This window comes from Sturnira hondurensis, unplaced genomic scaffold (assembly GCF_014824575.4).
Source record: "Sturnira hondurensis isolate 20B ecotype Veracruz unplaced genomic scaffold, ASM1482457v3 Scaffold0002597, whole genome shotgun sequence".
Taxonomy (NCBI): domain Eukaryota; kingdom Metazoa; phylum Chordata; class Mammalia; order Chiroptera; family Phyllostomidae; genus Sturnira; species Sturnira hondurensis.
Window position 1 is genome coordinate 1,314,597 of NW_028075228.1, and position 261,435 is coordinate 1,576,031.

General features: G+C 53.0%; 8 protein-coding genes, 1 long non-coding RNA gene and 2 pseudogenes across 18 annotated transcripts; 7 read left to right on the forward strand and 4 right to left on the reverse strand.

Moving 5' to 3' along the window:
- Positions 1–14,734: 14,734 nt before the first annotated feature.
- PIEZO1 (piezo type mechanosensitive ion channel component 1 (Er blood group)) lies at positions 14,735–77,658 on the forward strand. Of its 2 annotated transcripts, XM_037040179.1 has the most exons (51): positions 14,735–15,073; positions 45,341–45,436; positions 51,019–51,141; positions 52,068–52,110; positions 52,227–52,365; positions 55,501–55,669; positions 55,819–56,032; positions 56,138–56,309; positions 56,427–56,516; positions 56,602–56,695; positions 57,370–57,470; positions 57,924–58,184; positions 58,782–58,893; positions 58,998–59,176; positions 59,256–59,404; positions 59,522–59,704; positions 60,089–60,207; positions 60,370–60,530; positions 60,653–60,829; positions 61,363–61,488; positions 61,588–61,788; positions 62,318–62,522; positions 65,840–65,944; positions 66,599–66,752; positions 67,009–67,252; positions 67,358–67,454; positions 67,685–67,856; positions 68,316–68,405; positions 68,488–68,582; positions 68,905–68,976; positions 69,552–69,652; positions 70,192–70,270; positions 70,350–70,406; positions 70,493–70,665; positions 70,818–70,924; positions 71,106–71,297; positions 71,390–71,648; positions 71,724–71,912; positions 72,077–72,377; positions 72,626–72,743; positions 72,833–72,980; positions 73,064–73,278; positions 73,431–73,589; positions 73,671–73,818; positions 75,693–75,881; positions 76,049–76,141; positions 76,240–76,412; positions 76,485–76,607; positions 76,682–76,761; positions 76,852–77,041; positions 77,127–77,658. In XM_037040179.1, the coding sequence occupies exons 1-51, from the start codon at positions 15,010–15,012 to the stop codon at positions 77,374–77,376; spliced, it is 7,551 nt and encodes a 2,516-aa protein (XP_036896074.1). In that variant the 5' UTR covers positions 14,735–15,009; the 3' UTR covers positions 77,377–77,658. The 2 variants fall into 2 exon arrangements, with proteins under 2 accessions (XP_036896074.1, XP_036896075.1); XM_037040180.1 differs by lacking the exon at positions 68,905–68,976.
- On the reverse strand, positions 77,655–84,882 carry CTU2 (cytosolic thiouridylase subunit 2). Of its 3 annotated transcripts, XM_037040181.1 has the most exons (15): positions 84,774–84,882; positions 83,847–83,921; positions 82,496–82,574; positions 82,186–82,245; positions 81,002–81,062; positions 80,413–80,522; positions 79,945–80,246; positions 79,739–79,874; positions 79,420–79,551; positions 78,834–78,925; positions 78,598–78,701; positions 78,342–78,489; positions 78,131–78,197; positions 77,945–78,003; positions 77,655–77,852 (listed from the first exon to the last, which is right to left on the reverse strand). In XM_037040181.1, exons 1-15 carry the CDS (start codon positions 84,836–84,838, stop codon positions 77,777–77,779), a joined length of 1,566 nt encoding a protein of 521 aa, XP_036896076.1. In that variant the 5' UTR covers positions 84,839–84,882; the 3' UTR covers positions 77,655–77,776. The 3 variants fall into 3 exon arrangements, with proteins under 3 accessions (XP_036896076.1, XP_036896077.1, XP_036896078.1); XM_037040182.1 differs by lacking the exon at positions 77,945–78,003; XM_037040183.1 differs by lacking the exon at positions 84,774–84,882 and having other exon boundaries at positions 83,834–83,921.
- Positions 84,883–84,936: 54 nt separating this feature from the next.
- Positions 84,937–95,674, forward strand: RNF166 (ring finger protein 166). Of its 2 annotated transcripts, XM_037040184.1 has the most exons (6): positions 84,937–85,171; positions 90,536–90,692; positions 92,501–92,613; positions 93,267–93,381; positions 93,500–93,607; positions 94,615–95,674. In XM_037040184.1, exons 1-6 carry the CDS (start codon positions 85,017–85,019, stop codon positions 94,678–94,680), a joined length of 714 nt encoding a protein of 237 aa, XP_036896079.1. In that variant the 5' UTR covers positions 84,937–85,016; the 3' UTR covers positions 94,681–95,674. The 2 variants fall into 2 exon arrangements, with proteins under 2 accessions (XP_036896079.1, XP_036896080.1); XM_037040185.1 differs by lacking the exon at positions 90,536–90,692 and having other exon boundaries at positions 85,093–85,171.
- An 8,806-nt stretch (positions 95,675–104,480) lies between these two features.
- Positions 104,481–113,469, forward strand: SNAI3 (snail family transcriptional repressor 3). The gene is made up of 4 exons (XM_037040186.1): positions 104,481–104,615; positions 106,984–107,595; positions 109,634–109,818; positions 110,173–113,469. The coding sequence occupies exons 1-3, from the start codon at positions 104,540–104,542 to the stop codon at positions 109,813–109,815; spliced, it is 870 nt and encodes a 289-aa protein (XP_036896081.1). The 5' UTR covers positions 104,481–104,539; the 3' UTR covers positions 109,816–109,818; positions 110,173–113,469.
- A 10,398-nt stretch (positions 113,470–123,867) lies between these two features.
- LOC118983049 (GTP-binding nuclear protein Ran-like) lies at positions 123,868–124,837 on the reverse strand (annotated as a pseudogene).
- Positions 124,838–133,756: 8,919 nt separating this feature from the next.
- On the forward strand, positions 133,757–141,899 carry MVD (mevalonate diphosphate decarboxylase). The gene is made up of 10 exons (XM_037040187.1): positions 133,757–133,875; positions 135,950–136,020; positions 136,422–136,536; positions 136,866–137,012; positions 138,007–138,206; positions 138,540–138,614; positions 138,836–139,054; positions 139,421–139,536; positions 140,449–140,557; positions 141,190–141,899. The coding sequence occupies exons 1-10, from the start codon at positions 133,806–133,808 to the stop codon at positions 141,268–141,270; spliced, it is 1,203 nt and encodes a 400-aa protein (XP_036896082.1). The 5' UTR covers positions 133,757–133,805; the 3' UTR covers positions 141,271–141,899.
- A 1,156-nt stretch (positions 141,900–143,055) lies between these two features.
- CYBA (cytochrome b-245 alpha chain) lies at positions 143,056–150,645 on the forward strand. 2 transcript variants are annotated; one of them, XM_037040189.1, is made up of 6 exons: positions 143,056–143,200; positions 148,028–148,097; positions 148,577–148,651; positions 148,863–148,946; positions 149,524–149,605; positions 150,227–150,645. In XM_037040189.1, the coding sequence occupies exons 1-6, from the start codon at positions 143,143–143,145 to the stop codon at positions 150,422–150,424; spliced, it is 567 nt and encodes a 188-aa protein (XP_036896084.1). In that variant the 5' UTR covers positions 143,056–143,142; the 3' UTR covers positions 150,425–150,645. The 2 variants fall into 2 exon arrangements, with proteins under 2 accessions (XP_036896084.1, XP_036896083.1); XM_037040188.1 differs by having other exon boundaries at positions 143,057–143,200; positions 150,223–150,645.
- A 2,373-nt stretch (positions 150,646–153,018) lies between these two features.
- Positions 153,019–154,813, reverse strand: IL17C (interleukin 17C). Its single transcript, XM_037040329.1, has 3 exons — positions 154,729–154,813; positions 154,071–154,405; positions 153,019–153,508 (listed from the first exon to the last, which is right to left on the reverse strand). Exons 1-3 carry the CDS (start codon positions 154,729–154,731, stop codon positions 153,247–153,249), a joined length of 600 nt encoding a protein of 199 aa, XP_036896224.1. The 5' UTR covers positions 154,732–154,813; the 3' UTR covers positions 153,019–153,246.
- Positions 154,814–161,067: 6,254 nt separating this feature from the next.
- On the reverse strand, positions 161,068–225,840 carry ZC3H18 (zinc finger CCCH-type containing 18). 5 transcript variants are annotated; one of them, XM_037040192.1, is made up of 19 exons: positions 225,683–225,840; positions 218,744–219,342; positions 207,656–207,740; positions 206,803–206,874; positions 195,807–195,955; positions 195,490–195,582; positions 194,380–194,537; positions 189,669–189,786; positions 187,993–188,261; positions 172,295–172,486; positions 171,006–171,131; positions 168,386–168,490; positions 166,930–167,073; positions 166,419–166,478; positions 165,152–165,312; positions 164,715–164,914; positions 164,006–164,099; positions 162,645–162,741; positions 161,068–161,978 (listed from the first exon to the last, which is right to left on the reverse strand). In XM_037040192.1, the coding sequence occupies exons 2-19, from the start codon at positions 219,326–219,328 to the stop codon at positions 161,771–161,773; spliced, it is 2,916 nt and encodes a 971-aa protein (XP_036896087.1). In that variant the 5' UTR covers positions 219,329–219,342; positions 225,683–225,840; the 3' UTR covers positions 161,068–161,770. The 5 variants fall into 5 exon arrangements, with proteins under 5 accessions (XP_036896087.1, XP_036896085.1, XP_036896086.1 ...); XM_037040190.1 differs by having other exon boundaries at positions 164,715–164,917; XM_037040191.1 differs by lacking the exon at positions 225,683–225,840 and adding an exon at positions 225,515–225,613 and having other exon boundaries at positions 164,715–164,917.
- A 60-nt stretch (positions 225,841–225,900) lies between these two features.
- On the forward strand, positions 225,901–230,739 carry LOC118982975 (uncharacterized). The gene is made up of 3 exons (XR_005065622.1): positions 225,901–226,153; positions 227,762–228,029; positions 229,816–230,739. It is a non-coding gene; the product is annotated as an uncharacterized LOC118982975 (long non-coding RNA).
- A 2,403-nt stretch (positions 230,740–233,142) lies between these two features.
- LOC118983039 (thyrotropin-releasing hormone receptor-like) lies at positions 233,143–238,501 on the forward strand (annotated as a pseudogene).
- Positions 238,502–261,435: the final 22,934 nt, after the last annotated feature.

Sequence of the window (261,435 nt, forward strand, 5' to 3'; positions counted from 1 at the left end):
CCACTTCTGTCTGCTCTTCCTGAGACGAAGGGGTTGCACAGGCCCACCCAGGCTCCAGGGGAGGGAATGTAGGCCTTGCCTCTTGTTGGAGTAAGGCCCTGTCATATTGCAGGAACTGCTACCTGGAGGTGAGGTAGTGAGCTCCAGCGATGAATTTCCACCAGAACAGGGAATGCGAGCACTGAATGGTAACTGCCAAAATGCAGATCCTTCCTGTGTGCCCAGCATAGCCCTAAGAACTTTCCACATATTGTCACGCCTGATTCACAAAAGCCGCCTAGGCTATGAATGCTACAAATAGGCTCATTTCATGGATGAGGAAATTGAGACGAGAGGTTGAACCACTTGTTTCTGGCCACACAACCTGCAAGTAGCAGAGCTGAGATTCAGGCACCACCTGTCAGGGCCACCTCTCTGGGCTACCCAGGTGGTCCCCATCCTAGACTGTAATGGCTTGGGTCTTCCCCGCACCAGCTCCTGAAAAGCTCATCAGCTTCATTTCTTTGCCAGCAGGGTCTGCTCTGGGACTGGCATAGAGTTGACATTCAGTAGCTGTAGGATGCCCTAAACTGTTGATACACAGTCTGGCCTGGAGGACTGTTGCGGCCTCTGGTTTGCTTTTCCTGCAGAGTTCCTCAGCCCCATATTTGGTGTTGGATCAATAAGCAGCCATACCATGAAGACCTAGGGAATCTTATGCTTCTCACCCTGTTTCTGCACCCTGGTCTCAGCCCACATCCTCTCCCACCTGGACATCTGCAATCGCTCTTCGCTGTGTCCCTGTGGCCACTTCGTTTGGCTCAACCCTAAATCAGAGAATCTGTAGTTTTAGAGTTTACTGAGGTTTCATCATTCCGACACATAATGCACAGGAATAGTTCACAGTCTTCATTTTCATGCCCCCAGAAGCAGACCCTGACTCAAGGATTTGGGGGCAAATCAACTATTTGGAAGATGGTCCCAGAAAGGAGGCAGGGGAGAAGGGAGACAGGGAAGGGGCCAGTATGCAGTGTGCTCCTGAGCAGGTGATCGCCTAGGGCGACAGCCGAGGATGGCTGGGGCTTCCTTTCTTCAGGATCTCTGGAAGATGCTGTGGAACACTCTCAGCATCATCCCACCTGGGACTGAGGAGGCTGGGTGTTTGTACACAGACTCTGTCCTCACTGGGTGAGGGCTGCTCCCAGGGGCCTTAGCCAGCCCTTCATACCTGCGCTATGCAGGTCTAGGCTGCTCCACCTTTGTGCAGAGAGACCTGGGAAGCTGTTCTCATGAAGGGAAATTGCTTACAAGTCACCCTCGGGTTATGTATTGAAGGAACTGGGGTGAGCTACCATGAGTGTCTGCTACACTTACAGATGGTGTGAGTAAATGCAGAAGCATGTATGTACCGTTGAGCAGTTCTCAAAGTGGGCCCATGAGGTCAAAACTGTTTTCATAGCCCTGGCCAGTGTGGCTCAGTTGGTCCAGTCTCATCCCACAAAGTGAAAGTTCGCCAGTTTGATTCCTGGTCAGGGCACATGCCTGGGTTGCAGGTTCGGTCCCCTGTCGAGGTGGGTGTGAGAGGCAACTATCTCACATTAATGTTTCTCTCCCTTTCTCCCTCCCTTCCTCTCTCTCTAAAAAATAAATATCTTTAAAAACTCCTTTTATAAACTTATCAAAAAGAATGTCCTCATCTGGAGAGGCTATTGGAAAACTTTCCCCCGTTTCCAGCTCCTTCCTGTGTGAGGCCAGATTTTCTTCATACTCTTTGACCAGAACAGCTCATCACAGTTGTGAGCTGCGATGCGGAGCATCTGTGAGAACCCAGCTGTCTCCTACAAGGCCAGATATGAAGGAGATTGGCAACAAATCATTGAATGCAACTCTTTTTACTAGAAGTTTTGGTTTGGAAAATACAATTTATATTCATAAAAATGTTATGCATTTATTATTGTTTTTATAATTACTATGTAAATGTTTTTAAGCATTAGTTTTCATTTCGAATATGACAAATATTGGTAGTTATAACCCACATCAACAAAAGCCCTGAGGGGTCCTCAGTCATTTCCAGGAGTGTATGACCCATGGGGGAGAAGAGGGTCTGATTTGTAATGTGGAGAGGAGTATGGGTAAAGTCCAGGACCTTTGATTGAACCACCCAAGTGGGGTCTGGGAGACTTTGCCGAGGTGGGCTGCGTTGCTCTGAGCCTTAGTCTTCCGATCTGTAACCAGGGGTGATGGTGATAATACTTGGCACATAAGGAATACTTGGCCCCATTCCTCGGCCAGGATCGATGTGTACTTGTCTCATTGCCCCACCACACAACTTTGGAATCCATTATGGAAAGGACAAAGAGAGTGGACAAGCTGCTGCTGCCCATAAACTGAATGACCCTGGAATTCTTCCTCCCCAAGCCTCAGTCTTCCCATCTGTAGCAGTAGGACCTCAACAGAAACTGCTCTCAGCAGAGCTGCTGGGAAAGTGAGCTAAGCCTCTAATTCCCACACAGTAATGACAAACCCCTCACCCCCTACTGGGTTTCAGAGAGTATCCGGGCAGGAGAGGGCGCACTGGGTGTTGGTCCACATGTGAGTATCTGGAGTGGCACTGTCCAATAGACATAAAGTGGGAGTTGCAAGTGTCACTTAAAAATGTATAGTAAAAGAAAGATGCAGCAGGACTTCTGGCCAAGATGGAGGCGTAGGTAGATACATTGTGCCTTCTTGCACAACCAAAATAAGGACAACAAGAATTTAGAAACAAAAAATCAACCAGTACTGACAGAAAATTGAACTGTATGGAAGTCTGACAACCAAGGAATTAAAGAAGACACATTCATCCAGACCAGCAGGTGCAGCGGAGTCGGGCAGCAGGACCAAGAGGACTCTTGGCAAAAAAAAAAAAAAAAAAAGTGGTGGCTGGTGGACCTGGGCGTTGGGTGGCAGCAGGTGAACCCAACAAGGTGGCAGATTGTGGAGGGGCGTGGCAGGCAAGGCAACTGGCAGACCAGGCAGTCCCACATTTGTGTGCGGATAAACCAGGTGAAACTGGGGAGCGAGACAGGCCCCACAACCCAGGGCCCCAGAGCCAGGAAATAAAGCCTCAAACCATGGACTGAAAACACCTGTGGGGGTTGAAGTGCTGGGAGGAACTCCCAGCCTCACAGGAGAATTCGTTGGAGAGACCCACAGGGTCTCTAGAATGTACACAAGCGCACCCACCTGGGAACCAGCACCAGAAGGGCCCAATTTGCTTGTGGGAAGTGGCAGAAGGGACTGAAATCCAAGAGAGAGCAGAGAAAGCACCATTGTTTCCTCTCAAACCCTGCCCCCACATACAGTGTCACAACCCAGCTACTGGGTTGCCCCGCCCTGGTGAGCACATAACAGGTGTAACCTGACCAAAAAACTATGGCTCAAACAGAAGAACAGATCAAAGCCCCAGAGCCAATAAGTCTACATGACCTAGAGATAGCCAACCTATTAGCTGCACAGTTCAAAACACTAGTGATCAGGATGCTCACAGAATTGGTTGACTGTGGTTGCAAATTAGATGGAAAAATGAAGGCTACACTAAGTGAAATGAAGGGAAATGCACAGGGAAGCAACAGTGATGGGAAGGAAACTGGGACTCAAATCAATGGAGTGGACCAGAAGGAGGAAAGAAACAACCAAACACAAAAGAATGAAGAAACAAGAATTTGAAAAAAAATGAGAGGCTTAGGAACCTCCAGGACATCTTGAAACATTCCAACGTCTGAATTATAGGGGTACCAGAAGGCAAAGAGGAAGCGCAATAAGTGGAAAATTTATTTGAATAAATAATAAAGGAGAACTTCCCCAATCTGGCAAAGGAAAGAGACTTCCAGGAAATCCAGGAAGCTCAGAGAGTCCCAAAGAAAGTGGACCCAAGAAGGAACACACCAAGGCACTTCATAATTACATTAGCCAAGATTAGAATGAAGGAGAGAATCCTAGAAGCAGCAAGAGATAAGGGGACAGTCACCTACAAAGGAGTTCCCATGAGACTGTCAGTGGATTTCTCAAAAGAGACCTTACAGGCAAGAAGGGGCTGGAAAGAAGTATTCCAAGTCATGAAAGGCAAGGACCTAAATCCAAGATTGCTCTATCCAGCAAAGCTTCCATTTAGAATGGAAGGGCAGATAAAGTGCTTCTCAGATAAGGTCAAGTTAAAGGAGTTCATCATCACCAAGCTCTTACTACATGAAATGTTAAAGGGACCTATCTAGGAAAAAAGATTAAAAAATATAGTAAAATGACAGTAAACTCACAATTATTAACAACCACACCTAAAACAAAACCGCAAACAACTAGAACAGGAACAAAACCATAGAAATAGAGATCACATGGAGGGTTAGCAACAGGGGAGGGGGGGAGAGGGGGAAAAGGTACAGAGAATAAGTAGAATAGATGGCAGGTAGAAAATAGATAGGGGGAGGGCAAGAATAGTATGGGAAATGTAGAAGCTAAAGAACTTATGACAGCCCTGGCTGGTGTAGCTCAGTGGATTGAGCATGGGCCTTCGAACCAAACAACCGCAGTTCGATTCCCAATCAGGGCACATGCCTGGGTTGCAGGCCAGTTTCTAGCAGGGGATGCACGAGAGGCAACCATATATTGATGTCTCTCTCCCTCTCTCCTTCCCTTCCCCTCTAAATATAAATAAATACAGTCAAAAGAACTTATGACACATCGACATGAACTAAAGAGGGGGAATGTGGGTGGGAGGGGGTGTACAGGGTGGAGGGGAATGAAGAGGGGGAAATGGGACAACTGTAATAGCATAATCAATAAAATACATTAAAAACTTTGTAGTAGCTATATTTTAAAAAATTAAAAGGATCAGGGGACATAAGTTTTTTACATTACATTCAAAATGTTATCATTTCAACAAGTAATCAATATAAACTTTATTAATGAATTATTCCACATTATTTTGCTCGCCACCATCATAACCATTATAATCATGGCTAAGTACCATCACTACCACTAATTACACAAGTGTAGTGTGCACTTTACTCTTACAGCAAAGCTCAATTTAGAGCACATTCATTAAAATGCTGGTTTTATTTACATTTCAAGAAATTCACAGCTGGAAAAGTAGACTCACGCGTCCAAGTTGTTCTAAATCGACTTAGAAGTTTTCCAATAACTGCATAGGGTGTTTAAAATTAATTAAAAATAAATGCAAGTGCCAGCCCAGTTCCCTGCTCAGATCAACAGGGGCAAACCAGATCTACCCGCCCCGGTCCGTGGGGACTGCAAGTACCACCGACAATCAAGGACCCTTCCACCAGCGGTCGCCCACGACTGGGCGGCCGGTCACACAGAAAAGACGGTGCCAGGGTCCTGGAGCCACAGTAAGGCATCCTTTGCAACCAGAAACATTCCGTTACTCCAGCCCGGGTCCGCACCTGAACTGGAGAGCGGGCCTGACGCCTGGGCCTGGTGCTGTCAATCAATCACGCGGTTGCGAAAGTGGGAGGTATGAGGCGGGGCTTAACACTCAAGTTACGCTGGGCCGGAGACGGGGAGGTGAAGGGGAAGGGGGCCAGTAGTGTCCACGCGGCGGATCGGTGCGCGGTGGGGCGGAGCTTAGCGCTTGGAAGGGCGGGTCAGCGAGGGGCATGGCTGGAGTGGGGGCAAGGCTCGCGAAGCGGGGCTGGGGGGAGATGGAGGCTCCAGAGTGCGGGCTCCACAGATAGGGTCGACAGGTTGGCCGTGTGGGCGCCACCCGCGGGGGTCCCTGGGTCACTGAAGCCCGAGGGTCCTGCCAGATCTGACCAGGCTGCAGGCACCTCCTGTCCTGACACCTGTTGCGCTCCCACGCACTTAGTGTGCTGGGGGTGGCCCCTCTGCTGGAAGTAGCCCTCCACAGTTATAAGAATCCGCGGAAGAATACCTGGAACTACAAGAACAACCTAAGACACACGGCACAGGCCGAGCCTGAACCCGAGGGCCATGTCCCAGAGGAAGGCCAGAACCACCGGAGCCTCTGCCAAGCCACTAGGTTCTTAACCCCACCCATGGTGAAGGTGGGCATCTGCCCTTAAATGGCAGCCCTCACTGACTGTTGTCGCAGTCAGTGGACTGCTCTTGAGGGACCTGTAAGTGTCCCTTATTTAACAATGAACTTTGAAAGCCCTGTCACAAGCCACTCCTGTGCAGCGTGTGTGAGATATGGCCTGGCAGTGGAAGGCCATTGTCCACCCAGCAGTGTTCACTGAGCTCTTAGTACATGGCAAAGCCCCATGTGTCTGCGTACAGGAGGGGAAAGACCACACCCTGGAGCTCTGGAAGTTGAAGAGACAGCATAACTGTGCAGTTGGGGAGGAACGGTCACCAGACCGCAGTGGCGTTGGAACTTCCTGGTAAGAGGGATGGGGAGGGAAGGTGAGCAGGCCTCTGGGAGGAATTCTTTGCATGCTGGTTGTTAAGCACTGTGCTGAGAAGTTTGTGAAACGCCCCAGTGCTCCTGGAGCCTGCAGAGCGTCCAGGCGTTGGGAGCACTTAGAGCAGGGCTGTCAAACTCATTGTCACGGGGGGCCACATCAGCCTTGAGGTTGCCTTCAAAAAGCTGAATGTAACTTGAGGACGGTATAAATGTAACTACTCCCTAACTAGGGGCAAGGAGCCTGGTGCTGCCACCAGGTAGAAACAAGGTGCCAGGCTGGATAAAACAAGGTAGGGGGGCCAGATTTGACCCACAGGCTGTGACTTAGAGGGAAGAGCGGAGGAGATGGCCTTTGTAGAAGGCAGCACTCGGCTGTGCTCCTGGTTGAGGCTTCTCACCGGAAAGACCAATTCAAATAGCAATTGATCCTGTGTGGGGGGAGGTCTGGGTGGTTTTCTTTCTGTAAGAGGACCAGGACACTTTCCCAGTAAGCCTCATCTGTGCAGTTAGATCCCGCAGCCACAATACTAAAGTGGTAAGGGGGCCACTCAGCTTGCAGGCACTTGTTGCATAGACTACTCCAAGTTTCCCCATGACTTCCACAATTAAAGACTAGGTAGGTGCTGAGGCCAGTGAATTAGGTAAGTCGGGAGGCTCAGAAGAACCAGAGAGGGTCTCCTAGTGAGTGAGCAGTCAGTGTGTCTGTAGGAACCACAGCCCTCGAGTGGGGGTGGGACCAGGGGCTCCCAGCTATGGGCAGCTGGGATAGTTGGCCCTGTCCTCAGGCCAACTACTGCTGGGACTGCCCTGGAAATCACACATGTGTGTTCTTGGTGGAGGACTCTCCTCACCAGAGAGCGAAGCCCCAGACAAGGTCTGGTATAGGAATTCCCTAGGGCAGGGCTTCAGGAAGCTCATCAGGGGCTCAGGGAGCAAGACAGGCTGAGAGAGCCAGTGGCAGACTTGTCTGAACACAAAGTTGATGGCTCAGTTGCACATGACCTTCCCCTCAAAAGTCCAGTAGATCACCTTTCAGGACTCTCCAGGGGAGAAAGGTGAAGAGTTTATCCACTGACTTCCATGGATCGAAGGTCAGCTTTGCTCCGCTTTTGTACTGTGCATGTGTGGACGTAGGCAGGGGTCGAGGGTGACGGACTCTGGGGAGAAGGTGGGGCAAGAGGGTGCAGGGGAGGGGCACTATCAGGGTCGGGGGTCCTGTGTGACTTTGTTATCTATTGCCACCTTGAGCTAGTTGCTTGGCAGCTGCTGTCAGTGGTCGGTCTTCTGCAATGGCATCTGATAAAGGCCATGACCTCACACCCATTCTAGATACCTGGGTGGCCCTTCTATTTTCAGGTGCTGTGCTGGCCCTAGGGGTGTAGCGTCACCTCAGGCAGAGCCCCAGGAAGCCTCAGTCTCATGGCTAGAAGTAACCATACCCTGGAAGTTCAGGGCTGTCAAAGACAGGTGACCGCTGGGGCAGGCAGGAGGGCTGGCAGAGGAGAGACTTCTGGGTGTTCCAGAAGAGTGAGGAGGAAGGAGTTTGCTGGGGGAGGGGATGGCATTCCCAGTGGAGTGGGACAGAGTGGGGCCCCTCTAGGATTCCCAGCAGCCCCGTGTGGTTGGTACAGGTGCAAAGGTGATGGAGCAGCATGGCTGGAGGCCAGGGTTCTGGAGCAGGGCACCGAGACCTTGTGGGTGATCCAGGCCGTCCAAAACTCTGGTGAGAGGAATGCAGTGGTCAGGTTCTTGGTGCCCAGAGGCTCAGGGCCCCCTGTCTCCCTCCACTGCCCTAGTTAGTGCCCCTGGGCCCAAGAAGTCACTATTCCACCTGCTTTTCCTCAGCCATCACTGTGCTCGGAGAGCCAGCTGGGCCTCTGCCCACCCCTCACCTAGCAAGGGGTGCTTTCCCTTCCCTCAGCAAGCAGGTGACATCCACAAGCAGGTGATGTCCATCAGCAGGAACACAACCAGGAGCCAGTGGTCCACACCTCACCAGTGGTGGGCCGGGACAGGCAACCAGTGGGAACCTGAAAAGTGCTTGGACTGGAGGGTGCAGGGTTCATTGGTTAAAACGTCCTTGGGGAGCTTCCTGCACGTGAGCAAGACACAGGATGTGCCCCTCCTTCCCTCTCTGCCATAAGCTGGTCCAGCCAGGCCAAACCCAGGAGTATGAGCAGGGGCAGGGCCAGGTCCTAGGGGTGCTTCTTGTTCAGCTCTGCCCCAGCCCCTGCATAGTGGGCCCCAATTTGAGGGTGGGTGAGTCAGTCAGCAAGGCCAGAGGAGTCAGCGTCTGATGAAGGCTGGAGAGTGGGCAGGCCTTTGATGGGTGGGCATTTGAACCCCCAACCCTGAGCCCCGCGTCAGCCTGACACTGCCTGCCTTGACCTGGCTGGGGAAGCGTGGTGGCTGAGGCTGCCCAGCCTTGACGAGCCCGTCTGCTGCTCTGCCTGGGGTGGGGTGGCGCATTCCACCAGAGGGCTGTTCCTGGGGGTGGTGAGAGTCCCACGTTTTGCGCCAGGACCAGAGTGAAGAGGAGCGTTTTGAAGTTGGGCCAGCCTCCTGCTGTTGAGAAATACTCTTCTTCCCACCCACCCCCTTAGCGCCTAGCTTGACCTGGCAGAGTGGACCCCAGAAGAAAACAATCCTTTGCATAGAGTGGCCCCAGTCCTCAAAGGCAGCCTGGGCCTCACCCGAGTGAGGGCCTCCCTGCCTGAGCCCTCCCTCCCACACCCCCGGCATCGGGCAGAGGGTGGACGTGTTGGCTGCCCTTGAGCCAGGCATTTCCCTTTCCTGAGCTCAGCTTTTTCACTTGACATAAACCCATTCAGTCTTATTTGGTTTTTTCTTAAAGATTTTATTAATTTATTTTTAGAGAGAGGGAAAAGGAGAAAGAAGGAGATGGGGGAAACATTGATGTGAGAGAGAAACATTCATTGGTTGCCTCTCCATGCCCTGATGGGGGACCGAACCCACAACCCAGGCATGTGTCCTGACCAGAAATCAAACTGGCGGCCTTTTGCTTTGTGGGAACAATGCCCAACCAACTGAGCCACACCGGTCAGGGCTTACTTGTTTTTCTGTAAAACCAGTGGTACTCTTTTGACCCTGGCCCCCAGGCCGTGGTGGGTGATGGCCAACCTCACTCTCAAGTGCTTCCATGTCTGTCCTGGGCACCCAGCCCACCCTGAGGAAGGCTGAGCCAGAAGGAGCCCCAGTCTTGCCGGACAAGGAATTTCTCCGTGGTTCCACTACAGCATCAACCTGCTCCTTCTCGTCTTCATTCCCCTTCTTTGTTCAAGTTTGGATGGCAGACATGTTTTTACAGCCCCAGCCCCCAGTCCTAAAAACTGCCTTAATGGTGGAGATGATCCCACTTCACAGGGAAGCCTGTGGTCCCCTGGCACTGAGAGTCACACTCCAGGCCACCCTCTCAGCCAGCCTGGCCTCTGTGCTCTGCTGCTCCATGCCACTTCCGCATCTTTGCCCCGTCCCCACTGCTTCCAGAGACAGTTGTCGCTCTGAGCCTTCTCAGGCACAACCGGAGAGGCCCCAGGAGCTGGTGTGGGTCAGGTAATGGGCAGCTGGGGGGAGCCCTGTCTTAGCTGCCTGTCTGCTCTCTGAAGCCCCTCACCCTCACTGGCCCCAGGGAACACGGGATACTGTCAGGCTGATGGATGCAGATCCAGATAGTGTCAGCTGCTCCGGTCTGGGTTGTGAGCTTCCACTTGATTTTGGCCTTGTCCCTCCCATCATCCCAGCCATCTGAACTTCAGCTTTACTGCTGAGATGGGGGGTAGGGCTGCTGCCGACAAATGTCTACAATCTGGGTTACTGTGTAAGACGCCAGTCACTCATCAGGCTACCTTACTGCAGGGATGGCCTTGGTCCCGGCTGCTCTTGGTAAAAGGCAGAATCCTGGCCACAGGCACCTGTCAGCATGTTTCTGCATAGTTGGCTCTAGCTTCTAACCTTCCAACTGACACAGGTTCGTGAGGCCAGCAGGTGGGTTCCAGACCCACCCTGGAGCCATGGGGTGGGGGGGAAGCCCAGCATCACTGGTGACCCTGGTCCAGGCATGTCCTGAGCAGACAGAGCTGAATGCTGGGCCTCAGGCAGCAAGGCAGCATGGTCACCAGGCTGATTGCAGGTGGCAGATGGGGAGGAGGGGACAGTCACTCTGTGCCCTCGTGGGATGCACCCCTGAGGAAAGCCTTGGGACCCTCTGACATATGGGCACGGGATGTGTTCTAATTCTGCACTGGATCCATTCCCATTCTCTGTTTCCAGGAAGGGGGGCTGGGTCACTCAAAGGCAATGTACTTAGGGAAACAGAAGTGGCATTAAGTGCATTAACATTATCGTGTAACCACCACCACCGTTTCCTGAACTTTCTTATCATCCCAAACAGAAACCGTTCCCATTAAGTTATGACTCCCCTTCCCCTTCTCCCCTCAGACCCTGGGAACCTCTCGTTTCCTTTCTGTTTCTATAGATTTGCCTTTTCTAGATGTTTTTTTTTTTAAAGATNTCAGGTAGCAAGGCAGCATGGTCACCAGGCTGATTGCAGGTGGCAGATGGGGAGGAGGGGACAGTCATTCTGTGCCCTCGTGGGATGCACCCCTGAGGAAAGCCTTGGGACCCTCTGACATATGGGCACGGGATGTGTTCTAATTCTGCACTGAATCCATTCCCATTCTCTGTTTCCAGGAAGGGGGGCTGGGGTCACTCAAAGGCAATGTACTTAGGGAAACAGAAGTGGCATTAAGTGCATTAACATTATCGTGTAACCACCACCACCGTTTCCTGAACTTTCTTATCATCCCAAACAGAAACTGTTCCCATTAAGTTATGACTCCCCATCCCCTTCTCCCCTCAGACCCTGGGAACCTCTCGTTTCCTTTCTGTTTCTATAGATTTGCCTTTTCTAGATGTTTTTTTTAAAAGATTAATTTATTTATTTTTAGAGAGAGGGGAAGGAAGGGTGAGAAAGAGGAAGAGAAACATTGATGGGAAGGAGAAACATCAATTGGGTGCCTTTCATATATACCCTAACCAAACCTGCAACCCAGGCAATGTGCCCTGACCAGGAATTGAACTGGCAACCTTTGGTTTTGCAGGACGATGCCCAACCAACTGAGCCACACTGGTTAGGGCTAGATTGTTTTGTTTTGTTTTTTAAATAAAGGCAAAGTACAGGGCTTTTTAAAAAGATTTTATTTTTATTTGTATTTAGAGAGAGAGGAAGAGAAGGAGAGAAACATCAATGTGTGGTTGCCTCTTGTGTGCCCCCAAGTGGGGACTTGGCCTGCAACCCAGGCTTGTGCCCTGACTGGGAATGGAACTGACAACACTTTGGTTTGCAGCCCACTGAGCTATTGGAACCAGGGCTACATTGTTTTTTAAATAAGTGGAATTATGTATCTGTCCGTGACTAGCTCCTTTCATTGAACATCATGTTTTTAAGGCTCATTCATTTTGCAGTGTGCGTCAGCTTCATTTATTTTTATGGCTGAATAATACTGCACTATATGGATGGACCACAATTTGTTTATCCATTCCTCTGTTAATAGACACTTGGCAACCCAAGTGTCTATTAATTCCTCTTAAAATTTATTTTAAGTATAGACAAGTAATGACTATATTATCCTTGGGGACAAAGTTAAACCTCAGGGGTAACATCCCCTCTGATGACACTTTTGACTTAGCCCTTCCTTACTCTCCAAAATTAAATTACTATTTTAATCAACAGCAACAGTGTAGGAGGACCTGAACTGTGGGGTGCGGAGAGAAAAATGGCTTTGGACTCGGAGTCAGGAAAGCTGGCCTCAAGGCAAATCCTTCGGCAAATAACTCCCCCGCTCTGCCCCCAGCCCCCCTTTCTGTGTTCTCATCTGCCAAGGATCACAGCACCAGTCGCTGACCCACCAGGACTGCAAGGCAGACAGTGCTCCCTGCTGCCCCCTGCCTGGCAAGTGGGTAGGTGGGGAAGCCCTTTTCTGAGAATCCATCTCTGCTGTGCTCATTTTAAATGTATTTTGTGAATAGGTGATACGTGCATATACGTAGCAAAAAATCAAAAGAGCACCAAAGTATTTCATTGAGCACTACATGTCCCTCCCACCCAGATAGCACAGTGCTAGCCCTACTGGTCCTATATGCCCTCCCAGAGAGACAGTGTCCAGCAGACCTGGGTGCTACCCTGCTGGTTTTTTTCCAGTTGTAACACTGTATCTTAGAGATCAATATTCCCAGTTGTAACATTGTGTCCCCAAAATTGTTCCATGTGGATACACAGAGAGTTGCTTGATTCTCTGCAACCATGGACACTGCTCCACAGTAGGATACATTGTAATTTATTTACCTTCTGCTGCCAGTGAACAGTTAGTTTTTGCCCAGTCTTTTGCTACTCACAATCCTTAAACACATACTTGCTGTTCTTTTGGAAGCACACCTGCAAGGCAAGTTCTGAGACTCCCAGTTTCTTTGGAGCGACTATGCTGGAGCCTGGAGGGTGGGAAACTGTGAGCCAGGTCCCCCAAAGTGCTGTGGTGGGTCTGGGGACTCTGGACATGCCTCTCCCCTCTTCCCTCCTCCTCACACTTGTGTGCCCCTGCTCCCGTACAGATCGTGCTCTTGGGAAAGGGTAAAACCTTCCATCCTGGGCTGTAGATGGACTTAGCTTAAAGGAGTGGTTTTAAAACTTAAAAAAAAAAATTTGTTTTGCATTTAAATCTTTTATGCAAACAAGATTGTCTTATATCACTTCAAGGCCCTGTGCTGGTGGGCAGCAATATCCTGAGAGAGAGCCCCAGCTGCCTCCATGATTACCCCACGGGCAGGCCAGGCAGAGGAGGGGGGAGGGGAGCCCTAGCAGTGTCTGTTCTGCCCATTCCTACTGCTGGCATTTTTGCGATCCTTTCTCTCTCTTTCTCCCTGCCCACCTCTCCCTGGTCCCCAGCCTAAGAATGATAATGGGAGGAAACCCAGGGGAAGAATGGTGACCCCCTCACTGGGTGTGTGTTGCTTCACGTCTACTTTGGCGTGGTCTCCTCTTAAATCTTCACAACTCCAAGGCTTGGGGCCATTGCCCTATTTCACAGACACGCCCAAGGCACAGAGAGTGGGGGATGGCCTCCTGGGGCCACAAAGCAAACAGCCAGAGGAGCTGATGTGGGCTGTTTTCCTGGTCATCCCTGATGATGCGGTCCAAGGGGGAAGATCGAGGCCTTACTTGAGGGTGGCTCCAGCCATTCTCCCAGAGGCTGGAGGAGGCATCTTTGCAGGGGGTCCTGGGGCTCTCCATCGTTGGACCCAATGTCCCCATCTTCCTTCATGCCAAGACGTTTGAAGAGGAACCCTGAGGCTGGCTACAAGTCTCAGAGGGTGAGGAAAAGTCCAGAGTCAGACATGACTCCCGCTGGGCAGTGAGACAGGAAAGAGCAGGAGAAAGGGTGTGGAGAAAGCCAGTCAGCGTCTAAACAGCAGATTTCATGAAGTTCCACCTTTTTGGCTTTTTAAGAATGGGAGGGTCTGGGCCTGTGGTCTGGCTGGCCTGGGTCCGTGCCGGCCACAGGCTTTCCAGCCCACCACAGCCCCTAGGCTATTTATTCCCCCAGGCTGCCAAATTGGGAGCCTGGGCAGAGTCCAGCCATACCCCCAGGACTCTGCCTCTGACCCTGGGGGCCCTTCCCAGTTCCTTCCCAGCCACCTCAAGGGTAGCAAAGGTCAAACTGAGGTGGCCTGGTGAGATGCCCAGCACACCCTGGACTCGAACCCTGGCCGGTCCACCTTGGCGAGTGCTCTGGCTGTTATCACTTCTACCTTATTGCAAAGTGATGAGTGCACAGCTCGGTATCAGTGGCTGAAGCTGCCCCAGGCAATCCACAGCCAGTCCTCTCACTCGAACCCAGACTCGCCCGGTGCTGGTCCTCTGGGCTGGGGCTTTGAGCCGGCCCGAGGGCCCTAGGGGGCGCTGCTTCCTCACGTCTGCAGCGGCAAAGCGAAAGTCCCACCGCGCAGGGCGCCGTCGCGCGTGGGGTGCTGCCCGGGTAGCCAGGCACTAGGGAACGTTTCTTTGGCGCTCCAGCCGGGTCCGCAGGGGAAAAGCACTCCCTGCCCGCCCCCACGAGCACACCGAGGGGCAGCGCCAAGGTTATTGAGGGGGTAGGGGTCTCGGGTCCGCTTGCCAGCCCCAGCCCAGAGGGCCGGCGGGTCGTGCGGGCGCGTGGGGCAGAAGGGGTGTCGGGAGCTCCGGGCCGTCGAGGCAGCGCGGAGGCGGGCACGCTGTGGAGGGCGGGCGGGGGGCCGAGCTTATAAAGGCCCGCGGGCGGCGAGGGCGGGAGGCAGCAGCCAAGCCGCCGTCCCGCCCTGCTGAGTCTCTCAGAGTCGCCGAGAGCCGCGCGCTGCGCTCGCCTCCGGGCAGAGCTGTCCCCGGAGTGGACGCGGACCCCGGACCCAGCGGAGGCGCTTGGGGCCCGGCCCACACGCCTAGGGTCCTAGCCGCGGCCCCGCCTTGTGCACCATGGCGCGCCCAAACCGGATGCCCCGCGCCGCCCCTTAGCGCCGCGGCGGCCCAGCGACCCCAGGCCCGCCCCGCGGGTCCCCCGGGCATGGAGCCGCACGTGCTCGGCGCGGTGCTCTACTGGCTGCTGTTGCCTTTCGCGCTCTTGGCCGGTGAGTAGCGCAGGCGCGGCGAGCTCTGAGCTGGGACGCGGCGGTGTCCTGCTCCCCACTTCCCCGCCCCGCCGCCAGCCAGTCCGGTCGGAGCTGGGGCCGTGCGCGGGCGGGCGCGGAGATTCCCCAGGACGCGTGGCCCCCCGCGCCCGCATTCCAGAGGCGTGACTGCGCCGGGGCCGCCGGGGAGCCCGGACGTCGCGGGCGGTCTCAGCAGGACCCCCGTCCGAGGGTCGGGTTGGGAGGGCGGCGGCCGAGCGGTGGCCACCGGGTGGCCACGGTGCGGCCCCACGAGCGCCTGGGAGAGCGCGGCTGGTGCCTCCGCCCAGGCTCCTGGAAGAAGGGCCTCCGCGAGGGAGTTGTATGTCCCAGTAGGACTGGCTGAAGAGCTGGTCAGGGGGACACAAATCTCTTTTTCTACTTCATGTTAAAAAAAAAAAAGCAAACTTGCATCAGGACTTCCTGACCAATGTGGGAGAAGGCGGGCTTCCTGCCTGGAGCTGTTTAATCTGGAGCCTCCGGAGCAGAACTCGGTGCCCTGGGTGCGGCCCTCCCCCTCTTCCCCGCTGTTCCCCACGCCCCGCCGGACCAGGGCAGGCCCCATGCCTTGGAAAAAATAGTTCGGGTGTTTTCCCTGCCCTTCCTTTCCCGGTGCCCTGGCTTACTCCATCGCTCAGTCTAGTGCATGGTCTTGGGCAACTGGGCCCTGGGCTGGAAGAGGGAGCACCTTCCGGGAGGCTTGGGCCTTGATGTCAGAGCAGAGGGTATCCAACCCTGACGTTAGGGTCGTCCTGGAAACCCCTGGCATCAGTGCCACCCCTCCCAGAAAGCACATCCTGTGGCTCTCAGTGCTGTAAGGCCTCTCCCTTGCACCCCGCTGCCTCCACCGTGCCCAGGGCAGAGTGCCCAGAAGCTCATTCCACCCTTCACTCTGCCCCCACCCCCTCCACTCCCTGCACGTGGGCCTGTCTCTACTGAGTGTGAGCTGGGAAGTACTCTGATTAAATTCACAGAACCACGGAAGGGGTTGCTTTGGGTGCAAATGTCTGTTTGTTGGGTGAAAATCTGTCAGGCGTGGTAGGTGGGGGTGTTTTTATTCCGAAAGCCTTTCCAGAGCCTCCTCACACACTCCAGGTAGGCCTCTGCCAACTTCTGTTAAAGGCAGGGGCAGGTACCCCACGGGCCAGGAATGCGGGAGATCCACACCGGCCTGCAGTTTGGCTCCTAGACAGGCTGTGTTTTGATTTGTAGCAGAGAAAGGTGGTGAAACTTGAGAAATTTTTCAAGACAGGAATCAATGGAAACATTGAGGTCAGAGAAGAAGGTTTGAGTCCCCCTGGTGTGGGCAGGATGGCCCAGGGTGTGCACGGGGGAGTGCGGGAGCCGTGGGCCACGTCCCGTACCTCTGGAGAGCCAACGGGCACAGGCAAGCAGGATGGGCCCAGCTAGAGGCTGGCTTAGGAGCCGGTGACATGAGGGGCCTTGGGGGACAGGCAAGCTTCTCAGTGGTGCAGGTTCAGGCGTCCTGCCCACAGTGCACCCGTGGCCTCCTCGGCCTGGCCCTTCGAGGTAGGGAGAGAATCAGATCACTTAGGCCTGCAGGGGGTGGGGGGCCGTCCCTCAAGGGCACACGTCCCCTGGATGGTGGAGTCTCCTTACACAGGGTCAGCAAACTTTTTCTCTGACGGGCCAGATAGCAAATATTTTCACATCATGAAATGTTCGGATATTTTTCCAACCATTAAAAAATGTAAAAACCACTCCTAGCTGTGGGCTCTGCCAAAACGAGTGGTGGAGCCAGATTTCAGCCCAAGGCCCAGAGTTTGTTAACCAAGAATTAGGCAGGGGTCCTGGGTTCTTTTCTGGGTCTCAGCTGCTCCCCAAATAGTGACCGGGAGAGTTCTCTTGTCCCTGGATGTGGAGGTGGCGTAGCTCAGGGTTTCCACCTGGGCTCCATTGGAGTCACCTGGAGAACTTCTAAGGACTAATTCTCTCTACTTGTAGCTCAGTTTTTCTATAAACCTAATGGCTCCCCAAACTAAGGCTATTAATTTTTTTAAAAAGTGCCCATGCCTGGGCCGTGCCCCACACAGATTCTGTGCCTGCTTGTGGGGCTTGGGCTTCAGTGTTCTTTCTTAAGCTTTGAGGGAGGGTAATGTTGAGCCGGCCTGACGGGTGATACCTGAGACTCTCTGTCCAGAGTGTGGGCAGCTCCCGTCCCTGGGGACCTGCTGGCTGTCCTGCTGCCATCAAAGCTATGCTGCCTAGCTGGAGGGGGAATGTCCGTTCTGTTGTCTCCTGAGCCCCTCACCTCTTCTCTGACAAACTGACTGGAAATGGCTATCTCTTCAGTTTTGGAAGTGAGAGGTGGGTGCTAGCTAGGTAAGGCGTTCAGAGGATATTAGTCAGACTTGTGCCTTGTGCTGGCTCGGGCAGCAGTCATGGGAGGGTTTGAGTCATCCTGGGGTGCCCCTCGCCCCCACGCCACTCCCCTTGTGGTGCAGGCTTACTGCCCGAAAAGCCCAGCCCAGCCTCTTGGTTGTGTGAGACTCCCTGATTCTCCAGTGAAAGGTGGAGGCCTCAGGTGGCTCACCTATTGTTCTTGGAGCCCTGGAGGGTCAGGACCCAAAGCCGGAAACTTCTAGAGGGACGTCAGGGCAGGACATTTTGTGATTCCCATAGAACAGGCCACACCTCCTGACTTAGGACCTGACGGGGCGGCCGGAAAGAAACCTGGTAGCTGAAAGTGGGGTGGTTAGAAGGCAGGCCTGGTAATGCAGGACGTGGCTTCTACTAGGACAGGGCCTCCCACCTCGAAGGCACGCCCACCACACACTGGGGCGTTGCTTGCACTGCCAGACTGATTGTCACTGAGAAGTGCTGCCATTTAGAATGGAACGCTTCCTCCTTTTCAGAGTGCTGTCATCATCACCGTCTCCACACCCCGTGAGGGAGGCGGGACCTGGTCTTCTCTCTTGGCCACACGAAAGCGAGGCATGGCCGTGCAGACTCATTAACAGGTCAGGTCTGAGGACCCGTTTGCCCAGTAACCCCTTAGGGGTGGCACCATGCCCGGCCCTCTCCAACCAGAGGCCATGCTCTGCGGTGCCGCTAGGAAGGAAAGAACCCAGACTGAAGGGCCATGGGGTGGGGGTAGGTCCTGCTTCCCTCTGTGACCCTGGGGGAGAGGCACTGCCTTCTGCTGGGGCCCCCAGGAGGACTGAATGAGTGGGCAGGACTACGGTGCCTGGTTGACAGGACTGAGTGGTATGTTTGTATGTTTGGGAAGGGGACACTGCCTGCCCGCAGGCTGAGGATGGGTCACTTGTGGTCATCTGCAGGCCATCCCGCTGGCAGCCAGGGCTTGGAGAGTGCAAGGCCCAGGCGGGAAGGGTCGTACAGAGGAAGTATTGTCTCTGGAGGTGGGAGGGGTGCCCAGTCTCGGATCCTGGCCCCACAGGCTGCTTCCTGGGCGTTGTCTCCCCTGTTCTGACGGGGCACTGAATTTGCTTTCAGTGCCCAGAGACGGAGAAGAGCAGGCAGGCTTTCCTGGCTCCCTCTGCTCTGAGCTCAGGCGCAGGGGACTGCTTTCTGTGGGGGTGGGAGATGGGACCAGCCCCCCAAGGGGTTGCAGATGTCTCCACTCCCGCCACCACAGTCTCCAGCGTCCAGTGTGTCCTCCTCTTACAGGAAGCCACTCTTGACCACTCTGGTCCTCAGAATTCCCCTTTTCTTTAGAATTCAACAAAATGTTGGGCTTTTCTTTGTTATCTATTTTAGAAATACAGAGACTTTTTAAATGTAGATTTCCTCTTCTGGTTGCCAGAGCCGTTGGGTCCTTCCTCGTGCCAGGGAGCATGCGTCCCAAAAGCAGTTGGTAAGGCAGCACATGTCTGCTGGGCAGTGAGCCCTCATGGAGTGCCTGCCTCCAGCTCTTCCTCAAGTGGTGCGGTGGGGCTGGCAGCCCTGCCCCCTCCCTCAGCCTGAGGCTCCCGGAGAGGCAGACAGGGCTGGGCAGGACTGCCTGCTCGGACTCCTCCGAGTGTGGCCTGTGTTCCGGATCAGGGGCCTGGGTGTTGGGGCGGTTATTTCACTCGCCCAAGATCATGCAGGTAGAAAGTGAGGAAGCTGGGTGTGGAGTCTGTCCCTTCCTGGGCAGTTGACTCCCACACCTGCTGGCAGGATGTCACCTGCGGGAGACCCTAGGGTGGAAGGTCCCGGGGATAGATGAGGGGAGGGAATGGAAGGGGGATGGGAGGGGACAGGACAGGCGGAGGAGGCTCAGCTAGGTGCTGGAGGGGTTTGTGGGCCACAGTAGCTCCTGCCCTGCTCTGGGCTTGCCAGGCTCTCACCCCTCTCTGCAGGCCTCAGTTTCCTCACCTGTAAACAAGACAGTAAGAGTGTGAAGGCCGCTTCCAGGCCTCTGAGCTCCTGGACTTTAGGGCTCCAGATGCCAGCAGAGGCAGAGCAGCCCCCATTCACAGGCCAGGTGGACCAGGGGCACTGGAGCACTTTCCCACAGGTGCAACCATGAGGGGCCCACGTGCTGGTGGTTAGTGGCCAGGTTGGGCCTTCAGGGAGCAGAATGGCAGGAGCTGCCCACCACTGGGGTCCGTGCAGCACAGGGCTGCCCAGCCAACAGAGGCAGGTCGCAGGAAGGGGGAGGTGAGGTGTCCGGCACCAGCCAAGGGCCTCGGGGGTCTGCAGCCTGGTGCTGGGCCAGCACGCACTATGCCCACTGCACAGATTCCTGTGAGCTCACACAGAACCTTTCCTTGAATTTTTCCCAGATTAATTCAAGCATTCTCTCACCTCGATCTTGAGGGACTGAGCTCTGGACAGGAGCCAGGGGCCTAAGTTCTGGTTCAGGGCCAATGGCAGCAGACGTGGGAGGGGCTAGAGTGTACCCTGCTTCCTTTCTGACCAGGCTATGGTTTCCTTGGCTGTAAGAGGAGGCCCCGGGTCTCCCAGCCCCTGGTGCTTTGGTTCTGCAAGTGCCTTTGCTGTATATATTCTTGCAGTGGTGTGCTGAGCACAGATGGGCAACATAGTGTGACAAATAAGCCACGCAGATGGGGTCCCCAAATACTGCCATATATAACATGGTCCAGGCTGGCATGGGGCCAGACAGGGTAGGGGTCAGGTCTTCTGGAGGGAGAGAAATTGGCAGCCAGGCAGGATGGCAGCTCTAGCGCCCCAGACCAGTGCAGCCCCACAAGGTCAGGCCCTCTGTCTCTGGAAGGAACCAAGTGGGAGACCTGGTGGATGGGGATGTTGTGGGGGGGTGCAGTGTTTTTAGGCTCAAATCCTCTGGTGGTGGCCAGGTGGAGGTGAGGCAGAGGAAGGACTAGATAAGCAAGTAGACAGTGGGACCAGAGGGACCCGAGACTAGATCCCCTGCTCCTAGTTTTGATTTTTTTTTTTTTTACTCAGATAAGACAAAGTTCTTGTTTTAACACTTTGTTCCTGTTCCCCAGTCACTGCTCTCAGAAGGAGCCTGGCCAGTACACAGCGGGCCCCATAGGAGTCCGTTGTCTAGGCCTGCTGCGCTTTTGTCAGAGTGTGAGCATTTCTGCCCACAGCCTGCGTCCAGGCCTCCCTGCTGGCCTTCCCAGGCAGGCTCCTGCAATCACTGTGCTCCCCGCTCCCAGGAGCCAAGGTTGCTCCCAGGAGGAGCCTTTGAAATCACAGCAGCGCCCCCTTTGTTCCGTGTGTTTCTTGGGAACGGAGATGGGGCCAGGAGCTTGCCACTTTGTAGATGAGCAGCTACAGGCTGAGCCTGGGCAGCCTGGTGGGTCCTGGGGCAGGCTGCCCCTCTGGGGGAGGTGAGAGCAGCTGGGAGCCAAATGGGGCAGCGTCCGGGCCCAGGCCAGCGCCCAGATGACGCCAGGGCACCCTCAGGCTGACGCGCGTGGCCTCCTGCTTCCCTGTAGTTGTCTGGGGGCCTTTGCTCAGTGGGGTGGGTCCACTTTTCTGGTGTGTTTTAATAACATAATTATAGGGAGTATTTTTAGGTTCCCTCTAACGGGCCAGCTGTTTACCAGGCTTCTATCTGCACACTGTTTTCTCTGTAAGTATATATAGCTGAAGCCACTTCTTCCTTGGGTTCAGGCTAAAGAGGGACTGTGGCCGCCTCAGCCAACTCCTGTGGTTTCCTTTGCCAGTGAATGGGCAGCTGAGATGGGCCCAAGAACCAGCCAGGCCCTGCAGAGCAGGAAGGGGCTCAGGGTGCCAGGCCTCCCTCCCAGGTCCGTGAGCCACCAGGTGGGGAGCCGCTGTCCCATTCAGGGAGCAGCAGCTGATGCTAGGGCAGGACATGCTTCCTCGGGGCCTGTCCAGGCTGCTCCCAGCTCAGCTCAGACCCAGCAGCGCCCAGGTGTGCCAGCTAGGCCTGTCCCTCCCCCAGCTCTCCTTGCCTCCCCTGCCCTTCAAAGGCCTTCCTGTGTATCAGCTGAGGGAAATAAAATAATAAAATTGTCACATAAGTGGATTCCTCAGGCCTCCAGAAGCAACCAAAGGCTTGTGATTATGGCTGGGAGCGGAGGGCAGAGCAGGAGAGGACCAGGTGCAGGTCCCCCAGGCAGGGCGCCCTCTGAGGACGAGTGCCACCAACTGGCCTCAGGCCTGGTCTCAGTCTTACCTCTTGGAACCCCCAGCACCTGTGGCCTGTTGGCTGTTGGCCTGTCGCCACACCCCAGCCCGTCCACCGGGCAGCCCCGTTCCACCTCTGTGCAGGCATTGCTGCCTCTCTCTACTTCCCTCCCTTCCTCCCGTTCACGTGATTTCTGTTTACGGGTAAAACACCACTCAACCAGCACGTCATTATAACAACCTGAAAGGAGTTTTTGAAAGGGAAACAAAGTCATCTATTCACTGCTCTTAAACAAGCGGTTCATCTTTCCTTTTTCCTTTCCCAGGGGCTATAGGGATAGTGAGGACCACTGCAAGCCAGTAGCTGTCAGGAGCTCCTGAGCCCTGGGCTTTGTACTGTGCGTGTCTACCTCCTGTCTGGGTGAAGGGGCTGGGACAGTGTGCTCTTGTGCTGTTTCCCAAAGGAGCAGACCCTCCCAAACTGCCTGAGGTCTGCCCTCGTGTGTGAGTGAGCCCTGGCAACTTTGACTGCAGGTGCACTTGGGACCTGGTGGGCTAGGTGCCATTTCGCCCCAGCCCTCCTGAACTCCCTGCCCTTGGTCTCCACCCGCGCTGTGAGCAGCCCGCGCCTGACCTCGTTCTGTCTCCCAGCCCCTGGAGTTGTCTTGCTGCCTCCTCCAGCTGGCTGGCCACCCGGGCACAAATCTCTGCATTGTTTCTCTAACTCAGTGCCATACGCCTCTTGCCCCCTTCTGTAACCTCCATTCAGGTCTGCTGCCATCACACCTGAGGCTGGAACACACGTGGCAGCCTCCTCGCCCCAGGCGCTGGCTCTGTACCCAGATTTGTCCCAAATGACCTTTCCGAGATGTCTGAGCAGCAGCCCCTCTACATGAGGTCCTGAGAGCTGCCCACTGCCCACGAGAAAGCCCCGCTCCTCTGGTCTCTGCTCAGAGCGACTCCCCAACTTCCCTGCCTGCTGCTGCTTTCCGCACTCTACAGTCAGGGAGTGTGCTCACTTCTCCTGATAGGTGGGAGGTATGGCCACATCTCACGGATGAGAACGTGGGGGTGATGTCTTGGAGGTAGATGCTGGTTGGCACCAGGCCTGCTTGTCCCCAGAGCCAGGGTTCCTGCCGTGACACCCCTGCTTCTCAGGAAGCCCAGGCCCCTGTGCCTTCAACCTGCCTGTGTATTGGGTGACTCCCCAGTGCCTCCCTCCAGCTGTGCGTCATCCCCTATAAACACCCAACTTCTGCTTTGCCCCCCAACACCCTGAACTTGTTCTTGCCCTGGGGGCCTGCCGACTGCTCCCTTTGCCACCGTCTTCCTGTGGCGGCTCCTCCAACTTTCCAGACACTGGGGCACTCTGCTGCCTTCTGCCACCTTTATTCCCTTGCCAAATGTGTTTGGGGACTGCTTGAAGCCAGGTCTTGAGTTAGGCGTTGGGGGTCCTGACGTAGTCCCCAGTGGAGGACAGTGCTTAATCCGTGCATCAGGTCTTTAGCCAAGATATCACAGACAAACTTCAAAGCCCCCGACCCTCGGTGTCCCGCTTGGTGAGTTTTGACCGTTGAGTACATTCGTACAACCACATCCCCAAATGAGATAGGGCTCACTGCTGCCCCGTGCCCTCTTCTGGCCACCCCCCCACGACTCTCTGCCTTTTGTCGCCCTACGTCAGCTTTGCCTGAACGTGGGGCTCACGTTCCAGGGACCATCAGCACCACGTGCTTCTGTGTCTGGTGCATTGGTTCAGTGCAGAGTGGCCTCAGTTGGTCCGCGTGGGCAGTGGCACCTTCCTCTTGAGTGCTCATTAGCAGTCCTGATATACCTGCCACGTTCGTCCGTGCTCTGATCCGGGTTGGCGATGGTGGGCCGTGCTGCCAGTGCGCGTGTCTCTCTGTGGACGCCTGCTGCGTTTCATTCACTCCTACACTCCTGGGCGTGGGCTTGCCGAGCTCTCCAGGTTACACCGTTTCCGCTCCCATACTGTGCTGCTGAGGCCTCTGATTTTAGCTGGTTTGTAGGGTGAAGTAGTATTTTTAATCTCCACCCCCCTGATGTTAATCTCCTTTGGTATCTTTCGTGATGAGTCTCAAAATCTTTCTTTCACCCATTTTTAAAAATTTGTTGCTTGTTATATCTGACTCAAGGGAGTTCTTTATTGATTCTAGGTTTGGGGTCTTTATCAGCTATATGCTACAAATACATGCAAAAGTAGGTCTACAGACAGTTGTGAGTACACAAAACACAGTTTATTGTATTATTTAGTAATTGTATTATTTTCCATAGGAACAACTGTAAACTTACTTTTGGCCAATCCTGTATTTCTCCCACTGTGGCTTACTGATTCAGATCGTTTTCTGAATTGTGTCTTTATCAAAGCAGGCGTGCTAACTGGAAGTCCCGTTAGCTTGTCACACACTTTGTGAAGATGGCCAGCTCCCCGTGCCAGAGCCCTGGGAGGGCGGCTGTGGCTGGGTGCTTGGCCGGGGGGCCTTTCCCAGCGTTTCCTGACAGCCAGGCTGGCTGCTACTTCGGGCCCATCCCCTCCTGAGCTTCCTGCTTCTTGCCTTCACCTGTGCCCTGTGTCCATCCCTCACCCTCAGCTCTCAGATCTCCTCCCAGAGTCTTTGTTCTGCTGTCTGTGGCGACTACCCCCCCACTCACTCGCCCTCGTCCTGGGGGTTGTGGGCATGGCTGGGACTCCTGCTCTGTCATAGTAAGCGCAGCCCCTGCTGGGCCACCTGTAGGATGAAGTGGGTTCCTTTCAGTCTCTTTAAAATAACATCTGGGGCTCCTGGCCCACCGTCTCCTGAGGTTCCCAGGAGCGCAGTGGCGTCTGTGGGTGCTGACATGTTTCCTTCTCCCTGTTTCCCCTCAGGAAAAACTTCCAAGCAGATGCTGCACTCTGGTGCTCGGTGAGCACACCTCCACCTGGTCCTGGGGGTCCTGTCTTATTTGATCCTCCACGGAGCCCTGTGCAGCCCTGTCACTGCCCAAGGTCTCCCTAGGAGATGAGCTGCCATGTGGAAGTTCTTGGGGCCTGTCCTTGTCCAGGATGGCCACACCTCCCTGGGGCTAGCACTGTGGCTTCTGCTTCCTCCTGTCCTACTGGGAGCCAGTGGCACAGCAAACATACCTGTTTCTCCTCCACTCTGTGTGGAGAGGCACCCACCTGCTTCCGAGAGACCAGTGCCTGGGTGGGGTCTTAGTGGCTCCCCTTGGCCATGTTCAAGTCATTGCTGATGTTATTATGGCTTAGTCAGGCCTAGTGGGGGTGGCAATGGGACATAGGTGGAGACCGTGATAGGCTCATTGCGTGAGGCTGTGCTTTCTGCTGTTCAGACCAGCCCCACTAGCTCCAAGCCCTGCCTGGGGGCGCTTCCTATCTGGCTGCAGAAGCTGCAGCCCAGACTTATCAGTGAGTGCAGATCTGCCCAGCTGGGGAAAGGTGGCCCAGCCGAGCTCTAATCTCCAAAGATCAGGAGGGGGGGCCGGGGGGGGGGTGTTTGTCAGCCCTGGAGGTATGTAGAGGACTTGCAGGGGCTATGGGTGAGCCAGGGACTGTGGCTTGAGGTCCCCCGTAGAGCCAGGGGTGGAGGCTGAGGCAACCTTCAGGGCTGCAGCCTCCTTTTTCCAGGGGCTGGCTGTGTGATCCGGTGCCTGAGCGTGTTTGCTCTGTGACCTTGGCTACAACCTCTCCTGCCTGTTTCTCCTCCTGGAACTTGGACACCTAAGTGACCTCATGAGGAAGAGGTTAGCACAAAAGCAAAGTATAGACTGTTTTCTGGCCTGGAGGTCACTCTGCATGGGTCCTGGACCTGGAGGGTGGGGACTGAGCTTGAGGTCTCTCTGTCCGTGTGTCTTGCACCTAAGGAAGCCATAGGACACCCACTCCCTTCCCTCCCGCAGGGGCGGTGCCCACCTACCACCCACAGACTCTTGCCCTGGTTGCTTTGCATCCGGGTGTTGAAGGTAGAGACACTCCAGTTCAGGGTCAAGAGAAGTGGGCCACTGTCTTAGTCCTTCCAGAGCGAAGCCTTGCTTATACTGAATAAACAAAAGGCTTTTGGGAGACCACACAGGGAGGGAATCTGCTCCACTCACCAGAGTCTGGCCTCCCGCCTGACTTCCAGCCACTCACCCCTTTTCCCAGAGCAAGGCCCCTCCTCTTCCTATTTCTCCCTAGTCCCCAAACTGGGAGGGTAAACTTTGCTTTCCACGGTTCCCCATTCAGGTGTCCCTCTTAGCTCTCTGCTGTTGGACCACTGTGCTGTCCCACTCTTGTCCCCTCCTCTGCCCCCTCCTCTGCCGCAGGTCCCTGTCCTGGAGAGCAAGGGATGAAGGCTGGATGCCAAGAGTTATTTGCAAGGACCCAAGGGAGCTGTGCTCCTTTGGATGCCCTCTCTGAATCGAGGAGACCCACGGGGAGGAGACCCTGACCCTTCAGGGGTGGAGGAGGAGGCGGCGGAGTGATTCATTGCTGCCTCCACAGGAGGCTGGAGAGTCTCCTGGGCTGGACAGGCTGCATCACATTCCAGAGCCTGAGAGACACCTCCAGGCTTCCCTGGGGCTAGGAGCCTGGGCCAGCACTTGTGTGGCAGTGCCTGTGCCTGTGCCTGTGGGGCGGGGCCTATGCAGGAAGGCTGCAGGGTTTTGAGGTGAAGTGGCCTCTGTGGGGGACAGTGCTGCTTGTGACACTTCTCAGACAGGAAAGCCTCAAGAGCTCAGCCTTTGCACGGGGTGACTTTAAGGACATACGCAGCAGCTGCTGAAGGTCAGCCCTCAGAGGTGGAGGAGGTAATAGGTCTCTGGAGCCATCTTATGGGGAAAGCCTGGAGCTGTGCTTCTTTCCTTCCCCCTCCCCCTGGACTGGGGCCTGCCTGGGAACACGGGGCCTGGTGGTGTGAGCCAGCCTCCGGGGCACTCAGGCCCTAGCCTCTCTTCAGAGGCTGGTTACCTGCGACTTGAGGCTGGTTTCTTCATTGCACTGTGTTCTTAGTGGCAGCTCCTGCCAGTGCCCAGGCCATAGAAACCCACGTGGCTCTCCTAGGCACCTGGCAATGGGCACATCAGTTGCTTCCTCACTTGCTGCCATGCTGAGGGCCCAGATTGCTGCTGCTGTCACCTAGCTCTCACCACAGATGGAAGGTGTCAGCCTGTGGATACAGGGGTGCTAGACTCGGGTCTCACCCGTGCTGGGGTGGCCATGCTGGAAGCCAGGCAGGGAGTCTAGTCTGCAGCCAGAACTGCCCCAGGGCATTGGGTGTTTGGTCATGCTGTGGGTCCTTGCTCTGTCCCAGCCTGCTCTGTGCACCAGTGGAGGGGGGGGCCCACTGGGGTGGCCTTGGGACCTCAGGTGACCCAGACTTCTGCCTCATCCTGGACGGGGAGAGGAAGAAACTTTTCTACACTCCTGGGTTCTTCCAGCTGGTCTAGTGATTAAATCAACATGAGACAGGTTCACAAGAGAAAATAGCCACACATATATAACAGGTTCGGAGACAGAGGGAAAATGAGGTGCGTACGGCATTCTGAGAGAAGGATGAAGTCAGGCACCTTGGGGCTTCAGAGGGGAGGGAGGTCACTGCAGCGTGGCAAGAGCAGAGGGTCAGTTTGTGGACGTTTGCCCTGCTGACTGATAAAAAGAAAATGACCTCTGATAATCTGTTATGGGCAAGGCCCCTAATTCAAATTCTTCTAAGCAGTTCAAGGGGAATAGACGTTTCTGTTGTGCCTCCAGGGTCTCACTTGCCTTTAGCTCAAAATCCACACGCCACAGAGCCGCATCTTGGGTGACTCATTCTAAACCCCTACGATGGTCGCTGGGGCACTCCAGGGTTTGGCCATGCTGGGATTCAAGCCTGAGTATGTACGGTCTGAACGCCCAGGTGTGACCGGGCAGGGAGAGTCTCAGAACCAGTGGCTGAAAAGGCCACAAGCCGTCTTCCGCCTGCTGGGTGGCGCGGGTGCCTGTGGAGTAGAGGCGGTGGGATGGAAAGCTCCCAGGCCCACCTTCTTGTCTCTCCCCTTCCTGCCTGACTAGGCTCCAAGTTCTCTCTCTGGTGCTGGGTGCCCCGGGGCAAGTCACTGGGTGTCTCTGGGCCTTTAAGGGTTCACCTGTGAAAGTGGGCACAGCTGCCCGCTGTGCTGCAGGCAGGCCTTCTGGACCAGAGCCTGCTCTGCCAGGCACCTAGCGCCAGCAGCCACCCTTCCGTCCATGGGGTCTCTCCGAGTCCAGGTTGTTTTAATGTCCGCTGTAAGATTAGTATCTGCTCTGCTTGGCCTCATGGCCCTGGGCACAACCCACCAAGTGCTGTGAGTAGAAGAAATACCTTGTGAAGCTCACCTGCATGAGAGGCGGGGCTAGTGCTGCCTCTCCCACACCTTCGCTGCCTGTGCTGAAAAATCTGATGACCAGCCTCTTAGTCACCCACCTCTCGGGACCAGCAGGGCTGCCTGCCACGGCATCACGGAGCCCAGCCAGGATGCAATTGCATACCGTGCACTGTGACCGAGGAGCTCTTCATTGGAGCCCTTGCGCATCGCAGTGGCCTCACCAGTGAAGAATCTGAGGCACAGAGTTGTCCAGCAGCTTGGGGACACCCTGCCGCCACCCAACTTGAGGCCTGCTCCGGCAGGAACAGTGGAGTCTGCTGGGTCTTGCTGAGTCACCAGCGACTGGCTGCTCTGAGAGGACAGCAGTGAGGACACTGAGTGGCTGACTCTGTGGGCTGCTGGCAGGACGTCCTCCCCAGTTCAGGCAGGAAGGGAACGGTTCAAGCAAGCTCATCCCAGCCTGGAGCCCCGGTGCTGACAGCCACCTCTCCCGGCTCCCTAGAGGGTCGGCAGCAGGGGGAGTGTATTCTCGTGCCCTCCTCAAGGAAAGACAACGGGCTCCACACCCCAGGGCATGTCACCAGCTTTGGCCAGAAAGCCCCAGGGCAAAGAACAAGGCATCACAAGGCAGCTCCCTGCTCCCAGGAAAGGGTTGGGCATTGGCGGATGGAAAGAATGGGGTAGGGGTACCCTGTACAATCCCCAGAGGCCCCCCCGCCATCTTTGGGCCCCTGGCTGAGTGCCTGAGGGCAAGCCCTCCTCTCAGCTTCTCATCTTGTCAGCCATGGAGTCTTCCTGTGGCCTCTTGGGGAAGCCGCTGGGTCACCTGTGTTATAGGGACGAAGGTCACATCTTGAAGAGGTTAAGCAAGTTCTAAGTTTCACAGCTAGAAAGGATAGGAGCCAGAAGTCAGCTCTGGGGACCAGGCGGCTGGTCATAGGAGGGTGTCAGTGCAGGTGGATCGGGACACAGAGGACTGGGGAACTACTCACTGGGAATAGGTGTCACGCTGGCCCTGCAGGCTGTCTGTGCCCACTCAGGGTCCATGGGACTCGCTCAGGTCAAGCCTGTGAGGATGGAATTGTCACATTCGGCTGGCAGAGTGGGTGGGGAGGGAGCCCAGCCAGTGGGGCTGGTGCCAGTGAGCGTGTCCACATGTAGGTGGGGGCTGTACCTGGCGTCTGAAACCGCCCCAGGTGAGAGGGACACCCAGGGAGCTGTCAGGAGTGGGTGTCTGCAGCCTGCTGGGCGCTGCATGAGTGCAGGCAATGATGGCCTCCCTGGCCCCCCCCCCCCCCCCCGGCCCCCCCNCCCCCCCCCCCCCCCGGGCTCACCGGGCCCTCCTGTTCTCTGTCACAGGCTTCCCACCATTGGCTGCAGCAGCTGGGGGAGGGGCACAGGAGCCACGCTCATTCCCGAGAACCCAGTGCAGGCGGGCCTGGGGTGGGGTCCGGCACTGCCCTTCTCTGCCTCTCTCCTCGTGCTGACTGGACCCTGAGAGTTTCCAGAGGCTCATCCCTGCCCCACAGGAGGAAGGGTCTGGAACGGTGTCTGCGGTCAGGGGGCAGTGATGGGAAGGTGGGCGCGAGGCCCAACTCCAGTTCCAGGGCTCCTTGGCTTTGGGTCGTGACCATTTCTGAGTGCAGCCTTCAGCCTCCAGGATTGAGCACAGGCTCAGCCCCAGGTGGGGGACAGAAAATGCTCTTCATGTTAATAAAGAGAACAACACGGATACTGTAGCAATAAGAATCAACTCTGATACCAACCAACGTGCCCCCAGCTCTCTACCCGGCACCACCCTTGTGCCTTGGAGGTGGACAGGGTTAGCACTCCTACACTACAGATGAGGAAACCAAGGCTCAGAGGGGTAACACGTCCCACAGAAGTGGGGCCAGGCCTCCGGCCAAGGCTATTCTGACTCCAAAGCCCAAGGCCTGTAGCCACTAGGCCACCAAGCTCAGAAACATGTCCTCAAGACTTGTAGTCTCTCTGGTGCTTTCTGACCTGCCATCGTGGGCAACGCCCCAAAGGGACAGGGCCTTCCAGGAGCAGGTGCAGCTGAGATTGGGGTTTGGAGGAGAGCCGGCCCGATCCTTGCCGCTGGGAAGAGGCCACCGATCGCTGGCCTCCCTGGGGTGGGGGCTCTGAGTGCTGGGTGGGGCTGGCAGGAGCAGGCAGCTGGCTCTGCCCCACTGGACCATGGGAGCCCTCCCACCTCTTGGGTCCCGTTCATCATGGCCTCTTGGGACCCCTGAGGATGTCTGCTGCTTGCTTTGCTGTTAGGAATTAGATTAGTTTTCCATAAAAACAGGATGTGGTGGGTGAGAGGGCTGTGTCGGTCTTTTCTCTTCTCTTTTTCCAGGAACTGAATGTATAGCTTTAGCTAGGACTGCCCTGTCCCCACCCGCCGCCTCCCTCAGGCGGCAGGGAATGCTGCTCTCTGCTCTTAAGTGGCTGCTTAATCAGCTTCTCTTCTCATCTCAGGCGCTCACTCCAACCCCAGAAGCCAGCGAGCTCGTGGTGGTTTTGTCTGAGGGCCCAGAAGGCTGTGGGCCGAGAGGCTGCAGGGCCCACTGGCAGCTCTGAAAGCAGCTGTGCCGGAGGAAGGGGCTCCATGCTGGCCCTGTCCGGACATCTGCAATGTTGGACTGGTCCTTGGGTGATGATGGCCTGTGGGAGCTAGCAGGCACCTTGGTCCCTACCCCCAGAAGGACACCCCCAAGACAACTCAGAACTTAGGGGTTCGTGAGTCCCCTTGGCAAGTCTCAGTCTGGAGGGTCCACTGAATTAAGGAGTAGTAGAGAGCTAGACGGGGTGAGGGGCATGCCTGGCCCGTGTACTTGGGGAGGGAGCCTGCGTGTGGGAGCTGTGTGGCCACTTTAGGAAAGAGTCCAGTTGCTGGGAAGACACTGGTATGTTTGGGAAGGCTGGTGGGGGTGGGGTTTGAGTCAGGGCCTGCAGGTTTTGCCCTGCCAGCAGTGGGCGCTGTCGAGTCCCCTGGCCTCCCTCTTTGCTCTGTGTACTATGAGGGGGAGTGCGCCGCAGTTAAAGACCCAGCTCAGAGCGATCTGGTCCAGCCTGGCTCTGTCACTCACTGGCTGTGTGGCTTTGGCTTGTGACTTGTAGGGACCTTCCTTCCCCAAGCACAGTGCCGCCTCATGAGCAGATAGCAGTGGGGCTTCCCTCCAGCCAGGCCCCTCCAGCGAGTGTGCTGGGTCTCGCCTGGCTGAGAGCCCAGGGCACTGCACTTTCAAGGGCGTGAGGGAGATGGGGTGAGTGGGGTGCATTTTCCAGCAGAGCCAGCTGCCCCCCAGCTACTGCTCAGCAGGCCCGGGCTTCAAAGCTGATTAAAGAAGGGAGAAAGCCCTGTGGCCTGCTTATGCAGAAGGACAGGGCCTGCCCTGCTTCCACTCATTCCAAGCTGTCCAGGCCTCTGCCCGCCTCAGCAGGACTTCACCGGGCAGCTGGCTAAGGCCTCTGTGTTCTAGTATCTCGAAAATTGGGAGTAACCAAGATGGGCCTGCAGGAACCCCAATGAGATTGGCACCTCTTTGGTGGCATGGGGCCTGGCTCAGGAAGGCCAGCGTACTTTGAGGCCCCAGAGAGGCCACAGACGCAGGCCAGAAAGCCCCGTAGAAATGAACCCGGATGGAATTCCAGAGATCAGAAGTGGCTCTGATCTGGAAGGTCATCTCAAAATTCATGAGTATTCTTTTCCAGTGGAGGGGAGAGGAACTGTGGGGAGATGAGCAAAGGGAACTCCAGCATAATCAGTGAAATTTCATTTGGTAAAAGGTACATCAGGTGGAGAATCTTGCGAGACAGACAGATGGTACCAGTAGGAGAGAGACTCAGTGCTTATTACTTTCTGTAGTTCCCTGCATCTAAAAAATTTTTGAAAATGAAGAAAAGGAAAGTGAATGTTGTATAGCTGGTCCATGACCTTTCTTGCAGAAGGGAAACTGAGTCCACTTCTGGCCTGACGGAGCCTAGTTCCATCCTGCCAGGCCTGTGCTGGTCATGCCCTTGGACGTTCAGAGCAGCAAGGGCTGGGCCCCTGTTCCAAGGGCTGGTTTCCTGGGGGTGGGGCCAGGTGGCTTGTTATGAGCAGACTGTGTTGATTTTTCCCTTGGTCACTTCATGAGCTTGTTGAATTTCCAGAGAACATGTGGGGCCCCCAGCACCCCGTCCACCCCAGCCCTGAAGCTACACAGCTGTGCAGATCAGCCACCCGAATTTCAGAGACAGGTGGACCAGGCTGGTGTTCACAATGCAGAACCTCAGATCAGCTGAATCAATCAGGGGTTTCCAGAGAAACGGAACCATAGAGTACAGATAGCTATGACATCTTAAGTATACATGTGTGTACACACCTAGAACTGCATGAGACAGAGATTGATTGATTGATTGATTTTTAGTTTAAAGAGAGGGAGAGAAACATCAGTGTGAGGTTGTCTCTCAGGCCCCCCACTGTGGACCTGGCCCAAAACACAGGCATGTGCCCTGACTGGGAATCGAACGAGCAACCCTTTGGTTCACAGGCTGGCACTCAATCCACACAGTTGCAGGGCTGGCAAGTCTGAAACATGTAGGGCAGCCCAACAGGCTGGAAATCTAGGCAAGAATTGATCATCTAGGGTCCAAATTCTGCAAGGCAGCCCCCTGGAGATTTCCTTTGTCTCCAGAGGGACTCAGTCTTTGTTTTTAAGGCTTTCATCCTGATTGTGGCCAACCTGCCTTGTGCAGGGTCACCTGCTTTACTCAGAGTGGACAGATCGAAATGTTAATCCCGACTAAAACATGCCTTCACAGCAAACACAGAAGTGTTTGACTAAACACGGCGCCCGGGTCGACATGTGCAATGAACCGCCACGCCCAAGCCACCCGGTCACAAAGGTACCCAAGCTGCTACTCTAAGAAAACACAGACTGGGAGCTGATCTACCCAGGACATGTCTGGCCACACCTCCAAGCTTTCAGGCAAGTCCCCAGACCCCATGCCCTCATCCAGAATGGAAATGGCATATCAGGTTCTCCAAGAACACTCAGATGTCACCTGTCAGCTAGGCCTCACGCCTGCCTCTGCAAGGTGCCCTCTCAATCACACATTTGCGGGGTGCCTCCTGGGAACTGGTGCTGTGCTGGGGTGGGCACCTGCTGGGGAGCACAATGGTCAAAGGGCAAGTGTCCTGTTTGACCAAAGGGGAAACCATGGCACAAGGCAGGCAGGCTCAGTCTCCTGCTGAAATATGCATAGATGGTGGAGCCCCTTCCTAGCAGCCAGACAGAGATACCTTCCCCACCCAGCTTCTTCACCCCAGCAGGTCAGGGCTCAGAAGGAGCCTGTGGCCCTCCTCTCCTACCTGGCCAGGCTACTCTCAGGAGCCAGTGACCCTGCCCCCACCTGCCAGCAGGAAGCAGCCAGGTGGCATTCCTCCCTAAGTGTTGTTAAGGGCCCTAGGGAACAGGGCCTGCCGTACCAGACAGGCCAAGGAACTTGGGGTACTGGGGCCTGCTGAGTCACAGGTTGGGACTCTTGAGTCAGCACCCCAACCTTTTGTCCTGTTTCCTGAGCTGAGGAGGAGACTTGGGGGCTGGCTCTGCCTAAGGTGGACCCCCATTTGGGCAGGTGGCCGCTGGAAGGGGTAAGTAGCCCAGGAGCTCCGTGGAAGCCCCCGCTGCTTCTGGGCCTGGCTGCTGTGGGCTGTCCTTAAGGAGGACGTGTCTCTGCTCTGGGGAGAGGCGGGACCGGTGCGAAGGCAGCAGACATAGAGCTGAAGGACCGGTGCCCCTATCACATAACCAGATGGAGGGTTTTTGTCCTTCCAGGGGAGGCCCAGGTCACACTGTCAGGTCGGACACCACCCATCAAAAGACAGGTTGTAGCAAATAGATTGTGATGAATAATTGGTTGCTTGTTCCTTCTGAGCTGGAAGAAATAATACACCCATGTCCTTCCAGCTCCTGAGGTCATCGTCCCTCTGTAGGGTTCTCCATGCCTCCTTGGGGCGTCACAACACTGATCGCAGGGCCCACCCCCACAGGTCTGGGGAGCTGGAGAGTCTGCATTGCCACCAAATCTCTGGGTGTACCAGTGGTGTGGCCTGGGAACCCACTTTGATGACTACAGCTCTGTGAAGTGGATCACACCAAATTTTGTCACAATGAAGAACTTGTTGGGAAAGAGTCATGGCCTGCTGGCTGAAGGGGACTGTGGGAGGGTCCAGTTTCCTGTGATGGAGACCCAGATACTACATATGGCCTATGCCATGTGTCACAGTCTGTCATGCTTCACTGCTTGCTCCCTGCCCTCACTGAGTCCCCTGACAGCTCCCAGGGCATTTCTACCCCAGGGCCTTTGCACTGGATGTTCTTCATCTGTTTGCTTTACTGAGTTTCTGACCACACCTAACACTTATGGCTGGTCATGTATGCATGTTATCTGGGGCCCTGAGGCAGATGCAGACCCTCACCCTAAACTCACAGCTTACACACTCCCATGTGGGAGCCAGCTTTCTGGACTGTGTGGCTGTGGCTGCTCTCGTAGGAGCTGTGTCATGCTTTCTCATCCTCTGTCCTCTTTGAGGAGGAGCAAGGTGGCCAGTGCTGAGGGGCTCTGTCTGTGTGAGGGGATCCAAGTAGCCCGGGCTTGTGGCCTGGAGGAGGAGGGGTGTGGCCTGGGTGAGAGGCCTGTGTCCTCTCCCAGGAGAGTCCTCTGCACAGCGTGGCCTCATCATGCCCATTATTTCAGGTGCTGCCGGTGGCACCACATCTGTAGAAATCCCCATGCTGTGGAATGGGGCCACCTCTGTAGGAACCTAGTCATATTATTTAGCCTGGAATTCGGGGGTAGGGATGGGCGTGGGAGTGGCTTCAGGTCATGGAGCATCTTTGTTTACTTAGAGCCTAATGCCAATCCCTCTCTGTGCTAATCAGCGTGGTCCCAGAGGCCTCTGCACCATGGGGTCAGACAGATAGTGTGAGGGGACTGTTCAGACCGCCTCCTCCGCAGACTCCAGGATCCAGGTTTTACAGTGAGTGCACTCCTGATGCCAGCTCCCCCCTCCCCCCACATCCACCCTTTTCTCCGGAGAGCCCCCTACTGGCCCCTGAGGAGCACACGTCTACGTATCTCATTGGGTCTTCACAGCCACCTGGGGAGGGCAGGGCCAGAATTGCCGTCTCCACTTTCTTCGTGAGAGAAGGAAGGTCACAGAGGAGAAGCAGGTGCTCGCCTGGGGCCTGGGGCCAGCTTTGCTCACGGCCAGCCCTGCTGTCAGCCAGCCTTGGGCCTTTTCCAGCCTTGGCCCCTTGCAAGGAGGAACCATTTGCACACCTCCGCCCCCACCCCCACTGCCAGCAAGGCCCCACTTACCCCCAGGGGCTATGCCGTGCTGCAAGTTCATTGGAAGAGAGCGCCAACGGTCCTGTCACTGAGTCTGTTTCTGGCTGCACCCCTCCCACACGGGCACCCTTGTGACAAGGCCACCTGTGGATGCTCTGGTGAATGGCGCAAGAGGAGCCCCTTGCTGGCACAGAGCCCAGGGTCAAGCCAGGCCACTCACGGGGGTGCAGTGAGGACCCTGTGTGACCTAGTGAGATTCACCATGCACATGGGCTGTCCTTCATTGTCTGGGGGTCCAGTTCAGAAGAGAGCCCCTTTTCTTGAGGTTAGAGGGGATCCTGCCTCTCCCTGGAGATTTCTTAGTGGCAGGGCTGTGGTTGGTCAGTGACCCTGGATCAGGCTGAGGCCCCGAACAGGGCTGGCCCGCTTGGAGAGGTGGAAGCGTCATCTTCCCACCTGCCTCGTGTGGCAGGGGGGCTCCCTGTGCTGGTGGCTGGCCTTGGGACCCCATTATGTAGGCTGACTGAGCCGTACCGTCAGTGTGGCCCATTCAGAACCACAGCCCACGCAGAGGCAGGGACACCACACATCAGGGCCATCCCCCTCCCTGTCCATAAACTACCCCTTTCCTGGGCGCCCTGCCTCCGCCTGTTTACCTGAGTCAGCTGCGGAGATGTCCAGGCAGATAAGGGCCTTCCCATTCCCCACTCCTCCCCCCTGCCTCCCCATCCCACCGTCCTGCCCTGAGAGGCTTGGGGGGTGGGGTGGGGTGGGGGTCATCTCTACAGGGATGTCCCTCCCTGTGGAATTCGGGCCCCACCCCTGCTGTGGAATCCGGCTGCGTCAGGGCAGCTGTTGCTGACCCTTCGGGGGAACCGGGCACATAAATAAATATTGCTCTTCACCCAGTAGGCTGTGGCCATGGTCATCCCTGTTTGGGGGGAGGAATGCTGGCAGTGGGGAGGGTCCCAGGAGAGGAGGGTGGGTGTGGTGTGAGGAGAATGTTTTACAGGCAGGGAAGAAGGGCTCCTGGCAGTGCTGTGGAGGGGGCCTAAGTAGCCTTGATGGGTACAAAGGGCCCCTCCTTGTTCCCCTGTGCAAAGGGTGCCTGCCTGCCTGCCTGCCTTCCGAGGGGGAAGGGAGGCGACTCCACATGTGGACACCCAGCTTGGGAGGCCTATGCCCCCGAGGAGCAGCCCCTGTCAGCAAATGTTACCAGGTGGTCTGTGGCGGGTACTGTGGATGCCTCGTTCCTCTTGTGCATTCCTCTGTGGCCCCCTAGGCCCTGGGCACTCACCGTGGCTTCACAGAGCTAGAGCAGGCTTGGGGTGGAGGGCAGCCATCCTCCACTTGTCCTGTGTGGGCCAGGTGAGCCATAAAACCAAGTGCCCCAGACACCGTACAAATTAACCTGGACATGGTGCTAATTAAACCCGAACCACGGCGCCCAGGCTTTGTGGCCCGGCTCCAAGTAGATAACAGATGGTCCCTTGGCTGCTGAGGGCCCTTCCCTCTGCCCTGACTGCTTCACCCCCCGCCCTGGCGGCTCATTCCCCCTCATCCTCTGTTGGCTCCAGGCAGACAGGCCACATCAGGAAGGTCTTTGGGTTTCTAGGGCTTTGTAAACTGTGAAACGCTGTGGAAAACATACTCCTCTTCACACCCATGTCCGCACCGTGCTCTGAAGAGGGGTGCGCCTTCAACGCTGCCCTTGTTTCTCCTGACTCCCCTTGTTCTGTGGGGCTGGGGTGGGTGGGGAGGTCAGAATGCCACCCAGGGTCCCACCCCAGTGACTGTCCAGCCTGCTGTGGGAGTTAAGCCCCCAAGAACGCCAGTGTGTGGCCCATCTGCAGTTGCCATGGGGACAGAGAGGGCAAGGACGCTCATGAATGTGGGCTTGGGCGGGCATGTGCTGCAAAGCAGGTCACAGAGGGTGAGGAGCAGGATTGGAAGGGCGATGACTGAGGGGGTAGGTGTCTCAGCAGATCGGCCAGCTTTGCTGGGCTGTGGGCACAGAGGGTGGACAGGGGAGCCTGGGCGGGCCAGGCCCCCTCGACTCCCCTGCCCACCCTCCACAGTCTGTGTGCTCTTGAAGAGCCCCTATAAGCCCAGAGTTCTGAGGTGCCAGGCCCCCTGCCCATGCTGACCCTGACCATCCTTGTCCTGAGGGGTGAGGGATGCCTGATCGCCCACGGGGCTGTAGGCTGACCTCGCCCACTTCTTCCAGAAAGGTGGGGATGCCCTACGTCCTGGGTCACCTTTTGGTCTGGGCCCAGTTTTTGTACCCTGCCGGGGGCATGGCAAGTGTGACTGCCTGGGTGTCGTGAGGGCCACTGTGAGAGTATAATGCCCAGCTGCCTGGGCAGCTCCCGTGGAGGGCAGGGGACAGCCAATCACTGCCCAGTGCCCTCTCTGCCACATCTGTCTTTCCTCTTCCTCTTTTCCTTGCCCAGCCTGCCTGTTGGCAGAAGCTAGCTGGGAAGTGCTTGTGCGTCTGTCCTCCCAGCCAAATAAGGCAGAGGGGCACTCAGGAGATGCAGCAGGCTGGGGGAGGGGCTGGGGCCAGGACCCCCCCCCCCCCTCGCAGCTGCACTGGCCTCACCACTGCCACCTGGGCACCCTAGGTCTCCCATCTCTGGGCCCTGCTGGGCCTCCAAAGAGCCTTGCCTGGTTAGTGGCAGGAGGTGGGCCTACAAGGTGCCTGCCTGGTCAGGAGACCCCGGGTCCAGGCCTGCTGCCGCCACAGCCCTCTGGAGCCGTAGGTGACTCATGTCCTTCCCAACCTCTGGCCCCTTCTGTGAAAGGAGAGCCTGGGCTGTGTGACCCCACCCCCTCTTGTGGTATATTTCCCCCAGTCCTCTCCTGCCCCCTACCCCCTCCGTCCACTTGGTAATAACTACTGTAAGGCATGAGAATTTTAAAAAATATTTTACTTATTTATTTTTTGGAGAGGGGAAGGGAAGGGGGAAGAGTGGGAAAGAAACATCAATGTGTGGTTGCCTCTCATGGGTCCCCCACTGGGGACCTGGCCCGCAACCCAGGCATGTGCCCTGCCTGGGAATCGAACCAACAACCCTTTGCTTCACAGGCCCGTGCTCAATCCACTGAGCTACACCAGCCAGGGCGAGAATGTTTTCCTTGTAAAAACGGAAACCTCACATGTAGGGCCAAGGACCCTGCTGCACAGGTGAACACTGACATCAGCTTGGTGCTCAGAAAGATCAGCAGATCTTTCTGGGCCTTTTTATTTTTAATCCTCACACAAGGATATGTTTATTGATTTTTAGAGAGAGGAAGGGAGTGACGGGGAGATAAAGGGAGAGAGGGAGAGACACATTGTTTGATTGCCTCTCAAAAGTGCCCTGACCAAGATGGCACCTGCAACCTTTCGGAGTATGGGATGATGCTCCAACCAGCGGAGCCACCAGCCAGAGCTCTGGGCCTTCTCTGGTCCACATGTACTGGTACTGTGTGTGTTTCCGTTTCAGTCTTACACGGGGAGAATTGCACAGATGAGTGTCTGTGGCTCTCGGCATCTGGCAGGGTCTCAGCAACAGGCCTGCGATGGTTCTCCCCACTGCGTGCCAGCACTCTTAGCTGCAGCCCCTGAGAGGTGAAGGCTGTGATCCCTCCCACTGAACAGCTGGAGGAACTGAGGCACAGAGGCCCCGCCTCCTGCAGAGCTGGGCAGAACCACCAGATCACAGACTCCAGTCCTGTTTCGCAGATGAGGAAACCATGGCCCAGAGGAAGGCTGTGATGTGCTCTGGTCCCTGGCATGGGCTATGTGCCACTAAGCCCCGTCCTTATAGACCCTCCTCCCGACTACCTAACCCTTGGCCATCGGTCCTTCTCTCCTTAACCCAGAGGGTCAGCCCAGGCCCTTGGTGCCTCACCCCCACAGGAGCACAGTGGGAAGCGGAGGAAGTGGCCGGGTGATGGGCAGCAGCTCTTGGACCCCTCCCTCTGCCCCCTCCACTCGTTTCTTCCCCCTGTCGTGGCCCTGTGGCCTCTGGGAAGGCCTGGTCATCCCCTAGCCAGGTGGGAGGGTGGGCAGCTGCACCCTGGTCCTGGTTTCCTATGTTGGGCCTGCTGACCAGGTGCCCTGCTCATCAGCTGCCCCCTGCTAGTCCTGGACCAACCTCCTTACCTGTCTGTGGTCCAGTTTGGCAGCCACTGCACCCTGGCCTGGGGATGACCCTTGTCCCAGTCCTTCTGCACTTGGGCCGCCTAGACCCACGCCATTTCCAGAGGAGCATCAGCCCCAGTCCCTGGGTCTCTCTCAGTTTCCTCACCTGCAAACCAGAAGTAACAGTAGTGCTCCCCACAGATGTGTGGGGACAGTGACCGTGAGGGCCATGGCATGTGTGTCTGCCCCTCATGCAGGCTTCACTGCCATCCCCTGAAACATGGGCAGCTCTGGCCATCTCTTCCAGGGCCACTGTCCCCCCTGTGGGCTGCAGGACAGTGTGGTGGCGTGCTCAGGCTGCTGAGTCTGCGTCCTGGAGCCTCCCTGCAAATGGCACTAAAAATACCCCCCTCAGAGCATCGCCATGAAGACCCTGCGAATGGCCTGTGTGAGTTGCCTGCCTGCCTCTGCCAGAACCCTCTATGCTGTGTGGCTCCTCCACTTTACAGATGTGGAAACCGAGGTTCAGAGCAGGCAGCCCCAGCTCAAGCTTGGGTAGGACTGGGCGGGGGAGATTCAGGTGGATTCCAGGGCCTGGCAGTCTCTTCCCCTGGGGCATAGGCCAGACTTTGGGGGACTGTCCCAGGAGCTGCTTGTGGCCTGGAGGTCTCGGATGTCGATGTCCCCCTGGGAGGCGCCTTTCTCCCTTCAGGCCATGGCTGTTGTTGTCCAGCCCTCTGCATGGAATGTCCTTCCTGGCTGAGTTGTTCTGGATATTGGTGATTTTCCCTAGCCCTGCCCCTTTCCCCTCCCTACCTGGCACCAGCTGAGACCGGGGGACCATCTGTCCCCTCTGCAGGCCTCAGTTTTCTCATCTACAGGACAAGTATTTGCCTGCTGGACGAAGGTCTGGGAGGGGTTGAGCTTGTGCTGGTGGGGGTACAGGGGCCCTTTCCTGCCCAGGGTGGCTTTCTCTCACCTCCCGCCTCTATCCTATTGTTTCTGGCTCAGGAAAAGGCATATTTCCCCCATGAGGTCACCATCCTGGCCAATGGCAGCTCCTGAAGGGGAGGTGGGAGCTGTCTGGACAGGGCAGATCCTGTCCCCACTTCCCCGATGTCTCTGGTCCTCACCCCCTCCCCAGCTGAGTTCTTCTTTCTCTGTTGGAGCCTGGGGCTGGGACTGACAGAATCCTCCTCCAGTCTTCCTTGAGTCTTAGCCTGACTTCAAGGTGGGAAGCAATGCCACCTCCTCCGGGCAGCCTGCTCTGATGTCCTAGGCCTCCTTGACATGCACAGCCACACTGAAGCCAGGTTCATGACCCTTAGACCAGTGACCTCAATGGACAGACACAGAGCGTTGTGAAAGCCCTCGGTGTGTAAGGCCTGGCCACGCCACCCGCCACCCGCCACCGAGGCCCTCCCTCTGAGAGCCTCTCTTTCCTCATCTGAACAATAGGGGAGTTTGAGAGTTGGCCAAGGTTCTGCTGTTGAGGCCAGTTTGCCTCTGCTCCCGTGCTGGCCCGAGGTCACTCTTGCTCTGCTGGCTTGCTCTGCTGGCTGACCTCCCACCCTGTGTCCAGGCCCTGATGGTGGGGGGAAGGGCAACAGGATGGGAATGTGAGCTAGCGCCTTCTCTTTGCCCGCTCCCCTGCCTGCTCCGCGGGGCTGGGGGCCAGCGGCCCAGCCCAGCTTTCACAGCTCACATCCCACAGACCAGTGTCTGGGGCTGACCCCGGAGTCCCTTGCCTGTCCAGTGCTAGCTTCCTGGAAGGGCTGATGGCAGAAGATGGAGTCAGGGAGGCCCACCAGCCTCTCTCACAGCCTATCTGGGGCCGACCTGGCATGCTCTGGTGAGGCAGCAGGGCTTGGGCGGGCTGCGCTCCAAGATATCCCGGGGGCCCTTGGAGGGCCGGAGCCCAGTTCCTTATCTGTGTGGGCCGAGACGCTTACCTCTCAGAGCACTGCCTTTGTCTGACCGGGCCGTGTGCCCTGAGAGCCTCGACCAACCGTGACTTTGGGGGGCGGTTCCCCCCCCCAATGAATGCGTGAAAGACTGAACGACTGCGGGGGCATTTTTACCCACCCCAAGGCAGGCCCAATGCTAGGCCCACGCACCCTGCGGGGGCTGCCGGGCCCACGCGCAGTCTGCTCCACAGTGCTTTCCACACACGCCCCTCTGACCCTGCTCGCTGGGACTCCTCGTCTCCCATTTCCTGCTTTTGGCAGACATTGCTTCTTGGAGATTTTTTACCTCCTGCTCGGCCTGGGAGTGGGGAGAAGGGGAGGCCTGCTCCAGGCTGCGCTGGCAGCAGAGACCAGGCTTGGGCCAGGCCCTGCCCTCAGGCTCTGGCTTCTGAAATCCGTCACTGATTTCAGGGGCTATTCGTTTAATTGTGGTGAGACACCCATAATGTAATGTATTATCCCAACCATTAAAAAATTTTTTTTCCAATGTATGTATTTTAATTGTTGTTCAAGTACAGTTTTCTGTCTTTTACTCCCATCCCAGCCCACCCCCATATCTCAGCCATTTTTAAGTGTGTGGTTCGGTGGCATTAGGTATGTTCTTAGCATTGCGCCACCATCGGCACATCCACCCGCAGGACTTCACCATCACCCTAAACTGAAACTGCATCCATTACACACCAACCCCCTGCCCCAGCCTCAGGGTCTCTTACGAAGCCGGGCCGGGGAGACTGCAGGAGGCTTTTGGAGGCGAGGAGCTGTCTCTCCTCCTCAGGAGCTGTGCCTCTGCCTCCAGGAGCGTCCCTGGTGCCCACTCCACACTGGGTGCCAGGTCACTGCCATCCTTGGTGCATGTATACTTGCTCGGTATCTGGTGTCCCTGGCAAATCAGAACCTGCGTTCCGTAGGGCAGGGACCTGCAGAATAGGTCCTCAGGGGAGAGTTACTCTGGTGGGTAGGTGGAGGAAAGATGGGATAGATGGATGGGGGAATGGCTGGAGGGGGGGAGTGTGGATAGGTGGGTGGCTGGATGGATACCTGCTGGCTGGAGAAGCTCTCCCCAGGCCGGCACAGACCCCCCTGGGGACAGGCCTGGGGCTGGCACTGCGGTGGGGGCAGCAGGGCCCCAGGCCTAAAGAGTGCAGCACTGGGAACAGAGAGGGGCTTTAGAAGCCTCTTCCGTAAGTGCATTTCCCGGCTGCCTCTGGGGCCAGAGCAGATTGATTTTTTTAAATGAAAATGTATAATTACTGAAAAACTTTACGTTCAGAGATGGGCTGATCACTATAGCTAGTGTGAGTAATGGAAGGAGGCGGCATCTTAACTTCAGGGACAGCTCCCCAGGGAGCAGGGCATGCGGCAGTGTCCAGAAAGGAAGGCGGGTCGCCGAGGCTGGGGACCACAGCGCTGACCACGTGATTCTTCTGGGTCCCCATGTTTCTGGGGTGATAGAAGGGGCTTAGTCAAGGGGTCGGCACTTTACACGCGTGGTCCAGGTGAACCCCCCAATGACCCTTTGGGCAGGGGGTTTTCACCCCACTGCACAGGGGCAGCCACGGGCCTGAAGAGCGAGCCGACCCCAGGGCAGCCAGGCTGGGGACGAGGGCTGGCCTCCTTGTGTGGGCTGCAGCTCTGCCTCCAGCTCGGCAGCTCTGTGGAGGGAGTTCTGGCTCCGCTCGCCACTATCTCCTCTCCCTTCCTGCGAGATGCCCGAGCTCCTAGTTTGGGCAAGAGACTCGGTCCAGAGGGCTTTGGCGAAGGAGGCCCTCGGAGAGGGAGGGGTGGGAGCCAGGCTGTGCTCCCTCTGAAAGATGTCCCGGGATCCCGAATCCGGCAAAGACTGGGGGCAGGCGGAGGCGTGGCGCTGCCAGCAGCCAGGGGCCTCGGCCCCTGCATGTTGGCAGGCGCGCTGCTGGGATGTCAGCCATCTGAGGCCTTCGAGGAGGTCCTCTTTTGTCCCCGCCTCTGGGCTGGGGCAGCTACAGCCTTGGCCTAACTGCAGGGGCCTCAAGAACCAAGCTTTCTAGCGCAGGAGGGGAAGCCTTCGTTGCCAGCTTGTGGTGCCACCTCTGCAGCAGCACCGTCGGCGCGGTTCGGATGCTCTTGTCTCCGGAAGCCCCCAGGAAGGTCACTGTGGGCCATGTGGGGCAGCTGGAGGCCATGGGGCAGGCAGGGCCTGGGCCACACCCCCAGAGGGCCCCCCTGTGCTTGGAACAGGTTGGTGGGGTGCAGATACCTCTCCCTAGAGGACAGTTATTCTGGTCCATTTGGTCTTTGGGAGAGATGACCTGGCCCCAGCTTATTTTTAGCACACTGCACCTGGCCCTGTCACCTCCCCTGGTGGGAAGGAGAGGGGTCAGGTTTCCCTGCTCAGTCACAGACGTCTGGGCTGTCAAGGAGGACACAGATTCGTTCGTGGAGGGTACTGGCACCTGCCAAGTTCTGTGCTGTCCTCCTGGTCTGGGGGGTGGAGCCTGCTCACGGCCCGTGGCAGTGGGAGAGCAGAGCGGGCCGAGGGGCCTGCAGCCCTGGTGGCCTCACCAGTAGTGCCCATGTCTGCTGTCCCCGTGGGCAGTGGGCAGGCCTCTCAGGCACCCTGGGAAGGGCTGAGTGGGTCACGATTCCTGCGATGAGACCTGCAGGAATGCAGCATCTCCCGCTTATCTCCTGTAACTCGATTCCTGGGGGGCAGAGGAGGTCCCCCTGGCCACCTGCTGCACTTGGTCAGGATAGTGTCAGACAGGGGGAGAGGCAGCAGGGTGCCCACGGCGTGGAAAGACACGTTGTCAGATTAATAAGAGAAAAGGCGGGAACAAGCCGATGGCACAGAAGCAGAGGCCGGAGCCGGCCGGGCACTCTGTGCTGGGCAGTTTGCTCATGTGGCGAGTGGTGTGCTGTGGAAGGCACAGCCGGCGAGACTGGTCACGCTGTAGGGGCAGGGCCACTGCGGGGGTGGCTCCCTGCCTCTGGGGAGGGTGAGGGGTGGTCCTCATGGCTGTACACACGTGAAGGCTCAGAGAGCCGGACCCCAACATTCAGTTGTGCTGTATGTTAATTAAAAATACAAAAATTTCGCCCTGGCTGGTGTAGCTCAGTGGATTGAGCACGGGCCTGCAAACCACACAATCGCAGTTTGATTCCCAGTCAGGGCACATGCCTGGATTGTAGGCCAGTTCCCAGCAGGGGACTCACAAGAGGCAACCATACATTGATGGTCTCCTTCTCTCCTTCCCTTCCCCTCTAAAGATAAAAAAATAAAATCTTAACAAAAAAAAAGAATAGTAAAGTGAGAGTACTTTAAAAACTCATTGGAAATACAAAAAAAAAAAAACAAAACTAAAAAAATACAAAAATTTCAAAAGGAGAAAAAGCCAGTTAGGAATATCAGTCGCCACCTCTGTGTCTGCCCACAGGAGGACAGACTAGGCTCTGTGGCATATGCCTGAGACACGCCAACATGACAAGAGCCATGTGTTTCTGTCGGGAACAGTCCCTAACATGTAACGGTGAGCAGACTGTGAGGAGGACCAAGTGACAGAGTGCGTGCACTGAGATAGGGCATGTCACCCATTGTCTGCAGACACAGTGTGACGTGGACATACCCTGAGTAACAGGTGGTGTGTTGCACATTGTCTGGACACAGTGTGACAGCATGTAAGGACCAAGTGACAGGCGACGTGCCATGCATTGAACGGGGCAGCCTGTCCATATAGGGAGGTGAGCAGCCTCGCAGGGGTGACGAGCACAGCACGGAGGAGGGCGATGTTATGGGGTGATGTCGGGGGGTGGTGTTCGGGGGATGAGGTTCAGGGACTTTGTCCAGGGGTCAGTGTGGGGCGTGGGGATGGCCGTCCCTGCGAGCAGCATGCTCACCATCATCTTCCCCTACAGCCTGCCTGCTCCGCTCCAACGCGCTCTCGCTGGTCTACCTGCTGTTCCTGCTGCTGCTGCCCTGGTTCCCAGGCCCCTCCCAGCACAGCATCCGAGGTGAGCGCTGGGCAGTGACCCTGCCCAGAGGGAGGAGCCTCATGGCTCAGAGCTTTGTCCATGTGCACCCAGCCTGGGCCCCTGGGGGAGGGAGCTGTCGGGTACTCCTCAGAAACCCTGGGCAGCAAAGGACTTCCTCTGTGGTTTAACAGCTGTGGGTAAAGGCTGAATGGTCCCAACTCTCATTTTCGTCATAGACCCCTGCTAACTTCAGAATCTCTTTTCTGACTATGTGTTATAGGGACATGCTGAAGGTAATGGAGTGGGGGCACTGGGTGGATTCCCCTAACCCTGAGGTGCCCCTGCATAGGGAGGCTCAGGCCCAGGGCAGGGGGCTGGCCAGTCTTCCCGCTGGCTCTTTCTCCCACCGCCTACCGTTCATGCATTTCCTTTGCCCCAGGAGGCTGCCACCAACCATTTAGTCTGGCCACTGTGCTGGCTCTCCCTGCTCAGTCACAGCCAGCTCCTTCTGTGTTCGCTGGGCACTCTGTAGGGCCTCAGCTGACCTCCAGCCGCCTCGTAGTTCAGGGAGCCTCGCACACCTGATGGGGAGCTCTAGGTCCTGTGCTCCTGGAGGGTGGGCACTGTCTCAGTCCTCTGTACCCACCACACAGACATACGGGAAAGCCCGTCAGGGAGCTTTGCCCATCGGAGGGCTAGACAGTGAAGCCCATGGCGTGAACCCACCCAAGGCGGGTAGGGACAGGCAGGCTCTTGCCCCATCTCAGGATCCAGGTCAGAGGGGGATAGGGTAAGTGTGGGCACCCTGCGCCCCACCTAGCACACCCCCGTGGCAGGGCCCCCGTGCACAGGATGCCAAGTTGCAGCCAGGTTACATGGGACAGGCGGCAGGAGGAACCCTGCCCCTTCACTGAGGGGCTCCTGCCCCCGACTCTCTGGGCACTTCAGTGTCCGTTTTGTCCCAGCTTTTCAGTGCAGGCGTGTATTCTGGGGCCCATCCCCAGAGGCTGTTGCCCTGTGTCCCTGGATGTAAGGACTCTGAGGTGTCAGAGGGGGAAGAGGATTAAGAGAGGGTCTCAGGGAAGCAGGTTGTCTGCAGCACAAGCCCCACTGCCTGTCAGATGCGTGAACGTCTGGCTCTGGCCATGAAGGGAGCCAGACACTGCCCTTGGAGGCACTGGCTGCAACAAACTGGCTGTTTGGGGACCTTGGGGCCTCCAAGTCCTGTGGCTGCTGAAACCTTTGCTACACTAAGGTGGGGTCCAGCACCGCCTCCCGGGGCTAAAACCAGGGGCCTTGGGGCTGGCTCCTCCTGAGGCTTCAGGGAGAACCCGCTTCCTCCTCTTTTCCAGCTTCTTGGCCCTCTTCTCCTCTCTCCAGCATCCAGGCCAGCGATGGCCACGCAAGTGTCACCCCCCCCCCATCAACCTGATTCTGACCCTCCTGCCCCTCTCCCCGCTTTAGGACCCTGTGAGTACATTGAGCTCACCCAGGGACTGAAGATCAAGCCTGTTTTAAGGTCAGCTGGTTGGCAAACTGGTTTCCCTTCACTGTGGAAGGAAACTTATTCACGGATCCAGGCGCTGGGGTGTGGATGCCCCTTGGGGAAGCATGCTGCTTCCTGGAGCAGGTTAGGTCACCCCCTTTCTTGCCTGTCACACTGGCTCTAACTGCCCCGTCAGGCTGCCTCCTCGCTCAGGGTGTTTGCAGAAAGCGCTGCTCTCAGAACACAGGGTTAGTTCAGGTGCAGAAAGGGGAGGAGGCCCAGCACAGGCACAGCGCTGGGTGCCGCTGGGGACCAGCCAGACCCCTCCCAGGCTTACTCAGCTGTCTGCCCAAGGCTCCCAGCTCAGGCCAGCTGCACTGCCCCCCCGCCCCCCGGGGAGGGTCTGCTGGGCAGAGTCTGCCACCCATGTCATCCTCTTCTCTCTCTGGAGCCAGTTCTGTTTGTTCCCAGGCTCTCAGCAAAAAGCTGCTTGTCCTGTAAATATTTCAGCAAATATTTCATGCCCTTTACATGATTGGAAACATTCTCTTCTTGTCGGCAGTGGAGGGAGCATGAGCTCCCGCCAGAGCCAAAGCCAGAGGGGTCTGAAGTGGGGAGGGTTAGGACACAGCGGGAGAAGCACTGGGAAGACTTCCCTCCTCGCCTCTGTCTGTCCATCTGCTGGCCTCAGAGGCCCTTCAGGGACAGGGAGACTGGTTTTTGTGGGCGGGAAAGAGGAAAGTGGGAGGCCTGCCCATGCCTGAGCACCTGGCCATGGATCATGAGTTTTATAGCACAGGGCCTTGGTTCTGGCACCTGGATGAAGGTCTGATGCTGCCCAGAGCCCCCGTGAGCACTCACCCCGAGCCCCATCCCCACATGGACATCAGCCTGACTCAGGGGAATCGGGGGTGGAGCTCCCTGTGCAGGAAAGGGAGGACTCCAGAAGTGTCCTCCTCAGTGTTTCCTCAGGGAAGTTCCAGTGCCTTCATTGGTCACTAGGAGCCACCAGGCAGGGGCTGGTTGGTGGGCGTGCCCATGAAGGTCAGTGTGGGCAGAGGCTTCAGGGAGAGCTAGCCCCCTGCTGGGCTAGCTCCCGGCAACCAGATTAACATTTAGGGATGTAAGGAGGCCCATTCCTGCCTTAGAACAAAACCCACCACGTGCTGCCCTGCCCTGTGGGCACCTGGGCTTTGCCTTAACGCAGGTGCTTCTGTGAAGGGCCTGGCTGGCAGGGCCTTGTGCAGTCCATGCATCAGAGCAGCACATGTGAGCACCGCTAACGTCTGTTGGGGGATGGGACAGGGGCCCCCGTGTGGAATCCCCGTCATCCTTGCCCAGACGACACATCTTGTGATCTCCTGCCTATGAGTAGGTGATGCCCCCCACCCAAGTCTCAGCAGACCAGGTGGTGCACCCCCACAGGGCCTCATGGCTCAGACTTTGGTTTCCCCCCTGCCCTCCCCTTTCTGGGCCCTCCTCAGGGAGATGCAACCTCAGGAAACTGGAGGACACCCCTTCTTCCTGTGGCTTCCCAGAGCACTTCCTGGAGCACTCCTGTGCCAACCTGGGGGATCCCCACACAGAACCCACCTGCCCTGCCTGGCCTTTGCCTGGATTGTGTGTGTGTGTGGTGGGGGGGGGGAGCTCATCACAGCCCAGGAGCTTAGCCCTTGGGCCTGGGCCGCCCCAGAAGAGGGCAGTGTGAGCGGGGCCTTCATGGACAAGTACAAGGCCGGGGGTCTGTGAACTGGGGCTGGGGGTCTGCAGTGGGAGTCAAGGCCCTGCTGAGGGTAGAGACACCCTGGAAACTTTGCAGAGTGAGCAGCCACCATCAGGCCACTTTGAGGGGCTCAGACCCAGGGCTCCCACTCCAGGTCAGACAGATGCTCTTTTGCAAACCCCTTTCTGGGAGGAACCCCCATTCCTGTGCTTTTGGGACCCTCAGTCATCAGTCCCTCTTCCTGTCTCTCTGGAGTTTCCCTCCTGGGTATGAAGCCCCTACATGGGAGCCCCAGCACCTCCAGGATGGGCAGTTTCCATGCCATGGACAGAAGGTACCCGCCTGTGTGGGCCTTGCATGGCAAGTGAGTGCCACTAAGGCTCCCAGGGGATTGGGCAGGAAGGCTGTCACGAATGAGCCTTAGGCCTCGGGCTTCCCTCCCTGACCTACGGGAGCCCATCAGTCTTTATGGTGCCATCAAGGTCAGCCTCAGGTCTTTGTGTCTTGGGAGCAGGGTGAGTCTGTGGAATAGGACAGGGAGGGATGGCCCTGGGCTGTTGCCCCTCCCACCACATCACCCACTGGGACTTCTAAGATGTGCAGGAGAGAAGCCTTGTAGGCAAGCCAGGCAGAGGGGAGGCTGAGAGGTGGTGTGGGGTTGGCGGGGGATGGGGGAGGAGCTTTGCCTTTGAATCCTGTGGCTCCTGTGCGCTCCTGGTAGGGAGGTGGAGCAGGCTGGCTCCTGGTAGGTTCTTTCCCCCAGGAACCCTGCATAGCACCCCACTGACAGCCCAGCTCTGTCCTCCTATGGGGAGGCCTGTGGCCTCTCCCTCCTCTTGGCCTGGGGCTCTGAGCACAGGGGCCAGCCAGGGCCCAGGGCCAGGCTCTCCCATTCATTTTCCATTTCTCCTTCTTGCCAGTGGGCTGTTTCTTCCACGAGCTCCACCCAGCCCTCCCTCTCACTTACCCTGCTCACGCTGCCACTGCAAGTCACAGGCTGTGATCAAAGGGTCAGAATGTCAGGGCTAGGAGGGACGCCGAAATGACTGAGGCACAGGCTCCTGCCAGGTGCCTGCCTGAGCTGCCTGAAGGAATCCCTCACCCTCTCTGAGCCTGGCTTCCCTCGGTGAAATCAGGCGAGACAGCAGGCGAACGCTGACGGATTTGGCTTTCACCGTGGGTGTTCACATGTCCCTCCAGAAGTGTCACCTGCTGGCTCAGCCCTGGGGGAGGGGAGATGGGCCGATTCTGAGTCTACTCAACGAGTAGCAACTGTGCTGAAAGACAGTGAACAGAACAGACACGGGCCCTGAGCCTGCCGGTCTCGGCAGGAGAAAAAGAGCTGGTGCGATGGTGACCCCGACTGTCCAGTGCTCTGGGAAGTCAAGAGATGGGCTGGCTGCTCTGTGCATTGTCATTAGCCAATCAGCGTGCCAGCAGGGGTGAGGACCTGGGTGCTCCTGCCAAAAGGCGGGGGGCTAGAGGAGGAAGCTGCCGCAGCTTGTTCCTGAACCCAGGACTCAGAGCTCAGAGTGTGACAGTAAGCACCACATGGGAGTCTCTGGCCCTGGTCTCAGCCGAGTGGGGCTGCCCACCCACTCCCGGGACAGTCCTGGCGACCCCAGGACTTCCCAAGCCCTGCTTCCTAGGGACCAAGGTGCAGCCCTGGTTATGAAGGCCACGTCCCACCAGGTGCGAGGAGCAGAGAGGGCGCTTATCCAGGACTGTCCCTACCTGTGCTCCCGGGCCGTGGCCGGGCTCAGCTCTCAGCCCCCTGCCCCTGCCCGCAGAGCAGGCGCTGGCACACCAGCCACTGTCACTCATTCCGCACACACGGGAAGCATTTAGCTCCATGACAGCCCTCAGGGAGGCAAGGCTCTCCCATTGTTCTTGCAGAGCCAGGATCCCAGTCCTGCCCCCCTCACCCCGCAGTCCCAGTGAGTGTTCTCAGTCCGCACCATGCAGTGAAGCAGCGCTCTGCAGCCAAGGCAGAGCAGGGTGTCTCGGATGCTCACTGGACATGTGAACAAACCGGACGGTGTCTCCCCAAGTGTGGGGGGGCCTTTCCTTTCTGTGTTGGCTTCTGCCCCCAACGGTTCCACCCCCCTTGCCCCCCATCCCCAAGCAGCAGGCAGACTGGTGTGCTGTGCACGGCTGAGTCCCTGCTTTGTGACTGTGGTCATGTCCCCTCAGCTCTGTCTGTAAATCAGGACACACGATAGTGCCCGCCCATGGGGCTGCCATGAGCAGTCAGTGGGAGGAAGCAGAGCACTGCATGAGACCGGCTGCTGACAGCTCCCCCCAGGGCTCCACGCACATGCTCAGTGTGTGTCCAGGGCTAGTTGATGGGGCCTAGCTCAGGGCTAGTGACCAGGGCTGTGTGCTGGCCTCCCCGCTTCCCTCTGCCCACAGGTCACACTGGCCGCCTCATCCGAGCCTTGCTGGCCTTCAGCCTCCTATTTCTGGCAGCCCACCTCACCTTCCAGATATGCCTACACACCGTGCCTGGCCTGGACCAGCTTCTGGGGTCAAACTGTGAGTTACTGAGGGAGGGGGGAAGAGGTACCTAGGGGCAGCAGGCCTGGGGGAGAGCTATCGGCTAACTGGAGGGGAGAGGTGAGAGAGAGCCACCACAGCCCTACAAGAACCTCAGGTTTCCTGGGGGAGGTTGGCTACTCTGTCCCACCCAGGCTTTGCCTAATAAGGGCGACTAGAGTGCCTGTCTGTGATTTACATCCAGCTGGGATGGGCCGAATAAAGTGCTGCCCATGGGGCTGGATCGAGCTCCAACAGGGCGCTCATCCCAGAGCCCGGCGGAGTCCGACTCCGGGGCAGCTCTGGCCTTCTCAGGTCCCTGTTGGTCTGTCAGCATCTTCCTCCCGTGCCTGCTGGGGTTTAGAGAGACTCAGCCCCACAACCCTTCACCCTTTCACCCCTAGCTGGTCCCTCTAGCTGGCACCCAGCCCTCAGACTCCATTGACGTCAGCGCCCTAGTCTACAGGTGAAGGAACCTTAGGCTCCCAACCCTCCCGCTTGGTGAGGGTCTCCTACCCCCAGGTCCTCACACTCAGCTGCGTGGGCGGGCAGGGTGCTGCACCTGTCTTCCCATTTTATTCTGCAGTTCAGAAACTGGAGGGAAGTCGGGGCCTTGAAGGTGTGCTGGCCCTGGTGGCTCGGGGACCAGGCCTCCCGACTGGAGCCCCTGAGGAGCAACCGGCTTCTGCAGATGGGTCTGGGTGCCCGGCCCAGCCTCCCAGCCCCTTAGGCCCTGCCAGGCAGAACTGAAGGGCCTTTGATCTACCTGGCTTTCCTGGCTGGGCCTCAGTTTCCCTGTCAGTAAAGACAGTGTTTCTGAGCATCTCTGAAATCAGGCATTCTGTGACTCTGGGGATGCAAGGGCCTCCTGGGGACAGCAGGGGCTGCCCACCCACCTGATCCAGTTCCCATGTGTCTCTCCGCAGGCAGCCACTGGGAGAACCTATCTCGACACATCGGAGTCACGAGGTAAGAACTCTCCTGACCCCGCTCTGGCATTTCCCAGGCCCAAGGGGAGGGTCCACACCCTCCCTGCTGGCACCTGCCCTCCTGGGCTAACCAGTGGACTCTCCTGCCCTTCACAGGCTGGACCTGAGGGACATCCCCAATGCCGTGCGTCTGGTGGCCCCCGACCTGGGCATCCTGGTGGTCTCTGCTGTGTGCCTCAGCCTCTGTGGGCGCCTCACTCGGGAAGCGAGACGGGGTCAGCGCTCCCAGGAGCCGGTGAGCTGTGGTGGGCAGGGTGCACGAGTGTTGGGGGAGGGGCTTTCTGGAGCTGAAACCCAGACAGTTGAGGATTTCTTTTTTTTTTTTTCTTTTACAACAAATGTGGACTTTTACTTGTAAAAGTCAGTATGTGCTCCTTGTGAAAAGACAGGGTACCAGAGGGGAGAGAAGATGCCTGGTCCCGTGGGAGCAGAGCACTAGCAACGTGGTGTGATTCCGGCAGGGCTCCCTTGAGGCGGGCACATGTGGGGAACCCAGGTGGTGTCTGCACCCTTAGAGATCATCCTTGAGGGGATTCTTGGTAGCCACAAGGCAGTGGGGAGGCCGCAGAGCTGCAGGGTGGTTTGTGCCAACCGTCTGGGAGCCTAGGGGCTGACAGACAGATGGACTGACGGACACAGGGGTGGATGTCTGAGAAGCCGCTCCCACGACAGCATCAGTGGGCTTGTGGGCAAGGTAGGGGTTCTATAGGTTTAGGCCAGCAAGGCCCTAAATCAGACACTGTCCTTGATGGGCACTGCCCTGGGTGAGGGGGTCTCCACTGGGCAGGGTGTGAACGCGGGGCCCTTGGTGTCCTCCTCAGGTGAAGGCTCAAAGCCCTTCTCTTGTGCACAAGGGCTACAGTCTGGAGGCCGCCTGGGCCCTCCGTCCAGGGGGGCCTGGCCTCCAGAGCTGGGCGAGATGTGTGACCATGCAGGGGTCCTGGCCCAAGAACCTCCTGGGGGCCACAGGCTTCTCCCCAACCCAGCCCGGCACCCCTTTGTCCTACAGCTAAGGCTCCTGGGGCACAAGGGCCTCGACTGACAGGAGAGTCCATAGAGCAGAGGGGACTTCCCAGAGTAGGTCAGGGTGACCCGGCCTGTGGCCAACCCAGCCTGTCATCCCATGTTACTGCTCCATCCCACAAGTCAAGACCGACCCCAACATTTTAGGGGGGGAATAGGGACCTGGAGGTTGAGTGGTTTTTCCAGGCCTCTGCGGGGGTTGATCCAGGGCTGGAACTACCCTCCTGCCTTCCCTTGGGGCCCCCTCCCAACTGGGTTGGCCCCCTCCTTCTCCACAGGGGCATGTGGGCACCAGCAGGGGCCTGGGCCAGGCTGCCTCTGGTTTCCTCATTAGCAGAGCCAGAGCTTCCTGGAACAACTTTGCTAGGAAGGGGCTGGACTCTTCCAGAAATCTGTGGCTGGGTGGGAGGGGTGAGCCCCTCCATGCTGCCCATCACGGCTGGACTCTGGTCTGCCAGGCAACCGGGACAGGTCACCTTCCCCCAGCTGTCCTCAGTGGCATAGAGCCTGTGCCCCCCTGCTGACCTAGGGGCGGCAGGTATAGACAGACTTCAAAGCAGGGCAGTGGGGGTACCCTTCACAGGTGCCCAGTTTGAAAGCCCAGAGCTAGGAGCAGCCCGTACACATACATGGTGCCCATGCCGCATACATGCACATACCCTGACTGTTCTGCCCACCTGTGTGCGTGCACTGAGAGAGTGAGGTGGGCCATGGGAGGGGTGAGGAGATGAGTGGCCATTTCTGCCTACTCCCCTGGGAGAGCCTTTAGGAGCTGAGTCAGGGGCTGGGCCACGCCAGGCCAGGCTGGATACCATGGGCAGCCCCCAAGCACCTGTCTGTCTACCCAGCAGCTGCCTGCTTTTCTCATTCCCAGATATGCTAATTTTTCACGGGCTTTCTCAGAAGCTTTCCCAGGGCTGGGGCCAGGCTGTGGCAGGGGTGAGCTCAGACCTGGCGGCCCCACCTTCCAGCAGCTGTTTCCCCCTTCCTTGCTGGCTGGGGCCTCCCACTCCTTGCATTCCAGGCTCCAGAGGGAATCCTGGTTATGAGTTCCAACCTCAGGGCCCTGGGTCCTGCTCTGATACCTAGAGTCCTAAGTGTCCTATAGCCCTGTTCCCCTGGTCTGCCCCCTCCTTCTAGGCACAGCTCAACCACGTCTCCCTGGGGCCTCCCTACCCCTGCACCCAGGCACTGTGAAGACGGGACCCACCTGGTTCCTCTTCCCTGTCTGGTCCCTGCCTGTATCTGATGGATAGGAAACAGACTCAGAGAGGTTAGGTGATTTGCCCAAGGCTGCACAGATGTACCTGGGATGTGGCCCGGTCGCCTAGTGCTGCCTCAGTGGCTGGGAAAGGCAAAGACAGGGCACCCATTTTATAGATGGGGACCTGGGGCACGGCCAGGGTATCTGACACACAGTCCATGTTCTTTCTGCCTTGTACTGGCTCCCCCTGATGTCCAGGGAACAGCTCCATTCTGGGAAATCTTGAGGCAGGGCCAGGGAAACAAGCCCTGTTGGACCTCTGTCCCCACCATGGGCAGGGGAGGCCTGGAAGGGGCGTCCTATTTCCTCCTGGCCAGGTGGCCACCTCCATCCATCCAAAGGGTTGGCCACCAGAAGAACTGGCAGAGGGCACCAGGAGACTCCAGCCCTGGCCCTGCCCCCGGGGACCTGTCCATCACTCTCGGAGGTCCCATCTGGGCAGTGGAGAGGGTGCAGGGTGCAAACAGCTGTGTAATTGGGTGTCTCCTCCAAGCTTCCACGTCTTTACTTGTAAGGAAAATGCTGCTTCAGCCCATGGAACCAAGCGTAGTGGTATGAAGATGTTCTGTAAACTGTAAAGTGGAGCACGCGTGTATGCGTGCACCGCCTTCCCTTCTTCCTAAAAATCACTACTCAGTCTATGGCCACACCACCCTGCACACGCCCGATTTCATCTGATGCGATCCCTACTGAGGCCCACTCAGGAGCCAAACCGAGCAGGGCCAGGGGCTTTGAGGATTCATGCAGGAATCCGTGGGGACTGCCTATCCTTGGGGGCCCTGGTGTAGATGGGGGGATAAAGGAGAGGCCCTCCAGGGTTTCTAGAAGAGTCCACAGTCCGCCCCCACGTGTTGGTCATTGTGTGTACCAGGGCTTGGCAGGCTGCCTCCAGGAAGGCCTGCAGGGCTGTACGCCTCAGTGAGATGGCAGTGGGAGGGTGGTGCATGGGCCTTGGGCAAGAAGGGCCACATAGGTCTACGCTCGGGCTGGCAGCACCTTGCTCTCAGAGGGGCAGCCCCCCTTCTTCCCCAGTAGCTTGAGTGCTGTGTCCCTGACCTCCATTCCTCTCTGTGACCTTGGCAGGACAATGATGACAGGGAAGTGGATGCCAACTCCCCGGCAGGGCTGCAGGGAGCCCAGGCACTGGCCCCCAAGCAGAGGCTGAGGCTGGCAACCCGGTTCCGGATCACAGCTCACTGGCTGCTGGTCGCTGCTGGGCGGACCCTGGCCATTGCGCTGCTGGCGCTGTCAGGTACCCACTGGGAAGGGAGTGGGGATCCCAGCACTGCGTGTCACACCAAGAGGGGTTTGGGCACCTGCCGAGCTCCCCGCTGAACAATGAGATGAGGTCACACAGTCCTGGCTAGGCATGACCCTGTGTGCCTCTGTCTGGTTCTGCAGGCATTGCCCACCCCTCGGCCTTCTCCAGTGTCTACTTCCTGTGCTTCCTGGGCATCTGCACCTGGTGGGCCTGCCACTTTCCCATCAGTCCCCGGGGCTTCAGCACACTCTGCGTCCTACTGAGCTGCTTTGGTGCCAGCCATCTCATCTGCCTCTACTGCTACCAGGTGCCCTTCATTCAGGACAAGTTACCACCTGCTGGCATCTGGGCCAGGTGAGGACTCTCCTGAATAGGTCCCCTTCTGTCTCCTCATCCTGGCCCTGCCCACCTGGCCCCTTCTCCTCAGCAGGAGGTCAGTGCTATGCCTTCTCTGGGCAGGGTTCTCGGTCTTAAGGACTTTGTGGCCCGCACGAACTGCTCCAGTTCCAACTCGCTGGTCCTCAATACCAGCCACGACTGGCCTGTGTATGTGAGCCCTGGCATCCTGCTGCTCCTGTACTACACTGTGACCTCGCTCCTGAAGCTTCGCACACGCCGCCCCCTGGACCAGGTGGGTGCCGGGAGACAGCATCCCTCCTCTGTCTTCTAACCTCTGGACACCCCCTCCTCCTTCAGGCCTCAGCTCTTGGGCAGGGTGGGGAACTGAGCTCTGTTCTTGTCTCTGTAGACAAAAGTGGAAGCTGGTGATATCAAGGAACGGGAGGTGGAGCTGACTGAGATGGACCAGTGGCCCCAGGGCCAGGACAGGGCTGCCCAGGTGAGGATAATGGGCTGAGTGGTGGGGCTGCACCCACCTGCCCGTGCATGGGCTTGGCTCACCGGGCCTTGGCTCACCTCTTCAGGGCTTGATGTCCACACCCATGGGGCCTGACCCTGAGGCTGACAACTGCATTGTGCACGACCTGACCAGTCATAGCCCTGTCCAGCAACGCCCCTGTGAGTATCAAGCTCCCTGGGCAGCCTAGGGACAGCTCCTTTCGTTTATGCTGGTGCTGCCTCCTAGTGGCCATTGTGTTGTATCGCCATGTTGGCCTCTCCAGCTGTGGTCTGAATCCGTGCTGTGGACTAGAGGGGATGAGGGTACTCCAGGTCTCTCATCCTCTCCCCGCCTCCCTTCCAGTTTCTGGAGGACTTGACTGCTCTGCCTTGAGCTGGCCCAGAGGCCTGGGGTTGCTGTCATCCGGGCAGATGCCAGCTGGGGAGGGCTGGGACATTTTCTGGGTGCCCTTTCTTTGTCCTAGGCCTTGATTTCCATTTTGTGAATTGCCCTGCATGAAGTGGCAGCTGTCGCTGGCCTTAGGACCTGGCTGCCTGGGGACTTGCACACCCACAGAACTGGAAGATGGTCAGGGCCACCTTGTCCATCCTGTCCCTTCAGAGCCTTGGAAACTAAGGCCCGAAGAGGGTCAAGGACTGCCCAGGGTCACATGACAGTTGGTGGCAGGGTCATATGGGCGACTACCAAGTGCTAACTGACGAGCAGCTCCCTCCTCCCAGTGAGCTGCGGCTCCAGCATCCCAGTCACGTTATAGGGCAAAGTCGACCGCGGCAAGGGGCTCTGGCCTGTTGACGTGGGAGCTTCCAAGGTGACCCCTGCCCCCACCCTGTAGTGTGCTCCAGGCTGGCCGAGCCAAGGGAGACGTCTCTACTGCATGGCCTGGGCCACATCGTCATGAACCAGAGCTACGTGTGTGCCCTCATCGCCATGATGGTAAGGAGCGGCCAGCCCTCCCCTCCCTCACACGCAGCAAGAGGCGGATGGCGGTCCGTGTTTCCCAGCCTGATGCTTCCTCACCAGAAATGGGTGAAGCTGTGTCCTGCTGGGCCACAGGCAACCCTGGCCAGCCCATAGCTGTGCGTGTGAGTGTGTAAGAGCACACATGCATGTGGGTATGTGTGGCATGCATGTGCATGTGTACTTGTGAGCATGTGTATAAGTGCATTTGTGAATGTGTGCATATATGACCATGTGTATAGTCATGTGTGTGTGTGTGGTCGGGAGGGTCATGTGTCCTGTGCCACTGTGCTCCAGGCCGATGGGGCGCATTTGCCTTCCTGTCTGAGCACCTCCCTGGGGGCCCAACCCCCTCGACATCCCCGGGGAGCAGGTTGGGACTGGGCCGGGCAGACTGCGCAGCCCCGCCCACCAGCCCCTGCCATCCAGGTGTGGAGCATCACCTACCACAGCTGGCTGACTTTCGTGCTGCTACTCTGGGCCTGCCTCATCTGGACTGTGCGCAGCCGCCACCAGCTGGCCATGCTCTGCTCGCCCTTCATCCTGCTCTACGGGCTGGCACTGTGCAGCCTGCGCTACGTGTGGGCCATGGACCTGCGTTCTGAGCTGCCCGCCACCCTGGGTCCTGTCAGACTGCGCCAGCTGGGGCTGGAGCACACCCACTACCCCTGCCTGGACCTGGGTGCCATGGTGAGTGCCCCTCACCGCAGGGTGGCTGTGAGCACATGCTGGCGCCTTGGGTTTCTGCGTGAGGGCCTGTGATGGTGCCATTCTGTTTATGGCCAGCTCCCAGCCAAGGGGGAGTCCGGGAGGGCAGGCGCTTGTCTGGTGGTCACCACGGGGTCCCTAGTGAACAGCCCAGAGTAGTTGCTCGAGCGCATGAGTGATGACCTTGTGTTTCAGGGGGCACTGCCCTGTCTGCCTCGCACAGGTTCTGTCAGTGATGCGCACTGCCCCTGGGTCTTGGGGGGCCATCTCACTGTGCCACGTGTTTGAGGCCACACAAGCACGTGCGTGCACATGTGGGAGCACATGTGTGGACCTCTGCATACATAGGCATGAATGCACACAGATATATGAGCCTAGTGTGCAAATGGGTGCACTTGTGTGAGAATTTGTGTGCAGGTGTGTATGTGCCCGGGGGAGCTTGTCCCTGCAGAGGACCTGGCTGACCGCCTCCCTGCTGAGGGTCTCTCCCAAGCCCATATCTTCTTTGGTGGGGCCCTTTCTCTGAGAGGGGTGCCAGGCTACCTGCTGCTCAGTGACACTGCCCCTGCCCCATCCCAGTTGCTGTATACACTGACCTTCTGGCTCCTGCTGCGCCAATTTGTCAAGGAGAAGCTGCTGAAGGGGAAAAAGACCAACTCCGAGCTGATGGAGATAACTGTGGCAGACACAGGTGAGTGGGTGGGGCAGCTGGGCTAGGGCTACGTGTGTGCCCTGCTTCCCGGTCCTTAAGTCACCCCCCCCGACCCTCGACCCCTTTCCTGGCTTGGCCCCCAGAGCACATGAGGACTTGGACGCTGCTCCAGAGTCTGGAGAAGCTGGTCACAGGACTCTCTGCCAAGTACTGGGTCTACGTGTGCGCCGGCATGTTCATCGTGGTGAGCTTCGCGGGCCGCCTCGTCGTCTATAAGATCGTCTACATGTTCCTCTTCCTGCTCTGCCTCACCCTCTTCCAGGTACTTGGGGGTGGGCAGCGGGGGACCCTCGGGCGGCCCGGCCTGGCTGCCCAGGGGCCTCACACACCTCGTCCTTCAGGTCTACTACAGCCTGTGGAGGAAGCTGCTCAAGGTGTTCTGGTGGCTGGTGGTGGCCTACACCATGCTGGTGCTCATTGCCGTCTACACCTTCCAGTTCCAGGACTTCCCCATGTACTGGCGAAACCTGACAGGCTTCACTGATGAGCAGTGAGTCAGGGTGGGTGGGCATGTGGGCGAGACCCGGGTGCGGGCCCTTCCCTCCTCCATCCAAGGCTTCGTGTTGGGGCCCTTGGGGCCGGCGTTCCTGACAGTGCCCCTCCCCAGGCTGGAGGACCTGGGCCTGGAGCAGTTCAGCGTGTCGGAGCTCTTCTCCAGCATTTTCATCCCTGGCTTCTTCCTGCTCGCCTGCATCCTACAGCTGCACTACTTCCACCAGCCCTTCATGCGGCTCACCGACCTGGAGCACCTCCCCCTGCCTGCTGCCCGCCGCCCACGCTGGGTTCACAGGTGCGCCCGCCCCGTCTCTGAGGTTGTGTGGGCTCTGGTCTTGGCTGGTGGGCATCCGGGACAGGGGTGTTTGCGGAGTGTCACAGAGAAGGGCCTCGTCTGGGAGGGGAAAAGAGGCTGGTGGGATTCAGATGGGAGAACCCAGGGCAGGGGAAAGGCCTTGGCCATCACCTACCAATGCTGAGGAGCCTCAGGTCGGGGTGTTTTCTCCGACCTAAGGGTGTCTCTACAGTGGGATGTTAGCTGAGTGGCATGCTATCACCCAGTGGCTACAGCGGACACAGTAACCCAGTGGAGACAGGAGGCATTGCAGGCAGGGTCTTCCGTTAGCTCCAGGAGGACAGGAGGACTAGACAAAAGTGACACTTTTGGGCCCTGTCCTAGGCAGGAGGCAGTGAGCGGGACCCCATTGTTGCAGCTGGAGGAGGAGGAAGAGGAGGGGGACCCCAGGGACAAGGGGCTGGGCACGGCTGGCCCCCACCAGGCCACACAGGTCTCAGAAGGTAAGTCAGAAGGGCAGAGTACAGCCCCTGGGAGGTGAGTGTGGAGAACTGAGGGGCTGGGCCTCTGGGGCCCCTGGGAGCCCCGGAGCCTTGTCCACACAGGGCAGAGCAGCCTCAGCCCCTCAGTGCCTATTCCCTTCTCACCACCCGCCACCCCGACAGGTGCAGCCAACAAATGGGGCCTGGTGGTGGAGCGACTGCTGGACTTGTCCACCAGCTTCTCGAACGTCCTCACCCAAGTGCAGGTGTTTGTGCGGCGCCTGCTGGAGCTGCACGTCTTTAAGCTGGTGGCCCTGTACACCGTCTGGGTGGCCCTGAAGGAGGTGAGAGCAGGACACACCCCTTCCTGGTCTGCAGTGGGGTCTCTCGGGGCACCTTGTCGGCCTCCCTGGGTCTTGAGGCCCACAGAAGAGGGAGCTGCTCCACCTGCCCGGCTGTCTCGCAGGTGTCGCTGATGAACCTCCTGCTGGTTGTGCTCTGGGCCTTCGCCCTGCCCTACTCCCGCTTCAGGCCCATGGCCTCCTGCCTGTCCACGGTGTGGACCTGCATCATCATCGTGTGTAAGATGCTCTACCAGCTCAAGGTCGTCAACCCCCACGAGTACTCCAGCAACTGCACTGAGGTACAGGCACGGGGCACCATGTCCCAGAGCTTTGCAAGCTTCCCACAGGTTGGGGGCTGCAGGGGCTGCTTCTGTATTTAGCTCAGTGTGTGAGGGACAGATGCAGAGGGCTGTCCCCAGGGCCAGGGGCTTCCTAGAGGAGGTGGGCTTCAACCCAGTCTATGCAGGATGCACTCGCCACGCCAGGGCGTCTGGACTGGAGAAGCACCCTGACTCAGCCAACTCCCTGATGCCATCCAGGCCATGGGTGAGGTGGTGCTGAGGCAAGCCCCTACCCAGAGCTTTCTCTTTACTGTCCCCTCAGTCCATGCCTCAAGTTTCCCCACCCCTGGTCACCCTGGCCCCTTCTCCACTAAGGTGGGTTGAAGGCCGGCAGCAGCTCCATGTCCCCGGCTGGGGCAGCAGTGGTCTGCCCCACGCCTGTTCTGGAGGTGCTGTTGGGAGCAGGGACCTAAGGCAGGGCCGTTGGTCCCTGGCGTCAGCATCCAGTTACCAGCTAGGGAGTAGTTGCCGACACTGCCCCTGTCCACCAGCCCCTCCCCAACAGTACCAACCTACAGAAGACGGAGATCAACCAGTCCTTGCTGTACCGGGGGCCTGTTGACCCAGCCAACTGGTTTGGGGTGCGGAAGGGCTTCCCCAACCTGGGCTACATCCAGGTGAGAGAAGGCCCTTGGGGGAGGGTGGGGGGCAGGGACCAAGGGGGCTGGCACAGGCTGGGGACAGGGCTGGAGTGTCCCAACCGTCCCCCTCCCCAGAACCACCTGCAGATCCTGCTGCTGCTGATGTTTGAGGCCATTGTGTACCGGCGCCAGGAGCACCACCGCCGGCAGCACCAGCTGGCCCCGCTGCCCGCCCAGGCTGTCTGCGTTGAAGGCACCCGACAGCAGCTGGACCGGGACCTGCTTAGCTGTATCAAGTACTTCATCAACTTCTTCTTCTACAAATTTGGGCTGGAGGTGAGGCTGGGCATCAACCCTCCCCAAATGCCCAGGTGGCGCTTAGATACGAAGGGTCTGTGGGACCTTGGCTGAGTGTCTGCAATGTGCAGGCCCACAGGGGCTGCATGGGAGTACAGGGGCGGACCACCAAGGGTGCTGGGTTCTCCCGGGTGAGGTCCACCTGTAGAGAGGGTGGTCGGGGAGGTGCAGACCCAGGACACAGGCCAAGACCGAATTAGTCTTGACTTTGCCAAAGAGCCCCCTAGCCTTGGTTTCCCCCCTGCACGTTGGAGACGTGGCCAGCTTCTCCATTCCTCCAGGAGAGTGGCGTGGGCGGCCTGGAGCCTGGGCCACAGGCCCCGACTCCGTGCACAATGCCTACTTCCTCTGGACAGAGGTGCTTTCCTCCCAGCCTGCCTGACCACCCTGTGGTCCTCTGAGCCAGCCTGCTGGGCCTGAGGCTGCCTAGAAGCAGGTCCAAGAAGGTCCCTTCCACCAGCTCCCTTCATCTCTCATTCTCATCTCCACCCCCATCTGCCACCCCCAGATCTGCTTCCTGATGGCTGTGAACGTGATTGGGCAGCGCATGAACTTCATGGTCATCCTGCACGGCTGCTGGCTAGTGGCCATGCTCACCCGCCGGCGCCGCAGGGCCATTGCCCGCCTCTGGCCCAAATACTGCCTCTTCCTGACGCTCTTCCTGTTGTACCAGTACCTGCTGTGCCTGGGCATCCCCCCAGCCCTGTGCATGGGTGAGCAGGGCGCGGGCTGTGGGCAAGGTGTGGGACATGCATACTAAGTAAGGTGTGTGTGTGGCTGTGGCCTCATGGGCGTGCATAGGGGCATTTCCCACATTCCCTGGGCTCTTCCCATCCGGGAGTTGGCCTCAGCCCCCTCACCATTCCACAGGCTGGTCTCCTGAGTGCATCCCCATTCAGCCCCCAGCCCCACCCAGACACCCCAGTGCTCTCTTGCACCCCAGGATGTGACCATGTGCAGCTGTCTGTTCCTGGACAATATGCAGATCTGTTATGCATCCTACTCAGTGGCCCGTCCTCGGGGACCTGAGTGACTAGGTCCTCGGTGGCTGTTTGCTTCAATACAGGACCTGACATTTGCATTTAGCTGTTCTCTCCTCTCGTTTCCTCTCATCTTGTCTCCTCTTCGCTCCTCTCCTTCGGTCTTGCCTGTCCCAGACTCTGGCTCTCAGAAAGTTTCTCTCGTCAGGCCAGAGGGTTTGCAGAAAGCTCTGTGTATGGGTTTGTTGGGTTCCCAAACGCACAGGTGGCACTAGGTAGTGCTGTCCTTGTGCAGACCCAAACTGGGAGTCTGGCTGGCCACGGGACCCGTTCTGGGGTCCCTAGTCACTCTGTGGAGGGGCAGCTCTTCACCTTTTGCCATCCCTGTGTGTGGCGTCCTTGTGCGGTGACTTCTTCCATTGGTGGGACTTTATAAAGGGGGCGTTTTCATTTCTGTTATTCCTCGTACCTTCGTTAGTTGGCTTTGCTGTGAAAAGAGCTTTATTTCTCACCCTTCCCATTTGTTTCTTTCTAATTCGGTCTTGGCCTGTGTCCTGGCTCTGCACCTCCCCAACCACCCTCTCTAAAGGTGGACCTCACCTGGGAGAACCCAGCACCCTTGGCGGTCCGCCCCTGTACTCCCATGCAGCCTCTGTGGGCCTGCACATTGCAGACACTCAGCCAAGGTCCCACAGACCCTTCGTGTCTAAGCGCCACCTGGGCATTTGGGGAGGGTTGATGCCCAGCCTCACCTCCAGCCCAAATTTGTAGAAGAAGAAGTTGATGAAGTACTTGATACAGCTAAGCAGGTCGCGGTCCAGCTGCTGTCGGGTGCCTTCAACGCAGACAGCCTGGGCGGGCAGCGGGGCCAGCTGGGGCTGCCGGCGGTGGTGCTCCGCAGATCCACAGTTCCTTTTTAAATGTGTTACATCAAACCTATTTGTGTTATTCCTTTTACATTCAGAGCCTCTCAGCTGTGGCCTGTGGGAGCCCTCAGATGGGCCCTTGAACCTGCTCCACAGCTGCCTGTGGAAGTCAGGTTCACTGGGGCTCCATCCAGACCCTGGGAAAAGCCCCTTTTTAAGTGTGCGGTTCTGAGCTTGGCAGAGTCATGTGACCACCACCCGTGAGACACAGAAGTGTCCCCAAACCCCTGCCCATGTGTGCAGTCCCTCTCCACTGCCTGCCCCTGGCAGCCACTGATAGACTACTTCTGCCTTCTCCAGGGCATGTTGGAAATGGGCTCGGGTCATGTCACCTTTGAGCCCGGCCTCTTCCAGCCAGAGTCTGGGACAGGCGAGACCGAAGGAGAGGTGAGACCGAAGAGATGCACTCAGTGTTGTGTGTCAGCACTTCATTTCCTTTTGTTTGGTTTGGTTTTTCCACCATTTACATAGACTTACAGAAGGAGAAATCATACTAAGTTCCCAAATACCCTTTGCCCAGACGTGTAACGTCCACGTCTTTGTAACTACCAGGTCCAATGACCAAAACCGAGAGCTGAATGGTGGATGAAAGGCCACCAGCTACTGATGGAACCACGGACTCTGCAGCCTCCCAGCTGCTCAGCCACCGCCACTCGCTAGCTGTCCCAGGGCCCCATGCAGATCCCATGGAGACAGCACTTCGTCACGCTGTCTCCTCTGCCTTTTTCTATCTTTCATGACCTTGAAACTTTTGAGGGAGACCGGGTTGTTATTCTGTAGAATCTTCCTGGATCTGGGATTGTCTGCTGTTTTTTCATTAGACCAGGTTGTGCGTTTTAGGCACGAATATTACGGTTGTGACATGGCCACTTCAGTGCATCACACGGGGCCAGTGTGTCTCATCACAGTGACACGTCCCGTCCCTGCAGCCCTCGGTCACAGTGCTGTCTGTGAGGTCTCTCTGCTGCGAAGCTCATGTTTTCCTTCTCCTGATTAATACACGCTTATTTGGAAGGAGATACCTAAGACCACCCATACGCCTTGTTTCTTCCTAAGTCGCACCGACTGACTTCAGCGTCCGTTGCTGGATCCTGCTGCCGGAATTGTCAGCTGGCTTTCTAATGGTGACCCTCAATTTCCCTGTTTCTCTTGTAGTTATTCATTGGCACCTTCTGTGAAAACAGCAGGCTTTTGTCCCCATGCTGTATTTGTTAGTTGTTCCCTTCCGTCTGTACGGACTCCACAGGTTATTCTCTGGGTTCTGCTCCAATTCTGCACTGTTGGCTTTATCGCTTGCATTGCCCCGGCGTTGGCCGAAGGAGCTCCTTGGGTTTGGTTCCTTTGCGGTCAGTCTGCCTGCAACTGCCCCACCTCCAAGCAAACACACTTCCCATCGCTATGGTTTTGCCTTTTCCAGAATGTCACACAGGGGGAGTTGTACATGGAGCCTTTGGGGCTGGCTCCTTTCACGTAGCATTCAAGGTCATCCGTGCGATGGCGTGTGTCAGTACTTTGCTCTTCTCCTTGCTGGGCATCCTTGTTTGGATGCAGCATACTTGGTTTGACCTTTCACCCATGGGAGACATCAGGTTATTTCTAGTCTGGGCTGTGAAGGCGTCTAGGTTTTTGTGCAGGCGTCGTTGTCCTTTCTCCGGGGTAAATGCCCAAAGAGGCTGGACAATTTGTCTCTCATTTTACCTCCCCACGTACACGCGACCCAGGCCTTCTACATCCTCGCCAGCGTTGCTGTTGTCGCTGTTCTCTGTCTCCACCACTCCAATAAGTGTTCACTGGCATCTCATTCTGGGCCATCCATACCATGGCCGCCACTCAGGGAGGCTGCCCTGCCCTCTAGCCAGCACTCAGTTCCTCCCACAGGGCCTGGGGCCCTGGCTGTGCCTGGGAGTGTGTACGTAGCAAGCGTGCTGGAAGCTCTGGCCCCATGTGCTCTCAGGGCTCCAGATAAGAGTGGGTGTATTTTTGAGGCTGACTGTATGAAGGTGTGTGAATGTGTGTGGGGAGTGTAAGAGCGATTCTGTGGACACTGGACCCCTGGAGGCTGTGGGCCAGCAAGTGGGGAAGTGGCAGGACATAGGAGGACTGATACGCACCCTCTACCCACAGACTATCCATGGCGCTGGAGCCAGGCCATCCCCATGAATTCGGGCCTCATCAAGTGGCTGTACCTGCCTGACTTCTTCAGGGCCCCCAATTCCACTAACCTCATCAGTGAGTGTCTGCACCAGCTGGGCCCCCCCGTCCACATGCGCCACCTGCCAAGCCCACAGAAGGCCGAGGAGGTTCTCCACAGGGATGCGGGGTGGGCAAGCACATACTCCCCTCTTCAGCAGCAAGGGGCACACGGTCCAGGCCTTGCCAGCGGGTCTGGTCCTGTGGGTCCTCCCCATGGGACTGAGGCCCACCTCACGTGGCCTACCCTGCTATCAGGAATGCATTTGCTTGCCTTTGTGTGCAAGTGTGCACATAGGTGTGGATGTGGGGGTGGATAATGCTCTGCATACAGGTGTGCACAGCGTGGGCAGAGGGACAGACTGATGTCCACAGGATATGCAGTCGGGAATTCATTGCATCATTTTCTGATTTGCATGCCATGTACATAGAGCCACATGTACATGTACAGATATGCAGAACATATTTATACATGGGCAGGCATGGTCTCTGGCATCCATGTCCACATACGGACGTCACTTGCCAGTGTTCGCACTTGTAGACCTGTCTGCCCAGCCCCCACCCCCACACGCACACCATGCCTCTCTCTGGGCTGTGTGCAAGGTTGGTGCCCTGTGCCCATAGGATGCCCTGCCTCCACACGGCCACTGGTCCCCAGGGTGAGTGCAGCAATGGCCCCCTGTGTGTCCACAGGTGACTTCCTCCTGCTGCTCTGCGCCTCCCAGCAGTGGCAGGTGTTCTCGGCTGAGCGCACCGACGAGTGGCAGCACATGGCCGGTGTCAACACTGACCACCTGGAGCCTCTGCGGGGGGAGCCCAACCCTGTGCCCAACTTCATCCATTGCAGGTGAGTCCCAAGGTGTTGCCAGCCTGCAGAGCCCAGCCAGGGCCAGGGCCAGGGCCAGGGCCCCCCTGGGGCTGCATACGTGCCAGGTCAGCAGGGCTGACGGTCACCCCTGGCTAGGACTGGGCCTGGGACAGGGGCTGCCAGTGGTGTCCTTTGACAAGATGAGGGGTGGATGCTGACCTGGCAGCAGAGGGGTCTTCAGGAGTTCCTCCGGCCCAGGGCTGCGGGGGGCCCACAGTGACACCCCGCCTGGCAGGTCCTACCTCGACATGCTGAAAGTCGCCGTCTTCCGCTACCTCTTCTGGCTGGTGCTGGTGGTGGTGTTCATCACAGGGGCCACACGCATCAGTGTCTTCGGGCTGGGCTACCTGCTGGCCTGTTTCTACCTGCTGCTCTTCGGCACCTCCCTGCTGCAGAAGGATACGCACGCCCGCCTTGTGCTGTGGGACTGCCTCATCCTCTACAACGTCACTGTCATCATCTCCAAGAACATGCTCTCGGTGAGCTGACCGGCCTGCCTTGCCCCAGCCTTGGCCCCAGCCTTGGCCCCAGCCTTGGCCCCAGACTCAACCTCAGAGGCTGGCTGACCCTCCTCCTGCCCCCAGCTCCTGTCCTGCGTCTTTGTGGAGCAAATGCAGAGCAGCTTCTGCTGGGTCATCCAGCTCTTCAGCCTCGTGTGCACGGTCAAAGGCTACTACGACCGTGAGTGGGAGAGGGCAGGTGGCTGGGGTGTCAGGGACACACTGCTTCTGGGACCCAGACCCCTTATCCCTGCACCCCACCCCACTGCCCTGTGTCCCTGACCTGCATCCTGACTGACCCCCAACAATTGTGCTTGACCCCTGCCTCGGACTCCGGTCCCTCACCCCTGACCCCAACCCGTGCTCCTGCTTCAATCATACCCCTGACCTGTGCTGGCATCTGTCCCATAGCCAAGGAGATGCTGGGCAGGGACCAGGACTGCCTGCTGCCTATAGAGGAGGCTGGCGTCCTCTGGGACAGCGTCTGTTTCCTGTTCCTGCTGCTGCAGCGCCGCGTCTTCCTCAGCTACTACTTCCTGCACGTCAGGGCTGAGCTCCAGGCCACTGCCCTGCAGGCCTCCAGGTTGGCTCCCACCTTGGCTCCCTGGGCCCATCTAGGATAGGGTGCAGCTCCCTGGTGTGACGTGTGAGAATGGAGGGCCACAGGCCATTGGCGCCTCCTCCGCCCGGGCTCTCATGGGTTGGTGTTTCAGTCCTATGATCATGCCCACACTGGCCCGAAGTGCACCTCACCAGAGGGCCTGCTCTCCTCACCCTGCACTCTGGCCAGGGAGCCAGCGAGTCTCCCTGTCCCCTGCCTGTGCAGCTTCCGTGGCCACCTCTTCACCTGCACACTTTCTACTCCATGAGACTGGAGGTGGCAGGAGGGGTCCTCTCCCTGTCACTGCAGCACATGATGGGGTGTCGTGTTAGAATGCTAGTCCTGTATGCAGGGAGGACCTGGGTGGGTGGGCTCAGCCCGAGGAGGGGGAGCCCGTGCAGCTGGAGTGTGGCATCCCGGGCCTCACTGACCTTCCCGCAGGGGCTTTGCTCTGTACAACGCTGCCAACCTCAAAAGCATCGACTACCGCCGCAAGGCTGAGGAGAAGTCCCTGGCCCAGCTGAAAAGACAGTAGGTGCCATCTGTGGGACCAGGGTGGACGCGGGGTGTCTTCCTGACCGGCTCAGTGCTCAGAGTCATCTCCTACCCACAGGATGGAACGTATCCGAGCCAAGCAGGAAAAGTACAGGCAGGGCCGGGTGGGCCTTGGCCACCCCCAGGACCCCCTGGACCCAGGCCAGGAGCCAGGTGAGTGTGGTTGGAGCCTCAAGGGCCCCCGAGCACTGGCATATCTGTGTCACTAGAGCCTGCCCAAGTTATGTGCCACGTGACGTCACACAGGGCTTCCAGCCCATCTGTCCTGTGCCATGTGGTCACTCTCTGTCCCCGCAGGCCATACAGCCTGCCAGTGATTGTCCGTCTGCACTTGTGAGCTGTCCTCCACCCCCATCGCCCCATGAGTGGGTGCCCGTCACTGACGGGCTCTGTGTCTGTCTCTGCTGAGGGGCCACCCTCATTCTCCCGTGTTTCTCCCTGCTGGCTCACGCTTGCCACCCCCTCCCCTTCACAGGGCCCAGCAGTCCAGGGGGCTCCTCCCTGCCACGGAGACAGTGGTGGCAGCCCTGGCTGGACCACGCCACAGGTACCACCCCAACCTAGCTGCCGTGGCCACGTGGTCAAGCCGTTGTGTGCTGGGTAGCCTCCCCCTCTCTCAGTTGCTGTCCGAGTTTGGGGCGGGCCGAGCTCCCCAGGGCTGACCCCCGGCCTACGTACGTGCAGGCTCTCCGGCCTCACTCCAAGCCATGCAGGAGAAGGGGCTGCACCCAGCTTCACTGAGCCCCTCACAGCAGGCTGTACGTTTTCCCAACTCAGGGAGTCAGAAGCCTGAATCTTCACAGCCTCTCTCCTTTCCTGGCCCCGCACCCTCTGTGTTCCTCTTGTCCAGTCTGGTCTTGTCCCACCGCGCTGGCCTGTGTCGTGTGCATGTGCCTCCATCCCTCAGCCTGCCACTCCCTGCCTCCAGCCACTGTGGCTGTCCCTCAAGGGGAGGGTAACAGGTGGGTCCCAGCCCGTGGGGTCACAGGATGCTAAGGGAACCCAAGCTGGGCAGCACAGCCAGAACTGTTAGAGGGCCCACCCAAACCCATGAACTTGAGGGTCTGGCAGAGCCCAACCCTAGGTGTGGGAGACCAGCTCTCAGCCCCACCTTGCCCACAGTCATCCACTCTGGGGACTACTTCCTGTTCGAGTCCGACAGTGAGGAGGAGGAGGAGGCCCAGCCTGAGGAGCCCAGGCCATCAGCACAGAGCGCCTTCCAGGTGAGGGGGGGGGTCCCCTGCCTGCTTTCCCCTGTGCAGGAAGCGCCTGGGTCGGGGCAGCACAGGGGAGACGGACGCCCCCAGGGCTTGGGCCGCTGACCTAGCTCCATGCCGTCCTCCCGAGTGAGACACAATGGCTGTCTCTTTGGGCCTAGGTGCCTCTGCCCACCTCCTCCTGAGGTCCCAACTCTGACCACCCAGGGCTGTGGTGGCCACGGGTGGCCCGGTCTTTGAGAAAGGCTCCCTGGGTTTGCCGGCCACACATCGGTCTCCTCAGCCCACAGCCTCTTGTCTGCTTTGGTTCCTGGTTCTAGCCCAGGGCCCAGGAGAACCGAGCCCAGGCGTGGGGGCTTGGCTGCGTGAACCACCCCGCCCTCCCCCAGCAGTCCCACGATGCCCGAGGCTCGGGCTGAAGGCCCCCGGCTGGGCCGTCTGACCCCAGGCCCCTCCTTCCCCTCCTCCTCAGGAGCTCGGAGGTGGGCCTGAGGGGACTCAGTGGTTTGGGAGGCAGGGTGCTAACCCCATGGCCCTGTCTGTAGATGGCGTACCAGGCATGGGTGACCAACGCCCAGACGGTGCTCAGGCGGCGGCGGCAGGAGCAGGCACAACTGCCTGTGGGTGAGTCAGGTCAGGCCAAGAATAGGGAGGGGAGGGAAACGTAGGGCTCTCATTTGCTGACCATCACCCTTATACCCAGGAGGTGGCCCGGGCCTGGAGGCAGAGTTGGTGGAAGGCCCAGAGCATGAGGTGGCAGGTGCGTGGGCCCAGGGGGTTGAGGGTTGGGGTTCTCGTGCTGGCTGCCCCTCCAGGGCCGCCCCCCGCCAACCCCTCTCCCCGCAGGACGCAGCCATGTGATGCAGCGGATACTGAGCACCATGCAGCTCCTGTGGGTGCTGGGACAGGCGCTGGTGGACGAGCTGACGCGCTGGCTGCACACCTTCACACAGCACCACCGAGCCATAAGTGACGTGCTGTGTGCTGAGCGCTACCTGCTCACACAGGAGCTGCTCAGGGTGGGTACCACCATGCCCTGAGCCCACCACACCCCAGTGCTGCCCCACTGCCCCACCCCTGTGCATGCCCTGCCCCTGCCTTGCCCACACTGGGGGCTAGAGCAGCACCCATACTGCATCTACTGCCCTAAGCCCCAGCGTGTGCCCTGCAGGGCGGAGTGGTGGACCGGAGTGTGCTGGACCAGTTGTATTCAAGTGAAGCCGAGGCCACGTCAGCAGGCCCCTCGGAGGCACGGGATGCGCCTAGCACAGGCTCAAGGTGGGTACGGGCCGTAGTGGCTCAAGTGGGAGCCAGGACCCACCCCCCCTCGCCTGCTCTCAGACCCAGAGCCAAGGCTGCCCCAGCCACTGCACTCATGGGCACATAGCCTCTTGGCCACTGTCCTCCAGGGATGTGGAGGCTCTCCCACTGCTTCTGTAACCAGCATCCCCTCCCACAGTGGGCTAGGGGCTGAGGAGCCAACAAGCAGCACGCCCGAGGACATCAGCAGTGCCCTGAGCACAGGCTACAACACCCGCAGTGGCAGTGAGGAGATAGTCACCGAGCCCAGGGCTTCCCTGCATGGCTCCCAGGAGCTTCCTGCCAGCACCCAAACCCGGATGCGCACAGCCAGTGAGCTAATCCTTCACAGGTATTCACGAGGAACAGCTGATGGGGCAGGCATGGGTGGGACAGGGGGGCCCAGGCCAGGGACCAGAACCTGCCTGAACGTGATCCCTGCAGGCGCCTGTCCATCCCAGAGCTGAAGGAGGCTGAGCAGTTTGAGGCTGGGCAGGGCCGAGCGCTGCGGCTGCTGCAGGCCATGTACCGGTGTGTAGCCGCACACTCTGAGCTGCTTTGCTACTTCATCATTGTTCTCAACCACATGGTCACTGCCTCAGCCACCTCCCTCGTGTTGCCTGTGCTGGTCTTCTTATGGGCCATGCTGTCCATCCCACGACCCAGCAAGCGCTTCTGGATGACAGCCATTGTCTTCACTGAGGTGGGCGGTCGCCCCGGGGGAGGAGGGTTGGGGAGGGGTCCTGGCCCCACCATGCTGAGCTCCCCTGCCCCGCAGGTCATGGTGGTCACCAAATACCTCTTCCAGTTTGGCTTCTTCCCCTGGAACAGCCACTCAGTGCTGCGGCGCAACGAGAACAAGCCCTACTTCCCCCCTCGCATCCTGGGCCTGGAGAAAGCCGACGGCTACATCAAGTACGACCTGGTGCAGCTCATGGCCCTCTTCTTCCACCGTTCCCAGCTGCTGGTGAGCGCCAGGGGCCAGGGCAGGCGCCCCTCAGCCATCTCATTCTAGGAGGCGAGGCTGGACGCCACGGGCCCCACGGTTTGCCTGGCCATCCTGTCTCAGTCGAGAGCTGCCCTGTGTGGCCAAGCCTACCTCCCCGTCACCCTCCTTCCTTCCCTCCACAGTGCTATGGTCTTTGGGACCATGAAGAAGACCCAGTCTCCAAGGAACCTGATAGAGGCCACAGGAAGGAGGAGCCTGGGGAGGAGTCAGCCCTGCTTGGGCTCCAGACTGAGGTGGTCACAGGGCCCCAGGAGGAGCTGGAGGTAGCTGGGGCCCCCACCAAGGATGCCATTCCAGAGGACAGGCGAGATGGGCCCCAGGAGCCACAGGTGGAGCTCAAGCCCCGTGACATGAGACGAATCAGCCTGCGCTTCAGGAGGAGGAGGAAAGAGAGTGCAGAGCCCAGAGGGCCGGCAGCCATTGGTACATGTCCCTGTCAGCCCACACCACCCCAGCCTTCCCAGCTGTCATGCCCCAGTCCGGCCACACCCTCTGTCCACACGCTGCATCCCTGCTGGCCCACTGCTGGTGACCCTGGGAGGGCCCTGTGCTCAGTCTGCTGGTCTGAAATTGGGTGATGGCAGCCCCTTTGGGGGCTCTCAGGGTGGTCAGGAGCTGAGCGAGGCCCAGCCCCCTGTGCTCTTCCGTTAGTGGTGACTGCTCCCCCACAGAAGCTGAGACTGAGGGTGAGGAGGCAGCAGCTGCCTCTCAGAGCAGGAAGAGGCGGAGTCGCCCCCAGGAAAGAATGAAGGCGGTGGGCGTCCAGCTGCAGACCTTCTGCCGTTCCCTGTGAGTGACCAACCTGGGGGTGGCCTAGGGAGGGGTGGATGGGAGCTGCCAAGGTGGCACTGAGCCCAGCTCCCTCCCACCCGCTGCAGGGCCCGGAGTGTGTGTCGGCCCCCGCGGCAGTTCTTCCACGATATACTGCACAGCAAGTACCGCGCAGCCACTGACGTCTACGCCCTCATGTTCCTAGCTGATGTTGTCGACTTCATCATCATCATCTTTGGCTTCTGGGCCTTTGGGGTGAGCTGGGCCCAGGGCCCCCCGTGAGCACAGAGCCCAGCGGCCACCCCAGCTCCCCCTGACTTTTCCTTTCCCGGCCACAGAAGCACTCGGCGGCTACAGACATCACGTCCTCCCTGTCAGATGACCAGGTACCTGAGGCCTTCCTGGTCATGCTGCTGGTCCAGTTCAGCACTATGGTCATTGACCGTGCCCTCTACCTACGCAAGACCGTTCTGGGCAAGCTGGCCTTCCAGGTTATCCTGGTGCTGGCCATCCACCTCTGGATGTTCTTCATCCTGCCCGCTGTCACTGAGAGGTGGGTGCTGGCAGGGGTGAGGGGGGCATGCCGAACCTGCAGAGACATGCATCGGGGTGCCCAGCAGAGCCTGAGCTAGGTTCAGGGACCTCAGAGCTCCAGCTGCTGGACTCAGGTTGGACACCCTGATCTGGGCTTCCCACCCTACCTAGGATGTTCAGCCAGAATGCAGTGGCCCAGCTGTGGTACTTTGTGAAGTGCGTCTACTTTGCCTTGTCCGCCTACCAGATCCGTTGTGGTTACCCCACCCGCATCCTTGGCAACTTCCTCACCAAGAAGTACAACCACCTCAATCTTTTTCTCTTCCAGGGGTGAGTGTGGGCCAGCCCAGGGAGGACCCAGGCCGCCCTCTCTCCATGTGCCCCCCTGACAGGCAACCCGGTCTCGAACAGGTTCCGGCTGGTGCCATTCCTGGTGGAGCTTCGAGCCGTGATGGACTGGGTGTGGACGGACACCACACTGTCTCTGAGCAACTGGATGTGTGTGGAGGACATCTATGCCAACATCTTCATTATCAAGTGCAGCCGAGAAACAGAAAAGGTGCCCAAGGCAGTAGAGAGGGGACACTGGTCACTTCCCATCTGGGCAGACGGGCACTGCGAAAAATAGACACTTCTGGCTCCTCCCTGGGTTCACAGCCCACACCAGCATGAGGCCGGAGAACATTTCTAGAACTCTTTCTGGCAGCTGGAAGGGGCTTCTTAGAGGTGGGAGAGTAAATTCAGCCCTGTTCAGGCAATTGGCAGCAGTCTGAGCAAATGCCTAGTGGAAGAGGCCTGTCCATAATGTTGAGTTTGTGTTCTTTTCTAGCAGCTTTATTGAGAATGCATATACAAGATTTCACCCATCGAACGGGTATGATTTGGTGGTGTCTAGCACACCGAGAGTTGTGCAGCCGTCACGTCAGTGTTAGAACTTGCTCGTCGCTCTAAAAAGAAACCCCATACCCACTGGCAGTCACTCTCTGTTCCCCATTGTCCTACTTCCTTGTCTGCACTGGACATTCCATAGAAGTGAAATCACACAATGTTTGGCCTTTTGTGACTGGCTTCAACTCGGCATGTAGCAGCACGTGTGAGAATCTCATTTCTTTTTAGGCCCGAGGAGTGTTCCATTATGTAGATAAGCCACCTTTTTTACTAGTTTTTTTGGTTAGGGTTTGGTTATGGATAGGGCTAGGTTCAGAGCTAGAGACAGTGTTAGGGTTAATGTGATTTTTAGGGTTTGGGGTAGTCAGAGCTAGCGCTATGGCTAGGGCCAAGTTCAGGGCCAGGGTTAGTGTTGGGTAAGGCTAATGCGGGACTTGGTCTGTGGTTAGGGTTCATGCCGCACCGTTTATCCAACTGTTCCAAGTGGTGACGGACAGTTGAGCTTGTTTTTATTTTAGAAAATGCTGTTATACACAGTCACCCTAAGATCATGCACACACGTTTCCATTTCTTCTGGGCAGACACACGAGTGGAACGGCTGGGTCGTGAGGTAGCTCTAGGTTTCGCTGTCTAGTTGTTTTCCAGGGTGACTACACCATTTCAGTCCCACCAGCCTCTCCCACATCCTTGCCAACGCTTAAACGTCCTCTTAGTACCCACCCTTGTGGCTTTGACTTGCCTTTCCCTGTTGGCTAGCGATGAGCATCTTCTGTGCTGACTGGCCCTGTCCACCTTTGGAGAAACCTCTGTTCACACCCATCACCCACTTTCCCTTGGGTTAAGCTGCTGGGTGAGCAAGAGCGGGCCCATCTGTGCCTCTCATCGAGCTGGGGGAGTTCCACAGTCAGTCTAGGCACTAGACTCTATGAGATACATGATTTGCAAATATGTTCTCCCATTCCCTGGGCTGTTTTCTTACATTTTTGATAGTACCCTCTGAAACACAAGTCTATTTTTTATAACGTCTAGTTTAGATTTTTTCTTGTCGCTCAGGATTTTGGTGTTAGATCTGAGGGTGTTTTGCCAGATGCAAGGTAGCAAAGACCTGCCCCCTCAGAGTGTCCCTGGTTTAGGCCTTGCCGTTGAGTTCTATGCACCGTTAGATGAAAACCCCCCTTTACTCTTTTGCACGTGAACATCCAGATCTCCTTCACTGAGTGGTTGGCACCTCTGTCTCATGTGGGGTTTGCTTCTGGGTTCAGACTTTCCATCCCCTGCTCTCTGCCTGTCCTGGGCGGCAGCGGTCTTAGCTGCTATCAGTTTGAATGTCCAATCAAGGCTTGACTTTATGCCGCGCCAGATGAGCCCAAGACTGTGGCCTTGAGGACAGGAATGGCGGAACACAAAGGACAGCTCTGAGACCCAGGGGAAGGCAGGGGTCTGGGGCAGAGCTTGTGTCTGGGGAGCAGGGACAGAGGCCTGCACAAGGCAGGGCAGGGCAAGGGTAGAGCTGAGATGTGACCCATATCCTGCCCGCCCCCCCAGAAATACCCACAGCCCAAGGGGCAGAAGAAAAAGAAGATTGTTAAGTATGGCATGGGCGGCCTCATCATCCTGTTCCTCGTGGCCATCATCTGGTTCCCACTGCTTTTTATGTCCCTGGTGCGCTCTGTCGTTGGTGTCGTCAACCAGCCCATTGACGTCACTGTCACCCTCAAGCTGGGTGGCTACGAGGTGAGCAGCCACCTCCTACTCCAGCCAGGGGAGGTAGTACGGGGGCCAGCTCTGCCGGGCAGCCCCAGTCCCCACTCCTCAGGGACCATGCAGAGCTGGGCCTGGTTACTGGCAGCCCAGGGGGTCAGGGAGGACCCCTCCACCATGTTACTGTCCCCCCTCCCCAGCCTCTGTTCACCATGAGCGCCCAGCAGCCATCCATTGTGCCCTTCACACCCCAGGCCTATGAGGAGCTCTCCAGGCAGTTTGACCCCCACCCGGTGAGTAGTGCCCCACTGTCTCTGCCCAGCAGGGGACAGGATGGCTTGGGGGAGGGGTGGCCTGGCTCTACCCCGCTGAGTTGTCGCCCTGCACCCAGCTGGCCATGCAGTTCATCAGCCAGTACAGCCCCGAGGACATTGTCACAGCGCAGATCGAAGGCAGCTCCGGGGCGCTGTGGCGCATCAGCCCGCCAAGCCGGGCCCAGATGAAACGGGAGCTGTACAATGGCACTGCCGACATCACCCTGCGCTTCACCTGGAACTTCCAGAGGTATGTCCTGGGCTGGCACAGGGGCTGGTGGGGTGAGCCCCTCGGTGGTTCACACTGTACCCCCACCTGCAGGGACCTGGCCAAGGGAGGCACTGTGGAGTACACGAACGAGAAGCACACCCTAGACTTGGCTCCCAACAGCACTGAGCGGCGGCAACTGGCCAGCCTGCTGGAGGGCACTTCAGACCAGTCAGTGTGAGTGGGGGCCGGGGGGCTTGGGGACACCAGGAAGGCCAGGCCAGACCTAACCCACGGACTGCTCCCCACAGGGTCATCCCAAACCTCTTCCCCAAGTACATCCGTGCCCCCAACGGGCCTGAAGCCAACCCTGTGAAGCAGCTGCAGCCCAGTGAGTGTGTTCAGGGGAGGGTGGTGTTGGGCCCCAGCTGCTGCCCTGGAGGAGCGTGATGGCTCTTAATGTCCCACCGTTCTGACCCAGATGAGGAGGCTGACTATCTCGGCGTGCGCATCCAGCTGCGGAGGGAGCAGGTGGGCTCAGGGGCTGCTGGCTTCCTGGAGTGGTGGGTCATCGAGCTACAGGACTGCCAGGCTGGCTGCAACCTGCTGCCCATGGTCATCTTTAATGACAAGGTCAGCCCCCCCAGCCTAGGCTTCCTGGCTGGCTACGGGTGAGTGTGCGGCAACACGTGGCCTGGGGGCTTGGGGTGCGGCTGTGGGCGGCAGCCCCAGGACTTACCCACCCCTGCCTGGCAGGATCATGGGGCTTTACGTGTCCATCGTGCTGGTCATCGGCAAGTTTGTGCGTGGCTTCTTCAGTGAGATATCTCACTCCATCATGTTCGATGAGCTGCCATGTGTGGACCGAATCCTCAAGCTCTGCCAGGACATCTTTCTGGTGCGGGAGACACGGGAGCTGGAGCTGGAGGAGGAGCTGTACGCCAAGCTCATCTTCCTGTACCGCTCACCAGAGACCATGATCAAATGGACGCGCGAGAAGGAGTAGGGCCAGGCTCCCGGTGCACTGCGAACGAAGGAGCCGGCCTGGCACGCGGGAGGAAGTGCTCCTGGGGCCAAAGGAGCAGAGATCCCAGTCCAGGGCCACCTGCTGTGACAGGTCCTCCTGGCCCACTCACTGAGCCCTGATGCTGCTGTCAGAAGGAAGCTGTGGCCCCTCCACGGCCCAGCGCAGGACTGCTGTCCCTTTCCGTCCTCCCTGCTGGGGCCAGTGCCAGACACACTGGACCACGGGGCCCAGCTCTCCTTTCCCCATGTGTACTGTAGTTTTTTAATTAAAAACATTTTTATTTATACAAACAGAGTAACAAACTGCCTGCCCGTCCTTGCTGTCCTGCTCCAGCATGTTGGAGGTCCCAGCAAGTGGTCCTGAGTGTCCGTCCCCAGGCTCAGCTCTCACCAGTCTGCGCCTCGTCGTCACTGTCCTCAATCAGATACTCTTGCAGCTCCTGCAAGACCCAGGCCCTAAAAGAAGCCACACGTGGGCGTCAGCTTGAAGGTGCTGACACCCACAAGGGTCCCTCTCAGGGCTCTCCCAGCACAGCAGGTGCCAGTACCTCTGGCTGCGGAGCTGGGCCTCGGTCAGAATATAGGCTGGCAGGGGGTCCAGGGAGGGCTGCAAGAGAGAGCCGGCATGGGCGAGGGGCTGCATGGCACAGAGCTGAGTCAGCACCAACCTGCCACCCCACCTCCAACAGTGGGAGGACTTCCCTGTGGCCAACACTGGGCAGGCATCCACTCACCATGTCCTTCATGTTCACCCGGCACCCGTAGCAAAGCTGCTTGATGACATGGGCTCGGGGGTCCTGCCTGTGAGAGCAGAGCTGGACCTGTGTGCCTGGTCCTGGCCCTTCGGCACAGGGTCTGGGGGCTTTGTCCAAGTCTGTACCACCACCCTCTGTGTAGTTGCAAGGGACCAGCCATGGGGTGGGATGGGTCAGGGAAGGGACTCACCTCCCACAGGGCCCAGGCCCCTGGCAGCAGCCCTGGGGCCCAGCCACTCTTACAGAGCAGCAGGGTGTTGTGGGTGCCTCAGCTGGTGGGGTGGGGGGCTGCATCTGGGAGAGATGTAAGGTCTGGACCCCAAAAGCTGTGGCACTATCTGCAAGCAGAGATGAGCGGCAGGGAACTCAGGGACTGCTGAACCCCAACACCCGCTTGCTGGTACCCCTCCCTCCACCCAAGCACACTGAGGAGATGCAGCACAGACCAGCAGTGTCGATGTCCAGTGTACACATGCACAGCAGGCAGCGGGGACCTGGGGAACCACCAGCGCTACCATCCCTGGGGGCCTTGACCAGCTTCTCACTTGTCCTGGAAGCATGGGGACAGGGCACAAACTCACCGCTGGTTGGCCGAGACCTCACTCCTGCCCTGGCTCGAGCTCCAAGGTGGTGAGCTCAGTGCCCACCCTCCCACCCGACTCCAGGGGCCACACACACAAACCTGTACACAGTGCTGACCGTGGAGGGGAACTGGGCCTGCAGCCTCAGCATGAAGGCTTCCATGAGCCGATGAATGCTGGCCTTTTCGGGGGCCTAGGGACAATCAGATGGCGACTGCAGAAGTGGCCTTGGCACAGAGGAACAGCCCCCAGGGCCAACCATGGGTTTCTCCACACCGTCAGCTCCCAAGAGCCTGCCGTGTCCGGGCTGGAGTGAACCAGGGCACACACTTCTACCATGTCCCCATTGCTATATAGTCATTATTAACAATTAAGTTACATAAAAAATTTAGTGTCTCTGACAAAGGCCATCTTGCCCCTCTATCATGTCCATGACCCCCCAGCTGGGCACCTCACCTTCCCAGGGACAGGGGCACCAGGGGGCAGCAACTTCCTCTCCTTGTGAGTCCCCACCCCCTGAGGACACCAGCCTGCCCTCCAACTCAAAGGGATGGCCAAGGATGCAGGGGGACCCAGGGACTCCACTATGGCACCACGTGGCACGCACTGAGGCCAGAGGGCTGGTGTGCACACAGCTTAGGCTGCTGAAGGTATGCCGGTAACCCCTGCCCTGTCCCTACAGGTTACCTTGGTGTCAATGGCTGGCGTGAATACAGAGGGGACAGCAAACAGGCGGTTGTAGAAAGCAACCTCCTTCAGTGTGTGGTCACGCATGGGGCGCACCACCACCACATCACCGTGCCGCTCGTCAGAGAAGCCCTGGGGGGATGTTGATTACTGCACCCAGCTGACAGGCTCACGGCCCCCTCCTGCCCTGCCAGCTGGGGAGTCAGAGCCTCCTCCCTCTACAAGGGAGACCCCAAGACTGATTTATAAGACTACTTTCAAGTGAAGGGGCCTATGGGACAGGGTGCAAGGGGCCCCTGGGCAACCTGTCCCCTAGTACCGTGTCCCAGGCCAGGAAGGCTCCTCTTCCCAGCACCAGGCTAGTCATGAGCTTGATGGCCAGGCGGGTGCAGCTGTCCCCTGTCATCACCTTGGAGTAGCCATGGGTCCGGGCGACGTGCAGAATCAAGTGGGTCCTGCGAGCAGAGGAGGGCATCTCAGACCCAGGCGGGGCAGGACCAGGACCTGGGGGAGAGGGAGGCTCACCGCAGGGTTTGCAGCAGCTCCTCCCTGGCTGTCAGTGTCTTCACTGAGTCGAATAGTCTGGATAGAGCCTCAGTCTGGGCAGCTGTGGGTGGCTGGGCCTCCGTTTGGGCAGCTGAGGGTGGCACAGCTGGGTTCTGGGGGTTCTGGGGGTCCTGGGTGGGAGGCTGACTCAGCCGCTCCTTGCCTTGGGCTGGGGCATGCTGCTGCTGGAGGAAACTGTCCACGGCTGCCTTGTAGGCCCCCTTGGTCCCCGAGGGCTCCTGGGCAAAGCAGCGAAGCACAGATGGCGGCAGGCTGAACACCTTGCAAAGTGGGGAAGGGTGGAAGAGGTTGTACGAGGTCCAGACCCAGCTCTGCACACACTGTGGAACAGGCCCAGGCAAGAGGCCCAGAACCACGCCCTAACCAGTAGGCGTGCACCCATCATGGACATCCTCCAGGGGCCTTTCTCCCAGGCAACCCACCCACCTCTTCTAAAGGAACAATGTGCCAAGGAAAGCCAACTGTCTGCAGGATTAGCTTCATCTCAGCCAGGATTTTGGCTCTGTCCTCCAGGCTCTGTCCACAGGCTGCTCCCTCTGAAACAGGCAGGCAGAGTGGAGTCAAGGCTCACAGGAGAAGAGCCCCTGGCTGGCAGGACAAGGCCAACACAGGAGAAGCTCCTCGAGGCTGTGTGCTGCAGCACAGAGGTTTCCGTAAAAACCACAGGTTGTAGACCTTCTCCTTGGAGGAGAATTTTCAGAATGGGTGTAGGGTTCTTTGCAGTGGCTGAGGGGCCAGACAGGAGGGGAGGGGCAGGGCAGGTTAGCATCAGACCCTCAGGCAGTGAACTTGCCAGTCTCATTCATAGCCCTAGACCCCACAGATCAGACCAGGCGGACACTCCTGCCTGACTGGTGGTCTGACTTATGGCAACAGCAGTGCCACCTGCTGCTGGATGTGTGCACTGTCTCCAGAGAAACACCCCCACCAGGGCCTCGGCGTGGGCACAGTCCGACTGTTTCAGAAGGCCCGCCCAAAGCAGCTGGGCCCTGGAGGGAGAAATGACCACACGTACCATCGACGTAGATGACCCCTGGCACAAAACGCAGTCTTTTGGCAGAATCTCGACTCAGGCCCTGGAAAAGGGAAGGCACTGGGCCTCAGCCCCACAGCCAGAAGCCACAGGACAATTTCCTACAGAGACCCTTCTCTGTCTGGACTGGGCACCTTCTGAAAAGGGGCAATGACCCCCACCTATAGTAGACAAGTGGCACAGAGAAGCCATGCAGCCCAACTCACTTTGAACTGGCCCTGCCTGGGCATCTGTACTCTCCCTTGTAAAACCCACTCTCCCCAGTCTGTGCCTGCCACTGGCAATGGCCTAAAAAGCAGCTGGGTCCACATAACGACCCAAGCCCCTCTGGCTGCTCAGCACAGGACAGGACAACAGGATTAAAACAAGGAATCTCTACTCAGATGGAAGAGCAGTGCCAGGTGCTAGACAAACACCTGAGGGGGGAGGTGCTTATCTCACGTCACCTGGCCAGGTTTAGGGGACAGGAAAGGAGAGCAGAAGCACCACCCTAGGGCCCCGGGCACCTCCCAGGCCGCAGTACAGACCACCCCATGGCTGTAGCCTCGTGCCCAGTACCTCCAGTCTGCACCCGTGCAGGGAGTGCAGAAAGTCCTTTTGTGTCCCACCCTGGGGTCGAGGCCTCCACGATGCCCCATCACCATCGGGGAAGCCATAACTGTCCCTGACACTGATATGTATGGGCAGGCTGGCACTCCGGTGCAAAGGCGCCCTGCTGTCTCTCATCTGCACCCGCCTTCTTCCCTCCCCTCTTGACATGAGCTGTCCTCTCCAGCAACACTGCTTCCTTCACCTGGCAACATCCCTTCTCATGCCCCTCATTCTCAGGGAAGCTGCCAGGGCCAAGCCACTTTTTGTCTCCCAAGGCACCTGCTCCTATTTCAACGTCTTGTCCCAAACCACTCCCAGGCTGAGGGGAGGCCCATGGCTTCAGAGCTGCCTTGAGTGACACTCCGCTGTGCCCCCTGAGATCCATTTCCCAGTGACTACTTTCTGCAGTAGGGCAAATGGAAGAGCGCTAAACAGGGGCACAGCTGGGCACTCCGGATGCAGCTCCGGGCTTGTGCACCTCTTGTATACACATCCGAGAACCCTCCGGGGCTGGCCCCACCCTCAAGCTCAGCTGGGTGGTAGCCTGGGCCCAGAAGAATGGTGTAGAGACGCACCTCAAGGACCTGCCAGACCATGGAGCTGGACGAAGGCCCCCCGGACCAGGCCAGGAGCACCTGGGAGAGAAGGAACATGGCTGGAGGGTACCACATCTCAACACGAGCATGCTCGCCCACCCCCACCACTGTGGGTGTCCCCAGACAAGGGTCCATCCTCAGAGTCCAGGTACAGGATGGCAGGGAGGAGGTGGTAGGATGCAGATGGGACAGGCTGCCTGCAAAAAGAGTGGCAGGGGCATAGAGCCGGGGCCCAGGTGGCCAGGCTACCTAGTCAGGGACCCCGCAGAGGAGTCACCTCACACTCTACCTTCTCTCCCGGAAAGATCAGCCGGTTCTTCCCAAGCACAGCTCTGAACTTGTGGACGTAGAATGCCTTGAAACAGTCCCTGCAACAAAACCACCATTGGCTGCAGCCACGCGGCTCAGGCTGCCCACCGTCATGCCAAGACAGGGAAGCTGCTTATATTGGCCTCCACAGGGCAGCAGCCCGATGCTGGCTCAGTTACTTTTTCCTTCTTGTCCCAACTTCCATCTTTAAGAGCAGTATCTTGACACTGAGCCTCTACCCAGAGGCCAGCATGGAGGGATTCTCATCAGGTATGGTCGTCCCAGGCTGAGTCTCACACCACATGGGAAGGAACCTGAGTCACCTCCCACAGTGCTTGTCAGTGTGAACTGATGTCTGAGGGGTCAGGAGCCCCATGCTGCCTGCAGTCACATGCACTCAGAAAGGCCCAGCTGGTGAACAGATGGACACAGGCATGTGCAGGACAAGGCTACCCCAACCCTCTCCTAAGCAGAGTTGATGACCTCTTCTAAGACTCCCACAGAGAGAAGTACCACCTCTTGGAGTGAAGAGGGAAGCCCTGGGCAGGCTTCAGGGGTCCAGCATCCTGAATCTCCACAAATGCCTTTCTCTAATTTTCTGATCCTACCAGGACCAGAAATGCCTGGGAAGCTTCTGTAAATGCAGAGTCCTAGGCTCTTCCCCAAACACACAGATCAGAACTTCCAGCGTAGCCCTGGTTAGTATGGCTCAGTGGATTGAGTTCTTGCCTGTGAACCAAAGGGTCCCCAGTTCAATTCCTACTCAAGGCACATGCCTAAGTTGTTGTCCAGGTCCCCAGTAGGGGGAGTGCGAGGGGCAACCACACATTGATGTTTCTCTCCCTCTTTCTCTCTCCCTTCCCCTCTATCTAAAAACAAATACATTTTAAAAATAGCTATTGGTGAAAATAAAAAATGTATCTTTTATTTTACAGAAAACATCATATGAACTTTTTGGTCAACCCAATAAAACACATCAGGCAGAGCACCTGCCCAAGATCCTAGGATGCTCCAAATGACCCCTAGACGTGTTCTAGCTGCCCGGAAATGCTCATCCCACCTACAACTCACTCTCACTGCCAACCCTCCTCCTAAGTCCATCACATACCTTCCTGCCACCTGATCCACAGTTGAATGATGGGAGAATGTTACCCACACAGGAAACCAATATTTCCCCCACCAACACCAGAGTCACCAAGAGCAATGTTAGAACCAGAATTAAAATGATTAAATGCTTCTAAGAGCAAGAAATAAAGCCACAGAAATGGAAGCAATCCTGGCTGCTGAGCAAGACCGTTTGCCAGTGTCTCCTACCTACCTCCAGGCCTCACCTGCAGAAAGCATCTCCTGCTCGGATCACCACCACAGGCAGGCCTTCCTTGCACTTCACACACTTCTGCTCATTGCTTTGGAGACATATGGGAGAAGACAGAACAGGAACATAGATTAGCCCTTGCTGGTGAGCTCAGTGGGTTAGAGCATTGTCCTGACATGCAAAGATTGTAGGTTTGAAGAATCAACCAATGAGTACATAAATGGGTGGAAAAACAAATCGATGTTTCTCTCTCCCCCCCTCCTTCTTCTTTCTCTCTAAAATCAATAAATAAAAAAAGTTTACATACAGAACACAGATTTACACTCCCCCTCCCAACAGGCTTCAGAAAGAGAGTCCTGTTTCTCACCCCAGTCCTGTGGAGGAGAGAGGCAATGTAGGGGCCTGTACACACACAAACCAGTGCTTGTGTCTTATCCAAAATACCGCTCTGACAAAAAACAATGGCCCTGGAGACTGCCAGTCGGGTAATGCCAGCTCAGGGGGCACGTACAGGCCACCTCTCAATCCTTTCAGGGCTGGCACGACAGGAGAGACAACTTGCTCTGCGTGGCGCCGGGCCGGAGATACGAAGCCACTGAGTGACAACGATTGGGAAGCCCACTTCCTCTTCCAGTAAGACAGAATAGTCTGATGCAGAGCTTTCCCAATGACTGCAAGAATTTGAGGTGCGAGCGAGTAGAGGGAGCCCCTTCCTGTCAGTGTTCATCACGGGCTTGACAGGCACTCCCCGGGTGCTGCGGAGCCAGATCCAGCCCCCACCCGGGACCCCCGGGCTCCTGGGCTTGGCCTTGGCGGTTTCTGGGTTTTCTAGGGTACAGGGCCCGAGACTGAGGGCAAGGCGCAACGGGGGCCTCAGGGCAGGACTCGCCGCCGGCTGAGGACGCAGGGTACCGGAGGGATGGGTGTGGCGCCCAGCTCTTACCCAGGCCGCGGCGACAACGGTCCCTCAGCCGGGGGCTCTGCGTACTCCTCACCAGCCTGGCACATGGTTGTACGGGATTGAGGTGCAGACTGCGGCGCAGCGCAGTCTGATTACGTCACCGCAGCGCGCCGTCGCAGCCGTGACTGCCATACGTCAGCGCGGCGCCGTCGCGGCCCTGACGCGCGGGCCGGGCCGGCCCGGGCCTGCCGGGACAGCGGTGGCGGCGGCGGGCCTGGCCCGGGGATGGCGATGTTCCGCAGCCTGGTGGCCTCGGCTCAGCAGCGACAGCCGCCGAGTGGGCCCGCAGGCGGTGACAGCGGCCTGGAGGCGCAGTACAGCTGCCCTATCTGCCTAGAAGTCTACCACCGGCCCGTGGCCATCGGCAGCTGTGGCCACACGTGAGTGCTCCGGGCGACCGCGGGGCTGGCGCTCCGCCGCGGGGAGGGGTCTGCGCCTGGCCGAGAGGGGCCCGAGGCCCGAGGCCCGCGGCTGCCGGGCGCAGCCGGAGAGTCCCGTGCGCCGAGGACTCAGGGGCGGAGGCATGGGGCTCTCTACGCAGCGCCGGCCCTGCGCTGCCGGCTCGTGCATCTGCCTTAGCCCAGGCTCTTCCAGTCCCGGGCACTCGACCCCACCACCCCATAAGCACACAGAGGCGACCGAAACTTTGTCCGGTTCGGAGTCCCCGCGTCCTCGGGGCTGTTGACGGCCTCGGTGGGCCTCCCTAAGTACCCAGAGGGCAGCAGGAGCGACCTCTGCGCCAGTCGCCTTGGATTCGGTCCCGTGGAGACTGGAGTGGGCAGTTGTAAATAAATGCCTGTGACTTTTGCTGCCAACTCTTTATCGGACCTGTTGTCTGTTGTCTAGACTGCTGAGGAGAGGAGTTCCCTAAAGTTAGGGGAGGGGCTTGTTTGGAGTCTGATGCTGTTTTGTTTTGATGCAGAACTTGGGTCATATCGATTAGCGAGCAGCCAGGCAGGCTGGCCCTCGCGGGACCAGTCGCTAAGCACATTACTACGGTTTCCAGCTGCACCAGGGCACACAGCGGGCTTCTGCGGTCGGTTTCAGGAACAGAAACCTGAGGATGTGGCTTTCCTCCCAGGGGAGAGCTGCACTCAGGTCTGATCGGCAGCCTGTTTGGGAGGGAGCTGAGGTCAGAGTATGCACTGAAATCAGCAGCATGGGGAGAGGGGGCTAGAGGACTTGGCGGCCAGTGGAGCTGCTGAGCAGTTAGGGCTTTCACTCTAAGGGACTGAGCTGAGGTGCACCGAGGCTGATAGTAGGCCCTAGAACATTTTGCAAACAAGCTGTCCTGGGAGGAGGCTCTTGATACAAAGTGGTAGCTGGAACTGCTGGGTGGGCGTGTGACTGTTCCTCACTCCCACAAGTGGCAGAGATAGTGTCAGGTTCAGGGAAGTCTTCACTTCCTTTCCCACACCTCCAGGTCAGGCAGCGCAGGAGAGCCCTGCAGGCTTGTCTTGAAGAGCACCGCACCTCACTTTTTCATGCTTCTTGTGTCATTTTGACTGGGGCAGCCTCTGAACAGGACTTGTTTCTTGTAAGCACATACCAGTAGGTGTTTTAAGGTGTGTTCTCCATCCATCGTTGAGAGAGCTGTAAGGCTTCTAATTCTAGAAGGTCTTCCCTAGGCCTGGGGTGGTGTACCCTTGGCACCAATGCTCACCCAGTTCTGGGCCACAGTGTTTCCAGTCTCCTGGTGTGCACAAATTTGTATTTTTCAGGCATGTCTTTTCTTAAAATGTGGTTTCCAGAATACAGAACTACACAGAATTGTGAAACATCTTATAAACACCCCTCCCCCATCCTTCCTCCCCCCTCTCCATAATCTGACCCCTCTCCTATTTCTGAGGCTTGTCCTACAAGAGCCTTTTCTATAACTTCTGCCTTAAGAAAAGACTTACTCCCTGGCTCTCCCTGCTGGCTTGTTTTCCTGGCTGTTCTGTTTCTACTTCTTACTTCCTCTAAGTTTCTTCCCCAGTGTTGGGACTGCATGTGTGCAGATGAGCAAAGAAGATTTAAAGGCCCTGCCTTTGCTTTTGAAAACCTTGCTGGTGGTTTGGTTATTTCCCCCCATGGCTACCTGATTAAGCAACTTCCTTCCGCAGCATAAGTTTTCTAGTGGTGAGAGCAGCTCTTTATGGAACAGATAGTTAGCACCCAGGCAGAAGGAGGGTCTGCAGGGCTGTCGAGCAGGGTCCCCCTCAGTGGAGCTTGTGGAAGAGCTCCCAGGGACTTCGCAGGGGTCCCAGAGGAAGCCAGTTTTCTGTCACACTCAAGGGACATTCTGGGCACTGAGCCACATCCGGAAACAGAAACTGCTTGGCTGTTTCTAACTATCTCATAGACCCTCCCACCAGGGCCTGTGTGTGTTTGGGGCAGGGTTCAGCCCAGGCTGCCTCTGGCTTCTATGTCTCTTCTGTCATCACCTCTACTCAGTGCTGTCACATCTGTCCCTACATCTAAGTGTCCTCACATACAATTTGTTAATGAACAGAGATCATAGAACAGAGCTCATGTAAAAGGGGAACTGTAAGGAATGATAATAATAGATGTCTTCCAAGTATTCCCTGTATGCCACAGCCCTGTGAGGCAGGTACTGTCCTTATTCCTTAGTGCAAAGAGAGTGAGACAGAGAGGCTCAGTAAAGTTCCCAAAGTGTCACAGCAAAGCCAGGATCTGAGCTTGAGCAGCCAGGCCCGCCCTACCTCTTAGCCACTCTCCCCCCACCACCTTTAGCGGCCCCTCCTCCTGCAGTTTTGTAGCAGTGACTATAGACCTTGGGGACCAATGAGCCATTACAGCCCTCTGCCCCGCTGCACCCAAGTCCATGAGCTGGCTTCTCTGGGTGGGGTTCCAGAGGCCTCAGGAGCTTCTGTCACTCCCTGCTTAGCTGCCCAAGAGCACTGGCCTCAGACCCATGAAGGCCTGGGCCCACAGGTGGCTCGCCTGGATCTGTGTGTGGGTGAGCACAACCAGGTAGGTCAGGGCATGAGCCAAAGTATAACTGAGGAGAAAAGGCTTTGGAAGCCAGCCTCCTAGCTCAGGACAGCTCCAGGACCCTGGGGCCCAGCCTGCTTGCCTTCCTGCGTCTCTGAAACATTGGCCTGTGCTGGTGCACCTGAGTACTGCCTCTGTAGCCTGGAGTCCATGCAGTGGCCATCATGCTGTCACAGCTGTGCCTGCGGGCCTGAATGAGAGAGCAGACCCCTCAGCTGCCTCCATCAGCTGGGAAGCTGTCCAGCACCAGCCCCTTGGGCAGATGTGGGCAGGAACCATCTGTGGGAGAGGTGGGCACTCTTCATCTGCATGGCTCTCAACGCACCGTGGTGATGGTGTTGGAAGCTGGGCTGTGAGCTAAGCTACTATGTGGACACCTGGTTCTGCCTCTAGCTCTGTAGGGACTGGAGCATGGAGACAAGCAGTGCCGTGGGGCTGGCAGGTGAGTCCAGGGTCATGTGAGGAACTGCGTATGCCTTCTTGGTACAGGTCCCAAAGTTCCCCGGCTGGCTGCTGGAGGACAGTGGGGCGCCCTTCACCCCAGCCTTGTCCCTTGTCTCTTGTGTCTCTCGTCGGAGACCTTCTCCTCTGGGGGCCTGCACCGGGCCCTGCGTTCTCCTGATGGTGTGGTGACAGCTCATCCCCGTGTATGGGCCCGTGTCCTTTTGTTCTGCACATGTTTTTACAGCCTTATTGAAATACAGTTGCCTTATTTAAAGCATATAAGTCAGTGGGCTCACAGTATATCCACAGCACTGAGTAACATCACCGCAGTCAGTACGTTCTGATCATCCCCAAAAGAAACCTTGTCCCCATTGGCAGTCAGACTCTGTAGGCTTGACACTCCAACCCCACACCCATCAACCGGCTTTCTGTCTCTGTGGGTTTGCCTGTTCTGGACAGTTCACATAAATGGAATCATACTTTGTGGTCCTTTGCGATCAGCTTCTTTGATTGAGCGTGACTTTTCCAAGGTTCCCCACAGTCGCATCTGTCAGCCCCCACTCTCCCTTATGGCTAAGTTGTCCATCAGAGATAGACCAGGATCTGTGTGTCCAACACCTGTCGATGGACACAGGGTTGCTTCCGCCTGGCTGTTGTGACTGGTGCTGGGTGAGCACTCGTGTGGGCTTTTTTCGGCTTCCCCATTGTGACCATCTTGCCAGCACTTTCCTCCAGAGACTGGGCAAAGGAAGAGGCTTCTCCCCCAGCTGTTAAGCTAAGCATATGCTGAGACTGGCGAGAGGGGCAACCCTGGAATCCTTACTGGAGCACCCGGGTGGGTGCGTGGTGGCCCCTGTATATGCCTGCCGTGATGCCTGGTGAGCCCTTTCTGGGTGCAGGATGTGGCAGGTGGGCCCACCTCCTTACTCTGCAAGACAAAGCCTAGCTGGTCCTTCTCTCATGTGCAGACATTAACATGAGAGGTGACCAGCCAGGTGGTGACAGTACCAGGGGCCAGTGTGTAGGAGGAGAGCCTTGGGTTGGGCAGCATGTGGGACTCTAGATCCCCTTGCCCGGGTTTTTTTTGTTTGTTTGTTTGTTTTTTTGGGGGGGCGTTTGGAGAAGGAGGAGAAAATATGATGGCAAAAGGGACCCTGACCCCTTAGCTTAGCTGCATTTTCTGGACACTCAGGAACGTTCTCACGCCCCTGTGTCCTCTACAGCTCATGTCCCCACCATGGCCCAGCCTGCTTGACATACACGGGTGGGAGTAGAGGGGTGCGCGCCCTGCGGGTTTCCCACAGTCTGCAGGGCTGCCACCTTTCTCGAGCATCTGGGCCCAGCCCCTGGGATGGGACTGAGCACGTGCTTTTCTGGGGCTGTGGAGGTTCCAGGTACCTATCTCAGCTAAGTGGTCCCCACAGCACTTTCTAAAGCTTGACTGATGTGGTCCTGCAGTCAAGCGCCTTCTCCCTCTCACCCCCTCTGATCAGCTCTGCTTCCTAATGAGCAGCCTGCTCCTTTGCAGCGTGGAGGGTGGTTGTGAGTTCCAGCTGAGGGTGCATGGGCAGGAGGGCTCACTGCACTTGCAGCACACGCGGGATGGGACATCTCCAGGGACGGTGCTGAGAGCTCAGTGCCACAAGAAGCCTCACGTGCCCAAGTGCATGCCCAGGGCCAGGAGTATCCCCGCTGAACAGTCGGGGCCTGAGCACAGTCCCTCCTGTCACTGTCCTCCATTCGGGCCTGTCAGGAGCCCTTCCTGCCTGAGGGGGGGCACTGTTCCAAGGATGCTGATGCTTACCTGCCAGCTTTGGCCCTGCCCCGTCCAGTGAGTCCTGGGGCCCTGGGGCCCTGCAGTTTCCTCTCTCACCATTGTTAGTGATTTTACTCCCCAGAGCTTAGTGGGTGGAGGGTCTCCAGAGTCCTCTGCACTGTCCCTTATAGTCCTCTGAATCCCCTGAGGTGTAAGTACCACGTGGCGGTGAGACAGGCAGACCGAGCTGGCCTTCTATAGCCAGAGCTCTTGCTGGGAACAGGGCCATGGGGCCAGCACGGGTCCTAGAGAGCCGCAGCTGCAGCTCTGCCCAGTCCCAGGATGCAGCAGAGGGTCCCGAGAGCCCATGGCTAGGAGTGGACCTGGGCTCATTGTTTAGCAAGATGGTGCCCATCCAACCAGTGGGACTCAGGCTCAGGAGCGACTGTCTCCAGAAACTCCCAGTTGACAGCAGAGGTGAGTTGCCCTGTGTGGCCTGAGCAGGCTGGCCTGTGACCTCGGGCCCATGTCCCCTTCCCCACTGCAGGTTCTGCGGGGAGTGTCTCCAGCCATGCCTGCAGGTACCATCTCCCCTTTGTCCGCTGTGCCGCCTGCCCTTCGACCCCAAGAAGGTGGACAAGGCTGCCCAGGTGGAGAAGCAGCTCTCGTCCTATAAGGCACCCTGCCGGGGCTGCAACAAGAAGGTACCCCACCTCAAGGGGCTTCCTGGGTCCAGGAGATGGCTTTTTTTTTTTAAGATGTTATTTATTTTTAGAGAGCAGGGAAGGGTGCGAGAGAGATATGGAGAGAAACATTGATGTATGTGAGAGAAACACTGATTGGTTACCTCTCACACACCCCCCAACCAGGGACTGGGCCCTCAAATCTACACGTGCCCTGACCAGGAATCAAACCAGGGACCTTTCACTTTGCATGACAACACTTAGCCATCTGAGCCACACCAGTCATGGCCAGAAGAGGGTTTTGAGTGCTTGGGGCCCTGGTTCTGCCCTCCAGCCAGGGAGCTGGGCTCTTCCCTTTCTTGTTGAGGACGCTGCAGCTCTGCGCGGCCCCTCCCGCACAGCACGAGGCATTTCTAGATGGCCCCGCCTCGTCCCATGTTGCACCCCCACACCCCACTCCACTGCCTGATCTGGGCTCTGGGTTGCTTGTGTGCACTGTAGCTGATACAGGGACACAGGCTGAGCTGAAACCCACCCCAGACAGTCTTGATGCTCCAGGAATCCGCTGACCACTGCAGGCATTGACGTAGGGGAGAGGAGGGCCGCTGGGGCCACGGGCTGAATGGAGCAAATCACTCTGTGGCCTCTGTCGCCCACCCGGCCTGCCTCAGGCGTGCTGCCCCGGAGCCCACCCCACCCTGTCCTTGTACCCCACTGCTCCTCCAGGCCTGGGAGGCCCTCCCTTCTGGTGGGCAGAGCAGAAACTGAGTTTAAATTTACATTTTGAGACTTAGCCATCTCTCTGGTTAATAAGTTCTACTAATTTAGCACAATGGAAAACAGCCCTTGATTGCTGTGTCCTAAAGGTCAGAGGTCTGAACTTCCGGGACTGCCCTTTGGATCTCTGGTAGATTTCTGGGAGGGGCTACTGGGGCTTCCTTCAGGCTCACATAGTCCCTTCCCTGCTTCTCCCCTGGATCTTCCTGTAGTTTCACATGTGAAATGGCCCTGCCCATCACTCCATGCCCCCCCAGCCCTGGGCAGAGCTGGTATTGGAAGGCTGCTCTGTCATCCTAGACACTGGGTCAGGCCTCAGCCCTGGGGGACTGTGCCCTGCACTTATGGAGGTCGCTGTGCCCCTGGCTGCTTCCTCAGTTCTGTGAACTGCTTTCCTATTTGTGAAATGTTTACCTTCCAGCCTTGGCACAGGCAAAATGGCAGGAAGGTGGTGCCCACACCTCAGGGAGGGCTGAGCAGGGTCTTTGTCAACTCATACCTTACCCCCACTCTGGTCTGAACTGGGACTCCTCCTTCCAGCCCCACTGCCCCCAGAGTTTGTGACTCAGGCACTTGAGGAGAAGGTTGTGCTGTGTTTGGTTTGGTACCTTTTGGTAAGGAGTTTTGTCCGATGTTTGATGGTCTAAAAGAATTTGACTCGTTGGTTCCTATTACAAGGGAAAGGGACATTTTTCCTGAATGACCGTACCTTCCTGTTCCCCCAGGGACCGTCTCTGCCCTCAGTTCCCCAGAGGCCCCAGCTGGGGTGTTCTCCCATTCAGGAGCTGGTGGCTGACGCCAACCCCCTGCGCAGTCCCAGCTGAAGCTGGCAGCACCTGCTGCTGGGTCACAAGTCCATCTCCTTCCGTCAGCACCTTTCTCCAGCAGAGACGCTGCACCCCTGAGAGAAGCCCCAGAATCTGCTCACGGAGCCGCTGGGCTGTGAGCGGCAGGAGCAGGCCCTGCTTGCTGACCGTTCTCTGGTCCAACACAGCCTGAGGCTTTTCCTGCCCCTTACCCTCAATGACCTGACACCTGCCCTGCCTCCACAGGTGACACTGGCCAAGATGAGGGTGCACGTTTCCTCCTGCATGAAGGTCCAGGAGCAGATGGCCAACTGTCCCAAGTTTGTCCCTGTGGTGCCCACATCCCAGCCCATTCCCAGGTAGGCTCCCCTGCCAGGGGCCCTCAGAGTCCCTGTTTGTTGGAGCAGCGCCTGGTCTGCATCACTGTGTGGGGTCAGCACTGCTCCGCCCTGAGGAAGTGGGGGGGCTCTGGACTTCCTCTGGGGGAGCCTCACTACCCTGCAGGAAGGGGAACACCAGAGGCTCCATGCCAGGCTCATGCATCACCTCCCAGCAGGGGAGTGCTGACCCCAGAGAAGCTGGGTCTGAATAGATGCCACCTCTCAGGGCAGGCGGCCTGTCCTCACCCTGCTTTCCCAGCCACGTTTGCGGGGGAGAGGGACTGGGAGTGTATGAGGTGGCAAGCAGCTCCAGAGAAGTTGCAGTGGGGTGTGCAGGGCAGCAGGGCAGAGGGTCCCACGATGGCCAGGGAGGAACAGTGGGGTGTAAGGACAGTGATGGGGTGGTTTCCAAGGCAGGATGCCTAAGGCAGGCCGGGGTGGGTGACAGAGGCCAGAGAGCGGTGTGTTCCATTCAGCCCATAGTCCCCCTCTCCCCTCTGGCTGGGCTTCCTTCCTGCCCTCTGCCTGGGGGAGAACAGGGCACACCTGTGCTGGGGCAAGTGGGGCCAGGCTTCAAGAAGGTTGGCAGTGCCCAGGAAGGCCACCACTCACCCCTCTGTTTCCTGCCCCAGCGCCGTCCCCAACAGGTCCACCTTTACCTGCCCTTACTGCGGTGCCCGCAACCTGGACCAGCAGGAGCTGGTGAAGCACTGTGTGGACAACCACCGCAGCGACCCCAACCGCGTGGTGAGCACCCCCTGCCTGGGCGCCTGAGCCCCGCTGTCTACCCACAGTGCCTTCCTGGGATCCCAGGGTGGGGGCCTCTCCACTCTGGCTCAGCTTTACCTCAGCACCCCTCTTTTAGGTGTGTCCCATCTGCTCAGCGATGCCCTGGGGTGACCCCAGCTATAAGAGTGCCAACTTCTTGCAGCACCTGCTCCACCGGCACAAGTTCTCTTACGACACCTTCGTGGTACGTGTCTTGCCTCTCTCTCCCCGGCCCTTAACCAGCCTTGGGCCCACAATTCAAAGGGAGCTGAGCACACAGAGGCCCCCTGGGTTTCGGTGGGAGCCGCCGGCAGGCCTGGCGCTCGTGGCAGTCAAGCCCTGGGGCCTCAGGGGCCCCGGAGCTGCACAAGGCAGGTCAAGGGGGCCCCTTGGCTTTTCGAGGTCTCTCACCACAGTTCGCTTCACATTGGGGGAGTGGGGCAGCTTCTCTGGGATAGGCGGCCACAGGTATGGTGGCCATCACAGGGCTTCGTCTCCTCAGCCCTGCCAGCACAGAGAGCCCCATGGAGGCTGGCAGGCTGGCCTTGGGTGCTTGTCGGAGAGAAGCCAGAGGGAGTTGACCACCTGGAAAACCTCAGCTCGTTCTCCCTCTCCCCCTGCTTGGGCTGGAACCATGCAGGCTCTTCCTCCTGCTCAGCCCTGCCCCACCCAGCCCTGTCATCCTGTCCCTGCCACCCGCAGGTACCTGACCTGTGCGGGACAATTACCTGTGCTCTTAATTGCCTGTGGGCTCCCGATGGTTAGAGGCATGCAGCTCTCTGGCTTCTCTGCTCATCTCAGAACCCCAGTTTTCATATCCGAGGCAAAAAAACAGCTTTCTCCAAGTGTCTGCCCCTCCCACGGGTCCGCTGGGCAAGGTGTCCCCTGGGCAGCTGCAGGGACCCTGTATAGCCCTCGGGGTTGAGAACCTGGGAGAAGCCAGATACCAATCCCACACGTGGGCAGCACTTCAACCTCCAACAGAGTTTTCGCTGCATGACAGTGATGATCCCGTGACCCCATATGACTGCACTACGCAGGGCTTCATTCCTGTCCTGGGTCATACCGAAAGGAGGTGGGGAGACAGGAAGTGGTACTGCTGGTCACTTTGGGGTGACTGGACAGAGAAGTGGTTCTGAGAGGTCATTAGCACAGCCAGCCCTCTTGCCTGAGCCCATGAGCCCCACCCCATCTCCACTTCCTGTCTTCCAGGACTACAGCATCGACGAGGAAGCCGCTTTCCAGGCTGCCTTGGCCCTGTCTCTCTCCGAGAACTGAAGGCGCAGCCCAGCTGCCAGGACCCACCCCTCCAGCCTCAAGGGCCAGGGCTGTGCTTGCTCTCTGGCCCAGCATCTGCACTTGAATGCACCTTGTGGGCCAGGTGGGGCCTCCATCATCTCAGAAGGAGAGGTGGTCCTCAAGATTGCCAGGGCCCTGAAGAGACCACTGTCCCCTCGCCATCAGAGGATGGCCGCCTGTGCTCCTGGCCAAGCACGGCTGGTTTCTTCGGTGCTTCGGGCCAAGCAGGCGGCCCTCTCAGGGTCGGCCCTTCGGGACTGAGAGCAGTCAGCTGCCTGTCTCTCTCAAAGCCATGATGTCCTACCCGTGCGGAGGGGGAGCCCCAGCGACACCCGGCTGGCTGCCGGCGTCTGGCAACGCTTCCCCTGTGCACCCGGTACTGGCTTTGTGATACCTAGAAATTCCAGCATTTTTCTATATATTCCAGTGTGATAGCCTTTTCACATTTTATAGAGCAAAGACAAAGCAGTTACTCTTCATATTGCAATATCTGTGTTTGACTAGGAACAATAGTATTTTTATGGAACATTTACAAAATTATATTTTTAAAAAAAATTTGAAAACAGTTGAGGGATCAAGCTGGGGAGGGAAGGAAAGATGGGGCAGATGCTGGAGCCAGAATTAACCACGAGTTTCGCTTATGCGCACAGGATGGAGGGGGCCACGTCCCAGGTCATCTCCGTGTTTTCCAGGGTTCCTGTGGTTGGTTCATCATTTCCCTTTGATAACAACCTGGGAGAAACCCCAGCGCCTTGGCCACTTCTGTGGCTGCTGGGCTGTGTGGGCCTCCTGCCTGGGGTCTCAGCTTCAGCCAGCACCTTTCCGTAGCTGGCCACTCTGCCGCCCCCAGCGGTGGTAGACCTTGGCGCAGCCTGTGCAATAGTGGGCTGGACTGGAAAATGCTTGTCTTGTTTGGTTCATGGCATAATTATTGCTGTCTTTTTAAAAAATTTAAATAAAATGTTTCAAAGCATCTATAGCAGCCTGGTGGGTTTCATTCTGTGAATATAAAAAGCAGAGGACCAGCCCTGTGGTGCAGGTGGTTGGGTGTCATCCCATGAACCAAATGGTCACCAGTTTGATTCCCGGTCAGGGCACATGCCTGGGTTGTGGGTTCGCTCCCTGGTCAGGGTGCTTGTGAAAAGCAATGGATTGATTTCTCTGCCTCATCGATGCTTCTCTTCCTCTCTCCTTCCCTTCCCCTCTCTCTAAAACCAAGTAAAATCTTTTAAAAATCAGAGGGCTAGTGTAAAATCACCACAGCCTTCCTTTGCAAATGTGTTTCTGTCCCCAGACAGCTCCAGCTTAGAGTGAAGCTGGCTCCAGGGCCACCGTGAACAGCACGCAGGCCAGGAAAAGCACGGTGGGTCAGTGCCCTGCCCACCACTCCTAGGCCCTGTCAGCCTCGACCACTAGTGGTCACTGGAAAAACCAGGTCTTCCTGTGAGCACGATGCTTCCTTAGGGCACTGGGGGGTTCTCAGCCTGCGCCCTCATACCCTGGCCTGTTTTTACCTCTGTCAGAGCAAGTTTTTGAACTGCATCTGGTCCTTTGTGACAAACCCAGGCAAAGGTTTGCTGGGTATTGGTGGCTTTCACCTCCTTGGTCCTAGGATGGGATTCACTGAGGCCACCAGGCTGGCTGGGCAGGTGCCCAGGCTCCCTGGCCAACCCAGAGTAGGCCATGGTGGTCTTCAGGATGCCCTTGGGGTGAAGCCCCACAGTCCTCAGTCCCCTTCTGGCGGCTCCTCTCCTTACTGCTGGCTCTTGGCACTCTGTAGCCAACCCCATGGCCTGCCTGGTGCCCCCAAATGTGACCTTGGCCCCTGAGCCTCACTCAGTCACTAGAGGGTCATGAAGAGCCATTTAGACATTGTCACCCTGCCTTCCTCCGCAGCAACGCCCCCACCTAGGGACTGCACTCCAGGGTCACCATTGGTGCCACAGCCTCTGCGGTTCCCCAAGTCACCGTGGGCCTTTCAAAGCTGGCAGGAATCACCTGCCGGCCAGGATCCTGGCGGCTAGTCATCAGCGCTGAGCCCTGCACCTGCCTTGCTCTTGTCCATTTGTCACCAGGCTGTTTACCCAAGCAGGCCTGTGTTCTGGACCATTCCTCTGGAGGAGGTGGGTCTCCTAAGCTTAAAGCTGCAGCAGGGCAGGGCAAGAAGATTCCACAAGCTTGAGGGGAGTGTGAATTGGTCTGAAGTTACTCCCTTTAGAAGCAGCCGGCCTCAAACACCTTCGTTAGGAGCCACCCTCTCCTCTGACCAGTCTGACTGCCGGCTGAGGGTGCCAGGTTCCAGGGAGCAGCAGAGCCGCCTGCCAGACTGTCCTCTCCGTCGCCTTCCGAAGGTAGCCTGTGGTGCAGTGTGCCCCGGAGGAGCTCCCTGGGTGCAGCCTCAACCTCCCCCTGGGCTGACAGGAGAGGCAGGGAGGTGCAGCAGCTAGAGCCCCCCCAACAAGAGGCCAGAGGGCTGGAACCCCAGGACCTTGGTTACAATGAGGCCCTCTTACCCCACGCTGCCAACTGGCCACCAGGCTCTCAGACCCAAGGCCACCTTCCCCGGCCTCACTGAGGGGGAAGGGCCAGGGCCCATCAGCTCCTCAGGAGATGTGGAGCCAGCTGGGGCAGTGCTGACACTTCCCTCCCTCCTGTTGCCCCGTCTCTGCTCCGCCCTCTAACCCAGCACTGTCCTCCTCCCAGGAACCTCCCTGGTACCTGATGCTTTAAGTATTAGGTTGGCCAAAAAGTTTGTTTAATTTTTTCCATGCAGTGGGTCTAGCAGTGCTTCGTTGTCTTTAACCTCATTCAAAACAGTTTTGTTAGATTGTATTCTGACAACTGTTATATCAGTGTGCATTTAAAAATATTAAAATGGGTGAATTTTTGTGCAGCCATTTTAAAACTGAAGATGGAAGAAGATAGGCAATATTTTTGGTGTATTATGCTTCATTATTTTAAAAAAGGTAAGAATGCCACTGAAACAAAAAAAAATTTGTGCAGTGTATGGAGAAGGTGCTATCACTGATCAAACATGTCAAAAGTGGTTTGTGAAGTTTCTTGGTCCTTTGACACTTTGGCCAAATAATTATTTGCTGTGGGGCTGTCTGATGCACTGGAAGGTGTTTAGAAGCACCCCTGGCCTCTGCCCACTAGAAGCCAATAGTGGGAGATACCGACATACTCAGAATATCCAAGTAAATAAAGTTATTGGTGAAAATGAAAAATGTGTCTTTTATTTTACAGAAAAGACGTAACAGACTTTTTGGCCAACCCAATACTCACCTCCTCCAGAGCCAACCAAGCCTTCCTTGAGTCAGGACCCTTGTCCCTTCTCCTCCCAGAGCTGCCTGGACACAGTCTGTGGTTCTGGGCCATCCAAGGGGGCACGTGTTCTGCCTCCAGGCCTTAAGCCTTCCCGCAGGGCTGGTGCCAGCATGCGTGTTCACCACTTGGCCGCTGGCCAGGCCTGTCCACACCTGGTCAGCCCACTACCCACTGCCTCCTGGGGGAGAGGACGGTGCTGCTCTCACAGGCCCAGGCCACTTAGTCATCATGGCCCTCAGTACCCAGGAGCCTTGGAGGTGATGATAGAGCATCTCAGCAGGTCACGACCTCACCAAGCCCTTGCTCGCCGTCTGCCCATCAGGAAGATGGCTGGGTGATGGGGCCAGATGGGACCAGACCACCACACAGAGCACACAGTACACACAGGGCACATGAGACATATGGGTGGGCCACACTAGCCACACCTTTGCTCCAAACCAATATCCAAGACAGTCTTCCCAGGGGTGAGCGTCTGTGTGAACCCCGTGTGGGGAGTGCGTGTGAGACCCGGACCAGCAGCTTTGCATGCAGTGAGGCTTCGGGGACACCTCAGGGTGAAGCTGCCACACCAGCAGCCTCCTCTTACTTTGAATAAAATCTGAAGTGGAGCCAAATGTCTGAAATCCATGCGGTGGGGCTTCCCAATGAGGACGGGGGCCTAGACTGCAGCTGGGGTAGGAGCCACACATCCAGGCCAGCCTCTGGTGTCCTTCCCCAGGTCCCACCATAAAGCCGCAGGACAGCCAGAGCCAGCTCTGCATCCCAGGTTTCCCGTTGCCTAGCATGTGGGCTCAGACACAGGGATCCCCTGCTTTGGGGTGGGAGTTCCTGAAGCCAGGGTCACCCCATATGACAAATGCAGGGACTGACAGTCCCTGGAAGCTTGTCTCCTCTGCACAAAGCCAAGCAGTCCTTATGTTCAGGGTCTCCGTATGCCTACGCCCTGAAGTGTCCCCAGCTAGAGGTGTCATGCCCTTTCTTTCATGTTAGGTGCTCCTAGAAAGTGCTTCTTGGTTCCCTGGTATCTGTGACTTTCCTTGCTAGGAACGGAACAAGCAACCAGGCCACTTAAAGGAAGGACACTCACAGCACAGGGCCCCCCGGCCCAGGCTGGGTTCCCTTCAGTAGCTCAGGGCTCCCGAGAACTGGCCACCAGCTCTGGGCATAGCGGGCACTTACAGGGCAGACTGGGCACAGGCATGCTGGCCCACTGCAGAGCAGCCTCCTGGTGGGCTTGGCTCAGCCTGGGTTTGTGGGACTCTAGGCTGGTCCTTTCGGGAAATACAAATGTGTCCAGGGACCTGGCACCAGAAAATAAACGCTTCATCTCATCATCAGGGGCCCAGCACACCTGCCGCACAGGGCTGTGCCCTCCCCAACCCCCTTGCACGGCGCGTAGTGTCCAGGGGAGACAGGGCGAAATCAATGCCTCATTTCCTGAATGAAGAAAGGAATTCCGGGAACTTGTCACAACAGATGAAAAGCCTGACATGCCACAGCCGTGGACTCCTCGTACTGGGGTACCTTGACAAGTCCCGAGGCATCTGTGGGGAACAGGATGCCTCTGCCCCCAGGGTCTGGTGTGAGGGGGGATACTTCCTCATGACACAGTTGCAGTGACCTGCTCACGGGGGAAGGGCCTTACACTCACTCTCGACAAGACATCCTGGCAGATGGGGTCCGAGGCATTCTCCCATAACCAGCTTTGGGAACACAGCTCTAACCGCTCACTCTCAGTTAGTTAGAAGCAACTAGGGGAGGCTGGCCTCTGGGCCACAGCCTGGGCTTCAGCCAAGGAAAAGGACGGAGGAGCCAGTGGGAACAAGGTGGGCGGGAACAAGTCGGTTTCCTCTGGGGGCAGCCTTCACAGCCGCGGGTCTGGCCAGCGGCTGGGCTCCTGGTGCGGGCTCCTCCGAGCGACAAGCAGGAGAGGCAGGCGCCAGCAGGCTGTTTGGGGGGCCTGCGCCTCCCCACGAGTCTATGCTATCAAACTTCTGGAAACACTAGAGAGGAAGGGGCAGGCACAAGAAGAACAGGCCACTAGGAAGTGCAAACAGCACCGCTGTAGGGTTTTTCTAGACCCTCTGCGCACATTTGGTGTGTGGGTTTGAGGTGCTATGCTTAGTTAGTTCTTGTTGATCAGCTGGGCCCTCACAGCAAACAGGGAGAGCAAGCACTGCTGTCAGGGTGGGTGTCCTGGGTGGCTGTAAAAAACCCCACAGCTACGTGGCTTCTATAGCGCAATGGATTCTCCCGTAGCTCAGGAGGCCAGAGGTGGGGGGGTTCACGTATCGGCAGGGCTGGTTTCTTCTGAGCACTGCAAGGGAGCGCCCATTCTGCTCCTGCTCTCCGGCTCTGCCAGGCTCCGGCAGCCGCCAGCATCCTTGGCTCATAGATGCGTCACTGACTCATTGGCCTCCGGTGGCATTCTCCCTGTGCCTTCACCCCATATGCTGTCTGTGTGTCTGCGTCCAAATTTCCCCTTTTATCAGAACACAAGTCATCAGACGGGGCCACCCTAGTGACCTCCCTTTGACCTACAAAGACCCTATATCCAAGTAAGACCATAAGCACAGGTGCTGGGGTTGGGACCGCAACATTCAACATCCTTACTGGACAGACTTCAACCCCCAATGCTGCCTGTCCATTCACCGTCAGCACACGCCGAATAGGGAAGCACAAGGCACGAGCTCCAGCTTGGTGCCACCTGGAAAGGGGCGGCAACTGGTGTCTGTAATCTTATCACGCTCGCTATCCGTTGCCTTGTGGATTTCTGGAGGGTGCCGGAACCACTGCTTGGCACCAGGGTTGCTGAGGGCCCCTTGAGAGGTGGCCCACTGCCCTGAGCCAGCCCAGCGACAGAGCCAGTGGGTTCCTGCACAGGTGTACTGCTCAGTGTAGCGACCAACACGCCCAGCCAGCAAGCCTGTCCAACCCGCTGCCGGCTCCATTGGGTGCGTCTTGAAGGGACTCTTAGTCCTGCAGCCGGGAGGCTTCTAGGGAGCCTGCCCTAGGCTGGGCTGAATGCCAAATGGGTTCCCAGGGCCTGGGAGGTGCATCTTGGAGTCCTGGGCATGTTCTGGCTGGCAGGGCCCAGCCCCTTGACTGGAAGCTGCTGCAGAGGTGAGAGCCAGCTAAGATGAGCCAGCAGACCTGGAGGATGGGACGGACCTTGCTGCTTTCTGTGCCCTGGTGGCGGGTGAGCAAGAGAAGCACAACACAACGACCAAGTGAACTCGAGACTGGGAGCGTCAAGAATCAGATGCTGCACTGAAGACAGATCAGCACACGAGGAAGTCCAGTCCATCACTGTGAGAGAGAACCACCAACATGTGGCCTTTTGAGTCTCTCCATCAGCCTGCAGGGAATGAGGGGCCAGCTCCACTGTGTGGGCAAAGAAGAGGGCAGAGAGGACTCAGTGGGGTGAGCAGCCGGGGACTGAGCTGCAGACTCAACAGACCCCTTGCTTCAAGGCCGGGGCTCACCTGCTGATGCCTGACCTCTGTATTACACCAGAACAGCTCCTGTGACCTCATACAGGTATCCATGTGTGTACACACACACACACACACACACACGTGTGTTGTAGGCGTGCATGTATAGGATGCAGGTCTGCACATGTGCACATACAAGCATGCACACATAACTGACACAGACGCACACAGCACATCCCTGCCTGGTCACTGCTCAGTTCTCGCCTTTCAAGCCCCAACCCCCAGGACCCTCCTCAGCATGCAACCTCACACTCTCTGCATGCCCTAAGGTGCCTGGGCCTCTGCTGCCTACCATATAGGCTGTGTGCAGAGGGACAGTGTCCCCTCTCAGTACCCCCACATCACACAGGATGTATCCACTGACCCTCTGTTTAAGGTCCAGTATCACCTCTAACAATCAGGCCCCTAAATGGGATGAGATGAGCAGCTGTGAGCACTAGTGAGTTTGCCTTCACCGGGGGGTGACCAAGCACTCACTGGTCACCAGTCTGACTGGTCATTGGGAGCTGGGTCACTGGATCTGAGTTTTCACAAATCTATCACCTTGGATTGCATGGGAATACCTCAAATTGGGATTTCCCAACTATGGCCACCGTCCCTCAAGGAATACTCCACACACTGACACGGGGCCACTGTTGCAGTGGCTGGTGCCCTCAATGCAAGGGCCATCTGCTTGTGGCCTGGGACGGACGAGGCCCAGCTTCAAGGCCCAGTTCTGAGCACTATTCTGAGTCCTGGTGCCAGGTTCACCCCCGGAGCCTGGTACCTTCACACCCATGTCCGCAGTCAAGAGCACAAATAGGGGCCCACCCCCCAACACCCAGGGACATTTATGCCTTGGGCCAGATTATCTGGGGACTCAGTGCTTTTCCATCTAGTTCGATGAGTATTGCTGAACACCCACTGTGGACCTGAGTACACTCGGGTGCACTGTGCAGGAACAAGGGTTGACTCCCATTTGGCCCAGGGGCATGGGGGCTCCCACACTGACAGAGGCCGATGGGAGGGGGCAGCAGCCTGGCTCTGGGAAGTTGACACCCCCCAGGTCCTAGGTGCCCAGGGAAGACTGCCGTGGTTTCTGCAGGAAAGGCAAACCTCAGTTCCCAGCAAGCCCTGCTCTGGGCGAGAGGGGGGATGCTGAGAAGTGTATTTCCCGCCTCAGGGTGGGGCACAAGACTTCACCATCAGGCACAGTGGCTGTTCTGGACAGGAGAGCACAGAGCAGAGCAGATGGGGACCACTGTGTTCCTCTCCCGGGGCTGCACAGGTATGGACAGGTAGATGCTGAGGTTTTCCTCTGTTGGTATCACTTGGGTCCCACAGCCAAAAGTCAGTCTATGCCCTCGGGTGAGGGCAGTTCTGAGTTGTTAGCAGGGACTGGAAACTCCCCTTCAGGTCATTTGTTACAGCAGCCCCAGGAAAGTAATCAACTGCCCCTACCCTGAGGGTCCCTGGTGCGTTTCCGAGATGAGATCAGCAGATTCTCCACAAGAGTGCTCGAGCTTCCCTAAATAACAGGGTGTCTCTCTGGGGATTAAGGAGGGGTGGCTGAGTGAGGAAGAATGGTCTGGGCAAAGGGTTGGCCCAGGTGTCTGTAAGTGTTATCTATGTCTGGGAGGGGAAGAGAGAAGGAAGGGAGGGTATAAATAGAAACCTTTCGAGGCCCAGGAACCGGTGAATAAGCAGAAGGCAGTCATGTGTCCTCTGAAAGCCACATGCATGGCAGCACGGTGCCAGGCCATGGGCCACAGGAAAGACTAGTGTCTTCTCCTGTCTGTGTGTGACCCGGCCTCCCGTGTGCCCTCACCAAGCAACAGATGGGGTACACACACCTTGGGTTAGGCTGGAAGCGTGGGCCCGGGTCCCAGTTCCACCACTTCCCAACTTCTCGGAGCCTGCTTCCTCATCTGCAAAACTGTGCGAATGTAAGACACTGTGCGACATAGTCCTCCCTCCCACCGCCCACACAGGTTCTTCTACAGACTTGCTACCTCCCCCCACCCAAGCATCGAAGAGTACCACAGCACCAACACAAAGCACCTGGGCCTCAAAACGTTCTGCTGGGAAGGCAGGCTTGCTGCCCAGCCATAGAAACACCTGGGGCTCTCAGGGGGCTGGCCAGGTGCTGTGCCCGCCCGCCCAGAGACTGCCCCATCTAACCCCTGGATTTACAAAATGTCCACATCAAAAGGGACCAGACACCCAGAACTGATTCACTCAGCTCTTTGTGGCACTGAGGATTCCAAAGGACACTGGAGGAGGAACACGTCTGCCCAGAGTCACAGGCAGGCCATTGCCAAGTGCACACACTTTGCCCTTTTTGATTAAACTTCCAGTAACCACATGTCTGAACCCCTTGGAATTCCAGAATTCTAGGCTTTGTCCTTTCTCCCACCAAATTAGCTTTCTGGATGTCTGGGGCCAATTCCTAAAGTGTTGGAGTTACTTCTCCAAAGGGAAGGGGCCCACTGGAAAAGGGTCCCTGCTCCATCAGGCCTGCTGACCCCACAGATCACCATTATGGCTGATCAGCTGGGTTAGCTTTGGAGTTCAGGGCTTGTGCTCATCAGTCCTACCGTTGCGGGCTTGAGAAGGAGGTGGGGCGCGCGTAACAGGCTGGAGGAGGGTTACTCCAGGCTGAGCTATGGGCACCGTCCCACGCCGTGTGCACTGGAGCCAGCTGGGCTCCCACCTGTCCCCGGCCTCCGCCATTTAGTCGGCAACCAGTGGGTGCGTCAGGCCGCAGGGGTCGGTGTGACTCCCGGCGCACGCCAGGGAGATCCCGTGGGTAGGCCACGCCGGCCACGCGCTCCTGCCCCCACGCCGCGCACCTGTCCTGGGCGTGGCCCCAAACCCGGGTCCCGAGGTCCCTCCCAGCCCCGCCCCGGCCGCGCCGCTTGCTGGTTGGCCAAGGCAGCGCGCTATGCTAATGAGCCTGACCCTGCCCGGCACCTGCCCCGGAGCTACCGACCGGCGTTCTGTGGACTCGCAAGTGGGACCCGCGCCCGCGAGGAACAATGCCGCGCTCCTTCCTGGTGAAAACGCACTCCAGCCACAGGATCCCCAACTATGGGGAGCTGGAGACCCAACGAGGTAGGAGCTGCCGGGCTCCGCAGCCGCTGCTCAGGGCTCGAGCTTCCTCGCGGCAGGAGAGGGAAGCCCCTGGGAGCGGGAGACACCTGTCCCAGATAGGAAGAGAGGCGTTAGCTCACCAGCACGGCTGGCTCCGAGGCCTCGAGGCTGGAGGTAGGTTGGTGGTCCCAGTCCGAGTCCGGTGGAGCACGTGGGCATTCTCTCCCCACTTAGGTTTCTAGGCCCCTAATCATTTTGGGCTGACCCCCTATGGCACGGCGCGCCCATCCCAGCTAAGGGAACCAGGAGCCATCTTCCTGGGGCAGGAGGTTTGGGAGGCGACCCAGAGATGGTGGGAAGAGAGCTGGAGGATCACCAGGGGCTGCCGTCCAAGGACTCCCGAGGAATATCCTGGTTTGGGTGGTGAGCACAGGGGCCAGGAAGAGTGACCATGGGCTCTCTGGTGCCAAGGCCCAGCTCGTTTAGCGTTCCGAGGGCTCCTCCTGTGCTTCCTCACTCCTCCCGAGGGTCTCCTTCCCTCTTGGCCTCCCCTCACCCCAGTGGAGGTTGCCCAGAACAGGCTGGGCTAAAGGGCTGCAATCCTATCCCCAAGGGAGATAGGAGATGGGAGTCCAGGACCCAGCACTGTTCCCTCATTCCCATTCCCTACTGGGCATCAGGGCTCGCAGAGGCGCCAGGGTAAAGCCTCTAGAGGAGTCAGAGCAGTGAGAGCAGTCCCAGCTCAGCAGCTCCTTGGGGCTGAGTGCTTCATGAGTGGGAGAGGGGAAGGGGAGACGCTGGGGTGGCCTGGGTACCTCAGAACCTCTAGGGCTCTCAGAACCCTGTGGTGGGGGGGGGAGCGTTTCTGGCCAGTACAGCACGGGGCCGCCACCAGGGGGCACCTTCCAGGACCAGAGGCCTCACTTCTGGGTTCTGAAATCAAGTTAGAGTCACCAGCAGCGATCTTATAAAATAAAATAGAACAGAAACCAGCAGAGTGCAGTGCTCCAGATAAAGAAAACTTTTATTCTAGCTTTATTTTTAAAATAAATGTATAGGGGCGACATTGGTAAATAGGGTCCCGTGGGCGTTGAGTGTCCATTTCCATGATCTATGCTCTGCACATTGCATTGTGTGCCCAGCACCCAAAGTCAACTCATCTTCCATCCGCTCGTCTTCGGCCCCCTTTGCCCCTCTCTACTCCCCACCCTCTCCCCTGGTAACCACCGTGCTGTTGTCTGTGTCTCTGAGTTTCAGTTTTACGTCCCACATCTGAGCGGAATCACCTGGGTCTTGGCTTTTTCTGACTTACTTTGCTCAGCACGGTATTCTTAAGATCCACCCATGTCATCGCAAAAGTCAGCGTTTTATCCTTTCTGACAGCTGAGTGGTATTCCATAGTATGTATGTAACGCATCTTCATTATCCAACTCTCCCCCATCGAAGGCAGCTTTGGTTGTCTAAGAAAACTTTTGTTCAGATATGTATGATGGGAAACTGACTTTACATGGGTCATAGTTTTAAAAGTTTAAAAGCCATGTGTGGAGTCTGGCCACACAGCGTACCCACTTCACTATTTGAATATGCAAATATGGGCAGCTCTGCAAGGCCCAGTGATGGGCTGTCCAGGAACAGCCTTGTAGCCCATTAGCTCTCTCTGCTTCCCTCCCTCGCTCCTTTCTCTCCCAATCTGCGGCCAGAAATTTATTTTAACACATAAGGAATAAGAAATGGGCTGCAGGCTATTTGGAGATTTGGGCTTTGGGGAGATGCAGAACTGGCACCTACTAACTTGTTCACTTTGGGGGCCCGCCATGCCAGGTCGAGGATGGGGCGTGCTGGCTCACAAATACGGCTGTAACAGGCTAAGGGCAGAGGACAGTTCCTCTGCACCAGGAGAGCTGGCAGGAGGCTATCTACGTGCACCGATGTCAGAATATCGAGGGGAAATCAGGAGGTGACTGGAGGCTAATTAGTTATTTTCCTTGTGGTGACCTGCTGCCAAGTGCTCTGAATTAATGCCATGTGGGGGCCTGGGGGTGCCCTGTGAGCTAGTTCTAAGGGGGGACAGGAGCTCAGAGAGAGGGTCCACCCTGCCAGGCAGTGAGGGAGCCTTCCTTGGCCCCATGAAAGCTGTTTTGGGATTCTGTAAGGTATTTCCCTTTTCTGGTTCTTAATGAGGAACCGAGATCCCTCCTCTAAACCCCATGGTTTCCAGGCCATCGTCACTTGCCCAGCTGACACCTCCGTCTTTCAGGTCTTTCCCTTCATGCCAAGCTGATGATGTCCTAAAGATGGGCTTGGACTTGGACCTGAAATGAAGTTTGAGAGCACACCACGTTGGGACTGAGTCTTCACCTTTCCATTCTCTCTCCTTCTGCCCTTCTAGAAATCAATGGCTCCTGTTCTGCCTGTGGGGGGCTGGTGGTGCCCCTCCTCCTCCCAGACAGAGTAGCCCCTCCCATGCCTGGTGACCTTGCCCAGTCCTGGGACCACATCTCTGGTATCACCTGCATCTCCCTACCCCTCCCAGAAGCTCAGAGGGCCTCTGAGCCAGATCCCTTGGAAGTCAGCTTGATCAAGGACTCTCGTGCTGGCCGGGCTCCCAGCATACCCCTCAAAGACAGCCTGAACCACCTCAACCTGCCCCCACTGCTGGTTCTGCCCACATGGTGGCCTCCAATACTGGGCACAGATGGGGACCAGGCTCCAGACAGACTCCTGGGGGCTGAGAAGGCCCCCTGCTCCCCAGGTGGCTTCCAGTGTACCCACTGCCACAAGCCCTACCACACGCTGGCTGGGTTGGCCAGGCACCAGCAGCTACACTGCCACCTGCAGGCTCAGCGCTGCTTTACCTGCAAGTACTGCGACAAGGAGTACTCCAGCCTGGGAGCCCTCAAAATGCACATCCGCACGCACACGCTGCCCTGCATTTGCACCATCTGCGGCAAGGCATTCTCTAGGCCCTGGCTGCTTCAGGGCCACATTCGGACCCACACAGGTAGGACAGCGTCGGGTCTACAAGAGGGATCTGGGTAGAGGCAGGAATGGGACCTGGACGTTAGAAAGAGGGAAGGGGAGATTTTATGAACAAGAAGATGGATATTCACACAGCCTTTGCTCTCCAGTGTACCCATGTCTTGGGGCTGTAACACAAAGTCCCACCATCTGGAGGTCTCAAAACATCAGAAATGTCCCCCCTCACTGTCTGGAGGCCAGAAGCCCCAAGTTCAGGTATCCCGGGGTTGAATCTTTCCTGCCTCTTCCAGCTCCTGAAGGCTGCAGGCATCCTTGGCTTGTGGCCACATCGCTCCAACCTCTGCTTCCAACCTCACACCGCCCCTCCTCTGTGTGTGTGTCCAAATTTCCCTCTAGTTATAAGGACACCAGTCATATTGAATCAGGGCCCACAAACTGCAGCATGACCTCATCTTAACCTGATGGCATCCGCAAAGCCCCTATTTCGAAATAAGGTCACATCTTCAGGTACCAGTGTTTAGGACATGGACGTCTCTTTTTTTGAGGACACAATTCAACTCATAACGCCCAGGACAGTGTAGGATGCACAGGATTTCAGCAGGATTCTGACTGTTCACATTTCACAAACTTCCAAGAATTCGGGAAGGAGGAGTGGGGAGCAAGAAAGGCCTGGGCTGGGGGTAAGAACTATAGGGGCCATAGCCTATCTGAAGGGCAGAGATGACAGCTGCAACTTCACTTAGAAGTTGGGGCCCTGGAACAAACCTGTCCCTGGGTAAGACAGTGGCCAGGAGCCCACAGGAAACAAAGGAGAAAAGAGCAGCGATGGTGAGGAGACAAAGATAGCAACAGAGAAAGGAGAGGAATGTGGACAGGTGGCTGAAGGAGGCCTAAACACCATGGCCTTCTCATGCTGTATTATAATATATGGCCCAGAAAGAGCAGAAGGCCCCTGCTACGTGTAGGGGCAGCCAGTAGCTAAAGTGGACCTCAGTCTGGGGCTTTGCCTAGAGCCCTGGACTTTGTCAGGCACACTGTGCAGAGTGAGAGACAAGAACAGAGACACAGAGGTCCCAGAATAAGTATTTGGTCCTGGTCACAGACCCACAGCTGCAACACACACTTCCTGCAACAGGGGCCTCCCTAAACCTAAGTCACAGCTCTGCGACTAGAATCTTCTGAGTCACATGCGGGTAGAGGCTGGAAAGAAGGGTTTTACTGGAAAGGAGCTGTTTTCCTTTACCCTTCACGAGGGATGTCACCCCTCATCAGAGGCTCAGGGCTCCTGTTCTGGGAGCCAGGGTGTGGCAGTCCCCACAGGAAACTGGCCTGGCTGGGAGTGTGCCTAGGTGTAGTGCAGTGGGGACCGCAGGCTGGTGTCTCTCCGGACTCAGAAGGGCTGCAGGACTGGAAGCCACTCTGCACAGGCAGAGAACAGGGGACTCTCAATGACCCTTCCTTTTATAGTTGTCAGAATCGTCCTGGGGCCAAGGTCCCAAGAGAAGAGCTTTGTCCAAATTTCCGGTGGTCTGATTGGAGGTGGCCTGAAGGATACAAGAATTTTAGCTATTCCTAAATGCCCTTCTGTGCAGAAGGAGAGCTCCTTCCAGCCCACCTCTGTGGGAGCCTGGCCAGTCCCCACCACTGGCTTTCCCTGGGCAGGCACAGGTGCCAGAAGGTGTCCTGCTTCTCACATCCAGATCTGGGTGGCAAAGGGTCCCAGGAGAGCTCTTGCAGAAGCGAAGAAAGATCCAGCATCTGTGGTAGATGTAGCACAGAGCGGTGCTGGACCTTTGCTCACGGGAAGGGTTAGGTATGTCATCCCACTCTGTCCTCTTGGGTGCTTGCACGGCCTCTTCGCCTTAAAGTCTCCTCCTCAGGCTGGGCTCCAAGGCCGCTATCACTTATGTCCTAGGGAGGGGGCGATGATGACAGATGAATTGGAACTGAGTGAGCATTTGGAGAGGAGGGATGGGTTATAAACAGGGACACTTGAACCCTGAGGCCACCTTCCCAGCACACTCCAGCTAGTCACCCTCCCTTCCCTCTCCCTTCCCCAGGTGAGAAGCCCTATGCCTGCTCTCACTGCAGCAGGGCCTTCGCTGACCGCTCAAATCTCCGAGCCCACCTGCAGACGCACTCTGACACCAAGAGATACCAGTGTAAGAGCTGTGCCAAGACCTTCTCCCGAATGTCACTCTTGGCAAGGCATGAGGACTCTGGCTGCTGCCCTGGTCCCTGAGAGGTATGGGTTTGGTGCAGGTAGGAGGGACAAGGCCTCAACCCAAAAGACCACAGCTGGTGCCTCTCTTGGGAACTGCCTGCTGCCTGGTGCACCCAGAGGAGCCAGCAGTCCTGGAGGGTGGGAGCTCACCCCTGCCCCTGGCCCCCCACCACACCCTGCTCTTAGGCAAGCTCCCCTGCTTGCCACGGCCTACGTCTGTTCTGAACCAGAGCAGCCCAGTGGGTCATCAGGGTGAGCGAGGGCTTGTGCAGACCTCCCACCTCACTCTGCCCACTTAAGGGGCACTTCTCTCCCACGGGCGACTTTCAGCAAAATGAGAACCACTGTCTTGTTTCCCACTTGCTCTGGTTTCAGCTTCTGTTTCTTTCGGAGTTAAAGACTGTTGGGGGACTGTCACCAGCAATGGACGAGCCTGCCATTAAGATGACAGACAGGGCTGCCTTTGGAGCTCTTCGCAACCCCACACGAACAGCCTGACTCGTGCCGGGTGCACTGCACACTCTGGCCTGCACGGGCAGAGCTACCTCAAGACTCACTTGCCCCTGCCTTTGGTTTGGAATCTGGGCCACACTGCCTCGTGCCACACTTGTGCACCCACGCCCTCCCAATCTCAGACGGAGCAGCACCGAGAAGCCCAGCAGCTAGGTCTTCATCCACAATTGTGGGGCAATAAAAAGTCCATGCACTCGGACCTGTTATGTCCTCTGAGGGTCTACGTTTTCCTGGTCCCCTGAATCTACAGAGGAGGCTCAGCTCTCAGAAATTCTCCAGAGGCAACAGGATTCCTGGCCACAGAGGAGGAGGAGACTAGGAGTCAGGGCATCAGGCTGTGTTGCTGCTATGGGTTGGGGAGCAAGGCTGCAAGGCAGGGTCCAGGTGAGCACAGGTACCTTCTTCTGAAAGACAGACGGGATGGGAACAGTATCAAACAGTGTGGAAGAATAACTAAAGGGCATGAACCTGGGGATGAGCAAGGGCTTGTAAGAGAGGTGTGAGGAAACTATAGCCAGGAGAAAGTGCCAGGGTGAGCTGTGAACACTGCATGGCTGGATGTCCATTTTCCCCAAGGTCTATGTTAGAAGAGAGAATCAGTGCTATATCCACACGTCTGTCCACTGTCACCAAAAGATGTGTCTCCATTGCACCATCTCTCACCAAAAGGCCACATCTCCATGTCTGCCCACAGTGCTGTTGCCTTGTTTCAGCATGTGTCTCTTGAGGCCACAGGCACCTATGAACTGAGTGAGTGGCCCAGACCTTTGACCCCACCCAAGACACACGCCTCGCCAAACCAACTCACACGCCAACACCTAAGCACCTGCCCTCCACCCACCGCCCCAGTGTCCGTGATGCACCAGCATGGTGGCATCATGTCCTTCTCACAGGGGAACTCCTTTCACCCCCAGGCTCCTGGGCGGTCACCTGTTGGACTGGTCCTGCCTCTTGCCAGCATGTATTAACCGTCCCCAGCAGGACCCTTCAGGGAGGGTGGCATCCAGGATCGAAAAAGGAGGCCAGAGTCTAATGGAGACTGACTGAGTCCTTGACACTGGGAGGGGGCACCTGCTCCTCTCCGCAGGAAGGGCAGCCTGTGCCGGCAGCACCTCCACTTCTGGTCCCAGCCAAGGGAGAGTTAGGCTCCTTGGTTCTGGCCCTGGAACGGAGCCACACAGCAAGCTGCAGAGGTCTCCCTCTCGGCCCTGAGCCACCACACACCGAGCCTCCTCTGCCTGTGAGAACATTCGGGAGCATTCATCAGGACCACACTGGGTGCCAGGTATCTTACTCTGCAGCCACCTCTGCTGCTGCTCCAGCCCTGGTGGCCCCCACTGTAGATTCTGCCTGTTGCTCCTCAGAGGATAAAGGGATCTGGGTGGCTGGTTTAATGACAGACATTGGAGGGGCCTTGGGGCATCCCAGAGGAAACTCGACCTTGGTCTTGGGCTTCTTTGGACCAAGGTGACCTTGATGAAGCAGACCACCCTGGAGAGGCCCCCGCCTGACCTATACCAGATCATCTCAGTCACTGGAATGCAGATGCTTCTGAGACTAGGAATTTAGGTAATGTATCAGTTTGCTGCTGTAACAAAGTCCCACATGCTGAGCAGCTTAAACAGCAGAAGTTTATTCTTTCACAGTCCTGGAGGCTAGAAGTCCAAGACCAAGGAGCCAGCAGGGCTGATTCCCCCTGGAGCTGTGAGGAGAACCTGCCCAGGCCTCTCTCCCAGTCCTGCTGGTCTGCTGGCAGCCTTTGGTGTTCCTGGGCTTGTAGAGTCATCACCCCATCGGTGCCTCCATCTACACGTGGTGTCCTCCCTGTGTGCATGTCTGCCTGTGTCCAAATTTCCCCTTTTTATAAGGAAACCAGACATCCCAGGTTAGGACGCGCCCTATAGTGATTTCATCTTCACTACATCTGCAATTTCTCTATTTCCAAATAAGGCCACATTCTGAGGTACCTGGGGGTTAAGACATCAACATATAAGTTGAAGGAACACCATTCACCACCCCCAACAGCTGATGAGAACACACGATTTGCCAAGAGATGCTGGGTGGGTCCTGTGCTCGGGCTTAAAGTGAGGAGAGCCACATCCTATTCTCTGCCAGCCCACAAAGCACCAAGGGGTCAGTGGATTCTTCCTGACAGAGTTACTAGAAACACCTCCTCTGATGGTCTGAGTTCTTCTGCTCAGTGCCTGGCCGCTCTCTAGTGTCTGTGCCTGCACCCCTCCTCTCCACTGTGCCAGAGGGTCCTGTGAGGCTGAGGACAGGCCCATTTCCTGAAAGGATGATCCTGCCCCCAAACTGTCTCTCAAGGTGCCTGGCTCCTCTACTGAGGGGGTCAAGCTGCCTGCGGGTGGGTGCCTCTCCCCAAGCCTGGCAAAGGTGAACGCTCCAGCCAGCATTTGTGCTGTGCTTGGCCAGCTAGCAGGAGGCTTTTTTGAAAAAAAAATAGCATGCAGATGCCTGAAGGAAGCTATATTGTAAATTGTGTTCTATTTCTGGGTACCAATATCTAAATGAAGCAATGCACCTGTTGGGTATGAAGGAAGAGAATTTCACAGTCCTAAAATAAAGTCAAATGTTTGCCCTTCTGTACCGGCCCATGGAAAATGCTCCTATATTTATATCCGGGCTGGTGCAGGGCAGGGTAGTGGAGCATCAGTTGGCAGAGGGGTGAGGAAAGGCCTGGGCACCTGCCAAGAAACTGGCATGGAGTGAATGGGGGGGATGTCCCCCTCAAAGCCAGCTGGCAACAGCCAGGCTGTGAGGCCACCTTACCCCCATGGGCCACGCTGCCTCCTGCACACTTGGGGGTTATAGCCTCCCACCCTGCCCCGCCTTGCTTTGTTATCCAGCCTGATCATTAGAATTAATCCAGACACCCATTTAACATCTGGGTTTCTGGGGTCCTCTCTCCACACTTGCAGAATGAGCATCAGAAAAGGGTCTAAGGCGTGTTCACATTCATCCCCAGGTGATGTTGGCACGACCAGCTCTCTTCTCGGAGGACTGCTGTTTGGCCACCCTCCTACTCAAATCTTTACCCATCACATCCCCACTCTTCTCCCTAAAGGGAGCCTTTTTGTCACACTACTCCAGGCACGTTGTTGGGGTCTCTCTCCAGGGTGGGAGTCTGGGACCTACGGAGTTGGAAGCAGGTGTTTTGACGGCCGCTTGATTACGTTTGGGCAAAAGCAGGAGCCTTAAAAAATCAAGAGGATTCTGGACAAGAGAAAAACCATCTAATGGGCTCTCTGAGTTTGGGGACAGCATCTTCCCAGCACAGAAAGTGCTCCCAGGATGGCACCAGTGTGCACGGGAGAGAAAATTACTGGGCACGACAGGCTTCCCCTCTTTTCTCACTCACAGACACAAGTACCTGGCCTCCACCAGCTCAGCCCTGGAAACAGCTGTGAGAGGGACACCCCGTCTCTCAGTGGCTGGGTCCCTCAACCCATTCTGTTGAAAGAAACCTCTCTATTGAAACTACAGACACACGAAAGGTTATGTTTTCCCTTCCAGATCCCAAAGGGCTCTATAACTATCACTGTGGCCCTGAATATTTGGGGGTTCTCTGGAAGTTTGAAAATAGCCCGCTTGTTACTATCTATATTCAGAGAACCCACTCTTGGCCCCACTTGATAGCTAAGTATAGCTCCCTGGCAAAGTTCATTGGAACAAAAGTTTCCAGGCCTTCATCACCTTGTGGACAGTGGAACATTCCAGGGGGAGCACCTCGACTGCCAAGACTCAGAGGAGCTCAGAGAGAGGCTAGACCTGATGCAGGGCGTGGGTATCACCACCCCCCCCCCCCCGTCCTCNCCCCCCCCCCCCCCGCCCCCCCGTCTCCTGCTTGGGCTGAGAAGTCCGTGGGCCCTTGGCAGACAAGGCTGTCCTGGCCAGGTCCAGAAGGGAGGCGCTCTGATTCCAGCCTGTGAATCTATCAGGGTTGAGCCAATTCCGTTAGGAAGACCTGGGTTCTTCATCTATAAAAAAGAAACCATGCTGACCCCTACTTCGGCTATGAGGAAAGCACCAATTACACATAAAAGTAAAATCAGATACCTGGGATAGTGAATATAAAATATAATCGCTGCTTCAAACAAACCCTCAGCCTTAACTCCTCATAGAATCTGTCCATGTCTTGATCACCAAGTTCTGGGTGAAGTGACTCGCTGCTCCCTGCTGCCCAGGCCCAGCCCATGAGCTGCCCGAGAGGCAGTCTGGCACCAGTCCAGGGCACCCATGGGTGCCAACAGAGCTCTGGATGGAGCTGAAGTGTATGAATTGTATGAAGTGTATGAAGAGGGCTGAGGGGCAGGAATCCAGACCAAGTCCCTCCTGTTGGGCAAGTGGTACCATCTCTGGGCATCGGGTGGAGGAGCTGGCGGCTGCCTTTGCACCACGTGGGGCAGTGCCGCCCCCACCCAGGTCCCACAGCCGGCTCCCCCTCAGAGGGACTGGGAGCACTGGGGCGCTCCTCACCTCCCCTTCCCCACACCTCGGTCCCTCTGGGTGCCTCTCGTTTGTCCCCTTGGTTCTTCTTGTAAGGATCGACTGCAATTGGTCCTTAGCCACTCCAGTTTGGCTTGTCCAGCTCAGAACACCAGCTCCCATTTCCTCCCCAGAACACAGAGTGACACCTCTGTGGGTAACTCAGATGAGAGGCCTGAAGGCGAGGGGCGGGAATCACAGTGACTCTTCTGTGAAATCTGCACATTTACCTCCTGAAATGTAACTGTTTTGAGTTGGCCAAAAAGAGAGGCTGAGATTGAGGACAGTCAGGGCCCAGATTCTGCTGCCATTCTTTCACTAAGCATGGAAGTGGGGGTGCCTGCTTCCCCCGGGACCCTCCCTAGCACCTGTGGGTGAGGTGCGGCCTGCTGACCTGGGGCTCCATCACCTCTCCTCACGGACCCAGCACCTTATGCCAGGAGATGTCACAGGCTGTCTTCAGACACCTCTCCAGGGGCTATGCTTAAGAACACTTCACACCGGTTGGCACACATACTGAACGTGCAAACTCAGTGGGGGCGACCACATTCACCAAAGCAGAACCGGCAGAAGCAGGCAGGAGAGCCCAGTGGCTCATCTCAATGGAGGAGATTCACCAAAATGTACTCAACTCACTAAAACTTTGTTTCAGAAAACAGTTATTTTTTCACAGAGATATTAATATGTGATAGGTTCATTAATGATGGTTTTAAATAAATTTAATAAATCTTTTAAAAAATGTATCCATTTAAATTTCTAATATAGGTACATATTAGATAAATGCATTCCACATAAATTATAGCTCTTTGGGATCTTCAGTAATTTTGAAGAATGTGAAAGGGTTCTGAGACATAGAGCTTAAGAATCACTATGCCTGTGCTGGCTGGCGTAGCTCAGTGGATTGAGTGCAGGCTGCACACCAAGGGTCACTGGTTCGATTCCCAGACAGGGCACATGCCTGGGTTGCGAGCCAGGTCCCCGGTGGGGGGCATGTGAGAGGCAACTACACATTGATGTTTCTCTCCCTCTCTTTCTCCATCCCTTTCCCTCTCTGAAAATAAATAAATAAAATCTTTAAAAAAAGAATCACTCTTCCCTATGTAATTCTAATATTCCACATGTGATTCTAGTATGTGGATATAAACCCATTGGTGCCAAAGAAGCAGCCACCCAGCCCAGTGCTGGAAGAAAAGCTTGCACTGGCCTTGGAAAGATGGTTCTGTTGCCTCATGGGTGACTTCAGGAGTTATGAGGGGTAACTCTACCTGCATATTCTGCCTTGTCCACCAGCTCTGGAACTTCGTCACAGACCCACCGCATCAGCCGGAGAATGGCCCAATAGTCACTGCTAGAAACCCCTGCATTCCTGATAGCCATGTCCAGTCAACTCACCTCTGAGTCTTTCAGACCAGACTCTTCATCTCGATCCTCAGGGTTGCTCCCTTAGTTCATGCTCACCATTTCCATCTTCGATTTGTCTTCCAAACTGCACCCCCAGTGCAGCTCCACCACCCACTCAGCACCCCTCCACACTGTTCCAACCTGGGACAAGGCTGTCTGTTCCTGCAGTCTCAAGTCCGAGCCTATAATCCTTGGCATTGAGCACAAAGCCACTTTCTCCCAAAGTCAGTGCCCAACGTGTACTTGAGCTGGGTTAGACATTCAACAAACATCACCAGAATAAAGGATACTCCACAGGGAACACAGCAAGGCTTAATCTAAACCAGCCTTTTTTTTTCTTTAATCCATCCCTGGGGCTAATCTCACAGGCATGGCTTTTTCCCATCCTTGGAAAGAAATCTGTTCTCTTTAGCATACCTTTAATGAGCACTGTTAACCCCAAGAGGCGAGCAGCTTCCTATTTACCCAGACTGCCTGAACCAAGGCCTGGATCGATCTGCCCAGGCAGGCTGTGTACCAGACAATGGCTGCATGTGCTTGAAGGCAGGTGAGCTGGTTCACGTACGCTTGATAAAGAAAATGCTTTCCAGGGCAAGTGGCTCAGGCAGAAAGATGCCAAGGCAAGTGCAGAGCAGAGATGCCAGCCAGCCAGCTGGCCCCAGCTGGCGAGGTTTCCTCCCCTCGTGTGTACAGTCAGTGAGGGAGGGCGTCTTTGGAGCCCGCGTTTCAGAAAACTGGGAGCTATAGAAGCCATGTGAGTTACGTACTGCTTTACCCAAATGCACATGCTGTCTCTTCTGGAAGGAACTCTCCTCCCAGAGCTTCTTCGGGGACCAATAACAGCCAACCCTTCCTGTGGACCGACATGGGTGTGACACTGACATGACACTTCTGAGGCTTCATCCTCTCCTACAGACAGGAAGACAGGTACAAAGAAGTTAAGCAGTTGGTCCAAAGTCCCACAGCAGGTCAGTCGGCAGAGCTGGGATGTAAGCATAAAGCACCCTGGATGCAGGGGCTGTCATCCTGGCACCCACGAAGAGATTCTGAGCATTCCTTTCACTGGCAAATCAGAACTGGGGAGCCAGACCGGAATGGCAGATACTATTTTTCAAGCTACGGTCAGGGCACGAGGTGAGATGGTCAAGGGTGACCCTGAGGATGTGCGGGAGGGGCAGCCGCCTGGACCTGGAAGAAAGCATTTTGGAGTTCCGGAATCCAAGGGTGTGAGGCTAGGTCTTTCTCATCCCCTGGTGAGGGGAGAGAAGGTGGGACACACAGGAAACTAGGGCTGGAAGGATGTTTAAGAAACAGGAAATGCTCAAAATGGTATAGAGTTGACCAGGGTTTTAGGAAATGAGAGAACATGGCAAAGAAGAAAGGAGAAAAAGAGGTCAAAGGGCAGCAGTCGAGCCACGGCCCCAAAGGTGGGTTGGGAGGGGCTTCTCCTGAGCCGCCTAACAGTCTGGCTTGGAGCCTAAGCAACAGGCCCAGTGAAACACCTGGCGTGCACTAAGTGCTTAAGAAATGTTCAGCCCTCTGCACTCTGTGACTCACAGTTCTGTGTTTTTCTGGTTTACAATGAAAAAGAACTTCAGCCAGTTCTACTGGAACCACAAACCTTCAAGGAAAGATGAGCAGCTAGATGCTAACAGGCGGCTGGAAGGCACCTGATGATTGCCAAGATACTTGCAAGAGCAGGGGCAGTAGGGGCCACCTTGAGGCAGGCAGAGACACCACAGAGGACCCCTGTCACTGTCTGTAGTTACGTGCACCGGCAGGCCTGCTCTGAGCTGGTTTCTCCTGAGGCCTCTTTCCTCGCCTTGCAGACAGCTGTCCTCTTCCTGTGTCTTCCCATGGTCATCCCTCCGGGAATATATGTCTTGCTTTATTATTTCCCCTCATGTTGCTTTAGAACCCACCCTACCAGCCTCATTTTTAACCTAATCACCCCTTTCAAGGCCCTACCTCCAAGCAGTCACATTCTAAAATCCTGGGGGTTAGGACTTCAAACATATGAATTTTTAGGGGTACAATTCAGCCAAGAAGAGCTTCCTTTCAAAACCATTTTAATAGTTTTAAATTTATTGGTTTTGGAGGAAAAAAAGAAAGGGGGAGGAAAGGAGAGATGAGGAAAGAGAGAGAGAGAGAGAGAGAGATCGATTTGTTGTTCCACTTACGCATTCACCGAGGCTCTCGCAACCTTAGGCATATGAGGATGGTGCTCTAACCAATCAACTTACCCAGCTAGGGCCAATCTTATTTTTATTTTTTTATTTTTTTAATTTTTTTTTAATTATTTTATTTATCTTTCGAGGGGAAGGGAAGGAGAGAGGGAGAGAAACATCAATGTATGGTTGACCTTCGTGCATCCCCTGCTGGGAGCTGGCCTGCAGGGAACTGGCCTGCAACCCAGGCATGTGCCCTGACTGGGAATCAAACCGTGATCGTCTGGTTCGCAGGTCCGCGCTCAATCCACTGAGCTACACCAGCCAGGGCGGGCCAATCTTATTTTTAAAATGAAATACTGACGTGGCCTCCCCGGTGCTGTCGTGCCCCCAGGCCCCTTTCCAGGGGTCACTCTCTTCAGCTCTCTGAGGGTGGCGCTGTTCTAACCCCATTTCAGGGGTGGACATGCTGGCACAGGAAGCGAACTGACCTGCCCAGGGTCTCCCTGCTGTAGTGATGGGACTGGGACTTGAACCCAGCAGCCTCCTGCAGGGTTTCTTCTCCAGACTCAGGAACCCTCTGATGCCTCTTTCCTCTTGAGAACAGCAGTTCTTGCAGAGGATGGGTGGACTCTTATCAGGAGGGTTCCTTGATTTTCCCCATCTTTACAACAGTAAGTTGCTTGCCTTCCCAGAAGCAAACTTAGAACCTATAACCTAGCCCTCCCTTCTGTTCTCCAGCATGCTCCTCCAGGGGCTTGGCTTTCCGGGCAACAGGGCTGCGGCCCCGACCTCCCGCCTGCCCCGCCCTGTCCCAGAGGCTCCCTGGAGGCTGAGCAGCAATTCCACGCCCAACACAGATACTGAAGGCCAATTCCTAAGCACATACACATAAAAAAGGAATGAAAAATCTAAAACTAAAGTCCACTCTTCTATTTTTCTTTGCTAAGGGAGAGAAAAGGGAGACAATTAACACTTGCTGAGTCCTTGCTCCCTGCCAGGAGTGTCACCTCCTAACAGGTTCACAGGAAGAAGGATTCAGTGGGAAACAGGAGCGCGCAGAGGCCGAGACCTGGGGAAGGCTCGCCAGCCACTGCCAGAGCAGCGTTTCCAACTCCAGTCTCCCTTCCTCCAAGGAGGCAGACAGGGCGGCTAGGAATGGAATCTAGAAGTGGAAGAAAGGAGCACCCAGAATGTGGAAAAATGTGAGAATTTTGAAAGGGAGGAATAGGAACTGTACAAACAGACGACCTTAGGCCTCAGGCCAAGGTACCGACAGAAACAGCTTCTTCAAGTCTCTTCCTTAGTGTAACAGGCCATGCAGAGGACACGCTACACTCGGGTGAATGCTCTGCTATGGTATCTTGGAATTCTCCATACTTTTTGAACATTTCCAATTTGTACTGGGTCCTGAAAATGATGTCTCTACAACTCAAGAATGGATTAACAAAGACAGGAACGGTCAAATAACTGCTTAACACTTCATCAGTGAAATATGAGGTCTGTCCAGAAAAAGTCCAGCCATTATTGATATAGCGAGAGTGGTTCGTGTGACATCCATGNAACCCCATTTCAGGGGTGGACATGCTGGCACAGGAAGCGAACTGACCTGCCCAGGGTCTCCCTGCTGTAGTGATGGGATTGGGACTTGAACCCAGCAGCCTTCTGCAGGGTTTCTTCTCCAGACTCAGGAACCCTCTTATGCCTCTTTCCTCTTGGGAACAGCAGTTCTTGCAGAGGATGGGTGGACTCTTATCAGGAGGGTTCCTTGATTTTCCCCATCTTTACAACAGTAAGTTGCTTGCCTTCCCAGAAGCAGACTTAGAACCTATAATCTAGCCCTCCCTTCTGTTCTCCAGCAGCTCCTCCAGGGGGTTGGCTTTCCAGGCAACAGGGCTGCGGCCCCGACCTCCCGCCTGCCCCGCCCTGTCCCAGAGGCTCCGTGGAGGCTGAGCAGCAATTCCACACCCAACACATATACAGAAGACCAATTCCTAAGCACATATACATAAAAAAGGAACTTAAAAATCTAAAAATAAAGTCCACTCTTCTATTTTTCTTTGCTAAGGGAGAGAAAAGGGAGACAACACTTGCTGAGTCCTTGCTCCCTGCCAGGAGTGTCACCTCCTAACAGGTTCACAGGAAGGATTCAGTGGGAAACAGGAGCGCGCAGAGGCCGAGACCTGGGAAAGGCTCACCAGCCACTGCCAGAGCAGCGTTTCCAACTCCAGTCTCCCTTCCTCCAAGGAGGCAGACAGGGCGGCTAGGAATGGAATCTAGAAGTGGAAGAAAGGAGCACCCAGAATGTGGAAAAATGTGAGAATTTTGAAAGGGAGGAATAGGAACTGTACAAACAGACGACCTTAGGCCTCAGGCCAAGGTACCGACAGAAACAGCTTCTTCAAGTCTCTTCCTTAGTGTAACAGGCCATGCAGAGGACACGCTACACTCGGGTGAATGCTCTGCTATGGTATCTTGGAATTCTCCATACTTTTTGAACATTTCCAATTTGTACTGGGTCCTGAAAATGATGTCTCTACAACTCAAGAATGGATTAACAAAGACAGGAACGGTCAAATAACTGCTTAACACTTCATCAGTGAAATATGAGGTCTGTCCAGAAAAAGTCCAGCCATTATTGATATAGCGAGAGTGGTTCGTGTGACATCCATGTAACCTGGCAGCCAAGGAGAGTGGACTGGAGTGCACATGCATGAACAGTGATGACTTCACTGTAGTAGTCAGTGGGGGTGGTAGATGCTGTTGAGTATGTGTCCTGTGTGGCCATTGCATTCAAAATGACCGAGTAGAGCAACAAATCTGCATCAAATCTTGCACTAAGCTTAAACATTCCTCTGCAGAAACTATTGGGATGATTCAGAAGGCCACAGCTATGGGCAACTGATGACTGGCAGGTTCATTACAGCAACATACCTATTCATGCATCTCATCTCATACAGAGTCTTTTTGCAAAACATCAAATCACCCAGGGGGCGCAGCCTGCCTACAGCCAAAATTCACACAGCAACTTATGGCTTTTCCCAAAACTAGTATCACCTTTGAAAAGGAAGAGATTTCAGACCATCGAGAGACTCAGGAAAATACAACAGGAAAGCTGATGGGGACTGGGAGAACTATGTGAGGTCCCAAGGTGCCTATTTGGAAGGGGACTGAGGTATCATTGTCCTATGTACAACGTTTCTCATATCTTCTTCAATAAATCTATGTTTGATATGACATGGCTAGATACCCTCTGGAAAGACCTTTTATTCCTCCCTCATCCAAAGTCATCTTCATGTCTCCACTTACGGAACTTACTCATGTGCTGCCTTTTAAAAAAATATCACTTTGGACTTCCGCCAAGATGGACGCATAGGTGGAAACACTGTGCTTTCTCCCACAACCAAGTTTGAATACAACAAAGGTTTGGAGAAACAAAGACACAACCAAAGGACAGAAAATTGAATTATACGGAAGTCCGACTACATCTAACCGTTCAACGGGGACGGTAAGAGGGGCGGAGCCAGCAGCGAGCAGGGTCGGGCAGGACACGGCCCCCGACCCAGGCGCGCAGGCAGATGGGAACCAGTTGGGGTGCGGGGCAGACCACGGGCGCATATTCGCGCACAGTGAGACAGACCACGCAGGCCCCAGGGGGCGAGGGCTGACGGCGGTGGCACACTCGCGTGCAGTGGGACGAAACGCGTGGGCTCGGTGACGGCAGCAACTGCGGCACCGGTGAGGGCCGTGGCGGCAGGCGGCGGACGGGACACCATAGTCCCTCTTTGACCCCGCCCCCACATACAGCGTCACAACCCAGAGATTAGTTGCCCTGCAATACCAGTGAGAGCCATTGTCCCTCTTTGACCCCGCCCCCACATACAACGTCACAACCCAGCGACTTAGTTGCCCTGTTCTAGTAAACACTTTAGGGCCTTGATCCTGCTATGGAACAGGCACGAACAACCCGAAAGATGGTGCAAGAAGAACTCAAAGTCCCAGAGCCAATAACTCTAAGCGACCGAGAAATTGCCAGCCTCTCAGAAGCACAATTCAGGACACTATTTATCAGGATGCTCACAGTACTGGTAGATTATAGTCACAAATTAGAGGAACAAAGTCACAAATTAGAGGAACATATGAAGGCTAAACTAATTGAAATGAAGGGAGATGCACAGGAAACCAATAGTGATGGAAAGGAAACGGGGACTCAAATCAATGGAATGGACCAGAAGGAAGAACAAAACATCCCACCAGAAAGGAATGAAGAAATGAGAATTCAAAAAAATGAGGAGAGGCTTAGGAACCTCCAGGACATCTTTAAACGTTCCAACATCCGAATTATAGGGGTACCAGAAGGGGGAAAGAAACAGCCACGAGTGGAAAACGTATTTGAACAAATAATAAAGGAGAACTTCCCCAGTCTGGCAAAGGAAATAGACTTCCAGGAAATCCAGGAAGCTCAGAGAGTGCCAAAGAAGTTGGACCCAAGAAGGAACACACCAAGGCACATCATAATTACATTAGCCAAGACCAAAATGAAGGAGAGAATCCTAGAAGCATCAAGGGATAAGGGGACAGTCACCTACAAAGGAGTACCCATCAGACTGTCAGCGGATTTCTCAAAAGAGACCTTACAGGCAAGAAGGGGCTGGAAAGAAGTATTCCAAGTCATGAAATCCAAAGACCTACAGCCAAGATTGCTTTATCCAGCAAAACTTTCATTTAGAATGGAAGGACAGATAAAGTGCTTCTCAGATAAGGTCAAGTTCAAGGAGTTCATCATCACCAAGCCCTTATTATATAAAATGCTAAAGGGACTTATATAAGAAAAAGAAGATGAAAAATATGAACAGTGAAAGGACAGCAAACAGTTATTAACAACCACACCTAAAACAAAAGCAGACCAAAAGGACAGCTAGATCAGGAGTGGAACCACAGAAATGAAGAACACATGGAGGGTCAGAAACAGGGGGGTGGGGGGGAGAAGGGGGGAGAAGGCACAGAAAATAGCATAGATGGTAGGTAGAAAATAGATAGGGGGGAGGGTGAGAATAGTGGGGGAAATATAGAATCCAAAGAACTTGAGACACGTGGTTATAAACTAAGGGGGGGAGAATGGTGGGGGAGGGAGTGTGCGGGTGGAGGGGAATGAAGGGGGGGAATAGAACAACTGTAATGGTATAATCAATAAAATATATTTTAAAAATATCACTTTATTCTGATTCTAAACAAAGAGAAATGGGAATGACAGTAACAGACAAGGTTTTACCACTGGACACTGTGATGTGGCGGCAGTCTTACCGTCGAAACTCAGTAAGGAAACAACTGCTCTCCTGCTTTTTCAAGAGCAGCTAAATTTGCAGGTACAAAAAATGAAGGTAGTTTTAAACTGCCTCATTCACTCCAAAGCCCATTCATCTCTTTCAGCATCCCAAAAATCAAGCACAGGTTCTGCTTAGCTGTATAATACAGTGGCAAACACTCTGCACCACTAGACATCACAGGACAGTTGCCTATAAAACTGGCTTCTGATGCTGGGCTCCAGCTTCCCTGTCTCACAGGCCCTCATCCCCACCCGGGGGAGTGGTGGTCTGACCAACCTCTAGACCATGGTCACACTGTGCTGCCAGAGCTGGGTCCACCATGATCTCTGGTGGGGCCAAGAGTAGGCATGGTGACAAACTTCAAGTTAGGGTCTCCAACTAGTTTTCTAGCAAGCCGGAGGAAGGGCTTTTCAAAGTTGTAGTTACTTTTGTTAAAGACACATTTTTAAAAAACCATTTTATTTATTTATATTTTGAGAGAGGGGAAGGGAGAAAGAGAGGAAGAGAAACATCAATGTGCAAGAGATACATCGATCAGTTGCCTCTTGTACGCCCCTAACTGAGGACCTGGCCCGCAAACCAGCCATGTGCCCTGACTGGGAATTGAACCAGCAACTTTTTGGTTCGCAGGCTGGCACTCAATCCACTGAGCCACACCAGCCAGGGAAATGTTATAGTTAACTTCTGGCAGAGATGTAGTACTGAAGATTCTTCTTTCAGTGGCAGACAGTAGATTTGCCTTAACTTTCCTGCCCCACACAACAGAAGTGGGTATCGAGGTACACATGTTCTCACACACTCGTACCAGATCTCCACGCTGGTTAGGCACTTTCTTGTAAGTGACTCTTGAAGTGACATCAAACATTATAAATGATGCACTGCGCTTGAATGTTAACAGTTGTCTCTCAGCCCACCGAACTTCTGGCCCACTCGAGTAGGTGGACCTCAACACCCAGGGTGGCTACATGCTTCTCAAATTCACCAGCCAGATGACATTTCATGAATGTAGTTTTTCCCAGTCCTACCATTACCAACCAACACAAGTTTGAACTGAACTTGGGGTTCTCTTTGTGTGGCCGTCTAAGTTTTTTGTTTTTGTTAAGAAATCTTTTATCATCAGGGCATTCTGACTTTTTCAAAGCAACTTTTCATTGCATATCAGTGTGTAGCAAAGTTTGTTTACCCTAAATGTTATTTCAATCGTAAAAACAATTTCTGGTTACAAAAAATAATCAAAAACCTTATTGAGCCCTGGCTGGTGCTGCTCAGTGGATTGAGTGCCAACCTGCAAACCGAAAGGTTGCTGGTTCGATTCCCAGTCAGGGCACATGACTTGGTTGTGGTCCCCAGTTGGGGGCACATGAGAAGCAGCCAATTGATGTCTACCTCTCACACATCGATGTTTCTACCTCTCTCTTTCTCCCTCCCTTCCCCTCTCTCTAAAAATAAATAAATAAAATATTTTTTTAAAAAAACAACCCTTATTGAGCTCTGGCCATTGTGGTTCAGTTGCTTGGAATGTCATCCCGTAACTGAACGTTTGTGGGTTCACTTCCCAGTCAGGAAAGATACCTGGGTTGCAGGTTCAATCCCTGGTCCAGGTGTGCGCGATCCCCAATCTAGTTGTGTAGGGAGGCAACCAATCAGTGCTTCTCTCTTGAATCAATGTTTCTCTCTCTCCCTTTCTCTCTAAAAGCAATGAAAAAGTGTCCTCAAGTGAGGATTTAAAAAACCAAACAAACAAATAAACTATTGAGCCCTGGCTGGTGTGGCTCAGTGAATTGAGTACTGGCCTGCAAACCAAAGGGTTACCAGTTCAATTCCCAGTCAGGGCACATGCCTGAGTTGTGGGCCAGGCCTCCAGATGGGTGCGTGTGAGAGGCAACCACATGTTGATGTTTCTTTCCCTCTTTCTCCCACCTTTCCCCTCTCTAAATGAATCTTTTTTAAAAAGCTATGGAAATTTCACTTGCTTTTACAAATACCCCCCAAACCGCTTAAGCTATACAATACTTTAAGTAGAAAATCCCTAATTTTGTCATTGTCTGGCACATACTATTTCTGTGGTTTATGTGTATATATGTGAATGTATGTGTAAATATATACAAAACTTAGTTTCTTTTATAAGAAACCTTACTAGAATTTTATCACATTAACCAATGTAAAATAAAAGCAAGAGCTAATCACCTTTTAACAAAAATACTCTATATGCAACACTTTAAAGTATCAAAGATATTATTTACTGGTTGATAATTAACTACCACAAAATAAGAAACAAAATACATTTACTGGATTGTTTATCAGACTACAGCTGCCCTTTGGCACCCAAAACAAGGATTTCCAGTAAATAACAGCTGCACAGTAATTCATGTCGTGGTTAGTTTAGGTCATTGCTTTTTCCTCCCTATTGTTCTTCTCTTCTTCCTTGCCCCCCCCACATTGGCACCCTATTATTAAATACATCAAGTACCTGGGATTTATGCTTTGGGTCAAGACATCATTTGAGTAATTTCAAATCATTTACAGCTCCTCGTGTAAAAAAGATGTTTTGTGGTCATGATTACTTAAAAAAATAATTATATTCCAATAGCCTGACGTAACATGCTTTAGCAATTATAGAATCATGATTTTTTTCTTTTGAGAGGGAGAGTGCTTGCTAAGTGGGCACAGAATCAGAGTATTGGACCTTAAGAGGCTTATACTTAAGAGGTTCAAACCCTTTATCTCCAGGGCCAAGATAATACATCCCAAAGGAGTTGAAAAGAATGATTAAGAGGAAAATTGAAATAAGGTACGAGGATAAAATCTGGGATAGGGTATCTCCTAGGAACTGGGCCCTCTCACTCTGAACAGAATACCTTCCCACCAGCACACAGACGGTCTTGGCTACCTCCTCCCTCTTAGGTTGGCCTGGAAGACAGAGGAATTTGTCCTGGCAAATGCTCTCTCTCTTCCTCCTTCCCTCCCTCCCCCACCAAAATCAATAATTTTTTTAAGATTGTATTTATTTATTTTTAGAGGGGAAAGGAAGGAGAGAGAGAAATATCAATGTATGGTTGCCTCTGGTGTGTCCCCTGCCAGGAACTGGCCTGCAACCCAGGCATGTGCCCTGACTGGGAATCGAACCTCGATCGTCTGGTTCACAGGCCCGCGCTCAATCCACTGAGCTACACCAGCCAGGGCTCAATAATTTTTTTAAGAGAGGAAATTTCCTCCTGGAGGGAGGGCTAGGAATGATCTGTCCCCACTCGCTCTGCTGCCACCCGCCCACACCACCAGAACACTCCTTCCCCACCTTCTGCCACCCACACACCACACCCATGTTACGTCATAGTCACCTTGGCCCCCACCCCGATTCCTTTCACACTTTAGCGTCTCATTACATATTTGCCCTAGACTGGCTTGTCTGCTATCCCACCACTTGTATTATTTTGGGTTGCAGTTTATCTGCCATCACATCTACAATATAACCTTTTATATACGTATCAAATTCCCACCACCCACCCCCAACTGCAAATCCCCAGAGAGGAAACATTCCTTTCCTTTCCTTTGGCATTGCCTAGCTCGTGGTGTTTCGCATCTGCTGGGTTCCAGAAAAACTCTGTCGTGGACCAGGTTTAAATGAAAGGAAAAAAAATTCGTGTACAAATGCATACTTTCCTTTCAAGTCATTTACTGCCTACTTTGTCCCCGATGCCTAGGCTGGGGCTGAGAGGGACGGGTGAGGCAGCCAAAGCCACTGAAGGTCACCACGCAGGACACCTCACAGCAGCTCTGTTCTCTGGTCCCCTCTGCTGGCTGTGCCGGCAGCCCCTAAATGGGAGGAAGGGGAACAGATGTGTGCCAGCACTCAGAGCCAGGCCAGGCTTGCCTGTTTCTGCTTTATTGTCCATCCTTGCTCACCACCCTGTGTATGTACCTGCACTTAGTAAAGCACAATAAAGCATGGCAGACATGTGACCAATGTTTACCAAATGAGCAGAAAGCTTTCCTCACATTCTCTGTAGCTGCAAGGCACCAAAGGTTCAAGGACCAAGTCAGGAGTGCACCCATCACGTATATGGTGCTTGATAATGGCACGCAAGGACCCTCACTTTTTCATCTCTGCCTCAGCAGTTCGGCCTCATCTCTCTTCTCAACATGAATCACCCAGATAGCAGCTTTGACGGAGTTCCTCATTTATTCTGTGCTGTGTCAGAAGCCTTGCACTGGCAATTTATAACTCTGTAGGGAGCACTACAGCCACTTTACATGTCAGGAAACTGAGGTACACTACAGTTGAGACCTATTTATACCCTAGGTCTGCCAGACTCCAGAGCCCATGTGGTCTCTGTCATCTACCTTTGCTATTCAGGGTGTGACCCTGGGATTAGCAGCACCTGCAATCGGCATGCCCTGGGTGCTTGCTAGAAATGCAGACACTTAGGACCCACCCCAGACTTCCTGAATCAGAATGTGCATTTTTAAAAGCTCCCTGCCCTAGCTGGTGTGCCAGCCTGTGGACCAAGGGGTTGCCAGTTCGATTCTCAGTCTAGGGTACATGCCTGGGTTGTAGGCAAGGTCCCCGGTGGGGGGAGTGCAAGAGGCAACCACACATTGATGTTTCTGTCCCTCTCTTTCTCCCTCCCTTCCCCTCTCTCTAAATAGAAATAAAATCTTTTTTAAAAGGGGGAAGGAAATCCTGACACATGCTACAAGACCAGATGAACCTTGAGGGCATTATGCGAAGTGAAATAAACCAGATACAAATACTATATGACTCCACTTCTGTCTCAGGTGTCAAATTCAGAGAGACAGAAAACATGATGGTGGTTGGTGGTTGTCAGGGGCTAAAGGAGGGGGATGGGGAGTTGGTGTTCAATGGGGCCAGAGGTTCAACTGGGAAAGATGAAAAAGTTCTGTGAACAGATGGGGGTGACGGTCGGTCGCACAACAATGTGAAGGTACTTAACAGCACTGAACTGAACACTTAAAAATGGTTAAGATGGCAAATTTTACATTGTGCATATTTTACCACAATTTTTTAAATGCTTTAAAACAAAAATGGAAGCCTAAGGAAGATTGCGGGACATGTTACTCTTTCTTGCTCCTAAGCCTAAAAATGTCAAGCTTTTTCCCCCTTCTCTAAAAATAAATAAATAAATACAATCTTAAAAAAAAAAGCCCTGGCTGGTGCGGCTCAGCAGATTGAGTGCCGGCCTGCAAACCAAAGAGTTGCTTGTTCCATTCCCAGTCAGGGCACTTGCCTGGGTTGCGGGCCAGGTCCCCCCGTAGAGGGAGCACGAAAGGCAATCACGCATTCACATTGTACTCTTTCTCCTTCCCTTCCCCTCTCTATAAATAAATAAAATCTTTTAAAAAATCTCAAGTTTTACTCCATTTTTGCATGCCCCTTGAGACACTTTATAAGAACAAATTAATCTGTGGATGTATTTTAAAATTCCTGTCCTCTGGTTTATCACCCCCACCATGATCCAAAAGCATTAACTCCACAACCTATTTGGTAAAAATGTGAAAACAGGTAAAACGTGTGTATTTCAGTTATCTACCAAAGAGGCCCTGTGATGAGTTTATTTCATACATGTACATAGGTTGACAGTTCAGGAGGACTTGGGCTGAAGGTGTCAGTGTGGGCATCTATGTCTAGCCCTCTTTTAGGGTTCAAGGGGCTGTTCACTTAAGGTTCTCCACTAAGCAAGGGAGCTCTTGCCTACATGGCTCAACTGTGAGTATGGTACACAATCACAATAACGAAAACAAGGAATACCCATTTAACTGTTTGGGGAGGACAGCGGAAGAAGGACTGTGGTTGGGATGGAAGAGAATTCCTTCTCTCTACTTAGTGGTAATCAACAGGTGCTATCTCGAACAGGAAGGAAGAAGGAAGGAAGGAAGGAAGGAAGGAAGGAAGGAAGGAAGGAAGGGACAAAAACAGAGAGGGAAAAAACAGGTTATTTAGAAACATGGAGGAAAATAAAAGATTCAAAAGTGGCTGCCTGACAAGTGGAACCTGGAGGAAAGCAGACTAAGACACTATTATATATACTATCTTAGTCTGTTCTGGCTGCTGGAACAAAAATACACCATAGACAGGGGAGTTGAAACAACCACCATTGATTTCTCTCAGTTCTGGAGGCTGGAAGTCCAAAATCAAGATGCTGGCAGATTCAGTGCATTGCGACAGCCTGATTCCTGGTTCACAGATTCCTGGTCTTCTTGCTGTGTCCTCACTTGGTGGACAGGGGAAGGATGATCTTTGGGCTCCTTCATAAAGACACTAATCCCATTCATGAGGGCTGTTAATCACCTCCCAAAGGTCCCACCTCCTGATACTTTGATTATAAATGATAAAATTGAAAAGTTATCTACATAATGTAGACAATATCTGGCACAAAATAGATGATTAATAAATGTTGGTGCTTTCCCTTCCATTACTACCATGCAGAACATAAATTACTGATGCTCACAGGTGACTTGTCTTCAACCCTTTCCTCCGTAGCTCAGAGGTTACACCATGACTATTGTAAGCTTAAACAACAGGCTTGTGCACACTTGATTTCAACAACCAATTCAACTTCCAGAGGCAACTTGCCCACAGCTGTCAAAATGACTTCAAGCAGCCTTGGCTGGTGTAGCTCAGTGGATTGAGTGCCAGGCCTGCAAACCAGACGATCGCAGTTCGATTCCCAGTCGGGGTGCATGCCTGGGTTGCAGGCCAGTTCCCAGCAGGGCACTCACAGAAGCAACCATACATTGATGTTTCTCTCCTTCTCTCCTTCCTTTCCCCTCTAAAGATAAATAAAATCTTTAAAAAAATTACTTCAGGCACATCTCACTTGGTTCACCGATTCCAAGTCCAAGAATCTCTCCTATAGAAATACTCACATATGCACAAAATGTATGGAAAAGCAGCTTATGATGTAAAAAAAATTAGAAATGACTCAATTGTCCAACAGCAGGGGACAAGTTGGCTACTTATAGTACGTCTAGCCAACAAAACCAGGGAGCTTTCTTTTGTGTACCAAATTGAGATGATCTCCACGAAACATGTAAGTAGAAAAAACAAGGTGAGAAAAAAGCTATATGCTTCTACAGGCATAGCTCATTTTTTAAAATGTTACTTTCCATGCCTCAACATTCAAATTGATTTATTCTTACATTTCTTTTTTTAAAGATTTTATTTTATTTTTTTTTTAGAGAGAGGGGAAGGGAGGGAGAAACAGATGGAGAGAAACAACAATGTGTGGTTGCCTCTCGCTCGCCCCATACTGGGGACCTCACCCGTAATGCAGGCATGTGCCCTGACTGGGAATTGAACTGGTGACCCTTTGGTTCACAGGCCAGCACATGCATACCTCACTTTATTGCACTTCACAGATACTGCATTTTTTTTTACAAGGCATTGCAATACACGGACTTTTTTTTAATTTATTTATTTTTCAACTACAGTATTCTATTACTCCCATCCCATCCCACCCCCGTGCTCCCCCCCCGATACTGCATTTTTATCAACATCAAGGCAAGACCCTCCACCAGCAAAAAGATTATAATTACTAAAAGCTCAAATGTGGTTAGCATTTCTTAGCAAAAAAGCATTTTTAAATTGAGATATGTACAGTGTTATATTCATAGAGAACATTTTGATAGTTGTCAGATGGGAGGGAATTAAGTGAAAAGGGGAAGGGATTAAGACGTACAAATTGCCAGTTATAAAAACAGTCATGGGGCCAGGGGCCCCAGCAGGGTGGTTCAGTGGGTTGGAGCATTGTCCCATACACCAAAAGGTGGTGGGTTCAATTCCTGGTTGGGGCATCTATGGGAAGCAAGTGATCAATGTTTCTCTCTCTCTCTCAAATCAATAAATATATCCTCAGGTGAGGATTTTTAAAACATTTTTTTTAAAAAACAGTCATACAACCTGGCTGGTGTAGCTCAGTGGATTGAGCATGGGCCTGCAAACCATACAATCGCGGTTCGACTCCCAGTCAGGGCACATGCCTGGGTTGCAGGCCAGTTCCCAGCAGGGCACCCATGAGAGGCAACCACACATTGATATTTCTCTCCTTCTCTCCTTCCCTTTCCCTCTAAAGATAAATGAATAAAAATTTAAAAAACAACAACAAAAAGTCATAGAGCCCTTGCTGGTGTGGCTCAGTAGATTCAGGGCCAGCCTGTGAACCAAAGGGTCACCACAGGATCAATTTCCAGTCAGGGCATGTGCCTGGGTTTCGGGCCAGGTCCCCAGAAGGGGGCGCTCGAGAAGCAACCACACACTGATGTTTCTCTCTCCCTCCCTTCCCCTCTCTAAAAATAAATAAATAAAATCTCTAAAAAAATAGTCATAGGGATGTAAAGTACAGCATAGGGAATACAGTCAATAATATTGTAAAAACTGTGTGGTATCAGGTGGGTACTAAACTTTATGGGGGTGATTACTTTTAAAGTTAGATAAATGTCTAATCACTATGTTGTACACCTTAAACTAACATAATATTGTATGTCAACAGTAATTTTAAAAAACTTATTTTAAAAAGGTACATAGTGGTTTTTTGACATAATGCTACTGCACATTTAATAGACTACAGTACAGTATAAATACAACTTTCATATGCTCTGGAAAATTTTTAAAACTCACAGGACTCACCTTATTGCAGTGGTCTTGAACCAAACCTGCAATATCTCCAAGGTGTACCTGTATTTTGCATTAAATGTTGATAGAAAGATACACAAAAAAATCCATTAAAAGGGCCCAGCATGGGAGACTTCATATTACTCTTAATTCTCTCTTAATATCTTTAAAGCTGAAAATAAGTTTGTATAGAGGGAAAGGAAAAAATGGGGAGTTATTGTTCAATGGGCAAGGAATGTGAGTTTAGAATGATGAAAAAGTTCTGGAGCTGGATGGTGCTGATAATCACACACCAACGGGAACGTACTTAATGCCACAGAACCGTGTACTTAAAGTGGTTAAAATGATAAACCACTTTATGTGGTGAAACCACATAAGGTGAAACCACTTTCACCTTATATGTATTTTTTATAATCCTTGCCCGAGGATGTGTTTATTGATTTTAGAGAGAGGAAGGGGAGACAGAGAGAAACACCCATCGGTTGCCTCCCATTCTTGTCAGACCTGGATGGAACCCGCAGCCTAGGTTTGTGCACTGACTGGGCATCCGAATCCGCAACACCCGCTCTCCCCTTTTTTTGGGGGGGGGGCGGTGCCTCGCGCTCCAACCAAGCGAACCACCCGGACAGGGTACGTTATGTGTATTTTACTACAAGAAAAAAAGCAAAGTACTTGTATGTGTGGCAATCCATTTTAACCCCTGGGGGAAAAAATCTTTGCTTATATGGAGTTTTAAAACGGAATTTGCGCCTGTCTCTAAAGCAGTTCATCCCTTAGCAGCCGCCACCCAGCGGCACTGGTCAGGCCCGGTAATGCGGAGCTCTGGGACCCCCGGGACTCCCAGGTGACGGGGCCAGTGAGGAAACGTGGACTGCGGGACCCCAGGCAGAGGGAAGGACCCGGGCCGGCGGGCCCGAGACCCCGGGGCGTCGCGAGCTGTCCTGCTGGTAGCCTGTTAACCTTCGGTCTCAGGAGCACGCAGGCACGGTCACCCGAGTCTTTCGACCCGAGTGGCTGGGATAGCTGGCCTCCTGCGCCCCACTCAGTCTCCTTTCAGCTAAAAAAGCTCGAGTCCAACCTGCTCACCACGTGAGGATACCTGCTCCCTCGCCAAGGGTACTTTGCCAAGGTAAGCCCGCAGCCCCCGTAGAAGTCTGCAACCCTACGCCTAGGCACACCCCACGCCTACTCGCCTGCCAGCCGAAGGAAGTTCCGCGCCTGCGCACACTCAGTGCCTGCGCAGAGCCCGGGCAAATCGGCGGAGGACAGAGGGGCGGTCTCGGTGACGGCAGCCCATGGTTCGATCCCGCTCATTGATTGAAAGTTGGAGTGTGGGCAAGACCCGCCACTGATTGGGCGACACTCAAACACCTGAGACTGCGTGGGCCAATGGTGGGGCCTGCTGGGGGGGGCGTAAGTTCCTACACCCGGCAGCTGTGGGCTGAGTTCGCAGTGTTCTACGGCATGGCCTCGGAGAAGTCTGTAGTGGCCGTTACCTGCACCGCGCCGGTCAACATCGCGGTCATCAAGTACTGTGAGTGCGCGGGCCGGGGGCACGGATGTGGGGGCGCCGTCAGCCCGGCGCGGGGTCCGGGTCAGGGGACATAGTTCGCACAAGACGTCCATCCCTAAGGAGGGGCGCTTAGCTCCCACGGTCACGTCCACTGTATTCACCTGGGGCCTGCTCTTCATTTCTAGCACGTTCTCTTTGCGAGAATGAGAATGAAAGCATTCTTTGCAAGAATGCTTCATAAATGGAATCGTTCAGCATGTAACGTTTTGGGATCCGCTCTTTTCACTCACTATACTTTCTGGAGGTTCATCCGGGTGGCGGTGGCATCAGTACTTCGTTCCTTTAGTGCTGAGTCCTGTTCCCTGGTGTGGTTGGGCCACAGGTCATACACCCTTTGAAAGGCAACTAGGTTATTTCCAGCTTTGGTCTATTAGAAATAAAGCTGCTATAAATTTGTGTATGGACTTTTTCTTTAATTTTTTTTTTTTATTTTCAGAGAGAGGGAAAGGGAGGGATAAAGAGAGGGAGAGAAACATCAGTTGATTACTTCTTAGGCACCCCGACCAGGGACCTGGCCTGCAACCCAGGCATTTACCCTGACTCGGAATCAAACTGGAGACCTTTCCGTTCACAAGCCTGCGCTCAAACCACCGAGCCACACCATCTAGGGTTGTATGGGTTTTGTGTGAACATAACTTTTCCTTTTTCTAGAGTAAATGCCCAGGAGTTCAATTGCTGGGTCATAGAGTAGCTGCATGTGTAGTTTTTTAAAGAAACTATTAAATCGTTTTCCCACGTGGCCATACCATTTTACATTCCCACCAACAATGTACATTGTTTCTTTGGCATTTGGTGGTGTTACTGGCTCTTGTTTTAAGCGATACCTCATTGTGGTTTTAGTGTGCATTTTTCTACAGGCCAGTGATAGTGAACACCTTTATGGGCTTATTTGTCATCTGTGTGACCTCTGGTGAAATGTGTCTTCATGTCTTTCATCCATGTTTTAATTGGATTGTGTGTGTGTGTGTGTGTTTTCACCGTTGAGTTTTTGAGAGTTCCTTTTATCTTGTAGATACTAATCCTTTGTTGGGTATGTGGTTTGCAAATATTTCCTCCCTCTCCAAGCAGCTTGTCTTTTCTTCCTCTAACAGGGTCTCCCACACAGCTCAAGTTTAGAAAATTTTGGCGAAGTCCAGTATATTAGTTACTCCATTAATGAATGATGCTTTTGGTGTTAAGTCTAAGACCTCTTTGCCTAGCCTTACGTCCTAAAGATTTTCTCCTAAAAGGCTTGCATTTTCAATTTAAGTCTATGATCCATTTTGAGTTATTTTTTGTGTAGTGAGACTCTGGTCAAGGTTCATTTGGTGACCTATAAATGTCCAATGATTCCTACAGCATTTGCCACAAAGGCTGTCCCTCCACTGAATTGCACCTTTGTTAGAAATCAGTTGGGTGTGTATACAGGGTCTCTTTCTGGGCTCTCATATATCACCTGCCAGGTATGAATCTTTATTATCTCCTGTAACTCTGCCACCCCCCAAAAAACCAAAAGTGCAGCAGAGTTTCAAAATTTCCAGGAAGCTTACTTTGTTTGCCATGAGATGGAAGGAGTGGAAGTGCTTGGCAGAAGTAGGAGCAGTTTTGACGGTCTCCAGGGAGTATGAGCAGTGAGATTTAAGGTGCTTTCAGTAACTGAGGCTCTTTCTGTTTGGGTGGAGAAGGCAAAAGCCTAACAATTGAGCATTCAGTACCTGGTAGACACTCCAAGGTGGTTTGTCCAGTGAGTGAAAGAAGATAAAACAGAAACAGTGAAACAAGGAGATAGCTGGTCTCCAGCTCTGCTTTGGGACCTGGAGCCATTGAATTGGAGAGCAATCTGGGATAGCTTCCTGAAGGTATGGATACAGCAGAAAGAAGACTTAGACTGTGCACTGAAAGAGCAGGGTCTAGGTGAATGGGGAACTGTGGGATGGGAGTGGGGGTGACTAGGGAGCACCATGGGGGAGGTGGGGCTTTGGTGGGTGGAGGCAACAGTGCCCTGGTATGCAGGGTCTGGAAACTGACCAATCTTGCCTTGGATTGTCTATTTCAGGGGGAAAGCGGGATGAGGAGCTGATCCTACCCATCAACTCCTCCCTGAGTGTCACTTTGCACCAGGACCAGGTTAGTATGGACTGGCGATAAACACCAAAGTAAACATTAACTAAACTTTTGTTTAACAATGGGTTGCAATAAATCCCTAGTTCATGAAGTGTCTGTTGCATGCCGCAGAGTTAGGAATTCTCCTTGCACCTACACCCCAAGGTCACCTCTGAGGTTCTGTCCTTTCACTCTTGTGTCTGGTTCTGCTATGGGAGATGGAAGCGTTGGCCTCACCCTGTATGGAGAGACCAGGCTTGGAGCCAAGCCTGCCACTGCCTGACTCCCCTATTGCCTCGACCTCAAACTCCTGTTCCCAGCAAGTCTGTTCCTAAACCTGAGTGGGTGATGGGCCATGGCAGGAAAGGCCTCCCCAGCAGAAAAGGGTGCTTTGCCCCTGAGGGGTCCTGCATTTTCTTCTTCAGTTGAAAACCACTACAACAGCTGTCATTAGCAAGGACTTCACTGAGGACCAGATTTGGCTTAATGGCCGGAAGGAGGACATAGGGCAGCCACGCATCCAGGCCTGCCTGAGGCAGAGTGAGTGGGAGCCCCGCATGGGACATGGGGGCTAGTCTCAGCCTGTTCCTTTTTCATCCCTTCATTGCTCTGGGTAGAGGCAGAGACCACAGCACGTGCTGCTGTCTCTGCCCTCCCCACCTGGCTTTGAGAGCCCCCCAGGAGTGGGTCATGGAGACACCCGTTAGCTTGGTCTGATATGGGTCTGGGGTCTGGGGCTTTACCCAAGAAGCAGGCCTGCAGGAATTTGGGGAAGATGTCCAGTGTCAGCTGTGCCTCTGACCCATGGCAGGCAAGATGTCAGGAGCAGGTAGAGCAGCTCTGCCCAGTGGCCGTCTCCCCCTCCACAGTCCGCTGCCTGGCCCGAAAGCAGAGGAGTGGTGAGGAAGAGGACCCGCTGCCTCTCAGCCTCAGCTACAAGGTTCACATCGCATCGGAGAACAACTTCCCCACAGCTGCAGGCCTGGCCTCCTCGGCCGCAGGCTACGCCTGCCTAGGTGAGTACCTGCAGGGAGACTCATGCTCTTGCAGCCTTCACAGAGCCCTCGGCACATGAGGCTGAGGCCTTGGTCATCTCACATCTGAATGTTAAAATCTCCTGAGGTTCTACGTGACAGGAGCCCATCTCAAACTGGCTTAAGTCTAAAATAGGGACAGTTTCTTGGTTGATGTAACAAAATTTCAAGGGGTGCAACTGCTTCCAGACTCTCTCACAGCCTCACTGGCCATCCATTTCTCTCTGTGGAAGTGCTGACTTGCTTTCCTCTGCATTGGCTCACTCTCCAGTAGGACCTGCTCACCTAGGCACAAAACTAGTCACTAGAGTGGCGGGCAGCAGGCTCACACTGTCCTCATAGCCACAGCAACCCAGTGGAAACTCTAGGGACGATGCTTACTGGCTTGGCTTGGCTTATGTACCCATGCCTGAGCCACCGTTGGGGATGGGTGGTGCGTAAGCCACCAGGAGGGGTGCCATTGGCTAGGGCAGAGCTCTCGCCTCGTGGACCTCAGCTGTGCATCCTGGCATCAGACCCGTGACCAGGTCCAGCCATGCTCCATCATGCCCAACATGCTGGCTACCCTGGGCATATACATTCTTTAAGCCTCTGTGCCTTGGTGTCTGCCCCAAATAGCACCCCTAAAAGCCCAATTTTGTGTCACTCCTTGGAGAAACTCTGGCCCCTCAGCACTTGGTCCTTCAGGTCCCCAAGAGTGGTTCCCCTCCATTGCAGTACTACAGGCGCTAATGGTCTCTGTGTCAAAGTGCGCACCTTTGAGAATGCTGAGTGTGTGAGCACCTGGAGCGGGGCGTGGGTGAGGAGGTGAGTGCCAGCCGTGAGAGTCAGTGGCTGAAGCTCTGTCATTTCAGAATGTTTTTTACTTTCCTGTAGGGCACATTCACAGGGTGCTGAGCATAGCCTGGACTGGGACCCCTGTCCCCTGCATATCTTAGTTCCCCTCCCCCATTCACCCTCCCTCCTGTGCTTACAGCCTATGCCCTGGCCCAAGTCTACGGGGTTGAGAGTGACCTTTCAGAAGTGGCTCGTCGGGGCTCGGGCAGTGCCTGTCGGAGCCTATACGGAGGCTTCGTGGAGTGGCAGATGGGGGAGCAGGCTGACGGCAAGGACAGTGTTGCCCGGCAGGTGGCCCCTGAATCACACTGGCCCGAACTCCGAGTCCTCATTCTTGTGGTGAGTGAGACAACGGTGGAGTGAGGAGTCCTTTTGGGCCAAGCTGAGAGCAGGAGAAGTTAAGGCTTCGCCCACTTCTCGGGCCTGCTGTGGATGACGGAATGGCGGTCTGCGGAACATTCAGGGATGACTCCCATGCAGCAAGGGGCTGCAGATCTGCACACTGCTATTTCCAGAATTGTATTATCTCCGCCACAGTCAGGAGGCCTCTGTGGTCAGAAGCCCCCACCCTGCTGTCTGTACCAGCTGATGGGAGGGACAGGACATGGGGTGGGGAGGTATTTAGGGCTGGGGCCTGAAGGTGAGGTGCAGGCCATTTCCCCCTTGGTGCAGGTGAGCGCCGAGAAGAAGCTGACTGGCAGCACTGTGGGCATGCAGACCAGCGTGGAGACCAGCCCCCTGCTCAGAGTAAGGCTGGCACCGGGGGAGGCGCCGGTTCCCCAGGGCACAGCCTGCATGGCAGGATGTGTGCCAAGCTCCACCCACATCCCCTGAAGCTGAGCTCATCTGCTCTGCAGGGTGTGTCCGTGGGTGCTGAGGCCTGGGGGAGGCTCTGCCCCAGAGCCTGTGCTCCGACCACTGTGCTGTGAAGCAGCGGGCCCTTGCTGGGAAGCACTTTTGCCTTGCAGTTCCGGGCGGAGGCAGTGGTGCCAGCGCGCATGGCAGAGATGATTCGCTACATCAGAGAAAGAAACTTCGAGGGCTTTGGCCAGCTGACCATGAAGGACAGCAACCAGTTCCATGCCACTTGTCTGGACACCTTCCCACCCATCTCTTACCTCAGCGACACTTCCAGGCGTATCATACACCTGGTGCACTGCTTCAATGCCCACCACGGGCAGACCAAGGCAAGGTGGGCCAGGGCAGTGCGGGAAACCCAGAGAGTGGGCCTCAGGCCCTGAGTGTCAGTAAGACCAGCACGTGCTTGTTTGTGACAAAGCTCCACAGAATCTGCTTTATGCTCTTGTATGCAGAGCATCGACAGTTTTTATCTGTTGCATTTTGCTTCCGTGACTGTGGGATCTCACCTTGTACTTCAAAGCACTGATGTGGGGGACCTGCCCACCCTGACCCGGTCCTAAGTTGTCGGGCAGTGGTACCACAGCTCCACTTTGGGTTGGCCCTGTGGGCACTGTGGGAAGCCCTGGGTCTCCAGGCAGACCAGAGGGGCAGAGCTGCTGTGTAGAAGCTGACGTTGACCACTTGGGTTCCAGGTGGCATACACGTTTGATGCAGGCCCCAATGCGGTGATCTTTACCCTGGACGACACTGTGGCTGAGTTCGTGGCTGCCGTGAAGCACAGCTTCCCCCCTGAGTCAAACAGCGACAGGTGAGTTTTGTGCTCCCACACCAGGGAAGCCATGGAGGGAGGGGCAGTGTCTCCTGCTGGGGTCAGGGATGGCTGCACCTGAGGCTGTGGTGCCGAATGGGGAGGCTTGCAGGAATTAGTGATCCCTTTGGGGACCACAGGCAGTATGTCACCAGTGAGCCTTGCCATGAACTCCTCCGCTTCACATGTCCCAGCCCCATGTGCACACATACACATACATACGGCCTCATGGCTCCTGTGTGTACAGTGACTGCAGCTTCACTATGGGGACAGAACATTGGGATGTTTCCTACCAGTTGTTTTAATGGCCCTTTCAGGATGTGGGACAGCCTCCTGCTAGGGCTGCTGGAAGTAGGGTTTTTTTTACCTGTTCCTGTATTTGGGGCAGCACTATAACATGGGCAGTACTGATGGCTAGCGGGTGGGAGGCCAGAATGCTAACTTCCTCACCAAGTGGGACAGCCACGATGGCCGTGGAGGCCAGTGGTCCCCTCGTCAGAAGTTCTGTTCTCCCTGCCCTTGTCACCACAGAGTGTGGTGTGCAGAGGAACACGGTGATGCACTTGTGCTTGAATTGGGCAGAGTGACAGCCGTGGGCCATGGATGAACCCCGATCTCAGGGAGGTTTCCTAAAACCAACCCTTCCCTGTGACCCCAGCTTGGCCCTTGGTCATTCCTGCTCAGTTTTTTTGCGCGGATGGTCAAAAACACTTGGAAGTGTACAGTTCAGCAGCATTAAGTGTGTTCGTTGTTATTGCAAACAGCAGTTCTCTCGGGTTCCACAATTGTTTGTCACCCCAAAAGAAGCCCTGTTCCTCCCATGGGCAGTCACACCCCTTCAGGTCTGGTCTGCACGTCCTGCACCATTCCTGTGGACGGGCACACAGCACACTCCCGCCTTCCTTTCCCCAGGTTCCTGAAGGGGCTGCCTGTGAGGCCTGCCCCACTCTCAGATGAGCTCAAAGCTGCACTGGGCATGGATCCCATTCCCGGCGGCGTCAAATACATCATTGCCACTCAGGTGAGTCCCGACACCGGCCCTCAGCCCAGGGTCTGAGGCCCCGCACCCCTGGATGGGGAAGTGGCCATCCAGCACACAGGCTTCACTGGCTTAGACTGGTGTGTCCGCTAGAGGAAGCGGTTCCCTTCACCCCTGCTCCATCTGGGGTGGGACATCAAATTGTTAAGGATGGCAGCAAAAGTAGGAGGAGCATCATTCTTCTGTTTTTGAGACATCTGCTCCACTGGTTTGTATCACTTGGTCTTGAAGTGGACATTTCAGGACACACTGACTCGTGAGGCCACGTTCCCAATGAGGGGAGAGGGAGGGACTGGGAACGGAGACTCAGGGATCCTGGGGACCCTCAGGCCTCACCTACCGGAAGCAGATCAGGATCATTGCTCAGAGTGGCTGAGCCGGGATTTCACTCAGGTCACCTGATTCCAAGTCCTCATGTCATCCTGTGCCCAGACCCCAGTCTCTACCCTTCACACAAGTCTGGGTAACGGAGGTCGGGACCACACGGCTGTGCCTAAGGGGGTTGGGCATAAGGCCAGGGCATCGTCACATGGTGGTCAGTTTCCCTGCGAGGGTGGGGGTACACCCATTCCTCCCTGTAACCCCAAGTTGACATTGATTTCTCTTCCTGCAAGGTGGGGCCCGGGCCTCAAATTCTGGACCAGCCTCATGCCCACCTCCTGGGCCCTGACGGCCTTCCAAAGCCAGTGGCTTGACCCCTCCTGAAAAGGAACCCTGGCTGCCACTTGGAGAAAGGACTGCTTTGCTGGGAAAGGGGTGCTGTGTGTGGCGGTGGCTGTGCCATGCTTGTTGGGACCAGTGGGTAGGCACCTGGCCTGAGGCCAGGAATTGTGCTGTGGCCAGGTGTGGGCAGTGGGGTGACAACCTGTAGGTCCCTAGGTGGCCAGGAGCAGGCCCCTTACAAATGCCTGAGCTCCCCCACCAGCTCTGTGCTGAGATGAGGGCTAGGGTGACATGTGGGACCCTGGTAGATCCAGCAACGGGCGAGCAGCTGGTGTGTCCCCCATGAAGGACCCTGAGCTTGGGCAGCGCCCACTGCCCAAACAGGAGCTCTTCCCCCTGAGATGATGGGGCGTGTCTGCGTCTCTCTTTGGAACTGGAGGACCGATCACTGTTCAGGAGGCAACTGCTGCAGGCTCGGGTTCCCAGCACGATGGTCATTCCAGCTGCTCTGCTGACCTCTGTCCACTGGATGTGGGTAGCATGTGTCTTCATAAAAAGACCAGGAGTGTGTCTCCAGTGGGAGGTGGGAGAGCAGCCCCAGACTCATCACACGGGAGCCCTATCAACTGGCCATGGAATAAAGCCAGAGTTGCTGACCAGGCCTGGCCTGCCTCTGTGGAACCAGTGTTGCTGTGTGGGCAGCAGGCAGCAGTCATAAGGAGGTGGGGAGGCCATGGCCGCGTGCTGCCTCCTGCAAAATGAGGGAACCTAGAACTTGGCCCATTCACCGACTTGCTCCTGAAGAAGCTGCCTTCTGACTCGAAGTGCCCCTTCCGTTGCCCAGCCCTGTGGTGGGGTGTTCAGCACATAGCCTCCCCCATGGCCATGGGCCACACTAGGTGATTGACAGGGTCACCAGGACTGAGGGGTTTGGGGACCTGGGTTTCGTCTGGTGTTAGGTCTCCAGCCCATAGTGGGAAGCACGTGTGCAGGAAGGAGCACCAATTTGGGACGATTTGCATCCCAGGAACTTAGGGTTTCTGGAATCCAGGAATGGCTGTTATATGAATTTTCCATTAGTGTGCAGGTCAATGCACTCTCCCCTGGGAGGGTCAGGTGCTGCTGCTGGTCCTTAAGGGGGTGGGCAGAAGATGACGACAGGGACAGAAACTAGCATTCATACATTCTAGGTTTTCCCAGCTCTGCACACCTTGTCCTCCCCTAAGTCCTGTGAGCAGAGGGCTGCCCACCATACCTGGCTAGCTCAGGGCCGCATGATGTGGGGGTTGGGTCTGCCACTGTCCTGGGAGCAGGCATTGACTTCCACAGAGGACCCCCCAGGCTCAGAGGCTCTTGTCTGAGGCCCTTCTCCCTGGAGGGGAACTCCCCAGTGGGCATGGTGAAGGCTCTGAAACTTTTAACCCTTCTAAGGAACCTGGCCTGCTCACCTCTTCTGAAGACGCCCATGTTGGCACCTGTAAGGAGCTCAGCATTCTGGGGGGACTCTGCCTGCAGAAGCAGCTGTCTACCTCACTGGGTTCCCCCTCCCCAGTGCTCACATGAGATGCTTAGGACACTCCGGGGCGGGGCGGGGCGGGGCGGGGCTGGCAGGACAGGCGCCTGGCATCAAGGAGACATCCAAGTGGGTGTTGGAGGTGGTGAGGCAAGTCCCTCTCAGATGCGCAAGTAAAGACAGTGTGGGGTCCGGGTTCCCCCAGAGTCCTCTCTGCAGGGGGCGGGGCCGGAACCGAAGAGACAAAGCTATTCCGCTGGGTGGGGCGGGGCTGAGAGTGGGCAAACCCGGGGAAGTTACAGGGTGGGAGGTGGTGCCGGAACTCCGGGCTGGGAGGTGGCGGTCGCGCGGATTCAGTGTCCCAGCCAAGTTAGCCGTGTCGGCAGCCAACATGGGACAGATCGAGTGGGCCATGTGGGCCAATGAGCAGGCGCTGGCGTCCGGCCTGAGTGAGTACGCCAAAGCTCCGCACTAGGGCGGGGCCGTGGGGAATCAGTGACCCAAGGCTGCAGGCTGGAGCAATTAGGGCGCTGGGACTCCAGAGTGTAGCGAGAGACAGGGCGGGTTGGAAATGGGATGAGGATCCAGAGTCCAGAGAGGTCAGGTTCTGGGCTGGGGGCTGGGAGGTGTGAGCAGAAGCCCGGAGAGGGGTGTCCTCGAGAGTTTTGTGGAGGCCTGCAGCTGCGGGGAGGGGAGCCGGACCTGGGGCAGCTGGAGCTGGGGGCAGCCGAGCGGTGGGAGACCTCGAGCTGCGGAGGTTGTCGGGAGACGCCCCTGCGGGTTCATCTGCTTCGTCTCTTCCCCACTCTGCTGCCCTCTCTTCACCCCTCCACCCTTCTCAGACCTCCTGCCCATAGAGGAAGTTGCGACCAGGGTGGAAGAGGCTGTCGTCCAGGGTGGTTTCCAGCAAGTCACTGCTCTCCAAGGTTGAGAAATCTGGGTGGGACCCCCTGTCCCCACCACCCCTCCGACCCTGGAGGAGGTTTCTGCCCAGCAGTCGCCGGGGGCTCCCTCCCCAGCCCTGGGTTTTCACTGGACATTTAAAACCACTCGTAGGGACTCCTCCGATCTCCGCTTCCAGAGACTGCTTCTGGGGAAGGGTGACAGGCCCCCAGTCACCCTGAACCTGTGCTCGGAGCCCTGGGGAAGGCACAGTGGGGTCTGCACCCCTGTGCTGTACTGGGAAGGGGAACTGCTCAGGAGGGGCGGCTGAGTCTGTGCTCAGCAGGGGCTTAAGCGAGAGGAAGTGGCCCAGAAGCTCTGTTCGCCTCCAGGGATCTGCCACTCCCAGGAAGGACCTGTACGGTGGGAGTGTGTGGATGGGAAGACTGTGGAGAATGTGGTGATGAGGAGGGTCCCAGCCCCCCACCATTCCCCCTGAGACCCAGCCTGAGGCACCCCTGCCACTGCGGGGCTGGAGGAGCCTGGCAGAGCTGTGGGAGGGATGGAAGTAGATGTAGAGGAAGTCCCTCTGGCCTTGAACTGTAAGGTCACATTTTGAGGTGAGCAGTTTGGGGCATGAGGCCAGTGGTCTGTTCTGTGTTGAGTCAGGTCATCCTGCAGTGGGTCAGATCCTTCTCACTGGTCCCCAGAGCTGACCCCAGGCTGTCCCCGTGCCTGGTTGTAAGGCCTTAGACGGCTGAAGACCAGCCTGCCTTTCTCCAATAGCTCCCAAACCCCTGTCCCACCCCCAGGAAGTAAAAGGGGACAGAGGACACCCAACTGGGAGCTCTGTGAGAAGCCTAGGATCTAGTCCCAGTGGGTGCAGACAGTGACACTCCTGGTGTCCCATTCAGGGCATGCCCACTGTGTGCAGGCCGTCCCTTCCTTGCCACAGCTAATGTTCACAGCATTGTGAGGCCAGTGCAGTTCTTAACCCACCTTACAGGCTGCGAAATCAGATCCTAAACACCTTCAAGCTCTGGCCCCGTTCCTTCCACCAAGAAGTGAGGCAGCTTGTTGGAAGGTCTTCTAGGGCCCTTCCCGCTCTGAGTTCCCCTCTTGCTGACCTTTTTTACTGACTCAGAATAAACTGCAGCCCCTTGGACTGCTCGGGACTGGCTGGGCCCTACTAGCAGGTGCATCCAACAGGCTTCTTTTTTGTTATAGAAAATCACATCTAATCAGAGCATGTCACCTCCTGTTGAAAATACTGCAGTGGATCCCATTGTGAAGAATAAAAGCCAGACTCTGACTGCTGTGCCCCTGCCCCCCTCACTCCACTGTCACTCCAGCTGCACAGGCCTCCTTTCTGTTCCCGGGTCTCCTGGGAACATGCCAGGGCCTTTGCAGAAGCAGTCCTCCCGTCGGAGGCATCCATGGCTGACTCCTCCATTCGTCTCTGAGCAGTCTTTCCAGAGCGCCTGGAAATCTCTGTCACAGTCCCCTGTTCTAGTTCCCTACTCTCTGATGTTTACTTCTGTTCCCTCCTGGACCGTAAGCCCCACGAGGACAGGGCCCTTACCTGTCTCGTTCCCTGCACCTGTAAGAGACCCACTACACAGTAGAGCTACCAGCTGTCATGCCTCCCTAGCCAGCCAGTGGTGTCTTTGCTCAGTGTGAGAAAATTCCACCCCCAAAGACCAGTAGACCCATGCTGACTGGACTTATAGGGAGAGTACCCTTCCCTTCCCACTCACGGGAGTGCGAATGAGCAAACTGAAGAGTGATTGCAGAGCTGAGCTTAACTGCAAGAATAGGAAATCTGGCCATGAAAGCGCAGTGAGCTTCCCAGGAGGTGGGGCCAGGGCAGAAGGAAGGGCATCTGGGGAATTGGGACCAATAGGAGCTCAGGCTTTTACCCAGTGGGATTCGGGGCCCCGTTGTAAAAAAGGGGGGCTGAAATGGAGCTGCATGCCTCAGATTGGAACCAGGAAAGGCTGCCTGTACAAGAAACCGACTGGGAAACTGTCCCATTCAAGGAAGCTTGTCATTTGCTGTCAGAGCCTGGATGAAGAAAGTCACGGGCAAGACAGAACCTCCAGAAACTCAAGCCTGTGCTGTGTGCGGGGTGAGGGCTGAATCCTACCCTGTGCCACCAGGACGAACAACCAAGAAATTCAGATAAACGGGATCCAGGACTAGAGAAGCCCATAGGCCCCAGGCAGAGGCAAATGTGAAACTGTTCTGTAAGGGCAGTTTCTCAACCAGGGCACGCAGACTGCCACAGGAAGACAGACAGGCCCTGCTGGGCGCAACTCACAAGTTTGAGGAAGTAGACACCAGACACGAGAATGTGCCTCCTTAGCATCAGAGCTACTGGTGCCATGACTTGAGAACATGGATACAGACATGGAGGTGTGTTTAAAACTGTTCGAGGAGATAAAGGGATAGAAAATTATATAGGGCAATGCAAAAAAAATGACTAGGATAGGATGTCTAGAAATAAAATACAGAGTCATTGAAGGTTAATTGAATTAAGCACAGTATGGAGATGAAGAGAGAATTGGTGACACGGAAGACGGGTCTGAGAACCACAGAACGTAGCTGAGAGAAGTGGAGTGTCCACAGCCCCACACCTGCATCACGGCATTTCCGGAGGGAAGAATCAATAGAATGAGAAGAGGCAACACAGAAGGGAAATCCCAGAATTGAAGGAGGAAACAAAGTTCCTTACAGAGTCTAGGCGTTTGTTTAAATTCCTTCTGAGACACACTGTAAAGAGGAAACAGACCATTGAAGGAAATCTTCAAATTGACCACTTAATAAAGTGAATTATTTTCAGACTGATCATCAGCAATCATAGATGCCAGAAGACAATGGGATAATATCTTTGGTGTTGAGACAAAAAACATGAATTTAGTATCCAGATAAAACTATTATTCCAGAATGAGGGCATTTTCGGGTATCCAGAGAATTGCTGCTAAGAGAACCTCATGGAAAGGACTACTGAAGGATACACTTCAACAAGAGAGAAATGAAATACGAAAGGAAGGAAGGAGAGGCAGGAATGAAGACATTGGTGACTAAGTATTGACTGTTAATAATTAATAGTAATGGGTAATTTGGGGGTGAGATTGAAATGAAACGTTCTGAAGTCCACTTGTGGTTCAGGAAAAGGAATTTTAAAATTAAAGTTTAATCAAGCCAGCAGGAGGAAGTACAAAAACACTTGTTAAAGACAAAGCAAAATAAGTTCCAATGACCTGCAATCACAGCCAATGAAATCTGTTAAACTCACTATCAGATGGGTTAAAATACTAGAAGTTTGGTCATATCAGCCTATTTGTAATAGCCTAAAACTGGAAGCAATCAGATTTCCCAAAGACAGAAGGATGATAAATTGTGGTTGATTCACGCAATAGAAAACTTCACGAAAAGAATGAGCTAGTGACCCATCCGAACTACGTGCATGACCTGGACAGCCTCTGGCTGAGCATAGAGGCCAGATCTCGGTTCCACAGTGGACTGGACCGGGGCCCAAGAGAGCTTTCCAGGGAGGTGGGAACCTCGACTTGGGTGGAAGTTGTATGCGGGCGCACGTGTGAAAAGTCGTCAAGCTTACGCCTTTATTTTATTGTACATAATAATTATACCTCAAGAAATTGTTAGAAATTCTGGGGGTGGGTACCCAACAAGATAACTGTACTTAAGGCCACTGAACTGTTCACTTTAAGACGGCTAAAATGGAAAATTTTATGTACATTTTACCACAATAAAAAAAATGTCTGGGGGGAAAAGACCCAGACAGAGCAGAAGTTAAAGAGATGGAATAGCTGACAAATCCAAACCGAAGGAGGGTGTAGGAATGTCAAACTGAAATGAGGTGAAACATAGGAACAGGGACAAGCAGGAACCACGCAACGAGGAGAGGCTGTCCATGGAGCCGACACAAAATCCACAGTCAACGACGTGGCCTTTAAATGCAAAAACTCAAAATGACAGGGTCTGTGCTTAATTCAAGAGGGAGTGTCCAGGCTGGAGTCCAGGCTGCGCCTGCCCAGGGTTGCAAGGCGGCCTCTCTCGCCCGCAGCTCCAGGGACACAGGCCCGGCTCCACTAGCTTCGGCCCCTTCCCCAGTCACGGGCCGCTTCCTCAGGGAAGGCACCCTCCATTATCTGCAGGTGCCTGCAGCCACCTGGGTCCCCCTCCTGGGCCAAAGGGTTGACGGACTCAAGGGCAGCTTTGTGGTGGTCTGTTGACCCAGCTGTGGAAGGGGGGGCACAAGGGGAGGTGGTTAGAGCCCCCCGTGGATCCCAGCCCTGCAGGGAGGGGGTGCAGGCAAGTCTTTCCCGTGGTCAGGGGCCCCTACTAACCCACTTTTCTTCTGCCCGCAGTCCTCATCACAGGCGGCATCGTGGCCACTGCTGGCCAGTTCACCCTGTGGTACTTCGGCGCCTACTCCATGTATCCTCCCACCGCAGACCCAGCGGGGTGGGTGGCACTGCCAGGGGTGGTGCTAGTGGCCTGGGGATGGAGATGCCAATGTCTCAATGGCACAGCACTTTACAGTTTTCACAGTGCTGCTCACCTCCCTGGGCCCTTTAGACTCAGCTGCAGTTTTGGAAGCCAAGGCTCAGTAGGGAAGTGACTTGTCTGGTGCCTGGCAGGGAATGGAAGGTGTCACACCCCCAGGGATCCTCTCTGAACCCTCTTTTATCAGTTTTCCTGTTGCCTGGCTGTTCCAGGCCCTCTGAAACCCAAGACGGGCAAGGGAGAGAGAGGGTGCAGGGCCGGCAGCAAAGTGGCCAGACCCGTGGGATCCCACCTGCCTGTCCCCCCACTGTGTGGCTCCAGGTGGCACTTGCATCTATCTGTCTCTCAGCAAAGGGGCTCATTGTGGCCCCTTCATGCTGGGCTGGGCTGTTCCTTAACCACAGCTTCAGTGCAGCCGGAGTGTTTGTCTGCCTGCTGGAGTACCCCCGCGGGAAGAGGAGGAAGGGCTCCACCATGGAGAGATGGTCAGTCCCCACCTGCCCTCAGTTCAACCCAGGGGCTGGGTTGAACCCATAGGGGTGGGACACTCAGCCAGGAGTCCTGCAGGAGCTGGTCCTGCACCCCTGAAGCTCCAGGTCCTTGAAAGGAAAGAAGCCGGGGTGCTCTGGGGCAGGGTGGCCATGGGGTTGCTGAGTAGGACCCAATCCGTCTTCCCTCCCTCCTCACTTGGTCCAGCGGACAGAAGTACATGACGAAAGTGCTGAAGTTGTTCGGGCCCCTCTCCAGGAATTACTACTTCCGGGCCTTCCTGCACCTGGGGTGAGTTCCGCCCACTCTCAGTCTCCACAGGGCCCTGAGTAGCTCCTCCCCACGAGCCTGCCGGCCTGGACAGGAGCACTGGGGGCAAGTCAGGTCCCTCTCAGCCCAGCTGTTTTCCCAAACAAAACCCAGGCCCCAGGCTTTTCTGGAAGCCCTCCACACCTGTATCTGTCATCTCCTCCTGCATAACAATTCACCCCAAACCTTAGTGACGAGGCACAGCTAGGCAGTCTGCTGCCTCACACACGTGTCTGGTGGTGACTACAGTGAGGCCAGCTCACCCTCCTGCCTCTGCAGCTGTGTGGGCCTCCCCCCACCGTGGGAGTGGGGCCAGGATCAAGGGTCCCAAGGTAGTTAGGGTACAAGTCAAGGCAGAGGACAGCTCCAGAGACCCAAATCTAAAAGCCCAGCCTTGGCAGGGCCAGGTGTTCCCTTTGTCTACAGTCAGTCCTGGGGATACTCACTGTCTGTTTTGTACTAAGATCTTACGTCCTCTACCTGAGACCTGGAGCCCCTGCAGACCCCCTCTGACTGCTTTTCTGAGCCTCCCATCCCCCCACATCCATCCCCTCCCTAGGTTGTCAGTACCAGCTGGCTTCCTGCTTGCCACCATCCTAGGGACAGCCTGCTTGGCCATAGCAAGTGGCATCTATCTGCTGGTGAGTGGTGTTGTCTGTGGTCACCGCTGCTGATGCTTGACACCTTGGTCCCTGCAGCCGCCTGCAGGCCAAGCCAAGGCCAGGAGCTGGTGTCCTTCCTCATGGGATGGGGATGGGGGTGACTGCATTTCAGCAAGATCCCTGGTGCACACTCTTCACTCCCCAGCAGGCCTGGGTGCCCTCCGGGAGGCTCCAGGCTGAGTGGGACCCTGCCCTCTGCAGCTATCCTCCTGGGCCTCTCCCACCCTGTGTACTGCCTGCCTCTTGACTCACCATGATGGCCACACTGGCCTGGCCTCCTTGTCCTGCTCCTGTGGGGAGTCTGGGAGCATGCACCTGGAAGTGGCTTCCAGGGGATCTTCCAGAAACATATGGAATCCATACTCCTCCTGCTTGCAGGGTCCCTCTGGACATGGTGCGATAATCCCAGTTTGGGGTCAGGCAGAGCCTCTGGCCAGCCTCTTAACCTCTGAGCCACAGCCCCTTCAGGTCTAATGGGATTCAGTCTGAGTTCTGCTCCATCCCCTGGTAGGGGTGTGAGAGTGCAGGGGTGGGGCCAGGCTGCACCCCAGAGGGCCTCGCAGGACCCCAGAGCCCAGCCCCTCTGTTTCGGACAGGCAGCCATCCGTGGTGAGCAATGGACTCCCATCGAGCCCAAGCCCAAGGAACGGCCGCAGGTTGGAGGTACCATCAAGCAACCACCTAGCAACCCCCCACCCCGGCCCCCAGCTGAGGCCCGCAAGAAACCCAGTGAGCAGGAAGAGGAGGCGGCAGCAGCCAGGGTCCCCAGTGGCCCCCAGGAAAACCCTGTCCCAGTGACGGATGAGGTCGTGTGACCAGTGCCTCAAACTGCTCCCTGAGTGTCTTGTGTAGCTTTTTGGGGGGCACCATCTAGACCTCAAGAGCACCCCTTTCTCTGCCGGGCAGAACCATAGGCCCTCTCTGCTGTCATTCCCAGAAGCCTGTCATCTTTCTCCGTGGCACCTGAAATCACGGCCCTTTTTCTATTCTATGAAATAAAGTATCTGGAATTCCAAGTATTTCAGTTTCTTCTCTAGAAATGAAGTCCCCAGGCCTGGGAGAAGGGAGTGTTTGTCCCTCCACAAGCTTTCCTGGACCTGCCAGAGACTCACCTTGTGGAGCCCCCTAGTCCCACCCCAGCAGCTGAGTGCAGCGGGAATGCAGGTGAGCGAGGGGAGGTGCCAGGGAGCCCAGCTGGCTTTCACCTTGATGTCACCCCGGACAGCCAGGCCAGCTGTGGGGGGCTTCAGGCCTGCCCTTGCCTTTCCAGTTCTGAGGCTGCAAACACGTACACCAAACATCTCTCTCTCTTTCTCTCTCTCTCTTCTCTCTCCAGGAGGGGGCTAGACATGGCATGGCCCCCTAAGTACTGCCTTTTGCTCCCTAGTGGGGAGTCCCATGGCCCAAGCTTTGCCGGGCTTCAGCCCGCATCCTGGCCTGGGAAGCCTCGTTGGTGGGCTCTCCCCAACCACCTGTTCCCTCAGGGTCTGGAAAAGCCCGTATAAATGCCCTGCCTCTCGTTTGCCCCACCAGCTCTCAGCAAATCCTGCTCTCACACCTGGGGCCCTCTAATGTTCCAGGGCCAACTCAGCACCGGCAGCCCTGGCCCAGGACATGGCCACTCCAGCCTCCCAGAAGGACAATGAAACTGCCGGCCCTTGACTCCCCAAGCCCCATCAGGGCTCTGTCTTACAAATCTACTTGTCACCTCTCTTCTCTGCCCTGTCCCCTGCAGGCCATTTCCAGCACTGTGGTTGACCTATCGGGCACTCAGACCCACAGACTCCCGCAGTCCAGGATGATACTCTGTGCACCCTGGACCCACAGTTACCCCCTGCTCCCTCCGCTCCAGCCAACGGGCCACCCTAACCCTCAGACAGGCACACTGCCTTCTCAGGGCCTTTACGCAGGCTATGCCCTCCACCGGGAACACAGGTCCTTAGCTGGCCACCCAGGCCTTTGCTCAGGTGGCCTCCATGGCCATGTGACCTCTGTTTGAAATTGTAGCCCCTTCGCCCTCCCTGCATCACTGTCCTTAATTCCTTCACCAGCCCTAGCAGAGCACTTGGCCACTTATTCTGTGGTTGTCAGTCACCCTACATGTGGGCAGCAGAGATCTGTCCATTTTACCCACTGCTCTATTCCCAGCACCAGGCACATGGACACTCAGCAAATGCGTGCTGATCCCATGGTCCTCCCAGGCTCAAGACCAAGGTGACCCCTCCCCACTTCCTGGTACTTGCACATAGTAGGTGTCACTCAGTGGGTGACAACAACTGATCAGGCAGGGAGGTGCTGATAAGGGCCCTGCAAACCCCACAGTGCCATGTCAACCCTCAGATTTGGCTGGGCCTGTGCAGGGGGTCGTGGCTGAGCCAGAACTGCCCCAGAATCCCTTCCACATCCGCTGAGGCCATGCACTCCTGGGCCCCTTAACGAAATGCCTCTGGCAATCCCATGCTGGAAAGTGCAGATATAGGACCTTTGTGTGAGCACAGGCTGGGTGTCAGTTGGCCAGTGGGGCATCTAGCTTGGGGGTGCTGGCCAGCTTCATTACCCCTGGACTAGCAGGTCACCTGTGGTGGACAGAAGCCCAAGGGGCCGTTGGGGCCATGGGATGGCCTTCGGAGCTCCTGGACCTCTGCTGGGCTTGGGGAGCAAGGTTCAGCTAGCTGAAGGTGATGGCACTCACCCAGGCTGCACAGGTATCCCCCCGAGCTGATACCCCCTGGGAGTTGCCCTCAGAGATGCCTGTCCCTGGGGTCACAGGGGTATTTCCCAAGGATGGAAAGGGTGCTCACTGTCACAGTGCAGGTCTGGCCACATCCTGGACCGGTGGGCAGAGCAGGGCCCCTCGTCATCACAGCTGGGTTGTGGGGACATGGCCCATCCCTGGGCCCCAGCACCAGCGCCAGGAGGCGTCACCAGGCAAAAAACACAGTGGCCAGCAGGGCACACCTGTGTTCCACCCTATTCAAACACATGCCCCACCCTGGATGTGCTTGGGCTGCATGCATAGGCCTTCCTGGTGAATGTGGGCCCGCAGCTGCTCCTGCAGGGCCAGCTGGGAGCGAGGGCCAGGTAGGGGTGAGGGCGAGGAGGGTGTCTTCACTCCTGTATCTGTGACATCCAATGCTGTGCCTTTGGGGTGTTTATCAATTTAACAACACATATTTGCGTTTATAATAAATAATTGTTTTAGAAATACAGGGGAGGTGGGAAGAAGGAGTGTGGGGGATCCCAGTGGGACTACCAAGTGGGGCCATCAGAACACTTTTCCTGGTTTTATTTTTAAAAGTTCTAGAGAATAATAAGGTTCCTTCTGGCCTACTGTTTGTGTGAAAGGGTAACTGAGTGTTGAGAGGGGGCTGACTAGGGCAGAATCGCCTGGCCCTTCCACTGAGTACCCAGTCTCCACTGTTCTCCCTCAAACTAGAGGCCTGGAGCCCTGGTGCCTGCCCGGGGACCTTGGGTAGGGGAAGCAGGGTCACCCAGAGCATATAAATAACCAATAAATACACATAAATAGGAAGGGCCCTCTCTTCAGAGAGAGCCCCACTGTCCAGTCTGGGAGGCCACCCCTGCCCACAGTACAGCAGTGGGGACAGCTGAGGCAGTGGTCACAATACCACCCTGGGCAGGACGCAGGTGCAGCCGATGGGCACTTGGATGGACTCGACATGGAATTCAAAGGCCCCGGGCATGGGCGCCCCTGTTGTGTCCTGGGAGCAGGGCTGTCTGCGCAGCACCAGCAGGCTCTGGTGCAGCGGAACAGAGTTGAGCGCTGCTGTCTCACGGCCGGTCCTGGTGCTGATGCAGCCCCTGCACAGGCACTCGGCGAAGGCCAGCTTCTGTGGGTAGCGGTTCTCGTCCGTGTCCACGCTGCAGGAGAAGAGTGGTGAGGCACTGCGGAGAGCCTCAGCAGGCGTGTTCCTCCTTCCCTGTTGGCGCCCCATGGCTGCCCAACGCACTCTGGGGCGCTCCTGGCCTGACAGCTGAGGCATCAGGCTGCAGGGAGCCAGGAGGGCAGGCATACAGTCAGTGCTCAATAAGCGATGATTTCCCATGACTCCAATGCCCTCTCAGAGCACAGAAGCTAGGGTCGGTGGCTTCCGTGAGCTACCCTACCTCCCCTTGGGCCCAGCCCATTGCCTACAGGGGCTCAAATGGGAGCCCCAAAATTTTCCCAGGAGACCCTGGTACCCAAGGTCTGGGCTGAGAGCTCAAGACAACAGTGGCAAGGAGGAGCTCACTTGATGGGTCCCTACCCCACCCCCGGGGACAGGTGCCTGGTTGGATGGAGGTCAGGATGCTTATCCCATTTAACTAGTGAAAACACTGAGGCTCAGAGAACTCTTTAAGAATCCAGTGGCCAGAGAAGGGAGGGAGCAGCCCAGTGCCACACAGGAGAATCCCAGTGCCCAGGGAGCCCCACAGCCCTCACCGGTATCTCCAGGGAGAGATGGAGCGCTGATGGATGTCGGCTTCCAATGCCTCTTCAGACTGCAGCACTGAGCACTGGGTTCCAGCTGGGGGCCCCTTGTGCCGCTTCCTTCGGTCCACTGCCTCCAGGCTGGACACCAGGGCTACTGGCAAAGTCTGCTTCCATTTGGCAGCTCGAGCCAGCAGGTGTGCAGGGGCCTGGCCCAGGGGCAGCTCCTTGTCTGAGTAGCAGCGTGGGGTCCCACGGGTGTGGATGTGGGGGCCTCCCCAGAGTGGGGGACTATGGAGAGCCAGGCTGGCAGACAGCCAGAGCAGAAGCAGAAGGCCAGGAAGGAGCTGGTGAAACAGGCAATGGGTGGTCAGGGCATGCCCAGTGAAGGAGGCACCTTGCTGCCACCCCAGCTTGCCCTGTTCCCTGTGTAAAGATGGGAAATAGCCTGCTCTTACAGTTGGGGAAACTGAGGCCCAGAGGGGCTAGCCCCTCAGCCCAAGCCCCCCAGTGAGCCAGAGTTCCTGAGTCCTGGTTCCCTCCTGCCCCAAGATTTGGGGGCACTTCCTGGACCCCATCCCAACATCATTAGCTCAGAGCTCAGGGAACTGCCAGTCCTTCTGGGCCAGATGGCACCATCCAGGTCGGGGCGTGGGGAGAGGCAGCTCACCATTTCAGTGGCAGCGGCTGGGCTCAGAGCAGCTGGTGTGTGCCTGGTGCCAGCCCCAGGCACACTTGGCTGTGGTTCTGGGGTGCACCAGGTGGCGGACCTGGCCAGCTGGCTGTCAGCGCCCTTTATACCTCTGGCCACACCTGGGGAAAATCCAGCATCGCTTCCTCCTTGGGAAGTGCCCAGCTGCTGCTTCCTCCTCCCCTCTCTTCTGGTCCCCACAGACTGTCCCCTCCTCCCCAGCCCAGGGCAGAGGAAGCCCACCGCTTGCTCCAGACCTCCTCTCGCCATCACCCTCATTGCCACCCTATTCCGTTTCCCTCCTTTCCGCACCCAGACAGACCCCACCCCAGGCTATGCACCTGTAGATGGAGCTGCAAACAGGTCCTGCCTATGTAACATTCTGGAACCTTTTGTAAAAGGGTTTATCCTGAGTAGTCTTTTTTTTGTTGTTTGTTTGAGATTTTATTTATTTATCTTTAGAGAGGCAAAGGGAGAGGGAAAGAGAGGGCAACATCAAAGTGTGGTTGCCTCTTGCACGCCCCCTACTGGGGACCTGGGCATGAGCCCAGGCGTGAGCCCAGACCCAAGCCCTGACTGGGAATCAATCAGCAGCCCTTTGGTTCGCATACACATTGGAGTTCAGTCCACTGAGCCACACCAGCCAGTGCTGCTGAGGATTCTTTAGCTTGATTACACCTGTATGTGTTCGCTATAGGGACCTGGTGACCCCGGTACCTGGGGCGGGGCTCACGCATCACAGACTGCAGCACAGTTTTCCTGTCCCGTCAGGGGACATGAAGTTCATTTCATTTTTTACCTAAGATCATCAAGATCGGGTGGACAGCAGTGTCTGCCTCCAATTGCACGGTGGGGGGGGGGGTCCCGGGGGGACTTGGGGAGTTGGGGCTAGTGAGCACCTTCAGGCTTCGTCTGAGTGGGGCAACCGTGGGTTTAGAATAGTGAGTATTCGAAACATAGTTTCTTTTTGTTTTAGCACTGATTAATTATTGCATTACTTTCCATACTAACAACTGTAAACCTACTTTTGCCCCACCCTGTGTTGGGGCTTCTATGTGTATTTTTGAACAAAAACTCAAGCTAAGGTGTCTGAGAAGGAGGGGACGAAAACGCCTTGGGAACGTCAGAGAGCAGTGCACCCTGGGGGGCTTTATTCAAGGAGGCCCCAGGAGCCCACTTGGGTCCCACCCACTCCCGCTGCCGGCTGGGAAGAGAGGCGCTGGGGGTGCCTTTGTGACCCTGAAAAGGAGAGAGTTTGGAGCCAGATCTTGCAACGTCTTGAATGGGGTTTGAAGGCCATCCTGGGGAGGGCCTGCCTGGGGGGTCCCTGGGCAGGCGCCAAGGCACCTTCCAGTGCCGAGGGTCCTGCCTGTCCTGGTCCTCTCAAATCAGAGTCTGGGGGGTGGGGGAAGGGTGCCAGCTTGCCCTCCAGCCTTTCGTTGCCTGATGGTAGGGGCCAGAAATGTATATACCGTCACAGCACCATTCTCTGTTTAAAGGCACAACCTGGTGGACATGAAGGCTCCCTGAGTGGGGTGGGGCTGGAGAAGGCAGCGGGACACCTGGGCTCTCCCAGCAACTCCACACAGCAGCGTGTGACTCTGGGCAAGGACTTGCCCTCTCTGGGTCTTAGTATCTTGCAGGGTTAAGCTGCCCTCCAAGGAGCAGGGGAGGATTAGAGGAGGTCCTACCCTGCACGGGCCGATGGAAGCGCCTCAGCAACAGGTGCTGTGTCATGACTGTTTTCTCTGCTTATTTTGAATTATGGATAGATGGATGGATGGAATGGCTGGATGGATACAATGAGTCCCCAGGGCTGCCCCTCCCCTACAATGCCCCTACCCACTTATCCTCTGCTTGCATGCTTCCTGCAATGGGGAGCTCACCCACTGCATTGTTTGCTAGGGCTGCCATAATAAAGTACCACAGACTAAGAGGCTTAAAGCAAGAGAAAATTATTCTCTCACAGTTCTGGAGGCCAGATGTCCAAAAACAAAGTGTCGGTGGGATACTTGCTGCCTCTTCCAGTTGTGTGTGGCTGCTGTGATCCTCGGAGTCCTTGGCTTGGAGATCCATCACTCCAACCCTTGCCTTCGTGTTCACATGGCTGCCCTGCGTGTCTGTGTTGTTTATGAGGACACACACACTCATCCAGGACAGTCTCATTTCAAGATCCATACCTTAATGGTATCTGCCAAGGCCCTTTTCTCAGATAAGGACACATTCCTTGCAGGTACTGGGGGCTAGGACTTCAACATGTTTTTTAGGGGGGACACAATTGAGCCCAGTACACCTTCAAGTACTGAATGCTGATGTTGTGGGTTAGGTCAGGCTGAGAGAACGGGGACCTGCCTGCCTGCTGGGGCCCTTGGAGGTCTCAGAAAAATTTCAGTCCTGGCTAGTGTGGCTCATTGGATTGAGTGCTGACTTGAGAATTGAAAGATCACTAGTTCAATCCCCAGCCAGGGCACATGCCTGGGTTGTGGGCCAGGTCCCCAGTAGGGGGCACTCGAGGGGCAACCACACATTGATGTTTCTCTCTCTCCCTTCCCCTCTAAAAAGAAAATCTTAAAAAAATTTTAATATCTACACGTGCATTTATTTATTTTTAAGATTTATTTATTTATTTTTAGAAAGGAAGAGAAGGAGAGAGGGAGAGAAATATCAATGTATGGTTGCCTCTCGTGGGTCCCCTGCTGGGAACTGGCCTGAAACCCAGGCATGTGCCCTGACTGGGAATCGAACCGTGGTTGTTTGGTTTGCAGGCCCGCGCTCAATCCACTGAGCTATACCAGCCAGGGCTTAAAAAATTTTTTTTAAAGAAAAAAATTCTAGCCCCTCCTGCTGTTCCCAGAAATGTAGTGTGAGCCCCTTGATGGCAGGGACCATGTCCCCAGCACACCCTGTCCTGGCACCCAGATGCTCCATTAACACAGCAGAACAAAGGAGAGATACGCCTGGATGACCTTGTGGGAAAAAACAGGGTGACGACGTCCCCCATGCTCGGCAACTAGGTGGTTAATGCTGGTAAGGCAGGAAGGCCAGGAACCTAGGCAGCCCCAGCGGGCAGCGGCAATGCTTCCTTTGGTCTGAAAAGTCCAGCTGCACTGACACAGGTGTTCAATCAGGAAATGAAAGGCTGTAAAACTTGCTTGCACAGGGACTCCTGGGGTTTCCCACTCGGCAGGAAGACTCTGGATGCTTGGGTCCAGCAGGGGCAGAGGGTGGGGTGTGGGGCGGGGCGGTGGGTGTTGAAGAGGGCCATCCCCCTGCCCAGGCCAACCCCCATGGGATGTCTGTATCTTCTGTGCTCCTGTGTCTGTTCTGAATAGCTGACCAGGCATGCACTGTGCTCGGTTGAGGAAACTGGGACCCTGACTTCACACCTGTCCCTCCTCACCATGGGCACCCCCCACCCCCAGGAAGCCAGTACAAGGACTGGGAGTGTGTGTGTGGTGGTGGTGGTGGGGGGGGCGGGGACCGGAAGGGCGCAGGGCGGGCAGGGGTGGAGCCTCATTCCTGGGCTGCTGAAACAAGCACAGAAGTCCCAGGTTGGGCAAGACTGGAAAGGCACTGCCAGTGGAAGGTCTGAGGGCATCTGGAGACAGTGCCTGGGAAGAACCCCCTCACAAACCATGCCCACAGGATCACACCCCTGATTACCACATCCCCAACTCTCAGAGACACACAACCAAGGGGACAGAGATGCAGGAAGAAGAATGTGTGAGGGCACTTCAAAGCAAGAGGAGGAGACAGGCACAGTGTCATAGACAAATCCAGGAGTAGAGGCTGGCAGAGGGAAGGCAGTGGAGAGAAAGGCACAGGCTGAGGCAGGAAGGTAAAACACAGGAGACACAGGGCCAGACACAGCAGGTGCTTCATATGTGGCCCAGCCTGTGGCTCAGAGCCTTTACAGCCCTGGCTGGATAGAAGCAGCCAAGTGGGCCTGGGTTGGAAGGTGGCCTGCAGGAAAGGTTTGCTCCAGGCTCTTTGGGGTTCTGGGCTTAAAGTTTTCACCCCTCATCTGTGAAGGGGGGATGACAATACTGTCTCCCCTTTCCCTGGAGGGTATGACCTTCCTGACCACTGGGCCCCGGGTAGCCCTGCCTGTGGTCAGCTTATCATACAGCCCAGTCTTATTCCAAAGAACTTTGCATTGTCAGGATAATTTTTACTGCATCCTTGTCCATGGCCCTGTACATGGGGCTTTCCAGGGTGGGGGTGTCCCTGTTTGTTCACCCAGGGCCAAGGCCAGGGCCTGGCTTTCCTCAGTCAGAGCACCTGAGCCTCTCTGGTTGTGAGGATGAGAATGACTTCTGCTCAGGGTTGGGGCTTATAAGGTGGCAGGGTAACTGCCAAGGAGCTGGAGGGTTGGCAGTAAGCGAGGGAGGGAAGCCAAATCTGGGGGCAAAGGAGGCAGGGAGAGGCCCAAGCTTTGAGGGGAACAGTAGGGGCCTGACCCTGGCGCTGAGAGGTGGAAATCCAGATCCAGTCCCTTTGAGACAGGCCCGTGTGAAGAGCTTGGAGCCAAGTGCTTCCCTTCCTGAGGTTCCACTGGAGGAAACCCAAGGTGACAGCTTGAGGACAGCACTGTGGCAGCAGACAATGGAGGGACTGAGGGGATGGGGCCAGTTTGCTGGAGCTGAGAGTAAGTGGGAGGAGTCAGCCAGGTCGAGTTCCAGGATCAGGGAACAGCAAGTGCAAAGGCCCTAAGGTGGGAGAAAAGGCCAGCCAGCTGGGGAAGGGTTGGCATAGCTGGGGAGTGAGAACTGGAGGCCAGGGAACCCCACAGTGGCCTGGGCACTCGAGGAGCAGTGCGGTAGGCAGAGATGGAACTTGAGAAATTTGTGATTATCCCCACTATTTGCATGTTAACCACCTGTCAGGATCTCAGTCACAGGTCTCCCTTTTCTCAGATGCCTGGCCTGGAATGTTCTCTCCACTAGACCTAGGAGGGGAGAACTGGCTCAGGGTGTGGCCCTCACCCCACCCGGGACAGGCACATTCCCCAGCCTAGCCCAGGTGAGCCACGACCTCAGACAGCAAATGAAAACCTGCTAGTTTAAACCTAGCTTGGGTCAAGGGGGCCTAGGGCTGTGGCTCCAGCCTAGGTGTTGAGTTCAGGGTCAGGTCAGCCTCTTGGGACCAGAAAGGGCCAGTGGAGGGAGGAGTGCAGAGACCTGTGCAGTGGGCTCCTGGCTTTACAGGGGCAGTTACTGCCCAGCTGGATTAGAGCCCAATGGCTGATGGACATGGAACACTCAGGGACAGGCTGGCACTCAAGATGTCCTGGATTCTGGCTCCACGTCCTTGAAAGCCACTCATTCGGAAAATGGGAGTTCTCTTTGCACCTGGCTCTGACCTGATGGCACACCAGATAAGCCTTTAAAAATTGTGGAAGACACTCCACTGAGGCTGCGGTGATGTAAGAGGAGCCTCGTGGCCTGTGCTCTAAGAGGACGTGGACACGGGCTAGAAAACAGCGCAGTTAGGAGGCCTGGCTGTGTGGCCAGCTCACAGCACTAGCTCCCTGCAAGCTTTCCTATCCAGCTTCACGGCCACCAAGCTGTGGGGTGGAGCGCCATGAAATGCACACACTGTAAGCTTGTGTCAATTCAGTAGGTCATGTAAGTGGGTGAGGACCCCAGGCCGCTGCCTCCTGGCACTGGTTCACTGGGGGCAGCAGGTGGGTTCTGGGGGTGTTTTGTCTTCACGTCCTTATAGTACTTGCTCTATGGTAACCTGAGGGTGGCGGAGCACACTGAGGTCCACAGCACCACTCTGTGAGTTTAACCCGACCAGGAGGGACCCCAAGTGAGCACTGGGGTTTGCCCCACGGTGGAAATGGCCCCACTGGGACTCTCCAGGCTGCAGTGGGCACCACAGGGGCTGCTGCAGTGAGAACGGCTGACATTTCTGCTCTGCAGTGGGTGGGCGGTGTGGTCCTGGGCCCGGCACTTCTCCAGCTTTGATATGTGTACAACTGTGTGGGGTCCGGATGGCAAATTTAAGGCTCTGGGTGGGGCACTGACTTTGGGGACAGGTGACCACGTGTTGGCGTTCAGGAAGCCCTGCCAGGGCCAGGTGCGTGTCCACCACCAGGAAACTGAGGCACAGTGCTCCCTTGGGGGAGGAGTCAGAGGGCAGAGCGCCTGAGCAATCACTGCTCTGGGCGGAGAGCCCCCAGGGAATCGCACAGGGTCTCAGGGCAGACTCCGTGTCCCCAGACTCCATCACCAGGGGCCACTGCACGGCAGGGGGGCCCAGTGGACGCCACGAGGTGTGCAGCCCCAGCCACACAAAACACCACCACCAGGGTTAAGGCAGCTGCTTATCAAAATATTTTATTTTAGGAGACCCCTCAAAAAAAGACCCTCCACATTAGACAGATGCCCAACAATACCCTTGGCCTTTTTTTTTGGTCTTTTCTATATTTTTGTTCGTTTTCAAATCAACTAAAACAAATTGATGCTTAAAATAAAAGACAGGAAATATCTCCCAGTCAGATTTAGTGAAGAATATATATATATTTTGATCCTGGGGACGGGCAGGGACGGGGAAGAGGTTGCTCAGAAGCACTCGGTGTTCCCGTCGACAGTAGGAGAGCCGCATGGCGAGTTCACCAGACAGCAGGGCGAGAACTGGCCTCACTAGCAGAGGGAGGAAAAGAAGACGGGGAGGAAACACGCGTGGGCCGCTGATCTGGACACCTGGGACTTGAAATTTACACCAAACTCTGCCGTGTCCTCGCTGCCTGGTGCTCTCTGCCTGCCTGCCTGCCTGCCTCTGGTCTGGGAAGGGGCCGGGCAGTGTGGCCAGGGGAAGGCTGGGGTTCAGCATCATCTTCATTACGTGTGTGGCTTCTTTTCCAGCTGAGAAACTTTTTTCTTTTTTAATATTTAAAAAGAATCACAGCCAAAATAAGACATTGACTGCAAAATCCAAAATGGCTGCGCTTACCCTATTTATAAAAACATGTGAGTCTCTGCCTCTGGTAGGGGAGCCGAGCCCGCAGGGCCCATTACACTTTCCCAGGAATCTTGGCCCGCTTGCGAGCAATGGCGTCCTCCACGGCTTTGAGCTGCTTTAGGAGCTCCTCCCGCCTCGACAGTGTGCTGGCCTTCCCTGATTTCGTGCCGGTGGAGGTGGCGGTGCTGGCATCTGAGGCTTTCCCAGGCACACTTGTGACCTTGCTGGAGCTCTTGGACTGGGGTGACAACTGGCGCTTCCTGCAGGGGTGGGGAGGCCATTAGAGGGTCCGAGTGCCCCTCCCTCCCTGCCGGGAGCTCCTGCCAGGCAGAAGGCACCCTCTCTGCAGTGAATGGAGGCCCCGATCCCATGGTGAATGAGTACCCAGGCCCCAGCCCAGCACCCTGCTAACCTGTCCCTCCTGCTTCTGGTCCTTGCATACAAACTCCCACTGTGGTGACGTAAAACCCACACTACAGACTTGGGAGGACCCCAGAGGCTGTGGGTGCCGGGTGTGTGCTGGGGGTTGCACAGCTCTGAGTCTCGTGCCTCCCCTCCCCACATCCTCCCCCTCACCTAAACCTTGACCCCGAGCTACAGGGTGCAGCTGCACAGGGACTCAGAGCCATCTTCCTGGAAAAGGGAAATTCCTCTCCTACTTCCTGTGCCTCAAATGAAAGGTACAAAAGAGCTGGGACCATCTTCCCGCCCACAAGCCCCCAACTCCCATCTCCCCACCTCAGGCTGAGAGTGGAGAGCCTCAGGCCATTCCTATTCCAGGGCCCACTGGTAGGGTAGAGTGAGACGTGTGGGGCTGCCCTCCTGCCACCAGATCTAAGACGTGCCCCCGCTGCGTCTGGGTCTGCCGGCCCTCCCGAGGCAAAGGAGCCCATGCGGTGTGGCTGCGGCACAGGTGGGGGACTCACCTGTCTGGCAGGGTCACGGGAGCCTTGGAATTCTGGCCTCTCTGCCGCTCTGGCTTTGGGGAGCCAAGTCTCCCACCTGACTTCCGGTCCCGAGAACCTGGGACAGCGTTAGAGGGGGGTTCCAGTTATACATGGGGCTGGCAGCAAAGAGGGCTAGTGTAGCCTTACTGGATGCTAGTGACCCCGTTCCATCTTGACGGCTCAGCACAGCTCCCTAATTTCCTCAGTGAGGCCCCAGGAAGCCCCTGAGAGCTGAGCTCCGAACTGGTCCCAGGTTTCTGGAGCTGGTGTCTAACAGACCACTGAGCAGTCAGACGGTTCTCACAGTGACACGGAGACCCTGTCCACCCTCTGCTCCCACATTCTCTCAGTAGGGTGGAGTTTCCCAGAATCCGTGTGTTCTGTGCTACCACAAGAGATGAGAACCCAGCCGCTGTCTGTCAGCCAGATATTAGAAATCTGTGACAAACCCAACCCAACCCAACCCGATGCTGCCGATGGGGCAGCTCAGTTGGTTGGAGCATCATCCTGATACACCGAGGCTGCAGGTCTGACCCCTGGTCAGGGCGCATAGCAGAGTCAACCAACGAATGCAAAAATAAGTGGAACAAGAAAGTGATGGTTCTCTCTCTCTCTCTAAAAATCAATAAAAAGCTGAACAAAACAATTAGAAAAACCCCAACGTCACTCGTACTAACTTTTGTTTTGGGAAATGGTTATTTTTCATAAAAAAATGTTATTTGTGCTAAAATATAGTGGCTTGTCAGCTACTTAAAAATATTAAGAATTTTTCTTAGTTTTGACTTAAAAATTTATTTATTTATCTTTAGAGGGGAAGAGAAGGAGAGAGGAAGAGAAACATCAATGTATGGTTGCCTCTCATGTGTCCCCCCCCTGGGGACCTGGGAGCCCTGACTGGGAATCACACTGCAGTTGTTTGGTTCACAGGGCCCTGCTCGATCCACCGAGCTGCACCAGCCAGGGCAGTTTTGACTTCTAATACTGTAAATAAAGATCAGAAGTACCTTGGGGTCTTTTCTGTCTTCTCTCTCTCTCTCTATTTTTTCCTGTTTTGTAACTTTTTTTAACCCTCACCCAAGGACATGCTCATTGATTTTAGAGAGAGAAGGGAGAGAGGAAAACATCTGTCAGTTGCTTCTCACAGGTGAATTGATCGGGGACCTCTTGTACACAACTCCACTGGGGACCCACTGGGGACCGAACCTGCAACTTTTCGGTTTACAGGATGATGCTCCAACCAAGTGAGCCACACTTGCCAGGGCAAGGGTCCTCGATTTCTTAAAAAATGGACAAGGTCCTGGTCCCTCCATCAGTCGGGCCCCTGACGGGACAAAGCTCACCTCGGTCTGGGGATATGTTGGCCCGCTTGGCTGGAGGAGGGCTTTGCCTGTCCTTGTCTGAGGGCTCATAGCGTTTCCTCCCTTTATCGGCAGCCTGAAGTAATGGAGGGAGAACAGCGAGGACACAGGGTCTGAGATACTGGCTACCAGGCGGAACACACAGTGAAAGGAACAGAGTGGCGACATCCTCACCACCCACACCTGCTCTCTGCTCCCACAGGTCCCTCTTCACCCGGTTGGCCCCGAGTGAAGCAGGGCCCACGGTTGGGGGACCTTTATTCTCTGTAGCAAAGGTGCCAGCAGAGATGCTGTGCTCCCTGTGGGGGCCATGCTACGGGACAGGCCTCCAGCAGACTCAGCCTCTCGCCCTTCCAGTCCCGTGGGGCCTTGGAGACATCATCTCACAGAGACCAAGTCTGCTCTGCGCTGTCCCGGTGCTGCCCTGTGGGAACCAGCAGGAGGACCGAGGGTGCAGGTGCTCAGGGTCAGGGAGAGCACTCACCCCCGGATGCCCTGGTGTCTCAGGATGTGCTACAGCACCCCTCCCTTTCCCACAGGGCTGTCCATCAGGGCAGGAGGATGAGCAGGGGTGATATCCAGCCACCAAGTTCAAAAGGCCACTTGCTGGCTCCCACTAGGTCTCAGTCCTAGGATGACCCCAAGCTGTGTGGTTCTCTGTGGCTCCCACCGGAAGAGCCTACGGCCTCACCTTGTTCAGCAGTGTCAACTTGATCTCTTTGTGTGCCACAAATGTACCCTGCTGGGGCTGCCCAGGGGGTGCCTGCTGGGGGGTCGTGGGCTGCTGGGAGGATTTACTGCCTGCGGAAGACTTTGAGGATTTGGGTGGCTGTGTGGATGAATCCCTTTTCCGCTTTTCCTCTTTAACACCGTCTTCTTTTTTAGCTTTTCCTGCTGGTAAGAAGGGCTCAGTCACGGCCACTGACTTTGCACTTGGTTCCCGAATGCCACTGGGTGGAGGGGTGCCTTACCAAGCAGGCCACATGCATGCGGAGATGAAACTGGGAGGTCACCGCACTGTCTGCCCGGCTGCATGCAGTGCTGACCAAGGCCACTTGCACCCTCTCTCCACAAGGGGCCAGCCTCCCCGCTGCAGCCATGCCACCAGCACACAAGGAGCCCCCGTACCTTTCTCCTTCTTGGTCTGGGCTGGGGTTGGGGACCGTGAGCTGGCTGAGGACACAGGGCTGGCCAGGTCGGCATACATGTCGTCAGAGTCCACACTGTGCACTGAGCTGCTGCTCGAGGTGGCGCTGGACACCGAGGAGACGCTGCTCACGCTCAGGGACCTAGACACGTACGAGCCTGTTTGTGCCCGCGTGTCCCCAAACAAAAGATGGGCTGGAGGCCCTGGGCAGGGGTGATGTCTACTCTTCCCAATTCCCAGTTTCAAGGGACGTGTACCCACCAAACCTTAAATTTCAGAGGGAACTCTAGGAAGTTTAAAGGTGCCACATAGTATAGAGATGCTCATGCTGTTTGCTGGGCAGGGACAGATGACTAAGTGTGACCCGAGAGTGATTGAGGACAGAATTGAGAGTCTCAGTTAATAATGCACAACAAAGGGAGAGCTTCAACCTGCAGGGACACCACACACCAGACAGGAGACCACTTTAGCCTATGGCATGTGCCAGGACAGCGCGAAAATGACAGCCAGTCTCATGGGCCCTTGGTTCTGTCACAGCTCATGCTGCAAAGGACTTGACATGCACGAGCTGTCACAGCAGTCTCTGCTGAGTCTCTCTGTCTCTTCACCTCCGAGAAAACCCCCACTGTGTCCTAAGGCCATCGGACACCAGACTGGGGCACAGCAAGGAAAGGGAGCTCAACATTTTTTAAACGTTAGGCCTTTAAACCTATTTAGAAAGATTTGGGCAAATACATATAAACCACCTGCTGCTTAGAAATAAAACACAGTTTGACTCAAGGAATTTAAGGACTGATTCAATACTGTCATCTTTTTAAACACCTGAACGGCAGAATTCTCTTCTACTTCCTTTCTGAAATTTGAAAGAATTGGCTGTCCCTGGCTGCCTCCGGCACAGCAGGCCGGGGCAGGGCCAAGCCCTTCATTGGAGAACAAGCATGAAGCCTCCGTGCCAGCCTCTCTCAGACCCACTGACCTGGAAGCACCCAGCTTCTGAGCCCTCACATGCCTGGAGCCACTGGGCCAGGCTCCCTACTACACGAGGGTTGGTCTGTTCTCTCTTCGTCCAGGTGGAGGCAGCCAGCCACGCTGCTCCTAACAGCACCCACTGGCAGCCACAGGCTGCCCGGGGAGAAGGAAAGCTCACACCTCAGGTGACCCCTTCTAAGGTCCCTGGACCCTGACTGGGAGACAGGAGCAGGGGCAGAAGCTGATGGGGACTGGGGCCAGAGAGATGCTGACAGTGACCTGGATCTGGAACTAGAGCCGCTGTAGCTGCTGCCGCTGCCGCTGCCACTGATGGTCCGCCTGCAACACAACCAAAAGTCCCGCCACTCACATCTCTGCAGAATCGAAAAGGGCAGACACAGTCTCTCCTCAGAACCGGGGCTAATCACTGGCCTGAGACAGATGCTTGACCAGTAACTTGCCACAGACTTGGAAGTGGGTTGGGGTCTACTTCCTAAGCACAACTTTTTCTTAAAAGACACTTCAACTTCTCGACAGCGTCCCCACACCATCACCACCTCTTTCCAGGGAAGACTCGGGGTGTCCAGGGAACCCTGCCTCCCCAGGTGGAGCAGTGACATGGGCGCATGCCTCCCACTACACTCACAGTGAGGCGACAGGACTAGACGAAACCTCACAGGCCAGGAACAGGATGGATCTTTGGCCTGGGCTGCTTTGCCCAGGAGTGTCCCCTCCCCTAGCCCGGGCACCAAAGATACGGGTGAGCAAATCCCCACAAGGGTCTGCTTACCTCCTGGGGGGGGTCCTTGCTTGTCGCTCCCTCCTCCTGGCTTCCCGAGGGTCTCCTGGCTTGGCGGGCTCGGGGGCGGGGGCAGTGGTCTTGGGGACCTGTGGTGGAGCTGGAGGCGGGGCTGGTTTCTTCACCGCTTTCTCTCTGTTTGATAGGATGGAAGGTCAGACCTGGTGGGGGGCCCAGCCAGTGACCTCAGGGCATGTCACAGGGAGGCCAGGTGAGCTGTTGATCCCACGTCACACCAGGCTCTTGGAATGTTTCTGAAGCTGCTAGAGAGTAGCAGCCCCACTTCCCCCTCACAGGCAGCAAGACGAGGGTCCATCTGAGAACTCTGGAGAACAGCTGGGAGCTGGCATTGTGTGACATCCTGCCCCCACGTGGGGATGTCCCCTCGAGGGTGCTGGGGCAAACTCACATGTGGAAACCACACTGCAGTAAAGAAAGCAGCCCCCAATTTTTTTTACTATCAGTGTGGGAAAACCCTCTGCCAGTTTCCCAGTGATGGTGAGCACTCCTGATTCAGAGGGAGCATGGAGCACAGGCCTGTCTGAGACCTTGTCAACAAAGTGACCTCACCGGGAAGTTATGTCTTGGTCAAAAGCAGGCTGCTTATCCCAGTGTCAGGGGTCAATCAAATTTGTGCCGATGAAAATGCAGAAACAAAGGTGCACCCTGCGCAAGCCCAGTGTGCAGTCGGGAGGGGTGAGCTGTGGAGGGGGCTGGAGTGTCTGGACCGTGTGCTCTCCCAGCTTTGTTGAACCCACTGATTCGTACAATTTAGATGGATGCAGTGCACTTTAAATTATACTTCAATACAATTCATTTTTAAAAGTGAGCTGCTCAGGCTTCCCTACACGTTTCTGAGGCAGTATTCTCACTCCATGTAAGATGGAAACCTGCAGAGTGCAAATTTTCAAAGCCCACCATACAGTAGGTACAGGGCCACTTCCTGCTAAACAAGTAACCACCGTAAGAACAAGTCTGGAAGCAGGACCTGCGACGGCAAGGACTCGCCCAAGGCTGACTCGAAGGTCCAGTCTGCTCAGACAGAGGCTGCCTTGTTCCTCAGGGGCAGGGTCGACTGAACCACCAACTGCCCGGAAATGTCGGGCTGAGACACTGCACGTTAGGCGTTTGTGTAAGAGCTCGATGTCTATTGAGAAGGATCACTGTGATACAGCCCTGGGGCTGGGCATGGAGGGGACCTCTCACATGCCTGCCTGGTAAGAGCGGAGCCGTGGCTTCCCTGTGCTGCACTCACTTGGAACCCCAAGGAGCATCGCCATCTCCACTCTCCAAACAGGGTGCTGGAGCATAAACACCGCTAAGTACCCCTAGGTCCACACGCCCACCTCCGGAGTCCTGTCTACAGTTCCCTCGGGCTCCCCCACATACATGACAGGAGGGAGGAGAGGGCTGGATGCTGCCAGCTTCCTGAGCCCTGGGTACTTACCCTGCTTTCCCAGGAGGCAGAGCTGGCTCCCCCTTGGTTCTGACAGAAGGTCTGTGTGGGGAAGGCGTTGGAGATGGGGACGGGGATGAGGAAAAGGACCGGGACCTAGGGAGCAAACAGAGGTGTGAGGAGGGAAGCGCCACAGTGCCCGGTCCGAGTTTGAGCACACTGGTGGGACGCTGCCACAAATTAGCAGGGCAGGCCATGGTGAATTCCTGCTAGTTGGCCTCAGATTAAGTGTGGGCTTCAGAGAATTCTTGGTCATTTCATAAACTACATTGCCTGAGAAGAAGGGAGAGTAGAGTGCTGAGGGGACAGCTGGTGACCACGCTGGTGAGTCCTTCTGAGGCCCTGAGCCAAGGGGTGTGCTAGCTCTGTGAGCAGGATGGGAAGGGCACAGGCTCTGCTCTCTATGCTGCAATGAAACCCCGACGAGGAGACACACAACCTGAGTGGGCTGTGGCAGCACAGGAGAAATGGAAGGCCACGCCGGGCACCCGAGACCCAGGTGGGCTGGAGGGTGGTGGTGGTGGTGGTGGTGGTGGTGGCTCCGAGAGTGGCCATCACAGGCCCATGCGCAGACATGGCGGTGCTATGAGCCAGAGACTGGCCTGGCTCGGGGAGTAATCCAGCTAATGGTCACTGCGATGAGCTCACTTGGACACAAGTTGCGTGGGCCGGTAGGACAGACAAAGCGCTGGGAAAGGGGTGCTGGGCTGGAAGCTGGAGTTCCAGGAGGCGTGGCCTGACTGGCTGCTGCCCCATCGTCCTAGGATTCACACGACGTCACAGAGGAGGCAACCTTTTGAAAGGTTTGTGGGTTTGCTATTTTTACTCCCAACTTAGAAACTGTCCTGTTAGATGTTCAACACTTCAGCCAAGCAACACCACCAGCTAAGGTAAGATCAGGCTCTTGCAGTCACATATGCTGCACTGAAAACACACAGGAGAAATGCCCATTTCTCCTCCTGTCCTCACCCTTGTGGCCCATGGCTGGGCAGCCCACCAGGAGAGTGGAAGGAATGCCAGGCTCACTTTCAAGAAGCTTCAACAACACTGTACGGCCCTGAGTTGCTGCCTGGGAATCACCTCCTCCCTGTTCCCATTCCTCGGGAGGTGCTGCAGAGCCAGTGCCCACGTGGGGTGCTGCAGGGAGGCGCTCTGCTCACGTTTCAGGGACCACAGGGCTGTCCCAGGAGCCAGCCAAGGTGTGGGGCTGGACAAGAGGTCTGCTGATGGACAGACACTGGAACGGGCCCCAGCCAGACATCAGTACAGTATAAACACAAGCCAAGGGGAAGGCTAGGTGGTGAAGAAAGTACACCCGATTTTGTGGAAACAGCTAACAAATTTCGGTCCCAGCTGAAAATACCCTGGGACTGGCGTGGGACACAAGGCTGGGTCCTGGGTGGTCTCTTTAGAACTGGGTGATGAGGAGGCCGAGCATCCTCCCTGGGGTCCATCTCCTGAAAAGACAGCTGGGTTTCCACCAACTCTCTCCTGCTTGCTGCTGAAGGCCCCCTCCTGCCCCATGCCTGACTCAGCGTGAGGAGCTTGGCAAGCCCACCAGGCTGATGATGGTTCTTTATCCCACTGTTTGTAGCCTCAGGCCTTTGTCACAGCTGCCCCAGCCCTGTCCCTGACTTAACAGACTCCATGCCATGGGGCCTTCTTTTCAGTGTCCATTGCACATACACTGAAAAAAGTGTAGGTAAGCCCCCCATAATGGTGATTTCCAAATTTCCCAGCTTGGCCTTAGGCTCCTTCCTATAGCTTATCAGCCTGGTTTCTTACATGAAGCCACACACAAGATTTCTCCCACTGTGGATGCCTTGCTCAGTATCTTTTCTGCTTTTCACCTCACCTCCTACAGGTAGCATTCTATGACTGCCCCATGACCGACAGCTGTTATATAATCCCTGGGTACTGCTTCAACTTCCAGGAGGAATATCATGAGGCCCCAAGGCCTGGAGCTGGCCCTCTAGAAACCTTAGGAAAAAGGTTCCCTTTCTTTTTCAGAGCTATTGCTATGCACAAGATTCAACATTCATGCAAAACAGGCCCCCATATTATCTGTTCCACGACCCACTTAAAACATTAACTTGACCAGCAGGTTCCATAGCTCCAAGGACCTAATGCTGCTGTAATCCTCTCTACAACTTTCCTAAAGACAGACTGGCTGCCAGGAAGAGGTGCCACTGTGGGACAACAGACCACCGCAGGGTAAACTGGTCTGTCCATTTAGTCCCCAAACATCTGGTGATGTGCTTCCCAAAGAAGCACACGTGTGTGTGTGTGTGTGTGTGTGTGTGTGTGTGTAGGTGGGCCTCTGTATGAGTGTGATGCCTTATTTCTGACTTAGCACACCCCAAAGCAGGCCGACACAGGTGCTATGTCTGAACTGTCTCCTGACGTGCACTGTATTTTACGATCTTCCAGAGTCTACAGTGAGCTGGCACCTTGCTGTGCATTCTTCAGAATTTGACTGTTCTGGAAACAACAGTACCTGGAAGAACCCTGACAGGAGAGAGATCTGCCATCATGCAGGTGACTTGGGATGACTTGGGCCACACCCAGAGGTGCCCAAGTTCACTGCACCTGCCAAGCCCTGGGGACATACCTGGACCGGCTGCCTGAGAAGGAGCTATGTCTGGAAGACCGGCTGGAGTAGGAGCTGTAGGATGAGGACCTGGACCGAGACCGGGATGAACCAGAGCCCGAGTAGGATGAGGACCGTGAAGATGACCTAGAGCATCCAAGGGGGAGAGAGGAGAGGCCATGTCTTCCTTCATCTTTGCCCTGCCCACTGGTGCCAGGCCTAGATGACATAGCTATATTCACACACAGATACACACCACCTCACACAGACACACCCCCCACTCACACAGATGTACACAGGTACACATCCCCCACAGATATAGCCCTCCCACTCACAGGCACAGTACCCTCACAGACACACACACAAACACACCCCTCCAGACACACATACAGATACAACCCCCAGACACCCCCATTCAGACACACATCCCTCACACATACACATCCCCTACAGATATAGCCCCCCACTCACAGACACACCCACAGGTACACCACCACCCCCACTCACACAGAGACACCCACCCTTTGGACACCTTGCTGGACACCCTACAGTCCCATCCCCCTTCTAGTGGGAACGGTGTTTAGAGACCAAAACCTGGATGCTGGGTGTCTCACTGTTGCTGGGACATGGCTCCCAGGCCTTCAGTGTGCAGAGCCAGGACATAGTTGCCATGTATGCAGGTGTCTGACTCTGCAGACACAGGTCTGTGCATTTCTCTACTTGTCCATCTGTGCACGTAGTAAACCCTCAATCCACACTGATATCTCCAGTCCTGGCTGCACACTGCAGCTGCCCTGGACGCCTGCCCCCCTTCCGATCCGTAACACCTTTCCCTGGCAGAGAGAGAGCCAGCTCTCACCATCCACACCTTTCTCATTTGTTCGGGCAGAGTCAGTGCACACACAGGTTTCAGAGCTGCTAACTGACCTTGCAGGAGAAATGGACTGACTGACCGGATGACAGGACTCGTGCTGTTCCGCTGGTCTCTCCTCCCAGTGTCTCTCCCAGAGTGACCCAGACAGGTGTTCTCCCCTCACGAACAACCCCCATCCTGCCCTGGTTCACCCACCAGGCCTGTGTTCCACTCTGAGTCACCCGCATCCTTGCTGATCTCAACATGTGAAACTGTACCAAGGTTGCAAGTGCCGGTGTTATTTGCTGCTGAGGCCCCAGCTTCCAGGTACTCACTAAGTCTCAGCTAAACTAACAAATGCCTGTTTAGTCCTACTGACTTTACCCCCAGGCAATACGGTACATCGCTCCCGTGGTGTTTAGGAACCAGCCCTTTTCACCAGCCCGCCTCTCCTTACCTGGAGGAATTGGAGGCAGAGGCTGATGAGGCTGACGTTTTTCGACGCCTTCGTGCACGGCTAGGGGAAACCGATATCCCAAGTTTCTTCTTGGGAGACTTGGACCGGCGCCAAGGGTCCTTCCACTCATCCGCCCGCTTCACCTGCGGCCCAGTGGAGGCTGCCTCCTTCTTTGGTGGCTCAGTTTGACGGCTAAAAACACAGAGGAGTTAGCAACTCTCAGGTCACCTTCCATTTGGCAGTATTGCTATTTTGTGAAAGAAACTGAGAAGTGAGATTTTTGAGGAAGCCTGAAAAATAAAAGGCCATTTCCAAGAGGGAGCAGATATTTCACTCACAACAATACTTATTCGAAGAAAACAAGCACAGCTCTCTCCATAAAAGGTTTCTACTCACACATGTTATCTCTGAGGGGAACACCCATCCTCTCCTTCACTGTCTCCCTAACCGTACGGGTGTTCCCCTTTTTTGAGAATAATTACTTATTGAATTCCTATCCGTCTCAAGCTCTGGGAAGGACAGGGACAGAGTCACCCTTATCTAACACATATTCTCTCTAGTTGGCACACAGTAGGCACACAATAAATATCTATAAAATTAAAGGACAATGAAGTATTTTTTTAAATGCATTAGAACTGAGAATTATCAAACCCAAGTCTTTAAAGGGCTAGTTTAATGAACCCAAAGAACATCCCAATTAAAACCCACACAGAAGCGATAAGAAAGTCGCCCCAAGAAAGTCACAGGTGCTCCTGTACAATAGCCACTAACTGCAAGTGTCGAGACTAAAGGCTGGTGGCTTAGCGGGAGGCCAATCTGCTGGGCTATTCCTCCCAAATCCTGGCAGGACTGTGTAAATGCTGATTACAGGTGGGCAGATGAGACTACCTGGAATGGAATCAAAGCCTAAACAAGAAGGCCACTCTGCACTGGAGAACCTGGGAGCAGAGGGAGGCAGTGGTCACACTGTGGGGACCCACCCACTGCTGCCCAGGAGCTCAGGGTGGAGAGAAGGTGGGAGTGGGAGGCTAACAGCCCCCGGGAGGAGGCTCAGCAGCAAGCCAGAAATACCCACAGAAACAGAAACCCTACACACCTAAACACCCCCACTCAAACACGGGCCGACCTGCAGGGTCCCAGAACCACTAAGAGAAGTTTAGCATGAAGGGATCTGCTGACCCCATGTTTTTTTCCAATTAATTAAAAAATTTTAAGTTCATTTAAAGTGTTTAGCAAATACAGAAAGTAGAGTTCTCTCTCTCTCCAGGGACAGGCAGCAATTAGCATCTCCGCCTTTCCTTTCCAGCTCTCTTTCATTCTCTGTGATGTGCACTCATGCATGTGCTCACACTGCCTCTAAACACAGCTGGGACCTGCCTATGACTGGTCGGCCGACAGTGGGAGCACCTCTTCCATGGCATCTGCTGGTGGAGACCTGGTCTTCCCTGACTGTGTGGTAATTCACTGCCGGGTGTCATGTAATCTGAACATTTCTACACTGTTAGCTGTTTCTAACTTAAATAAAAAGCCACACACAGTGCCCTGGCTGGTGTAGCTGAGTGGACTGAGCACGGGCCTGTGAACCAAACAATCACAGTTCGATTCCCAGTCAGGGCACATGCCTGGGTTGCAGGCCAGGTCCCCATTTGGGAGTGAATAAGAGGCAACTGATTGATATTTCTCTCACTTTCTTTCTCCCTTCCTTCTTGCTCTGAAAATAAATAAATAAATCTTTAACGAAAAACTAAACTAAATAAAAAAATAAACCCACAAATAACATTAAAATGGCTCTAAACATAAAACTCATGGACATCTTTTTTTTTAAAGTGTGAATTCCTAAAAAAAGTAAAACCAGCAGGTCGAAGGAGACAAGCATCTTACAAGTTCGTGGTAAACTGTCAAACATTTTCCCCTAAAGTGAAAGTGACTTGTAATAGCCTCACCAGTACGAGGTGGCCATTTACCTCCTTCTCAGCAATGCTGGGCTCCTGTGATACCAGTGAAGCACCATCAGCAACAGGAGATAAAAATAACCCCATAATCCTGGCAACTGTGTTAGAAAGAACAAGGGTCTCAAGGCCTGGGTGGTTCATACCAAACGCTACTCCCACTAGACGCTAAATGCAGCACAGTATTTTGCAGATGCAGTTGTAACCTGATGAGCTTGACTGGAACCCAACAACTGCACGCTCAAAATGGGCTACTGTTTGCTCCCGGCAGCACCGCCAATGGCTGGAGGGCTCTGTCTCTGTGCTTCCTGGCACCTGTGAGTTCTGGTCATCTGCCTTGTTCTTGGCCGGCTTTCTAGTGAGCTCTTCATTTATGAAGAACTGGAACTCGTTCCCAGGCTATTTGCTTCTTAAGGTGTTTGGTGGTAGTGTCTGACACAGAGCATAACACTTCAACTGTCAAAGCGATTCCTTTCCCTTGTCTTGAGCAGCCTCCTTTACCCTGATACAGCCCTCCACGGCAAGTCACATTTACTTTGCTTTTTCTTCTAGTTGATCTGGAGTTTCTTTCTTTTGACATTCTTGAAGCATTGGCTAACCGGCTTCTCTTTTCCAAATAGTTTGTGATGTGATGCCACCTTTGATGAACATAAAAGTTCCTATTCTGAGGGGAAGTGCTCATGGGCTGAGCTCTCCCATTGATCTACTCCCACTCGGGAATCATATCTGGAGACAGGTCACCAATATACAGATGGTCCCCAAGTTATAATGGTTCACAACTTATTTTTCAATTGCATGGTGGTGTGAAATACGCATTCAGTAGAAACTACTTCAAATTTTTGTCTTTTTCCAGGCTAGTGGTATCTGGCATGATATATTCTCTTGTAATGCTGGGCAGGGGCAGGTCCTAGTCAGCCATGAAACCGCAAGGATCAACAACCAAGAGGCTACAGTGTATTCATTTTGTTAACTGATTTTGCCCAACTGTAGGCTAATGTGAGTGTTCTGAACAAAGACCATCTAAGGTGGGCTGGGCTAGATGTTCGGTAGTTAGATGTATTTAGTGCAATTTTGACTTACAATATATTTTTTAAAGATTTTATTTATTTATCTTTAGAGGGGAAGGGAGGGAGAGAAATATCAATGTACAGTTGCCTCTTGTGAGTCCCCTGCTGGGAACTGGCCTGCAACCCAGGCATGTGCCCTGACTGGGAATCGAACCACGATCCTTTGGTTCGCAGGTCCACACTTAATCCACTGAGCTACACCAGCCAGGGCACAATATTTTTAATTCACAGTAGATTTATTGGGATGTAACCCCCACTGTAAGTCGAGGAATATCTGTAGTTAAAATTTTCAATACTCTTACTTTTCAAAGACTACTTGGCACGCCATGCCTACGTTTATCTGCAGATGACCTTCAGGAACACAGCCAGACCCTGCCCCCCAAGGCTCACTGGGCTCTGGCTTACAATGTGATTAAACTCGTGAAGATCGCCTTGCTATATTCATGTCTCCTTTCATGGGTATCAGGATAAGATAAGAGTTTGCTACCTGGTGGGGTAGATTTTTACTTACATTACAAATTCACTCAGCCATCTTGGCTTATACTTGGCCTTGCTATGACCAGCATCTAGTTACATTATACCATAACATATAAAAACCATTGCCTGTTGACACATTCAGAACTTTAAAATCAATCAATCCACTGACTAGAAATTTCTAGGCCTACTATTTGCCCAGAGCCTCAGACCAGGAGCAACACCCAACACTTAAAAACTGCCCTGAGGATGCCCTAAACTGAGGCATAAAACCCCTGTTACCCTGGCCCGATCCCTGAAACATGTTACCACATAAGCTTGTAAATGTGTTTTCCTGAAGAAGTAATCCAGGAAGGAGGCAAAACCTGTCCGACAAATCCAGCCTGTCACAGGCCATCGGGAGCTGCTTTCACCTTCATACTTCCTGTGTCATTTTAGTTCGAAAAATGCAATAGGAAATGGAACACCTTGGTCACTAGGTTTTTTATTAGTCATCAAAGTGGCCCCGCTCTGTCAGCTTGCAGCCCTTCTCAGAGAGAGAGGAACAGACAGAAATCAAGGGAATAATTCATGATGCATTCATGACAGTACTGAAGTTCTTGCTGCAGTGAAGGGGAAGGAGAAAGAATGCCAAACCCTGACTCCATCACAGCATGGAAAGAAAACCACTTCAGGCCACACACAGGCCTCCCTAATCTTTTAGAGGCAACATTTCCTCACTGGGAAGAATTTTTCATTCACTCTGAGGATAAGACTATGAGTTTCAAACTGAGCTGGCTCCTTTAACAGTGTTAGAACACGGCCTGGCGGTGTCCCTAGAGTTTCCCATTTTCTGGACTGGTGCCATGGATGGGCCTAAATACATCAACCCTGGTGCAAGTCCTACACAGATGGAGCAAATGGCTGGGGCCACCCTCCCCTGATGTGACTGCACTTTAAAAAGTGAAGGTATTTTAATAATGTTGGGGGTACCTGGATATAGAAAATCATGCAGTTGGCACAAAATGAAGTTCAGGGATCACTATGTTAATGAGTGACCCTGTAGGCATCAGAGTCAAATGTGGGGGTGACTTTGCCCGCAAGTCCCGTCTGCCACAGATGAAAGTTATACTACCAAGACATGATCTGCTTGGGGAGGAGAGGCAGCCAGTTTCTCAGAGGAAAAAGGCCAGGAGCCCCTTCCTCTAGGGAATTCTATTGGCTTGTAATACACAGGAATACAGGGTGGCAAGGATTAAACAGTAGATAACATTTCGAAGAAATCTGAGAGCTTAGTCTGAGTCAGTGTCTGTCATGAAAGGGGACTGCAGAAACTTTGGGAGACATACTCATGTCCTGCTCAGACCCTTAACATATGAATGAAAGCACTCTTGGCAAAGCAGGTTTCACAGGATTTTTAGGAATTCTTTCTTATGCCTGATTACCCTGGATCCACTCTAGCAAGGCAAGGAGCTGCACCACCTCCCAGGTTGTCAGGCTTAAGTGGGTTAGAGCCAGAAAGTGCTTCTCCCAGAGGAGGTAGGGACGCGGGCTATGTCAGAATAGCCAGGGGGCAAGGGTCCATTGCTCCCTCTTTGTCGCAGCCCACCAAGTCCTTCCATGATGGCCTCCCAAGTGATCATGTCTGGCTTAGGTTGCCCCTCGCTGTGAGGAGTCTTACCCCTGTTTTTGACATCGACCATGCTTTGGGAGCAGGGGGAGGAGGCAGAGGCAGCATTTGCTACCAGAGACAAGCTTTGTATCCTGTGGCTTGCGTTCCGGAGGTCACTCACTCATCCTTAGCCATGGGGGGTAGTTACAATTCCTGAAACCAGGCAGAGCGGTTCCCAACAGTCAAATACTAATGTGCAGAGGCCCAAGGGGTTTTGGTCTCCAGACTTGGGGCACCCAAACCAGAAAGAAATGTTTTCCGACTTGGATGCAAAAGTTAAAGCATCTATTGTAATGGCAGACTTTTAAAATTTATTTATTTATTTATTTTGAGAGAGAGAGAGAGGAGAAAGAGAGGGAGCAAGAAGCATCAGTGTGTGGTTGCCTCTCAAGTGCCCCTCACTGGGGACCCAGCCTGCAACCCAGGCATGTGCCCTAACCAGGGATAGAACCGGGGACCCTTTGGTTCAGAGGCCGGCACTCAATCCACTGAGCCACATCAACCAGGGCTTAATGGTAGAGGTTTTGAAAAGAATGACTGAATTAACTAATAATCAATAGAAACTTCATTAAAAATTTCCATTTGAGAAAAATGTTCACATTTTATCAGGGAAGGGCAGAGGGGAAGAGGCAAAATAGGTATGTGCATAAACTCTCAGTCAGTTTGGGAGTGTGGCCAATCTGAAACAGCAGGAATTATCAACAAGCCAGCTTTTCTTCTCTTTCTCTTAATTCTTTAGAAACATTTTAAAACTTTTCTAAATTGTCATGGTTTACATTTATTACAAAAACACCCCAAATATTACTTAAAAATTTTTCCCATTTCTGCCAAGAAAATCTTTTAATACTGTTGACAAGTACATACTCTCAGGAATTTTACTAATAATTAATTTTAGTGATGTGTTGTCACCTCTTTTAAGAACCTCAAAAGAGCCCTGGCTGGTGTGGCTCAGTGGATTGAGTGCTGGCCGGTGAACTATAGGGTCACACTGGTGGGATCCCTAGCCAGGGCACATGCCTGGGTTGCAGGCCAGGTCCTCAGTAAGGGGTGTGTGAGAGGCAACCATACACTGATGTTTCTCTCCTTCTCTTTCTCCCTCTTTTCTTCTCTAAAAATAAATCAAATCTTAAAAAAAAAAAGAATCTGAAAAGTAGGAAACTGCCCCTGCCTCTTGCACTGGAGTGTCACGTAGCTCATGAAGACCACAATGCCACAAATGTCAGTCCTCAATCGTCTCTAAACGAAACACCACCAGGGCCAGCAGACATCGTCCTATGCACTGCAGCAAATTAAACGTGACCCAGTTAGTAAGGGAGCAATACCTAGGGGCAGGGCTTAGGCTGATGTGCCCTGGAATTCTGGTGAAGCTGGCACCTCTGACAATGGAACCTATGACCCTGGTCCTCAGGTGGCCAGACAAGTCTGCTCAGGCAGTGGGGCCATGCTAGTGCCTTGACCCACTGGCAGAGAAGCAGGGCTGCTTCTGCTTTCTGAGAGAGCCCAAGACATCCAAAGCGGAAGCACTTCTCTCAATGACAATACCCCAGATGAGAGCCTGGTAAACTAGAAGGACAAACAAACTACACCAAAATGGAAAAGAGCAGGCTTGCCACCATTTTCACACATGCCACCAACCAAAGCTAAAAATGAGGAAAGGAAGAAAACCCAACTGAATGGAAGCAGCTAGCAAGGTAAGACCTCAGTCAAGGATACTGGCATCAAGAGCTGGCAGAATAGATTTGGAATTTGCATAAACACTTCTAAACAGAGAGGGGGAAAGAACCCTTCAGTAATCTCTGACAAAGGAAGTGGCCTTAACTAAGCATAGCTAGGACACAACCTTATTCCCAGGCAGCTGATCCTTTGTTCAAGGCCACTGAGAATCTCCAAGGAGCAGAGAGGTCAAACAAAAATGTCACAACAAAACACAACAAAGGGGCCTTGAGTCAACTCAGGAGGAGCTCACATCTTACATCAGCCCAGAGGTGTTAGTACCAATGATGCAAGATCGCCACAGTGAGCACATCTGGAAACTCCGACCTGGGCAGATGCCAGGTTTGGGGTCAAAGGTAAAAAAAAGATACACAGGATAAAGGTTCTCCTCTGAAATCAAAAGGGTTAAACATCTAGTAAAGACACAAGGGAATTTGAAACACGTGGATTTTCTCACTGAACTCACTCACAGCCATGTTTGGAGAAACACAACACCTTTCGTAGCAGCTCCTCTGCTAGTTCATCCGGGAACCTTTGTGGAGCATTACACTGCTCACCTCCCTTAACGCTGAGCAGAACTGCCCACAGAAGTCCCCAAGTACGCTTGGGGCTGCCATGCCCCTTTCCTGGACTATCCTGGTGGCCCCACCTGCCTGGAACCCAAGTGCACGCTGCCTCTGAATCCCTTCCTGTTCCATGCCGTACAAATCAGGAGGCTCTCATTCCCAGCTCACCTGGGTGGACAGACACCTGCCAACAGAAGAAACGCTGAACCCCAATCCATTCCTCCCTCTGGAATGCCCACCTTGCGTGAAGTCCCATGCATTCCCCACAGAGGACTATCATTATTTTTTACGATCCACCCAGCTGGCTGTAAACCCTCCTCCAAAGTCTACCATGATGCGTGGCCCTCTCTTAGGGACTACACACAAGTAAGAATGTGATCTAACTTGTATTTCCTATTCACATTTCTCAACTCTGTGTCCTTCTCAAGACTGAGCAGAAGGCCTTCAGCACATGGCAATGCATGCTGGGAGCAAGAATTGGAGCCCAGAGCAAGTCCCAGAACCTTGAGCAGAGGGCCCTGATGGAACAGGGCATTCCAAGGGTCTGTGGACTTACACTAAGGACCGCCATCACAGGTGACAGTTCTTCCAAGGGAGGCTTGAGAAGGTGGGGGAAGGACAGACAGGCTTTCCCCAGTGAGGAGTGACCTGGGGATGAAAAGACCTGTCGCTTTAATCCTTAGATTTTGAAAACATGTTTAAACTTTATCACGAGCACATAAACCTAAGAAAACTGTTACTGCGAACAACAACAACAACAACAAGAGTCCATGCTGTTTCAAGTGGTGTGTGCTAAGACTTCCTATTTCCATGGTGAGGACTTGTCATTGAAATACATTTCCTGAATGTCTGAGACCATGACCACTGCCTTAGGTTCTTTATGCCATTTCTCCACCTCCCACCCCTGGTCCCCATGGTGAAAACGCACTGCTGCACCTGTAAAGAGTAAGGCTCTGACAGGCTTAACCATGTCTGATTCGTGACTGTGTCTGGATGCATCAGCATTATCTCATTCCCACCTGTATCAGATGTCTATACGCAGCCTTGAATGCATGAGAGACAACTATTTATCTTTTCATCTTGATCAAATAGTCGGGCAACTTCTGAACAATTCAGTGTGTAAGGAGCCAAGAAATTAAATAGGGTACACTTTTTCTCAAAAACGCTGTGGGCACAAGAACTTTCTCCAAGTCAAGAAATTAAGCTCTACCCAGGATACAGCAGAGAGATTAGAGAGGTAAAACAGGTTTATTAAATTGCCTGGGGAGTGTCTTCTGTGTAACAGAAAGGTCAGTGCTGATTTTGAAGCTGAGTGTAAGTGCTGGGGAATCTAACTCGGAGCAGTCTGACTGCCTGGCTCATCAGGAAGCACCAGAGTAAGGACAGAGCCGGGAATGGAGTGGGAGGCCCGGAAATCTGCCCATCACAGCACCTCAGGGCCTTGGGACAGCACCACACTGCTTCCCCGGGTTATGTACATCCTGCGTGGTTGCTGACGGCAGTCCAGGCATGGTTGTCTGACCCAACTGGGACAGCCAGTGCATGCTCTACCACCATGGGGGCCTAGGCACAATCACTCTCAACTCATAATGTCCAAATTCAGGGAATCAGTGAATTTCACCACTTAAGATGTGTGTATCAATGGGAAGGCACTGAAAGGGGGTGATAAACCACCCACTGTCTCTCTGAGACAAAGCAGAGAGGAAACTGAGAGGTCCAGCACCATGCTAGGCATGGCCAGAGGAGAGGCTTGAGCCCAAAACAGGGAGGGTAAAAGTTGCCATAAGCTGAGGGAAACCGTGTGTGTGTGCGTGTACACGTGTGTGTACACACATACGCGCACGCACACACACACACACCTGAGACCAGTCAAAGCAGACTTGAGTGACTGCGTGACTGTCATCCTTTTTTCTGGGGTGGCAGAGGGCCATATAACCTCAGCCACTGCTGTAAGGGTGAGTCTGAGCTGGACAGAAACACAGGGTGGTGGTCTACGTTTAACTGCCACTACGCTCCCTAACCCAGATACTCCCTGCCCTAGAGCAGTGGTTCGGAGCCTTTGAGACGGAGTTATAAACCCCTTGGAAGAAGAGTATACAAGCCCCCCAATCCACCCTGAGACCCCTGGTGTGCCTGAAACTGGAGACCCACAGGTTAGCACGATAATACCAGGGCAACCGTGAGGGTGAATCGACAGCCCACCCAACACTGCACGGACATGCCTTGCACAGGATGCTGGCAGCCCTGGGTGACCAGAAACCTATCTGGGAAACTAGGAAACAACTAAGCTTTAGTGAGTGTGAAAAAAGGGATGGGAACAGGTACGTCCTTATGAGGATTAAGCAAGTGTCCTAGGAAATGAAGAGCCTACCATTTCAACTTTAAGGGGTACTAAACCTCAAACGCACAGGTAATCTGAGAAATTCCTCCAGCGAGGTCCCAGTTACTACTTGTATCTAGAATAAAACTAATTTGTCTATGCCAAAGATGTCCTAGTTTCCCTCCTCAGCTCTGCACAGAAAGCACAGACACTGGCTTGGCTGTAAAGAGTAGACAGAGGTTTCACAAAAGAATTTTTGCCTATGCAAAATAGATGCATTCTGTAGAACTGCATAGAGGTTATTGTTAAAAGGTTCTACTCTACTGAAAAATAGCACCAGTATAGGAGTAAGCAAAAGTTCTCAAAAGGTGTAGTTACATGGGTGACGAGTGATGCTATCACTAAACACAGTGACACTGCATCTAGCCTGGGAGGTCTACAGAAACACTGAGAAATCCCTGAGGTAGAGATTTGAAAGACAGCTTACCAATGACCTGTCTTAGAGGGGTACCCCTCTTAGATGGGGCAGGTGAGGGAGAACCACAGGAAAGAGGGCTGACAGGTGGGGGAAGAAGGGAGCCCCTGGTATCCTGCTGGTTTGCACCTCTCTCTCCTGGTAATGGGGTATCTGGCCTTAAAGCTCTTGCTGGTGCAGGTGAAACAGAAGAACCAGCATACTTTATTAAAGTTTAGCATTGTCCACTCCTACTTAGGTCCATTAGACCCTGTGAGTAAAATTTCCAGTACAGATTCTGTCCTTACACAGTGGCTGAAGACAAAAGCCACCCAAGTGGCTCTTTCTTAATGTAGTTATGTCGTCCTCCTATATTAAGTGAGAAAAGTTCTTTCCATCTAGCCGGTCAGAGGCTAAGTAAGCTCTTCTGTGAAAGGGAGATCATACAAAGCATTGCTTCAGGGAAACTCAGCCACTTCCTGCAGTGGACGTGCCCGCTCTTGCCGATCAAGGCAGAGAAACTAGGAGGCTGCACTGGAAACCCTGCTCTGGTAAAACCCCAACCCTAGGCTGGTAGTGAGGCTGATGGAGCTCCACGCAGGGGAATCCACGATGGAGTTCAACACTCCCTAGTACCATGAGACAGGCTGAATCTAAATCAAGTGACAGGAGTGCCCCACCTCTGCTGATGGCAGTAGGTACTGGGGGTGGAGGCCCACAGAAGCACAAGCAAGAGTTTGGAGAGGAAAAGAAGGGACAAACCAAGTAAGAAATGGGGGGTAGGGGTGGGGTGGCATGGAGAACAGACCAGCCTGGTTTGGTGAGAAAAGCTCCATTGGATTTTAGGAAGAACTTATTTAGTCAAACTTCCTGAACAATGACCTACTAATTCAGCTGAGTAAATATGCTTCTAAACCACAAAACCACAGAAGTGGACTAGCTGATGTGATTAGGAAACCACGGAGCTACTACACGGTCAGTGATATCCTAGACATTGCTTGCCAGTCTCTCTTGTGTCTCTGCTTCCAAGACCAGGGATCTGGATATGCATGAAAATAGCCATTTATGAATCTGGAAAGCAGGCTGAGTTAGTTCTGTTTGCAGAACTCGGTCTGCAATTTTACTCGGTCCACAGCACTCATTTGTGCCACATAAGGTAAAAACACAGGCTGCTACAAAATCCAAAACTCCTTTGTGGCTCCATCAAATGTTCATGAGTACTAGCTTTAATGCCAGCCCCAAGACTGCAGTGTCCACCAGGGATTACATTCTAGAAGGGCAACAAGTGATAACGGGTAAGTGAATGAGGAGATGATAAGAGCCATGAGAGACAATAAAGCAGGTGGGAAGACAGGAAGAGTGAGTGGGGCAACCTCTCTTGAGTAGTGGGATTTGAGCAAAGCCCTGAAGACACGGGGGCAGAGGGAATGGCAGAGGAAAGGCTGAGGCCAGAATGCGTTTGATGAACAGCAAAGGGGTGGGAGGAGCTGGTGAATGTGAGCAGCAGGGCACCAGGCCTCATCTCCCAGCAGTGTCCAAGTGGGGAACACGGCCCTGGGACAGAGTCCATGCTGGAAACACTGCGCATTTCTGGGGAAAGGGCTTCTATCAGTAAGGGTCAAAAGGGACCGACAACATCAAAATCAAGCTTTTCTATTCAAATTTAAAGAGCGATTATTGTAACAGACTCATCAAAGCAGCCTTTTAAAGAACAAACCCTCTCAGAATATGTAATTTACCCTTGAAGTTCTTCAACAAAATCACTTTGCCTAAAGTTAGGAAAGAAAAAAATTACAACGAATTTAGGGAGGTCAAGTCATTGCAATTTAGATGGAAACAATCGAAACTGGCATTTATCACAACTAAGTGTCCTGATGAAACCACAAATAACCCTAAGATGAAAGACTACAGTATTGACACTTACTTTCAGAAACACAACTGTACACAGGAAAGGAGCTTGTCTAATCAAGGTCAAGAAAAGGGACGATTGCCTGGTTTCATCCACCAGAAAAACTGAGTTAATAAACAACTTCAGCACAGTTGCAGAATACAAAATCAACATACAAAAATCAGCTGCATCGCTATACACTAATAATAAACTATCTGAAAGTGAAACAGCCCCATTTACAATTGCATCCAAAATAAAACTTAGGAATAAATTTAACCAAGGAGATTAAGAATATCTACAATAAAAATACCAGATATTGATGAAAGACACAAATAAATATTCTGTGCTCATGTACTGGAAGAATTAATACTGTTAAAATGTCCATACTACCAGCAAAGTGATCTATAGATTCAATATGATTCCTATAAAAATTTCAATGGCATTTTTCATAAAACTAGGGAAAAACCCCCTAACATTTGTATGGAACAGCAAAAAACCCCAAAATAGCCAAGCAATCCTGAGTAAGAACAGCAAAGTTGGAGGTGGCACACTTCCCAATTTCAAACTATGCCACAGGGCTATACTAATCAAAACAGTATGGTATTGATAATAAAAAACAGATACATAGATCAATGGAATAAAATTGAGAGCCCGGAAATAAATTCTTGCATACAGGGTCAACTTATATTTTATAAGGGAGCCATAAATGCTCAATAAGTAAAGGACAGCCCTGACCAGTGTAGCTCAATTGGTTGGGTGTTCTCCTGCAAAGCCAAAAGGTCACTGGTTCACTTTCCAGTCAGGGAATATGCCTGAGTTGTGGGTTTGGTCCCCGATTGGGGCATATACGAGAGGCAGCTGATTGATGTTTCTCTCCCTCTCTTTCTCCTTCCCTTTTCCTCTCTCTAAAAATAAACAAAATCTTAAAAACAAACAAATAAACAAAATTTAAAAAATGAGCAAAGAATCTGACTAGACATTTCCCAAAGACAACATACAATCAACAGATATATGAAAAAGCGCTCTGCATCACCAGTCATCACAGAAATGCAAATCAAAACCACAATGCCTATCTCCTCACACCTGTTAAGATAGCTATTACTGAAACAAACAAAGAGACAACAAACAAACCAGAAATAACAAGGGCTGAAGAGGATGTAGAGAAATGGGAACCCTGCACTGCTGGTGGGAACATAAATTGACGCAGCCACTATGAAAAACTCTACATAGGTTCATCAAGAAATTATAAATAAAACCAACATAGGACCCAGCAATCCAATCCCATACTTGGTGTACATCCACAGGAGATGAGATCATTCTTGAGGTATCTGCACTCCCGTGTTCACTGCAGTGTTATTCACAATAGCCGAGACATGGAAACAACCTCGGTGCCTACCAACAGGTGAATGGATTTTTTATAAAAAAGTGGTTTATATATTCAATGGAATGTTATTCAGCCATGAAAACGGACCTCCTGATACTTGTGACAACGTGGAAGGATTTTGAGGGCATTATGCTAGGTGAAATAAGCCAGACAAAGATTCTCTGTTCTCACTGTATGTTGCATACTGGCATCTAAAGAAGCCAAATGCACAGAAACAAAGCAGAATGGTGGCTGCCATGCGCTAAGGCATGGGGGAAATGGGGAAGATGTTGGTCAGATGATACAAATTTTCAGCTATAAAGTGAGTAAGTTCTGAGATCTAACATACCGCACAGTGTCCAGAGTTAACAATACTGTATTATATATGTAAGCTGCTAAGAGAGTAGATCTTAAACCTTATCACCAAACACACACAAAAAGTAACTATGTGAAGTGAAGCTGGTGTTAACTTAGAGTGGTAATCATTTCAAAACATAAAAGTGTCAAATTATCACATCATACATCTTAAAATTACATAATATCTATGTCAACTGTATCTAAATAAAGCTGGAAAAAGTAAGAGCCCCCCCTTAATAAAAAAAAGAAGAAAAGAAAATGAACATGATCATGAAGGTGAAATGACAACCCACGGAAGCAAATGGAAGAAATGGAAGAAAATACCTGCAAACTAGATACCTGATAAGGGATTTGTACCTGGAATATATAAAGAACTTTTACAACTCAATAATAAAGACTACTGAATTGAAACATGTTCGAAGGACCTGAATTGATATTTTTCCAAAGGAGATATACATGTGGCCCATAAGCACATGAAAAGATGCTCAACATCCTTAGTTTTCAGAGGAAAGCAATTTAAACTACAATGAGATAGCATTTCATACCCACTAGGATGCCTATAATCAAAAAGGTAACAAGGAGCCCTGTATGGTGTAGCTCAGTGGATTGAGCCGGGCCTGCAAAGCAGAGGATCGTGGTTCGATTCCCAGTCAGAGCACATGCCTGGGTTGCAGGCCTGTTCCCAGTGGGGGATGCATGAAAGGCAACCATACATCGATATTTCTCCCCCTCTTTCCTTCCCTTCCCCTCTAAAGATAAATTTTAAAAACCTTAAAAAAAAAAAAAAAGGTAACAAGTGTTGGCAAGGATAAGGAAGAAAGTGGAACCCTCAGAGATGTCTGGCAGGAATGTAAGATGTTGCAGCTACTTTGGAAAAGTCTTCATGTCCCTCAAAAGGTTAAACATACTTACCACATGGCCCAGCAACTCCACTCCTAGGTTTTCACCCAAAAGAAATCAAAACTATGTTCACACCTAAACCTATACATGAAAGTTCAGTCATCATACCCAAAAGGGAGCAACAACCCAAATGTCCGTGTGATTCCATTTGTATGAAATGTCCATGATAAGCAAATCCACAGACAGAAACTGAATTAGTTGTTGCCGGGAGCCAGATGGATGTTTGGGGAAAAATGGGGAGTGACTACTAATGGGTATAAGGTTTCTTTTGTGGGGACAGGGGTATTTTAAAACTGCGGTCATGGCCCCACCAACCTCTGTATACTCTATAACCGTTGAATTTGTACATTTTAAATGGGTATATTTCATGATCTGTGAATTGTATCTCACTAAAACTAAAAAACCCCACAAAATCTCACCAAGTTCTATGATTTTTTAATGTGGACCCCCTGTTCTGCTCCAGTATTTAAATACATTTAAAAAGAAAAAAAAGCTGTGCAAAGCCCCAGAGCCTGCCTCGCCCTCGGGCCTTTGCTGTGGGACATGTCCTCACAGCCCACCACAGCAGTCCAGCGGGCAGTTCTCACGACGCAGCATGGAGCCTGCCACACAGAACAAGCTAAGTGGAGAGGCCAGCGGTCCACTGGGAGACTCGAGCTCCTGCATTCAAGCCGCTGGAGCGCCACACTGTGGCCAGAAACTAGCACATCCTACAGTTCCTAATTCCTTCTTCCAAGCCCCAGGTGAACTGGGAATCCAAGACTTTCCTAATTTAGGACATACGGTGGTGCACAGTGCACGTTTCCTAACACGCTCCTTACATGATGGGGCAGCAGTACTCACAAAAGCACATTAACATTTCTTCAGCAACTGACTTTGAGCCTCTGGGCACAGGTGTGGGAATCAGGCAGGGCCGACACAGTGGAGCTGCAGGTCCCTCCTCCCGGGGCCCCACAATCTGGCATGCTGGACCACGGCCGGTGGTGGGTGGCCTACCTTGGTGGCTGTGGGGAGCGGGGCTTCGGCTTCTCCTTCTCCTTCTCCCGCTCCTTCTCTCTGTCTCGGTCTCTGTGCTGCCTGTCCTTCTCGTCCCGCTTGGCTCGCTCTCGCTCCCACTCCTCCTTCCTCCGCTGCCGCTCCTTGTCCCGCTCCCGCTCACGCTCCCGCTCGCGCTCACGTTCCCGCTGCCGGCGCTCCCGCTCTCGGTCTCGCTCTCGCTCCCGCTCCCGCTGTCTGTTCTCTCGCTCTCTTTCCCTTTCCCGTTCCTTTGTTGAAAAGCCAAACACACACAGACACCAGCTACAATTTAGACACTTATAATGGAAATTATAGAGAAAATGCAAAAGAGCAAGCAAATGAAGATTAGGGAACAATCTCTGATGGTAATTTTGTTTCAGTTTCTCCTTAAAACACAATGTTAAAAAAATGAATTGCATGCCAAATTAGAATGGAACACAACCTAAGAGTGAACTCTTCCAACAACTAATTCTAGACTAATCAGCATGCAAGGGCTGGTATAATTCTGGCTGCCAGCATATGATCCCACGGGCCTCCCTGGCTTCGGCTCTTCCTGTGTAGAGACCTCACAAGGGCTCAGAGCCGGGGCACCTAAAGCACTTTGCATAGGAGTGTTTGGAACTGTGCAGGCATCCCCAAATGGTGGCTCTTACATTTCTAACACAATCGTCAAACACCTTTCTGAACCATCACTCTGTTCTCATTCATTTATCTGCTCTAATATTCCCAGTTAAAAGTGAACAATGCCCAAACAATAGCACACTGACAGGTTCTGAGCTTTAGGTGGTCTGCGCAGAAATGAAGTGCACTGCTGACCTTCACGCTGGCCCACCTGCCCCTGGGATACAGTGGGGAGATGTGGTGGAAGGGACTCTAGCAGGTCCCTTCCACTTCCAAGGCTGCCCTACCTGGCACAAGGCACTGTCCCCCTGTACCACAGCCCCACTGAGGAATCTGCTCTATTGGGTTGAGGGGCACAGATGGTCAACCAGGGTCCTCGCCTCTCCACAAGCTCACCATTTGAGGAGTTCCCAGGGCAGTCACCTTCTTTTGGTCCTAAAAATGCATGACTCTGTCACACAGGTCATAGCACAAAAACTACTAAATTGCCCCTGACCTCTTCCTAGTGGCAGCTTTTTCATATCACCCTAAAGGCGCATGACTAGGGACTCAAAGGCTGGAGCACATATACTCACAAATATACTAAACTCTCAACAGAAATACTAATACAGACTGGCTGTCCATTAGCCTAAGGAATGGTTGGTAGAGGCACAAAGGAATTTACCTAACCGGTTAAGCATGACAATTATACACACTATTACTAAGGAGCCTGAAAAAATAACTCTTAAGAGAGTAGAACACACTCCCCTGCAACCTGTATCAACAATCCAATTAGCAAATTTAATTAAACAAAACAAAACAAAGAAACAAAAAAATGTAGCAAGAACAAAGATAAACCCAAGGAAGTCTCTGTTCAAACCACCACAAATTTGATCTGTGGATCTGAAATTAGCTCCTTAGAGTCAATTTGGGATAGAGTTAGTACACTGTGCCAACATAATTAGGCTCACATAAAGTACTATAAATAAAAAAAGAGGGTGAGTTTAACAAATCAATTAGTGAAGTTCAGATCTACAAATGCAAGTCCTACTTACCCGGTAATTGTGGTATGGTTCTGTTTCTGTATATTGCACCCTAAAATTCTCATACTGCCCACCACGCCAGAACCGTTCTATCTCATAGTCATAATAAGGATCTGCATAAGGCTCAAGTCTGAAAAGCAAACAAAGAAAACACCAAATAAAGTATGTTCACTTAAAAATAGTATTGCAAATATACTACATAAAAATGTTAGCAAACAGAACCCAAAACATTAAGAATAATATACCATGACTAAGTGGGATTTTTTCCAGGAATGAAAGGTTTAGTCACTATTAGGAAATTTATGAGTATATCTCATATAGACCTGAAGAGAAAAGTCATAGGATTCTATCTATAGATAATGAAAATGTCTACAGATACTGAAAATGACAAAAATTCAATATGCCTTCCTAATGAAAATACTCAAAAAACAGGAAATAGCTCTGGCTCGAGTGCCTCAGTGGCTTGAGCACTGGCCTGTGAAATGAAGTCATTGGTTCAGCTACCAATTAGGGCACCTGCCTGGACTGCAGGCCAGGTCCCCAGATGGGGGGGGCATGTGAGAGGCAACCGACTGATGTATCTCTTGAATGTTTCTCTCCATCTCTTTCTCACTCCTTCTCCCCTCTCTGAAAGTAAATAAATAAAGCCAACATCTTACTTCAGGGAACAGGGGAGGCATTTCTCTAAGACTGGGATGAGGCAAGGGGCCGCTGCCTCCCCAGGGACCCAACATCATGCTGGAGGCACTGACAATGCCATCAGACTAGAGGTGTCCAAGGGACGCATAATGGGAAAAAGAGTGAAATGGCCTCCATCTGCAGAATTAATAATGTTATGCCTGGAAAACTGAGACCTGATGATGAACCCAATTCAAACAGCCAGAAGAACCTAGTAAAGCAGACAAAGGAAAACTAACATACAGAAACCAACACCTCATACACAAAGAGTTCATGTATCCCTATTGGGGACCTGGCCGGTAACCCAGTTACGACCCTGTGGTTTGCAGGCCGGCGCTCAATCCACTGAGCCACATCAGCCAGGGCGATTTGAGGAAAACTTTAAAATGTTCTTGAGAGACACAAAAGTTGCTGCCATCACAGTCATCTTCATGTCCTTCTCCGCTGGCTGCTTTCTAGGAAATCTCCCCTCTGGTGTCTCTAGCGCCCCTGCCAGACTTAACCCAAGGCTGCCTCTGCCAAATGACAAAGCTCATTCTCATCCCAAACAGCCAGACAGCTTTCTAACAATTTAACCCTCACACCACTCAGATAATATTTAATGACAACAATCAGGAACTACGCAAAGAGGCCTGCAGGACCACATCTGCTACACAGAAAGGGGAGAATACAGTCCCTGAGGCCTTAAAAATACAAAACCAACACAATACACAGTCACAAAGACCCCAGAAAAGACTTTTCCAGAAGGGTGTGAGGGTACATGCTCTCTCAAGGAGGGAGTGTGGGCCAATTTGTTTTGGGGAAACTGGTTAAGCAAAATAAAAATGGCCTCTCTCCTTCAGGATTTCTCAGTTTTAGGATATAGTGGATGGGGAAAGGGCATGTGGTGTTCTCCGTCTGCTTCCCTCAGAACCAAGCCTGGGCTGCCTGGGCCCCTGTAGGAGTCCATAAAATGCTGTCATGAACTCAACCCGGCAATCACTGCCACCTTGGGCACAGTATCAAAGGAGGAAAGCTGGTAAGGGTGATTTCCTAGGCCTGGGGTATGGGAGACAGTGGCCCTGGTTTCCTAAGCAGCTCTATTTCAGACAGAGCTATTGCCAATGACCTTATTCCTTGAAGATGACATCCTGTGCATCTTAGGGGCCTCCTGTGTCCTCTGAATCACAGACTCCTTTGGGACTCAGTGGAGTATTCCAGCTACAGTGTCCCACAGCCCCACTCAGAGATGACATTTCTTAAGGACTCCTGTGCACAAGTCTTACAAGTCAGACGGCATTTAAATAAAGTGACCAAAGTGGTGGAAATGGAACTTTAAAAGCTATATGAATTGGGATGTGTCTGTCTAGAAAAGCATTATTTTTACTAAGTGATCCTACTAGGTAAATTCTAATTCCAAATAAAAGTATAAAGAAAAAAACAGTTTTCCCATTCTCTATACCATCTCGGAATACTTCCCCATGAGTTCTTGAACGGGCAGCTTTTCCACAGGTTCTACGACCAAGTACATAGCTCCACATGACCAGAACCTGACCACATTAAGAAGGTTCTACATGACAACTATTCAGTTTTTCTATCTCTAAAACTCAGAATCAGGTCTGACAGCCTATATCTCTGAAATTGAAATCAGTGGTTCTCACACTTTGGTGGGCATCAGAATTACCTGGGTGCTTGTTAAAGACGCCAGCTGGGATCCACCATCCCTAGAACTTCTGATCGGAGAGCTTTGAAAGAATACATTTCCAATAAACTCCCATGTTATGCTGACCGTGGCCCAGAGGCCACCCTAGAGAGCCACAGCTTTCAGGCATTTTACTACCTTCCCCACTTGGACTGTAACCCTGATCACAGGCCTGCTGTGTCACGGGGTAAGGAGCATCTGAGCACAACAGTCACACAGCAGTGTCCTGGTAAATGAGAATCACTAAGGCTTGGTCATTTTGAGCCTGCTATAAAATTCCAACTTAGTTTCTCAGTCACCCTTCCACACTGCAAAGCACATCCTGCTTTGCCAGCTGTTATACGAGAGTGGGCCAGCCTGGGTGGAGGAGAGGCCTGCTCTGCCCTGGTTTCCTTCTGTAGCCAAGCGGCAGTTTCCTCCCACTTCCCCAGGCCCAGCCTCATTGCCCACCTTGAAGATGCCAGCATGGCTGGCCCACATCCCCTCCTCAAGAGATCTGGATTGTAGGCCCTTCTCCCAGCTTTTCAGTCTTAACAGTTCCCCTCGCCCCTCACCATGGCAGCTACTCTTTCTGCTTCCATAGCCACCTAGAAAGCATGTCTTTATGTTAAGTGCTCTCCATTAAAATAGCTGGCTGGCTTCTGCTAGGAAGACCCTGGCTGACACAGCCCTGGTACTGGGTGCCATCAGAAATAGCTGGGGCCCTTTCTCACACGACACACATGCAAGGACCCTGTTTTCAGAGGTCTGGACCAGGTCTAGGCGGGGCCTGGCACATGCATATTACAAAAATGTTAGTTAATTCTGATGCACAGTAGATGTTGAAAAAACAAACAAAATACAAGTAAAAACCTATCTCTAAGGCCCATTCTCAGAAGCTTCTCTCTGAGAGTCCCACAGCACTGATCTTCCCCAGCAAAGGAGGCAGCAGCCCTGTCAGCCTGGCATCAAACGTGGGGCAGGGCCAGAGCATGGCTGCTTGTGCAGCCAAGGCCACCACACAACCAGGCCTGCCAGACTGTTCCCCATCGGGCACATTTTCTGGGTCTGTGCTCCAGCCAGCACAGGAAACAGAGTGTCAAGGGTGGAACCCGAGGTTCTAAAGCCTCTTCTCTTCGCCACTCACACGAACCACACTCAGAGAAGGTTCTGTATAAACTGGCTCCTGTGACTGTCACAGGAGCTTCTTGCCCAGGCAAGAAGGACAGTGCTGTCACCTTCAATTATACTATAAAGAGGTGAGGCCTCAAGACTTGTGGCAATATGCCCCCAGCAGTAGATGTAGTTCTCGCTCAGATACTCCTGTGATTGAGTACTTTCCCCACAGAATCAGAACACAAAGTTCTGTTTTTTAAATCTCGACCCTTCAACCTCCAAGCTGTCAGCGCCATGACAGGCGTGAACACTGGAGCATCCTCCCCTCCCCTCCCCTCCCCGCAAGTAGAAAGCCCAGAGGAGCATAAACCAGGAACAGAGGCGCATGAGACAGCCTACTGGGTCCAGGTCAACACTACTGAATCCTGGAACACAAGCATTGTATGTGTTCCTTTTTACTATGCACCTTTTACTGTCATTTCAGCCATAAGCCACTGATTGTTACTTTCCAGGAACAAGCGTAAATAAATGAAGTGTAGCTACAAGACTAACGAGGTGCTAGAGCAAGTTCACATCACTGACCTGAGCTCATACTGCACTGGCTGCTCAGGAGAAACCTGGCCTGTTTCTGTCCCCTTAGAGGTGAGTGCAACAAACCTGGGCTTTCCCCTGGGAGTGGGAGCACTGGGAGGTAAGTGCTGCACTTACTACGTCACACAATTTTGACTGGGGACTGAGCCTGCAACCGAGGTATGTGTTGACGGGAAACCGGCCCTTTGGTGCATGGGACGATGCTCTAACCGAGCCACCCAGCCAGATTAAGCAACCACTGGAATAAACCAAGATAGCATTTACCATGACAATGCTCACAACTCCTCTGCTCCTGGACTTAGTGACACATTGCATAGGTTTTCCTGGTTCCTGGGTAACTCGGGAAGAGGTGAAGACTTATGGGGCTCCAAGAGCAGCCATAAAAACCCTCAGAGCTTGTAGGAGGCCAAATGGGCATGAGCCCTTCTCAGTCACATGGCCCTGACACAAAAATAAAAAATTTCCTTCATGGAATCAAAATACTGAGGGAAAGTCAATTGCAAAATGTCTGGCATGATCTCAGGGACATCGTTCTTAGTCCAGGGAGTGTGGGCAGGTACCTGCCCCCACATGACTTGGGGACCAATGTGCTGCTTCCCTCTGGGGTCTGAGCCCCACAGAGCTGGGGACCACTTAATTCTCTTTCAAAGGGGAATGAAGACGTAAACCATTCCTTACGTGGTGTCTCTGACATCTCTTGTGATCCGATAATTCCAATCTCGGAAAACTTCATTTTCTTTGTCAAACTCCCGTTCATCTTCACCAATGGTCACAGTAAATCTTTTCTCTTCAAAATCAGGCTCCTGTTCTTTTCGAATGGTTGCTTTTTTTAAAACCTACCATGGTGAGAAGAAACCAACACAAGTTACTGTTAGGAAAAACAAAGGGCAGCCTGTCCTGATTTGCCCCACAGAAGCTTGGCCAGTGTGGCCCGGCTGGGTGCTCAGTGGGCAAAGTGCGCCTCAGCTCGGTGCCTCGGGTGGACGGAGGACCCCACGTGCCTTTCTGTGGGACTTTTCATCACACACAGCTGCAGCTGGCAGTCAGGACAGGCCCACTAGGCAGCACCATGGGGCTTACTCATTCTGGGAAGGGTGATTTAGGCAGCTGCTTCCTAATAGTAGTCCTGGTATTGAACCAAGGAACCGCAGATATTCTTTCAGTGATAAGGACCAAGTGTGGAGAGGAAGATAAGTCTGCTTGTGGCAGAAGAAGCCATTCAAATCTCAGAGGAAAGGAGAAGTGTTCGTGAAGTACGTGTTATGGGAGGGAGAATGGTTTTGTTTTAGACGGTCATCTCACTGAAGAGCAACCAATGTAGGGAACTCAGAAAGTAGCCTGGACATCCAAAGTGTGGCCCGGAGTAAAGGAGTGGGAAGAGGAGAGGCCCACGTTCACATTGTGGATCTCAAGGGAGAGGATGGCTCCTCCAGAAGACAGGCCACTCGGGGGTAGCAGTGTGAACTACCTCTGGGGAGTGGCTCTGAGCGGCTGGGGCTGCAGCACCAGCTGGGTATGGTCTAATGCTGCCCAACCCACGTGAAGATGGGGGCCTGTGTTCTACACTGGACTCCCTGGTTTTCTGAGCTTGGTCATGGCCTAGCATGTCTCAGACAGTTAGAAATCATTTTCCATTCTCTAGCTCTTCAAAGAAATCACAGAAATATACCTCACTTCAGAGGCTTTACTGAGTTTTTGATCACTGTCTCTGGATCAAGGAAATGCTAGTTTTGTGCAAGGACCGCCACTAGTATTTTTCTTCTCAGGTTTCCTGCTGAAGTCTGTTACCTCCTTTGCATGCCGAAGTCCTCGTTCCCAGGCACTCTCTGTAGGGGGTTCTGGAGGGGGTGGAGGCAAAATTTCATCAACTACTGGCCCACCCTATTAAAAAATGAGAAGGGAAAATTTGAGAAAGTGAACAAAACTTTAAAACCTATAAAGAAACAAGAGCAAAAACACCTGGAAGCATCTGGAAGGCAGCTCTGTAACTATGATGTCACAGAAATGCCTTCTGCATAAGTGAATTAACAAGCTCTTAGTGGGAGAGCCACAAACAGCTTAGATGTCTGATTTGCTAGCAACGAAAAAAAGAGGTGTTTACGCACCCAAGGGTTGGCAGGCATCAGTGGGTGAGGTCCGAGAGGTGGGGCACCATTAGGTGGGAAAGGTTCGGCTTTGGTGATCAGGGAGTAGTTGCCCTTGTCGTTGACTCCAGGGTGTATAAACCTACAATTCATTCCCCAGGTACAGTTCCCTAAGGAAACAGAAGTTAGGTTAGGAAGTGTCTATAAGAGCCCAAGTGAATGAGGCCAGCTTCCTGCCTGTTTTGCTTAGGTTTTCCTGAGGGCTTGTGATGTGCCAGTCTGCTGAACACACACATTCACAGGTTACTGATGCCACCCTCCACCTTGTAAGGTACGTGAGCCTGAATATGGACAGGCCAAAGCCAACTGGCTGCAGTGAGGTGTGTGTGGGCTCACTCCTCACATCTGAGCCCCCCACCCTCACCTGTACATGGCACAAGCACCCAGGTCTCTGGCAGGCAGGCCTCAACAGTCACGGGCCAGACCCTCGGCCAGAGAGTGAGCAGTACTTCCTAAAAGGCTCCTGAAGGGGGTTGGCCATGTGTTAGATAGCTTATCTTGTGAATTGTTCATTTCCCCATCAAAACAGAAAAGCCAAGAACTTCTCAGACAGAAATGGCCCCTGCTCTGTGCGTCTACTGCTCAGAGACAGACACCATGCCCCAGTGAGGCTCACAGGTGCACATACAGGACCCTGTTTCTGACTCAAAACCACTCCTAATGAAATAAAAATTAAGAAGCATAACAAGAAACAGAATTCTGAAAGCTTGTCCCATGGTGGTCTTTACCAGCTCTGTAAATTTGCATTTCTCCTATTGAAAGCCTCACAAACCATTAAAGTATATTTCTGGTACTTGAAATACACAGATAATTATAATAAATTAGGTGTTTATACTTTACAAAAAAAGGAAATATCACTTAGTATTATTCAGTGAAGAGAACATCAGGGTTATTCAAGGCAATTACTTACCTTTCAACATAGAAGATAAGAAGTCTAAGTTTAAATGCAATCACTGAGTGAACTACTTAAATTTTTTAATTTTTAGAGTAGGCAACATGTACAAAAGCTCAAAAGTAAATATGGCACACAATATGGTTCAAAAAACATTTTCAATGGGTTAACATGTAGCTAAATAGGAACTATTAAAAAAAAATAGAGCCCTGGCTGGTGTGGCTCAGTGGACTGTGTGCTGGCCTGTGAACCAAAGGGTTGCTGGTTCGATTCCTAGTCAGGACACATGCCTGAATTGAGGGCCAGATTCAAAGTAGGGGGAGCACAAGACAAAACCACACACTGACATTTCTCTCCCTCTTTTTCTCTCTCTCTTCCCTTCTTTCTAAAAATAAATAAACAGGGACTTATGCCACGATGGAGGCGTAGGTGGAGACAGTGTGCCTTCTCCCACAACCAAGTTTGAATACAACAAAGGTTTAGTAAACAAAGATGCAGCCAAAGAAGAGAAAATTGAACTATACGGAAGTCCAACAACAACGAACTGTTCAACCAGGACTGGTAAGAGGGGCGGAGCCAGCAGTGTAGCAGGGTCGGGCAGGAAGGATCCCCCAACCCAGGCGCACAGGCAGCCAGGGTAGCATCGCGGACCCAGGGAGGGTGAGGGGCAGGCTGAGCATGGTCACACATTCGCGCACAGATAAACCAGCAGAGGAGTGAGCAGTGAGACGGACCACACAGGCCCCAGTGGGCCAACCCAGTGAGGGTGCAAGGCGGCGGGCTGACTGCGGTCGCACATTCACATACAGTGGGAAGGACCACGCGGCCCAGGCAGCAGTGGGAGGTAGCAGAGGGAGCTGCCATGGCTTTCCTTTGACCCCGCCCCCACATACAGCATCACAACCCAGCAACGGAGTTGCCCTGCCCTGGTGAACACCTAGGGATCCGCTCCTCATACCAAACAGGCACAAACAGTCCAAAATATGGCTCAAGAAGAACTCAAAGCCCCAGAGCCTATAACTCCAAGTGAAAAAGAAATAGCGAACCTCTCAGATGCACAGTTCAAAACACTGGTGATCAGGATGCTCACAGAACTGGTTGATTTTAGTCACAAATTAGAGGTACATATGAAGGCTAAACTAATTGAAATGAAGGGAAATGCACAGGAAACCAATAATGATGGAAAGGAAACTGGGACTCGAATCAATGGAGTGGACCAGAAGGAAGAACAAAACATCCAACCAGAAAAGAAGGAAGAAACAAGAATTCAAAAAAATGAGGAGAGGCTTAGGAACCTCCAGGACATCTTGAAACGTTCCAACATCCGAATTATAGGCGTACCAGAAGGGGAAAAGAAACAGCCATGAGTGGAAAACTTATTTGAACAAATAAAGGAGAACTTCCCCAGTCTGTCAAAGGAAATAGACTTCCAGGAAATCCAGGAAGCTCAGAGAGTCCCAAAGAAGGTGGACCCAAGAAGGAACACACCAAGGCACATCATAATTACATTAGCCAAGACTAAAATGAAGGAGAGAATCCTAGAAGCAGCAAGAGAGAAGGGGACAGTCACCTATAAAGGAGTTCCCATCAGACTGTCAGCAGATTTCTCAAAAGAGACCTTACAGGCAAGAAGGGGCTGGAAAGAAGTATTCCAAGTCATGAAACCCAAAGAGCTACATCCAAGAATGCTTTATCCAGCAAAGCTTTCATTTAGAATGGAAGGACAGATACAGTGCTTCTCAGATAAGATCAAATTCAAGGAGTTCATCATCACCAAGCCCTTATATTATATGAAATGCTAAAGGGACTTATATAAGAAAAAAAGAAGATGAAAAATACGAACAGTGAAAGCACAGCAAACTCAAGAGTTATCAACAACCACACCTAAAACAAAAGCAAACCAAGAGGACAGCTAGATGAGGAGCAGAACCATAGAAATGAAGAACACATGGAGGGTTAGCAACAGGGGAGTGAGAGGAGGAGAAGGGGGGAGAAGGTACAGAAAGTAGCATAGACAGTAGGTAGAAAATAGATAGGGGGGAGGGCAAGAATAGTTGGGGAAATATAGAATCTAAAGAACTTGAGACACGTGGTCAATGGTGGGGGAGGGGGTGTGCAGGGTGGAAGTGAATGAAGGGGGGGAATAGAACAACTGTAATGGTATAATCAATAAAATATATATTTAAAAATAAAATAAAAATAAAACCTTTATAAAAATAAAATAAAAAATATATTCACTTCTTTTTTTTTTATATTCACTTCTAAACATGATACTCCATTTGAACATTCCTCTCCACAAAACATGATTTTCCTTGTGCAACGTAAATTAAAGAGAAGTAATCAATGGGTATGTAGGAAAAAGCTAAATTTTACCTTTCAAATATGAATACTTAACTTTGTATTAAAACCACTTAATACACTGATAAATTAAAAATGAAATAAAGCACACTTAGCCCTGGCTGGTGTAGCTCAGTGGATTGAGCGCAGGCCTGTGAACCAGAGAATTGCGGTTTGATTCCCAGTCAGGGCACATGCCTGGATTGCAGGCCAACTCCCAGCAAGGGACAGAGGAAAGGCAACCATACATTGATATTTTTCTCCCTCTCTCCTTCCCTTCCCCTCTGAAGTAAATTTAAAAAAAAGAAAAGGAAAGAAAGAAAGCATGCTTAAAATTGCTTCTCTGGGAATGCAAACATGGCAGATTAGCTTTTAAAATTCCTAATAGTGTTTGAGAAATCATATGTAAGTCAGAGGGGAAATACCGTACTATAGGGGATTCAAAATGCCAGTCTCAGGAGGTTTGAGAAAAAAAACACAGCCTGTCCACACAAAACATCACCCATGAGCCAGCCACTGTCAAAGCAGCTCTTTTGTGACCCATATCGGAAGGGGGAGAAAAGAGAACAGGTGGGTAAGAAAAAACATGAGGAAGCGAGAGGCAGGAGCAGGAACATGTGCCTCTCTGAGACACTGTGGGTGGCTGAAGCCCAGCCCTTTGGAGCCCCCTGCTCCTGAGCATGCTAAGATCCTTGCTGAACATGTGTGTGAACCCCTGGCCATCAAAGAGAAGGACAGATGTCTAGCAAATATAGCCCAAAAGACAGCAGGTAGAATAGTACAGTCCCATTAGCCATTGTAAAGTGAATTTTTATCTGTGGAGAAAAGTCTGGAAGGATATACCCCAAACTGTTATGACTATGGAAGGAGACTTTTATTTTTTACTGTCTTGATTCATTAGCACATATTACTTTCATAATTTAAAAAATCAGTTTATTTGGAAAAAATTCTTTGGGAAATGGAAGCAAAAATCAATCTTCTAGTTTTAAAATTGTATGGTGGTTGCCCTGATCAGTGGCTCAGCTGGGTGGAGTGTCAACCTATACCCCAAAAGGCTGCAGGTTCAACTCCTGGTCAGGACACACACCTAGGTTGCAGGTTCGATTCCCCAGTTGGGACAAGTGTCAGAGGCAACGGATTGAGGTTTCTCTCTCTCTCTTCCTAATTAATAAACGTATCCTCAGATGAAGACTTAAAAAAAAAAACTGTATGATGGACTGCTTCTGAAATACCATAAACACAAAAGGTAAGTGGATTATGATTCAGACTGGACGAATAAATAGGCTCACAATTACATAAGGACAGGAATATGAGCCAGAAGGGAACAGAAGAAATAGAAACTACTGTGACAGGCAGTTTAATGGGACAAGTTTCTTCATCTTGGCAAATAGGGCTTCAAAGGCATTGATGGTATTCCATTTCTTAACAGGATGGTGGGCACATCAGTAATTGTTTTATTATTCTCTATACCTGTGTAAACATTATAATACATATTATATATAAAATATTTTATAATAAAAATAAGATGTAGACAAAAGGGAAAATATGCAAATACTCTAAAAGGTATTTGGTGAGGTCTCCATGCCTCCAGGGCCCTCCACAGAGGCAGTTATCAATTTATCAAGGAATTGGTCAATCTGTGTACCATCCCTATTTTTTTCTTGTTATACATACACTGTGTTGAACCTTGGTTTTTTTTCACTAAATAATATATCTACAAAAAATATATTATCTCTCTCTACAGAAAAGGAACCTACAGGCTCAATAGCAACAAACCAAACTCTTATCACCGAAACATATGACACATGCAGGAAACCTAACAGGGCCCAGTAGAGATCAAGGAAACTAGACACCGAGATGACAGGAAATGAAATCCATGGCTTCCACACCAGCAACCCACTGGTCACAACCACACTATATAAGCCCAAGGAATTCATCTCGCCCATGGTGTGAAATGTCAGAAGAAAGCATCCGAAAACATGCTGTGTCTATGGGCATATATTTGAGCACGTGTGTGTGTGGGGGGAGGGTCCAGAAACACTAACCAGATTTTAAATTAGTGATTGTTGGTTCGACTGGTGATTAGCACAGAGCAGTGCTGATTAGACTTCCTTATTTCTATGAGACATAGTGCTCTTATTTAAATGTACCTTGCTCCCATTTCCTGCTGGTCTAAATAATTCATAATAGAGAATAATCTGGTTGTGGAATAACAATAAAGCAGTTTAAAGTACTTCATGATAAAAAGGCAGAATATTTAAGTCTAATAATTAAATACTAAGAACCTAAGCTTTACAAATGCATACTCTAATAAGTATAAATCCACCAAACCACCAGATACAAAGTTGCAATGATATACCAAGAACTTGTGTGTCCTTTCATTTCCCATATCAGAGAAAACGGTGATAGAAATGGATAGATAGCCACCGTCACATCCAGCAGTATTCTGAGATATTTTAACTTCTTTAAGAAATACATTATAGTAGCTGAAAAATTAAAATAATTTCTGGGCTGCTTCTTCATAAATAACGCAGACTTGACTAACTTTTTAGTCTTAGGAACCCCGAAGGGCTTTTCTTTGAATGGATTAAACTGATGCTTACTATACAGACTAAATTGGTATTCACTGTATAATTTCAAACTGAGAAAATTTTAAGACCTAATATATAACACATATAATTTAACAATATCAACATAAATGTTTTATGAAGACTAGCTATATTTAGAAAATACTCAGTGATCTAACATTATTTTCCTTTTTGCAAATCCTTTAATGCTGACACAGAATAGAAAATAGCTAGGTTCTCATGTCTGCTTCTGCATTCAATGTGCAGTGCTGGGTTGTTTTTATTGAATATCCAGCTGCAGACGGATATATAGCTGGACAAGGAAGGGGCATTTTAACAGCCTTTTCAGGTACTCTTGAACGTTCTTTGATGCCAAAGTTGACAAGTGAGGGCTTCTTCAGTTAGCCACAGTGCAGGGTCAGTAACCCTATCATGATACTGAACTGTTTCTGACTCTGCTCCACAAAAGGGCACTAGTTTATCTTGAACTGTGAATGATTTTGTAACATCACCTAGTGGTCATTTGGAAAAGTTCATTGAACTCTGAAAAGCCACTGAGACCACAGTGGGGATACCAGCTCTCCAAAATTCTAATTTTCACTTGAGAGCTCTAATTCTATCATTAGCAAAAGTATTGTCAGCTGTTCTTCTTGAAGCAGCAGGCTCACTTGGTGAGTCTTTGAGAAGACTTGGTTCTGTGATACACCCTGGCGTATCACAGTCCTTTCTGCAAGTAAACATGCACTCGTGGGAAGCTCACAGTGCAAATCTCCAATGTCCCCTCCCTGGATATAACCTTTGTTGTCCCTCAGAGCCCAGCAGAGGGGCTCCACATGCACTTCCAATTCATCGTGCTGAATACAGAAAAGACATACACTGAGGGCTCATAGTGGGATGATAAAAACGATCTAAACCCAGATCGTGGTGATGGCTGCACAACTTGGTAAATTTAATTTAAAAATCACTGAAAACAGGCAAATTTTATGGCAGGTAAATTACACCTCAACAAAGTTTTCATTTAGAAACCAGTACATGTGTAAAACAATTAGAATTTTTACTGCTCTGTCACAGACTTAATGTAAAATTGGAATTATTTACCTGGGAGTGCATAGTGGTCAATATCTGATTATTAGTACAGACTTAAGATTATAATGAAAATAGTTTTGACCTCAGGGGTCCCCTGACAAAGTCCCTAGGATCCCTAGGAGTCCAAAGACCGAACTTTGAGAGCTGCTGCTTTAAACATAAGGGAGAGAGGGGGGGAGGGGAGAAAAAAACAACCAAAAAAAAACATAAGGGAGAACATGGATTCAAAAGCGGGCAACAGAAATTTCTCCAAAGACATTCAAATGGCCAAAAGTACATAAAAAGCTGCTTAATATCACTGAAGTGTCATTTCCCTAAACCTTAGGGAAATGCAAATTGAAACCATAATGAGGGGAGGAGATACCACCCTCATTAGGATAATTAGCATAAAAAATCAGAAAATAACAAATGTTGGTGAGGATGTGAGAAACCAACTCTTGTGCACTGCTGGGAATGTAAAACAGTACAGCTACTGTGGGAAACAGTATGGCAGGGCCTCAAAAAATTAAACACAAAACTCCCAAAAGATCCAGCCATCTGTGTACATACTCACAAGATGTGAGAGCGGGTCTTGAAAGAGGTATCCGTGCACCTGTGTCCACAGCAGGACTACGCCGAAGAGTCCGCAGGTGGAAGTGACTCAGACGTCCACCACCTGACGACCAGATAAACCAAATGCAGTCTGCACTCACAAGGGAGTGTCACTCAGCCTGCAAAGGGAGTCCTGACACATGCTACAACATGGATAGACCTTGAGGACGTTGTTCTAAGTAAAATAAGCCAGTCGGAAAAGGACAAATACCGTATGATTCCACTTACATTAGGCACCTAGAATGGTCAAATTCATAGAGACAAAAAGTAGAGTGGTGATCACCAGGGGCTGAGGAGCATGAAGAATAAGGAGTTAGTGTTTAATGGGGACAGAGTTTTAGTTTTACAAGATGAAAAGTCCTGGAGATAGGTGGCGCTGACAGCCACAATATGAACATACTCAATGCCACTGAATTTTACACTTAAAAATGGTCAATATGGTAAAATTTATGAGTGTTTTACCATAATTAAAAAAAAGAGAACAGAAAGCAGCTGAAACAAGGAAGCCTGGCTCACAGAACAGGCTGGGCCCTACTGACAGCTGGGGAATCAGAAATGCAGAGGAGGACAGTCTGAAGAAAATACTATTTGTGCTTTTGTGACTAGAACTTTGTGTACTGATGATTCACACAAATACGAAGTCTGTCCATAAAAAGTCCAGCCATTGTTACTGTAACAAGAATGGTTTACATGACATCGATGTAACACAGCAGGCAAGGAGAGTGGACTGGAGTGCACATGCATGAACAGTGATGACTTCACTGTACTAGTCAGTGGGGGTGGTAGATGCTGTTGAGTGAGTATGTGTGCTGTGTGGCCACTGCATTCAAAATGACTGAGTAGAGCAATGAATCTCCATCAAATTTAGCATTAAGCTTGAACGTTCCTCCACGGAAACTTCGTATGGCCACAGCTATGGGCAACTGGTGACTGGCAGCTTCTTCACCACAATGCACCCACTCAAGCATCACATGTTGTGCAGGGTTTTTTATGAAACATCAAATCACCCAGGTGATTCAGACACCCTACAACTTCTGGCTTTCCCCAAAACTAAATCACCCTTGAAAGAAAAGAAATTTCAGGCCATTGATGATTATTCAAGAAAACATGACGGGGTAGCTGATGGCAACTGGGAGAACTGTGTGAGGTCCCAAGGTGTCTACTTTGAAGGGGACTGAAGTGTCATTTGTCCTGTGTACAATGTTTCTTGCACCTCCTTAAATAAACATCTCTTTTTCACGGTACATAGCTGGGCTTTCTGGACAGACCTCATACAGAGGTGAAAATACACCGTAAGTAGTATTGGTGCTGTAAAATGTTTCAATTTGTATTCCTAAGTACATTTTGTTTTCAATGGTCACAAATAGTCATGTGTCCATTTGGCTTATTAAATAAACATCACAATATCACAACTTGATCACAACTTGTAACAGAAGTATTGCTAACAAAATTTTTAAAAGATTTTTTCAAATTGAGCTATAATTCATATACCACAAAATATCACTAGTTAAAGTATATAATTCAGTGGGTTTCAGTGCACGCAAAGTTGTGCAGTCACCACCAATTCTGAACATTTCATCACCACAGAAGGAAACCCGGTACCCGTGAGGTATCACCCCTTATTGTTTCACCCCCCTGGCCTATGCAATGACTAATCTTTCTTTCTTTCTCCATGGATCTGCCTGTTCTGAACAGTCACATAAATAAATGAAAATGTGCAGCATGAGGCCTTCTGTGTTTGGCTTCTTTTTTTCCTTGGCTAAATGTTCTCAAGGTTCATCCATGTTGCAGTATCAATACTTCATTCCCTTCTATGGCTCAGTAGTATTCCTTTGCATGGTTCAAACAAATTTTATTTCTCTAGCCTCAGCTGATGGGCATATGGGTTGTTTCCATTTTTTGGTTACTGTAATGCTGTTATGTTCATGTACAAGTTTTTGTGTGGAGGCTTTCATTTCTCCTACATGGGTACCCAGAAATGGGACTGCTGAGGTGTATGGTAGCTCCATCCCTCACTTTCTGAGGGATGGACAGACCATTTTGTGTTCCCACCAGCAGTGTATGAGGGTTGCATTTCTCTGCACCCTCACCAAACACAACAAACTTAGAGTTACTTCTCCTACTCTTGGAGGCAACCTAAATGTATCCATCTCAATGGATTATGGGTCTTCAAAAACATTTACATCTAAAAATTTTCTCGTAACTAAAAAAAAGCTGGAGTTATGTTCTAGAACACTGAAAAAAAATCAACCATTTCCTTTTGTACTATATCACAATTCTCTGTAGAATAAACAAAGAGTATAGGAGGAAAGGTAAATATGTATATTTAAAAATATTCCTGAAATACGTTACTGACCATGCCCAATGAAGCTGTGAAAAGGCCACTTGCCACTACCTTCAGATTTTTCTACTGCAAAAAGCCGTACCCACTGGTCTCACTCCCTGAATCCAAACTGAGCACTTAGTTTGACCCTGGAGGCGCCTCACTCCCATTGTGACATGGCCCCGTGATGTCCATGGAGAGGGTGTCCTGTCCTCGTCCATCGGGATCCTCCTGATGCTGATCTGCAGTTCCAGCAACAACTTCACTTCATTTCTATTGTATGCATGCTTCTCTTGCTAAATTCTGGAAACTATTCCAGTGGTGTGACCCCAGCACCTGGACTAGAGCCTCAGTGTCATGAATGGTGGACACTGCTGACACCTGCTGTGTGGTCAGTTCTAACCAGCCAGCAGGCTTCTCACCCCCAAGTTTGAGAACAGTGCTAATTGCAAATGACTGCAAATACACTGGAGTCATGTATACATATTTGTCTCCACTGCTTTCATCTAAAAATTTCCAAGATATGTTGACATTGGATCCCAAATCATTATGGAAAGGAGGTCTTCTGCTTAAGTTTACATTTTCTGAAATACTGACACTTCCAGTATTTTCTAAAATGTACTGCAAGCTTGTCTGCATTCCTAGGGTGGCTCTGCTGCTCATGATGTAATGTCTACTCTACACCTGACTGTGCTGGCTGCCCTCCCTTGGGCACAGCAGAGCCCACCACACACAGGCAAGCCAAACTGTTTTTGGTGTGGCAGAAACAAACACACAAATAGCACAGGCCAAGCGCACACACCTTCAGGAGCAAGCTGAGCTGGGTCCCGAGTGTGCTGGTCCCTCAGCTCCCATGTACCCACGTCATGAGGCCAACCCTCGGTCTAAAGATGGGGTCACTCAAGGGCCACTGGAGGTGCAGAGCTGCCTTTCCATGAGATGGGACTCCGTGCCCCTGCAGCCCCGCCCTCCCTGTGTGATCAGTCACAGCTCCCTCCAGTCTCATCAAGCGCCTCTAAGTATTAGGGCTCACAGCCGCTCTCTGCCCCTCCAAGCCTCCCCTTCCTCTGGCTTCACTATGGGTCCAGGAGAAAGAAGTCTGGCCTCTGGAGCAGGGGGACTTTGAGGGACTAAAGAGAGTGAATATTGTATATTTTGTACCTTTAACCTGGTCTCTGAATGGTATGGAATTTGATATTGGTGGAGGAAGAGTGGATAATGGTGTCACAACATCTGGAAAAGAAGTACAGGAAGCTCTTGTGAACTTTAGACGGTACATGCAGGCTGGGTCACTGAGCAAAGTCATCAGGGCAGAGTAAAATTAAGAGAAAAACATCTTCCTACCTATCCAAGGAAAATGATGGATTATAAGACATATACCCAAACTACTGCTGCATATGAAAGAAACCTTAAATTGGAAATGTTCATTTCCATTTCCAAATCTCTCAAGACTTTAGCTCAGACTTTTCAAGAACATTTTACCATATTGCCACCTGTTACTGCTTCTTGACTCACACCGTTTCCTTTTCAGGAGAGAGGGAGCCTTGTTGCTTTCAAAGGCCTTCCCTTTGCTACTTGGAAATCCATTTCAAATGAAGGATATACTTCTGATACATCTTGCAGAAAAGTGGTAATTTTCCTTACAGAGGTGGGAGAATGTCGAAACTGGTGCCTGGGGCATTTGGCCTTATTAAAAGAACCACTTAGAAAAACGACTGATACAGTCTACATTAAAGTCAAGGGTCTGTTATAAACAACTGGGCCTAGAACCACAAGTGTGAAAATGACCAGGCTGGCTTCCCTCAGAGTTAGTCGTGTGATTAAAAGACCAATAACAGAATCTATTGTTTCATGCTGAAACTGCTACCACAAACTATCATACTCTGTACTCTGGCCCAAGAATAGCCTCACATAGGCTCTAGGGCACTTGACAAGACTGAACCACACCACAGTCCCAGGAAAAGCCAAGGCCACACAAATGGGCTATGCGAAGGCCCCTCACTCAGACAATTACCTTTCATGAAGAATCGGCAGGTGGGACGAGGCCTCACCTTCCTGTCACTGGGGTCCTTTACTTCACCCTCTTCGAGATCATCATCCTGAAAAAGAGGACAATGTGAATGAAGAGGGAATCATCTTAACAAGAGGGAAGAGGCAGGAGGGGCATCTACCAGCAGGGATGGCTTTCACCAAACCAGAAAGGATATGGTCATAAGATCCATGTCTGGGCCACTCACCAATCCATGTCATTTTCCAAACCTCAGGCTCCTCATCCCCACAATGGGTAGGTAATTTCAAAGCATACCTATAACATGACTGAGGAATTTCACGAAAGAACAGAGTGAAAACATTGTAGAGCACGTGCAATGCAAGAGAAAAACCTGGGTTTCATTATACTATTTCTCTTAATTAGCAATTCTGGGCAGGAAATAGTTCCATTTAAGGTGTTTAACATTTTGTACATTTAGAACAAAATATTTTATGTTCTTACAATTCAGCATTAACTTCCTCTAATTTTAAAGTCTGGGGGCGGGACCCTGGCCTCTGTGGCTCAGTTGCACATTTTCCTGTAAACCATAGGTTGCAGGTTTGATTCCCAGTCAGGGCACATGCCTAGGCTGTGGGTCCATCTTTAGTCGCAGCACATACAAGAAGCAACCAGTCGATGTTTCTCTCTTTCTACCTCTTTCCTTCTATGATCAATAAAGGAAAAAATTTTCTGGGGGTAGAGAGGAGGAAAGTTAGGTGCCACAAGTTGTGATGCCACCTGGCCTGTACGTGGACCCACCTCTTATCTTCAGATCTGGGCCCTTTATTCATTCTTATTCCAGAGATTCAATATCTTGGCTATCTAAACTTGAAACAACATGGGAGCTTTAAGAAGACCAAAGCTGCCCTAGCTGGTGTAGCTCAGTGGATTGAGCACAGGCCTGTGAACCAAAAGATCATGGATCGATTCCCAGTAAGGGCACATGCCTGGGTTGCAGGCCAGTTCCCAGCAGGGGCCAGTTGCCAGCAGGGCATGCATGAGAAGCAACCATACATTGATATTTCTCTCCCTCTCTCCTTCCTTTCTTTTCTAAAAATAAATAAAATTTTAAAAAAAGACCAAAACCCAGGGATTATTAAATGTTTTATAGATTATGCCATTACAGTTGTCCCATTTCCCCCCATTCATTCCCCTCCACTCTGCACACCCACTTCCCCCCTTTAGTTCATGTCCATGTGTCACAAGTTTAGATTTTTTAAAAAAGTTTTATTGATTATACCATTACAGTTGTTCTATTCCTCCCCTTTCCCCCACTATTCTTGCCCTCCCCCCTATCTATTTTCTACCTACTGTCTATGCTATTTTCTGTACCTTCTCCCCCCTTCTCCTCCTCTCACTCCCCTGTTGCTAACCCTCCATGTGTTCTTCATTTCTATGGTTCTGCTCCTCATCTAGCTGTCCTCTTGGTTTGCTTTTGTTTTAGGTGTGGTTGGTAATAACTGTGAGTTTGCTGTGCTTTCACTGTTCATATTTTTCATCTTCTTTTTTTCTTATATAAGTCCCTTTAGCATTTCATATAATAAGGGCTTGGTGATGATGAACTCCTTGAACTTGACCTTATCTGAAAAGCACTTTATCTGTCCTTCCATTCTAAATGAAAGCTTTGCTGAACAGAGCAATCTTGGATGTAGGTCTTTGGATTTCATGACTTGGAATACTTCTTTCCAGCCCCTTCTTGCCTGTAAGGTCTCTTTTGAGAAATCCGCTGACAGTCTAATAAGAACTCCTTTGTAGGTGAATGTCCCCTTCTCTCTTGCTGCTTCTAGGATTCTCTCCTTCATTTGAATCTTGGCTAATGTAATTATGATGTGCCCTGGTGTGTTCCTTCTTGGGTCCAACTTCTTTGGGACTCTCGGAGCTTCCTGGATTTCCTGGAAGTCTATTTCCTTTGACAGACTGGGGAAGTTCTCCTTTATTATTTGTTCAAATAAGTTTTCCACTTGTTGCTCTTCCCCTTCCCCTTCTGGTACCCCTATAATTCAGATGTTGGAACGTTTCAAGATGTCCTGGAGGTTCCTAAGCCTTTCCTCATTTTTTTTTGAATTCTTGTTTCTTCACTGTTTTGTTTGGTCGTTTTTTCGTCCTTCTGGTCCACTCGATTGATTTTAGTCCAGTTTCCTTCCCATCACTATTGCTTCCCTGCGCATTTTTCTTCATTTCACTTAATGAAGCCTTCATTTGCTCATCTAAGTTGTGAGTAATATCAACCAGTTCTGTGAGCATCCTGATCACCAGTATTTTGAACTGTGCATCTGATAGGTTGTCTATCTTGGTCGCTTAGAAGTATTGGCTCTGGGGCTTTGAGCTGTTCTTCTTGAGTCATAATATTTTCATCTGTTTGGGCCTGTTACGTATGCGGTGTGGAGCCTTAGGTGTTCAGCAGGGTGGGGCAATCCAGTAGCTGGGTTGTGATGCTGTATGTGGGGGCGGGGTCAGAGAGGGGCAATGGCATTTTTTCCTGCTCTCTCTGATTTCGGTCCCCTCTGCTGCTTCCCCCAAGCAAACTGCCCGCCCCCCGTGTCGGCTCCCCAGATGTGTGGGCTTGTGCACCCTCCAGGACCCTGTGGGTCTCTCCAACGAACTCTCCGCGAGCCTGGGAGCATCTCCCGGCACCCCCAAAAGCTATTCCAATTGGTGCTTTTAGGCTTTAATTCCCAGCGCTGGGGCCCTGGGTTGTGCCGTCTACCTCACTGCTCTTTCCTTTATCTGCATGCGAATGTGTGACCGCGGTCAGCCAGCCGCCTTGCGCCCTCACTGGGTCTGCCCACTGCCACCCCGCGCCTGGGATCTGCCAACTGCCACCTGCACACCTGGGTTGGTCTGGTTGCTCTTTCCTGCCCGACCCCTCTCCGCCAGCTGCTGACTCTGCCCCTCTTAGAGGTCTGGATGAATGGTTTGTTGTTGTTGGCCTTTGGTACAATTTAGTTTTTCTCTGCTTTGATTGTGTTCTGTTTTTTAAATATTTGTTGTTCATAAACTTGGTTGTGCAAGGAGGCACAGTGTTTCTATCTATGCCTCCATCTTGGCCAGAAGTCCAAAGCCCAGGGATTCTAAAGATCAGCCACAACCTGGACCAGTCTGGTGCCCTCCCCAGCCTCAGTCACCACTGACCTGCAGACTCTCATTTGCTCCCCTTGGTCACCACTCACGGGCAGATTTCCTCTTACCTGTGCCTTAAATGAGACCTCCCCTCCCACAGAATCACCCCCAGCCCAAGAAGGCATCTCTGCTGACATCTGTTGGTCTGTCCAGGATGAAACTCCTCATCACCCTGTGTCCCAGAGTACTCTAGTGCAGTTAATCCAAAAGGTCCTGCAGGGCAGAGGCCTGAAGTCACTGGACCTCTTTCTTTCCACCTCCTATAGCCCCACCATTTTCCAGACTATGGCCCAGTCCAACCAGGCCAGGGGAAGCACTCCCAGCAGGTGGGAAGCACACCTAACTCGTGTCCCCCAACCTCTCTGGAACTCGCCCACATACTCCCCACAACATGGTGACCTTTTCAAACCCCAGCCAGACCCCATCCTTCCCTCCCTTCTTCTGTCGTCACTAAACTTATCTGATTTTCAGACTGCAGCTTGAGTCCCCTCCTCAGAGCCCCCCATCTCCTTTCACAATGTGTCTCCACAGCCCTTTCTCCTGTAGCACTGATCATGGCCGCTACAGCCTGCCCCACGGAACTGGAGGCTCCACCTGGCAAGACTGGGTCTGTGTGCTCATCACGTGCTGCCAGTCCAAGCACAGTGCTGAGCTTGCACTAAATGGAAAGTATATGTTGAATGCTGAAACGCTGAAGTCAAACCCTGGACTTAAGATAGCTTACTTTTGAAGCTACAATAATAGTTATGCAATTTCTGCCTTGAAAATCTGAGATATTAAAAAGCATCTTGTAATAAAAAGAACAGATACCTGAGAATTATATCCATTGAGAGCCAACACAATAATTTTTTGAGAGATTAAATAACTTACTCAAGTTCATTTTTCAAGGATCCCTAGAATTCACTGAAAGTTTGTATGCTCTGAACAGTATTTTCCCATCTTCCCTTACCCCCAATGATTTCTTTAAATCTTAGAGAAAATGTGCTAATTTTATGCTAAGTGACAGAACACCTCTCACCCCTGATCTATCTACTACTTTTCTCATAGTAATGATCACTACACTAAACCCTTAATGTGGTCCTTTATATGTGCTCTAATCTAAGTTTAGAGCAGATTCTCTTTTTGTTCTCATTAAAAAAAAAAAACCTCTTTTGAAAGGTTAGAACCCAGATCTTACTGCTTCAGTTAGAAATTAATGCACAGGAGTGAAATAAGAGTACAGAATAACAGTTTCTCAGAAGTAGGGATTCATAGCAATGCACTAGATCAGATTTAAAGAGGTGTGTGTTTCTGCAAGGTGTTACTTTCAGCATTCACAAGAGCAAAAAGATGAACCACCTACCCATCATAAGATTGGTAAGCGGTCACATGAATCATACGAAGGAGTATATGCAGCTTCTAAAAACGATCAGTAAACAGACCTAGAAATGCATGGTAAAGCACATAATATATGTCAAACCAATGAGCACAAAACAGCATCTAGATGACAGTAACCACTGTCATCTAGTCCCCACACCTGCCAGGACAGAGACAGAGGGCTGTACACACTACTGGTGTGCTGGATTTATAGCCTCCCCTTTAATTAAAAAACAAAACAAAACAAAACCCACAAGCAAAAACAATCAATAAATCACTCAGCAGTATAATACCCTAATTTTTCAACCAACCATTCATTTAACCCATGAGTTTTCAAGTGATGGATGATTAAAACAAGTTCTTAAATCTGTATTACAGTTTCATGTAAATACAACCCACGAAAGGGATCGCTACAGCCAAACTCACAACACTTAGTTTTTGAGGGCTGTTCTACCAGTGTGTTTTGTATGGGAATTCTTTCAGACCTCCTGCTCATGTGACCCACAGCAGAGGCGGTAGACAGCAGAGGACAAGGAGAGGCCCTAGTGGTCAGGCCAGAAGCAAACTGGTGGGTCTGTGAGTACGATGGCACCTGTGAAGCTCTCAGCAACTATCACCCCGAATGGCTAAAAATAGTGCAGATAATCTAACTCAGAGGAGTGTGTAAGGCCCTCTACAGTTCACAAATCGAAGGAACAGTATGGCTCACTGCCATACCTCCATCAGCACTTCCTCAGGGTCAATCTGCACAGAGCACAACCAATTTCAATGCTTTATAAAATATATATGACTGGACAAAAGGCCTGAATTCAAATCTGGATGGTGTGACTATGGACACAGCCCTCCACACTGAACTTCGGTTTCCTCTAGCAGAACAGGGCTACATTCAGAGTGCACATGTAGTGCCTCACATAAAACATGCCCTGTGGCTTAGTTGGTTGGGCACTGTCCTCTAAACCAAAAGGTTACCAGTTCGATTCCCAGTCAGGGCACATGCCCGGGTTGTGGGTTTGGTCCTGGGTTGGGTGTGTGTAAAAAACAACAAAACCCCAAAAATCATGAGCAGAGGGCACTTAATGAGTTATCACTAATGGAGAAATACCTCAGAGGCAACGTGCTGGGACACAATTATCTCTGAGCACTGGTAGCATAAGTGATTTTTACTTTCTTTTTCAAGCATGTTTTTATTTTTCTTATAAAATGCACATACATTAATCATACAAGAAGTTGTTTCCAACTCCACAGCTCCCACAGCAATGGCAGATAAGGAGACGGTCACTATGTGGTGCTGCCGTGCATGGAAGCAGATGCGGCATATGAGCACACGCACCATAGGAGAGGCCTGAGGTGCCAACCTGACACTGCCACTTGGGTCAACCACAACCTCCCTAAACCCTGGATCCTGCATCTGAGAAATGGGTTAATGGTATAGGTCTATAATCCCTTACTCCAAACCCTAGCAGCCAGATATTCTGGGAATTCAGAAATGTTTTGGTTTTAGACAGGTGATATGGTGGGGTCTGAAGCAGCACCCTGTAATGGTCACAGTAATGTTTCTATGGGGAGACGTGTCATATACAGGACCACAAACAGCCTGGTGTCAGCTATGAAAAAACCTTTCCCACTCTCACAGGTTCTAGTCTTTCTGGGCCCTCCTGACCAAGAGTAAGGACTGTGGTCTATGCTTACTCATGTGGCTGTGTTGACCAGTCATTCAGGCGGCAGATAAGGCATGGGCTCTTCTCAAATGTGGCACCAGCTTCCTATGCTTCGGTGAGGGGACTAATGCCATCCCTCACTTAAGTGACTTGGAGGAGAGTGAACACAGGGAATGTACCACCTGAAAGGAGTGGGCCTTGCAGACAATAAACCCTCAGCCATAAGGGTTTGCTGAAGAGAACCTTTTGGTAAAGGTAGTATATATCTACACATAAAAGGAACATCTATATTTGAATAGAATATAAAATACCACCTGCAAAGAAAATGCTTCAAAGTATTTCTGTATGTAGATGGGCTGAGAGCTACCACTTCTGAACAAGAAATCACATGGACTGTCCACTTAGGATGTGTCCTGCTGTATGAAAGGCCACTCTACTAGTGTGAGAACCACGGATGAGAATGGAATAAAACACATGTCTCAAAAGGATGATGTACTACAGGTGGTCAAAGTTCTGTTAATTGAATGATAATAAGATATAAAAACAGAACCAAGTAGCCCTGGCTGGTGTGGCTTAGTGGATTGAGCACCGGACTGGGAACCAAAAGGTCGCTGCCAGTTTGATTCCCAGTCAGGGCACACGCCTGGGTTGCAGGCCAGGTCCCCAGCGTGGGGTGTGCAAGAGGCAACTGATCTATAAAGAGGAATCAAAGATCCATGAAGGCTGTTCCATCTGCTCATACCTGCTCATCAAACACAAATATTTCTGGTAATACTAACTAGAGGCTCAGGAGAAAGAAAGGAAGACCCTCACACAGTTGGAGTTGATTACGGCAGCTCAGTTCACTCTTCTGAGAGATGCATAGGTAGAACCAAAACCACGAATGCATCTGCTTTTCTTAAATGTGGCTTCCTAAATAAGTAATAGACTAATGATTAAATAAAACTCATACTAGGCTCAGTTGTTAGGGACCCTCTGACCCCACTCCACATAACCAGGGTGCTAGAGACTGGTCCCGACCCTGTGTGCAAAGCCACCCCTACCACAGCACTTCCAGAAAGGCACTTACATCCGACAGCTGCCAGGCAGCACACTAAACCCTACAAAGGTGATTCAAGACCTTAGTCACAAATTGTGTGGTTCAGATAAAAGAATGTCAACAGTTTATTGTACAAATTGACATCGCTATCAAGAACACTTCCGAGAGAGAGGAAAAATCTGGGAGGGTGGGAGGGTGTGGATGACTCCCCCTCAAATCAGTTCACCTGTCCCAGTGACCCAAAATAGAAAGGGAGGAGCAAGATGATGCACCTGACAGAAAGGAAGAGCTCCTCAGGAACAGAGGGACATGTCACATGGCAATCTAGATTCTTCGACCCAACTGTTCCCAGCCATGCAGGGCCAGACACTGAGGGAAGGCTGGAGTAGCCCACGTGTCCAGGAGGGGCCCTCTGAACCATAAGTTCGCAGCCAGGCTGGCAGGACACTTGCTGGACATGGAACCACTCAGGGGCCTCAATGAGTATACATTTCCCCCCCATAAAAATATCTAGGTGGTTCACCCTGATACCAGAGCTGCACTTGAAAACCATGGGGAAAAAGCTCTCTGTAACATATAATTTCCATTAGAAACAGAAGCTACTTTGCAGGGATTTAAGCTAAAGGGGACCAGACCAAAGGCCCACTGGAAACAGGCTGTTTGTAGACCCAAGTACCCACCTCTGGTTCCTGCTTTACCAGAGAAATGCAGCTGGGGACATAGGGTACACACTAGCAAAGACCTGACCGTAAATGAAGAGTTAGAGCTGGTACAGAGAGAGCAGGAAAAATGAACCAAGGGCAGTCATTCATGTACATGCTCGTACACGTCTCACACTGGGTTCTTCCAACAGTGGTTAGGGCTGGTGCTGGTCACCCACAACCACTGCCTAAATGGTCTTCTCTATGGGAATGGCTGCCCTAGTATAGACCTTCCACCCACTGACACCCCACATCTCAATGGCATTCAAATTAAATGTGCCCCAAAGCAACGGGCTTCTCTATCTGCTCAGAAGGCAGGTACTGGCTACCTACCATGTGCCAAGTATGGTGATACTGAGGGAGGCAGCCTAGTAGGTCCCAGAGGTAGGGAACTTGTGTTCCTGGAGGTGAGAAGAGGGTGGTGGGAAGGGATGGGAACAAACACACTGATAATCCAGTTAATTTAACTGTGGAAGTACAACAAAGGTCCCAAATACAACAGAGAGGCAGGGGCAGGAGGGAGAACCCAGGTAAAGGGGACATTCAGGCCAACACTTAAAAGCTGGGGTGTCAAACTCATTTTCACCAGGGGCCACGTCAACCTTGTAGCTGCCTTCAAAGGGCCAAATGTAATTTCAACTCCTTAACAATTAAGGAGTAGTTTATACAGTTCTAAAATTATTTTGGCCCTTTGAAGGCAACCTCGAAGTTGATGTGATCCCTAATGAAAATGAGTTTGACACCCCTGACTTAAAGGACGGAGAGGAAACCGGAAAGAAGGCAGGCAAACAGAGGAGCTCCTCAGGGAAGGTGTCACGTGAGCGCCCAAGCCACCATTGACAGTGCCTCCCCACCGTGGTGAGGTCTGCCTGTCCCTCAGGTGGGGGCAGGCTCCACTCCACCCTGACACAATGAAGGGCCCTCCAATGTTGGGTCCAAGAAAACAGACTTGCAGGAGTGGCTTCAGCAGGAGGCACGGGCTGTAGTGCAGGAAGGAAAACAACCCCTGCAACTAAAACAAACTGTACCCTCGAGGTCTCCTCAGCAGTGGGCTGTTTCCAACTGTGGGGCCCCTCACGAGAGGGTGCCAAGCAGGCAAAAACAAGCCACAACCACCAACCAACCAACCAACCAACCAACCGTAGGATCTGAGTGGGTAAGAAAATTGAACTGGATTATTCACATGCTGTTCCTACTGAAAACAAGCAAATCTCCAGAGGATGGGTGTTCTTTAGGGACAGCTCAATTCAACTCAATGTCCCATACCACTACATCTAAGTGCAGTGGAAAAGCCCACTGGTGAAATGATCCCAAGGTACTCCAGGACTGGCAGGGATACACTTGATCCCATATGACCACGGAAAGGCAGAAGAGTACATGAATTTTCTCTTAAGACTTATTCACCAGTTGAATCACAAAGGGTTTGTGCCCCGATCGGTGTGGCTCAGTGGGCTGGACTTCATCATTCCACAAACCGAAAGGTTGCCAATTTGATTCCTGGTCAGGGCACAAGGGTTGCGGGCTAGGCTGCCGGTTGGGGATATGCAAGAGGCAACAGATCAATATATCTCTCACACATCGATGTTTCTCTCCCTCTTTCTCCCTCCCTTCCCCATTTTCTAAAAGCAAACAAAACCTTCAAAAATAAGGGTTTGCAACTGGTCCTCTCTTAATAAGGAATGAACTGTCCAGAACACTTGGACCACAATTAGGGAACCCCCCATCCGAAAATTCCCTGCTGGTTAAAAACCAAATTCACAGACAATCTCAACCAATGACTGTTTTCTGTTCAAAATTTCACCTGAATTGATGAACCCCAGTGTCATGGCACCGTTTTCCCCTTTGCCAACCCCGTGGTAGAGCTGAACTTCCCCAAAGCGAGAGGGAAGCACAGCCAGCAACACTGAAGGGAACCTGCATGACAAGGTCCCAACAACACCCTTTCAAATAAGATAGTATCAAGCAAGGCTTGTTAACTCAAGAGATCATCTGCACCTAGTTACGAGAAGATATGGAAAAATCTAAAATTCTAACCACATATCTCCTAAAGGTGTTTTTATGAACCAAAGTTAGACAAGCAATGGCTAAACCCCTACAAATCCACCGGGCCCAGCAAGGCCACCACATGTTAGAATGGACTGAGAACATATGCACCAACACACTATTACGAAAGTGTGGTACTTGTAGTAGACCTGTGGTTAAGTGTTTAACCAGCAACCTCCCCCCGACAACCCAAAACATTTCTGAGAGACTCTGTACACCTTCACTGTGGTAACTTTCAGGTAACTTTCAGCAGCATCTCCTTTCCCAGTGGACTTTACAAAAACCCAGATAGTTTAATCTGCTCTCTCAACTCCTTTGAGTAAAAGCATTACTCAGTAGGACATCAGCCTCTTTGCCCCCAAAACCCAAATTACTAAAGATCATAATTAAAGTTCTTTCCAAAAGAACCCAAGCTACCCATATCTAAGATGATATTACCAGCCTTACACTTCCCTCAACCTGAAAGCCAGATTATTTAAATACACGATGAGAATGTGTGATGGTCTGCTTGAAAGCTGGGGTATTCTGATGCACAACTCCATTTTATCAAGTCCTAAGGGTCTTATTTGGCCCAGCTGGGACCCTCACCAGAGGACAGGCTGTGGGACGGAAATAAAAATGCCTAAAAGAATAAAAACTGGAAGGAAGCCTCTTAAGTCTTTTCAGTCTCAAGAACCTGACAAGGAGTGAAGTCCAGGATGGTTCTGGGTGAATGCCAACTCAAATAGGATTTAAGATAGCAAAGGTAATGGGAGAAAATCACCTCTTCACTTGTTAAAAAATAATCTGAAACTTAAAAAAAAAGGGGGGGGGGGAATTGGGGGCCAGACATTCCAAAACTGATAGCATTAACAGCATCAGACAAATTAATCAATAGCATGAGACACATGAGTGAGGGTCCAAGGGAATTCTGCCAGCTACCAACTGGCAGACAGAAGTTTTCTGAATCTAGACTACCTCACTTTGATTTTTAGCACTTCCTAATTACCATGGCGACTGCTCCCAGAACAATCCTCTCATTTCCCTACATTTCGCCATCCCACCTCCTTGTTCTAGGATGAGGCTAAATTAATCCTCGGTATAGCCTGCCTCCTGAGAGCAGGCTGGGGTGTGGCTGGGCCCCATCTACATACGCTTGCAGCTCAGGCATACTCACGTCGATCTCCCCGTCATCAATCTCTCCGTCATCATCCTCTTTTTTCTTCTCCTTGGTAGCCTCCAGGGGCTCCTTTTCTTCCACACTGTGGACAGCTGCCTTTCCCTCCTCCCTAGGAGCTCCTTCTCCCTTCTCCTCATCGTCCTCGGCCCCAGCCTTCTCGGCTTCGTCATCCTGCCCAGGGGGGGCTGGCTCTTCGGGTACCTCCTCATCATAGTCTAACTCATGCTCGTCCAATTCCCTGGTGACTGAGGAGGCCTCATCTCTCAGGTCACTTGTGCGATCTTCCTCCCGACCATCCCCTTCCTCTGCACGTGGGGGGCTCGCTGGGCCCCTGTTCAGCTCCTGACGCTCGGAGTCCGGGTCCTGATCCTCCTCCTCAGAGTGACTCTCCTCCTCCTCCTGGCTCAGTCCCAGGGCAGCGTTTTCCTCATCCTCCAAATCAGAAGCCCTCCCCGCAGCTCTGTCCACATCCTGATCAGACCCACTCTCTCTCAGAATGTCATCGTCGGAGAGCCCCTGCTGCTCCTCCTCTTCATCCTCTGGAGAGCGAGGGTCCCGTTCAGGGCTCTCGGCCACATCCATCGGTACCTACAGTTCTGCAAAAGAGAGAACGTAGATTCACAACATTCATCAAAAATGGAAAGTGCACCTTCCCTTGGTTTTCCTGTCCTCACACTCACTCCTGACCCGTGGAGGGGACCAGGATCTACATTTTGCTTGGTCCTGCACAGCTCCTCCAAACCCCAGTCCCCCTCCACAGACCACCACTGCTAGCTGTTCCACCATGGAGGATGGCAGGCCATCCCTGCACACATCACCTCCACAAGGATGGACTGTGCTTGCCGTGTGTTAAGTACTTCACACCTGCAGCAACCTGGCAGGAAGACAGCTGGTGCACCTCTTCTTTTCACCAGTGATACCCAAACAGTCAAAACAAAGTAGGTGGGATTGGACTGCTGATAAAATTCAAGAAACAAGGCAGCAACATTTGAAGGCTGAAAAAAATGTGTGTAACCATTTTTGCTGGAGTCATCCTGAAGGGCCTGGAACAGAAACCTGGCCTATTCTGAGGAGTCCCCACATTGTCGGCTGTCTCCTGTTCCTGAGCACACTTCTCCAAGTACGGCCCTGACTGCCTCATCAGATGCCCCTGGCATGATCTTGGGCCTCACCACAGGCTTGTATGTTGGAGCTGCCAACGGATGTCCAGAAGGCAGCATTCATGTACCCGGTGACTCTCACAGCAAACTGAAGATTCACTGCTCTAATACAGGTATGTTGTAGGAAAGAATTCTGGCAGAAAATTCAATATATTTAAGTATGGTTGACTGTTGAATAACACACCTTTGAATTGCATGGGTCCACTTATATATGGGTTTTTTCAACTGGCCCAGGGAGCTCAAACCCACATTGTTCTAGGGTCAACTCTAGCCCCTAACGCATGAAGGGAATCCTAGTACTGGAAGGGCTGACTGTCGTAATCCTTGGCTTTTAAATTGCTCAGGAGGCCAGCACCCCTACCCTCAGAGTTATTCAAGGATAAACTGTAGTTTCTTATGTAAAAAGACCAATATGTCAAGTTTAGATTTCATTTGTTTTTACTCATCTAAACTTAATTATACAGTAAATATTTTTGGGTTTCCCAAACTCAGCGTGCAAAGACAGTACATTGTTCCATTTGTTTTAAGCAGACTGCATAAGATGGGTTAAGGGCACGAGTGCATGAAACCAACACCAAACAGTCTATAAGGGACACATTCACCAATGAAAGGTGCAGCGCGTCACCACCACTGGGTTAGTGTGAAATTGTAACTTCGAAGGGTTCAATGGTCACTTGATTCTCCCAAATTTTTTGTTCAAAATAAAGTATGTCTCAGTCATGCTATTTGGCAACTCAGCAAGATATAGAAACATACACACATATACCTACAAACCTTACATACATGTAATTGTTTTAGGTATTTACAGAACTAAAGATTAAAATATGTATTTTCAAAATGTATGGTTTCAAAAGGAGAAACTGCGTTTAAAGATGCACATACCAAGAGTTGGTTCTGAACCTACAATAAAAAACACTGTTTTGGCTGTTAATGGAAATTATTATAATCGAACACACAATAGGACAAATCACTTAAAATTCATCACTTTAACCAATCAATTCACTCAAAGTCATTTAATTTGACTTTGAAAATGATTTAATTTTTAGTCTTTTAACTACATTACCAGAGGTAGAACTATTGGAAAGTATTAAAAAGTTAGTCCTAATATGGTATACTCTGCTGCAAACGAAAATTCGAGGCTCCTCCCATGACTCTGTCTGTGGCTTCCCTGCACAGGCAGAGCCTAACACTGCACACAGCACACAGCACACAGCACACTTCTATGGCCCAGGGCAGTGCGCAGAGATGAGAAAGCTACCAAGGACAGGGCTGGTTTCTAAGGCCCCTTACACTCCTAACTATTCCAGACAAGAGTATGGGGGCAGTTACAGCAATCAGCCAAGGGCCACTGGCAAACTCCCCCACCCTTACTTAATGATAGTGGAAACCCTTTGTGTATGGTACCCTTCACCTATCTCTGTATACTTTTTATTACATTGTATGTAAGAAATCTTCTCCATAGAATGGCAGGGACTTTCATCTCCCCAGCTGCTTAAGCTAGCACCTGGTACCTTGTAGGCAGGAAGTCACATGGAACTGATTAGTGAGCCTTATACATCACTACTTGAAACCAAACAAATTCTGATTTTCACATTTTATACTCTAATGGTGACCTTGACACAAAGCTACCTCTTAATCACTCAACCACATTTGAATGTTCTCTCAAACTAGTTTAAAAACCACACAACTAATACCCTGCAGAACCCTCTATCCCTAAGATTGTGATTGGCCTTGCAACATACTATCCTATTCACAAACTCTTACAACCTGTACCAAAACAGTCCTTTTCCAGGGCCCAGGTGCAAACTGGTTTCTGCTTTGGTCAGATCCAACCAAACTGCCTTTTATATTTAGGTAAACTTTGAATTAAATCTTAAAATAAGAAATGGAAAAGAGTGTCAAACTTCAAATGCAAGCAGTGGGATGTTTATCTCTTGGTATGCTGCACCTTTATGGTTTTGTGGGCTAGTGCAAACAATATGGGTCTGAGGTCTAACCTGAACTCCCAGCTCTACTGCTTCCTGGCCTGAAAATCTTAGGGAAATTAAGTAAACTTGTCAGACCTCAGTTTCCTCATCTGAAATATGGGGACAACAGTATCTACTGTACAAGGTTGTTGCAACAATTAGATGAGTCTGATATTGTGCCTGACATGTTTTAATTTTCTTTTTTAAAAATAATTTTTATGAGTTTATTTGAGTCAAACTGATAAATTATGCCCAGGAGCAAGATCTCAAATGCTCCCTGGCACACATAATGTGAAGGTGAGTAAAGGTAATCCTCAACTTCCAAAAACAACACTCCTTCCACCTGTAAGGTTCAGTTCAATTCTTTTGGTACATTCAGGAGTAGTTCATTCACTGTTTTCATTCAGCAAGTACCTGATAATCTCCTTAATGCAAGACTGTATTATTAAAACGACTTCTGCAAAAATTCAACAGCTATCACTATTCACTGTGAGACCATCACTCTGAGTCAGACAATTTCCTCATATCGACCTCCAAATAAGTGATGGTCCCTTCACTGATAAGGGCACCAGTGGCCATGTGAACTTGGAGCTGCACTTCAAGTTCTCAGTCCCAGAGCCCTGGACTATGCAGGGAATGAGCCTCTGCTCCCTGTCGAGGAACTAACCCCTACCCTTTGCCATTGTTCCTGTACAAAAATGGAACCCGAGTTCCAAACTAATTTTGTAATTCCTTTTTGGAACACAGCCCATACATAACTTGGGGACTTCTATTGTACCAGCAGATTTTGCCTGTTTTTCTTTTCTCTCTTCTAAAGTTTTCTGTTAATCCAGCTATCCTCCTATCTTAGCCCTTGTAGAACCAAAAACATACCTTTTTTGTATAAATGGAAAAGTTAACATATTTATACAGACTACTGGTTAAAATAGTGATGACCATACGGAGATTCAACTTGTGACACCATTTATTTTATGATTTTAGACTTTTCTGAAGTTTCAACCTTACTTAAAATTTAATAGGAATGCCCTCCACAGTTTGAATTATGGAAATTACTTCAACATTCTAAAGATGCAAAGGTAACTTCCTGACTCTCAAAGGTGATTCTCGGCACTGACCAGAGGTGGGGAAGCCAAAGGTCCTAAGTGCACCCGCTACTATCAGGGGCGGCTCAGAGCTCTCTGTCAGCGTTGCTTAGCCTTTGGAAGTAAGGACTGCTTTGAAGGTAAGATGAAGGGCTGGCTTCCCTCTCTAGAAACATCTCAACACACACAATTTACCTTCTACTTTAGGGAGTTGAAAACCTCCTGAGGTCCATCCATGGTCCCAGATTAAGAACTCTTGCCGTAAGTATACTGTACATTATTTTATTATGCACCCATACTTACCACACTGTACTGAGACTGTTTGCAGTTTGTGGGGAGGCCCTCATGCCCCCCTGCAAAGTGACTGAGAGGACTCAGACTCACCTCTATATGGTCCCTTAGGCTCAGCAAACAAACATCTGGCACTTAGTAGCAGAGCTCCCATGTAATTCACTGTCTAAACTAGGACATGTTTGACACTGAGACCGGAAGGAAGCACTGTTAACAACTACAAGCATGAATAAGGGCTGTCCAAGGCACAGGGGGATATCCAGTCACTCTAGGAGGCCCTGTGAGATCACCTGGGAACTCACAATCTGAGGCTGCTTCTGCCTTGTAGATGGAAATATGCAAAAGGACCCCCTGTTAAAATCATGTGGCCTGTTAAGTGTAGCCAATGAATTGGAGGGTCCTCTAGTTACGTCTGCACCAACTGCCAGGTGCACAGATTTTACTCAGTTTATTCTCACACAATCACCCTGTAATTGAGGGCTCTTGGGAAAGTTTAGAACTAATTCTTTTTTTATCCATAAAATGGTGAACTTGCCCAGAGAACAGAATGATAAATATTCCTCACTGTGCTTCCACTACCTAGTGCATCTGGCAGATGGTAACTTATGTTTGTCCAATGAAAGAATGATAACGTCTCCTTACCTGATAAACAACCTGTTGCATACCAAAAGTAATCTGAAATAAGTGCCTAACTTTTAGAGGACTGTACCAGAACTCAAGCATAGTGGCTACTGTCTCATGTTCTGGCAATCACTCTGGAAGGCTGCGCACTGATTGCAACAGCACTGCTAAAGCACAAAACATTTTGGAAATGTCTCTTTTGAGTGACCTTTAGAACCTGCAGAACACTCTCTTGGTGCTTTCAGTGGAAACAAATCTTCCTCCTTTCAAGGTGAGCTGCTTTGAGAAATGGCAGGAAGACATTCTGAGCCTGGTCTGGTAAGTGAAGTGAGGTGAGTTACAAAGCCAGGAAAGACAATTTGGGGTCTAACATAGGGTGTAACTATTCAGTAAGATAGATTTTCTCAGATGTCTTATGTATTTAACTATCAAAATAGGAGTTCTCAAGTTTTGAATCATAACCTCTCATGTTAACAACTTTAAATAGAGCAGTCCCTATCTGAATGCCTAAGTTTTGGTACATTTGGTTAAAATTCTCATTCATAACTTCATATACTTACAAAATCCAAAGGAAGGATGGCATGGTTGGTGAAAGACAATACCCCCAACTAAGACTGACCACCAAAACAACCTCAGAGGAAGCACTCACCTTGAAATGGTCTGTAGCTGTTGGAAAAGTTTTTTAAATAAAGTTTTAAACATGAGCAAGGCCACAGCTTACCTGTTTGCTCTCTGGAATGATTTCCTACCTGAGCATTTCCCACCCAAAACTGGAGAAGAGTTCCAACCTTTGGGACACATTTGATTGGTTTCCAGAGCTGGCTGGGCTCCACACATCTCAGACTGTAAAATTATCAGGCAAAGACTCCCTTCCTAGGACTTGAAAATGGGAATCAACCTTTGTCCACACTGATAATTCTAACTTCTGCTCTGGGCAAGGACCACTCCACAAGATATACAATGAAGGTGAATCTCCAGGGAAAAACGATGGTATGGGTATGGCCCTTGGTATGCCCCTAAACAGTACTTCACATGTCAAGTGAAGTACTGTTGTCAAATATCCTCTTCCACTCTCCCCAAATGGATCTGAAGACTGACCAACTCTTGCAACTGAGTTTGCTGGTATTTAAAATGATCAATGACTTTACCCCGCAAACTCGGCTGTCATAAGTATTTTGAAAAACTTATGTTTTAGCAGGAGCAATACTGGAAGTAGCTTCTTCCAGCTTCAGTGACTTTATACTAAGGACAGGCATTCTCTGGGCTCCTAACCAAAGGGGCAAGAAAGTTACATATTTCTAAGAGTGGGCTTGGGGTGCGTCTTGGGGCACAGCCAATACGTACAACCTGTGCACAGTGGGAAACTGAGAGAGCAAGTTCCAGGAGGTTCCAGAGAGCTCAAAGTTCCCGAAGAGCCCATCTGCAGTCCGAGCTAGATGCCTCCGCAAAGCGAACCTGCGTGCCTTCCCCCAAACACTTAAGTGGGCTGCAAACATGTGCCACGCGAATGTCCCGGAAGAGAAATGACAGCTTTAGGTGAATCAACTCCACTGCGGGGCGCAGAGGTAGCCGCGGGGAGCTCGGTCTTAAGAGGTTCCAGGGTCCTCCAGGCCGGCTCGCCGCGGACGGAATGCGGGATGGTGCTACCTTAGCATCCTTTACTCCGGGTCCAAGAGCCAAGCTTCGGTCTGGGGGGGGTGAGCAGCCCGGAGGCGGGGGTAGCGGGCTCCCGGGCCTGGGCTCGGCACCGCCACCACGCTCCGCGCCTAGCCGCTTAGGCCTCCTCCCCGCCGGCCAAGCCACCTCGCCGCCTACCTCAGCGCGAGGACGGGGAGGGGGCCACGGTTCCGCTGGGGTCGGGGCGGCGCGGGGAAGACGTCCCTCGGCCCTTCCGCTCCTTACAGGATCCGGCTAGAGGCGCGACGCGGGCGGAACAAACGGGCTCCACTACCCGCGGGGGCCGGCCATTGTGTTGCGTCATCAGGCCGCGACGGTCGTCCGGCCGGACGGCGGGTTTCCCTCTTGCCCCGCCCCCCCATCCTCTTCCTTCCGGCCTCCGCGCCGCCGCCTCGCGCCTCTGCGGCTCCGCGCGGCGCGCCCCCACGAGCCCTTCACTGCGCAAGCGCGGCAAAAGGCCCCGCCGCGGGGCTTGATCTGAGTGAGTTACCTGCTTGCGGCAACACGACATTTGCGGGGAGGGCTTACGACGTCGCGTGGTCACGTGACGTGTCGAGTTACCGCCTCGCGGACTTGCTTTCGGATTGGAGAGGTTTACCCTTCGCAGAAGTGGAAAGTTTTGGTATGGGGTTTACAATTTTAAATGCTTCTGTGGGAGTAGAGAGCTCCCTTCTGGTAAACTCAAGCACCCAACAGGAAATTAATCATTTTTGAGATACCGGTTTCGTGAATTGAGTACGGGCCTGCTCTGCGGCTGGGCGCTGGTTCACTCAGGATACCTGCCCGGGTTGCAAGCCAGGTTCCCAGTTGGGGATGTGTGAGAGGCAACCAATCATGATTTTTCGAACATTGGTGTTTCTCTCCCTCTCTTTTTCGCTCCCTTCCCCTCTCTCTGGAAATAAATGAAAATAAAAATCTTTAAAAGTGAGATATTGGGTCCTGGCTAGACAGTTCAGTTGGTTAGAGCATTGTCCTGAGATGTCAAGGTTGTAGGTTCGATCCCCAGTCATGACTCAAATAACTGGAATAACATATGGATGGCTCTCTCTCTTACTTCCTCTTGCTCTCTGAAATAAATTTAAAAAATTAAAAGTAGAAAAGAGATACTGACTTTAAATATCAAAGTCTCAACATTTTAAACTATTTTCGTGGGACCAAATAGCTCCTGCTCTGTTAATCAGTTCAACATAAATTATTTTTGAAATACTGAGTTTGAACATAAAAACAAAAATTTTAACGGTCCTTGCTTTCTGAAAAGTAATCAGCTGGGAACTCTCCTACATTATTGGTAGAAATGTGAATTGGTTCAGCTACTGTGGAAACCAGTATGGAAATTCCCCCCAAAATTAAGATTAGAGCTGCTGTATGATTCAGCAATTCCAAATGTTGGACTTACCTAAGGAATTCAAAAACACTAATTTAAAAAGACATCTGCATTCCCATGTTCTTGCAACATTATTTACAGTAGCCAAGATATAGGAGAAACCTAAGTGTCTGTGGATAGATAAATGGATAAAAAACAAGTGGGATATGTATTTAGTGGAGTACTTATTCAGCCATAAAAAATGTGAAATCCTGCCACTTTCGACAGCATGGATGGACTTTGAGGGTATTACGCTAAGTGAGTAAGTCAGAGAAAGACAAATACCATGTGATTTCACTCACATACAATGTAACAAAAACAAATACAGGCAGACAACCGAGGGGAAGGGGGCGTGGAGGGAGGGCGAAATAGATAAAGGGGTCGGTCAGTTATATGATAGCAAATGGGAACTAGACTTTCGGTGGTAAGCAGGATTAGTATGTATAGATGTCAAATTATAGTTGACAGCGGAGTAAAGGATGCTAAGGTAGTAAAGGATGTAAAGGATCCTTGACAGCGGAGTAAAGGATGCAAGCAGCACCCCTCTAAGACTCAGTTTCCCTGCTCTGTAAAGTGGGGCTATTTACATCTTCTGCCTTCCTCTCTGGAGGGAATGAGGAGATGATATGGTGACAGTTACAAACTTGGTTTCTGGAGCTCTTTGCTCAGACGGTGAAAGAGGAAGGACAGTGGTGTGGGGGTGCAGAGATTCTCATGAACAAAGCCCCTCACTTTACTCCATTTCATAGTTGGGGGAATAGAAGGTGCAAAGTCGCAGAGCTTTGATTTCACCCCAGGTGGTTAGACCACAAAACCCAAGCCCTTTTTGACATAACGAATGATGCTCTCTCCAGATTATGTTACCCTGGCTGTGGCCGTCATGCAAGAGAAACAGAAACATCTGCTTTATCATGTGGGATCACTGTCACTAGCAGTCACTTTGACGCTGAAGGGCATATTCCCCAGCATTCTGAGAACGGACAGGCCTGCTACCACCCTGAAAAAGGCCACCTGGTCAGTTGAGAACAATGGCCCAAATTCACATCCCATGCCACGTAAAATAGCTGCTGCTGCTGAGCTGTGACAGACCATGGAACACTGAATCTGAATTTAAGAAGGACGGTGAGTTTCATTGGGCCACAATATGTTGGAGAACAATGTGGCATTAATGAACGCAGTAGACAGGTCCCAGGACCAGCAGCAGCAACAGCACCTGGGGATTTGTTAAAATGCATTCTCGGAGCCCTGGCTGGTGTAGCTCCGTGGATTGAGCGCAGGCCTGTGAGCCAGAGCATCACAGTTCGATTCCCAGTCAGGGCACATGCCTGGGTTGCAGGCCAGTTCCCAGCAGGGGACGTGCGAGAGGCAACCATACATTGATATTTCTCTCCCTCTCTCCTTTCCTTCCCCTCTAAATATAAATAAATAATAATAAAATATTTTTTAAAAAGCATTCTCAGGCCCACACCACAGCTACTGCATCAGAAGCTCTGCCAGTGGGGGCAGCGGGCTGCCAAATAAAAGGGCCCAGGCTCTGCTTCTCCATGGACTGGTGCCTTTCTTGTGCACGGGCACCAGGAGACATAAACAAGGATATTTGTAGAAGATCTTTCCCTTGTAGAAAGAGAAAAAACCTAAAATGACCAAAATGTTTATAGGTGATTATAATAATGTACAATATTGTGATTGTTAATAATTGCAATACATGAATCTCAAATGTATATGTATATCTACAGATTGGTGAAGCTGTTTTTATGTCCACTGTGGGAAGTTGCTTCCAGAGAGGGTATTGACCTTGACCACTCCTGTGGAGAGCAATGGGGGTCCACAGTAGACTCTTGAGCAGGGGGGAGTGACATGAAGAAAGTGGCATGTTGGTGATTTTAAAGCCCCTATCTTACAGCTCCTACATTTGAATCACCGTGCACCTGTTGCTTTTCCTCTTGTTTTTTAGTGCTCTGGTCCCTTTTTATAGTATTCTTGCACTCTTTTTTTAGAGACAGAGAGGAGACGGGAAGGAGAAAGAGAGAAACATCAATGTATGTGTGAGAGAAACATTGACCAGTGCCCCCACCAGGGATCTACAGCCCCCGCATATGCCCTGACTGGGAATCAAACCGGTGTCCTTTCAATTCACAGACTGACGCTCAATCCACTGAGACACCCCAGTCAGGGCGACTTGTACGTTTTTGATGTTGGACATTGTGGATAAATTATCATGGGGTTGCTGGGATGGAGTTATGAACTCCCAAAGCGGGTGAGGCTTTCTTACAGGCAGATACCTGGGCCCTGGTTAGGACTTGCTTCTGGGCCTCATGAGAGCTGGTCTGTTTCCAAGAGTGTGGTCTTCCTGGGAAGCGTAACTTCTGCACCCTCACAGGACAGCCTGCGCTGTCTGTTTGGGCCCCACCTCTGCAGGTGCAATCTACAACCCGTTCTCCCCGTGCTACACAGGACTGCTGCGTGTGCGCTCAGCTCCTCACCTTCCAGGTGCTCTTTTCTGCTTGGGCACCTAAGCAGGGTTTCCTCTCAAGTCCCAGCTGTCTGCTCGGCTCAGCAGGCCCGTACTTGCTGCCTTTACACTAGTGAGGAGAGTCTGCAGGCTGCAGGGTGAACGGGGTATGTATCGTCTTCGCCGTTTCCCTTCCCTCAGGGGTCAGAGCCCCCATGTCCTGAGTTCGGCTGTCCTCCACGCGCCTGTGTGTCTTTATGTTGTCCAGCTTTTCTGTTGTCATGACGGGGGCCGGAAGTTCGATATAAGGGTCTGTCTGAAAGCAGCATTTTGTATATTTACTTTATTCATTTTTAGAGAGAGAGGAAGGGAGAGAGAAACATGGATTTGTTCCATGTATTTATGCACTCATTGGTTCATTCTTTTATTGGTTGATTCTTGTATGTGCCCCGACAGAGGACTGAAACCACAACCTTGGTGTATCCGCTATAACCAACTGAGCCACCGACCAGGGCCTGAAAGCAGCTTTTTAGAAAGGTGAGTCTGATGGACGAAACAGCTGGGAAGAGGGCACCAGAGGGCTCTCTCTTCTCTATGTTTGCCTGGGGGTGGGGGGGGCACCTGTGCTGTTTTGCTGAGGGATAAGGGTGGTGGTGTGGGGGTGGTAGCAGTAGATGGCAAGAGATGGAAAAAACCGCCATCCCCTGGGCACAGCAGAGCCTTCATGTGCCACTCTAGCCTGTGGAGACTCATCCTTCCCAGCTATTCCAGGTAGCCCCAGTGGGGAGCTGGGTGCTGTGTTTGGGGGGCCCTAGGGGCCACAGCCTGCCCCCCCTTTTCTCTTCCCATGGGCTCTTTCTCCTCTCCATCCATCTCTGTTTAGCCCGGTCCTGGAAATCACTTTCTGGGACCAAACTAATGAAAATACTACTGAGCCAGAACTCCTGCGCTGAAGTCCATCGACAGTCCATCCTGCACAGACATTTGCAACCAAGTCCTGTGCTGAAATATTACACAGCCATGGAAGTGGATGGACCATAGTCACGCTCAGAGGAAATGAATGTCTCAGCGTGATGATGGGAGTGGAATTAGCAGGACACAAGCAACTATCGGTGCACGTGGTCCTGGTTATAGAGAGCAGGCAGGATAAAGGATGCTATTTGCCATCATGAGCCTGGGAAGTGGCAACCTCCTTGGAGGAAGGGCAGGGGCTGGGAGGGCTGGGGTTTTGTTTACTCGTGTGCTCACTTGATTCATTCAACCATTAATTTATCCTTTTTTGTGTACCTTCTCTGTGATATTACACTTCACAATTAAAACGTAAGGAAAGAGAAAGACACTAGTGGTCATTGGACTTTCTGGGGGAGTAGGCTATTAAAACCTATATTCAGACAGTAACCAGAGGGGAAGGGGAGGGAGATAATGGGGGAGAGAAGGGAAAGGGTCTTCAAGGAACATGTATAGAGGACCCATGGAGAAAGCCAAAGACAGGTAGGATTGAGGGTGGGTGGGGGAGAGTGACGGTGGGAAAATGGAGACGACCGTATTCAAATAACAATTAAAAACGATAAAAGAATAACACCCATATTCAAGGGCACTGCTCCCAGATACTTGGTTTGGAGGCCCAGGCATCTGCTTTCTAACTGGGCCCTCCTGGGTTCTGAGGAGGAGCTCTGGCTCGGAATCTGTATTCTCAATGCCCGGGAAGAGCCAGGCACCTGGCTATAGAGGGGAAACAGCCTGGGATTCCTTCTTTCTGAGCCAGCTGAAAGGCCCCTTCTAGGTTTCTCCCTAAGAGAAGGGGTGCCAACCATGTCCCTCATGGGGTGCACAGCACTGAGCCCCAGACCCAGCAGGAAGGATCTGGGGCACCCTTGCCCCCCAGAGCCTCCAAAAGTGTGCCCCACTCCCGCTCTCCCGCCTGTGCCAGCCCCTCCTCCTTCTGAGCCTGTCTCCCTTCTGGCTCTTGCTATACAGGAGCTGCTCAGCAAGGTGTTCTTCTTTTCCTCCCAGATCACTGTGAAGGGCCCTGGGGTGGGGGGATTGGCAGCCTTCACACCAGGGTCACCTTCAGATTCCAGACAGCTGAGCATCGCTAATTAATTCCACCCTGGCCTCTCATGGAGAAGGGGACTTGTCCCTGCCCCTCACCAGCTCCCTAGGTCTCTGCTTCCTTCTGTCAGGCCAACTATCAGAGACTCAACCTGATGAATTCCTGGAGAACCCCACCCCAGGCCTGGGAGGGCAGGGCCCTGGGCTTTCTTCTCACAGGTCTCCCTGCTGGGCAGGTCGGATCAGCTGACGTGGGGTTGGTGCATTCAGCCATGCAGGGGGCAGGCGAGGGGCTGGAGGGCGTAGGGAGAAGTTGGCCAGCCCCTGTGTCCTTGCAAACGTCTGTGGCATTGCAGCCTGCGGGATGAGGAGCCTTCGTCCGTGGACAGACCCAGGTGCAGCGTTGGATTGGTTTCCCTCTCTGTCTCCCCTGGAAAAGGAGGAAGAAGGCATTGAGTTTCTTCACAGGGTAAGTTCTCGGTGCTTGCGAGTTTCTCCTGGGGACTGGGCTGGGAGGCAGTGGTCCCAGCGGCCCACCTGGTGGAATGTTCTGTGGCGAAAGACAAGTGGTCAGGAAGGAGGGGGCAAGGTGGGAGGGGTGTTCACTGAGGTGCTGAGGGAGCAGTGGGTGGCGCTTGCACATCTGGAGGGGCTGTTGTGAGAACTCTGATTAGGTCCTCCAGGCTGCCAGTTTTTTCAGCTGGCAGGGGTGTGAAACCTTTGGGGGTGGCAGTGGCACACTGGGACCCTGGGATGATCATCTCCTCACCTGAACAGAAAGGGAGGCTCATTTTCAGGAGGATGATGGGCCTGGGGCTTGTGTGAATCCATGTATGCAGCTGTGCAGGGGCCTGTGAATACAGGAGTGTGGTGTGTGTTCTGTGTAATTATGCATGTGGATGTGTGAGAGTGGATGACGTGTGTTTGTGTTTACAGCACATACGCCTGTGTTGTGGGGTGTGAGAGAGCTTCTGTTGTGTATTTACATATGCATGTGTATAGTTGGGTCCCTGGGTTTTGGCTATAGGGTGTGTGTAGGTGAGTGCAAGTGTGTCCATGAAGAACTATGTGTTGAGGTCTGATGTGTTCATATGTGCTGAGTAAGCTGTGAAGGGGAGTTTTGGATCATGAGTAATTTTGTATGTATGTGTGTGTGCATGTGTGTGTATTGGTGTACATGGGGGAGAATTAAGGGCTATGCGTGCAGCATGTGTTTGTGAACATGGTGTGGCCGTGTGTTGCATGTGCACGCACATGTGCATGCTTGGGTGTGTGTGCAGGTGTATGATGCATGTGTAGATCATGTCATGTGTGCAGATGTGCTGCCAGTATATTGTGTGTGCATGTGCACACAGGTGTGCTGCATGCACAGGTGTCGTGCACATGTGCGCGAGCACAGCATGTGTGTTGTGGGTGTGTTTCATGTATGCATTGTGTGTGTAGGTGTGTTATGCATATATGTTGTGTGTGTGCAGGTGCCTGGACAGCATCCTAGGGACCATCGTATCTCTCTTAGCCCTGCTCCAATTCTGTGCCCTGGTACCTACCCCGTGGGGGATCTGGAGGCTGTTGGCCCCTAGGGCTGGGCAAGAGTGGGTGGAGAACCTGGCCTGGCAACCAGCTCTGGGTGGTGGTCAGCCTCAGCTTTATCTGGACAGAGGGGCATCTGCCATTCACTCTAGGTCACTGTGGGGGTCAGCCTGGTTAGTGGGGAGGTGGAGCGGGGCTGCCATGGGCCAGGTCTGTACACACCCAGCTTCTCAAATCAACCTGGGGCTTTGAGGGGAGGTGACATGTGGCCCTTCAGGCCAATAACACTAACAAGATGAAAGGATAGAAGTGCGTGTGGTGTGCATGTGTGTCGTGTGACTATTATGTGTATCATGTCTATGCACTTGTGTTGTATGTGGCATATGCACCCTGTGTGATGTGTATTATATACGTGTACACGTGCCACACGGGTATGTTGTATGAAGGCGCTGTGTGGCACACATATGTATGCTGTGTACACAACACACAATGCACATACATGTGTGCAGCACACATCACCCACGGTGTGTGCATAGTATGTGTGTGATGTGTGCGCACACATGTGCTATACAGTGTGCTTTACATGTGTGTAGTATAAGTGTGTGCATGTGTGCATGTGTGTGTGTGTGTGTCCTGTGCCCTCACCTGTTTGCCCAAGTCCCAGCTTTGACTTCACTCATTGATCAGATGACTCTGGCTCTATCAGCTCATAACAAAGCTGCTTTTGCTGTCATCCCCAGAAGCATAAAAAGGGAGGGGACATCTCTGAACAACAACAGGTGGAAGGGGGTCTGGCTGACTCCAGGTCCCTTTCCAGAGTAAGACAGAGCAAGAGGCCACTGTGGCCAAGGCCTGGGGGGCTCCTGGGCAAGAGTTGGTCAACGGCTTCCAGCTGTGCTCCTGGGAAGCCAAGCCTGGGCACCCACAGAACTGTGGGAGATATTATCATCGTCACTGACAGATGGGGAAACTGAGGCTCACGGAGATTAAAACCTCAATATTAACATTAAATAATGGACACTGAACCTTCACCAGGCTCTCAGCCCAGAACTTTCCATGCCTCACTATTTCACAAAACTCACCAGGATCCTTTATTCTCCCCACGTCACAGATGAGCTTGTTCAGGCCTAGAGATGCTGTGTGACTTCCTAACGACAGAGGGCAGCTGACAGTGAGCGCTCGTGTTGTGCCAGCCAAGGGCTCGAAGTGCGTGTTGCCTGGTTCAATCTCTGCTCAGCCTTATGTGTCACGTGTGATTGTTATCTGTGGAAACTGAGCCTTGCAGAGAATGTGACTCACTAATCGTATTAACGGTAGAGACTAGAATGTGCATTCCCTCTTCTATTTTCTCACCTGGTTGAGCAGATAACTTCATAAGCCTGGGTCTCTGCATGTCCCTGGGGCCCAGCTCTCCGGGGCCCAATCAAGTACAGGATGCTCTCAGTCACCTGGTGCTCCTAGTGTGTGTGGTGGGCATCATGGGCAATGCCATGGTGGTCCTGGTGGTGCTGACCACATGGGACATGCATATGTCCACCAACTGCTACCTGGTCAGTTTGGCCCTGGCTGACCTTACCATGTTAGTGGCCACAGGGTTGCCAAACAACTCTGAAAGCCTGGCTGGGCAGTAGGTCTATGGGCATGTCAGCTACCTGGGCATCACCTAGTTGCAGTATCTGGGCATCAGTGTCTCCTCTTGCTCCATCCTGGCATTCACCATGGAGAAGAACGTGCTCTTAGCTTTCCTCCTGCATGCCATTTTCTTTACCACAAAGCAATATAGCCAGGACTTCCTGGCTGGGATCCTTGGTAAACTGAGGCTCAGCTGAGCAGAGAGGGGAGCTGGGGTGTAACCTGGAAGAACCAGGCATCAGGGGGCAAGCTTTAGGAAGTGTGGTTCTCATCTCGGCTCTGCTGCTAACTCTCTGGAGGACACCAAGCCCACTACTGTAGTCCTCTGGGCCTCAGTTCCCCATCTGGAAAGTGGGCATTTAGACTGGATGATCTCTTGGGTTTCTTCCAGTTCTGATTTAAGCACCCAAGAGGCATTCTAGCCTCATAGTTAACTGTGTGGACTCTGAAGGTTGCTGACCAGATTCAAAGCTAGCTCTTTCTCTTCCTGGATGCTAGGCCTTGGGCAAGTTGGCCCAGAGGTTAGGTGGCATGTCCAGGGCCACATAGTGTTAGGACATAACTGAGGCCTTCTGAGATCCAGATGTTGTCCTGGTCCTAGGTGTCTCTGGCTGTGTCCTTCTGAAGTCCAGTGGCCTCCATTTCCTTACTATGTGCATTGATCTGGTGGCCTGGGTGTTACAGGGTCGGGGGGCCCGGTCTAGGCTGTGAACAATGTCTGGCTGCCTCAATCAGTGACCTTTGGAAGTAGACAACAGAAAACCCACTGGGACTGGTGCAAGGTCAAAGCCCTTTGAAGGGAAGTGGGGTCCCTGGGCTGTAGCAGATGTGGCAGCAGCTGGTGGGCCTCAGGCACGAGGTCCTTGAGGGCAGTTCCCATTTCCCCTCCCCTCTTGAGACTGGCTCTCTTTGCTCTGCCAGTCTCCCTGGCTGCTTCAGGATGGCCACTTGGCTCCACAAATCTCCATGGCCTTCAGATTCTCCCACTGAAGGACCAGTTCAACCATCCAGTTTCCCCAGATGGAGAATTTGATTGGCTAAGCTGGGTTAGGTGTCCGACTTTGGTCCAATCACACATGGATGGGTGAGTCACGTGACCCTGCTGGCTCAAGGACAACTGGCTGTCCTCTGGGCACAGACTGTGTGCACAGTGGTCTGGGCCAAGTGGATCATCGCTGGTGCGCATGTCCATCTACCACCTGCTCTGGTTCTTCCTGGTGAACCTTAACATCAGTGGGAGCCATGGCCTCTAGTGCGGCTACAAGGTATCCTGTAGCCTCTACCTGTCCATCTACCTTCTGGACTTCACTGTCTTCTTTGTCATGCCCCTGCTGGTGACCACCATCCTCTGTGGGTTCATTGGGACAATCTTGTTCTGGAGCTCCCTGGCTCATCTGCCCCACCGCAGGGGCAATAAGGCCTGGCCAGAGGCAGGAACCGAGGAGGGACCACCTCATGGGTCAGGCCAGGGCATGATGGGCAGCTGCCCCAGGCCCAAAGGCTTCTCATCTTCCAGGAAGCAGGTAATCAAGGCCTCCCTGGGGTTGGGCGTGGCTGGTAGGTGGGTGAGGCTGGTGAGGGGTGGGAGGAATTAGCACCAGAGAGAGGTGGGGAGATACAGAAAGGTGTAAATGATGCAGAGAGAGGACATAAGCTCAACATTTGTTCATTCAACAATTGTCTACCAAGCACCTACTAAGTGCTATACATGGTTCTAGGTCTGGGACATGGGAGAACATGAGAAGATGGACATCCTGCCCTGTTGGGACTTATGGCAGGTAAAAACACACCATGGGCACCAAGAGCACACAAAAAAGAAAGGAAATAAAGAAAGACTCAAAGTGAGGAGGAGAGGGAGTTTAGGAGAGAGTTTGGGAAGGCTTCATTGAGAGGTGACAATGGGATAAAGATCTGAAATTGGCAAGAGAGCGCACTGAGCAGATATCCAGGCCAAGCATTCCAGGTGGGGAAAGAAGGCAGCACAAAGCCTGAGGCAGGAGGTGCCTGGCTCTGAGGATCGGCAAGGAGCAGAGATGAGGAGGGGTCCTGTGGGCTGGAAGCTCTTGGCTTTGACTAGAGGGAGCAGGGGCACATGTCTAGGGCATCCTGAGTGGAGGCACAGGATCTTTCTCAGGTTTCAGCAGGATCCCCACACGTTTGGAGGCTGAGACAGGAGTGTACAAGTTCCCATGTATAACTGTGATGGGGCACTCCGAGAGACTGAGGCAGGGAGAAAACTCAGGCAGAGAGGGTACCTGTGACTGGACAAAAGATGTGAGTTGACAGAGGAAGAGAGGGCTGGAGACAGGAGAGAGAGACAGACAGAGTGAGACAGACCAGGAGAAAGAGGGTGATTGAGAGAGAGAGAGGGAGGGAGGGGTTGAAACACATATATAGAGGGAGAGAGAAAGACAGGGAGAGACAGAGAGATGGGGAGGAGGAAGAGAAAAACACAGAGAGGGAGACAGAGACAGAGAACAGGGTCAGGTGCATTTGGAGCAGCAGAGGCCTGTGCTCACACTTGGGGGTGTAACACGGCCCCAGACACAAAGCTGTGGACACACAGAAAGTCAAAGTTCCTAGGGCAAAGAGAGTGATGATTTCATTCATGGGTGCCCCTCTTCCTCACTGGAATTTGTGAGGAGGCTGCTACTCCTCTGATGCTACAAGTGGAAAAGAGACGCTCAGAGAGGTTAGGTGTGCTGCCCAGGGTGCCCCAGCTAGGAAGCAGGGTGCAGTGGTCTAATATAGGCTCACCTGCTCCAGCACCCACACTCTCACCTGTTGGTTCTGCACCTTGGAGGAGGCAGCAGGGAGGCACCAGGACTGGGGCAGATGAGGCGATTCCTGGAGCTGCTTTCAGCTGGTCTAATTGGGAGCAGTACTTGTTGGCATTAATTGTTTGGTTTTCCAGAAGTACTGAGAATAGAGGACTCCTTTCCAATCCCACCATACACACAGCATCGCCTTCTTTGGGTGAAGATGCACCTTTGGTGGTGTTTCATTTCACTGGCCCCACGATCTCTTCCATTCCACGTTATTGTAAAGTATCCAATTTTCATCATCCATCACAATTTGTTTTAAAAACTGAATGTTTTCATTGTGTTTAAGCAGAGAATCGTGTGCAGAAATATGGTCAAGAAGTTGTTTTTTTTTCTCTGCCTAGCTAATGTAGAACCCAAACATCAAAGCGATTAGTATAACCAAGCTGGCGCAAATGATCATCAATGCTTCATTTGAATATTTTGCGTATGTCAGCTATCTCCCACATGGGATAACATTGACCGTTCTCAATTAATGTTTGGATTTGATCTCTGTCAACTTCAGTGGGTCTACCGGACCACGGAACACCATCCAGAGAGAAATCTCTAGCACAAAACTTCACAAACCACTTTTGACACATTTGATCAGTCACAGCACCTTCTCCACACATTGCACAAATCTTTTTGCATTTCAGTTGCGTTTTTACCTTTCTTGAAATAATAAAGCATAATATGCCAAAAATGTTGCTTGTTTTCTTCTATCTTCAATATTGAAAGGGCTACCAAAAATTCAGCAATTTTGGTGACTTTTTAAAAAATCCATGCTGTTTTGACATCTGTTACAATACAATGTAAGGGTTGAGATACAGTGTAGGGTTGAGAGGCTCAATCCCCAATACAGTGTAGGGTTGAGAGGCTGCAGGGGTGCACAGCCCGCCTTGCCAGCGGCAATGTGATTTGAGAGGCCTCCCCGAAGATTCGGCCTGCCTGGAGTGAGGTCCTAGGCCCTCAAACAGCTGTGTGCCTGCCCCAGCCGCAGGAGCCTTACTTCAGCACTGTCTGAGGGCTGTCCTGCCGCTGCCCGGCCCGTCTCCTTCATGCCCTCTGCCTTCATCCCTCCTTTCTGCTCAATCCTGCGGGTGTCTGTCCATCCACTGTGGCTGGCAGGGCCAAAAGAGGGGCAGGCGGCCCTGTTGCCAATGGTTCTTAGCTTTCGGTCTTCAGTGAGTTTCTCTGTGAAAAAGGACATTAGAGTCTCCTGGGTCAGGCCGTTGGAGTTCAAGGGTGGGCTCCATTTGGGTAGCTCTCTCACCTCTTCTGGAAGTAGGGGAGGTGAGAAATAGGAAGAAGAAGATGCTGGAAGAACCCCAGTCTTCATCAGTGTGAAAGTATGACCTTCCATCATTACTTGTGTTGTAAGCATTGTGTTATAAGGGGAAAGTCCTGGTGGGTATTAAAGGAACACGCTCCCAGTCTCTGGTAATATCCCTCCATCAGTCTAGCTGTGGACAGTGCCACCTGGCGCCATGTCGAAAGGGCACCAGCTTCCACTGGCTGACACCCAGAGACATGTCATGCTGCCCCCTCATCTGTGCAGAGGCCATTTCCACTTGGCCACTCATATGGGCTGGGGATGACCAGGCACGTAGGAGTCCTGCTTCCCCCCCCTTTGACTTCTGTCCCTGGGCCAGGATACCCACGCGGGGCTATCTCTGGGTTATACACGGAGTAGAGTGCTTGACTGAACCAGAGATAGGAAGCCATTTCTGAGCTCCCTCACTCCCAAATGGGCAAGCTGAGTCTTGTGGGGTGCACTGTGACCCCCAGGCAAAGCCGCCTGTTCCCCTGTGGGCGAGCCAAGAAGCTCCTAACCCCAGAGCTAGACATGACAAAGACGTGCGACCCCTGATCCCAACCCTATCCTTCTCGGGACTGTTTTCCTCCAGGGCCCCTGCCCTGGTCATTAAAAGCATATTTTTGGTGGAGCTTTGTTTGGGAGGAGGTCTGAGTTTTGCAGAGATGGCCAGACTGCAACCTGGCAGTGGGGCAGCTGTGTCGGATGGAAGGAGGGGCAGCAAGGGCGGGAAGGAGTCGTGAGAGCTGGATCAACCCAGCAGGTGGTGCAGGCAGTGGTGGGTGGTGGAGGCTGAGAAGGTTAGAGTCCTCCATGGAGGAAGGGCACCTGCACTTGCAAGCTTGGAGCTGAGCTCCGTGGACACAGGCATCGCCTTGGACCTGCCAGTGCTGAGGTCCAGGCATTGGCATTGAGGCCAGTCCTGTGTCAGTCTTGCTGTCTGAACTGTTCCTTTACTATTTATTTTATTTTATTTTTTGCAAAGGAACATCTACTTGATAGGGAGCTTAACATTTTATTGCCCTTTTCCAGGACATAGGTGAACATCAGGAAGTTAATTTATGCACCCCCCATACTGCTGCAAACGAAAACAGAACTTCTGGAAGAGCAGGAGGTTGCCAGGCAGAGGCACTGCCACCCAGGAGTTGGCCAGTGTCTCTTTGCCTTCATTTGACATACGGCTCTTGGGGTTCCCAAACCTGGTTGTGCGTCAGCCCCTCTTCCCTGTGTCCACTGTGCTTCTCCAGAGCGAAGCCCCTTACTCTACCTGATTTCCATGTCCATTTCTCACTGCTTGATGTGGACTGGAATGGTGGTTTCCAAATACAGATCCCCTGGGCCTAGGCTGGAAGCCTGGCGGTGTACAGGGGCAGGGCCAGGAGCTGCTCAGTGGGAGCAGTGAGAAGTGACAACTGTGGCAAAGTAGGCTGTGAAAACCATGACAACCGTCTCACGGGGAGGATGGGAGCACCTGAGCAGAGAGCCCTAGCCCTCTGGCTGGGCCACCCCAACCCACACTAATCATGACAGGGCCTGGTGGCCGGCAACACCCCTGTTTAAGGTGACAGATACCATACGTTATGCTCTAGATACATTTCCCACCCCAGTGGCTAGAAGCGAAAGCCTTGGTGTGTGAAGGAGTACACCAATGGTTCTCAGCTGTGTCATGAAACCCATACAGAAGAGTGCTGAATTCTGATTTCGGCATGAGAGTCATTCTGCCACAGCTAGGATTCATGCTCTCTCGGATCACCAGCAGACCTTCAGCTGTGTATAAGTGGGCACAGCAGTCTGCAAAGCCAGCCACAGCAAGGACCTGTGTTTCCTAGGAGTGGGCTCAGGAAATGACGGCGGCACTGAGAACCACTGGGGTGGAGCATGACACCCGAGGAGCTCTCAGGTGTGGAGACACGGTGGCATTGTAACGGTGCTAACTTCCCAAGTGCCACCAGAGCTCACCACCACCACTGCTGCTCTCTGATGACTGTTTGCGGCTTCAGCGTGGGGCTGAGGCCTCAGGTTAAATGCCCTGAGTGGTGTGGCTGATGAGGGGACAGGGCCTGGTGTTGGCACAGGCAGACCTACAAACCCTGGCAGGGGCTCGATCTCCTCCCACAGGAGACAGCTGTGAGGACCCAGGGCAAGATGCAGGGCTGGGCGCTTTCTGCCACAGAGTTAAAGCTCAAGATGAGGAGGGCCCCTCAACGAAATGGCCAGGCCAGCTGGAGCACTGCTGTGTGTGGTGCGCTCTGAGCCTTCCTAGGACCATGTTGGACTTTTCTTTAGCCTGTGCTCCCAGAAAACAGGGGCAAGGAAGAAGCCCCACATCCCTTTTGCTTTCCCAATATCCTAGGAGATGACTTACTGCGGAGAACCCCAAATGACTGGGATGAGTCCCCAGTCTACTCTTTCTCATGACCCCCGTGAGACCCACAGATGCTCCCCCGAGTTACCTGAGACCAGCCAGACCCCGTCCCTCTACTTCCCTGTTCTTTATTTCGTGGTTGATTACCCGAGATTGTTTGGAACCATTTGTCCTCCTGATGGGCACAGAGGAAAACGTGTCCCACTCAGCTGACCCTGACTCCCCCAACTGCAAAACAAATCTCCCCGTAGACTTCCCACCTGTCACCTGCAGACTACCTGTCACCGACCTACACCTCATAGAGCCCAGAGCAAAGTCACCTTCCAGGACATTTGGTTGGTTTTCAGACTCACGGAGCCCTCCCTATTGCAAAGGCCTGAATGAAACCCAGGGTCTTCCTGTGGTTTCATCTCTGGTGTCAGCCCCAGGGATGCTTCCTGACTTTGACTTTGGGTGGGGGCAGAGGCTGGGAAGGGGGAGGGAGGTGGGAGTTAGGGAGCCGTGCTCCGGGAAGGGCGGAGCTCTGGGCCCGCCCCAGGCTCCCTCTCCCATTTTCCACTTGGGTGGATCCTCATGGTGGTCCTGAGGATGAAGTAGCATGAAACATGCATGATAAATCGTGGTGTGTTCCTGGAGTGCGGGGGTCACCGATGCAGTGGGTCATCATTTGGCAGGCTACTGGTAGCTGTCTAGGTGCCTTAGGCATCATCTGAAGACCCCAGCTACCCACTGGCAGAGGCCACTTCCTGGTGCAGGGGCCCCAGACCCCAGGAGATAACCTGGGGAGGGTTGGAGGTGCAGGGTGAGGCGTTGGACCTGTGTAGGTTGAGTTCTCTAGGGTTGGGATGCTCCCTGCCTGGCCCGAGGCTCGGGGTGGCCCCAGGCTCCAGGGGTCAGCACACGGAGAAGGGTGAGGACTTGAGGGGCACTGGGCTGTGCCTTGACTGGTTGTGTGTCTAGCTAGATACCACAGTAACATCACTGAGCCTCCAGTTTCTCACTTCAGCTCTCTCAAACAGGGAGCTCACCCCCATGACCCGGGGTGGGGCTGGTGAGTACTTACTTAATCTAGCAGTTCTCAAAGCGTGGTCATCAGAACCCTCAAGGTCTGCACCATCAAAACCACTTAGGTGTCACTTGCTTTTTTCACAGGTTGACTTTCTCACTGACAGGGCAGAAACATTGCCACGAACCTGCTGGTGTCTGAGCTGGACAGAGGCTGAGCCCCCAGCTGTGCTCAAGGCCACTGTGGCCTTCAGGCTCACACAGCAAAGAGACACTGCTCCCCCTGAGGCTGGCCTTGAGGACGCATCTGCAAGTATTAATTGTATTCAATCTCAACTCTTAAATTCTGTCTTTTTAATGTTTTTGTGTGTGTGTGTGTGTGTGAAGCGCGCAGGCTGTCTGGAGGGAAGACTCTCACGCTAGGTTTGTGGTGTGAGCTGAGCCAGCTGCTCTTCCCACAGAGCAGCAATGACTGCGACACACCCTGGTGACGCAGAACCAAGTCTTCTGAAAGACTCACCCGACGAGCCCGCCACCTCAAGGGGAACAGCTGACAAGACTGCTGCTGTTGGAAGTCGAGACCTCTGAAGTGAAAACCGAGTTTAGGAGAGCCAGTCTCTCCACTGTGGGCTGGACAGCTTTGTGGGGTTCCGTGATGTTTCTGATGAGACTAGCGGTGATCTTGAGCTCGGTGTTTTGATGGTACATGGCGAAGTGTGTCGTGGTTTGGAACATTAGCGTGACTCAGTGAACTTAGATTTTCCAATGACCCGATGTGGGGTGTTGGAAACCAGGCCCATGTAACAGATCCTTTCAAAGTGCAAACTTGACTAATACATTCTAATGTAACAGAGAATGAAAAATGATGTGGTAGCAGCTTCCATACTGAAGCTAATCTTTAGGAATCTACCACTTGCTGAGTTTTGGGGGCAGCCAAGATGGTCTGACGAGGCTATGAACACACTCCTCTCTTTCCAACTGCATGTCATGTGAGGCCAGGTTTTCTTTCTCATCAATGAAAGTGATATATTGCACCAGAGTAAATGCAGACGCTTCCATTTAATTTTCTTTTTATTTTGGAAACTCTTATTTTTCATAAAAACATGATTTATGTTAACATAGAATGGGTTTAGTCTTATTAGTTCTTTTTCTAAAAATATATTTTATTGATTATACCATTACAGTTGTTCTATTCTCCCCCTTCATTCCCCTCCACCCTGCACACCCCCTCCCCCACCACTCCCCCCTTTAGTTTATGACCACGTGTCTCAAGTTCCTTAGATTCTGTATTTCCCCTACTATTCTTGCCCTCCCCCCTGTCTATTTTCTACCTACCATCTATGCTACTTATTTTCTGTATCTTCTCTCCCGTTCTCCTCCTCCCACTCCCTGTTGCTAACCCTCCATGTGTTCTTCATTATTAGTTCTTTTTAATCTTTAAAATACATTTATTGATTTTAGAGAGAGAGAAAGGAAAAGAGAGAGAGAGAAACAGTGATTGGTGGTCTCCCACATACACCCTGACCAGGGAGAGAACCTGCAAATTTTTGGTGTATAGGACAACGCCCCAACCAACTGAGCCACACTGGCAAGGGCTCTTGTTAGTTTTAAATAAAATAAGCATTTAAACAATTCTCAATTTTAACATCTAATACGGTAAATAGCTATCGCTCAACCCCAAAGCTCTTCGGGGTTCTCTGTAATTTTTAAGTGTAAACGGGGTCCAGAGACTAAAAGGTTGTGAACCACTTAATTAAAAATCAAACAGATGTGAATTAATTTGCATAGTACTGTTCTGATAAGTGATCATTTTTCTTCCTTTTGGCTTACTTTTGAGGAAACTGAGGTTTAGAAAAAGAGAATTCCCTATGGGTGCAGGCAGAACCAGGCCACTGCCAGACTCCCAGCCAGGGATGCCTGCTCTGTTCCCTCTGCCACCTCGTTTCCCCACCTGCCTTCCCCCAGACCCACCTGTGGCTTCCGCGCAAGGGCATCTTGGTGTGGTGTTTCCCTGAGCAGCTCCGAAGCCGCCCCTCCTCCTTAGAGGCCACCAGCATCTGGAAACACCTGAAGAGACTGGATCACTATGAGGGCTTCAGAGGTGGAAAACCCAGTGCCTGGCTTTGAGGAGTCCACATTCACGTCTCTGGTCACAACAAATTCACTGCCAGTTTTTAGCTGTAAACAATACATGAGCTCCTTCATAGATTCATCCACTACATTACACCACAAAGCATGGTTGGCCCTTAAACATCTGGGAGGTTAGGGGTGTTGACTTCCCACGCAGCTGAAAATTTGCAAATAACTACAGGGGGCGCTCTGCACACTTGGATTCCCAAGGGCAGAGTGGAGCCTCGAGCAATGAGAGGTTGAACTATGCAGGTCAATTGAAAAACATCCGTGTATAAGTGGAGGCGTGCAGTCCAAACTCGTCTTATTCAAGGGTCAACTGTAATTCAAGTCCATTATCTCCTGTGAGTTTTTCCCCAGGCCAGTGAGGTGGTTACTGATGCTGTCTGTGGCAGACGAGGAGATGTAGGGGGTTGTTCACAGTTGGAAGTGTCCCGCTGAGTCCAGACCCAGGCTGTTCCCTCACCTGCACCAGCTACTGGGGACATATAATTAAAATAAAATCTGCCCGCGCAGAAAACCTGTCCACAAGGGTGGAAGAGAGAGAAGATGGTTGGATTACCAAATGCGCATGACCCCAGGATGTCAGGTGGGTCACAGGTCGTCGAAGATGGGGGAGCTCACCCTTTCCTTTAGCAGAGATGCAGCTCATGACATGTGTTTTCTCAAAATAGAAGTAGTTCATGCTGAATCCACCTGGTAACTGGAGGGCCGTCTGTGTCAGCTCATTGCCTTTGCCTAAAGGAATAATAACACTTCTGTCTCTGAGAGGGGCCAGGCTCACAGCTGGGAGCTTGGTGCCTGCGAAGACAGGCTCCTGCCCTCTGTGGAGACTGGGAGATAGGGTGTCCCTTTCTTTTTCTTATCCTTACCTGAAGGTGTGTATTGTTGATTTTTTTTAGAGAGAGAGAGGAAGGAGTGGAAGCAAGAGAGAGAGAAAGAGAGAGAGAGAGAAGAAATATTGACCTGTTGCCTCCCATTTGTGCCCTGACTGGGGATCGAATCCACAGCCTGGGTATGTGCCCTGACCTGGGATTGAACATGCAACCTTGGGTGTGAGGGACAGTGTTCCAACCAGCCGAGCCACCCAGCCAGGGCAAAGTGCCCCTTTCTTAATGATCACATTCAACAAAGAGGCTCCCAGGTCCTGGGGAGAGACGGTCCTGGGTTATAAAACAGCAAGAGGCTCACAGAGTTAAAACGTTATATATGTTTCGAAAGAGGCAGAGCAAGAATTTACAAGTTTTTAACAATAAATTCTCTAAGGAGAGTGGGTGGCTCTATTCTCTTTTTGTACCTAGAAAATTAAAAAATTTCCCCTATATATTTTTTATATATTTTTAAAGATCTTATTTGTTTATCTTCAGAGGGGAAGGGAAGGAGAGAAGGAGAGAAGTATCAATGTATGGTTGCCTCTCATGAGTCCCCTGCTGGGAACTGGCCTGCAACCCAGGCATGTGCCCTGATTGGGAATTGAACCGTGATTGTGTGCTTCGCAGGCCCATGCTGAATCCACTGAGCTACGCCAGCCAGGGTAAATTTTCCCCTATTTTTGATGTGTATTTGCTCTTGCCCACCCCACCACCTTGTCCTGAGGGGGTTGGAGGTAACCTGCCAGCTTGCATCTGGAGCAGGGAGGGTCTGCACAGACAAACAGGCTGATAACAGATGTTAGTTCAGCCCTGACTGGTGTGGCTTGGTTTGCTGGGTATCATCCTGCAGAGCAAAAGGTCGCCTGTTTGGTTCCTGATCAGGGTGCACGCCTGGCTTGCAGGTGCCATCCCTGGTTGGAATGCATAGGAGAGGCAACTGATCAATGTTTCTCTCCCTATCTTTCTCCCTCCTTTCCCCCCGTCTCTAAGAGTAAATAAATGAAAAAAGATGTTAGTTCAGGAGCACTAAACCCATGAGAAACTGACAGGGGATGTCAGTGAGTTCCGAGACGCTGGGTCTCCTTGTCTGGGGAATTGGGAGCCTGGAGCCACAGGCCACCAGAGTGCCGACCTGTCCCCTGGAGAAGTCCAAGCCGATCAAATTCTTCTGAAACGCAGATTCCAGGATCCACTCCGTTCTGTTCCTGGACAATAGCTCCCTGTGTCGTTGGGAAATAACAGTCTTAGAGTGTGCATACAGCCCAGCTAATGTTCCCATGGAGCCTGGGCTTACTGTGTCTGCTCCTCTTGCAACTCTGGAGCTGGGCCATCCCTGCGTTGCTGAGGAGAAAAAAAAGGAATCTGGTGAGTTTCCATGCCTGGGTCAGCATTACGCTGCTAGAACACAGAGGAGGCAGGACCTACCCCCGGTTTTAACTCCAAACCCTTGTCCTTTCCAGCCTGCTCCGCAGCCCCTTGGCTTTTCTCGATCTCTCCTGTGTAATGGGGAAGGAGAGCTGCTCTGAAGTTGGTGACACTTACTGCATATCCTCTGCAGGCAGGTCAAGTGCAGATGCAGATGTGTGAGAAACGGGCTCTGCCACTGTGCAGGTGTGACCCTCGGTTGTCAACTCAGGGGTCTGTGCCCACAGCTTGAGAGCCACTTATGCCAGAACAGAGCTGGGTGTTCAGAGCAGAACCTGAACAGAACAGAGCCACCACTGGACAGAGCTGGGTATGCAGAACAGAACTTGCAACCTGGGAACACGACTTGAAGGGGAATGGAACCTGTGGCCTTTTGGTTCATGGGATGATGCCCAACTAAGTGAGCCACACAGGCTAAGGCCCACTTTTATATTTCTTGGTCTGAGTATTTAAAAATGTCAAAATCAGAGTATTCTAGACATTGCAGTGACAATAATGTCTCCTCTTGTGAAATTGAGTCTGATGGAGGATCTGTTTTTAGACTCAGAAAGGGACTAACTTTATTCTGCTTTGATGTTTCCTATGTTGAAACCCAAGCTCCCTCTCCTTATTGCCATGCGCGTTTTGCACGGAGCCAGCCAAGGGCAGCTGGATTAGGGCCTGTGGCAGAGTTAGAGCACGGAGGCGGTGCGGCCAGGCCAGCGTGCTGCTGCTAACCTTTCGGACCCTCTGTCTCCTCTCCTGTAAAACAAAGTGGGGTGCGAGGAGGGGTTCGGCCGGGAACCGGGCTTCTGAAACCCTGACCCCATGAATCTGTGCTTCTTTGGCAACGTTTCTATCGGTTTGCAGTGAAATGAGAAAAATAAAAGTCAGGAGTTTCAAGAAATCAAATTTGTTTCATGCAGAAGCCTGTCTTTTGTTCCAAGGGTATGTTGTTCTAACATTTTTGATGCAAAAATGTGTTTTTATGAAATGTTGAGATGATAAAATAGTGGTTAAAAAATTAACGTCAGTGTCTGGGGAGAAAAGATTAGATCCATTTGACCCCTAGAGCGGTCGGTCGTTGGCGGTTTTCTGGGTTGTAAATTTCCACAGTCCGAGGACCCTGCTCTGGGGGCATGCGTGGCCTTTCTAGCCTTCAGATCCCACCACGGACTCCCTGGGACGGACCAGCCGTGTGGAGCCGGAGGCTCTGGGAGGGAGCTGCTGGCCGAGCTGTAGGTCCAGCTAGATCAGAGAGGGCAGTCTGAAGGTGGGGCAGCGGCACTTCAGTCTGGGCCACTGAGAAGTCAGGCAACAAGCAGTCCTGCCTGAAACTTGAGGTGGAATCAAGGAGGGTCCCCAGGTTCCATGCTGACAGTGTCACCAGAAAGGGACAGACCTGGAGGGGATCTGCCTTGGACCGGTTTGTAGTGTGTGTGTTCTTGACTTCGTGCAGGAAGGGTTTCGCAATACATGCCCAGGTAATTTTAAGAGGACATTTATTAAATCTGGGGACAGTGAAACCAGGCAGAGCCTAGGACAGGAGAGAGCCTGGGCGGTGCTCTGCTCTGGATCTCGAGAAATGTAGGAGAGAAGTTCGCCAAGGCGGGACTGCTTTTAGGTCACTGGAGAGTCAGAGGAAAGGGGGCCTTGGAGACAGGTTCAGGGCGTCAGCTGGGGGTGAGCTGGCCCTGCTTGCTGCTCCCTAGGAGAGACAAGGAAAGATGCATGCTGGAGGGGAAGAAAGGCGCGGGCGCACCCCAGAGAGAGCCCCGGCTGGGCAGGCGTCCTGTGTCATGAGGGCTTTTTATCTGGGAATCCTAAGGGGAGGTCTCAGGGAAAGACCTCAACAGAATATCTGTTAGTTTTCCAGGTGTGTCCTTCAATATGTCGAGTCATCAAAATGAGTGTCTAGGGGAGTTTGGGATCACTCTCCGGTCGGCTTCACTGCTTTGCTTTTGTCTTGGGTCTATCTGGCTCTAATCAGGTTTTTTGCTACTTGTTCCCCAGACGTCATCCGTCCTCGGGCTTGGATGGCACAGACAGCACTAATCAGGTCTCTGTTACTAATCTCCCCGACCAGGGTGATTTAGGACTTAAGTTGGTTAGGGAGGCAAAGTATAAACCATATGTTCTCCAGAGTCCTTGGTTACAGAAGATAAGGTCTTGCAATTCACTAGCTAGCTAGAAATTGCTCAATTGTTTGGCCTTGTTGCATGGTCTTTTCTCAGTTTCCCCATTCCACTTGCCAAGGAATTTTCTTAGCTTTTTACTGTCCTGCCTCAATGCCACATGAGAGCAAGGAGCCCAGACCATGGGGCAGGAAGAGCCAGGGTGGTCCCGCCACACGACTCTGGTCCCAACCTGCCAGGGTTGGGCTGGGGGCTTGGAAACCCTTTATGGCTCCTGGGGGAGAAATGGTATGCTCTCCTGGGGGATGGACTTCCATGATAACGACATGTCTATCACTGATATTAAACGATGTAATCCCAGTGGCGATGCCTGTGGGGTCAGCAGGACGCTCACATTTTACCTATGAGGAGGGGAGGCCAAGCAGTTGAATGGCTCCACCGTCATGGGTAGAGCTGGGTGTGTATACCCTGTGCTATGGGGGCTCCACCAAGGTCCTCGGTCTGGCTGTGGTATTTTCCTGCTTTGAGCCCACCCGTGATCTGTTCTTTCAGAACAAGCATGCCACCATGCTTGTTCTGCTCCTGCCCCGCATACCCCCAGCAGCTCTGCTCTTGTCCCCTTGAGGAGAAGGGTACTCATCCTCACCTCAGCTCCGTGTTAAAACCTGCTGGCTTTAAGCACCTGACTTCTCATCTTCCCACAGATGCGTGGCAAGGTCACTCCTTTGTTATCCACTGGACTGGTGAGGACGCTGAGGGTCCTGGCTGTGACCTGCCTGAAGTCGGGTGGCCAGGAAGGGCCAAGGTAGGATTGCGCTGGGGTGTCTGAAGCCAGAGCTCATTCTCACAATTTTTAGACTTGAATGATTATCAGCTTCTGCTTTTTCACTTCAAAATGAACATCGATGGTGTAGGGATGGGCAGAGGATCCGAAAGGACTTTTCTTCAAAGACATGTGAATGGCCAACAAGTTCATGAAAAGATGCTCAACATTACTAGCCATTGGGGAAACACAAATCAAAACCACAGACACACCCCATCCCCATAGGACAGCAAGAAGAAAAAGTCAGACGACAACAAGGGCTGGTTGTGGAGGATGTGGAGAAATCTGACCCTGATACATGGCTGGTAGGGATGGAACATGGTGCAGCTACCGTGGGAAACAGTCTGGTGGTTCCTCAAGAGGTTACACATAGGGGGTTCATGTGACCCAGACATTCCGCAGAAACCCCTGTACCTGGGTAGTCATAGCAGCATTATTCATAACAGTTAAAGAGGGAAAGCAGTCTAAATGTCTGTTCGCCCTGAATGAACGACACGTGTTCCTGCTATACGATGGAATATTCGGCCATCGAAAGGAATGAAGCACCAACACATGCTACGGCCTGGATGAACCTGAAAAATATTATGCTGGGTGAGAGAAGCCAGGCACAGGAAGCAATGAATTGTGTGATTCCATCTATGTGAAATGTCCAGACCAGGTAAATCCGCAGAGACAGGGAGTCAGTCAGAGGTGCGGGTCGGGCAGCAGGCTGCCTGGGAGGTCCACATGCAAGCTGGGAGTGTCATTAGAGGAAATGCACGTTGGGGGGGGAAGAGGTCCCTGGTTTGTTGTGAGTGGGCGGGGATGGGGCTATAAATAGAGCCCTAGGTTAGGGCTGTTATCAGTTCTAATTATGTGACACCCCCGGTGTCATCACTCCCAGTTTTTTTTTTTTTTTTGCCTCTCTCACTATCTGTGTCACTCAATTTCTTTCCATTTCTCTGTGGCTCTTTCCATTTATCCCTCTCCATTGCACTCTTTTTTCTGTCTGCAAATTGGGAGTTGGGGATGCAACATGTCAAAAAGTTAATTCTAAAGGAGGGACTTGCCAGCTAAGGAAACAGGTGTTCAGTCTCCCCCCTGAGCATGGGGTGCAGCTGACGCCAAGGTTGCTGCTACGAAGTGTAACTGAACGCAGGTCCAGCTGCCTGCAGCTACGAAAGCCGACACTCGAGAGGCAGGTGCTGATGTAAAGGAAAGTGGTTTATTTGTAAGTGCTAGCCATCTGGAAGATGGAGGACTCATGTCTCAAAGCCCATCTCTGCCTCTCAGTGGAGGCAGAGGGGTTTTTAAAAATAAGGATGGAGAGGAGAACAGAACAAAGAGATCAAGGGAGTGGGCCGAAGAGTTCTCTGCGTGCAGATGCGCATGGTCCGTTCCGATAAGGCAAGTGACGGTCCAGTGTGCAGCGTCCTGGCTTCACGTCCTGCTGGATCCATGGATTAAATTCAGCAAAACTCCCGGAGTTGGGGAGTTGGGATGCTTGAAGGTCAGGACATGCATCTTTTGAAATTAATTCCTAGTATTCTTTTTTTAAAATATTTTATTTATTTATTTATCTTTAGAGGGGAAGGAGAGAGGGAGAGAAACATCAATGTATGGTTGCCTTTTGTGCGTCCCCTGCTGGTAGTTAGTCTGCAAGGAACGAGCCTGCAACCCAGGCATGTGCCCTGACTGGGAATCGAACCGCGATCGTCTGGTTCGCAGGGCCCGCGCTCAATCCACTGAGCTACGCCAGCCAGGGCCTAATTCCTAGCATTCTTATACAAACATGCTGTTCATCTACAAGCTACATATCAGTCAGAGTCAGCACTTACAGAAACAACATCAGAAGAAGGTGAGGTGGGTTACAATGTTTTGCTGTTACAGCAGAGGTAGCTGCCTTTCAAGCCAGGATGCCCAGACACACACAAGGGAACCAGAGCCTACAGTCATTTGCTTGTGGCCACTTCAGTTCTGATGGGACCCATGGTGAAGGGCAGCCAGGATGACATGGTAACATCAGCTATGAACGGCTTCATGAAATGTAGCGACTGCCATCCTCTGCATCTGACATTAGCCAGCAAACAGCCTGGTCCCGTCTTCGCCTCATAATACTTTCCTTAAGTGCAACCATGCCAAGTCCTGTGTAGAAAATGGATTAAATACAGCCATTCTTGTCCATGTAGCGGTGNTTTAAAATAAGGATGGAGAGGAGAACAGAACAAAGAGATCAAGGGAGTGGGCCGAAGAGTTCTCTGCGTGCAGATGCGCATGGTCCGTTCCGATAAGGCAAGTGACAGTCCAGTGTGCAGCGTCCTGGCTTCATGTCCTGCTGGATCCATGGATTAAATTCAGCAAAACTCCCGGAGTTGGGGAGTTGGGATGCTTGAAGGTCAGGACCTGCATCTTTTGAAATTAATTCCTAGCATTCTTTTTAAAAAATATTTTATTTATTTATTTATCTTTAGAGGGGAAGGAGAGAGGGAGAGAAACATCAATGTATGGTTGCCTTTTGTGCGTCCCCTGCTGGTAGTTAGTCTGCAAGGAACCAGCCTGCAACCCAGGCATGTGCCCTGACTGGGAATCGAACCGCGATCGTCTGGTTCGCAGGGCCCGAGCTCAATCCACTGAGCTACGCCAGCCAGGGCCTAATTCCTAGCATTCTTATACAAACATGCTGTTCATCTACAAGCTACATATCAGTCAGAGTCAGCACTTACAGAAACAACATCAGAAGAAGGTGAGGTGGGTTACAATGTTTTGCTGTTACAGCAGAGGTAGCTGCCTTTCAAGCCAGGATGCCCAGACACACACAAGGGAACCAGAGCCTGCAGTCATTTGCTTGTGGCCACTTCAGTTCTGATGGGACCCATGGTGAAGGGCAGCCAGGATGACATGGTAACATCAGCTATGAACGGCTTCATGAAATGTAGCGACTGCCATCCTCTGCATCTGACATTAGCCAGCAAACAGCCTGGTCCCGTCTTCGCCTCATAATACTTTCCTTAAGTGCAACCATGCCAAGTCCTGTGTAGAAAATGGATTAAATACAGCCATTCTTGTCCATATAGTGGTGAGTCCATACACCCGGAGCTGCCTCCCCTCAACCCCAGCAGCTTCTAACAGGCCTCCACAGACCCCATGGGTCCTGAGAGCACAGTCTGGAAACCACCAGTGCAGTGGGAAGTCGAGGGCCTTCTCCTGGGTTCCTACCACTGTAACGTGGCTGTGTCCACAATAGTCCGGTTCTCTGGGGTGAGGGCTGGCCAGTGTCCACACCCTGGACTGTGGAGCTGGGCCTGGGTGTAGCATGGAGACACTCCTGCAGGTCATTGACAGAGGGGTCTCTAAGTGACTGTCCTGCTCACAGTCTGGACAGGCCTGGTGATCAGGGCAGGCTGAAGGCTGTCCGTTGGCAAAGGAGGTGGCAGTCTTGACACTCCAGGAGCTTCTTGGTCAGCACAGAAGACTAATTCTCCCTCTGAACCTTAAGGAGTATCAGGTTGAAAGATGTTCTTCTGGCCCTGGCTGGTATGGTTCAGTGGATTGAGTACCAGCTTGTGAACCAGAGGATCACCAGTTCAATTCCCAGTCAGGGCACAGGCCTGGGTTGCGGGACAGGTCCCCAGGAGGGGGTGTGCGAGAGGCAACCACACATTGATGTTTCTCTTCCTCACTTTCTTCCTCCCTTCCTTCCTCCCTCCCCCTCTTTTTAAAAATAAATAAAATCCTTTTTTTTTTTTTTTTAAGAAAAAGGCAGCCCTGGCTGGAGTAGCTCAGTGGATTGAGAGTGGGCCTGTGAACCAAAGGTCTCCGGTTCAATTCCCAGTCGGGGCACATGCCTGGGCTGTGGGCCAGGTTTCCAGTGGGGGGTGCTCAAAAGGCAACCACACATTAGTGTTTCTCTCTCTTTCTCCCTCCCTTCCCCTTTCTCTAAAAATAAATAAATAAAATCGTTGAAAAAATAAAAGAAAAAAAAAAGAAAAAGGTATTTCCCCAAATCCATCTGGAGTTCTGAATGTGTCCTTATTTGGAATAAGGGTCTTTGCAGCTATAACTAGGGTAAGGGATCCCAATGAGATCCTCCTTTATTAGGGTAGACCCTAAATCCAATAAAAGTGCCCCCAAAAGTGTCAGAAAAGAAAGACATTTAAAGGGACACAGAAAACAATAGCACCTGAAGGGACACCTCTGGCTAGAGGGTGGAATGGAGCTCCTGCAAGGCTGGATGGGCACCACCAGCATCGGGCTGAGCTGAGCAGCCTAGGCCTGAGGCAGCTGCTGCCCTAGAGTGTCCGGGGAGGGGGTGGCCCTGCCCACACCTTGACTTCTGGTTTCCAGAACTGGGCGAGAACCCGTCTGCTGTGTTAAGCGCCACCCACCTGGTCTGTGGTCATTTGCTCTGGCAGCCCCAGGGTGCTTATCCAGGGGTAAGGGACTTGAGTGGAGAGGCATTTGGAAGAGGGTGAAGGCAGGATCCTTCCCCCTGGGGCCAACTTCCTCTGGCCCTGCCTCACTCCCTCCAGCACCGCCATGCTCCCTGAAAAAAGTCAGAGAGTTCAGATGGCAATTCAGCCCCCGGAGCGGGCCCGTTTCCAGATGCCCCGGGCTGTGAGCATACAGAGTTAGATGGCCCCTCCCTCGAGAGCCTTCCCGTGGCTCAGCCCTTGAGGCCTTCTGCCCGCACATGCCTCCACAGCCAGCCCTGCCCCAGGGGTGCAGAGTGCCCAGTGAGCCATCCGTGTTCAAGACAAGCCCGCCGTTGCCCTCTGCCCTCCTGTGTCCTGACTGGGCACCGGAGTCCAGCAGTTTTCTCAGATGCCTGTCGACACCTCGAGGCTCCCACGACTCAGGGATTTAGGCAATTATGCAGACATGGTCTGCTTTCCCTTCACAGAGCAATTTGCCGACTGGTTCCGTGGTGTTCCTTTGCTACCAGTGGGCCAGGGGGCGCGACCAACAAGCCCTTTCTCTTCTCACATTAGCACCAGCATTTCCTTGGGGGGGTGGGATACTTATTTTCCTCCAGGGGAGTAACTTAGGAGCAAGTATACCAGCGGTTGGAAGACTGTGGGCTCATATGGCTTTTAGGCGGGTGTTTCATCTCCTTGAGCCTCAGTCCCTTGTCTATGAAACGAGAAGTACACCTGGGGGGAGGGGCAGGTGACATCTGCTCTGATTTTGCTCTTATGCTTGAAGGGCCTTGTTGCTGGATGTAGAATTCGGCATTGATGGTGTCATTTTCCTCTGAGCCCTTCAAGAATGTTATTTTGCCACCTTCTGGATACCATTATTTTTGGACGAGAACTCAGCTGTCATTCTCGTTTTCTGCATTTTAGTGTCTTTTTTATTCTCTGGGTAAGCGAATCTGACCCATTCATGGTCTGTGACATCCTGCATTGTCATGTGGCAGACACTGGCTTATTGAGTCATGCAGAACCTCCAGAGGGATGTCATTTGTCACATTCATGAATATTGCCACCAATCTCAGCAGGAAAAAGTCTCTAACTGTTGAGAAGCTGTTGGGCAGACAGTGGTGGACACAAGAGTCCCCCAAATTCTAATTTTCACTTGAAAGCTCTCATGCTAACAGTGGCAAGAAATACTGTCACCTCTTTCCCTCAAGGGACAGGCTCACTGATCATTTTCCAGGAAGGATCTGCCCAATATTCAATTCTGAAGAGTCACAGTCTTTTTGTTCTTCATTTTTCAAGTCAGAAAAAGATGTGGCAATCGAACTCTCCATTTCTGTTCCTCCAGGCAGTCCCTGCACACCTACCTCCCAGTTCCTCCTGGGGTGTTCAAAAGAGTGTGCTCACTGGTGGAGATTTAATACAGTTGGTAATTTTTACAGCTTCATCAAGGGCATGCTTCGTCAAAGTGTAAGTGGAGAGAGGTCATTGCTGCAATCTGGTGCAGCTGTCTTATGTGTGTTAAGGTCCCCTTGTCATACCCACCTTGGCTTTTGTGCCATTCATGCAAATATGGATCAAAATAGGGTCTTGTAGACTTTCTGCAGGGGTCTTGGGGCTCCCTAGGATCCTTGAAGACACTCTGAGAACTGCTGATATGAAAGCACATAGAGGTGTGTGTGTGTGTGTGTGGTCCTTCTCCTTTCCACCCGGTCCTCTGTTGGGCAGCTGGAGTGTCTGGCTGGTCCACAAGGCCCTGTGGGTGTGGCCTTGCTTTGGGGTGGCTGCAGCTCTAGGTCCCAGCTGGGCTCTGAGTTCAAGCACACAGCACTTCCCCGCCCCGGCCGTCTGCTCAGCCTCTGCAGATATGCTACCTTTGATCTTACCAGGAGCTGAGTTGGGATAAGGGTTGGGTGCAGCTCTGGTTACACCTCATTTCCTTGGGCCTCAAAGGTCTGGAGGGCGCGTTCAGGCCTCTCTCCCTAGGTGGCCCTAGGACCGAACTCTGTCTCCTGCAGGACTGGAGACATCTTCTTTCTTCCAACAAGCTCCCCCTTGGGGAGCCCTCAGGGGAACAGATTGAGTCTGGCTCTCAGGTTCAGATGCACGCACTACCCATGCATGGTGGATAGTATGGCTGGCTTCTTCTCATGGCCCTCTGAGCCCCGCTCTCTGGAAGGCCCACTCCTCTGCCTGACCAGACACTCTGCCTGGGCCTTGCTGGGCCTTGCGTGTGCTTGTCCCTCTGGAGTCTTTCTGTCACAAGGTCACCTCGTTGGCAACCTCGATTCCCTTGTTCCATGTAAGGAAACATAGTCACATGTTCTGTGCTGTGATAAGAAAACATATTTATACATGCTTAGGATGCGGACAGCTTTGGGGCTGTTATTCTGCTAATCACACCACCCCTTAAAGCTTTTTATATCCCTGCTCCCTGCGTATGAGTCCACTGTAATGTCTGTGCCTCAGTACACTTGCATTTCTGCCTCAGCATTGGGTCGGGGCTTGGTGAGGAACACACCCACAGTCTAGCACCACTGGGGAATCCCCCCGTGGAGCATTAGTGGGAGGAAACAGATTTGTGCCTCCTCAAACCAGCTCCATGGCCGGGAGGGCTCTGGTTGTTTCTTTCCAAGTTTGTAATACGGGGAGGGAAGGGCAGCAGCACTCTGCACAGGGTGTCCTTTCGGGGCTGGAACCGTCGTCACTCCTGGCCCTTCTGGGCACTGGTGTAATCCAGGCTTAGCAGCGCCAGCTCAAAGGCTCGTCTGCGTCATGGATGAAGAGCGAAAGGTATCAGGGAGCATCCAGGACATTGGGGTGGTCAACCATGTGCCCTGTGAAGGGGAAGCAGTGGTCTCATCATCCCCCCAGGCTGCAAAAGCCTGGGGTATGAATCCAGCCCCCTTCTGGGGGGGATGAATCTCATCCCTGCCCCAGCTGACAAAGGTCCTCTCAGCACAGCTGTATCTGCACCTGCTAGGCTCTTAGGAAAAATGAGAACAATCTATGCTCTTGTTATGTGGATATTTCTCAAACTTGTTAGAGAAGAATCTGCTGGAAGCTCATTAAATGCAGGTTCTGAGGCCCCGACCTGCTTCAACCCCCGTGGGAGGCCCTGGAATGTGGATTCCCCACCGGCTCAGGTAATGCTGATGGGAGAAGAGGGCTCTTGGGAACTGCAGCCAACTGCACCCCAGAGCACCTCTCTCCTAAGCTGTCCCCAGTGGTAAGGCAGCTGGAGATGGAGGGAGAGAGGCCTGATTTGGCCAGGCAGGAAGGACGTGCAGGCAACCCTTCTAAGCTGACACCGCTGAGAGCCCTGGTGAGGGCAGGGCTGCGAGTGACTGAGGCTGGGGCCTTGGTGCAGCGGGGATCCTGGTTGCAGCCGGGAGGCGCCTGATGAGCAGGCAGCCGTGTGTCAGGGCAGCCTGGGGCCGTGCGTGCAGTTTGCTTCAGAGCTCCAAGCAGTCGTCATGGTTTGGGGGGGTCGTGGCAAGTTGCACCCCCTCTAGCCTGCTGCCCGTTCCATAAGAACAATGACAGGAGGGCTCTGGCCAGGTAGCTCATTTGGTTAGAACAGACCCCCCACCCAATACATTAAGGTTGTGGGTTTGATCCCCCGTTAGGGCTCAGAATAAACCAATAAATGTATAAGTGATGACAAGCAAATTAATATTTCTCTCTGTCTCACTCCCCCTTCCTCTATCTCTCTCTAAAATCAATCAATCAATCAATCAATAAAAAAAGCAGCAACAGGAGTACATGGCATACGGTGGGCACTGTGGAAGCAGTTTGATGATGGCCTGGTGCCTGCTGGGACGCTACCTGGGGGTCCCCCTGTCCTCTCTGAGTCCCCTTGCTCCAAGGCCGACCCCATCCCAGGCCCCTTCCTCACTGACTGGTCATCTTTGCTGCTCCCTCCCCTTCTGTGGAGGTCGACTATTTTCCAAACTGCGAGGTCAGTCTCCAGGTCCTCTTGAGTCTCATTCTTGCTTATGATGGGCTACCTCCCAGCCCTCTTTGCCCCCTTGTGCCCCTTTCCTTCTGTCTCAGGGGGCAAAGGGCCCACAGGTTTGGTGAGCCTGGAGTGTGATAGGGCAAGCTCCCGGCACCTGGCCTGCTGGCCCACATAAATGAGTTGATTCTGACCCCTGGTGCCAGAAATGTCCACTTGCCTTGAATCCCAGAGCCAGGCTGTCCCTAGGGGTGTGCGAGTGCACAGGGCTGTGGATGGCAATGGCCTGGGAGTGGGCTGATTATTCAGTACCCTCACAGGACTCTGGGTGGATGGCCCGGTTAGGAGGAGATGGGGTTGAATGGTGGCCTTGAGCAGGGGCCACATGTGCATGGAGCTGTCACAGGATGTCCCTGGTCAGAGTTGGCTCCAGGGAGGTGCGATTTGTATAGTGGAAGGATTGGTATAGTGGGGTCCAGGAAGAAGCCCAGGGGTGGACAGGAGGGGCTGGCTTTGGGGATGGGCTGTGGATGGGCCATCAGGGTGTGGGGAAGGGGGACTCGCCCCTTTGTCTGCTGGTCCTTTCACTCCTTGGTGACTTCAGTGACTGCATTGACCTTCCCTGGTGTAAGGCCACAGGCCAGGTGCCCAGCAGGCAGTAGTCAAGGCAGATGTCGCCCTTGGGGAGGGACAAGGGGATGGCAAAATAAAACCAGATTTCTGGAGTGCCACTCCTATGGGGGAAACAAACAGGGTGCTAAGTAAGGCAGGTCAGGGAGGGCCCTCAGACTGACAGCAGTGTGACAAGAAAGGCAGCCCTTCTTGGGGAGCAGACCAGGCTGAACGAGCAGGACCATAGGGCACGGTGTGGGGAAGAGGGCCCGGAGCCCCCCTCTGTGTGGCAGGAACCCCCGGAGGCTTGAGTAGGGGCTGGTTGAAGCTGGGAGGAGAGCAGTGATGGCCAGGGCGGGCGGCCAGTCCATTGGATCTGTTGTGGCTGGGGGCACAGGCGAGGCAGCAGTAGTCTTGAGAGGTAGGGACTAGCGGACTGGCTGATAGGTTTGAAAGTGGTGATTAGGAGAGAATCCAGCCCTGGCTGGTGTGGCTCAACGGATTGAGTGTCAGCCTGCAAATCAAAGGGTTGCTGGTTTGATTCCCAGTCAGGGCATATGCCTGGGTTACAGGCTGGGTCCGCAATGGGGGTTGCACGAGAGGCAACCACGCACTGATGTTCCTCTCCCTCTCTTTCTCCATCCCTTCTCCTCTCTAATGATAAATAAATAAAATCTTTAAAAAGAGAGAGAGAGAGAGGGAATCCAGGTAAAGTTGCAGACCTGGAAGCTAGATGGTGGGAGAGGCAGGTTTGGCAAAATCAAGAGTTGCCGTGACAATGAGGTGTGGGGTCCTATCAGGGTGGATGGCAACTTCTGCACAGAGGCGGGGAGAAGACGCAGGTTGCTAGGGTGCTGTCTTGGACATTCAGGGCCCTTGAGAGACATCAGGCTGACATCCAGCACAGTGGGCAGACAGATCTGGCACTCACAGGAGGCATGGCTGAGCTCGAGAGAGATTTAGGGGTGTGGGAATCCATGTGCACACCGGGGAGGCTGGGGAGTGGGGGTTGTGCGGCTCTGTCATTGGTGAACTAGGGGGGTAAGGGGGTGGTTGGGAGGCAGAAGCTTTGGGTTTCCTGAAGAGAAGTGGGAAGGAGGCCTGGGTGCCGTCCCTGGGCCATCGCTGGGACAGTGGCCGCAGTGAAGGAACCTGCAGGGCGTGGAAAACCCGGATCTGAGGAAGGAGGTGGTGAAGATGGGCTCCGGACTGTGGTTGGGTGCAGTAGGGTGCTCGGCACTACCCTGGGAGGCGGGGAGCAGTGGGGGGACCCAGGACCGTTGTAGGACCCTCAACGAGTTGCATGGTGCTGCCCTGGAGACTCCGGCCAAGCCACCACGGGGTCCTCCCCAGGCCAGGGTGAGGGCAGTAGGCTACAGGGCCCAGGACCTCCTTGGTGACAGGGCCAGTAGTTCAGGCCTGGAAGAGGGGTCAGGGCCAGCTCTGTCTGCTGAACTGAGCTCTCAGAAGAGGTCGCAGGACCACTGAGCGCAGCCCTGCACATATTTACATGTGTGGGAACTGAGGCTCTTTTCTGTGCAGCGCTGTCTTCCACGCACATCTGNACAGTGGCCGCAGTGAAGGAACCTGCAGGATGTGGAAAACCCAGATCTGAGGAAGGAGGTGGTGAAGATGGGCTCTGGACTGTGGTTGGGTGCAGTAGGGTGCTCGGCACTACCCTGGGAGGCGGGGAGCAGTGGGGGGACCCAGGACCGTTGTAGGACCCTTAACGAGTTGCATGGTGCTGCCCTGGAGACTCCGGCCAAGCCACCACGGGGTCCTCCCCAGGCCAGGGTGAGGGCAATAGGCTACAGGGCCCAGGACCTCCTTGGTGACAGGGCCAGTAGTTCAGGCCTGGAAGAGGGGTCAGGGCCAGCTCTGTCTGCTGAACTGAGCTCTCAGAAGAGGTCGCAGGACCACTGAGCGCAGCCCTGCACATATTTACATGTGTGGGAACTGAGGCTCTTTTCTGTGCAGCGCTGTCTTCCACGCACATCTGCCCTGTTTCACTTGTCCCTTTGTGTGGATAGGGTGTGGCTCTGGAGGCGAGGTGAGGCTATGGACGCTGGTCTCCCTCATCTGTGCATGTGTTGAATTTTCTCCCCTTTGAGCATCTGTTCCTCATAAGAAGCCATATCCCTGATGTTCGCCAGCATCCTTCTTTAAAAAATTATTTAAAAATGTATACACTCACTGTAAATGAGTGAAACTCATTGTTAGGTCTAATTTTTTAAAAGAACAATGTGAGGAGTTCAGAGTGCCTTTCATTCAGTGGTCTGGTTCAGAGGCAGAGCTTCCTGAACTCTCCAAGCAAATTAATGCAGAATATTATGAATATTCTGAATATTCTGCATTAATTTGGAGTAGGGTGGAGGGTCTGTGCACTTCCCCCACCCCACTACAGGAGGGCAGAGGCCAGGTTAGTCTTTTGGAGGACAGGTTATCTACAAGAAAGGGAGCTTGGCTCCCATGCGACACTCTCCCAACCCTTCCCTGAGGGTGTAGGAACCCTGATTGTCCAGTGGCCTCGGCCAAATGATCTTGTCTGATTGAGCCCTGGTACTCAGGACTAGCTCAGAGAAAGTTCTTGCCTGTGGATGAAGTCATGGAGACTGAGTCTAAGTGGGTGGCAGGAAGCACCTCTCAAGTCAGACAAAGGTCAAAGGTCGGAGCTGCTGAGTGAAACTGTGTTTGCTACTACTTCAGACAAAGTTGGAAAGGACCGATGGTGCATTTTCAAGCAGGGACACCAGGCTGGAGGGTGCTCAGCCAGCTGCTGAATGGCAGGACCACAGCTACACTCTTTGCTAGGGTTTGGCCTGGCATCGTCCGGTCCAGCCACGGCACGAGCACCCCTCCCACTACCAGTAGAGCAGACGGGGGGCTCAGTGCTCCTGTCCCTCATCCCACCTGCAGCCACTATAGGTGCCATGCTACACCCAGTTTAGGATTTGTCTCCCCCGGTCCCAGGGGCCACTGTGGGCCTTGGTACTCTCTCCCTTGTGCACCTTCTTCCTTGGCGTCTGTTATCTGCCCCTCTTCTCCCAC

What these genes read in the sequence shown, in the direction of transcription:
- RNF166 (XM_037040184.1), top strand. Translation starts at nt 85,017, where the DNA reads ATGGCGATGTTCCGCAGCCTGGTGGCCTCGGCTCAGCAGCGACAGCCG. An exon ending in ATCGGCAGCTGTGGCCACAC is followed by an intron (nt 85,172 to 90,535) that starts GTGAGTGCTCCG and finishes TCCCCACTGCAG; the next exon opens with GTTCTGCGGGGAGTGTCTCC. An exon ending in TCTCTTACGACACCTTCGTG is followed by an intron (nt 93,608 to 94,614) that starts GTACGTGTCTTG and finishes CCTGTCTTCCAG; the next exon opens with GACTACAGCATCGACGAGGA.
- ZC3H18 (XM_037040190.1), bottom strand. Translation starts at nt 219,328, where the DNA reads ATGGATGTGGCCGAGAGCCCTGAACGGGACCCTCGCTCTCCAGAGGAT. An exon ending in CTGCCTCCTGGGAAAGCAGG is followed by an intron (nt 167,074 to 168,385) that starts GTAAGTACCCAG and finishes CCTATCAAACAG; the next exon opens with AGAGAAAGCGGTGAAGAAAC. An exon ending in CAACATATCCCCAGACCGAG is followed by an intron (nt 162,742 to 164,005) that starts GTGAGCTTTGTC and finishes ACGCTGTCCCAG; the next exon opens with GTTCTCGGGACCGGAAGTCA.
- CYBA (XM_037040188.1), top strand. Translation starts at nt 143,143, where the DNA reads ATGGGACAGATCGAGTGGGCCATGTGGGCCAATGAGCAGGCGCTGGCG. An exon ending in GGCTCCACCATGGAGAGATG is followed by an intron (nt 148,652 to 148,862) that starts GTCAGTCCCCAC and finishes CACTTGGTCCAG; the next exon opens with CGGACAGAAGTACATGACGA. An exon ending in CAAGTGGCATCTATCTGCTG is followed by an intron (nt 149,606 to 150,222) that starts GTGAGTGGTGTT and finishes TGTTTCGGACAG; the next exon opens with GCAGCCATCCGTGGTGAGCA.
- MVD (XM_037040187.1), top strand. Translation starts at nt 133,806, where the DNA reads ATGGCCTCGGAGAAGTCTGTAGTGGCCGTTACCTGCACCGCGCCGGTC. An exon ending in TCACTTTGCACCAGGACCAG is followed by an intron (nt 136,021 to 136,421) that starts GTTAGTATGGAC and finishes TTTCTTCTTCAG; the next exon opens with TTGAAAACCACTACAACAGC. An exon ending in CCCACCACGGGCAGACCAAG is followed by an intron (nt 139,055 to 139,420) that starts GCAAGGTGGGCC and finishes CTTGGGTTCCAG; the next exon opens with GTGGCATACACGTTTGATGC.
- SNAI3 (XM_037040186.1), top strand. Translation starts at nt 104,540, where the DNA reads ATGCCGCGCTCCTTCCTGGTGAAAACGCACTCCAGCCACAGGATCCCC. An exon ending in GGAGCTGGAGACCCAACGAG is followed by an intron (nt 104,616 to 106,983) that starts GTAGGAGCTGCC and finishes CTGCCCTTCTAG; the next exon opens with AAATCAATGGCTCCTGTTCT. An exon ending in CCACATTCGGACCCACACAG is followed by an intron (nt 107,596 to 109,633) that starts GTAGGACAGCGT and finishes TCCCTTCCCCAG; the next exon opens with GTGAGAAGCCCTATGCCTGC.
- PIEZO1 (XM_037040179.1), top strand. Translation starts at nt 15,010, where the DNA reads ATGGAGCCGCACGTGCTCGGCGCGGTGCTCTACTGGCTGCTGTTGCCT. An exon ending in TGCGCTGCTGGCGCTGTCAG is followed by an intron (nt 55,670 to 55,818) that starts GTACCCACTGGG and finishes CTGGTTCTGCAG; the next exon opens with GCATTGCCCACCCCTCGGCC. An exon ending in GCAGGCACAACTGCCTGTGG is followed by an intron (nt 70,271 to 70,349) that starts GTGAGTCAGGTC and finishes CCTTATACCCAG; the next exon opens with GAGGTGGCCCGGGCCTGGAG.
- IL17C (XM_037040329.1), bottom strand. An exon ending in ATCTCTCCCTGGAGATACCG is followed by an intron (nt 153,509 to 154,070) that starts GTGAGGGCTGTG and finishes CTTCTCCTGCAG; the next exon opens with CGTGGACACGGACGAGAACC.
- CTU2 (XM_037040181.1), bottom strand. Translation starts at nt 84,838, where the DNA reads ATGTGCCAGGCTGGTGAGGAGTACGCAGAGCCCCCGGCTGAGGGACCG. An exon ending in ACGGTCAGCACTGTGTACAG is followed by an intron (nt 78,702 to 78,833) that starts GTTTGTGTGTGT and finishes CCATGCTTCCAG; the next exon opens with GACAAGTGAGAAGCTGGTCA. An exon ending in GGGTGAACATGAAGGACATG is followed by an intron (nt 78,004 to 78,130) that starts GTGAGTGGATGC and finishes TCTCTCTTGCAG; the next exon opens with CCCTCCCTGGACCCCCTGCC.